At 42.0% G+C, this 266852-nt stretch overlaps 6 protein-coding genes, 2 non-coding genes and 2 pseudogenes across 9 annotated transcripts; 4 read left to right on the forward strand and 6 right to left on the reverse strand.

Moving 5' to 3' along the window:
• Positions 1-28196: 28196 nt before the first annotated feature.
• On the reverse strand, positions 28197-28606 carry LOC105867664 (large ribosomal subunit protein eL31-like). Its single transcript, XM_076003625.1, has one exon. It carries the CDS (start codon positions 28604-28606, stop codon positions 28229-28231), a length of 378 nt encoding a protein of 125 aa, XP_075859740.1. The 3' UTR covers positions 28197-28228.
• A 23262-nt stretch (positions 28607-51868) lies between these two features.
• On the reverse strand, positions 51869-85870 carry LOC105867662 (uncharacterized). The gene is made up of 8 exons (XM_076004618.1): positions 85790-85870; positions 85286-85538; positions 84362-84410; positions 74741-74762; positions 73663-74001; positions 72212-72337; positions 56991-57281; positions 51869-55058 (listed from the first exon to the last, which is right to left on the reverse strand). The coding sequence occupies exons 1-8, from the start codon at positions 85868-85870 to the stop codon at positions 55032-55034; spliced, it is 1188 nt and encodes a 395-aa protein (XP_075860733.1). The 3' UTR covers positions 51869-55031.
• On the forward strand, positions 80649-82193 carry LOC105867625 (alpha/beta hydrolase domain-containing protein 17B pseudogene; annotated as a pseudogene).
• A 1064-nt stretch (positions 85871-86934) lies between the features above and the next one.
• Positions 86935-93703, forward strand: LOC105867627 (U3 small nucleolar RNA-associated protein NOL7 pseudogene; annotated as a pseudogene).
• Positions 93704-107545: 13842 nt separating this feature from the next.
• Positions 107546-123863, reverse strand: LOC105867663 (uncharacterized). The gene is made up of 6 exons (XM_076004619.1): positions 123565-123863; positions 117448-117469; positions 116477-116815; positions 114993-115118; positions 110355-110645; positions 107546-108288 (listed from the first exon to the last, which is right to left on the reverse strand). Exons 1-6 carry the CDS (start codon positions 123861-123863, stop codon positions 108238-108240), a joined length of 1128 nt encoding a protein of 375 aa, XP_075860734.1. The 3' UTR covers positions 107546-108237.
• On the forward strand, positions 123625-174358 carry DLGAP5 (DLG associated protein 5). 2 transcript variants are annotated; one of them, XM_076004018.1, is made up of 19 exons: positions 123625-123702; positions 134330-134568; positions 139514-139707; positions 142215-142277; positions 144280-144364; positions 144460-144582; positions 145468-145538; positions 147124-147398; positions 148138-148265; positions 148660-148786; positions 150643-150728; positions 151426-151586; positions 159731-159823; positions 162659-162878; positions 165563-165755; positions 168142-168202; positions 168843-169089; positions 170570-170619; positions 173981-174354. In XM_076004018.1, the coding sequence occupies exons 2-19, from the start codon at positions 134331-134333 to the stop codon at positions 174119-174121; spliced, it is 2556 nt and encodes an 851-aa protein (XP_075860133.1). In that variant the 5' UTR covers positions 123625-123702; position 134330; the 3' UTR covers positions 174122-174354. The 2 variants fall into 2 exon arrangements, with proteins under 2 accessions (XP_075860133.1, XP_075860132.1); XM_076004017.1 differs by lacking the exon at positions 123625-123702 and adding an exon at positions 131641-131779 and having other exon boundaries at positions 173981-174358.
• On the reverse strand, positions 135336-135439 carry LOC142871801 (small nucleolar RNA U13). Its single transcript, XR_012919986.1, has one exon. It is a non-coding gene; the product is annotated as a small nucleolar RNA U13 (small nucleolar RNA).
• Positions 174359-179307: 4949 nt separating the features above from the next.
• LOC105867708 (galectin-3) lies at positions 179308-196988 on the reverse strand. Its single transcript, XM_012758028.3, has 6 exons — positions 196860-196988; positions 188609-188630; positions 187613-187969; positions 185295-185383; positions 182220-182385; positions 179308-179611 (listed from the first exon to the last, which is right to left on the reverse strand). The coding sequence occupies exons 2-6, from the start codon at positions 188624-188626 to the stop codon at positions 179456-179458; spliced, it is 786 nt and encodes a 261-aa protein (XP_012613482.1). The 5' UTR covers positions 188627-188630; positions 196860-196988; the 3' UTR covers positions 179308-179455.
• LOC142871644 (U6 spliceosomal RNA) lies at positions 181806-181913 on the forward strand. The gene has a single exon (XR_012919876.1). It is a non-coding gene; the product is annotated as a U6 spliceosomal RNA (small nuclear RNA).
• A 51504-nt stretch (positions 196989-248492) lies between the features above and the next one.
• MAPK1IP1L (mitogen-activated protein kinase 1 interacting protein 1 like) lies at positions 248493-264006 on the reverse strand. The gene is made up of 4 exons (XM_012758031.2): positions 263192-264006; positions 255369-255390; positions 253752-254459; positions 248493-252817 (listed from the first exon to the last, which is right to left on the reverse strand). Exons 1-4 carry the CDS (start codon positions 263578-263580, stop codon positions 252806-252808), a joined length of 1131 nt encoding a protein of 376 aa, XP_012613485.2. The 5' UTR covers positions 263581-264006; the 3' UTR covers positions 248493-252805.
• Between the last annotated feature and the right edge of the window lie 2846 nt (positions 264007-266852).

The raw sequence follows: 266852 nt of genomic DNA on the forward strand, positions 1-266852 counted from the left end.
AGTGAGAGAGAGTGGTTGAGTGAGTGAATGAGTGGTTGAGTGGGTGGGTGGGTGGCTGAGTAAAAAGAAATAAAATAAAAAAGTAAAATAAAATGAAAAAAAGTAAAAATATAAAATTAATAATCAAATCAGAGGGCCGGTGAGGAAGCTTTTTATCTCCAACCTGTGAAATTATCATTGTTTTCATTGTAAAAGTACTTTTAACCACATTGAAAAACATAACGATGATAAAGAAAAATCCTTCATCATAACACAGCCACTCTTAGCATTTGGTGTATTTTCTCTAAGAACTTTTCCCCCCACTCATATTTATTTTATAATGTTGTGATCATATAGCATGAACGTAGTTTTGGATCCTGTCATTTCTCTTTTATAAGCATTTCTCATATTTCTATATAAGCTTCATAACCAACTTAACATGCCAAAAATTACATTAAGTGGACATATGAAATATACTGCATTAATTCCCTATTCCTGATTATATTCATTAATTCCCTATTGGACATAACTTATTTCCTTCTCTTTTTTACCATCATAAAGAAATTGTAGAACATCTTCATGAACGTTTATTTTTTAAGATAGATACCCAGAAATTGAATTACTAGGTAAAAGAGTATCAACATTTTTTTAAACAACTCCTGACATATAAAACACTTTTATAGTTATTAATACAAATGATTTTTAAAAGGTTGCGTTTACATAGTAGATAAGGCTGAGACCAGATGCAGGGGCTTACAGAGTGGGTGCAGGTATTGAAATAAACAATCCTCAGTTAGCTAACTAGGCTACTAGGCTAGGAGCTGGATGCAAGGACATCAGTGTGGGTACAGGTGGTAAAGTCTAACTAAGGGGCAGGGGATTAATAACCACAGACAAGGACTGGCTTCAACTGACTTGTCAGCTATCTGGGTTACCTATATGAACTGTGGCTAATTACGATGTCATTTGCATTGTGGTTTTAAAATTTCTTCACCCTTGAAATCGCCATGACAGTTCCAAAACAACTATATAAAACATGAAAATGGGAGGGAACCCAATTCTAGGAATTACTACCCAAATTCTTAATAAAAGCCAACTCCTTAGCCTGAATATTCCTCCCTTCAATTAGCAAGACTTCATAAGACCAAAAACCAGTGCAGTTGCACTTTTCCAGCCTGCCTGTTCCCTCTCTCTTGAGAGACTGTACTTTCACTTTTGCCCTCAATAAAAGATGCTTGCTTTGGCCTAAGTGCTGTGTCCTGAATTCTTGTCTTCTGATAATCACCAACCTGAAAGAACCGCCACTCAGAGGACAGTAACAGTTGTACTAAGTTACACTTAAATCAGCAACTTTGATTTTAGCTAGTCCTTTAAAAAAGTAATTTTTACTTTTCCACTTCAATGCTATAGGAAAATAAATAAATAAAGTAGTTTTGTCCAATTATAAAACTCATAAAATATATGTGTAAAATCTTAAACATCAAAAAGTAAAAAGAACATGAAAAGATAATTTTAAAAAATAACCCAGGCCAGGGGCTATGGCTCATGTGTGTAATCCTAGCGCTCTGGGAGGCCAAGGTGGGAGCATCACTTGATATGTTTACTGCAGTTTGTTAATATCCAACATTTATTGCATTTACAATATATAATCCAGACATTATGCTAAGTACTTCACATATATTGTTTAATTTGATCAGTAAAACACCTCTATGAGGTGTTGTTATTTCAGATAAGGAAACTGAGGCTTGACGAGTTAAGCCAGTTGATCAAGGTTGCACAGCGAGTATAGAGCCAAACTTAGCAAAAATTCCAGAGTCCTAGCCGGGCACGGTGGCTCACGCCTGTAATCCTAGCACTTTGGGAGGCTGAGGCGGGCGGATTGCTCAAGGTCAGGAGTTCGAAACCAGCCTGAGCAAGAGCAAGACCCTGTCTCTACTATAAATAGAAAGAAATTAATTGGCCAACTAATATATATATATATATATAAATTAGCCGGGCATGGTGGCGCATGCCTGTAGTCCCAGCTACTCGGGAGGCTGAGACAGGAGGATCGCTTGAGCCCAGGAGTTTGAGGTTGCTGTGAGCTAGGCTGACACCACGGCACTCACTCTAGCCTGGGCAACAAGCGAGACTCTGTCTCAAAAAAAAAAAAAAAAATTCCAGAGTCCTTATCATGCCACTATATTGTTATTGGGAGTTTCAGATGAGTCAGACATTTAAACTGCAAAGCACTACACAGACATCATCGAACTGAAATGACAATGGTTTTCATGTGGATAGCATGTCTTCATTGTCCTTCATGGATTCTGATAGCTTACTCCTAGCAGAATCCATGTGGTCGAGTGCAGTGCTTCTCAAACTGTGTAGTTTTTTGTTGCTGTTGTTGTTCTGTTTTCAAATAGTTAATACATAGTGAGGCCAGGCATGATGGTTCACACCTGTAATCCCAGCACATTGGGAGGTTGAGATGGGAGGATTGCTTGAGGCCGGGAGTTCAAGACCAGCCTAGGCAACATAGCAAGACTCTGTCTCTACATAAAATTAAAAAATTATCCATGCTTGGTGGCACATGCCTGTAGTCCCAGCTACTTTGGAGGCTGAGGCAGAGGCAGGGAGGAATACTTGAGCCCAGGAGTTTGAGGCTACAGAGAGCTATAATCAGGCCACTACACTCCGACTTGGGTGACAGAGTGAGACTCTGTCTCTTAAAAAAAAATAAAATAAGGCCGGGCGTGGTGGCTCACGCCTGTAATCCTAGCTCTCTGGGAGGCCGAGGCGGGCGGATTGCTCGAGGTCGGGAGTTCGAAACCAGCCTGAGCAAGAGCGAGACCCCGTCTCTACTATAAATAGAAAGAAACTAATTGGCCAACTAATATATATAGAAAAAATTAGCCGGGCATTGTGGCACATGCCTGTAGTCCCAGCTACTTGGGAGGCTGAGACAGAAGGATCGCTTGAGCCCAGGAGTTTGAGGTTGCTGTGAGCTAGGCTGACGCCATGGCACTCACTCTAGCCTAGGCAACAAAGCAAGACTCTGTCTCAAAAAAAATAAAAATAAAAAATAAAAAATAAAAAAATAAATAAAATAAAATAAAATAATATATTGTATACTAATTATTTTGTAAAACATAATAAAACTGAATAAAACCACTATAAAATAAAATTAATTTTGAAAAACAAAATAAAAGCTCAAATTATTTATTATTAAAGTCAACAGACATAAAATTACTTTGTGAAATTGCTAGTAAAGTTTCTAAACTCTTACACTTGATTTCTGTTCCTGTCTCAGAATGGCCAGTGGATCACACTTTGAACAGCATTGTTCTAGGAGAAAGAAGAGCTAGGAGGCCCTGAAACCATGTTAGGCGAGTCCTTTCCTAGATTCTGGCTCTCCATTTGCGTAATGGGAATGATCCCCTGGAAACAAAGCCAGTAGAAGAGCCAGTGCAGTACATGAGGCCACAGGCTCCGTGACAGGTCCTCAGGAGGGAGCTTCCCAGGTGGGCATGGGATGGCACAGTGAGACCATGGGACTGATAGAAGGTGAAGAGGAACAAGACCGAGGTGGCATAGCAGCAGAAAAGGTCTAACTGTATATATATATATATATATATATATATATATATATATATATATCATATAACTTTGGTTATTTCATCAATGAGCAAAATAATGGTGTCTCAAGCCAGCAAACTTCACTGTATTAAATTAAAACCCAGTGCAATGGGCTTCTCTTGTATAAACTTGGTTTCATGACTGCTCTCTGCTTAAGAAAAAATCCAGAATCTATCACTTATTCCTTAATAAGCCTACTCCTACCCCTAAAGGAAAAAACACCCACTGCTGTGGTTTGAATGTGTCCCCCAGAGTTCATATGTTGGAAACTCCAACCCCAATGCACCAGTGTTAAGAAGTGGAACCTAGGCTGGACAGCAGTGGCTGTAATCCTAGCACTCTGGGAGGCCGAGGTGGGAGGATTGCTTGAGGTCAGGAGTTGGAGACCAACCTGAACAAGAGGGAGACCCCGTATCTACAAAAAATAAAAATTAGCTGGGCGTGGTAGCACACAACTATAGTCCCAACTACTCAGGAAGCTGAGATGGGAGGATGTCTGGAGCCCAGAAGTTTGAGGTTGTAGTGTGCTATGATCACACCACTGCACTCTAACCTGGGTGACAGATCCTGTCTAAAAAAATATATATATATTTAAAAAAATAAAGCAAGTTTGTCATCTATTGCTTTTGCTCTATCACGTGTTTTCTGGCCCTCCACCTTCCACCATGGGGTGACACAGTAAGAAGGCCCTCACCAGTTCTGGGCCCCTCAACCTTGGACTTCCCTGCCTCCAGCACTGTGAGAAATAAATCTCTGTTCTTTATGAACTACCCAGTCTCAGGTATTCTGTTATGGCAGCACAGAACAGACTAGGACAGCCATTTCTCCCCCATACCCCCCATGCCTCTAAGACCTTCATTCTCACCAAACTTACTTCCCCCACTGCTAAAGAAAGGAAACCAAGGAGAAGACTCCATTAGACTTTGCATCTAGACCCATCTTCACTGTAGAACCTAGGCCACTGAGTGTGAAAATGCTTTTCCCTACCTATTTGACTGTGTTATTTCAAAGATCAAATAATAGAAGCAAAAGTGCTTTCAAATTTTAAATTTTACAAAGGTAAGGCATGCACTTCAATATGCCTGGAATATAGTCATTGGAGCACGCCTGAAACACTGCTTACACCCAGGCTTATGTGTGTGGGAAGCACCGTGGTGGCAGCGGGGGCCCTGGGCAGAGGCTGCTCAGCCATGAAAGTGTATATATTTAGTATCATCCCCAGTAAGCAGAACAACTAAAGAGAAGCAGGAGGACCAGGGCAGCAGACTGTCAACAGATATGGGTATATATATATATCTCATAATTGAGAAGCAGATCGTGAGGGACATAAATCTGAATAAATATTGAAACCAGAAAAATACCAGAAAATCATAGTTCTAATCTTTCTTTTTGGATCATGTGCCCCTATAAAAATCTGATTGAAGCTAAAAACCAAGAGTCTCTCTCCTCAGATGTCAAAAAACATATCCTGATAGATACACAGACAATTTTGAAAATAATTTTAACCTATTTAAAAAATCCCTTAGATCAACTTGTCTTAAAATGACCTGCACCCACATAAAATGGAGTGAAGAACATACATGTAGAGCATGACCGACAGTCTTCTCCAGTGAAAGGGATGGAAAACCCAATTGATGCTCCAGTTCTCCTATGGCTATGATATTGCCTCAGAAGATTCCATTGGTGTCAGCACCCTTTGACCTTTCAGCAACATTCAGAAGATGGTCTCCACACTGCCAAAATTAACACTTGGGCAGATTAGATAACAGGTCACAGTGGACTCCAAGTCACTCTTTAATGTTTGACTTTTTACTAGAATTCTAGGCATGGGCAATAATCTGCGTTCCTACTATTCTTAGAATTAAAATCTCTATGTAGTCTTTGGAACTCATGTGCTGTGCGGCAAAAATCAATGAAAGCATTTTGTTAGCTCCTCTATTAGGTCAGACCATCCCTGTTCCATCTCAAGATCCCTCAGCCTGGAAGGTTCCTCTTTCCTCTCTGCACCTGGCTGGCCCCCAACACTACCTTAGGTGTGGGCTTAACGATCCCTCAGAGAACTGAAGGTATCAGAATTTATATTTAGTGGGACTCTGGAGGGAGAGGAAGCAAAACTGGGGAATTTGACAAAGTACATTTGCCTAGCAGATACAGTTTTACCTAGATTTTATTTTTATTTGGGGTGGCATAAGGAGGCAGCTAAAGCCTCTTCAAGCCAAGATTTCCCTAGCCATCCTATCTGGTGTCCCCAAAATTATCCTCTTCCACAAAGCTGTTTAGTTCCTTTGTGATACTAACTATGCTAGGTTTTATTTATTATAACTCCTACTGAGTGGCAGCTTCAAAAGGATGGGGACTGAGTTTTATTCATCGCCGTATCTCAATGCCAACCTCGGTTCCTGATACCCAGAAGGTACCTAATAAGTAATGGTTGAATGATTTTATTTTTAAATGCCAGAAAGATTTTTCTGAAAGGACAATGGTGATCTATATTAAGAATCATTTAACCCCTGCAGTTATGAGAGATGGAAGAAGTTTTTGAAAGGGAGACAGAAAAAGATGAGTGATTTTCTTGCTGCTAGGAGGGGTTTTCCCCAGGAGATATTCTCTCCACATCTAGTGGAGTAAGACCAAAAGAGATGGTCCCAGATACACCATAAACCCTGGAACCTGGAGCCACAAAAGTGGGAACAAGAGGTCTAAACCCAAAGGTTGGGGCTTTTTTTTTTTTTTTAGACAGAGTCTTGCTCTGTTGCCCAGGCTAGAGTGCCATGGCATCAGCCTAGCTCACAGTAACCTCAAACTGCTGGACTCAAGCGATCCTCCTGCCTCAGCCTCCCAAGTAGCTGGGACTACAGGCATGTACCACCATGCCCGGCTAATTTTTTTTCTATATATTTTTAGTTGGCCAATTAATTTCTTTGTATTTTTAGTAGAGACGGGGGTCTCACTCTTGCTCAGGCTGGTTTTGAACTCCTGACCTTGAGTGATCTGCCCACCTCAGCCTCCCAGAGAGCTAGGATTACAGGAGTGAGCCACCGCGCCTGGCCCGGTTGGGGTTATTAAAGGACAAGATCACTTAAGAGTTGTGCATAGGATACTAGAAGCCAAAATAGCAATGCTACCATAAGAAATAGAAAAAAATCACAAAAGGAGAATGCAGGTTTGCATATCCCAGTAATAGCACAGAAGGAATTAAACCCAGCTGCATTCCAAGTACAAAAATATATAACAGGCAGACGAAAGCAGCTCATGGCGCTAGTGCACTCATACATACACACATCATCATCATCATCATTGTCCCCAAGGACTTTGATCCTTCTCCCTCCTCTTAGAATAAAATCAGAACTTGTTACTGTGGCCCATCATAATCAGACATGTCCCCTTGCTTAGCCTCTCTCCATGTCTCTCTCTTGTCTCAGTTGAAATGTCACTGCCTCACAGAGCCTTTCCTAGCTATCCAAAGTAGTATTTCAGCCTGGTCACTTGCCTTCATAGTACCCAGGCCTGACACATAATAGGTACCCAATAAATATCTGTTGAATGAATAGAAATATTTATACCTTTTCTCAAGAAAATATTTAATCTAGGACACACGTGTTAATCCCCAGTGGATGAATAATTAAAGTAACATGAGCAGACAGTCTTGTATATTAAAAATAAGACCTCAATAAAAGGCAGCATCTAAAATATTGCTGCAAGAATGTGACCAAAAGTAGGAAATCTGAACCCCACAGAACCCAGCCAACTAGCCAGTCATGATTTTTATGCTTCAACACAAATTTTCCTTGATTTAATTTTCTGTCACTAATTGATTACAAGGATATGTATATTAGCAACATGGCATTTAGATAAGGACTAACATTTACTGGATAATGCCAGGTAACTCATTCTTACATCTTTCATATAAATTTTTCATAGATGTCCCTGTTCTGCTTATTCAAAAATGGCAGGAAAAGAAATGATCATAGTGTGGGGTCAGGAGTCACTGCCCACGGGCTGTCCACTGAACAGCAGTTTCCCCTTTTCATCCTTGTTAACAGAATTTTGATCTTGGCTACCCTTTTGCTACCCTTTCTGTGCCTCAGGGGAGGTGGACCCAGAACCGTGGGGCGAATAATGATTGACCTGAGCCAAATGTTCTCAATGGGGTGATTGATTTTGCCTCCCCTGGGACATTCAGTAATGTCTGGAGACATTTCCAGTTGTCACTTCTTGGGAAGAAGCACGACTGGCACATCCACGGGAGAGGCCAGGGACGCTGCTCAATACCCTGCAATGCACAGCTGGGTCCTTCACAACAAAGAATTATCCCACCAAAAATGTCAATAGCGCCACCGCTGAGAAACCCTGTTCTAAGGTGATTAATGTGCTCCCACTATCCTTGTCAGTGACTGACTCAGGTATGAGAGTGTCATGCAACTCCAGCCAATCAAATGTCATGGGAAGTCTGCAGCGATGCTTCTGGAAAAAGCCTTTCTTACCCTTAAAAAGAGATATTCAGTTTCTGTTGAAAAGCATTACTTCCGCAAATAAAATTGTATTTACCAACAATGAGAAAAAGAAACAAACAAGAAGGAACGGTCCCTTATCTACTGCTAGATGTCATTGTGTCTGGAATGTGGTGTCTGGAACTGTGGCTGCCGTCTGGGGCCCATGAGAGGAGTCCGCTGAGGAAGCACAGAAGGATGGCAAAGCAGAAGGATGGAAGTTACCTGAGGCTGATGACATCACCGAACCTCGGATTTAACCAGTCCTTCAGACTTCTTGTCATAGAGACAATAAATTCCATTACTATTTAAGTCATTTATAAAGCTTCTTAAAAATTTCATAGCTGAGAGCTGGGCATGGTGGCTCACGCCTATAAGCCCAGCACTTTGGGAGGCTGAGGTGGGAGGATCACTTGTGGCTAAGAGTAAAACCTTGGCAACATAGCAAGACCCTGTCTCTACAAAAAAAAATTTTTAAATTAGCTGTGTGTGGTAGCACTTACCTCTAGTCTCACCTACTCAGGAGGCTGAGGTAGGAGGACTGCCTGAGCACAGGAGGTCAAGGCTGCAGTGAGCTACTACACTCCAGCATGGGTGATAAAGTAAGACGATGTTTCTAAAAAGAAAAAAAAATTATAGTTGAAAACATCCTGATGTACATTTTATATTTTTATTTGGTTTTGATATGTTGCATAGAAAATGAAATGTAGAGGGAAAAGACACTAACCTACTCCTTTGGAGGCAAGCTATACAATCGTCTAGTAATAAAATAATTTTGCTTTGCCGTGCTTCCAGAATAATTCTAAATGAATGATACCAGAAGTTGATAAAATCAGTGCAGGAAAAAAAATCTGTGTCTATTAATGCATCACATTGTGTTCTCTAAATAAATGAGTAGGAACTCATGTGACATTTTGAAATCTTTAAGAAAATGACATTTTCCAATCATTGACATTTAATTTGGGCAGGCCTGCAGTATGAGCACGAGACTCACCAGCTGCCCTTGCTCTTCTTGAGCCCTGGCACACCTAATGCACAGGCACCTGCTATAGTAGAGGAGAAGCTGCCTGGTCCATCAGCTTGCTAAAATGGTCCAAGGGATGGATTTTACTCAGAACTGAGTTCTATAAAAAAGCCAGCAACTTATTATGCAGTTTCAGGGTTTTCTGACATTTTCTTAACAAGCATAACTATGCTTTTAATGCCAAGTCTTGCTTTGAAATATCAAAGACACTTTTCAAAAAGTACAGAACTCAGATATCAGCATTTCATTACAAAAAAAAAATCATTTGTTTTGTCAGTTATTATTATTATTATTTTTGAGACAGAGTCTCACTTTGTTGCCCGAGCTAGAGTACCGTGGCATCAGCCTACCTCACAGCAACCTCAAACTCCGGGGCTCAAGCAATTTTACTGCCTCAGCCTCCCGAGTAGCTGAGACTACAGGTAGGCGCCACCATGCCCAGCTAATTTTTTCTATATATTTTTAATTGGCCAATTAATTTTTTTGTATTTTTAGTAGAGATGGGGCCTCACTCTTGCTCAGGCTGGTCTCGAACTCCTGACCTCGAGCAATCCTCCTGCATTGGCCTCCCAGAGTGCTAGAATTACAGCGTGAGCCACCACACCTGGCTGTCAGTTAGTATTGAGCGAAAACTAGGGTTGCCTTCAGATATTTTCCTTGGAAAATTTCATGGTAATTTTATGCTCCTTGTGAACACACCATATAGGTTGTATCACGCCATCGTATCACAGCTCACTGTCACTCTACAGAGAATCGCACTGACCTTTCACCGAACCTCACTCTTTGCCCCTTCCTGGGATTGTTGAGCCCTATGTATCTTCGGATGCCTTCAGCAAGACACAATCTGAACAGTAACGCACATGTGTATTATTAAATTGAGCCTTTGTTGTCCCTTCTGTGGATGTCTGTCCCCTCCACAAAACCAAAGTGTGCCACCAAAGTAGCATAATGATGACCTTATAAAATCACTGAGGGTGTGAGCATCTCACGGCTCCCCCTTGTTCAGATCTACTCTGGTTTTCTCATCTTGGATTCAACATTTCCACACTCAGGTCATCTGCTCCTTAACGCCCATTGCTCCTGAGGCTTCTGCTGTTGCTTTTTACTGTTGCTGCACTTCTCTACCTTTTTGTAAATTTTTTCCTCTCTTCTGCCATATCTCCCCTATGTTTTGACTTTCATACAAAAGGCTTGACTTTTACAGTCATCACTGGCTAAGAAGAAGATGTGATATCACTCCAGTCTTTGCACATCGAGTGTAGGTTTCGATCTTCTTTCTCAGCTCTTTCCTCCAGCCCCTGCTACTCAAGGGCCACTTTCATGTGGCTGCATGCAATTTCTGTTTTACATTTCCAATACCGGCAAAACTCTAGAGCTCCATCCTGTGAATAAAACGAATGTGTGATGACTAGTCCCATTCTTAAGTTCATTAACTACTTCTCAAAAACATCCTAAATATGTTTTCACATCTGTGTTATTCTGTGGGTTGGTACATCTGATTCTTAACTCCCTGATTTGAGGAGGATGCTCTGTTCTGATGATAAAAGCCCTATTGGAACATTACGGAGAAAAAAATGTTTTTCAAGCTCCAAAATTATTGGCTAAGCCATCCTTCCAAGGGGCTATCCAAAGTATGGAATGAGTTAAATTGGTATGCATCATCTCTTCCATTTCCACCACTGCTCTTCACTTGAGTGGTTACCAAGTGGTCCAGGGCCGAGGCAAGCACTGCAATTCGGATTCCCACCAACATATTTCCGTCCACTGCTGCAGTATCGCTGCCCATCACTTCTTCCCTGACTCCCTCAGCCAATTTGTCATTGCCAAGATCTATGATCTCATGATATACTTTCTTTCCACTTTTGCTATTTCCTATAAAATATTTTAATGTAATTTATCTACATATGGAGCTACCAGTCTCCCTATATGAGCTCTGTAAGGGCATACACTACTGATTTATTGAATCTGTGAGTGGATAAATAATCAATGAAAACAAAATTTCATTCACCACATTCGTCTGTTTGGAGATAAAAATACTTTCTCGGTTGGTCCGAGTGCAGTGGTGTTTACAACTAATTGATCACAACCAGTTACAGATTCCTTTGTTCCTTCTCCACTCCCACTGCTCCACTTGACCAGCCTTTTAAAAAAAAAAAAAAAATACTTTCTCATTAAGTGTGATGATATTTAAATTGCCACATTTGTCAATTTTACATAAAGGGAACAAATTTAAAGAGTATGACCCTCCCCAGAGGCAGTGGCTTTGTGATCCTTTCCTGAATAGTTAACTAGTTTTCATTACCAGAATGTTGCTGGAGTGAATCTTGTTGGCCTTTCCAAAGGCGCACGTTTTTCTTGGTGCCTTTTCAAAGGTAAGATGACTTAAATCTTCTCTCCAGAGAGTTTAATGCCAGATGTTAACAGATTGGACTGTATTACCATGGATAGGAGCATAATTTGCATATTGTTGTCAAAGATAAATTATGTGAATCTTTTAAAACTTATTAAATTACTTTTTTTCCCCTTTTTTTTGGTTACTGATTCAAAGCTCATTAAATTACATTTTAATGAGTTTGTGGCAAGGGTTGTTTTCTTATTTGTTTTTGTTTGTTTTGCCTGGCCTCTTATTTGTTTTAAAAGCACAATTTAATTTAATTTAATTTTTTTTTTTTGAGACAGAGTCTCACTTTGTTGTCCAGGCTAGTGTGAGTGCCGTGGCATCAGCCTAGCTCACAGCAACCTCAAACTCCTGGGCTCAAGCGATCCTGCTTCCTCAGCCTCCCGAGTAGCTGGGACTACAGGCATGCGCCACCATGCCCGGCTAATTTTTTATATATATATCAGTTGGCCAATTAATTTCTTTCTATTTATAGTAGAGACGGGGTCTCGCTCTTGCTCAGGCTGGTTTTGAACTCCTGACCTTGAGCAATCCGCCCGCCTCGGCCTCCCAAGAGCTAGGATTACAGGCGTGAGCCACAGCACCCGGCCTAGAGACAGAGTCTTGCTCTGTCACCCCAGGGAAGAGCACAGCTGTCATTGTCATTATACCTCACTGCAACCTCAAACTCCTGGGCTCAAGAGATCCTCCTGCCTCAGCCTCCCAAGACTACAGGCCCACGCCACCATGCCCAGCTAATTTTTCTATTTTTAGTAGAGACAAGGTCTCACTCTTGCTCAGGCTGGTCTCCTAAACTCAAACGATCCTCCCGCCTTGGCCTCCCAGAGTGCTAGGATTACAGGTGTGAGCCACCGTGCCCAGCCTCCTAAAAGCACAATTTAACATTCATTCAGATAGAAACTGAACCTCACAATTTTACATTCTATCCCAATCTGAGCTCCTGCTCTTTTTTTTTCTTTTATCTCTCCCCCCCCCCCCCCCCCCGCCATCTCTTTCATTCCCTGTCATTCTCATGGGACTGTCAGTCAAATTTAATCCAGGGCAGGAATGACAAGGACCTAATCATTTTTTAAAAGCCATTTTCAAATACTTAAGAAAAAGAAAACTATTTTTTCTCTGTATATTACTTGCCCCATTTATTGGGAGAAAAATAGAAAAAGGGGGATCTGGACAAATAGAAGATAGATGACTACATGGGGTGTGTTCATACAATGGAATAAGACATAGCAGTTAAAATGAATGATCTAGACCTCTGTGTACCAGTATGAATAATTCTCAGGAAACATTTTATTCAAGTGACAAAAGCAAATTGCAAAACAATACACACTATATGTTACCACTGTATACATCTTAAAAACACACAAAATACATACATACAGCAATGCTAGGTATTGCTATGAAGAGCTACAATCGCTATAAAAGTGTAAATACATGGGTGAGAAAGGTCCAAAACAACTTCAGAATAACAATTACCTCCAGGTAGAAAAAAGGAGAAAGAATAGAACTGGACTGGGGCACAAAGGAGAAATCTAATTGTATTTGTAACATCATGCATCTTTCCTTTTCTTTTCTAGTGATGGGGTCTCACACTGTTACCCAGGCTAGTCTCAATCTCCTGGCCTCAAGTGATCCTCCCACTGTGGCCTCCCAAAGAGCTGGGATTACAGTCATAAGCCACTGCACCCTGCCCATATTTCTTTAGGAAAGAAAATATCTGAATGAAATATGGCTATTAATATTTTTTAAAACCTAACTAGTGAATGCATGGATATTTGTAAAATAACTCTGAAATTTTTTGCATCTCAGATATATTTCATAAATGTAACAATGCAAATCTGTCACTTAAAAAATTGAGGAGCAGTTGTGATGAGAATACCCTTGGAAGAAAACCAATTATTTATTACCTTATTAATATTGAGGTGAGGCAAAAAAAAAAACTTAGGTTCATTCTTATTTTCACCTCTTATTCTGAAGCTTTTATGAAACATAGACACTATTAGCTAAACATGTAAAATCTTACCATATAAAACTGATAATTCTTTGTTATGTGGAGAAAATGAAGCTATGATTTCTGTTTCTACTTACCCTGGGATTACTGCTCTATTTTTCCACTGAGAAGAAAATAATAAATTCCAGGCATGTATAGGCCACCTGGAGTTTGAACTCTAGGGGCAAATGCTTCCGTATTGCTTTGAAGAGCACACACAGAACCGGCAACGAGACAGAATATCAAAGTTCTCTTCTCACCCCTAAATCATCCTCCTGTCAGCTTCCTTTCTAGCTGGTTCCATATCCTCCAGTGTTGTACACAAATAAAGCACAGAAACACATGGCTGACCTATTACAAAGCAATACAACTCAGTGACCAAGCACGATGGAGGACCCAGGGAGCCAAGAAATACGTAGGGAGAAACCCACACAATTCCACCCTGTGACTTTATGAAGATCTGGCAAAGACATTGTCTGTGGCCACCTTAAAGGTGCCCAAATTCTTGACCCTGTTTCATGCAAAATAACTTTCAAACATATTATTAGGGTTAATGAAGCCTCAGCAAGCTCTAAACAAAAAGCTGAATAATCATTACAACCTTTTACTGGTCTGCTGCTGTGGCTCCGGCCCATAATCCTAGTACTTTGTGAGGCCAAGGCAAGAGGATTGCTTGAAGCCAGGAATTGGAGGTTGCAGTGAGCTATGATGAAGCCACTGCACTCTACCCCAGGCGACAGAGCGAGACCTTGTCTCAAAAAAAACCCAAAAATCTTCTTACTTTTGCCTGAAAAATTTAAGTCTTATGGAAAAAAGAAAAGGTACCACCAATTTAAAATGAGTTAGTGCCAAAGACTATGTCAAAAGCAGCATCTGACAAAGAAGTCATTCTGTGATAATAATATATCTGATGGAAAGGAAAGCTAGTAACACCAAAGTCCAGCCTAAGCAAAAGCGAAACCTCGTCTCTACAAAAAAATACAAAAATTAGCCAAGTGTTTGGGGGGAGGGGGGGAAATGGGCATTTATTGAAACCTTAAAATCTGTACCCCCATAATATGCCAAAATAAAAAAAAAAAAAAAATTAGCCAAGTGTAGTGGCGCATGCCTGTAATCCCAGCTACTTGGAGGCTGAGGCAGGAGGATCACTTGAGCCCAGGAGTTTGAGGTTGCAATGAACTATGATGATGCCACAGCACTCTAGCCCGGGCCATAGAGTGAACTCCTGTCTCAAAAACACCAAAACAAAACAAAAAAACACCAAACTATACTCAGAAGTGATTTCTAGCTGAGAAAATCCTGGGTTCTGTGCAAGCCATTCTACATTCTTCTAAAATGCTAGTCTTTACTTGCCTCAGGAGAGAGAGAGTTCCCAGTAGGTAAGAACTCACAACTCAAGGCAGATTTGTTTTTCCTTAAAGAAATGTTAAGGTAATTTAGAAAGGGCTCTTCCACAGTACACGGATCAAAGGCTGGTTGAAAGTATTTACAGGCAGTGATTCTCAACCTTGGTTGCTCATTAGAATCACCTTGGGAGCTTTTGAAAGATAGGATAGATGGGTGCGGTGGCTCATGCCTGTAATCCTAGCACTCTGGGAGGCTGATGCAGGAGGATTGCTTGAGCCCAGGAGTTGGAGGTTGCAGTGAGACACCACTGCACTCTACCCAGGTTAGCAGAGCGAGACCCTATCCCCCACACACACACAAAAAAAGAAAGGTAGGATTAGTCAGTGTAGTCACTGCCCCAGACCAATGGAATCAGAATCTCTGGGAGGAGGAGCCCAGGCTTCTGTGATTCTGATGAACATGAACAATGAATTACTGCCATAGGGACAGGGTGTGCTGGTAAAATGGGTCTTGTGAGTGAGAGTGGGCTATGGGGAGGAAACTCTAATTTATAGAGCATTTGCCTATTTTGTGGCATAAACACTCCCATCATGGTCAGTTTCAAGCTATTCATGTGACAGCACTAAATGTAAAGGTGGGAAGAGGTATGCATAACCATCTCTTCCTAGCTCCTGAGTGCTAGCTGCAGCACACTGCAGGAAGGAACTTTTGCTGATGAAGTTACAGCAAGGGGTTAGAAAGCAACGTATTGTGTCCTTAGGCTTTTCTGTCCCCTCTGTAACATCTGACCCCTGACAGGAGGATGATAGAAGAACCATTTGGACCAGAGACTCCCAAGTCAGGTGGGAAATTGAACCACAAGAAGACCCTGAGTGTCTGTTAGTGTGAAGAACACCAAGATGAGTCGCTGTTGCTCCTGTGGAAGGTCCATCTCAAGATGCAGTTGGTCTGATGGAAGGATTCTTCTTCTGGGATCCTGACCCTATGGGGGCACATACGATCCACACAGGACACTGGACCCTGGATCTCCATGACATTACATTCCTTCTCCCTCAGGGATCTTGTTCATTCAGAGAATTCCATAGTGATCCTCTTGGGCCTCTGTCAAATATTCCATTTGGAATGTCAAGAACATAAAGATCCTTTTCCAAATATTTAAACACATGCATTTTATTCTTCTTAAATTATCAAGGTTTCTCTCAGACAACAGAGCTCTCAACTCATCATCGTAAGCCTTTCTTTTATTGGGAATAAACTAGTTTTGATAATAGCCAGCAGTTCTTTTGAATTTTTCTCAAAGAATTTTGGTTTCTATTTTATAAGTGTTCAGCTCTTCACATACATGACTGATCTTTACATCTGCTTTGGAAAAATTCTCCTCTTATTTACAGGGTAAATTATCTCTAAATTTTTTTTTGGTGAAAATTCATTTCTTTTCCTTGATGCAATTCTGAAAGAACTTGAAGTTTCTGCCAGAGCTTGGGCCTCTCCCTTCCTGGGCTTTTTTGTTTGTTTTTTTCTAACTGTAATGGCATTTACTCATTTGGAGACTTTTAATATGATCTTTAAGTATGTCAATTAATTTACTTTATTTAGTTAATTTGGTGTATGATTGGGTTTCTTTTTTCTTCAAGAGGTTTTAAATAAGTAGCTCAGCTGTACCAATCCATTTCTTCAAATTCCTTTTGGTTTATCTTCAGTATATACAATTTCAAGTTCCCACCATTCTAAGTCTTCTTCTCCAGAAATGACAGCCCAATCTCTCATTTTTAGCACATGTTCATCCAGAGGTTTGCTCTAACGTTCTTTGTCATTTAGAAATTGTCACTTGTTCCATGTGCACTTCAGTGTTTCTAACTTTTTTCTGTTGGGTAAGTTCACTTGATCTTCCTTTCCATTCTTCAGCCTCTTGTGAATACAGCTTTATGCTTTCTTGAAGGTCAAAATTTTAATCCAAAGCATCTTTTCATGATTCTGAAGTTGTTTTCATTCTTTCCAGGTATTTTGAAAGCTGTTTTGGTGGCAGCTACTTGAAATTTTGTGTTTCGATGCATCTTCGAAAGATTGAATCTTTCTTATAATGCCAACTTGTTTTAAATGTTCAGATTTCTATCAGTTCTTTTCTCAAACTCTTTAAGCCCATGAAGAGTGCTGGAAATTTCCAGGTCTTCATTAATGTCCTCCAGTTTCATATTTTTGATCCTTTGTTCTCAAATGTGACTTCCATTAGAATTGATGCAAGGCCTCTATATTCTTTTTCTCTTCATATCATGGATTCTTCATTTTGCTGTAAAGTATATTACTGGACCAATGATGAAACTTAAGAAGGTCTCAGAATTAGACAGTATTTTTTTTTATTTTTTATTTTTCCCAGCATATTATAGGAGTACAAATGTTAAGGTTATGTATATTTCCCTTGCCCCCCCCTTCGAGTCAGAGCTTCAAGCGTGTCCATTCCCCAGTTGGTGCGCATCACTGTCATTATGTATGTATATACCCGTCCCCTGCCCCCCACCTGCCCAAGCACCACATTTTCTCACCAGCAAATTGATATTAACTGATCAACACATAAGTGGACATATAGAATTAGTTGTTAATTACCAATGGTAACATCCTGATTTTTATGATTATGTTGTGATTAATTGGAGAATGTTCTGTGTACACCCCCTAAAATATATGGGGATAATGGGGCATCATGTTGGCAAATTACTCCCAAATGGTTTTAGATTAAACAAGAAAAGGTTTCTGTACTGTACTTGCAACTTTTCTGTAAGTTTCAGATTTTTTTTTTTTTTTGAGACAGAGTCTCGCTTTGTTGCCCAGGCGTCAGCCTAGCTCACAGCAACCTCAAACTCCTGGGCTCAAGCAATCCTCCTGCCTCAGCCTCCCAAGTAGCTGGGACTACAGGCATGCGCCACCATGCCTGGCTAATTTTTTCTATATATATTAGTTGGCCAATTAATTTGTTTCCATTTTTAGTGGAGACTGGGTCTTGCTCTTGCTCAGGCTAGTTTTGAACTCCTGACCTCGAGCAATCCGCCCGCCTCAGCCTCCCAGAGTGCTAGGATTACAGGCGTGAGCCACCGCTCCCGGCCTTCAGATTTTTTTTAAATCAATAAACTTTATTTTTTAGAGCAGTTCACAGCAAAATTAAGTAGAAAGTACAGGGCATTCCCATATACCCCCTGTTCCCACACATGCACAGCCTCCTCCACTATCACCATTCCACACCACAGTGGTACATTTGTTACAACTGATGAACCTACATTGACACGTCATTATCACCCAGAGTCCACAGTTTACATTAGGGTTCACCCTTGGTGTTGTACACTCCTTGTGTTTTGGGAAATGTATAATGGTATGCTTTATGTATCCACCATTGTAGAATTATATAGAATAATTTCACTGGGCTAAAAATCCTCTGTGTTCTGCCTACTCACCCCTACTTTCTCCCAATCCCTGGTAACTACTAATCATTTTTACTGGCTCCATAGTTTGGCCTTTTCCAGAAAGTCATATCGTTGGAATCATATAGTATGCAGCCTTTTCCAAACTCTTTTTGAATGAGGCTAAGCTTGTCAAAAATTTGATGTCTTCCTCCATGAGGGCAAAAATTCCAATAGTCAGTTCTTTGTCTCTACTTGCATAAAGTAGGCTTTGAACAATTAAAAATAAGGCCAGACGAGGTGGCTCATTCCTGTAATCCTAGCATTCTGGGAGGCTGAGGCAGGAGGATCGCTTGAGGTTAGGAGTTCGAGACCAGCGTGAGCAAGAGCAAGACCCCATCTCTATTAAAAATAGAAAAATTAGCCAGGCGTTGTGGTGTGTACCTGTAGTCCCAGCTACTTGGGAGGCTGAGGCAGGAGAATTGTTTGGGTCCAAGAATTTGAGGTTGCAGTGAGCTATGATGACGCCATGGCACTCTACTCAGGGCAATGGAGTGAGACCCTGTCTCAAAAAAAAAAAAAGAAAGAAAGAAAGGCCGGGCACAGTGGCTCACACCTGTAATCCTAGCACTCTGGGAGGCTGAGGCAGGAGGATGGCTCAAGATTAGGAGTTCAAAACCAGCCTGAGCAAGAGCAAGACCCTGTCTCTACTAAAAATAGAAATAAATTAATTGGCCAACTAGAAATACATAGAAAAAATTATCTGGGCATGTGGCGCATGCCTGTAGTCCCAGTTACTTGGGAGGCTGAGGCAGAAGGATCACTTGAGCCCAGGAGTTTGAGGTTGCTGTGGGCTAGGCTGATGCCCCAGCACTGTAGCCTGGGCAACAGAGTGAGGAAGAAGAAGAAGGAGAAGGAGAAGAAGAAGAAGAAGAGCCAGAAGAAGAAGAAGAAGAAGAGCCAGAAGAAGAAGGGAAGGGGAGCCAGAAGAAGAAGCGAAGGGGAGCCTGTAAAACACTGGCTCTCCCACTCTCAATTTTTTTTGTTGTTGGGTTTTGTTTGGTTTGGTTTGGTTTGAGATAGAGTCTTGCTCTGTCCCAAGGGTTAGAGTGCAGTGGTATCATCATAGCTCACGGCAATCTCAAGCTCCTAGGGCTCAAGCGACCCTCCTGCCTCAGCCTCCTGAGCAGGGGAGACTACAGGCATGTGCCACCACACCTGGCTAATTTTTGCCTTTTGTGTAGAGACAGGGTCTCACTCTTGCTCACGCTGGTCTCGAACTCCTGAGCTAAAGTGATCAGTCTCAGTCTCCCACAGTGCTAGGATTACAGCCACGAGTCACTGCGCCCCAGCTTCTCCCGCTCCTGATGGGAGATAAATGTTTTTTTCTGAGCCCCTGAAGGCTTTATCCAGACCACAAAGGTCATAGAAAACCCCCTGTTTTCTGCTCCCTCCTTAGTTTCTCTCTGGCCTCTGAAGGTGAGTGGGGTGGGGTACCGGAGAGTCATAGAGAGCCCTACAAAGGGCTTCAACATACTTCACTAGTTTTACCCTTAAAAAACAAAGACACCCTAACATTTGTATCCCCATAATATGCTGAAATTACAAAAATAAAACAAAGACAAAGCAAGTGGTGTTTTCAGTCTTCACATTTCTAGAATGTGGAGTCCAACAGTGAGCAAGGAAAGCATTATTTTCAAATGATTCCTGCATGTGGTGCTGACATGTTTGACGACACAGAAGCCCCTCAGGCTGCTGCATAGATAACAACCTTAGGTGGCATTGGGTGCTGGATGGCACTGTCCTCGCAAAGGCAACAGTGGTGGGCCACCTAAGCATCTCCTCAATATGAAACCTGGTCCTTGAGCCATAGAGACCCAGGCCATATTCAGTTCAATGAGTAGCTCACCCTTGTTGACAATGAAACTGTGGATCAGCTGGGGATTAGCTGATTTTAGCTGGGTAGAGAAGAGTAGGACTGCTGAGTTTGGCCGGCCTTGTTCAGGTGTCTCAGCGTTACCTGGGGGCTGGCTGATCTGGGCTGGCCAGGATGGCTCTACTAATCTTAGCTGGACTTGCTCATGTGTTTTGAGGTCAGCCAGGGGTCAGCTGATGTAGGCTTGGCTGAGCAAGCTCACTGTCTCTCTGGGTCAGCTGGGAGTCAGTTGATGTAGGCTGGCCCTAGCTATGCACTGGACTCTGCCCTACCGTCTCTCATCCTCTTAGAACAACAGAAAAGCCTAGTTATGTCTTCCCTTGGCAATGGTTGAGGCACACAAGAACCTTTGCAGGTTAATTATCCATATTGCATTTTGAAAAACTGTCTCTGGCTGCAAGATGTCAGCAACTATTTTGATGGCCTTTTTTTGTCTCTGAAGACCTCATCCTCAGGGAAAGGTTGTCTGGTTATGGGATCTAGAGTAAGAGTAGATGTGGATGTCCGTTTCCTCTTTTGGTTCCATGGCTCACTTCACCAGCTTCAGAACCACAGCATCTTTGCCAGGACCTGCACCTACAAAATTCATGCTTTGTGCTCTCCCTCTTGCCCTATGTAACTCCATTTTGAAACGAGGGCTTGAATCTAATTAGCAGAATCTATATCACATGTCTGCACATGAGCTACTAACGGGAGCCATATCTGATTCATTTGTGCATAATCCAAAAGCATCTAGTACTTACAGAAAGCACTCAGGAGACAGTTGCCGACAGTGGAAGTGAGGCTGTGAGCTGTAAGTGCGATGGGATTTGGAGTAGGGAACAATCACTGTGGCTCCAGTGCGCTACACACGCTGGGTTTATCCTCTCACCACAGAGCCATCATCTGCTCTTTCTCTGCCCTCCTCTGTGCCTTAGAAAGATGATCTCCAAGGCTTGCATGCCCTGTGCTCCCTTAGTCTGTGGTTTCCCACTGGGAATGGCCAAAGAGAAGCATTGCTCCTGGTAATGGGAAGAGGGAAAGAGATGGGAACTTGTTCCCCACCGCCCTGCGTGGTTCTGGCAGTCTCTCCTCCATGGCTCCAGCTAGCTGCCCGGGTCTCTGGTGACACTGCTCCCTTGTCTCTTTAGGCCTACAGTGGCAATAGCTTTTAGCTGCTGTTAATCCCTGGATGCTTGACTAGCCTTTGTTGGGTCCCTCAACTCTGCCCACACCTCTGAAAATAGTCCCTTTATTAAACTCTTCAGTGAAACCCTTTGTGTGTCATCTATTTCCAGCCAGGACCCTGACTGATACATTATATTTATATTCTAGAAATGAGGGGATAGTTTTGTACTTGACCCCAAGTAGTCTTACTGCTTGGCCTTACCAAGAAGGGCAAGTTCACACGGTCTGAAAGAATGTACAAAACAGCCTTTTACTTCTAGCATTGGAGATACAGGAGTAATGACTGTTTCTTCTATCGGTCTCTCCTCCCCCAAATTCTCACTGGGGCCAGTTCTCAGCCGCTCCTTCCCTATCCCCTTAGCAGGGAAGCGTCCTCCCCTATAGCGAGAGTGTCTCTCCCTCTGTCTCTTTTTAATCTCCCTTTCTCATGATTCCAGGGATCCATTGCTGCTTGGGCCAATTGTCAGTCTTTTGACCTAGTCTGGTTCCTTTAAATGGGGTCAGAGTTCCCAACTCTGAAGACTCAAGGTGGGAAGAGAAAAAAGAAGCCTTCTCAGTGGCCTGCCCTCAGGTTGTGGTGTATGTTAAATAATCAGATTGCTTTAACAGGTAAGGTTAAACATCCTGCAGGTGTTTCCTGCGCTTGCTAGAAGGTTCACTGAAAGGCCGGCTGTCTTCTGTTAGGTTGGCCTGACATGTATCTGACTCAGGGAAGGGAACGGGGAAAGGTAGAGAGGGGACCCCCATCCTAGCACCTTAGAAACTACTTCTTTGAAGAATTATGACCTGAATTTTTTTTTTAGTTAGGGTCTCACTCTGTTGCCTGAGCTAGAGTGCAGTGGTGTCATCATAAGCTCCTGTCACCTCAGGTTCCTGGCCCAAGTGATCCTTCTGCCTCAACCTCCCAAGTAGCTGGGACTATAGGCAAGTGCCACCATGCCTGACTAACTTTTTAATTTTTTGTGGAGACAAAAAATTGTCTCCCAGTCTGGTCTTGAACTCCTGGCCTCAAGTGATCCTCCCACCTCAGCCTCTCAAAATGCTGGGATTTACAGGTGTGGACCACCTTGCAGGAACTTGAGCTTAGTTTTGAAAAAGAGATAAGATTAAACAGTGTGTAAGAAGAAAGATAGTATTTCAGAAAGGGAGGAAGGATGTGAGCAGAGAGATCGGAATGTGACATTTGGGGAGCATTTGTGGGCATTCACGTACATCACTTTGTCTGGTTAGTGTAAGCAAGTAGAGGAAGATGGGTTTGGCGAGCTGAGTAAAGAACCACGTCGGGAGGCCTTAAATACTAGTGTAAGGGTTTTTAAGAAGTCTTATTTCAGAATTCACATATAAAATGGGTTGGAAGCTCAGAGAGAACAACAAGTTAAATAATAAATGCATTTATCCAGATGTGAAGTTGTGAAGGGCTGTGCAATGGGAGTGGTCCTTGAGAATGTTATGGAAGAAGAAACCACACTTTGGTGATGGGCTGAATGTGGTAGAAAAGGGAAAATAAAAGATAAGATGACTTCAAAGTTTTGAAACTGAGAGACTGAGAGCATGATATGCTTAGACAAGAATAGAAAAACTTCTCTTTCTTTTTTTTTCTAAGTCTGAAATGAATAGATAAAAAATTGGGGGATTTAAAAGGAAAGATTAGTTCGGTTTTAGGTTACTGCATTTAGGTGGCTACAGTGCCTCCTAGTGGAGTTGCAAATGGAGGCCTGAGACACAAAGAGACAACTGGAAAGGTGAGTATTTGAAGTTATAAGAGTGAACAGCACCTCTGAGAACGACTTCACATTAAATCAGGGGGTCAAGAACTAAGCGATGTCATTTGTGACAGCATGGATTTACCTGCGGGACATTACATTAAGTGAAATAAGCCAGGCACAAAAAGAAATACCGCATGATCTCACTCATGTGTGGAATCTATAAATGGAACTCAGACAAGCAGAGAAGGGTGGCTGCCAGAGCTGTGGAATGAGGGAAGTGGGAAATGTTGGTCAGGGGGTACACACTTTCAATAGTAAGATGAAAAAGCTCTGGGACTCTAATATAAAGCCTGGTGACTATAGTTACTAATACTATATTCTTGAAGATTGGGGACAGAGCAGATTTTCAGTGTTCTCAGCACAAAAACATAAGTGTGTGGGGTAATGCATATGTTACCTAGCTCAATTTAGCCGTTCCACAATGTATACATAGTTCTAAACATCATGTTGTACACCACAAATATATATAATTTTTATTTGTCAATTAAAGAAATACATTTTTTAAAGATGAACAAAAACAGAAAACTAAACCTTAGGACATGCCCACCTTTTGGGAGCTGGAGAAGACCCATGATGATGTGAGTACAGAAACAATTTGAGAAATGGGCAAAAAAAAAAAAAGGTAGAGAAATGAGACAAAATAAGAAAACCAAGAAGGAGTGAGTTTCCAGAAAGGGTAAGCTCCGCATTGGAATTTTAACACCTCCATCTCAGCCTTCTAGATTATTTCGAAAATAAAGTTAGAGAAAAAGGCAATGGGGTAAACAGTGGGGGAAAGTTGTGTTACACTGGGACAGTGTGAACATCAAAATAAATAATGATAGCAAGAGGTTATCATTCATTGAATAAAATAGGAATCCATCAGAGTTGTGTTCAAACTTGTCAAAAAAAAAAAAAAACATGGAAATGTGAATCTATATTATGGGACATTGGTATAATCCTGAAGCTGTTGGAAGGTGTATCGGTTGGCTTAGGATGCAATTAACAGAAAAGACAATTCAAATCAACTTAAGCAATATAACTAGATGTTTGTTGCCTCACTCTCCTGAAAACACCACAAGTCGGGCAGGTTTTAGGTTTGATGCAATCTGACAGAAAACACCCACAATTCTCTTGGTTCTATCTTCCTTCCCTAGTCAGCCACCAACTTCAGCCTGGTTTCTCTAAAGCCACATGCTTCCATGTTTACATCTGGGACTAAATCCTTCCCTGGGGAGAGGGTGCCTCTCCCAAACCTCACACTATTTGTGTTCTACGGGAATCAACCAACTGGGGCTAGTGAAGGCCATAAGCTGATTGGCTCAAGTGCTCATCACTGAACTAGTCACGCCCCCTGCTATATTGAAATTACTCTTGGAAGGGCCCTAAATCTATCAGAGCCAGCCTCTAGATGTGGAGTCTGTGTCAATCTCTCACAATCGCCAGGCTAGTTCATAATGGGAGAGGGCTTAAATGGATGTTGGGAAAATAGGTAGAATCCACAGATGGATATTGAATGAATACACTGGGATGTGATTGGCCAAGTCAAAATATCAGTGGTGTTAGCAGGACGTGTTGGCATGCACCTGCAATCCCAGCTACTGGGGAAGCTGAGGCAGGAGGATTGCTTGAGCCCACTGCAGTGTTCTGGTCACAGCTGTGAATAGCCACTGTACTCCACTGCACTCCAGCCTGGGAAACATAGTGATACCATGTCTCTTTAAAAAAAAAAAAAAATCAGTGGTTTAAACAAAGTAGTTTTCTCTCCTGAAAGTCTAAAAATTTATAGTCCAGGATTGGTATAGTAGTTCTGTTCCAAAAAGTCATTAGGACCAGGAGTCTCCTTCTAGCTCAGCACCCTGATGACATTCTCAGGGTATAGCCGTAATCCTTATTGTCCAAGACAGGACCTCTGCTCTGGGAAACTGGTGAAGGACGTGGCAAAAAGGAAGGAGGGCACATTTGAGGGAAGGTTCCTAGAAGCTGTCGGCATTACTATCTTTATCACATGGCCACACATACCTGACATGTAGGATAGGAAATGAACTTTATTCTGGGGTGGCCATTTTCCATGCTAAACAATCCATTACTATGGAATGAGGGGGGAAATAAATATTGAGGAACAATAGGCATTTTCTGCTACTCTGAAGAAATGAAATCTATTAGAGTTGATTGAATGATCTAAGGCTAGGTGACATGATTAGTAAATTACTTGAGAATGTAGTTATCCATTTATAATCTGGCAAACAGGACAGGTGAAATGAAAGAAATATGAAAAGGGAACAATAAATTATGAGTTAAAAGAACTGTATTGACCTATCATTTCTGCCACCTAATAGTTTCACCATCTTTAACAAGTTGTATAACCTCAATAAGGCTGTAATCTGCCTGTAAAATAGAGATAATATCCATCTACTCCACAGTCCTAGGAAAAGATTAATTGAGATATTTGTTAGGTGCTTTTTAAACAATAATGCTTGTACAGATCAAAGTTATTATCAATAATAACAATGATTAAAATAACATGGTAAATATTTTAGAACACATGTATTAAGTTAAAAATGAGATCTGGGGCTTTCATTACCTTTTTATTATTATTATTATTATGTCCTGGTTCCATAGAATTTCATTACTTTTTTAAAATCACTTTTTTTGAGCCGGGCGCGGTGGCTCACGCCTGTAATCCTAGCACTCTGGGAGGCCAAGGCAGGTGGATCGTTTGAACTCAGGAGTTTGAGACCAGCCTGAGCAAGAGTGAGACCCTGTCTCTACTAAAAATAGAAAGAAATTATTTGGACAGCTAAAAATATATAGAAAAAAAATAAGCTGGGCATGGTAGTGCCTGCCTGTAGTCCCAGCTACTTGGGAGGCTGAGGTAAAAGGATCGCTTGAGCCCAGGAGTTTGAGGTTGCTGTGAGCTAGGCTGATGCCACGGTACTCTAGCCTGGGCAACAAAGTGAGACACTATCTCAAAAAAAAAAAAAATCACTTTTTAAAAAACACAATTGATACCTGTGGTTAATTTAATTTTTAAAATTCTCACTGATTTTTTCCCTTCTGGTCAGGTTTCATTTGTTAAATTGGGTATCCAGAAAGCAGTTAAGCAAATTTTCTCACTATGTCATAACAAAGCTAGAAATTTCAGATTAAAAAGAAATTCTAGTTATAATACTTATAGCATTAATTTCTATAGTAAAATGCATTTCTTTAAATTATAATAAATTATATAAATGGAATCCCAAATTTTATATATATACTTTTGCATAAAGAATAGGAATTAGTATTAAAAAAAGGATCTCTACTGCTTTGTATAATGCATTTTTCAAGTTATAGTGGGAAGAGAAAGGGGGTTGGTTGCTTTAGAAGAGGCCTCATTTCCACTAGATAATGGCCTTGATGGAGGTTGATACCTTGGTCCACAAGGCAGTCGTAAGGGTGGGAGATTGGTTACATAGAGGGAGATTAAGTGAGTGTATTGACATAATGGGAGCCAGCTTTCTCACTGACAGAGGAGGGAATTAACAATACCCAAAGGGAGAAAACTAAACTGGAAGCAGTGATCTCCTAGCAGTAATGATCACACCTAGCATGCAGATGCTTATGGTGGCTTCTGAATACCATTCTCCATTAACAGGATCCAGAGATCCTTAAAGAAATGGTTGATTTTAGAGCTGGAACAAGGAAATTACAAAATGTTCCTGGAACATCTTGTTGAACATGAAAATAAGAAGGTACTCAAAGAATGATGAGGACATGTTAGAAGGACAAGAACCAGTTCAAAGAGCTTCCATTAGCTAAATCTGGAACAATCTGAACATCAAAATAAATAATGAAAGCAACAGATTATCACCCATTGAATAAAATAGGAATCCATGAATCCATCCTCATTTAAATATGTGTGAATGAATAAATAAATGAGGGAGAAGGGAAAGCTTTACCTTATAACAGAATGCCAACTAATAAATGTAGAAAGAATAATGGAACTAGAATAGCACCACTTGTCAACCATTATAGTAACAATTGTTTTGGGCAAGAATCAACAATTGATGCTAAAATTAGTGGGAGAAAATGTGATGAGGAACAGGATATTTACATAATACCAAAGGAGCTCTCCACAAAATACTTATTAATAACTTTTAAGTTAATAAGTACAAAATGCTTATTAGTTTTACAGTGAAGAAATTTTACAGATACCATCTCAATGAAATAATAAGAGGCAACAGGCTGGGCGCGGTGGCTCACGCCTGTAATCCTAGCTCTTTGGGAGGCCAAGGCGGGCGGATTGCTTGAGGTCAGGAGTTCGAAACCAGCCTGAGCAAGAGTGAGACCCTGTCTCTACTATAAATAGAAAGAAATTAATTGGCCAACTAATATATATAGAAAAAAATTAGCTGGGCATGGTGGTGCATGCCTGTAGTCCCAGCTACTTGGGAGGCTGAGGCAGAAGGATTGCTTGAGCCAGGAGTTTGAGGTTGCTGTGAGCTAGGCTGACGCCATGGCACTCACTCTAGCCTAGGCAACAAAGTGAGACTCTGTCTCAAAAAAAAATAAAAAATAAAAAAAAAAAAAGAGGCAACACTCATAGAAACAGGACAAATTAACATTGCCATCTCCTGGTGATGCACTGAGAAGAACATAACATCGCTCCTATGGTACACAGAAAAATAAATATAACCTGAATCTCATCATGAGAAACATCAGGCAAACTCAGAGTGACATTCTACAAATTAATTGCCTGTTCACGTTTAAACTGTTAGCATCATGAAAGACATGGAAGCTTTTATCCCATGTATGATAATAAATTTTTACAACTCAGTATTTTCTAAAGATGGCTTCTTGGAACACTCATTCCACAGGAGGTTAAGAAGTACTATTCCAGAAAAAAAAAAAAAAAAGAAGTACTATTCCAAAAAAGAAAAAGAAAGTTGAAATGGTCAAATAAATTAGGGAAGCAGAGTTAAACAGATTTCTTTATTGTCTAATATCTAGGGGCTTTAATAAGCAAATATGTATTTTGAAGCATTAAAAAGGGACTATAGCTGCATTATTTCCCAAACTTATTTGACCAAAGTTTTTTTTTAATTTTCTAAGGAGACAAGTGTAATAACTTTATTTATTTTTTTAACTTTATTTGATATATTTGACAATCATTGGTTAGTTCTCATCCACGTTGACTGTCTGTAGATTTTTGAAAGTGGTAACAGGTACATAGGTGACCAAAGCATAGAGCTTGTTTGGTGAATCTTCATCCTCATTACGTTTCCTGGACAACCGCACACGAATCCTGTAGGGGACACTCCTTATTCCTTTGGCCCAGACAGCTTTGTTGAGCCTGATACCGATGCACACATCTGGAGTTCCCATCTCCTTCATGGCAAATTTCCGGATCTCTTTGAGTGCCCGAGGGGCACGCTTCTTGAAGCCCACTCCATGGATGCGCTTGTGAATGCTGATGGTGTATTCTCGGGTCACCATTTCGTTGGTAGCACAACGGCCCTTCTTCTTCTCGTCACCCTTCTTTGCGGAAGCCATTCTGCCAGGCCCAAGTCAGAAAAGCTGTAATAACTTTATTAAAGAGGAGTTATGCCCATCTCTAAAAGCAACAAATAAGGGGTTCTATTGGACTTATTATTTTATGATAACCTCTGTTCAGTGGGTCCGAAACTTTGTTCTATATATTAATATCACTCTATTCTGAATGCCTAAAACAGTGCCTGATTCACAAGAGGTGCTTAAATACTACTTTGTGAATGAATGAATTTTTTAATTCTCAACATGGAAAGCAGATAAGATGAAAGACTTCTTGTAGAAAATCAAATCAGCCGGACGCGGTGGCGCGCGCCTGTAGTCCCAGCTTCTTGGGAGGCTGAGGCAGGAGGATCGCTTGAGTCCAGGAGTTCTGGGCTGTAGTGCGATATGCCGATCGGGTGTCCGCACTAAGTTCGGCATCAATATGGTGACCTCCCGGGAGCGGGGAGCCACCAGGTTGCCTAAGGAGGGGTGAACCGGCCCAGGTCGGAAAATCAAATCAAATTCTTTTGTAGATTTTGCAGAAAGCAGAGTAATGGCTTCACTCACAGATAGCAAAGCCTGTAAAATAATTCTCCGTGCTGACCTGATTGTAGCCTAATGTGTATCTTTTACATCACTGCATTTCAAGAAATAAAACTGCAGGGACAGTTATTTAAAGAAACTCATAAGATACAAGTACTAAATTCTGTTACTTTAATGAATAATGTATAAGTTAACTGCTTCTAGAAATTTGCCTAAAGTTTCATATTACAGTCTAAAAATTTACCTTTGCACCTTACAGATCTGGGCAGGCTGTCAACATCGGAGTTAATTAAGATCGCAGGCTTTGGAGTTAGGCAATGACACCCCATCCTCCTTGTTTCCTTCTATTCTTTTGGAGGAAATTTTAATACACAACATACTGTGACATCATGCTAGAAAAGGAACCAGAGAACGTTGGCTGAATTAATATATGAACCAGAGACTCTGCCACAGCAACTGTACCTCCATGGTGTCCCACTCTTCTATTTATTTCAGTTTGGCATTTTGACAGAAAAAATAATCTCACGAGTACAGCCTTGGGCTAAAATTAGAGTACTGTGTTTCATTTCCAGTACTACCTCTGATAAGCCCCATTACCATGGGAAAATTCTTTAACCTAAAGTGCATTTATTTCTTTGTCTATAGCAATGACAAAAGTTTGATCCTCAGGGAAGCAGATAAAGTGAGAAAAAAAATAGCATAATGCGCTATTTTTTTTTTTATCTCAGCATATTATAGAAGCAGCAGAGTGTGGTAGAAAGTGCAGTGGGCTGAAAGAAAATTTGGATTCTAGTTCTGATATGTCACTAGCTGGGGAACTTTGGACACATTACTTAACCTCTGTGGCTTAGGATCCAGCTGCCAGATCATCTCGAGGATCCCTTCCAATTCTGAGTCCGAAATTCTAATCATTCTCCGGGCATTACTATTGTGCATGTCCAACACTCTTCTGTAAATTCTCCTTCTGTTGGCTCATGCTGAGTTCTTTGAAGGAGCCAATACCTACCGGTCCTTATCAAATTCTCAATCAATTGATAACAGATAAGATAAAGTGTAAGACATTAGGAACTGGGAGGAGAAAACATGTCATCTTTATTATTAATAAAGATTCGAACAGATCATATGATATTTACCCGCAGGCAGATGGACTCCAGCTCCAGCCACCTACACCTTGAACTCCAGAGTAAGTGAGTTGCACAATAAATGGGTACAAATTATTGTCATATACCAATTCGTGAAGTCTACAGTAATCATACAAACCTGTGAAAATAAGCGATGCCTTGTGAAAGCCCTCATCAAGCCACATATCTGTTATGGTTTGCTTTTGAACTTCATGGTGGCAGGAGGTGCTCCTGGCCATTTTCACTTTGATTTGACCCACTGCCGCTATGACTGCTGTCATTCACTGATGCACCAAAAATTGAGTAAGTAATCATCTCACTTGTTTTTATTAACCTTTCTTAAATATATATATAGCTCATAATTATTTTAATGTTTAATTAACACTAAAATAGAAGTGTTTTGAGTCTTTATTTAGAAGTTTGGTGATGTTTTAGTGACCAGAAATATGTCAGAGGAACTTAACTCTTATTTATGTCAATTAGCTCGTAAAATTGGTCGTTTCGCTTAATGTCAGTCACAGTTTCCAAGAACCTATCGACAACGTTAAGTGAGGACATACTTACTGTATAAGTAAAATTTATGGGATGGAAGAGCAAAAGAAAGTGTGGCTCCCTGAAGAAAGCTCAATTTCCGGACAAGGAGGATGTGGTTAGACAACACATGCCCATTTTCTTCTCCAAACTCACAGATCAATTAAGTTGTTTGAGAGGAATGAGTTAAGGCATAGATAGAATCAAGGCTGTTAAAATAATGGATGATTCTCTGCAGCAAGGAAAACATCAGGTTAAGCAATAAATGTCCCCCTGGACACCCAATATTCCCCAGCTTTTTCTTTTCTTTACCCATTGAGCTCAAAAATTAAGCCCATGGCCGAGAAGAGAGCTAGCTCTTCCCCTTGGAGGAGGAAAGAATCAGCAGGACGTGCTCCTGAAGGGCTATTCTTCCAATCCCAACCACCCAGAGCCTAGTCTACAGTCATTCTAAAAGTGGGTGGGGATTGGATCTCTGGCAGAATCCGGGGTCCCTTAATCCTCAACCAGATACCTACCCCAGGTTCTTGAGATAAATATTTAGATAAACCATTTTGGCCATTGGTTTCTATAACAGATTTCAACCAGAGAAGCAGAACAAGTTTGTTTGTTTGGTTTGGTTGTTACAATGAATTGGCTTAACACAACTGTGGGGCTGGCTAAGCAAGGCCGAAGTACACAGAACAGGCAGCCAGGAAGGGAAGATCACAAGCAGGCTGGAGCTTTGCTTGTGGCTGTGGGGCTCCAGCAGTCAGTAAGGAAGATCCAGGGGGAAGGGAGAGCAATTGCAAACCCAGCCCCTGTTTGCAGTCTCTAAGCTCAGGCAACGTATCCCCTACCCCATTTTTAAAACAGCATCTTTTAGGCCGGGCGTGGTGGCTCATGTCTGTAATAGTAGCACTCAGGGAGGCCGAGGTGGGTGGGTCACTCAAGGTCAGGAGTTCAAAACCAGCCTAAGCAAGAGTGAGACCCCATCTCTACTAAAAATAGAAAGAAATTAATTGGCCAACTAAAAATACATAGAAAAAATTAGCCGGGCATGGTGGCACATGCCTGTAGTCTCAGCTACTTGGGAGGCTGAGGCAGCAGGATTGCTTGAGCTCAGGAGTTTGAGGTTGCTGTGAGGTGCTGACACCACACAACTCACTCTAGCCAGGAAAACAGAGTGAGACTTTGTCTCAAAAAACAAAAAACAGGCCGGGCATGGTGGCTCATGCCTGTAATCCTAGCACTCTGGGAGGCCGAGGTGGACGGATTGCTCGAGGTCAGGAGTTCGAAACCAGCCTGAGCAAGAGCGAGACCCCCATCTCTACTATAAATAGAAAGAAATTAATTGGCCAACTAATATATATATATATATACAAAAAAAAAAAAAATTAGCCGGGCATGGTGGCACATGCCTGTAGTCCCAGCTACTTGGGAGGCTGAGGCAGCAGGATTGCTTGAGCCCAGGAGATTGAGGTTGCTGTGAGCTAGGCTGACGCCATGGCACTCACTCTAGCCAGGGCAACAAAGCGAGACTCTGTCTCCAAAAAAAAAAACAAAAACAAAAACAAAAAACAGGCCGGGCGCGGTGGCTCATGCCTATAATCCTAGCACTTTGGGAGGCCAAGGCGGGCGGATTGCCCAAGGTCAGGAGTTCGAAACCAGCCTGAGCGAGACCCCGTCTCTACCAAAAATAGAAAGAAATTAATTGACCAACTAAAAAATACATACAAAAAATTAGCCGGGCATGGTGGCGCATGCCTGTAGTCCCAGCTCCTCGGGAGGCTGAGGCAGAAGGATTGGTTGAGCCCAGGAGTTTGAGGTTGCTGTGAGCCAGGCTGACGCCATGGCACTCACTCTAGCCTGGGCAACAAAGTGAGATTCTGTCTCAAAAAAAAAAAAAAAAAAAAAAAAACCAGCTTTATTACAATTCACCTATTTAAAGGATTCAGTTCTATTGATTATAGTATATTACAAAAGTTGTACAACCATCATCACAATCAATTTTAGGATATTTTCATTACCCCAGAAAGAAAGCTTGTACCTCATTAGCATACACTCCCCATTTCCTACCAACATCCTCTAAAACCCCTAGCCCCAGCCCTAGGCAACCACTTTTTGCTTCTATAGATTTGCCTGTTCTGGACAACTCATATAAATGGAATCATAGAATATGCAGCCTTTTGTGTCTGACTTCTTTCACTTAGCATGATGTTTTCAAGGTTCATCCATATTGTAGCATGTATCAGTACTTCATTCTTTTTTTGTCAAATAATATTCGTTTGTGTAAATACACCACATGTAAAAATTTATCCATTCATCATTTGATAGATATTTGGGTCATTTACATTACACATAATGCTGCTATGACCTTTTGTGCAAAAATTTTTGTGTGAACATATATTCTCTTGGGTATATACTGAGAAGTAGAATCGCTGGGTCATATGGTAGTTCTACGTCTAATATTTTGAGGAACTGCCAAACTGTTTTCCAAAGCAGCAACGCTATTTTAGATTCCCATCAGTAACTAATGAGGATTTCAATTTCTTTACATTTTCATTAACACTCGCTATTGTCTATTTTTAAGAAATTCTAGGGCCGGGCGTGGTGTCTCATGCCTATAATCCTAGCACTCTGGGAGGCTGAGGTGGGAGGATTGCTTGAGGTCAGGAGTTCGAGATCAGCCTGAGCAAGAGCGAGACCCCGTCTTTACTATAAATAGAAAGAAATTAATTGGCCAACTAAAAATATATATAGAAAAAATTAGCTGGGCATGGTGGCACATGCCTTATTCCCAGCTACTTGGGAGGCTGAGGCAGGAGGATCACTTGAGCCCAGGAGTTTGAGGTTGCTGTGAGCTAGGCTGACACCACAGCACTCTAGCCCAGGCAAAAGAGTGAGACACTGTCTCAAAAAATAAATAAATAAATGAATAAATAAAATTTAAAAATATATATATATATAATTAGCCTGGCATCCCAGCTACTCAGGAGGCTGAGGCAGTAGGATCATTGGAGCTCAGGAGTTTGAGGTTGCTGTGAGCTAGGCTGATGGCATGGCACTCTAGCCCCGGTGACAGAATGAGACTCTGTCTCAAAAAAAAAAAAAAAAAAAAACAACGAAATTCTTAGCTACCCTAATGGATGTGAAATAGTATATAATTATGGTTTGATTTGCATTTCCCTAATGACTAATGATGTTGAGCATCTTTTCATGTGCTTATTGACCATTAATACATCTTCTTTGAAAAATGTCTATTCAAATCCTTTGTCCATTTTGTAAATGGGGTTGTCTTTTTATTGTTGAATTGTAAGCATTCTTTATATGTTCTGAATACAGTCCTTTATCAACTATATAATGTACAAATATTTTCTCCTAATTAGTAGGCTGTCTTTTCGCTGTCCTTTCACTGTCTTCATGTTATCCTTTGAAGCACAAAAGTTTTTAATTTTGAAGAAGTCCAATTTATATAGATAAATGTTTTGTCACTTGTGCCATTAGTGTCATAATAAGAAACCATTCTCTAACCCTAGATCAAGAACATTTACTCCTATGTTTTATTCTAAGTGTTTTACAGTTTTAGCTCTTACATTTAGACCTGTGATCCCTTTTGAAATAATTTTTGTGTGTAGTGTGAGGTACAAGGTTCAACTTCATTCTTTTACATGTGAATATCCAGTTGTCTCAACCCATGTGCTGGAAAAACTCTTCTTTCCTTCACTAATTATCTTGGTGCCCTTATAAAAAATCGATTGACTGTGAATGTAAGAGAGCTTATTTCTGGATTCGCAGTTCTTTTCCATTAATATATATGTCTATCCTTGTGCCATTACCACACTAATCTTGATGATTATAGCTTTGTAATAAGTTTGGAAATCAGGAAGTGTAAATTCTCCACAGGAAGTGTAAATTCTGTGTTCTTTTTCAAGATTGCTTTGATTATTCTGGGTCCCTTGCATTTCCACATACATTTTGGGACCAGCCTGTCAATTTCTACAAAGAGTGTAGCTGAATTTTTTTTAAGAGATGGAGTCTCCGTGTATTGCGTAGGCTGGCCTCAAACTCCTGGGCTCAAGCCATCCTCCAGACTCAGCCTCCTGAGTAGCTGGGACTACAGGTGTGTCTTACCAAGCCAGGCTGTACCTGGAATTTTGATGGGGATTCAATTGAATGCATAGGTTGATTTGGGGAGTGTTGCCATTTTAACAGTATTAAGTCTTCTGATACATGAACATAGGGTGTCTTTCCATTTATTTAGGTCTTTTAAAATTTCTTTCAACAATGTTTTGTAGGTTTATAAGTTTTATACTTTTGTTTATTCCTAAGTCTTTTATTCATTTTCATGCTATTGTAAATGGAATTGCTTTCTTAATTTCATTTTCAGATTGTTTGCTGCAAATGTATAGAAATACAATTGAATCTGTATACTGACCTTATATCCCGTAAGCTCATTAACCTCCTTTATTAGTTCAAATAACATTATAGTGGATTCCCTTAGGGCTTTCTATATACAAGATCATGTCATCTCCAAATAAAAGTAGTTTTACTTCTTTCTATCCCATCTGGATACCTTTTATTTAATTTTCTTGCCCAATTTCTCCAGATAGAACCTGCAGTAATATGTTGATTAGAGGGGATATTCTTATCTTTTTGCAAACCTTAGGGGGAAAGCATTCAATATTTTACCATTAAGTATGATGCTAGTGGTTGGTTTTTCATAGATGCCCTGTATTGGGTTGAGGAAGTTTCCTTCTATTTCTGATTCATTCATCGCTTTTATCCTAAACATTATTTAATTTTGTCAAATACTTTTTCTGAATCTACTGAAATGATAATGTGGTTTTTGTCCCTTCTTGCATTCCTGGAATAAATCCTACTTGGTTGGAATATAATCCTTTTTTATATGCTACTGAATTCAGTTCACTCATGTTTTCTTGAGAATTTTTGCATCTATATTCAAAAAGATATTAGTCTTTTGTGTGTGTGTGTGATGTCTTTGATTTTGGCACCAGATATCATAGAATGAGTTGGAAAGTGTTTCCTCCTCTTCTATATTTTGGAAGAATTTGTGAAGAATTGGTATTAGTTCTTCTTTAAATGTATGACAGAATTCACTAGTAAGGCCTGCTGGGCCTGGGCAAAGCCTTCTTTTAAAGGCTCTCCCAGCCCAGGCACGGTGGCTCACACCTATAATCCTAGCACTTTGGGAGGCCAAGGCAGGAAAATCCCTTGATGCCAGTAGTTTGAGTCCAGCTTAGATAACATAGCAGGACCTTAAAATTAGCTGGGTGTGGTGGCATGCACCTGTAGTCTCAGCTACTTAGGAGGCTGAGGCAGGAGAATTGCTTGAGTCTGGGAGTTTGAGGTTCCGGTGAGCTATGATGGAGTCACTGCACTCTAGCCTAGCTGACAGAAAGAGACCCTATCTACCAAAAATAAAATACATAAAATAAGATAAAATAAAAGCCTTCCAACTGATAAAGGCAGAGCCACCCTGGATAATCTCCCTTTTGATTACTCTAAAATGAACTAATTAGGGACTTCAACTACAATTGCAAAATCCCTGCACAATAGTATCTAGATTATGGGTTTGTTTTGTTTTGGGGGGTTTTTTGTTTGTTTTTTTTGAGACAGAGTCTCACTTTGTTGCCCAATCTAGAGTGAGTGCCGTGGTGTCAGCCTACCTCACAGCAACCTCAAACTCCTGGGCTCAAGCGATCCTTCTGCCTCAGCCTCCCGAGTAGCTGGGACTACAGGCATGCGCCACCATGCCTGGCTAATTTTTTCTATATATATTAGTTGGCCAATTTATTTCTATTTATAGTAGAGACGGGGCCTCGCTCTTGCTCAGGTTGGTCTCGACCTCCTGACCTCAAACAATCCGCCCGCCTCAGCCTCCCAGAGAGCTAGGATTACAGGCGTGAGCCACCGCACCTGGCCTAGATTATGTTTGATCGAATAACTGGGAAAAAGTATGTGTATGCTACAAAATATCTGCTGCATCCTTTTCATCTTCTGACTCTTGCAAGAGATCTGTTGCCATTCAACATAACAAGAAATACTCTAGAAAGGGAATTCTGGGAACTTTAGATCAGCCTAGCCAAATTGACACATCACAAAGCCATCAATTTCCAAACCTACAAATGCATCACAAATTGTCTAAGAATTTGTTACAAATACAGATTTTTGGGGGCCACAAACCTACTGAGTTAGAATCTCCAGAAAACTTTAGTTCTGTACCCAGAGGATATTGATGGACTGGGATTTGAGACTTGCTGCCTAATAACAACGATAATCATGTAAATAATAATATATATGCTAAATTCATGTGCCAAGCTAAGCATTTTGTAATAATTATTTCATTTAGTTTTCACAACAACCTTATAAGTACTGTTTTCATTTCCACTTTAAATATGAGAGAACTGATATTCCAAGTTATATGCTCAAGATCACATGGTGGAACTTGAGCTCACAAAAAGAGTAAGCCTTTTAGTCTCTAGTTCTAACCACCAGTTTATAGAAAATGCACGGGACAGAGGAACATGTTTAAAGACACCATAGCAATTCGGTCAGTAAAGTCCAGAATGTGGAGAATTCTATAAGACAAATGATTTGGTTTTTTCCAACAATTAAATTGGACAGAATAAAATAGAGAGGGAAGGAGAGACTTGTAGATTAGCACCATCCTGAATTTCTGCAATGATAGGGACAGTCTATGTCTGTACTACTCATGTGGCATTTGGCATTAGAAATGTGGCTATTGCTACTAAGGAAAATGAATATTTTATTTTACTTTAATTGATTTAAATTTGCATTTAAATAGCACATGTGGCTAGTGGCTACAATATTTGACAAATTCAAGATACTTTTATAAGTGGTGATACCAGCCATTTAGTCCATTCCTAAAGACCGGAGGGTCCTGGGAATTTAACCATGTCAATGCAGTCTTTTTTACATTATAAATGGGTGCTCTTTACCGACTTTTTAAGATTGGAGGGGGGTCAAAATGAGCCACATCAGGACTGCAAGGTGGATGCCTACTGATTTCCTAATGAAACTCTTATAAAACTGTGCCTGTTTGATGAGAGGAATGAGCAGGAGCATTGTCACAGTGGAGGACTCTCTGGTGAAGATTTCCTGGGCATTTTTCTGCTAAAGATTTGGCTTTCTCAAAACACTCTCCTAATAAGCAGATGTTATCATTATTTGGCCCTCCATAAAGTCAACCAGCAAAATGCCTTGAGCATCCAAAAACACTATTGCCATGACCCTTGCTCTTGACCAGTCTGCTTTTGCTTTGACTGGACCATGTCCACCTCTTGGTAGCCAGTGCTTTGATTGTGACTTATTTTCAGAATTGTACTGGTAAAGCCACATTTCATCTCCTATTACAATTCTTTAGAGAAATGCCTCAGGATCTTGATCCAGATTGTTTAAAATTTCCATTGAAAAGCTCTTCTCTGTCTTCAGCTGATCTGGATGCAATGATTTTGGCACCCATCAAGTGTACAGTGTGCTCAACTTTAATTTTTCAGTTAGAATTGTATAAGCTGAACCAATTGAGATGTCTATGGTGTTAGCTATTGTTTCCGATGTTCGTTATCAGGTTCTCTTTAATTTTTTCCTCACAAATTGATGTAGATGGTCTGCCACTACAGGTTTCATCTTCAACATTGTCTTGTCTCTTCTTAAACTGAGCTACCGTATGTAAACTGCTGATGTTTTGGGGGCATTGTCCCCATAAACTTTTCATGAATTATCAGTGATTTCCCTATTTTCCACTCAAGCTTCACCATAAATTTAATGATTATTCTGGCTTCAATTTTAGCAGAATTTCCTGTTGCTTTGATCGGGGGCTATTTTCAAATTGATGTCTGTGTGTGTGTGTGTGTGTGTGTGACAGGGTCAGAGTCTTGCTCTGTTGCCCAGGCTAGAGTGCAATTGTGTCATCATAGTTCACTGAAACCTCAAACTCCTGGGCTCAGGTGATCCTCCTTTCTCAGCCTCCCAAGGAGCTGTGACTACCAGGTGCGAGCCACTGTGTATCGCCCAAACTGATGTCTTATCCTTCTTAGTGGCTCAAACTACATCCTGTTCAGACAAGTACAAGTTTATTTTGGTGCAAAAAATTTTGAAATCCATGCACAGTTTTTTTCATGCATTTCCATGAACTTTTTAAAGACCCCTTTTATACTGCTTACAGTGCTTGCCAAAATCGGAAGTGACTCATTTGTTTAGGTTAGGCCTAATTTGGGTTCCTTTAAAAATAAGCAATTAGGAAGAAGTTTCAGACTATCAAAACACTAGAGACCATTCAAAATGTTTTTTAAAACTTTCTTTCTTCAAAAATGTTCAGACATGGCCGCATCGGTTTTATCACTCTGCTTATGAAGTTTCTTCATTGTTCACAGGTCCAAGTAGCCCTTAACATCCCCAGCCCCCTCGACCATCACCTTGTGCAGAAGCAGAATGGAAGACTTTGATGACAACCAATGTCTGCTTCGAAGTGGATAGAAAGAGTTGTTATTGTCTTTTTTTTTTTTAAATCTCTCCTGAGGTTGAAATACATTATAATGATGCCATCTGATCATAACTCAATGACCTTACATGAGCCAAGTTTGATGGGCAGGTCTTTCTCTCATTTTCATTAGCAACATTAATCAGGAAGCTAGCACAATTTGTGAATAGCTTTTCAGAGGACCTTTGCAACCCTTACTATTGCAATAATGTGAAATTAATCTGTCTTAAAAAGATGCTTGAAGATCCTGTTGTGACTTAATAACTGTTAACAATCGATTTGTTATTTTTTGTCTTTTTGTTATTTTCCTTTTTTCCTGGAAGACAAAGGAAAATATTTAAACATTTGGTGTATGCGAGAGAGATTTCAGGCCTATAAGGGATCTCCAAAAACACATGCACATCTTGTTCAACATGGTAGTTACCCCTGGGGAGAGACAGAAAGAAATGGAATTAGGGAGGGTATAAAGGAGCTTCAATTGTATCTGTAACATTTTTTTTTTTAATTTTAAAAAACGGCTGAAGTGGCTGATCCAAGTGCAGTGGTGTTTACAACTAATAGATCACAACCAGTTAGAATTTAATACAATTCTATTTGCATTAAAAGGCATATATTGGCCAGGCACGGTGGCTCATGCCTGTAATCCTAGCACTCTGGGAGGCTGAGGTGGGAGGATCACTCCAGGTCAGTCGTTTAAGAGCAGCCTGAGCAAGAGCGAGACCCTGTCTCTACCAAACATAGAAATTAGCCAGACAACTAAAAAATATATAGAAAAAATTAGCCGGGCATGGTGGCGCATGCCTGTACTCCAGCTACTTGGGAGTCTGAGGCAGAAGGATGGCTTGAGCCCAGGAGTTTGAGGCTGAGAGTTGACGTCATGGCACTCTAGCCCAGGCAACAGAGACTCTGTCTCAAAAAAATGATTATACCCATTATTTATTCACCCATTGCACTGTTGTGCTGTTGATAGTGCAGTTTTGACTTAAATTGACAATTTTAAATAGTTTTAAATATATTGCAATAAGCTAAAATAACTATTATAAAATAGTTTTATACTGTCTAGGAAGATTGCTTATACCTAGTATTCCCTCTGAAATTTTTTGTTACTGTGTTCAACAATAGAGGAAATTTTAAGATGGCTTATGTAAAATGATTCTCATTTGTAGTCACATAAATTTTTTATTGACATACAACATATATAGTAAAAAATGCACAAATCTTAAGTATAAAGCTTCATGAATTTTTTTTTTTTTTTTTTTTTTTTTTGGAGACAGAGTCTCGCTTTGTTGCCCTGGCTAGAGTGAGTGCCATGGCATCAGCCTAGCTCACAGCAACCTCAATCTCCTGGGCTCAAGCAATCCTGCTGCCTCAGCCTCCCAAGTAGCTGGGACTACAGGCATGCGCCACCATGCCCGGCTAATTTTTTTTTTTTTTTGTATATATATATATATTAGTTGGCCAATTAATTTCTTTCTATTTATAGTAGAGATGGGGTCTCGCTCTTGCTCAGGCTGGTTTCGAACTCCTGACCTCGAGCAATCCGCCCACCTCGGCCTCCCAGAGTGCTAGGATTACAGGCGTGAGCCACCACGCCCAGCCTAGCTTCATGAATTTTTACATATATATTCACCTATGTAACTACCACCCAGATTAAGATACAGAACATTTACAGGATCCTTTTAATATGACTGCCTTAGACAATGCTGTTTATTTCCTGTTGCTCTCCACAAGAGAGCTATCTGCCTAAAGAAACACAAGCCTAATACACGTCTGTATGATATTGGTTTCTTGGCTTTTGGGTGCCACCACGTGGTGAGTCTGTTGTACTGCGACAGATTTCCAAAACTGAAAAGTCATAATATAGACAGATTCTCATGTGGTTAACAATTAAAACAGATAATTTAATATTTTTTGCTATTATTATTATTCATTTATTTACTTTTTGAGACAGAGTCTCACTCTGTTGCCTGAGCTAGAGTGCCATGGCATCAGCCTAGCTCACAGCAACCTCAAACTCCTGGGCTCAAGCAATCCTGCTGCCTCAGCCTCCCGAGTAGCTGGGACTACAGGCATGCACCACCATGCCCGGCTAATTTTTTATATACTTTAGTTGTCCAGCTAATTTCTTTCTATTTTTCGGTAGAGACAGGGTCTCGCTCTTGCTGAGGCTGGTCTCAAACTCCTGAGCTCCAACCATCTGTCAGCCTCAGCCTCCCAGAGTGCTAGGATTACAGGCGTGAGTCACCACACCCAGTTGATTTTGTATTTCTACTACAAAAGAAACAGATTTATCTTCCAAAAGAAGAATTTAATATCAGGTAGATAATGACATCACATATGATTATAGTTAAATTGAGTATATAACTTTCTACTTGTATATTTAGCATATAAAGAAAAAAATGATTTCAGGCTGGAATTGACATGAGACTATGACTTTTATTTAAACTAAACACTAGTTTTTTGGTTTTTTGAGACAGAGTCTCACTCTGTTGCCCAGGCTAGAGTGCCATGCCATCAGCCTAGCTCACAGCAACCTCAAACTCCCGGGCTCAAGCGATCCTCTTGTCTCAGCCTTCCGAGTAGCTGGGACTATAAGCATGTGCAACCGTGCCCAGCTAATTTTTTCTATTTTTAGTTGTTTTGGCTAATTTCTTTCCATTTATAGTACAGACGGGGCCTCACTCTTGCTCAGGCTCGTCTGGAAATCCTGAGCTCAAGCAATCCTCCTGCCTCAGCCTCCCAAAGTGCTAGGATTACAGGCATGAGCCACTGGACCTGGCCCACTGAAATGTTAAATGCTTTCTAGGGATACATCATTCAAATAGGTCTTTCTAGTATTTTAAGTTTTAGGATAGGGAAAAAAGAGAACCCAAGCATGGAGAATCTAATGAATATTAAGGAAAAGTGTACAGATGATAAATTAAATGATTTTGTGTGCACTGGCAATGCATGTTGAAGACTAAGAGAAGAAAAAAATGAATGAGCAACAAACAAAGTTTTATTCCTATAAATGTGGAGTTTATTATTAAGAACCTCTTATTGGAAAGGTTCTAGGCCAAGGTATAGGCTGTACACACACAATTAATTCCACACTTCTCACTGAAATTTCAAGACAGATTTTTTTAAAAGCACCACAAAAACATAACAGTGGAAACAATGTGTTTTTTTAATAACTGGAAAATGTAACATGTAATTAGCTCATCAGGGACATATACTTAGATTCAGATATTTGCAGTAATTTTTAAGCTATTATTTATTGAACAAAATCCACAAGAGCCTTATTATTACAACACTGGCAGAAATTAAAATAGGAGAAAGGTTCACAGTCTTGCCATTATCACATGGTTAGTTCCAGGCTTTGTCAATGTGTGCACATTAACTTTTAAATAATTGTAATCTGTCAACTTTGTATTTATGCATTTTTAGAGATGTTTTAGGTGGTGTATGCTTAAATTTTAGAGTTTTTTTTTTTTTTTTTTTTTTTTTTGAGACAGGGTCTCACTCTGTTGCCTGGCTAGAGTGTAATGGCGAGACCACAGCTCACAGCAACCTCAAACTCCTGAGCTCAAGCAATCCTCCTGTCTCAGCCTCCCGTGTAGCTGGGACCATAGCTACTACACCCACTACTGAATTGAGCATGTGCAGGCTTCTCCTTTCATAAATACTCATGACTCCTCCCATAGCTTGTTAAATATGTATATTTGGCCACCCTGCTCAGCATAAATTCCTGTTCCTGTTGTTCCTCTCTCCAAGCACATGCTCTTGGCTTCTGCCCAAGCCTATTGCTTCCCAGGCTGGCAGAATGGCCACCCTGTGAGCCACAACCCATTATGAGAAATAAAGGTCTCCTTTCTAAATTTATGAACCTCATCATTTCCTTCAGTTGATAGCACACAACACTCTATTCAATCCTATTTTATAGAGTAATCTTATTGACTATAAAACTTGAATAATTTATTCTTAAATAATTTTATTATAAAACAAATTAAGTTCATTATAGAAAAACTAGGAAAATATGTAACCATATAAATAAGACAATAAAAATTACCTATTATTACACTCTGGATCTAAGAATTAATCAAGTATTTTTTCTTTATACACTATGTTGATCTTGACTAGGTTACTTGAAGGCAAGTTACTTAACCCCTCTGTATCTGAGTTTCCTAATCCTAACTACCTCATAGGTTTCTTATAAGGATTAAATAAGTAAAGCACTTACAGAACAGTGCCTGGCATATATGTAGAGCTTACTATTAACCAATTATTATAATTAGATATAAATTTTTATTTTTTAAAACTGGATTAAAACTATTTTACAGCTTTGTGTCCTGCTTTTTGAAAAATCACTACCTTGACAGCGCTTTCCCATCTCATTTTTTTTCTTATATGAATTATTTTTAAAAGTCTCATGGATACCACCATTGCTCCAGACTGCTCAGAATCCTCTTATTTGAAGAACTGTTTGGAGATTTTTATGGAGGACACAATTCACTGGCATCCTAGCAAGACTGTACTAATCCCCATTATACTACAGCTTGGCTAATTGTGAGTTTGGGGATCTGCCTTCCCCCAACACCCACCACTCTTTACCATTTGATTAATACACTTTTAGAGAATCAAAAATGGCTATTGCAGTTAGACTAGAGGAACAATTTGCCCAACTTGCAGACTATGTAAATACACTGAGATTTTATAATCTCCAAGGTTCCAAATATACACTGACAACGTCTAAAATTTACCAGGCCAGTATGTAACAGAGAGAATGGCCTGAAAAGGGGTAAAAATGTTTTCTATCTCTTCAAAACCCCCTCACCCTTTTTAAGAACTAAAACCTATGTCCCTGCTTCAGGCCAGTGGTTGAGAGGGGCAGGAGAGTGTCCTTTGTTTTTTGTGCCACAGGAGATGGATGGCTTGGGGGAATTGCCTGGGGTGGGGTCATGAGATTGTTTTAGCCAAACATGGGACTATGGGAGTAATCAGAACCTTCCAAAGCTCTGTACTTGGCCAGGCAGGGTGGCTCACGCCTGTAATCCTCTGGGAGGCGGAGGCAGGTGGATCGCTTGAGGTCAGGAGTTCGAAACCAGCCTGAGCAAGAGCAAGACCCCGTCTCTACTATAAATAGAAAGAAATTAATTGGCCAACTAATATATATAGAAAAAATTAGCTGGGCACGGTGGCACATGCCTGTAGTCCCAGCTACTCGGGAGATTGCTTGAGCCCAGGAGTTTGAGGTTGCTGTGAGCTAGGCTGATGCCACGGCACTCACTCTAGCCTGAGCAACAAAGCGAGACTCTGTCTCAAAACAAACAAACAAAAGCTCTGTACTTCAGCTCAGAGGCAGGATGTTGGTACTTTGAGTTGAGAGTGTCCCCACCTCCTCATTTGCCGGCAAATTAATTAACTCTTTTTTTCTTCTCCTCAAACCACTTATACATGTTCTTCTGATGCAGCCTCAGGGACAAGTGCTGATCTTTCAGTAACAATTATGATCATTCTTAAAATTGCTGTTGTGATAATAATTTAACATATTTCTATATCAGCACCTTACTATTACACATTTTGAAGGAAAGAGAACAAAGCCATCTCTCCAACTTAACATGCTATTATAATTTTGGTATATTCTTGTTCACATTTTAAAACAGTGAACAAACATTGTACTTTTCATTAAACATGACAGTATATGCATTTTATTTATTTTTTTTTTGAGACAGAGTCTCACTATGTTACCTGGGCTAGAGTGCTGTGGCGTCAGCCTAGCTCACAGCAACCTCAAACTCCTGGGCTCAAGAAATTCTGCCTCAGCCTCCCAAGTAGCTGGGATGACAGGCTTGCGCCCACCTGCCCTGCTAATTTTTTCTATATGTTTTTAGTTGTTCGACTAATTTATTTCTATTTTTAGTAGAGATGGGGTCTTTTTCTTGCTGAGGCTGGTCTTGAACTCCTGACCTCGAGCAATCCTCCCACCTAGGCCTCCCAGAGTGCTAGGATTACAGATGTGAGCCATCACACCTGGCTGGTATATGCATTTTTGAAGGTTGTTATTTGGCTTTCATAGTTACTATATTTAGTGATTACACAATATGCCGTCAAATAGATTATACTCTCTACTAAACCATTCCTTCATTGTTGACATTTAGATTACTTCTACTTCATTGTCAGGAAACTGGTGAACATCTTTGGGTGTATGACTTTATGATAAATCATCAGATATGGCATTTGGGGGCTAAAATGACTCTTAAGTTCTTACAGCTCTTGGCACACACTGTCAAATTGCATCCCAAAAGGATTTACAGTGTCACCAGCTATGTAAAAATAACTCAACACACACACACACCTGAATTAATGTTATGTGATCTAGACATAATTTCCCTGCCACATAAAAAATCACTATTTACAGCATTGTTTCTTTTATATATGCATGTTCATTTTCCCTAAAATACATAATGGAATTTTACATATTTTTTCAGAGGCACTATGATCTCTTTTCCACAGCCTTTTTCCTGACAGTTTTTTATCTTAGGGTTTCCACAATTACAATAGCTGCTGAGGCATTAATTTTCAATACTGAGATAACATCCTGATTTTAGGTTTCACTTTAGGTGAGAAAGTATTACATTGGTTGCACAGAGTTTTTATAAAACGGATAATAATTTTGCATATCTGTACTTACTAACTTAAAAATGTTTCATTAATTGGAAAGAATTTGTCTTTTTTTTTTTTTTGAGACAGAGTCTCACTTTGTTGCCCAGGCTAGAGTGAGTGCCATGGTGTCCTAGCTCACAGCAACCTCAATCTCCTGGGCTCAAGCGATCCTACTGCCTCAGGCTTCCAAGTAGCTGGTACTACAGGCATGTGCCACCATGCCTGGCTAATTTTTTCTCCGTATATTTTTAGTTGGTCAATTAATATCTTTCTATTTTTAGTAGAGACAGGGTCTTGCTCTTGCTCTTGCTCAGGCTGGTTTCAAACTCCTGCCCTAAAGCGATCCACCCGCCTTGGCCTCCCAGAGTGCTAGGATTACAGGCGTGAGCCACCGTCCCCGGCCAGAATTTGTCTTTCTGATGGTAAAAATCTCAACTAAATTAACTGTGCTATTTTTTCCCAATTACTTAAACTTAGAAGAACTTAAAGATAAACAGAGATAAATAAAATTCCATAGAAATCCACTAACTCCTTTTGTTCCAGAGGTCCAACCATTCTATTTCCTTCTACCCCTATCTTGTTTGTTGAAATTACTAGCATGATTTATGAATTTGTTACAAGAAACAATTACCCCCAGACAATCACTATTAGGAAATACAGTTTCCAAAGACTCTATATTAAAAGCCTATTTAGTAATTTTAGAAAAATAGCATAAGTAGATATTACTTAAATACATAATTTCCCTTGTTCCCACTTAAAAATATTTTAGATATCTAATAAATGTGGTATGACCAAGACTGAAATGCAGGGTCAACTCTTAGCCTGGAATTTTTTCATTTTACTATAATGAAAAAGATACTACACATCTGAACCTCTCTGCCTGAGTATATATATATGCATTTTTCTCCACTGAATATTGAGACTTTTAAATTGTACTGAAATATTATCCTGTTTTACTTAATAAGGCCACTACTATTTACCTGTCTTTCTCTGAATGAAGAGATCATCCTACACACCTTACAAGAAGTAAATTTCAATCAGGAAATTGGAACTGAGCAGGCCTGCTCTAGGTAAGTAGATAGGTCTTGTCTAGACTTATAGGAGCAGATTCTGAGTGGTGGTTTTTGTTTGAGACAGGGTTTTGCTATGTCAGTTCCCCAGGCTGATCTGAACTCCTGAACTCAAGGGATCCTCCTGCCTCAGGCTCCCCAGTAGCTGAGACTATAGGCATTCACCACTACACCACCCGGCTATTTTTTTCTTTTCTATTTTTAGTCATCTGGCTAATTTTTTTCTATTTTTAGTAGAGACAAGATCTGGCTCTTGCTCGAGCTGGTCTCAACTCCTGACCTCAAATGATGCACCTCCCTCAGCCTCCCAGAGTGCTAGAATTACAGGCATGAGCCACCACACCCGGCTCTTTAAGCACTTTTTTCCCCCATGCAATTCCTCATAGAATTTGCAAGACTAAGCAACGATTTTTTCTGCTTACTACCCTTAACCATATCAGCCAGAATTAGTTTTGATTTGTCACAGTCTCAGTCTACATCTCTAGCATTATTGGAATTAAATTTTCTAGTGCAATGACCCTAATAAGGCCAGGGATACTGGTGTGGTTCTCTGTGTTAGGGGTTGTGGAGGAGGAGAGCAGATGTTAATGAATACTGACAAATCACGAGTGCTGTGTGCAAAGGATAAGGTGTGCTAAGTTCTACATTTTGTTGGGAGGAAGCATGCATATAGACAGAGGCAGAGGATATATATATTTCGTAATTTCCTGTGAGATGAGCTTTATTATGCAGGAGAGTACTGTGCTTAGAGAAGTTGGCTAGGCTATGTGGAAAGAAGGGTTGGCTCAGGGTGGTAAGCACCATGCAAAACCAGAGGAGGCTGGCTGGAGGTGCAGTGGATGGGCTATTCGTGTAAAATTGTCAGATCAGAAGCTGAGTCCATCTGCTGGTGATAGGATGTGGCTCCTGTTAATTCACCAGGAGCAAGGTGACAGACACAGAGGCTGTTTATGGATTCTTGAATAAAGCTGTACATGGCTTGAATTTGTATGTTTTATGTACTGTCTATAAGACCCAGAGACATAGACCATGAATGGCTGCAGGAGCTTTAATGGTTCCACTAACCTCGGGGACAGGCACACCAGATAGATTCAGGACATTCAGCCTCTTTGTATTATATGTAAGGACTGCATATCCAGTGGTGACAACCAGGGCAGGGTGTCCCAGGATAGCCATAAATAAATCCTCACCCCATCCTAGCCCACCTCAGCCAAATCAGTCAAAGTGGCAAAGGCTGATTTATTTCAACTTTATTTATTGAACTTTTTTTTTTTTTTAGACAGAGTCTCACTCTGTTCCCCGTGCTGGAGTGCCGTGGCCTCAGCCTAGCTCACAGAAACCTCAAACTCCTGGGCTCAAGCAATCCTCCTGCCTCAGCCTCCCGAGTTTGATGAACTTTTTAATGTGTAGAATTTCCTCAAACTCTTTCAGCAAATAGTATCTACTAAGAAATCTGGGTTCTCAGGCCTGCCAATTACCATCTGTAGAACCTGAACCCCAGTTTTGCTGATAAAAAGGGGATAGGAATTTTGCTTGCCCTACCTTCAACCATGAAATTTAACTTACAGAATACATATCAAAATATAGAATAGAATGTGTTACCATTTACTTGACCCTGGCACTTAGATTATGTGGGAACATATATCGATTTATGAGATAACCCCATATGAGAATATAGACAAGATTCTAAATATGTAATTTTAAAAATTTTACTGAAATTCAAGATAGGCTATTCTTTCTTCAAAACCCAATCAACAAATATGTTAGGCTTGTTAATTTTGCTCTCTTTACCTGTTTGCATTGGCTTCACTGTGCCCAGAATTGTTATCAGCATGCGAGGCATGACTCCTCCAGGCAAATGGAGGTCATAAGGCACAGTCTGGGAATAAACAGTATGTATTCAGACTATTCAGGGGAGATTTCAGTCATGGTGAGTTCCACTTCAGATTATCCTATCCAGGCTGGAGACCGTACAGCAAAACTTCTGCTATTACTTTATATACAAATTGGAAAATCTAGGGTTCCAATGTTCAAAGTCAAGGAAGGTTTAGAAATACTAAAACTAAAGTATATAGGCAAACTTTTATTAATGCCAGAGACCTCAACTAGAGATCAAACTAAATGGCAAATCTTTCATTGGACTTTATCTTAAGCAATTATTAAACCAAACTGAGCCAATACATAGTTGGCCTGGTGGTATTGTTGTTCTAATTTTTGTTTAGAGGAACATGCAAATAAAATGTCATCCATCTAATGTATAATATAACTGTGGGGAAAACACTTTTGTAGTATTTCCAAAGGCTGACTGACAAAATGTTGGCACAGGGTGGAGCTATTAAGGGTGCCCTCAGGCAAGACTTTCCATTGGTATCATTTAGTTGCTTGCTGATTGTTTAAAACAGGACCTGTAAAGGCAAATTTTTCTGGATCAGATATTTGCAAAAGGATTCTAAAAAGGCAGTATTTTACAACGGTGATATAGCACATCTTATATTTTCCTGGTTAGAGCTGGAACCCATACTACTAAGTGAAGTATCCCAAGAATGGAAAAACAAGCACCAGATATATTCTCCAGCAAACTGGTATTAACTGAGTAGCACCTAAGTGGACACATAGATACTACAGTAATAGGGTATTGGGCAGGTGGGAGGGGGGAGGGGTGCGGGTATATATATACATAAGGAGTGAGATGTGCACCATCTGGGGGATAGTCATGCTGGAAACTCAGACTTGTGGGGGGGAGGGCATTTATTGAAACCTTAAAATCTGTATCCCCATAATATGCCGAAATAAAAAAAAATCAAAAAAATAAATAAATAATAATAAAAAAAAGCAGTCTTTTAAATCCACTATTACAATATACCAATCTTTAGGAATCATAGCCTGAGAAAGAAGTCCTGGCTGAAGAGTCCCCATTGGTTGTATAATTGAATGGATCTTGCTTAAATCAGTTAACATTCGCCATTTACTAGATTTCTTTCTTTTTTTTTTTTTTTGAAACAGAGTCTCACTTTGTTGCCCAGGCTAGAGTGAGTGCCATGGAGTCAACCTAGCTCACAGCAACCTCAAACTCCTGGGCTCAAGCAACCCTGTTGCCTCAGCTTCCTGAGTAGCTGGGACTACAGGCATGCACCACCATGCCCGGCTAATTTTTTCTATATATATTAGTTGGTCAATTAATTTCTTTCTATTTTTAGTAGAGATGGGATCTCACTCTTGCTCAGCCTGGTTTCTAACTCCTGACCTCGAGCAATCCGCCCATCTAGACCTCCCAGAGTGCTAGGATTACAGGTGTGAGCCACAACGCCCCGCCCCAGATTTCTTTTTAATAACAAATACAGGGGAGTTCCATGGACTGGTGGATTCCTCTATACATCCTGCTTGTTACTGTTCTACTAAGATTTGAAGAGCACCCAATTTTTCCTGGTCCAGTGGCCACTGCTCTGTCCATATAGGCTCTTGTGATATCCATTTTAGAGCCAGTGCATAGTGATGCCCTTCAACAGCAGTGGCCGCTATCCGAAATTTGGATAGCCTAAATGAAGTCGAGAAGAGTGTTCTTTGGGTGCCACGAAAGTCTTAGCCCCTTGGCCTTCCTTACTCAAACCAAAACAAGGATTATCATTAATATTAAGCATCATTCATTTAATAAGAGCAGATAGACTAGGTATACTGACCTAAGCTCCCCATTATTGTAACAAATCTCTTCCCCATAGAATAGCTATGCCAGCCACATGAGGTTTTCGGCTGGCTGTTTATCAGGGCCACAACAATTTAATACTTGTTGACTTTGAAATATATTAGTCATAGTTCCAATTCCAGTAAGTACTGTGAGGACTTGTTGGAAAGGCAAAGCGGTTGGCCAAAAGCCTTCAGAAATAATTGTGACATCAGCTCCAGTATCCACAAGTCCAATAAAAGATTTGCCATTTAGTTTGATCGCAAGTTGAAGTCTCTGGCCATACTTCTAAATCCTCTTTGTCCTTGAACATTAGATTTCCCAATTTGCATATAAGGTAAAAACAGAAGTTTTGCTATAACGGTCTCCAGCCTGGATGGGATAATCCAAAGTGGAACTCATGAGAGAAATCTTCCCTGAATAGTATGAATCAATTACACCCAAATGCACTAAAATTCCTTTCACAGTAAGAGAACTCCAGCCAATGATTAGTCCTACTGTGGCTGAAGGAATTGGACCAAATACACCTGTAGATAGGTACTTTACATATGCCAGCAGATGGCATCAGAAGACCATTATCACAGTACGGCAGATCTAAAGCCACATTCCTGTTCGTGGTAGGCAAGTCAGTAACCTTTACTTTTGGGGAAGCCAAGTTAGAAATTGTTGTGCGGGCTGCTGGCCGGGACTATTGCCACTTTGTTTTCCTGAGTCTGTGGCTGCCAAGTCAGAAACTGTTGGACAAGACTGTTTCCCATATTGTTTTTCTTGGGGCCCTGGGCAGGCCTCCCCCCACCCCTTTCCCTGGTACGTAAGGGGATAAGGGGGTAGCCATCAGCATGAAATTTATAATGGCATTCATCACAGCAAAGGCAAAGTCCTGGAGCAGCAAAGTCCTGGAGCAGGACCCGTGGCTGGCTATTATTAGTTGTTGGGGGGGGGGGGTTGTTTACAATATTTTTTCAAATGACCTTTCCAGTCACACTTAAAACATTTAAAGGCTGGGTTTTTTGTTCTCCGGGGTCTTTTCCCCCAGATACCCTCAGGCAATAGTTGCATTTTATAATTTCTGATCCAACATCCCAACAGACTTTTATATATTCCTCTAAAGGAGCGCTGGTGGATTTTAAAGGGCGCAAAAGCCACTGAAACTCAGAATTAGCGTTATCAAAAGCCAACATATGTAACAACATATTTCCTAAATCAAGAGGACTGACCATTTATTGCACATCTTGCAATATAGTAATAAAATCGACATAAGGTTCATTAACAGTTTAACATTTACACAAGGCACAGTTTGTCCAGGCGGGGTTATCTTCTCCTTATACTCTAAGACAGCATTGTCAGACTTGAGCAATAGCCTGATCATCCCATTTCAACTAAGCATCTATGCCAAACCATTTTCCTTGTCCAGTAATCTGTGCCACCAGGATCTTGGAACTGATTAAGCCACACTTGCTAACCAGCTTAACTACCCCAAGTGGTAAACTGAAGAAACTCGGAGGGAAATAAGGCTAATGATAATGGGCAAACATTTCAATCCCAAGGAATTAATCTTTCTGCTTAAACCAATTCCTCAAGCAAACCCTTGGTGTAAGGAGAGTTGGTACCTATGAAACACAGGCTTGCTTTAATTCTTTCAGAGTTTTTTGTTTTTTTTTTTTTTTGAGACAGAGTCTTGCTTTGTTGCCCAGGCTAGAGTGAGTGCCATGGCGTCAGCCTAGCTCACAGCAACCTCAAACTCCTGGGCTCCAGCGATCCTTCTGCCTCAGCCTCCCGAGTAGCCTGGACTACAGGCATGTGCCACCATGCCCGGCTAATTTTTTTATATATATATCAGTTGGCCAATTAATTTCTTTCTATTTATAGTAGAGACGGGGTCTCGCTCTTGCTCAGGCTGGTTTTTTTTTTTTTTTTTTTTTTTGAGACAGAGTCTCGCTTTGTTGTCCAGGCTAGAGTGAGTGCCGTGGCATCAGCCTAGCTCACAGCAACCTCAAACTCCTGGGCTCAAGTGATCCTTCTGCCTCAGCCTCCCGAGTAGCTGGGACTACAGGCATGCACCACCATGCCCGGCTAATTTTTTATATATATATCAGTTGGCCAATTAATTTCTTTCTATTTATAGTAGAGACGGGGTCTCGCTCTTGCTCAGGCTGGTTTTGAACTCCTGACCTTGAGCAATCCGCCCGCCTCGGCCTCCCAAGAGCTAGGATTACAGGCGTGAGCCACAGCGCCCGGCCTCTCAGGCTGGTTTTGAACTCCTGACCTTGAGCAGGCTAGAGTGAGTGCCGTGGCGTCAGCCTGGCTCACAGCAACCTCAATCTCCGGGGCTCAGCGATCCTACTGCCTCAGCCTCCCGAGTAGCTGGGACTACAGGCATGCGCCACCATGCCCGGCTAATTTTTTGTATATATATTTTTAGTTGGTCAATTAATTTATTTCTATTTTTGGTAGAGACGGGGTCTCGCTCAGGCTGGTTTCGAACTCCTGACCTTGAGCAATCCGCCCGCCTCGGCCTCCCAAAGTGCTAGGATTACAGGCGTGAGCCACCGCGCCCGGCCACCCTCTTTCAGAGTTTTAAATGGGATGGGCTCATGAACATGGTGTGGGCTCCGGGTGCTTGCGCAGCCCTGCCTTGATCATTAGAATCTGAATTTGGCTGTACTATAGCAACCGGGAAGAGATGATCTTCCAGGTCTCCTTTTAACAGTGCTTCTCTTACAACCTCCCCGAAAGCCACCTTAAACTCTCCTTTGTTTTTTGAGATCCTTCTTGAAGACCTTTTTACAGGGATTAACATGTTTGGGAGGGGGGGAATCAGCATAACAAAGCAGTGGTGCTGAGGGTGGTGCTCAGAGCAGCCAAGAGAGAGGGAGTGGAAGCCAGGTAAATCTCTAGCTGATGTTTTGTCCCTTTTTTCAGTCTCATAAGGAGCAAAGTGAGGAGGCAGAAACACATCTTCGGAATTTTTCTGTTATTTGTTCTATAGACCCATATTGAGGGCCAATAACCGAATTTAATGGCTTTTTCTCATCCTTGCCTGATTCATACAGAAGACCGTAGATAGCACCTCCTCTTCCCTATGATAGCCAGGCTCAATTTGTCGCTGCCTTTATTTTAGGATGGGAGTGAGCCAGTCTGAGTTTGATTGAAACGGTTGCAGAGCCTGAGTTATTAAGGAGAGAGTTGCCACAAGAAAGAGGGACCTCTTCTCCTCTGCCTTGTGAATGTCGCAGCGCTCTGCTTGCCAGCCTCCATTGCCACAGTCTGAGCGTACCCAGATAGGAAACCAATGAGTGTATGGAAATTAAATGAAATAGTTCCTCAAAAGTTTTCTGCTTGGCAACCACCCCAGAACTCTGTAACAGAGTCTGCAACAATTCAATGTAGTCAATGAATTTAGACTGATGTTAGCCTGACTGAAAAATCCCCAGAGCTGAACTCACCCTTCTTGGGCACAGCAGCTCCTAGCTTTCTCCTGGTCTCTGCAGCACTGTCCGGGAATCTCCTTCACCTGATAAAGCCTTCTGCCTTTAAGAACTCTGCTCACTGCGCCAGCTGCTGGGAGACCACAACGTTCCCAGTAAGACAGGTTCCAGGCAGGATCATCGCAAGAGATTTGGAAATAACAGAGACACAAGGTGCAGTTGAAAGTGACCAGGAAGTCAGGTGTCCTCCAGCATTCCTATGACCCAGGAGGCACTGAGTGAGGTCCTACATCAGTATTTATTGTTACAGCAAACACTTGTCCTTGGTCATAGAATCATGTGTACAGATCATCTGTGTAGGTTTCAATGCTCCCCAAGGGTTTCAAGGGACCCTTACCTAATTCTGTCTACAACAGTAAACGGTTACAAAATTTTTCTAAGATAAACATTGTAAGTCCAAAGTTAAGAATAGACCTAGCTTAGCATACAAGTTAAAGATAAAAATGGATAAAGCAGGAACACTGAGCCTGCATACTAATCTATTCTATTTCTCTACAGCGAGACATGTGGTCAGGAGTGAAGCAGGAACAGCCTTGAAGTTTACAATAGTTACGGCTGAAAGTTAGCTGCTGGGCTGGTATTTTTCAATCAGTTTCTTATCCTTGGGCCCTATGCCAAGCTCTGCCTTGCACGAGCTCCAGGCGCTGGCATGCAGTCGTCCCTGATGATTGGAATGTCTCTCTTGTTGCTAAGCAGCTTCTGGTCTGAGAAGTAATACACCCCAAAATTCCTTCAAGACATTAAGTACTGCAAAACTCCTTAAACTTTCCATGTCTCTTAGCCCTATTTCCCAACATCTCCCCCTTTCTCTATAGAAGCAAGTTGATGAAGTTCAATAGCCATCACTACGAGACATTGGTCTCCGGAGTCTAGTCTTCTTCGGAGTTTCTTCTAGACTGTAAGCACAAGCAAATGATTAAAATAATTCCAAAAGTTATTACGCGGAACTCCTATAGATCTTAAGAGGAGAAAATGGGTTAGCAAACTCCATTACAGATGAAATACTGTTAATAATGTCAGACTCAGAGATTAGATCAAGTCTGTGACTAAAGGTACTTAATACTGCCTGTTGTAGGCCGGGTGTGGTGGCTCACGCCTGTGATCCTAGCACTCTGGGAGGCCAAGGTGGGCAGATTGCTCGAGGTCAGGAGTCAAAACCTCCTTGGAGCAAGAGCGAGACCCCATCTCTACTAAAAATAGAAAGAAATTAATTGGCCAACTAACATTAGCCGGGCATGGTGGTGCTCGCCTGTAGTCCCAGTTACTCGGGAGACTGAGGCAGAAGGATCGCTTAAGCCCAGGAGTTTGAGGTTGCTGTGAGCTAGGCTGATGCCACGGCACTCACTCTAGCCTGGGCAACGTAGCTAGACTCTGTCTCAAAAAAAAAAAAAAAATTATATATATATATATATATATTGCCTGTTGTAAATTTCCAATTTCTTCAGTCAGATTTCCTTAAGTAGATGTTTTTTACTGTTTTCCCAAGGAAACCAAGTCTGATTACATATGGGAGGTATAATACAAAATTGAGTGATATTCCAATCACAACAGAGTCTAATTTGTTTTTGTAGGCTTATAACCTGGTCTCCCAGTAAGATGACTGCTTGTTGTAAGTGGGCCACCTGAGTAGCCAACTTGTTATCACTTTAATTTTGGGTAGACCATAATTGATTTGATTCATGATGCCAATTCTGAACAAACTCAGTAGTTTGCACGGTTTGATGTAAAGCCACCCCTGCTGTGGCTGCAGAGACGATCACAGCAATTATTCCCAAATAGCTGCTGTTAGGAGACCAAGAAATCCTTTAGCATGTTTAAGAATGTGGTTAAGCAGATTGTCTAAAAGGAACATTGCTGGGGTTTCTTGCCAGACTCTATTCATTTTAACAGGTAACCACAGCCCCGTTCTGGTTTTGACAATATAAAGTGTTTCTGTGTAAGGATTAAACTTTATGGAATTGTCAATACAGGTATAATAAGAAGAGTTGTTACAGGTCACAAGGAAGTTCATTATACTTGGCAGGCCCAATCAAGAATATATAAGGCAGTTTAACACAAGCCTGGATAGAATTAGTAGAGTTCAAATAGAAAGTGGACTCTCGGCTATAGTTTGTATCCAATCTGTCTGTGCTAACCCAGGCCTTCATAGGGTGCAAAGTGGCTGACAGTTTCCACAATTGATCATGAATAAGGCCATTTAATATGTGAGGGGCTGGAAGGCTCATATTGTCATTCAGCCATCTAATATGACTTTGAAAGCCAGTGTCTTTACAGCCATCGAGGTGGCAGTTTTATTCCAATGAAATTTTTTAAGATTCGAGAGGAAGCAGGATGCCCATAGGGGCTCCAATCAAGTATGTAACCATAAAATGGTGATGTATAAGAATGTGTCTACATGGGCTCTACAATTTTCCCATTGTACCGAGGTTTTAGAGTCAGTAATTACTACCTCTTTACAAGTGGGTACATGTCTGGATGCAATTTTAGAATTCCAAAAGAAGAAAAAAAGAGGCAGTCAGGAAGAATAACCAGGCCTTACTCTTATTGCTAGTTGATTTGGTGGTGACCAGCCAGGTTTGGATAGCAGGTTTTAAACAATGAATACCTTTGCCAATACATATGGGAGGACCCTCTGTTCCAATTTCATATCTATTAATGGTAGTGCCTACCTCGTTGGGATTCACTGGACCATGATGGGTCCCGGTACCAACTGGAATCATTAACAAACACTAAAAAAACGAGTGGTCAGCCCACTTGACAATATTATTTAAAGGTGGGTTAGGAATATAGGCCCAACAGTCATAGGTCTGATTGCCAGATCTACCTACCGCCAGGCTAACTGCACTGATCATAGCAAGAAAAAGGTTTGCAGACGTTTTAGGTACAGATGTCTGATCCAGTATCTTGTCTGCTTCCTGATAGGTCCTCTTCAGCTTGCCCCATGTTATGGGTTGTGCCTGTCGTGTGTTCATGGATCGAAACCTCTTCTTTGATTGCTTCCTTTGAGAAACCTTAGTCAAAGCTTCAGCCGTAGATGGTGGCACTGTCTGCTTTTTCCCCTCGGGTGGACACTCTGGGCTTGATTCTTCTGCTGGGGATTCAGATCGTTTGTCCGTCATCTGTCAAAACACAAGCATAATCTTGACCCCACACCTTTGACCAAACTTCTATTTATTTTCTATGTCACCTTTCCCCCAGATGAGCTGGTGAGGAAGAGAGTCTGGTTGTTGACTCCCATTCCAATGTTTCTCTACTGCTTTTTAAATTGTCTTCTTTACAAATATTCAGAAAATTTACAGTAAATAAGGCTTGATTTATTCTATCTCTGGGGGACTGCATTCCTCCCCCTTTTCGTTTTAATAACAAATTTTTTGACCATGCCTGTAATCCTAGCACTCTGGGAGGCCGAAGCAGGTGGATCACTCAAGGTCAGGAGTTCGAAATCAGCCTGAGCAAGAGCAAGACCCTGTCTCTATTTTTAAAAAAATAAAATAGTAACATATTTTTAAAAGTTTGATGAGTACAATCTATAATGCCTTGTCCTTGAGGATTATAAGGAATGCAGGAATGTGTTTGTATTCCATTTAGTGCAAAAGGTTGCAAAAGAATGACTAGTATAGGCCAGGCACAGTGGCTCACGCCTGTAATCCTAGCACTCTGGGAGGCTGAGACGGGCGGATTGCTCAAGGTCAGGAGTTCGAAACCTGCCTGAGCAAGAGCGAGACCCCTGTCTCTACTATAAATAGAAAGAAATTAATTGGCCAACTAATATATATATAGAAAAAATTAGCCAGGCATGGTGGCGCATGCCTGTAGTCCCAGCTACTCGGGAGGCTGAGGGAGGAGGATTGCTTGAGCCCAGGAGTTTGAGGTTGCTGTGAGCTAGGCTGACGCCACGGCACTCACTCTAGCCTGGGCAACAAAGCAAGACTCTGTCTCAAAAAAAAAAAAGACTAACTAGTATAAGCAGGGTGATTCTCCGTTTGGATGGTGCCTGAGATTCCAATATTTGTAAAACAGAAGTATAAGTGTCAAAATACATGTTGAACAGTTTCTCCAGGGCATGGAGTAGCCATAATGAGATCAGAATAAGTATCTATTGTAACACGTACATTGACTAATTGCCAAATTCAGGAATGTGTATAACATTCATTTGCCATAATTCATTTGGTGAGAGGCCTAGGGGATTAACCCGCTCAGGAATACTAGGCAAGAGGGACAGTGAGAAACAATATGCATGGCTTGATTATTTGTTATGTGAAACTTTTTAATTAAAACTTTAGTATTAATATGAGTTAACTGATGGAATTTTAGTTGCTTCTTGAACAGAACCAACAAATAACTGATCTGTTTTCTCATTGCCAGCCGCCAATGGGCCCAGGTGGTTAGTATATCTGAGTAATAAAAAGTGGAAAGTAGTGACTCCATATAATCAACTGAAGTTGCTGAAACAGCTTGGAAATTTCATCAGTTTCTGTAATAGTGACTGTTTCCAAGGCTAGAACTGCACGTACAATGTATTGTGAGTCACAAACAAGATTTAAAGGTTAAGTAACATCTTGTAAAAGCTGAGTAACAGCTCTCAGTTCCACTTTTTGTGCTGAATTATAAGGTGTTATCCACACTTTAGTTAAAGGACCAGAAGAACTGGCTTCGACCATTGCTACTGCCATGAGTAAAAAAGGTGGGAGAATGAAGTATAGACATAGGTTTCAAGATTTTAGGTAATATCCATAGAGTTAATTTCAGAAATTGAAATCATTTGTTTTTTGGATAGTAATTGACAATTGTTCCTACAAAATGAAATATACCTGATTGCCAATCTAGATTTTGTTGATAAACCACGTGAATTTGTGAGTCAGTAGGAGGAATAACAATGTTCTCAGGACCTTGGCCACTAGTTGTTTTACTCTTTGGCAGCCTTTAAACATAATCTGACCAATTTTGTCCAAATACGTGGTAAGATGTTTCTGTTGTTTAGGCGGGAGAAAAATCCACTCATTTATACCCACTTCTTGAATTAAGGTAGCAGAGGGAGAATGTTACGATGGGTAAACAATTAAATCCACTCTTTTCTCAAGATTCACTCTAGACAGTAGAGCTTTGTGAATACGAGATTGAATCCACACCAATTCCTCTTTAGCCGCCTCAGTTAACTGACGAGGACTGCTAAGATCAGAGTCGCCCTTTAGTATATCAAAGAAGTTGCTTAAAGCGTAAGTAGGAATACCTAACATACGTCTAAGCCAGTTCATGTCTCCTAGTAATTTCTGAAAATCATTCAGAGTTTGCAATTTGTGTATACGTATTTGAACTTTTTTAAGAACTATTTTATATCTTTTCTTTTCAGCAATTATTAAACCAAACTGAGGCAATACTTGTTTCACTAGTCGGTATAGTTGTTCCAATTTTTCTTTAGATGAACATGCAAATAAAATGTCATCCATATCATGAATAATATAACCACAGGGAAAACACTTTTGTAATATTTCCAAAGGCTGATTGACAAAATGTTGGCACAGGGTTGGGCTATTAAGCATGCCCTCAGGCAAGACTTTCTTGCTATTGTTTAAAACAGTAACCATTCGATCAGATATTTGCAAAAGGATTCTAATAAAACAGTCTTTTAGATCCACTATTATAATACGCCAATCTTTAGGGATCATAATCAGAGATGGGATTCTTGGCTGAAGAGCCCCCATTAGTTGTATAATTCAATGGCTCTTTCCTAAATCAGTTCACATTCGTGATTTACCAGATTTCTTTTTTTTCTTTTTGAGACAGAGTCTCACTCTGTTGCCCCGGCTAGAGTGCGATAGCCTCAGTCTGGCTCACGGCAACCTCAAACTCCTGGGCACAAGTGATCCTCCTGCCTCAGCCTCCCAAGGAGCTGGGACTACAGGCATGCACCACCATGCCTGGCTAATTATATATATATATGTGTGTGTGTATATGTGTGTGTACATATATATACACATACACACACACATATATTTTAGTTGTCCAGCTAATTTCTATTTTTTTGGTAGAGATGGGGTGTCGCTCTTGCTCCAGCTGGTCTCAAATTCTGGAGCTCAAACGATCTGCCTGCCTCCCAGAGTGCTAGGATTACAGGCGTGAGCCAGCAGGAGAAGCCCCCAGATTTCTTTGTAATAACAAATACAGGGGAATTCCACGGACTGGTGGACTTCTCTGTATGTCCTGCTTGTAATTGTCCTTCTAATGTTTGAAGAGAATCCAATTTTTCCTGGTCTATAGGCCACTGCTCTATCCATAGGCTCTTGTGATATCCACTTTAAAAGCTAGTACGCTGTGCCCTTCAACAGCAGTGACTGCTACCCAAAATTTGGATACCCTAAACGAAGGTGAGAAGAGTGCTCTTTTGGGGCCCCAAAAGTCTTACTTAGTCCCTTGGCCTTCCTTATCCAAAGCAAAATAAGGATTATAATTCATACTAAGCATCATTTGTTTAGCAGGAGCAGACAGACTAGGTATACTGACCTAAGCTTCCCATTGCTGTAACAAAGCTCTCCCCCATAGACTGATAGCTATCTCGGCCACATAACGTTTTAGGGTGGCTGTTTATCAGGGCCACAACAATTTAATATTTGTTGACTCTGAAATAAATTAATCATAGTTCCAATTCCAGTAAGTACCGTGGGGACCTGTTGTAAAGGCAAAGCGGTTGGCCAAAAGCCTTCAAAAATAATTGTGACATCAGCTCCAGTATCTACAAGTCTGATATTTGTAGTTGACATCTCTGATCATTAATAAAACTTTGCCAATATACTTTTGTTCCGGTGCTCCCAAACCCTCCTTGTCTTTGAACATGAGATTTTCCAATTTGCATATAAGGTAAAAACAAAAGTTGTGCAATATGTCTCTCCAGCCTAGATAGGATAATCCAAAGTGGAACTCATGAGAGAAATCTTCCCTGAATAGTATGAATCAATTACACCCAAATGCACTAAAATTCCTTTCACAGTAAGAGAACTCCAGTCAATGATTAGTGTTAGAGGCAAGGACCCTCAAAGACCCTCAACTCCCCTATGACTTGTCCTACGCACGGACTTCGCCCTGGAAAATTCCAGCTATAGCTCCGAGAAGAACGCAGTCCATGACGTGCTGACCACGGAATGCTCCAGGATGTGTTGACTGCAAATGTTCCGGTTGGAGATGAGTAATCAGTCAAAAACAGGATACTGATTAGGGCTAATCAACCCAGACCCAAGCCTCATCGTCACCACTCTATTTTTTGTTTTGACTTCCTTGTTTTTGTATGCTTATAAAACCTACTAAAAATCTAAGTAAAGCAGACCTTGACAACCATTTGCTTGGTCTTGTTTCTTTCTCTCGCTCATCTCTTTCAGGCACGGTCCCCCTCGCCCCCGAGAGTAACAGAAGGTCCCGCGGGCCGGGACAAGTGGCGCCCAACGTGGGGCACGAGGTACGGACCTTTGTCGGGTGACGCCACGGAGCGCTCTTCGGCCGAAGGAAACCCTACAGAGACCCTCGTTCTGCCGCTCACAGAGTCGACGGTCTGGTGAGTAAATTTTTACATTGTCACCCCATTGAGATGGGCCATTCATTGTCTAAGGAGGCCGTTTTTATTAAGGATCTCAAGGCCTCACTCAGAGAGAGAGGAATTAGAGTTAAGAAAAAGGACTTAGTAAAGTTTTTTGTATTCATTGATCGTGCTTGTCCTTGGTTTATTATTGGTGGACCTGAGATTCACCCACACAAATGGCAAAAAGTAGGTAGAGATTTAAACGATTTACTTCTAAATCAAGGCCCAGATGCCGTCCCTGGATCTGTTTTTTCGTACTGGGGACCAATCAGAGATATTGTTGAAGGGGCAGATTCAGACCCCAATAAAAAGCAGCTGCTCTCAGTAGCAGAATTCTGCCTCCGACCCGTGTCACGGTCCGCTTCAAAAACGTCTTTAGAAGCGGCCGAAGGGTCGGCCCCCCCTGATAATCCTAAAAGATCAACATGCCCTTCCCCTTGCCCCTCAGTTTGTATTAATATGCCCCCTCCAGACCCATCGGTTGAGCTCCAGACATTTAAAGACGAGCCCTCGGTTAGTAGACCAGACGCCAAGGCCCTCTACCCTACCTTACCCGAGGTTACAGCTCCTCATGCATTTAATTACCCGGTATTCAAAAAACAATCCCCCTGAGAGTCCCTCGACCCCGCCGAAGAGGCTACCCTCGGAGAGGAAGCGGTCCAATATTACGATCCCAAATGGCCGCCTCCTTACACGCCCCAGATTTACGCACCTTCGTTAATACCTCCCCTTACAATGCCCTTACTTTTGCGTACCAAAGAAGACTTAAGTCAAAGGGTTACGCAATTAAAGGATGTTTTACAACTTCAAAAAGAGTTTGCCCAGCTTTCCAAAGACTTGTCCTCCCTCCAAGATATGCTTAAAGATTCGGTTTTCATTAGCTACCCACGTCATGAGACCGCCCAGTCTTACGTCACCTTACATAAGAAATCCTTAAAATCCTCCCATAAAGCCCTAGCATTCCCGGTAGTTACCAGGTCTAATAGGCAAGGAGACCTTGCCGCTCCTTCTTCGAGCCAGTCCCCGCCCCAAGATTCAGATAATGAGGATACGGAAGGGAGAGAAAGGGAAAGTGATAGTAATGACCCCCCAGAGGAGGCAGTCCCGGGGCCCACTGCAGACCTACTGAGTTCCGCAGACTAAAACTTAAGACTTTAAAAGAATTAAATTCTGCTGTTAGGACGTATGGGCCCAATGCACCCTTAAAAGAATTAAATTCTGCTGTTAGGACGTATGGGCCCAATGCACCCTTAAAAGAATTAAATTCTGCTGTTAGGACGTATGGGCCCAATGCACCCTTTACCTACTCCCTCCTAGAGGCAGCCTCGGGAGGCGGCTACCTGCTCCCCGGAGAATGGACCAAGCTGGTTCAGGCAGTCCTTTCACGCGGACAGTTCCTCTGGTGGAAAGCCGATTTTCTCGACCGCTGTCAAACTATGGCTACTAATAATTTAAAAAACCCCAATTCTGCCTCTTGGACCCTTGAAAAACTTAGCGGACAAGGGAAATTTGCCACTGAACAGAGCCAAAGGGGACTCCCAATCGGGCTTTTGTCCCAGACCGCCGCAGCCGCTTTCGGCGCCTGGCGAACACTTCCCTCTACGGGATCTGTTCTCACTCCCCTGACAAAAATTACCCAGGGAGCTCAGGAGGGCTTTAGTGAATTTGTGGGCAGGCTTTTAGAGTCTGCTGAACGAACCCTCGGGCACGAGGATGAGAATAATAGGCTTATTAAACAATTGGCCTATAAAAATGCTAACAGTGCTTGCAGGGCCATCCTCAGGGGCAAACTTAAAAATAAAGACCTAATGACATGATTAGAATGTGTAATGATGCTGACCCCTTCGCCCATAAGGTGTCACAGGCTGTGCAGCTTGTGGTCGGGGCTGCCATTCAAGGCACTGCGGCACAGAAAGGCTGTTTTAAGTGTGGTCAGCCAGGACACTTTGTGAAGCAATGCCCCTTAGCCACCTCCTCTGCTGCCCCTAACCTCAGTGGACCACCAGGCAGGCCAACTCGGCCCCCCTCCCTCTGTCCTCGCTGCAAGAGGGGATACCATTGGGCTAGTGAGTGCCGTTCTAAGACCGATGCCCTTGGAAATCCCTTGCCACCCCTTTCGGGAAACGGCCTGAGGGGCCAGCCCCGGGCCCCTTGTCCTATTCAATTTCAGTCGGCCTCGGGGAACAGCCGACAAGAGAATCCCCAGCCCCTAGACTCCTCCGAGCGACCACAGGGAGCGCAGGAGTGGACTTGTGTGCCTCCTCCGACACAATATTAAGACCTAAAGATGGTGTCCAAATTTTGCCTACTGGCTCATTTGGACCCCCACCGGCTAACATGTTTTTTATTCTGGGCCGAGCCTCCTCCACCCTTGCAGGGCTCATAGTCCACCCCTCCATAGTAGATAGCGACTTTACCGGGGAGATTAACATCTTAGCCAGTGCGCTCAACGGCCCTGTGTGTGTCTCTAAGGGACAGCACTTAGCTCAGGCATTGCCCTTGCCCCTTAATACATCCTTCCCAGCCATCGCCTCTAACCGAGGTGCTTCCTGCCCTGGCTCTTCTGATCTTTATTGGGTCCAAGCTATCACCAAAAAACGACCCACCCTGCGGTTAAAGTTAGATGGTAAACTTTTTGAAGGCCTTCTTGATTCTGGTGCCGATTCCACAGTTATTGCCCAGAACGCCTGGCCCCAATCATGGCCACTGCAGCCTTCCCTTACGTACTTACAAGGTATAGGACGGTCTAATAATACTCTCCAGAGCTCAAAAATTTTAACATGGGAAGACCCTGAGGGAAACAAAGGCACCACTCAACCCTTTGTAGTCCCAAACCTGCCTGTTAACTTATGGGGGCGTGATATTCTTGCACAAATGAATGTCATTATGTGCAGCCCCAATGAAGTTGTAGCCAGCCAAATGCTTAAACAGGGATTCCTCCCAGGACAGGGTTTAGGCAAAGAGGGTCAGGGACTAAGAGCACCCTTAACCACCCTCCCTAAGTCAGACAGATCAGGACTAGGGTTCAAAAAACATTTTTTATAAGGGCCATTGATCCCCCTGCACTTCAGGCAGATAAAATCACTTGGAAAAGTGACTCACCTGTCTGGATCGATCAGTGGACCCTCCCATCTAACAAGCTAGCTGCAGCTACAGAGTTGGTGCAGGAACAATTAGCTGCCGGACACATAGAGCCCTCTACTTCACCATGGAACACCCCCATTTTTGTCATTCAAAAAAGGACTGGCAAGTGGCGGCTACTACAAGACTTGCGGGCTGTTAATCAAACAATGGTTCCCATGGGGGCACTCCAGCCTGGTTTGCCTTCGCCCGTAGCTATCCCCAGACGCTACTATAAGATAGTCATTGACCTGAAAGACTGCTTTTTCTCCATACCATTGCACCCAGATGTAAGCACTTCGCCTTCAGTCTTCCGGTAGTAAATTGTATAGGACCCTCCCCACGTTTCCATTGGCGAGTATTGCCTCAAGGCATGGCCAACAGCCCTACCCTTTGCCAAAAATATGTAGCTCAGACAATTGATTCTTTTAGAATTCAACATCCTCAACTATATATAATTCATTATATGGATGACATTCTTTTAGCCAGAGCCGACGAGGCAACCTTACATCAAGTTACTATGCAGGTTGTCTCGGCCTTACGAGCTCGAGGCCTCCGCCTGTCCCCCGAAAAGATTCAGGTCTGCCCCCCTCACCTGTTCCTAGGTTTTGAATTATTCCCCAACAAGGTCCTCTCCCAAAAAGTACAGATCAAAAAAGATTCTCTTCAATGCCTTAATGATTTTCAGCGTCTTCTAGGCGACATTAATTGGCTTCGCCCATATTTAAAACTCACCACAGGACAGTTAAAACCCCTATTTGACATCCTGCAGGGAAATACTGACCCAACCTCTCCCCGCTCCCTAACTAAAGAAGGGCAGCAAGCACTCGATTTAGTCGAGCAGGCCATAAATGCCCAGGCCATTGGCTACTTCTCCCCCGATTCCCCCTTGTACTTCATTGTCCTCCCCACCCCCTTTTCGCCCACGGGACTCTTTTGGCAGGGCAAGCCTCTTTTTTGGGTTCACCTATCGGCTTCCTCCCCTAAAGTCCTTCCCACCTACCCTTACTTAGTAGCTAAGATTATTCGATTGGGGCGAGAAAACTCCCTTAAACTCTTTGAAAAAGATCCAGATATCATAATACTCCCTTACAATGCTTCCCAAATTCGGTGGCTAATACAGAATGATGATGACTGGGCAGTTAACTGTACGTCTTTCCAGGGCAAACTAGATAATCATTACCCCCCTGATAAACTAATTCAGTTCCTCTATCGGACACCTGTAATATTTCCCAAAAAAACAAGAGTCTCCCCCATTCCAGGAGCCGTCTTAGTCTTTACCGACGGCTCCTCCTCAGGCACCGCGGCCTATAGCATTAATGGCCAGGTCCGCAGTTTTCCCACCAGATTCTCCTCTGCTCAACTGGTTGAGTTAGCAGCCTTAGTCGCAGTCTTCAAATACGTAGATCAGTCACCATTTAACTTGTATACTGATAGTTCTTATGTTGCTCATGCTGTCGCCACTTTAAAAACTGTGCCTCATATTCCGCCCTTCAACAATACCACCCAAATGTTCCAGCAACTACAAGGACTCATTCACTCCCGTTCTGCGCCCTTTTTTATAGGCCATATTCGTGCCCACACTGGCCTTCCTGGGCCTCTAGTAGCTGGAAATAATCTTGTTGCTCAGGCGACTCGCGTTGCAGGCGCTGTTCACAATATCACTGTTGATCCTGTCTGCGCTGCACGCCAGGCACATAATTTACACCATCTCAACGCCCATACCCTCAGGCTTAAATTCTCTATTACTAGAGAACAGGCCAGAGAAATCGTCCGCCAATACAGGGCTTGTTTTACCCTTCTCCCTGAGCCACACCTAGGAGTCAACCCTCGCGGCCTGATCCCTGGGGAGCTCTGGCAGATGGATGTCACTCATTACCCCCCTTTCGGAAAGCTTAAATATATACATGTCTCTATAGATACTTGCAGTGGATTTATCTTTGCTTCCCTACAAACAGGCGAGGCCACCCGCCACGTTATCAGCCATGTTATAGCCTGTCTCACCTCCCTCCCTCAGCCTAAAGTTATTAAGACTGACAATGGCCAGGGGTATATCAGTTCCAATTTCAAAAGTTTTTGTGCTCAGTTAGGCATTAAGCATGTTACAGGCATTCCATACAACCCTCAGGGCCAAGGTATTGTAGAGAGAGCTCATCAGACGTTAAAAAATATGCTCTCCAAACTACAATCGGGAGGAGGAATTTTGTACCCTTTAACAGGTAATTCCAAAACCCTACTTAATCATGCCCTGTTCATTTTAAACTTTCTCAGCTTTGACACTGCCGGTAAAACGGCTGCCGACCGCCTTTGGCACCCATCCACCACAGATACTTATGCACAGGCCTTATGGAAAGAGCCGCTTACAGGCAAATGGCTGGGGCCTGACCCTGTCCTCATATGGGGAAAAGGACATGCCTGCATCTATGATACCCAGGCAGGAAACGCCAGATGGCTACCAGAGAGAGCGCTTAAGTTATATAACCCACCCAGGGAATCCCCTGAGAAGAATTCTTAATTCTGTTCTCTTCCAGAACTACAATGACTCCCCAAAAAAAGGTGCTGCCTCTCCTATGCCTGATTCTAGTCGTGATCAAGAGCACCATCGCAACCAACATCCATCAGATCTACAACTATACATGGCAGGTAATTAATGAGGCAGGAGACGTTGTTAATTCCTCCTCACGTCTCTCCGCCGTTATACCATGGGATCCATTAGAAATTGACCTATGCGTATTAGCTCTTGGGGCTAAAGACCCTGCGTGGGGCCTTCCCGCACTTTTCGCCCCTCAGCCAGCTCCTCCAACAGCTGACTCCTCCCCAGGCCTTTGTTCCTCGGGAGCCGGACGCTCCGCAACAAGGTATATAGACTTTTATGTTTGCCCAGGGGCCCATCGGCCTCGCACCAACAACTACCAGTGTGGCTACGCCCCTGACTTCTTCTGTGCCTCCTGGGGCTGTGAGACCACTGGTGATGCCTACTGGAATCCCTCCTCTTCCTGGGATTATATCACCATCAAAAAGCAGTTTCCCCGTCGAGCTCCTTCATCCCCTTACGCCCCACAACCCCCCACTGACCCTCAGTGTAAAAACCAGTGGTGCAACCCCCTGTTGATTTCGTTCACCAAAGCTGGAAAAAAAGTTTCCTGGGATCAGTCCAGGGGATTTGAGTGGGGACTTAGACTTTACACATCTAGAAAAAACATTGGTCTCACATTTAAAATCAAATTAATTAAAAGCCTCCCCAGAGGTCCTATGGTCGCAATAGGTCCTAACCACGACCTACACCCACCTCGACCTCACGGTCCCTCCAGGGGCCTACCCTCCTCCCCAACTGTGTCCCCTCCTCTGCTCAGCACCTCCCTATACCAACCTACCCTGCCCGAGGGGCCCCCTTCCTCGGCAGAACTAATTCTCTCCTTAGTCAACGCCTCTATCAGGACCATCCGAGAGGCCAATAATTCAGAATATCAGGAGTGTTGGGTATGCTACTCCCCCCGGCCTCCCTTTTATGAAGGCGTCGCTACATTTGGTCAGCCATTATTTACTAACGACACCAGCAGACTCAGATGGGGCCTAGAGACCCATAATGGCCTAACACTCAGCCAAGTCACAGGCCTAGGCCTTTGCCTTCTTAGCCCAAGAATGCTTCCTCCCGCACCCTTAGAAAAAATATGTAATCAGTCAATTACTGTCAACTCCACTTTTCAGTATATTCAGGCATCTAACACCTCTTATTTTGCTTGTTCCTCCGGCCTCACCCCATATGTAGTCTCTGCAACGTTTCTTGAACATAGAGAGTATTGTGTATTAGTCATGCTCTTTCCCAGACTCACTGTACATCCTGCTAATGAGTTACTTCAGTTTTGGGAGCGCGGCACCACAATGCCCCGGGTAAAGAGAGAACCCATCACGGCCATAACACTCGCAGTTGTTCTAGGCCTTGGTGCCACAGGGGCTGAAACAGGAATAGCCTCTCTAGTCACTTCCAATCAACAATTCCTACAGCTCTCTGTAGCCATCGATAATGACCTCCGAGAGCTACAGCAAGGTCTAAAATATCTTAAGGAGTCCCTCGCTTCACTCTCTGAGATAGTGTTACAAAATAGAAGAGGCTTAGATTTAGTGTTCCTCCAAGAGGGAGGTCTGTGCGCAGCACTCAAAGAAGAATGCTGCTTCTACGCAGACAAAACAGGCCTGGTAGAAGATAGCATTAAAAAAGTTAGACAAAGCCTTGAAAATAAAAAAAAACAGAGGGAACAAAGTGAGGCATGGTATCAAAATTGGTTTTCCACATCCCCCTGGCTATCCACATTGCTTCCCAGTTTCTTGGGGCCGTTTATAGGTTTTTTGTTGCTTCTCACTTTTGGGCCTTGGGCATTCAAAAAACTAACCAACCTTGTCAAGTCACAGGTAGACGCAGCCACACAAAAATCGGTCTCCGTGTTTCACCAACGGCTAAAACAAAGAGGCTCCAAAAAAGACCTCCATACAGAGTCTCCCCATTCAGCCACAGAGGGTTTAAATTTCTCAGACCTTGCCTCAGACATGGAACGCAGTTGGTTCCAAAGGCTGTGGAGACGCCCATGACGGGATTATCGCGATGCCGTGTACCAGGTGCACACCCCGCCAGCTGTAAGGTAACTCCATGACGGGAATATTGTAGGTCCATGCCCGGGGGCACACTTCATAATCAGAAGTGCCGGAGCTGGATGCCACCTACATAGCCTAAGACAGAGGCCTCACCTTCACATTAATCGCCAGATCTTATGTTTGGGGTGCTGGTCGCGGAAGCACATCGCGTAGCCTAAGACAGGCTCTCCACCAACTTATATAAACCTCCCTCATATTAATAAAAAGAGGGGGAGATGTTAGAGGCAAGGACCCTCAAAGACCCTCAACTCCCCTATGACTTGTCCTACGCACGGACTTCGCCCTGGAAAATTCCAGCTATAGCTCCGAGAAGAACGCAGTCCATGACGTGCTGACCACGGAATGCTCCAGGATGTGTTGACTGCAAATGTTCCGGTTGGAGATGAGTAATCAGTCAAAAACAGGATACTGATAAGACACTGATTAGGGCTAATCAACCCAGACCCAAGCCTCATCGTCACCACTCTATTTTTTGTTTTGACTTCCTTGTTTTTGTATGCTTATAAAACCTACTAAAAATCTAAGTAAAGCAGACCTTGACAACCATTTGCTTGGTCTCGTTTCTTTCTCTCGCTCATCTCTTTCAGGCACGGTCCCCCTCGCCCCCGAGAGTAACAGAAGGTCCCTCGGGCCGGGACAGATTAGTCCCACTGTGGCTGAAGGAATTAGACCAAATACACCTGTAGGTAGGTACTTTACATATGCCAGCAGATGGCATCAGAAGACCATTATCACAGTACAGCAGATCTAATGCCACACTCCTGTTCCTGGCAGGTGACAAGTGAGTGAGCTTTAATTTGGGGAAGTCCAGGTTTGAAACTGTTCCACAGCCTGCTAGCCAGGGCTGTCCAACACCGCATTGTTTTCTTGAGTCTGCAGCTGCCAAGTCAGGAACTGATGGACAAGACTGTTTTCCCGTATTATTTTTCTTGGGGACCTGAGCAGGGCCCCGTCCCGTCCCGTCCCGTCCTGTCCCGTCCCGTTTCCCAGGTCCATAATGGGGTGGCCGTCAGCATGAAATTTAGAACAGCATTCACTAAGCTAATGATATCCTTATCATAGTGAAGGCAAAGCCCTGGAGCAGGACCAGCTGATGATTATCAGTTGCTCTCAGGAGTTATTTACAATATTTTTTCAAAGGACCTTTCTGGCCACAATTAAAAGATTTGGAGGTTATTTTTTTGTCCTCCTGGGCCTTTTCCCCAGATAGCCTCAGACAATAGTTGCATTTTATAGGTGTCTGTGACCTGATGTCCCAATAGGCTTTTATATATTCCTCTAAAAAAGCGTTACTAGACTTTAAAGGGCGCAAGAACTGCTGACACTCAGAATTATCGTTATCAAAACCAGCATATATATAACAACATATTTCCTAAATCAGGAGGCCTGATTGATTTTTGCACAACATCCTGCAATCTAGTAATAAAATACACATAAGGTCCATTAGAAGTTTGTTTAACATTTACACAAGAAGGCAGGTTGTCCAGGCAGGGTTATCTTCTCCCATGTTCTAAGACAGCATTATCAGACTTGAGCAATAGCCTGAGCATCATATTTTAATTGAGTGCTCATGCCAAATCATTTTCCTTGTTCCGTAATCTGTGCTGCTGAAATACTCCTTGGCAGATGGCAGATTTTCGTATTGGTTAAGCCACACTTGCTGATGAGTTTCATTAGCCCACCAAGGTGGTGAACTAAAGAAATTCAGATGGAGACAAAACTGATGAGTGAGCATTCCCCAATCCAAAGGAACTGATGGTTCCCCTGAGCCCATCCCTCAAGCAAACCCTTGATATAAAGAGAATTGATACCATATGAGTCACAGGCTTGCTTCAGTTATTTGAGAGTTTTAAATGGGATATGATCATGAACATAGCCTGGGATTCGAGATACCCACGCTGCCCACGTTAATCTTCAGAATCTGAATCTGGCTGTATTACAGCAACCAGGAAAAGATGAGCTTCCAGATCTCCCTTTAACTGTGCTTCTCTTATACCTCCCTAAATGCTGCTTTGAGCTCTTGTTTTTTAGGAGCCTTCTTTAAAGCCTTTTTAGGGGAGGATTATGTTTCTAGGAAAAGTCAGCATAAAAAAGCAGCAGTGGTGAGGGTGAGAGCTTGGGCAAGAGGAGTCTTTATCTGATGTTCCATCCTTTTTTTAGTCTCACAAGGAGCAAAGGGAGGGGGAGACGGAAATTCATCTTCAGAATTTTTCCTCTCCTTTATTCTATGGATCTATATTTAGGACCAGTAGCCAAATTTAGCAGCTTTTTCTCATTCTTGCCTGATTCCTATGAAAGATCGTAAATAATCTCTTCCGTACGAAAGCCAGGCTCTGGATCTGGTACTGTCTTTATGACAGGAGTGAGGCGTCTCACTATCAGAGTCCAAGTCTGATAGAGATAGTTGCACAGCCTCAGTAATTAAGGAGAAAAGTTGTCACACAGAAAGAGGGACCCTCTCGCCTCTCTGGTGCGCGTGCCGCAGAGTTCAGATGGCCTGCTGACACTGCTGCAGCTTAAGTGTACTGGGAGGGGGAAATCCATAGCAGTGTTTGGAAACTAAACGAAATAATTCCACAAAAGTTTTCTGCTTGGCAACCACCCCAGAAGTCTGTAACGGACCCTACAATGATTCAGTGTACTTAGTAAACTTGGACTGATTCTGCCCCATTTGTTTCCCAGACTGAGGGAAATCCCCGGAGATGAACTCACTCTTCCTTGAGACTGTGGCTCGTAGTCCTCTCCAGGTCTCTGTGGCGCTGTACGGGAATCTCCTTCACTCTGGTCAAAGCTTCCGCCTATAGGAGCCTGCTCCCTGCGCCAGTTGCCAGAAGTTACCTACTCTCCCAACAAAACAGGTCCCAGCAAGATCGTCATAAGAGAGTTGCAAATAATAGAGACAGAGACAAAGTGTAGTTTAAAGTGATGGGGAAGTCAGGGGTCATCCAGCATTCCTGTGAGCTAGGAGGCACTGAGTGAATTCATACAACAGTATGTACTAGTACAGCAATTAGTTGTTAATGGTTACATATATATGTAAACAGATTATTTGTTTAGGTTTCAAGGCTCCCCAAAGGTTACAAGAGATGCCTTAATTAATGCTATCTACGTGAGCAAACGGTTACAAAACTTTTCCAAGATAAACTCATTAAGCCGTAAGCTAGGAATAGACCTGGCTGAGTATGTAAGTTAATGATAAAAATGTTAATTAGCAGTAAAGAGTAAAACAGGCGTAAAACAGGATCACGCCTGTAATCCTAGCACTCTGGGAGGCTGAGGCGGGAGGATTGCTCGAGGTCAGGAGTTCGAAACCTCCCTGAGCAAGAGTGAGACCTCGTCTCTACTATAAGTAGAAAGAAATTAACTGGCCAACTAATATATATCGAAAAATTAGCCAGGCATGGTGGCGCATGCCTGTAGTCCCAGCTACTAGGTAGGCTGGGATTGCTTGAGCCCAGGAGATTGAGGTTGCTGTGAGCTAGGCCAACACCACGGCACTCACTCTAGCCTGGGCAACAAAATGAGACTCTCTCTCAAAAAAAAAAAAAAAAAAATCTGAAAGGGAAGGATCTGGGACTGAGATGTGTCTGGATCCTCCACAGAGTTTTGTTTTACATTTAGAATTCGCTTACTCAAATGGGTTTTAATTTGCATGAAAATTCACTCCTTAGGCCAGAAATTATCTTTAGAAGGTTTCTGAAAACCAGATTACTTTGGTTCCTCCAAATGTTCACTCAATGACCCTAAGCAAGTCATCTAACTTCTCCATTGCCCCATTTCCTCGGGTGGAAAAGGAGAACAGTAACACTATCTTATGGAGCGGTAGTGGGGTTAAATGAGATAATCCAGGTAGAGGCATACTGCCGGCACATGTTATGTACCCAGAAAAGTGTTTGTTAAGAATAACCAAAACTTTCCCCCATTACTACAATCTTAACTTCATTTATATTAAGGCAGCTTTATCAATGCCTTCAAAAGATACATTACTTTCTCTCTATACTAACAACACACACAATAAACTCAATATGAACACTTATTTTTTTTCTATTGGGCCAACATACACTCATGGCTGGTCCTTGAAGTGGCTCTAAGTGGCTTCTTTAAAGCTATGGGTCTCCCTGAAGCCCTCTGTGCACCAAGAACATGAAAGGATTCCATCTTACCGGTGGTCCAGCAGGGCTGCCATAGGGGCCGGCAGCAGGGTAGGCTCCTGGAGCACTGGGCTGTGCAGGAGGTGGGTAGGCCCCAGGCCCGCCTGGTTGCCCTGGGTAGCCTCCAGGTGCAGGTGGTACAGGATAAGCTCCAGGTGCTGTAGGGCCAGGGTAGGCACTAGGAGGCCCCTGCCCAGGATAAGCCCCTGGGGGTGCCTGCCCATGGAAGGTCCCAGGATACGAGGCACCTGGGTAGCCCCCTACCCCAGGAGGTGGGATCCCCCACAAGCCAGGCCATCCTTGAGGATTTGGCTTTGCAGACCCAGATAACAACGCATCATTAAGCTGAAACTAAAGACATAGCAATTACAAGACAGAAAGCATTCACAAAAACAGAATTTTTAGAAAAATGGAAATATATGTTCTAAGAAGGAGAGGAATATGATAAAGGCATGAAATTCATATCAGTAAGCTTTATTCCACCTACTAATAGTTTTGAGTTTCAAAGGTTAAAGTTAGACTTTGGGATTACATATGCTTTTTCACTTTATTCTTGCCTCCCATTATCTCAGATTGGGGGGATGCAATTTTCTAACTTGCTCAAGTCAGGAGCTACCTCTCCTCTACCTTCAGCACATACTTTCTACTCAACATGGGAAAAACAATCACAAACATTGGGACGCTCACATTGCATGTCCCTTCCTGCTGCTCACAGGATTTCTTAGCTCCTGCCAGCAGAGTCCACTCTCTTCTGTTCTGGGCCTTTTGCTGAAAGGGTTACTGTCAGGAAGTCCTAGGCCTCTCTCTCTCTCTCTCTCTCTCTTTTTTTTTTAATGTTCATTACTTTTTTTTTTTTTCTTTATCTTTTGCAGTCAGTAGATACAGCTGAAGTCCTAGGCCTCTCTCAGCCTGGCTTCCCAAATCTGCTGCTGGAAACACAAGGCTCCAGCTAACAAGTTCTCATTCGACAAGTGAAGCCAAAGGAAGCTATGCAGTGGGAAAGGGAAAGCTGTGGTAAAAACAAGACCCCCAACCCCTCAACCTATGTGTGATTTATCTGAGGGGAAGAAAACAGACATAAAACACTTACCGAAAAATTCTCTGCCATTTTCCTGAGGGGAAAAAAAGAGAAAGAGATTATCATTTGGTCCTGAAAGATTTCACTTAAATTGAGCATCACCACTATTTCATTGACTAGTTCTAGTCAATCTACAGGCATTAATGCCTAAGTCAATAGTGTGGAACCATAAAACAACTCACCCAGTGGTGGGAATACTTTCCAACTTGGTGACCGAACTCTATTTAACTCATGAATTTCAACTTCGATCACATCAGCCTGTGTTCTCAATCCAAGAGCAAGAGTTCATACAATGCAGGAGGAAGGAGGAGGAGGAAAATGTTCTGCCCCCTTCCTAGGTAAGAAATATAAACAATCATGAGCCAGGCATGGTGGCTCACGCCTCTAATCCTACCACTTTGGGAGGCCCAGGCAGGAGGATTGCTTGAGCTCAGGAGTTTGAGACCAGCCTGAGCTTGAGCAAGACCCTGTCTCTACTATATAGAAAGAAATTAGCCAAACAACTAAAAATAGAAAAAAAATCAGCCAGGTATGGTGGCACATGCCTGTAGTCCCAGCTACTTGGGAGGCTGAGGCAGGAGGATCGCTTGAGCCCAGGAGTTTGAGGTTGCTGTGAGCTAGGCTGATGCCATAGCACTCTAGCCCAGTCAACAGAGTGAGACTCTGTGTCCAGAGGAAAAAAAAATGTGTGTGTGTGTGTGTGTGTGTGTGTATATATATATAATTAACCTGGCATGGTGGCGCATGCCTGTAGTCCCAGCTACTCAGGAGGCTGAGGTAGAATGATTGGTTGAGCCCAGGAGTTTGAGGTTCCTGTGAGCTAGGCAGATGCCACGGCACTTTAGCCTGGGCAACGGAGTGAGACTCCGTCTCAAAAAAAAATTAAATAAAATATAAACAATCATGGTTTATCTTTGGCTCTCCCTCACCTGCCTTCCTGCACTCTTTCCACCACCCTTAGCAAAAGCTCGGTGTGTTAGTATTGCCCACCTCCCCTCTGTTCCCACTAACAGCCCCACTCTGGGTTTTTGAAGGAAAGCGGTGTTGACTGACTCCTGCTGAGATAGGAAAGGCAAGGACCGCCAGACATAGCTGCTGCTCCATTATTTATTCCTACATTTACACACAGTTATGCCTTCTCTGGGCTGGGTGGTTTGTCAGCTCCTGTTTAGGTATAAAGATAAACAGATCTGTATGGTCAAAAGGCCCACAGTCCAGCAGGGCAGATGACAGGCATTCATGGAAATAACAAGTCATCGATGCTGTGAGTCAGACTGTGTCATGGAATTTAAACCCAGAAAGCTAACACGTGCTGCAAAAATCCATGCAATTAAAGCTTTAAATCTCCAACAGATCACACCAGGTGGTGGCACTTTCCCCATCCCCAAAAATCCCTCCACACAAAGACAGGCATAGGTAAAGCTCCAGCTAGGTTTCCATGGTTGCCAACCTCTTCATCACAATTAGTTTTTTTTTTTCAAGTTTTAATACTACTTTTTTATTGATGTGTGTTTTAGGAAAAAGCATTCTACACAAAAGTACGCGCTGCACTTGCTGCATCTCCATGCTGTCTGTTTACACCTCTTCATGGCATATTCCCACCCTTTCTCAGCTTGTGTTCTCTCATAGCACACAGTGCATCTTCATCTGGCAGCACCCATATTCCCGAGGGAACAAGTCACAGATGGCATCAGGAGGGACAGCACTGCAGGAGGTGTTTCATCTGTCTGGAACAGTCTGAGGCAAACTTATTCTTTTAACTTTGTGATCGAGATCTTCTTTTTGTTCACAGCTCTGTAGGGCACAAGCGAGTTCACCAAAGCTGATCCTGTGATTAGCTCTATGGCTAATTTTCTGAACCACGTTATGCCATGTCTCAAAGAACATGAATACACCCTCAGTTTATCTGAGAGGTCAATGAACGACTTCGAATTATTATAATCCACAATCATATGAGGTTTTTCTACACCTTTTCTCGTTTCAGCTGCTTTATTGTCTTTGCCATGCATAGTACTTAGCATGAAGACATCTCTCTTGTCCTTCCATTTGAGGATGACGACTCCAGTATCACTTTCTCGAGCTATTACTTCGTTCTTGTTCAGTTTTGCCTGCACTACATCTGTCGGGGTTAGCTTCCTGTTACTTCTCAGTGTGCCCACCAGATATGTAGAGTGCTCAAGGAGTCGATGAGCTAGGCAGACACTGGTGTAATCACTGTCTGTGTACAAAACACGCCCACTATCTAGTAAACCTTCTAATAGCTTCATGACAACTGAGGATGAAACAGGAATGCTAGATTTTGCTTCCTTCCCACAGTAAACTTTCACATTCCAGGTGTAACCATCTTTTAGGCAGAGTTTCAAAAGTTTTACTCCAAATTTATGGCACTTGTTTATGTACTGCATGAAACTCAAACATCCACGAAATGGCACTATTGTTTCATCAATACGTATTTCCTTACCTGGAACTACAGCAGCTTGAAACCTTTCAAGAAGACGATCAAGAAGTGGCTGGATCTTGAAGAGATGGTCACCAGGAGGACATTCTTCATTGTTAGAGAAATGCTACATTCTCAGAAGCGTTTCGAAGCGGTTATGTGATATAAACTTTTCCACTGAATTGTCATACAAAATGTTTTTTGACCAACAGTCCGAAAGTCTTGGCTTCTTGTTAAGGCCCATCCAAAATAATACTCACCAAAATCACTCCATTTCTTGAGAAGTAACATCATACCACCTTTTTAGTCGGCAGTGGGGTTTGATATTACACTTTTGTAAAGTCTGACTGGCAAAGATATTAGTTTCCTTCACCATGTAGTCAATCACATCATCTGTTATGAAGAATGTGAAAAAATCATAAGGTGTTTTTTCACGGAGATTTACTGCAATTTCAGTGGGAACACCAGGGTTACTTACAATGAAGTAAAAAATCTTCATGCTACTTCCTGACACTGGATCCCAGGTCAGAGAACTTACACTAGTCACTATAGGTTCTTCAGAAATGTCTGACGAATCACTCTCCCTGAAATTGGCTACAACTGCTTCAACTGTTTCAGTAATCAATTTTGAACCACCTTTCCCACTGGAAAGATCTGCACGTAATATTCTTCTAGCTTTTCTCGGTGGGCTGCAACTGCTATCAGAACTGTCCCCACAATCTCCACTAGGATGGCACTCCTCTGAATCATCACTAAATAGACCAACATCTTCATCACTTGGGTCAAAACTTTGTTCAGCATTTCTTCCAATAATTCTTTTTTTTTTTTTTTTTTTTGAGACAGAGTCTCACTTTGTTGCCCAGGCTAGAGTGAGTGTCGTGGCGTCAGCCTAGCTCACAGCAACCTCAAACTCCTGGGCTCAAGCAATCCTGCTGCCTCAGCCTCCCGAGTAGCTGGGACTACAGGCACGCACCACCATGCCCGGCTAATTTCTTCTATATATATTAGTTGGCCAGTTAATTTATTTCTGTTTATAGTAGAGACGGGGTCTCGCTCTTGCTCAGGCTGGTTTTGAACTCCTGACCTTGAGCAATCTGCCCGCCTCGGCCTCCCAGAGAGCTAGGATTACAGGCGTGAGCCACCGTGCCCAGCCTCCAATAATTCTTTACGCTCATTTTTCCTAGACATTTTCTTGAGAACAAAAAAACGCAAAATAAACTTATGCAACGATCAGAGCTCTGGTCACAGAAGTTATACCTGTTTCATCGGGCCTGCCCAAGTGCGACACACATGCTGCACTGTATTCTCTGATTGTGCATTTCCCCCGAATGTTTGCCTGGCAGCCCTTTGAACAAAATCAGTGGAATACCATGTGGCAATGTGACACTGTTGCACATACTTAGGGGGTATGATTCAGAGGCTGTCATCCAGGACCACCCAAGGTCTACTCCAGACACAACTAAATACCAAGAGGGATGGCTGGGCTGGGCGTCCGATGCCTGGAGGAGCCACCATGATGGGGGTGGTGGAAGGTGGCCCCTCAGCTTGAAGATATACCCTCTTGAAAGTCACAATTATAGTTTTAAAGTTTGCTATAATAAAGTCCTGCTCTCTTGCAATGAAATAAAATGGAGGTTTATTAGCACCTACACATCTTAGACTCTCAGAAGGGCCCATGTTAAGATCCCTGGGTCCACTGAATCAGAATTCTGAGATTGGGCCCAGAATCTGTTGTTAACTTTAGATTGGAGTTTGAAGGGACTTTAGAGGTCATGTGTTAGATCCAATCAATGTAAGAGTGTCAGTGGGGCTCTGGATTTGGGCTGGGGTACTATTAATAGGCTAGGAACAGGGGTAAGGCAATAATGCTCGATCAAAAACCAGGCAGACAGTCCATACTGAAGTCCTTATTCTAAGGGAAAAAAACAGACCCATTTTGTAACTTATTATTCTTTCCTTAAAGCACAATAAAGTAATGGCCTTTTCACTACTAATTCCTTCTTCATTCCCAATTCCTCAGTTTCTTTGACACAGCTTTCCCAGCTCTCTTCTCTTCTTCCCCAGCCCGTAAAGATCAGTGTTCTTCCAGGATCTTTTTCTAGACCACTGCTCCACTTAAACTATATGTCTAAGTGATCTCTTGTAGTTTTAACTCTCCCACCGTTCCACAGGCATGCTCTCCCAAACTTCATATCCATTGCCTAGTGGACATACTCACATGGATGTCTAAAGGAATCTCAAAATCAACAATACTAGTTGATAGCCTCAAGCACCTAGTCCATCAAGCCAGAAACTGAGTCACTTAGATTCCTCCTCCCTGACGCACACATCCAATCACCAAGACACTAACTTATGCCCTCCTGTGCATCCCTAGCACAACTGTCCTAGTCATCTCTGCTACACTGTTGTTAGCTCCAGGAAAGCCTACCTTCTGTCAGTGCAACGCAAGGTGCTGGAGCCCACTCCAGCCAACCTATCAGCTTTACCCTAGCATACTTCACATTGGAAGACTTATTCACAGAACCATGATCACAAGACCAGGTAGGAAGTCCAATCATACCACTAAGATTTTTTAAGGCAGCCAGAACTGCAAAACTAACATAACAGCCTCACATTTTTTTCCTACCAACCTCTATCCTAAAAATGTGAATTTCCTTCTACCCATTTGTTATCCTAAGTTTACTAACCACTCTGGGCTGGATACTACTGATGCAACTATGAATAAAACATAGTTCCTGCCCTTAAGGAGACAGAAAAGTAAACAGGCAATTATAGCAGAATGAAATGCCTGTCCTAAGCATAGTACAGGGTGCTGTGAGAGTCCATGGGAGCATGGGAGAAGACAGAGTGAAGAAGTGTGGATGAAGTGGGGAGAGAGGGCCACCAGCACCACACTCAGACTTGGGGTGTAGGAACCGGTCACAGACGCCTTGATTTTGTAAGTTAAGCATTGAAGTCCTCAGAGGTTCAAAAGTAGATGATGCTTTGGGGAAACTCGGGTAAATAAAGAGAGTCTGGAGTCAGTGACCAACTCCTGGCATAGTGGGAAGTCGGCTCGCCCCCTCGGTTTCCCTCCGGTCTCCCTCCCGCTACGGGAGTGAATCCCGCGTCCGGCCGGCCGTGGAGAGGAGCAAAGAAAGGAGGAGGGTTAAAGAGAAGAAAGACTCGGCTGGGGCTGGGTGGTGTCTGCAGTGCCAGAAAGGGAGGTGGCGGTGGCGTCTGCTGCGACCACAGCCGCGCGGGACGTGAGGCCCGAGAGCACCTGACGGCGGCGGCAGCCGCTCCAGCGCCTTGTGCCGGGCCGTTAGTCAGCAGAACGCGAGCTCGTGTGGAGCAGGGCCGGCGCGAGGCAGACTCGAGGGTGCGAGCCGGGCCCCCGGGGCGCCGCCGTCCTTCTTCGCCCTGGCGCTGGGGACCGCAGCGCTCGTCCCCCTTCCCAGGCTGGGCCGGTCCGCAGGCGAGGAGAATCCGGCGGCTGGAGCGCGGGTCGCGCCTCGCGTAGGACAGCGCGCCGGCGGAGGCTTTCTCCAGACCCTTTCTGCTGGGCGCCTCGGGCTGGGCCACTCAGGTGCAGAAGATGAATAATCTTTCGGTTAGTGAGCTATGTTGCCTCTTCTGCTGTCCACCTTGCCCAGGGAAAATTGCTTCAAAATTAGCATTTTTGCCACCTGATCCAAAATACACACTGATGTGTGATGAAAGTGGAAGCCGCTGGACTTTACATCTGTCAGAACGAGCAGACTGGCAGTACTCTTCTAGAGAAAAAGATGCTATTGAGTGTTTCATGGCTAGAACCAGTAAAGGCAATAGAATTGCCTGTATGTTTGTGCGTTGCTCACCCAATGCCAAATACACTTTACTCTTCTCACATGGAAATGCTGTTGATCTTGGACAGATGAGCAGCTTTTACATAGGACTAGGATCACGGATTAATTGTAATATATTCTCATATGATTATTCTGGATATGGTGCAAGTTCTGGGAAACCAACAGAGAAGAATCTCTATGCAGACATTGAAGCTGCTTGGCTTGCTCTAAGGACAAGATATGGCATTCGCCCTGAAAATGTGATTATATATGGCCAAAGTATAGGGACAGTACCATCTGTGGACCTTGCTGCTCGGTATGAGAGTGCTGCTGTTATTCTTCATTCTCCTTTGACCTCGGGAATGCGAGTCGCCTTTCCTGATACCAAGAAGACCTACTGTTTTGATGCATTCCCAAACATTGACAAAATCTCTAAGATAACCTCCCCAGTGTTAATAATTCATGGGACTGAAGATGAAGTCATTGACTTTTCACATGGCCTTGCATTGTTCGAGCGTTGCCAAAGACCTGTGGAGCCTCTATGGGTTGAAGGAGCAGGTCACAATGATGTGGAACTTTATGGACAGTACCTTGAAAGGTTGAAACAGTTTGTGTCACAGGAACTGGTAAATTTGTAAAATATTCTGTAAATTTGCATACTGGGTTTTCTTTTCTTGCTGAACTGCACTCTTTGGTAAATAACATAAAATCTGAAGGTTTTGTTTGCAAATCATGTCAGTTGCCTTCATAAATGTACAGGTAATGATTTGTTAACAGACTTAATGAAGGTTTTAATTACCAGAACTAGAACTGGAAATAACAGTATCATGCAGTCAGGCTGTGTAATTTATATTTTTTCTGTGAAGTTTTTTTTAAACATCAAAATGAGTACTGTATGAAATTTTAATTCTATAAAATCAAGTGCTGTAAAAGTATTGCCAAATGCTTTTGCATATTAGAAACAAATTTATAAATATTTTTAAAATATCTCAATGAAATAAATCTTATCCTGGTATACAAATGTAATATTCTTTTGAAAAAAAGCTGTATATCTAAAGCAATTCAAGTACTCAGAATAAACTTAAAAAAAAAAAAGTAAACACATGCAAGTTCACTAGAGTTAACCTAAACCCTGTTGTACAGGGATAAAGGTTAAAATGGTTATTTTATTGTAATATACATTGGATTTTCTGTATTCACTGGTTATTATACATTTATCCCTCCCAAAACTGATGTTAAGTCTTAATTTTTATGCCCATCTCTTAATTTACCAATTAGTTACATTGTAAATGAGAAGTCTGTTAGCACTGACTTTTAACTAGTTTTGATTTATAAGTTTGGTACTGTGAGGCAACTACTTAAAATTTTCATTTTGGTTATTTAAAAGGTATTTAGGCCGGGCGCGGTGGCTCACGCCTGTAATCCTAGCTCTTGGGAGGCCGAGGCGGGCGGATTGCTCAAGGTCAGGAGTTCAAAACCAGCCTGAGCAAGAGCGAGACCCCGTCTCTACTATAAATAGAAAGAAATAAATTGGCCAACTGATATATATATTAAAAAAAAATTAGCCGGGCATGGTGGCTCATGCCTGTAGTCCCAGCTACTCGGGAGGCTGAGGCAGAAGGATCGCTCGAGCCTAGGAGTTTGAGGTTGCTGTGAGCTAGGCTGACGCCACGGCACTCACTCTAGCCTGGACAAAAAAGTGAGACTCTGTCTCAAAAAAAAAAAAAAAAAAAAAGGTATTTAGAGCTTCAAGAATGATTTTTATACGCAATTTTCTTTTAAATTCTGACTAACCTCATGGAATTGCAGTAGTCTTCATTATATTAAAACCTGGAAGTCCATTAGTTGCTCTTTAAGATCACGAATAGACTGGCTATTTGGTCCCTTTTCACTTTGTCTATTTTTAAGAATAGGAACTACTGAGGCAGAAGGATCGCTTGAGCCCAGGAGTTCGAGGTTGCTGTGAGCTAGGCTGATACCACGGAACTCTAGCCCGGGCAACAGAGTGAGACTCTGTCTCAAAGAAAAAAAAGAAAAAAAAATAATAGGAACTATTGTTTTGGATTACTATCTGAGAATTACATGGATTCACTCCTGGATATAGGAGATAAGAAAACATTTAATTATAACTTTTATATTAACCAATATAGTAAAAAACAAAGCTCACACAACACACACAAACTAAGTTGCCTTTCCTTGAATGAACCCTGCCTGAATAAAACAATGAAAGAAAAATAAAAATAAAATTAACAGTATGTAGTCTAATTTGTAAATGAATGAATATTGAAATAATACACACTGTGGATATATTTTAAGGCCTTATGTAGTTTTAATTGTTCTGCTTGTTCTGTGGTTCTGTCTAAGACTATAGTATATGATTCTCTTCAAAGTATATCAAGTATTGTGAATCAAGTAAAACAACAAATATACCAAAAAATAAATAAATAAATAAAGAGAGTCTGAACTAAGGCACTAGGAGTGGAGCGATGCTAAGTAAATGGAGTAATAAGAAAAACAAACAAGATTCTAACCACTGACTAAAAATATGGGGGATGAGAGGAGTCAAGGATGGGTCCTTATCTTATGGCTTTAGCACCGCGTGAAGAGTGGTACCTCCCAGTGAGGTATCACAAAGGTAGCGGCTGAGCATATTTAGAGTAGGAGAGGCAGAGCTGTTCAGTTTAAGAGATGCTGGGCTTGAGTGCCTGCAAGACAGAAATAGCCACAGGTCAACTGATTCAGATCTGATAGAGAGAAACAGGAGGAAAGGAAGACACCAGTTGTCACAGAAACAATTCAATAGGAAAAAAGTTTTCGGGATAGAGATTACAAGTCTTTTTTCAAGATTTCCCACAATGAACATGTAGTACTTTTAAAATCCAAAAAAAATATGCATAAAAGAAAGGAGCAGTCACTTTGGACTCTGCAGCCAGGTAAAATAAAGAATCATGTCCCACAGGTGCTAGTGACCCTTAGTGACACTGCTGTGATGTACTGCAATGGACCCAAAGGCATAGTGCCTGGGGGAGGGTGACTGAAGGGTGAGATAGTGAGCACTCACTACAGCAACTCTCTCACTAGGCCTGGCTGTGAAGGAGTCTCCATACATACTGCCACCTAAATCCTTTCCAGGAATATGGGGAGATGTAACAAGTCAATATAACTTGACAAACTTTATTCCAGTGAAGGCCAAAATCCCACTTTCAATAATTTCAGTATTCCTTTTGGACACCTGTGTCCAATTTCGGCTGAAAGCTGGGAAAACTCTCACCTAAAAGAGAGCGTACAATCTCAAAATGAAGCCATGGAAGATAACTGAACTGTATTAGGAGAAAAAAAAAAACGTGCATGGATAAATCCCAAAGCCTAAAGAGTCACACTAACTCTTACCTGTAGAGAGGCAGACGGGACTGGTGAGCAATCAAACGGCAACATGTGGCTAGAACAGGGGAAAGGACCAGTTTTCTCTTAGTGCTAATAGGAAGCCATGACATCAAAGGTAGATGCCTGTTTTCTTCCTTCTTAGTCTTCAGCCTTGCCTATCAAAACAGGTTAGAAGATAAGGCATTTCCCGTTTCTTCCTGCTTCAGTTAAGGGCAGGAATACCAATTCCAAAAACGGGTCATTTACTAGCTTAAAAGCCATCCTTTGTTTATAAAAATCAGAAGAATAAAAACAGAATAGTACATGAAGGAACCTCTTATACCTTCAGAGGAAAACAGCATACAGTAGTAAATGCACCATTTGCTTCTTAAAAACTGTAAAAGCTTCCAGAGACCAGCCAGCCAGGCCAGGGAAGCATCCGAGCCTCCGTCCTGCCCCGTCCCCGAGGAAGGTTAAGGACAAGCGCCAGCTCACCTGCGCCGGGGCAGGCACGGACGGAGAGGCCGGGCGCGACACGGGCGAGGCGACCCCCACCCGGGCCCGACTTCCTCGCCCGCGCGGTGCCGCGGGTAGGAGCGGCGGTCCGGTGCCTGCTCTCGGCCTAACCGAATCTCCTCCGCTTCAGCCCCGACCCGGGACCCCGCTCCCGCCCGCCGGCCCGCGGGACCCCCGTGGCCCGGGAGACGCTCAGCGCCCGACGCGTGCGTGGGCGGAGGGCAGCAGGAGGCGCGGGCCGCCGGGTCCCCGCTCGCACGCGCCGGGCGGCCGCGAGCCCCGGACCTGCCGGCAGCGCCCGCGCCCCGCCCCCACCCTCGCGGCGCCCGGGAGCGCAGGCGGCCGGCGGGAGGGGGCGGGGAGCGGCCACGGTGGCCGCCGCGGGACCCCAGCCGCGCCGCCCTCCCGCCACGCCCCACTCCGGCCCCGACCCACCTGCGCTCCTGCCCCGGCTGGGGCCTAGCCCGGGGCTGCACCAGCCCGAGGCGGTGGCGGCGGCGGCGGGAGGCCTGGCTCGCTCCCCACGGCTGAGGCGGACCGAGCACCCAGCGCTGCGCGGCGGAGCCCAACGCTCGCCCCGAAACCCATTTGTTTGGCTAAAACGGCGTGACGTCACGCGCCGGCCCAATCGACGGTTGGCCGGGGGGCGGGGCCGGCAACCAGGGGTGGCAGCGCCCCCTGCGGGACGCTGGCGGCGAAAATGAAAAGGGAGATCGGGAGGGAGCGTCTCAGGTCGCGGTGAGACAGAGAGATAGAGCTTGAGCGTGACTGCAGGGAAGGGACTCAAACCCACAGGCCAGTCAGGATGGGAGTGACGCCAGGGTGCAGTCAACAGACCCGACAAGTGTATTAATTCTCAGGCTTGACCCGAAGCTATAAATGCTATTAGATGCTGTTCGACAGCCTAGCGGACTCGGGTCCCAGTCTTGGTTCTCCTACTCTCGTGGAGGGCTGAGGGCTGAGCGTCAGCGTTCCAGTCTGTAAACTGAAGAGGCTGGAAGAGTCCCTTCTGACTCTCATGCCTTCCCATGCAATCGTGTCAGGAATGCCTACCAGAAAGTAGATAAACGTTGAGGTTGACAATCTCGAACTGTTAAAGTCTGTAGAAGCTTGCAGGTTTGTTAATGATGAATATAAAATAGGTTTTTAATACTTTATATTCAAATCAGAGGGCCAGTGAGGAAACTTTTTATCTCCAATCCTTTGAAATTCTCATTCTTTTCATTATAAAAGTAATTTTAAGGCCGGGCGTGGTGGCTCACGCCTGTAATCCTGGCTCTCTGGGAGGCCGAGGCGGGCAGATTGCTCAAGGTCAGGAGTTCAAAACCAGCCTGAGCAAGAGTCAGACCCCGTCTCTACTATAAATAGAAAGAAATTAATTGGCCAACTGATATATATATAAAAAAAATTAGCCGGGCATGGTGGCGCATGCCTGTAGTCCCAGCTACTCGGGAGGCTGAGGCAGAAGAATCGCTCGACCCCAGGATTGAGGTTGCTGTGAGCTAGGCTGACACCACGGCACTCACTCTAGCCTGGACAACAAAGCGAGACTCTGTCTCAAAAAAAAAAAAAAAAAGTAATTTTAACCACATCAAAAAACTTATGGACCATAAAGAAAAATCCTTCTTCCTAATACAGCCACTGTTAGCATTTGGTGTATTTTCTTCTAGAACTTTTTCCCCACTCATATTTATTTTACAATGTTGTTCATACCATGCACATAATTTTGGAACTTGTCATTTCACTTTTATAATCATTTCTCGTATTTCTATGTAAGCTTCATAACCAATTTATCAGATGCCTAAAATTACATTAAGTGGACATATGAAATATACTGCATTAATTCCCTATTGAACATAACTTACTTCTTTTTTTGCCATCCTAAAGAAATTGTAGAACACCTTCATGAATGTACATTTTTAAGATAGATACCCAGAAATGGAATTACTACTTGAAAGAGTATCAACACTTTTTTAAACAACTCATGACATGTTATACATTTTATGGTTGTTAATGCAAATGATTTTTTAAAGGTTGTGTTAAAGTAGGACTCAGGGTTGAGACCAGATGCAGGGGCTTGCAGAATGGGTGCAGGTATTGAAATAAACAATCCTCAGGCAGAAGGAAAATAGGCTACTAGGCTAGGAGCTGGATGCAAGGACATCAGTGTGGGTACAGGTGGTAAAGTCTACTAAGGGGCAGGGGATTGATAACCACAGACAAGGACTGGCTTCAACTGACTTGTCAGCTATCTGGGTTACCTTACAAGAACTTTGGCTAATTACAATGCCCTTGCATTGTGGTTTGAAAATTGTTCACCCTTGAAATTGCTATGACAGTTCAAAACAACTATATAAAGCATGAAAATGGGTAGGAACCCAATTCTAGGAATTAATACCCAAATTCTTAGTAAAAGCCAACCCCTTTATCCTTGAATATTCCTCCCCTCAATTAGCAAGACTTCATAAGACCAAAAACCTCTTCTTCCCAGTACAGCTGCACTTTTCCAGCCTGCCTGCTCCCTCTCTCTTGAGAGACTGTACTTTCACTTTTACCCTCAATAAAACCCACTTACTTTGGCATAAGTGATATGTCCTGAAATTCTTTTCTTCCGATAATCACCAAGAACCTGAAAGAACCTCCACTCAGAGGACAGTAACAGTTGTACCAAGTTACACTTAAATCAGCAACTTTGATTTTTAGCTATTTCTTAAAAGAAGTAGTTTTGTCCACTTATAAAACTCATAAAATATATGTGTAAAATATTAAATATCAAAAAGTAAAAAGAGCCGGGCGCGGTGGCTCATGCCTGTAATCCTAGCTCTCTGGGAGGCCGCGCCGGGCGGATCGTTTGAGTTCAGGAGTTCGAAACCAACCTGAGCAAGAGCGAGACCCCGTCTCTACTATAAATAGAAAAATTAATTGGCCAACTAATATATATAGAAAAAATTAGCCAGGCATGGTGGCGCATGCCTGTAGTCCCAGCTACTCGGGAGGCTGAGGCAGGAGGATTGCTTGAGCCCAGGAGTTTGAGGTTGCTGTGAGCTAGGCTGATGCCATGGCACTCACTCTAGCCTGGGCAACAAAGCGAGACTCTGTCTCAAAAAAAAAAAAAAAAAGTAAAAAGAAACTAAAAAACTAATTTTTAAAGATAACCTGGGCTGGGGCCTGTGGCTCACGCCTATATTCCTAGCACTCTGGAGGCCAGGGCAGGAGCATCGCTTGAGGTCAGGAGTTTGAGACCAGCCTGACCAAAGTCGAGCCCCCCACCTCCATCCTCACCCCTGTCTCTGCTAAAAATAGAGAAAGAAATTAGCCAGGCAACCAAAAGTTGAAAAAATTAGCTGGGCAATGTGATATGCACCTATAGTCCCAGCTACTAGGCAGGCTGAGGGAGGAGGATCACTTGAGCTGGACTTTGAGGTGGCTATGAGCTAGGCTGACATCATGGCACTGTAGCCCCAGCAACAGAGCAACACTCTGTCTCAAAAAAAAAACAACATAAAAACATTTAAAAAAGTAAAAATAAAACGTTGGCTGGATGCAGAGACACACACCTGTAATCCTAGCACTTTGGGAGAAGGAAGCAAGAGGATCACCTGAAGCCAGGAGTTGAAGACCAGCCTGAGCAACATAGCGAGACTCTGTCTATACAAAAAATAGAAAAATTAGCTGGATGTAATGGTGCACTCTTGTAGTCCCAGGTACTTGGGGGAGGAAGGACAATTACTTGAACCCAGAAGCTAGAGCTTGCAGTGAGCTATGATGACACCACTGTACCCTAGCCCTGACATCAGAGCAAGACCTTATCTCAAAAAATATATATTAATTAATAAACAATTCCCATAACCTCACCACCAAGAAATAACCACATAATATATCCATCTAGACCTTTATATGCACATTTTTACTATAATAACAATTGAAGATAGGGGTCATAATGTACATCTTAGCATCAAACCGCATGTCTTATTTAATATATTATCAATATTAGTTCAATATATCATCATTTTAAACTCCATGTCATATTTGACTCAGTTGCAAAACTTTAATTCATCCTTTCAGATTCATCTCAAAAACTGTCCTCCTTAAAACTTAAGGTTTGATTCCTCTTAGTTATAGGAATAAAAAAATTGATTCCTGTAATTTTTTCCTCTTCCTTTATCACCCTTATTTTACTCCACACACATCTTCCATGTTGAAGGAAGCTGAAGCGAGCCATCCCAGGGTCAGAATGGCTGAGACCCCAAGTCGGCAGAACGGGAGCCCATTGCTTGTTCCCACAATTAGCAGGACATGGCTTGTTGATCAGCTGAAGAAACTGTTTCTCCAGGCAAAGGGCCAAGAACCTATGGACTTGCATGCAAGCCAAGATTGCTTTGTAACCAGCACGCGGTACTAGGTACTTGCAAGATGGTCTAGGATTCAAGGTCTTGCACTCAAGCCGAGATTGTTATCCAAAAGTGGTGCAAAACATCAAAGAGATCTCTTGTAGAAGGCCATGCTTTTTGCATTGACTGGAAAAGCAGGTGTTGTTGGCCATGAGAAGTCACGTACCAAAAAGTAGCTGGGAAAGTAGCTGGCATGAGAAAATAACTGTGGGACGCTTGCCCAATTAAACTGTATATAATAAACTGACAGGCACTTTTCCAGTGCTGAGGTCTGAAACCGTCTCTTGTCTCTGTGTCCTGTTTTCTTCCAGGACTGCAGCCAATTCTGTCTGTCTGCGTCTTATGTATATGTTCTGTGTATGTCATCCCCGGTTCTATAATCGGGCCACGACACGTCTTATTTAAAACCACCTGCTAGGCCGGGCGAGGTGGCTCATGCCTGTAATCCTAGCACTCTGGGAGGCCGAGGCCAGCAGATTGCTCGAGGTCAGGAGTTTGAAGCCAGCCTGAGCAAGAGCAAGACCCCATCTCTACTATATATGGAAAGAAATTAATTAGCCAACTAATATATATAGAAAAAATTAGCCGGGCATGGTGGCGCATGCCTGTAGTCCCAGCTACTTGGGAAGCTGAGGCAGAATGATTGCTTGAGCCCAGGAGTTTGAGGTTGCTGTCAGCTAGGCTGACACCACAGTACTCACTCTAGCCTGGGCAACAAAGTGAGACTCTGTCTCAAAAAAAAAATACAGCCGGGCGTGGTGGCTCACGCCTGTAATCCTAGCACTTTGGGAGGCCGAGGCGGGCGGATTGCTCAAGGTCAGGAGTTCAAAACCAGCCTGAGCGAGGCCCCATCTCTACCAAAAATAGAAATAAATTAATTGACCAACTAAAAATATATATACAAAAAATTAGCCGGGTATGGTGGCGCATGCCTGTAGTCCCAGCTACTCGGGAGGCTGAGGCAGGAGGATCGCTGAGCCCCGGAGATTGAGGTTGCTGTGAGCCAGGCTAATGCCACGGCACTCACTCTAGCCTGGGCAACAAAGTGAGACTCTGTCTCAAAAAAAAATAAATAAATAAATACAAAATAAATAAATAAATAAATAAAACCACCTGCTAGATTCTAAACTGCTTGAGGACAAGGATTATATCGTAGTATCCACAAAAGAGTATTGCACTTGATACTGCTTCAATGTTTAATGAAAGATTATAACCATGTTAGTACAGATCACTATGTGTAGTATATATATAACCATGTTAGTGATCTGTACTAACATAGTTATAATCATCTGATAGTAGATAAGTATGATCCCCATTTTATAATGGTGTTTACTGCAGTTTGTTAATATCCAACATTTATGATCCAGACATTATGCTAAGTACTTCACCATATTGTTTAATTTGATCAGAAAAACACCTCTATGAAGTATTGTTATTTCAGATAAGGAAACTGAGGCTTGAAGAGTTAAGCCATTTGACCAAGGTTGCACAGATAGTATAGAGCCAAACTTAGCAAAGATTCTAGAGCTTATCATGCCACTATATTGTTACTGGGAGTTTCAGATGAGTCAGATAAACTACAAAGCACTACACAGATATCATTGACAGTGGTTTCCATGTGGATAGCTTATCTTCATTGTCCTTCATGGATTCTGATAGCTTACTCCTAGCAGAATCCATGTAGTCTAGAGCAGTGCTTCTCAAACTATCTGTGGTTAAAGCCTAGTTTTTTGTTGCTGTTGTTGTTCTGTTTTCAAATAGTTAATACATTGTGAGGCCAGGCATGATGGTTCACACCTGTAATCCCAGCACATTGCGGGGCTGAGATGGGAGGATTGCTTGAGGCCAGGAGTTCAAGACCAGCCTAGCAACATAGCAAGACTCTGTCGCTACATAAATTTAAAAATTATCCTTGTTTGGTGGCACATGCCTGTAGTCCCAGTGACTTGGGAGGCTGAGGCTGAGGCAGGGAGGATCACTTGATCCAAGGAGTTTCAGGCTGCAGAGAGCTATAATCAGGCCAATACACTCCACCTTGGGTGACCAGAGTGAGTCTCCAGAGCGAGACTCTGACTCTTAAAAAAAATAAGTTAATAATTAATACACTGTATATCAATTTTATGTATATCAGCTACATATGATTTAAACAAGGACTAACATTCACCAGATAATGCCAGGTAACTCATTCTTACACCTTTCCTATATATTTTTCATATATGTCCCTGTTCTGTTTGTTCAAAAATGGCAGGAAAGGAAATGGTCATAGTAGGGGGTCAGGAGTCACTGCCCACGGGCTGTCTACTGAACAGCAGTTTCCCCTTTTCATCCTTGTTAACAAAATTTTGATCTTGGCTCCCCTCTGTGCCTCAGGGGAGGTGGACCCAAAACTGTGGGGCAAATAATGATTGACCTGAGCCAAATGTTCTCAATGGGGTGATTGATTTTGCCTCCCCTGAGACATTCAGTAATGTCTGGAGACATTTCCAGTTGTCACTTCTTGGGAAGAAGCACGACTGGCACATCCACGGGAGAGGCCAGGGACGCTGCTCAATACCCTGCAATGCACAGCTGGGTCCTTCACAACAAAGAATTATCCCACCAAAAATGTCAATAGCGCCACCGCTGAGAAACCCTGTTCTAAGGTGATCAGTGTGCTCCCACTATCCTTGTCAGTCACAGATTCAGGTATGAGAGTGTCATGCAACTCCAGCCAATCAAATGTCATGGGAAGTCTGCAGTGATGCTTCTGGAAAAAGCCTTTCTTACCCTTAAAAAGAGATATTCATTTTCTGTTGAAAAGCATTCCTTCAACAAATAAAATAGTATTTACCAACAATGAGAAAAAGAAACAAACAAGAAGGAACGGTCCCCTATCTACTGCTAGATGTCATTGTGTCTGGAATGTGGTGTCTGGAACTGTGGCTGCCGTCTGGGGCCCATGAGAGGAGTCTGCTGAGGAAGCACAGAAGGATGGCAAAGCAGAAGGATGGAAGTTACCTGAGGCTGATGACATCACCGAACCTCGGATTTAACCAGTCCTTCAGACTTCTTGTCATAAGAGACAATAAATTCTATTACTATCTAAGTCATTTATAAAGCTTTTTAAAAATTTTGTAGTTGAGACCGGGCGAGGTGGCTCACACCTGTAATCCTAGCTCTCTGGGAGGCCGAGGCGGGCGGATTGCTCGAGGTCAGGAGTTCGAAACCAGTCTGAGCAAGATCGAGACCCTGTCTCTACTATAAATAGAAAGAAATTAATTGGCCAACTAATATATATAGAAAAAATTAGCCCGGCATGGTGGCTCATGCCTATAATCCCAGCACTTTGGGAGACTGAGGTGGGAGGATCACTTGTGGCCAAGAGTATGAGACAAACCTGGGCAACATAGCAAGACTCTGTCTCTACAAAAAAAATTTTAAAAATTAGCTGGGTGTGGTAGCACTTACCTCTAGTCTCAGCTACTCAGGAGGCTGCAGTAGGAAGACTGCCTGAGCCCAGGAGCTACTACACTCCAGCATGGGTGACAGAATAGACCTTGTCTCAAAAAAAAAAAAATTGTAGTTCAAAACATCCTGATATGCATATGCATTCTATATTTTTGTTTTGTTATGATATGTTGCATAGAAAATAAAATGTGGAGGGAAAAGACACTAACCCACTCCTTTGGAGGCAAGCTATACAATTGTCTAGTAATAAAATAATTTGGGGTCAGAAGTCCAGCACTGCGTGTGCCATGCCGCAGCTCCGGAGGCGGTGGCGGACGAGGGTCAGCTGGCCTCGGAGGAGGCGGAGCACGGCTTGTCGCCCTGGCCGCCGAGCAGCCGCGGGGCCGCCGCGCCGCTGGAGGAAGATGAGCAAGGGGAGGATGAGTCTGACGACGAGGCCCGAGGAGCTGACTTTCGGGCGGAGGCGAGAGAAGAGGAGCGGCGAGTGCGGGGCACCGTGCGCGGCGATAAAACGCTCCTGGAGTCGAGAGGAGGAGCTGTTTATCCAACAAAAGAAAAGAAAACTCCTCCCAGATACTATTCCAGAGAAGTTAACTACAGCCTCACAGACTGACATAAAGAAATCACCAGGAAAGTTGAAAGAAGTTAAATTTGCAAAAGAAAAATGAAGAGTGTGTAAAAGGAAGTGGTCCCGAGAAAGTTGAAGTGTAAAAAGTACAGTCTATCAGCCAGAATAAAAGCTACGTGGCTCTAAGGCTAAAAGACCAAGATCTTAGAGATTCAAGGCAACAAGCTAGCCCAAGCCTTCATACACAATTCTTTATATGGTCCAGGAACCAACCGAACTACTGTTAGTAAGTTTCTGTCTCTTGCAAACAAGAGGATACCAGTGAAAAACGCTGCAGCCCAGTTTTTGAATAATGCTTGGGGAACTCAGAAAAAACAAAATGCCAAGGAGTTTAAACGACGGTGGATGATCAGAAGGATGAAAACTCCTAAGAGGTAAATTGAAGCTAAAGGAAAAAAATCTGTATTTTGTATATATAGAACTTAAAGTTAATTCAGTTCAGAGGACTAATTTCTCTGAAAAAAAAATCTGTATTTTATATGTATAGAACTTACTCAGTTTAGAGGACTAATTTCTCTGAAAAAATGTAATAAATCATTCATAAATCAATCAATCAATAAAATAATTTTGCTTTGCTGTGTTTCCAGAATAATCCTAAATAAATGATACCAGAAATTGATAAAATCAGTGCAGGAAAAAAAATCTGTGTCTATTAATGCATAACATTCTGTTCTCTAAATAAATGAGTAGGAACTCATGTGACATTTTGAAACCTTTAAGAAAATGACATTTTCCAATCATTGACATTTAATTTGGGCAGGTCTGCAGCATGAGCACAAGACTCACCAGCTGCCCTTGCTCTTCTTGAGCCCTGGCACACCTAATGCACAGGCACCTGCTATAGTAGAGGAGAAGCTGCCTGGTCCATCAGCTTGCTAAAATGGTCCAGGGGATGGATTTTACTCAGGATTGAGTTCTATTTAAAAAAGCCAGCAAGTTATTATGCAGTTTAAGGGTTTGCTGACATTTTCTTAACAGGCATAGCTATGCTTTTAATGCCAAGTCTTGTTTGAAATATCAAAGACACTTTTCAAAAAGTACAGAGCTCAGATATCAGCATTTAATTACAAAAAAAAATCATTTGTTTTGTCAGTATTGAGCCAAAACTAGGGTTGCCTTCAGATATTTTCCTTGGAAAATTTCATGGTAATTTTATGCTCCTTGTGAACACACCATATAGGTTGTATCACGCCATCGTATCACAGCTCACTGTCACTCTATAGAGAATCGCACTGACCTTTCACCGAACCTCACTCTTTGCCCCTTCCTGGGATTGCTGAGCCCTATGTATCTTCGGATGCCTTCAGCAAGACACAATCTGAACAGTAACGCACATGTGTATTATTAAATTGAGCCTTTTTTGTCCCTTCTGTGGATGTCTCTCCCCTCCACAAAAACAAAGTATGCCACCAAAGTAGCATAATGATGACCTTATAAAATTACTGAGAGTGTGAGCATCTCATGGCTCCCCCTTGTTGAGAGCTACTCTGGTTTTCTCACATTGGATTCAATATTTCCACACTCAGGTCATCTGCTCCTTAACGCCCATTGCTCCTAAGGCTTCTGCTGTTGCTTTTTACTGTTGCTGCACTTCTCTACCTTTTTGTAAATGTTTTCCTCTCTTCTGCCATATCTCCCCTATGTTTTTTTTTGTTGTTGTTTGTTTTTTGTTTTTAGACAGAGTCTCACTTTGTTGCCCAGGCTAGAGTGCCAGTGGTGTCAGCCTAGCTCACAGCAACCTCAATATCCTAGGCTCAAGTGATCCTACTGCTTTAGCCTCCTGAGTAGCTGGGACTACAGGCATGTGCCACCATGCCCGGCTAATTTTTTCTATATATATTTTTAGTTGGTCAATTAATTTCTTTCTATTTTTAGTAGAGACAGGGTCTCGCTCAGGGTGGTTTCGAACTCCTGACCTCGAGCAATCCGCCCACCTTGGCCTCCCAGAGTGCTAGGATTACAGGCGTGAGCCACCACGCCCGGCACTCCACTATGTTTTGACTTTCATACAAAAGGCTTGACTTTTACAGTCATCACTGGCTAAGAAGAAGATGTGATATCACTCCAGTCTTTGCACATCGAGTGTAGGTTTCAATCTTCTTTCTCAGGTCTTTCCTCCAGCCCCTGCTACTCAAGGGCCACTTTTATGTGGCTGCATGCAATTTCTTTTTTACATTTCCAATACCGGCAAAACTCTAGAGCTCCATCCTGTGAATAAAACTAATGTGTGATGACTAGTCCCATTTTTAAGTTCATTAACTACTTCTCAAAAACATCCTAAATATGTTTTCACATCTGTGTTATTCTGTGGGTTGGTACATCTGATTCTTAACTCTCTGATTTGAGGAGGATGCTCTGTTCTGATGATAAAAGCCCTATTGGAACATTACGGGAAAAAATGTTTTTCATGCTAAAAATTATTGGCTAAGCCATCCTCCAAGATGCTATCCAAAGTATAAAATGAGTTAAATTGGTATGCATCATCTCTTCCATTTCCACCATTGCTCTTCACTTGAGTGGTTATTAAGTGGTCCAGGGCCGAGGCAAGCACTGCAATTCGGATTCCCACCAACATATTTCCGTCCACTGCTGCAGTATCGCTGCCCATCACTTCTTCCCTGACTCCCTCAGCCAATTTGTCATTGCCAAGATCTATGATCTCATGGTATACTTTCTTTCCACTTTTGCTATTTCCTATAAAATATTTTAATGTAATTTATCTCCATATGGAGCTACCAGTCTCCCTATATGAGCTCTGTAAGGGCATACACTACTGATTTGTTAAATCAGTGAGTGGATAAATAATCCATGAAAACAATTTCATTTACTACATTCATCTACTTGGAGGTAAAAATGCTTATTCATTGGCCAGACGTGGTGGCTCACACCTGTAATCCTAGCACTCTGGGAGGCTGAGGGGAACAGATTGCTCAAGATCAGGAGTTTGAAACCAATCTGAGCAAGAGTGAGAACAGTGTCTCTACTAAAAATAGAAAGAATTAATTGGCCAACTAAAAATATATAGAAAAAATTAGCCGGGCATGGTGCTGCAGGCCTGTAGTCCCAGCTACTCAGGAGGCTGAGGCAGCAGGATTGCTTGAGCCCAGGAGTTTGAGGTTGCTGTGAGCTAGGCTGACACCTTGGCACTCACTCTAGCCCTGGCAACCGAGTGAGACTGTGTCTCATAAAGAAAAAAAAAATACTTTTTCATTAAGTGCTATCATATTTCAATTGCCACATTTGTCAATTTTACATAAAGGAAACAAAATTAAAGAGTATGACCCTCCCCCAAGGCAGTAGCTGTGTGATCCTTCCCTGAATAGTTAACTGGTTTCATTACAAGAATGTTGCTGGAGTGAATCTTGTTGGCCTTTCCAAAGGTGCCCGTTTTTCTTGATGCCTTTTCAAAGTAAGATGACTTTGGCCAGGCGTGGTGGCTCATGCCTGTAATCCTAGCACTCTGGGAGGCCGAGGCGGGTGGATTGCTCGGGGTCAGGAGTTTGAAACCAACCTGAGTAAGAGCTAGACCCTGTCTCTACTATAGAAAGAAATTAATTGGCCAACTAATATATATAGAAAAAATTAGCCGGGCATGGTGGCACATGCCTGTAGTCCCAGCTACTTGGGAGGCTGAGACAGTAGGATTGCTTGAGCCCAGGAGTTTGAGGTTGCTGTGAGCTAGGCTAACGCCACGGCACTCACTCTAGCCTGGGCAACAAAGCGAGACTCCTCACAGCAACCTCAAACTCCTGGGCTCAAGCAATCCTCCTGCCTCAGCCTCCCGAATAGCTGGGACTACAGACATGGGCCACCATGCTCGGCTAATTTTTTCTATATATATTTTTAGTTGGCCAATTAATTTCTTTCTATTTTTATAGTAGAGATGGGGTCTCGCTCTTGCTCAGGCTGGTTCTGAACTCCTGACCTTGAGAAATCCACCAGCCTCGGCCTCCCAGAGTGCTAGAATTACAGGCGTGAGCCACCGCGCCCAGCCCATTGTTATACTTCACTGCAACCTCATACTCCTAGGCTCAAGTGTTCCTGCTGCCTCAGCCTCCAGAGACTACAGGAACACACCACCATGCCCAGCTAATTTTTCTATTTTTAGTAGAGATGGGATCTCGCTCTTGCTCAGGCTGGTCTCCTAAATTCAAGCGATCCTCCCGCCTTAGCTTGCCAGAGTGCTAGGATTACAGGCGTTAGCCACCACGTCTGTCCCGTACCTGGCATTCTGACAGCACAATTTAACATTCATTCAGGCAGCAATTGAATCTCACAATTTTACATTTTATCCCAATCTGAGCTCCAGCTTGCTTTTTTTTCCGTTTCTCTTTTTCTTTATATCTTTCTTTTTATCTTTTTTCCCCCTATCTCTTTTCATTCCGTCATTCTCATGGGACCGTCAGTCAAGTTTAAATCCAGGGCAGGACTGACAAGGACCTAATCATTTTTTAAAAGCCATTTTCAAATACTTAAGAAAAGGAAAACTATTTTTTCTCTGTATATTATTTGCCCCATTTTGGGGAGAAAAACAGGATAAGGGGGATCTGGACAAATAGAAGATAGATGACTACATGGGGTGTGTTCATACAATGGAATAAGACATAGCAGTTAAAATGAATGATCTAGACCTCTGTGTACCAATATGAATAATTCTCAGAAAACATTTTATTCAAGTGACAAAAGCAAATTACAGAACAATACACACTATATTTTACCACTGTATACATCTTAAAAACACACAAAACATACATACAGCAATGCTAGGTATTGCTATGAACAGCTATAATTCCAATAAAAATATAAAGACATGGGTGAGAAAGGTCCAAAACAACTTCAGAATAACAGTTACCTCCAGGGGAAAAAAAGCAGAAAGAATAGAACTGGACTGCGGCACAAAGGAGAATTCCAATTGTATTTGTAACATCTTACTTCTTTCCTTTTCTTTTTTAGTGACGGGGTCTCACACTGTTGCCCAAGCTGGTCTCAATCTCATGGCCTCAAGTGATCTTCCCACTGTAGCCTCCCAAAGAGCTGGGATTACCCTGCCTATATTTATTTATTTATTTGGACATTGACTTGGAACCTGCCCATATTTCTTTAAGAAGAAATATCTGAATGAAATATGGCTGTTAATATTTTGAAAAACCTAAATAGTGAATGCATGGATATTTGTAAAAATTACTTCAAAATGTTTTGCATCTCAGATATATTTCATAAATGAAGCAATGCAAATTTGTCACTTAAAAAATTTAGGAGTAGTTGTGATGAGAATACCCTTGAGAAGAAACCCAATTAACTTATTACTGTATTAATATTGAGGTGAACAAAAAAAAAACTTACTTTTTTTTTTTTGAGACAGAGTCTCACTTTGTTGCCCAGACTAGAGTAAGTGCCGTGGCATCAGCCTAGCTCACAGCAACCTCAAACTCCTGGGCTCAAGCAATCCTTCTGCCTCAGCCTCCAGAGTAGCTGGGACTACAGGCATGCACCACCATGCCCAGCTAATTTTTTTCTGTATATATTAGTTGGCCAATTAATTTCTCCCTATTTGTAGTAGAGACGGGGTCTCGCTCTAGATTCATTCTTATTTTCACCTCTTATTCCGAAGCTTTTATGAAACATAGACACCGCCGGGTGAGGTGGCTCATGCCTGTAATCCTAGCACTCTGGGAGGCCATAAAAGATTTTACAGTAGGGGCACAACTCAGCCAAGGCTTTTAGCAAATATTTTCACTCCTTGACAATTATAATACAGTGAAGTATCTTTCTTAAGCTAACAAATTACATAATTCTAGTAAGAAATAGACACAAAATATATGAATATACTAATTATTACTCTTTGTATTTAGATCTTTGGTCTTAGGGCTCACTCCTTATAAGTAGTATCCTGTCATAGTAGTCAAAGTCACCAATTCAATAAATAATGACATGTAGCTTCATATCTTCTGAAAAGATTTACCAACTTTTGACTACTTCTGTATCAGAATATAAAAAAGACAAAAATAATGGTCTAATAATAATGGGATTTAAACAGTAAGAGAGAAGGATTGTGAAGTCAATCAAATTAAAGTAAGTGCCCTGTACACTCTCATTTCTAGGCTGAGATAGTAATGGCCTTGAAGAACCTTCACCTTCTTGCCCAGCACAAATGCCTGCTTCCCAAGCAGCTGATCTAAATCCAACGTCTCCATCATCCAAAGCAGCAGTCATTTCCCACATCACATCTGAGTTTACCTATTTCACCTGGAGCTGAAGATGGAGGCTGGTAGCAGTCATGGATCAGGGAGTCAGGTGGAGAGTAAATGGCTCACAAAGCTTTATGGAACAATGAGTTCCAATAATTAAATAACCAAAAGGTAATACAGGAACGAGAGATGTTGCAACGTAAATCGTAACCAAAGTGCCTTGGAGTTTGCTTGGAGGGAATAGGATTACGAATACTTTACCATTAAAGTCTGAGAAGGCTTCATAAACTAGGGATATCTTTCCATGTCCTGAGTGAAGACTTGTTTGTTTTCTTAAAACACTTATTCAGCCTAGCTCACAGCAACCTCAAACTCCTGGGCTCAAGCGATCCTTCTGCCTCAGCCTCCCGAGTAGCTGGGACTACAGGCATGTGCCACCATGCCCGGCTAATTTTTACATATATATATCAGTTGGCCAATTAATTTCTTTCTATTTATAGTAGAGACGGGGTCTCACTCAAGCTCAGGCTAGTTTTGAACTCCTGACCTTGAGCAATCTGCCCGCCTTGGCCTTCCAGAGAGCTATGATTACAGGCGTGAGCCACCGCGCCCAGCCAAAACACTTATTTAAAAACAACACGTCTGGGTTGCTGTGAGCTAGGTTAATGCATGGCATTCTAGCCCGGGCAACAGAGTGGGACTCTGTCTCAAAAAACAAACAAACAAACAAAAAACTCAGTTTTTACTGAGGTATCCCTTCTTATTCTAGTGGTTTGGGAAAAGAAAAAGGCAGTTTGCACTTTCAAGACAGCTTTTCTAAGGCTGGAATGTTATCTCCTTGCTTTGCTTTGGACCAATTTACAATGAGTAATTGTTCTAGCATTCCAATGGCCTTGTGCACAGCAAGGGACTGTAATCAAAAATAAAAATGTATTTCTGTAAAAGAAGTCTTCAATAGCTCTTTAGTGTCTTACATGGGGTTGGTAAGGTTCCAGTGTTTGCAGTTTACTAAATGTAGCTCCAAAGTCTTAAATGGCTTGTTTGTTCTTAAACCTATTAATTGATGAAACTATATATGTTTATATTGTATTAACTTATTTTTTGCTTATTTTTTTTTTTTTTTTTTTTTTTTTTTTTTTTGAGACAGAGTCTCGCTTTGTTGCCCAGGCTAGAGTGAGTGCCGTGGCGTCAGCCTAGCTCACAGCAACCTCAAACTCCTGGGCTCGAGTGATCCTTCTGCCTCAGCCTCCCGGGTAGCTGGGACTACAGGCATGCGCCACCATGCCCGGCTAATTTTTTATATATATATCAGTTGGCCAATTAATTTCTTTCTATTTATAGTAGAGACGGGGTCTCGCTCTTGCTCAGGCTGGTTTCGAACTCCTGACTTTGAGCAATCCTCCCGCCTCGGCCTCCCAAGAGCTAGGATTACAGGCGTGAGCCACAGCGCCCGGCCTATTTTTTGCTTATTATATATAGTGTTTTATTGGAAATCATTTGGACTTGTGGTGGGTTGGGGGGGCAGTTTGGGGATGATTTGCGTGCATTACATTTATTGTGCAGTTAAACCTCTCTGCTAAAGATAATCTATATTTACAGCCACGAGCCAGGGCTAGCACACTGCCTCAGACCGTCAGGCATCAGATTATTGTAAAGAATGCACAACCAAGGCCAAGCTCAGTGGCTCACGCCTGTAATCCTAGCACTCTGGTAGGCCAAGGCAGGAGGATTGTTTGAGGTCAGGAGTTCGAAACCAGCCTGAGCAAGAGTGAGACCCCCGTCTCTACTATAAATAGAAAGAAATTAATTGGCCAAGTAATATATATAGAAAAAATTAGCCAGGCATGGTGGCGCATGCCTGCAGTCCCAGCTACTCAGGAGGCAGAGGCAAGAGGATTGCTTGAGCCCAGGAGTTTGAGGTTGCTGACGCCATGGCACTCACTCTGGCCTGGGCAACAAAGCGAGACTCTGTCTCAAAAAAAAAAAAAAAAAAAAAGAATGCACAACCTAGATCCTTCTCACCCACAGTTTATTTACTGTAGGGCTGGCGCTCCTAAGAGAATCTAATGCAGCTGGCTGATCTTACAGGAGGCAGAGCTTATGCGGTGAAGCCAGTGATGAAGCATCCCTGGCTCACCCCACCGCTCACCTCCGGCTGTGGGGCTGGTTCTAATGAGCCATAGACCACTACCGGTCTGAGACCCTAGGTTGGGGACTGCAGCTCTAAAATGACTGAAAATTTTCACTTACATTTTTTAATAGCTGTGAGTTCATATTTTAATGACATAATTTACAGAAAATTTTATAATTTTGGATCCCTAAAAGTTGAATGAATTCTCAGATGTTATTCATTCTATAAATACTTTTCTATTACCAGACCTGTTCTAAGCAATGAAAATCCAAAAGAGAGAGTCTCTGCTTGTTTTCAAATGATGAGTGTGAGCTGGGCACGGTGGCTCACATCTATAATCCCAGCACTTTGGGAGGCTGCAGCAGGCTGGTTGCTTGAGGCTAGGAGGTCAGGACAAGCCTGGGCAACAGAGCAAGACCCTCTTTCTAAAAAAATAAATCAGGGCCGGGCGCGGTGGCTCACGCCTGTAATCCTAGCTCTCTGGGAGGCCGAGGCGGGCGGATTGCTCGAGGTCGGGAGTTCAAAACCAGCCCGAGCAAGAGCGAGACCCCGTCTCTACTATAAATAGAAAGAAACTAATTGGCCAACTAATATATATAGAAAAAATTAGCCGGGCATGGTGGCGCATGCCTGTAGTCCCAGCTACTTGGGAGGCTGAGACAGAAGGATCGCTTGAGCCCAGGAGTCTGAGGTTGCTGTGAGCTAGGCTGACGCCACGGCACTCACTCTAGCCTAGGCAACAAAGTGAGACTCTGTCTCAAAAAAATAAATAAATAAATAAATAAATAAAATTTAAAAATGAATATAACTTTTCTATTCAATAAGTAAAAAATAATGAAGAATATATAAAAGTATGCTAAAAACATAGCTCCTGTTGAGTTTTGACTTTTAAGGCAAATATTTGTCTACTTTCAGAAATATTTAGAGCTTGGTTTCATTGAGTGTCAGATTACATAAGATTCTCTGCTGGTTCCATATTCAAAATTTATATTGAAATTTAGTTTAAAGAAATATTATTAATACCTATGATTTAAAGGATGTTGAATTGGAGGATAAATGACTGAATAAATATTAAATACTTTAACAATATTTAATAATAAATATTATATAAGTTGCTATAGGAATTTATGAGAAATTTCTTAATACACATATGTGATAGCAATACATATTTAAATATTTTACTTAACTGCAGTAAGACTGTTTACATATTTTGTAAAATATTTGTTTTGTCATTTTCAAGTTGCAATTATATATTAATTATGTATTTTAAAATTTTGAATTTTTTATTTTTTTGAAACAGGGTCTCACTCTATTGCCTAGGTTAGAGTGCCATGGCGTCAGCCTAGCTCACAGCAACCTCAAACTCCTAGGCTCAAGCAATCCTTCTGCCTCAGCCTCCTGAGTGGCTAGGGCTACAGGCATGCGCCACCAAGCCCGGCTAATTTTTTTCTCTATATATATATTTTTAGTTGGTCAATTAATTTCTATTTTTAGTAGAGACGGGGTCTTGCTTAGGGTGGTTTCGAACTCCTGACCTCAAGCAATCCACCCGCCTCAGCTTCCCAGAGTGCTAGGATTACAGGCATGAGCCACCAAGCCTGGCCAAGGGCTGCTTTCTTAATACACTAAGAGAAAGATAAATAACAGAATAGAAAAATCAGCAAAAGTTATGAATAAGGAATTTTTGGTAAAATAGTTAATAACTTTATAAAATAACCTAAATAGGCCGGGCGCGGTGGCTGTGAGCTAGGCTGACGCCACGGCACTCACTCTAGCCTGGGCAACAAAGCGAGACTCTGTCTCAAAAAAAAAAAAAAAAAAAAAAAATAACCTAAATAGTTAATGACTATGTGTGTATACATATATTCATTAAACAAATGCTAATAATCAAGAAAACAATACTGCTTTTCATTATCATGGCAAAATGTTTTGTTTTGTTTTTTTTTTTTAGAGACAGGGTTTCATTCTTTCATCCAGGGTAGAGTGCGGTGGCATCATCATAGCTCACAGCAACCTCAAACTCCAGGGCTGGAGCAATCCTCTTGCTTCAGCCTCCTAAGTAGCTGGGACTCCAGGTGAACACTACTACAACTAATTAATTTATCGATTTTTATCAGAGATGGGGTCTTACTCTTCCCTCAGGCTGCTCTTGAATTCCTGACCTCAAGAAATCCTCCTGTCTTGGCCTCCCAGAGTGCTAGGATTACAGGCATGAGCCACCACATCCAGCCTTCTAAGCATTTTTTTTTTCCATGCAATTCCTCATAGAATTTACAGGGCAAAGAATAATTTTTTCAGCTTACTACCCTTCATCATATCAGCCAGAATTAGTTTTGGTTTGTCACAGTCTCAGTCTCCATCTCTAGCATTACTGGAATTAAACTTTCCATACACTGTGACTAGGCTGATTAAAAATTTAAAAAAAAAAAAAAAATAAATAAATAAAATAAACTTTCCAGTGCAATTACCTTAATAAGGCCAGGATACTGGTGTGGTTCTGTATGTCATGGGTTGTGGGTGGAGGAGAGCAGATGTTAATGAATACTGACAAATCACGAGTGCTGTGTGCACAGGATAAGGTATGCTAAGTTCTACATTCTGTTGGGAAGAAGCATGCATATATATGGACAGAGGCAGAGGATATATATATTTCGTAATTTCCTGTGAGATGAGCTTTATTATGCAGGGGAGTACTGTGCTTATAGATGTTGGCTAGGCTGTGTGGTTACCATTAGTGGTGAGTGACCCTGGCACTTAAGATTATATGGGAACACATATCAATTGATGAGATAATCCCATGAGGATATAGACAAGATTCTAAATATGTAGTTTAAAAAATCCTATTGAAATTTAAAATAGGCTATTCTTTCTTCAAAAACCAATCACAAATATGTTAGGCTTATTAATTTTGCTCTCTTTACCTGTTTGCATTTGGCTTCACTGTGCCCAGAATTGTTATCAGCATATGAGGCATGACTACTTCAGGCAAATGCAGATCATAAGGCACAGTCTGGGAATAAACAAGTATGTATTCAGACTATTCAGGGGAGATTTCAGTCATGATGAGTTCCAGTTCGGATAATCCACTTAGGATTATCTCCAGGCTAGAGACCATATTGCATAACTTCTGTTGTTACCTTACCTGCAAATTGGAAAATCTAATCTTCAAAGTCAAGGAAGGTTTGGAAGTATTGGAACTAAAGTATATAGGTAAACTTTTATTAATGCCAGAGACCTCAACTAGAGATCACACTAAATGGCAAATCTTTTGTTGGACTTTATCTTCAGCAATTATTAAAGGAAATTGAGGCATTACATAGTTGGCCTGGTGGTATCGTTGTTCTAATTTTTTAGACGAACATGTAAATAACGTGTAACTGTGGGAAAACACTTTTGTAGTATTTCCAAAGGGTGACTGACAAAATGTTGGCACAGCAATGAGCTAGTAAGCATGCCCTCAGGCAAGACTTTCCATTGGTATCATTAATTGCTTGCTGATTGTTTAAAACTGGAAAGGTAAAGGCAAATTTTTCTCAATCAGATATTTGTAAAAGGATTGTAAAAAAGCAGTCTTTTAAATCCACTATTACAATATACCAATCTTTAGAGATCTTAGCCTGAGAAGTCGTGGCTGAAGAGTCCCCATTGGTTGTATAATTGAATGAATCTTTCTTAAATCAGTTAACATTTGCCATTTACCAGATTTCTTTTTAATAACAAATACAGGGGAGTTCCTCAGACTGGTGGATTCCTCTATACGTCCTGCTTGTTACTGTCCTTCTACTAACGTTTGAAGAGCACCCAATTTTTTCTGGTCCAGTGGCCACTGCTCTGTCCATATAGGCTCTTGTGATATCCATTTTAGAGCCAGTGCATAGTGGTGCCCTTCAACAGCAGTGGCCGCTATCCAAAATTTGGATAGCCTAAATGAAGTCGAGAAGAGTGCTCTTTGGGTGCCACAAAAGTCTTAGCCCCTTGGCCTTCCTTACTCAAAACAAAACAAGGATTATAATTCAGATTAAGCATCATTTGTTTAGCAGGAGTAGATAGAGTGGGTATACTGATCTAAGCTTCCCATTGTTGTAACAAATCTCTTCCCCATAGATTAACAGCTATGTCAGCCACGAGAGGTTTTAGAGTGGCTGTTAATCAGGGCCACACAATTTAATATTTGTTGACTTTCAAATATATCAATCATAGTTCTAATTACATTAACTAATAGGGGGATCTGTTGTAAAGGCAAAGTGGTCGGCCAAACGCCTTCAGCTCCAGTATCTACAATAAAAGATTTGCCATTTAGTTTGATCTCTAGTTGAGGTCTCTGGCCATTAATGAAAGTTTGCCAGTATACTTTAATTCTAGTACTTCCAAACTCTCCTTGTCTTTGAACATTAGATTTTCCAATTTGCAGATAAGGTAATAACACAAGTTGTGCAATACGGTCTCCAGCCAGCATATGATAATGGGAAGTGGAACTCATCATGACAGAAATCTCCCCTGAATAGTCTGAATCAATCACACCCAAATGCTCTGAAATTCCTTTCCTAGTAAGAGAACTCCAGCTAATGATTAACCCTCCTGTGGCTAGAGGAAATGGACCAAATATACCTTCCTGTAGGTACTTTAAATATGCCAGCAGAGGGCGGTAGAAGACCATTATCACGGGACAGCAGATCTAATGCTGTGCTCCTGTTAGTGGCAGGCAACAAGTCAGTAACTGTTAATTTTGGGGAATCCAAGTTTGAAATGTTGTGGGGGCTGCTGGCCAGGGCTATCCATCACCACATTGTTTTCCTGAGTCTGCAGCTGCCAAGTCAGGAGCTGTTGGACAAGACTGTTTCCCATATTGTTTTTCTTGGGGCCTCGGGCAAGGCCCCAACAAATTTGAGCCCAGGAATTTGAGGTTGCTGTGAGCTAGGCTAATGCCACGGCACTCTGGCCCAGGCAACAGAGCAAGACTGTCTCAAAAAGAAAAAAGCTCTCCTTCCTTTCTTAGGGGACTTCTTTAAGGCCTTTTTAAAGGGAGGATCAAGTTGGGGGGGAAATCAGCATAACAAAGCAGTGGTGCTGAGGGTGGTGCTCAGAGCAGCCAAGAGGGAGGGAGTGGAAGCCAGGTAAATCTCTAGCTGATGTTTTGTCCCTTTTTTCAGTCTCATAAGGAGCAAAGTGAGGAGGCAGAAACACATCTTGAGAATTTTTCTGTTCTTTTATTTGTTCTATAGACCCGTATTGAAGGCCAATAATCGAATTTAATGGCTTTTTCTCATCCTTGCCTGATTCATACAGAAGACCATAGAATAGCACCTCCTCTTCCCTATGATAGCCAGGCTCAATTTGTTGCTGCCTTTATTTTAGGATGGGAGTGAGCCAGTCTGAGTTTGACTGAAACGGTTGCAGAGCCTGAGTAATTAAGGAGAGAGTTGCCACAAGAAAGAGGGACTTCTTCTCCTCTGCCTTGTGAATGTCACAGCGCTCTGCTGGCCAGCCTCCATTGCCACAGTCTGAGCGTACTGGAGGGGGAAACCAATGACAGCGTTTGGAAATTAAATGAAACAGTTCCTTGAAAGTTTTCTGCTTGGCAACCACTCCAGAACTCTGTAATAGAGTCTGCAACAATTCAATGTACTGAGTCAATTTAGACTGATTCTGCCCCATGTGTTAGCCTGACTGAAAAATCCCCAGAGCTGAACTCACCCTTCCTGGACACAGCAGCTCCAAGCCTTCTCCAGGTCTCTGCAATGCTGTTCGGGAATCTCCTTCACTCCAGAGAAGCCTTCTGCCTTTAGGACCCTGCTTGATTCACCAGTTGCCTAGATGCCACCAGGAGTTACCTATTACCCAACCAAGACAGGTCCCAGGCAGGATTGTCACCAGAGATTTGAAAATAGTAAGAGACAGACACAAAGTGTAGTTTACAGTGACTGGGTTGCTAGCGGAACTCCCATAGAGTCAGGGGTCCTCCAGCATTCCCATGAGCCAACAGTGAAGTCCCACGTCAGTATTTATTGGTATATCAAGATATTGTCCTCAATCATAGAATCATGTGTACAGATCATCTGTGTAGGTTTCGAGGCTCCCCAAGGGTTTCCAGGGACCCTTACCTAATTCTGTCTACAACAGTAAATAGTCACAAAATTTTTCTGAGATAAACATTTTAAGCCCAAAGTTAAGAATAGACCTAGCTTAGCATACAAGTTAAAGATAAAAACGCATAAGGCAGGAACACTGAGCCTACAAACTAATCTGTTTCTCTACAGTGAGACATGTGGTCAGGAGTGAAGCAGGAACAGCCTTGAAGTTTATGATAGTTCCGGCTGAAAGTTGTCTGCTGGGCTGGCATTTTTCAATCAGTTTCTTATCCTTGGGCCCTATGCCAAGCTCTGCTTGCACAAGCTCCAGCTGCTGCCTTGCAGTCGTCCCTGATGAGGGGAATGTCTCCCTTGTTGCTAAGCAGCTTCTGGTCTGAGAAGTAATACGCCCAGAAATTCCTTCAAGACAAAAGTACTGCAAAACTCCTTAAACTTTCCATGTCTCTTAGCCCTATTTCCCAACATCTCCCCCTTTCTCTATAGAAGCAAGTTGATGAAGTTCAATAGCCATCACTACGAGACATTGGTCTCAGGAGGCTCCTCTTCTTTGGGGTTTCCTCTAGACTGTAAGTAAGCACAAGCAAATGATTAAAATAATTCCAAAAGTTACTATAGCGGAACTCCCATAGATTTTAAGAAGAGAAAATGAGTTAGCTGACTCCATTACAGATGAAATACTATTAATAATGTCAGACTCAGAGAGTAGATCAAGTCTGTGACTGAAGGTACTTAATATTGCCTGTTGTAAATTTCCAATTTCTTCAGTCAAATTTCCTTAAGTAGATGTTTTTTACTGTTTTCCCAAGGAAACCGAGTCTGATTACATATGGGAGGTGTAACACAAAATTGAGTGATATTCCAATCGCAACAGAGTCTAATTTGTTTTTGTAGGCTTATAACCTGGTCTCCCAGTAAGGTGACCACTTGTTGTAAGTTGGCCACCTGAGTAGCCAATTTGTTATCACTCTGATTTTGTGTGGAGCATAATTAATTTGATTCATGATGCCAATTATGAACAAACTCAGTAGTTTGCATGGTTTGATGAAAAGCCACCCCTGCTGTGGCTGCAGAGGCGATCATAGCAATTATTCCCAAAATAGCTGCTGTTAGGGGACCAAGAAATCCTTTAGCATGTTTAAGAATGTGGTTAAGTTGGGGGGAGGGGGGGAAATGGGCATTTATTGAAACCTTAAAATCTGTACCCTCATAATATGCCGAAATAAAAAAAACAAAAAATTAAAAAAAAAAAAAAGAATGTGGTTAAGTAGCTTGTCTAAAAGGAACATTGCTGGGGTTTCTTGCCAGACTCTATTCACTTTAATAGGTAACCACAGCCCCATTCTGACTTTGAGAATATAAAGTATTTCTATGTAAGGATTAAATTTTATGAAATTGTCAATATAGGTATATTAAGAACAGTAGTTATAGGTCACAAGGAAGGAAGATTCATTATACTCAGCAGGCCCAATCATGAATAAGTAAGACAGTTTAACACAAGCTTAGATATATAATGAGTAGAGTTCAAAGAAAAGGCCACTCTCAGCTACAGTTTGTATCTAATCTCTGTGTGCTAAACCAGGCCCATAGAGGGTGCAGAGCAGCCAACAGTTTCCACAATTGATCATCAATAAGGCCATTTAAAATGTGAGGGGCCGGGGGGCTCCTATCATCATTCAGCCATCTAATGTGACTTTGAAAGCCAGTGTCTTTTACAAACATCGAGGTGGCAGTTTTATTCTAATGAAATTTTTTAAGATTGCAAGAGAGGAAGCAGTATACCCATAGGGACTCCAATCAAGCATGTAACTGTAAAATGGTGATGTAATAAGAATGCATTCCATGTGGGCTCTACAATTTTCCCATTGTACCCAGGTTTTAGAATAATTACTACTGCTTTACCAATAGGTACATTTGTGGATACAATTTTAGAATTTCCAAATGAAGAAAAAGAGGCGGTTAGGAGTTATAACCAGGCCTTACTCTTACTGCCAGATGATTTGCTGGTGACCATCCAGGTTTGGGTAGCAGGCTTTTTTTCTTTTTTTTTTTTTTTTTTGAGACAGAGTCTCACTTTGTTGCCCAGGCTAGAGTGAATGCCGTGGCATCAGCCTAGCTCACAGCAACCTCAAACTCCTGGGTTCAAGCAATCCTCCTGCCTCAGCCTCCCGAGTAGCTGGGACTACAGGCATGCGCCACCATGCCTGTCTAATTTTTTCTATATGTGTTAGTTGGCCAATTAATTTCTTTATATTTATAGTAGAGATGGGGTCTCACTCTTGCTCAGGCTGGTTTCAAACTCCTGACCTCGAGCAATCCGCCCGCCTCGGCCTCCCAGAGTGCTAGGATTACAGGCGTGAGCCACCGCGCCCGGCCAAGGTAACAGGTTTTCAATAACGAATATCTTTACCAATACATATGGGAGGGCCCTCTGTTCTAACTTCATATGTATTAATGTTGGTGCCTACCTCGTTGGGATTCATTGGACCACGATAGTCATAGAGTCCTGGTAGCCAATTAGAATCATTAACAAATACTAAAAAAGGAGTGTCAGCCCAGTTGACAATATTATTTAAAGGTAGATTAGGAATATAGGTATAACAGTGATAGGTTTGATTGCCAGATCCACCTACCGCCATGCTCACCACGCTGATCACAGCAAGAAAAAGGTTTGCAGCCGTTTTAGGTACAGATGTCTGACACAGTATCTTTTCTGCTTCCTCATAGGTCTTCTTCAGCTCGCCCCATGTCATGGGTTGTGACTTTATTTTTTTGAATTGGCCCTTCTTGGGCTTTGGTTTCTTCTTCTGAGAATCCTTTGTCAGGGCTTGGTCCGTAGAGGGTGGCATCCTCTGCTTTTTCCCCTCGGGTGGACTCTCTGAGCTTGATTCTTCTGCTGGGGATGCAGACCGTTTGTCTGTCATCTGTCAAAACACAAGCATAACCTTGACCTATACCTTTGCCCATCCTTCTATTTATTTTCTATATCATCTTTCCCCTAGATGGGCTGGTGAGGAAAAGAGTCTGGTTGTTGACTCCCATTCCAATGTTTCTCTACTGCTATTAAATTGTCTTCTTTACAAATATTCAGAAAATTTAGAGTAAATAAGTCTAGATTTATTCTATCTCTGGGGGACTGTGTTCCGCCTGCTTTTCGTTTTAATAATTTATTTTTTAAGGTTTGATGAGTACGTTCTATAATGCCTTGTCCTTGAGGATTTTAAGGAATGCAGGAATGTGTTTGATATTCCATTTAGTGCAAAAGAGTAACTAGTATAAGCAGGGGATTCTCCGTTTGGATGGTGCCTAAAACTCCAATATTTGTAAAACAGGAGTATAAGTGTGCAAATACATGTTGAACAGTTTATCCAGGGGATGGAGTAGCCATAATGAGACCAGAATGAGTATCTATTGTAACACGTACATCGACTAATTGCCGAATTCAAAAATATGTGTAACATCCATTTGCCATAATTCATTTGGGGAGAGGCCTAGGAGATTAACCCGCCCATGAAGACTAGGCTGATTGTTTGGCAAGTGGGACACTGAGAAATGATATGCTTGCCTTCATTATTTGTTATGTAAAATTTTTTAATTAAACCTTTAGCATTGGCCAGGCACGGTAGCTCACGCCTGTAATCCTAGCATTCTGGGAGGCCAAGGTGGGTGGATCGCTCAAGTTCAGGAGTTCCAAACCAGCCTGTAGAGACCCTGTCTCTACTAAAAATAGAAATAATTAATTGGCCAACTAGAAATATATAGAAAAAATTAGCCGGGCATTGTGGTGCATACCTGTAGTCCCAGCTACTCAGGAGGCTGAGGCAGAAGGATTGCTTGAGCCCAGGAGTTTGAGGCTGCTGTGAGCTAGGCTGATGCCATGGCACTCTAGCCAGGGCAACAGAGTGAGACTTTGTCTCAAAAAACCAAAACAAACAAACATAAAACCTTTAGTATTAATATGAGTTAATTGATGAAACTGAGTTGCTTCTTCAACAGAGCCAACAAGTAACTGATCTACTTTCTCACTGAGAGCAGCCAATGGGCCCGGGAAGGTTAGTGTGATATCTAATATGAGTAATAAAAAGTGGAAACTGGCTATTCCAATAATCAACTGAAGTTGCTGAAACAGCTTGGAAACCTCATCAGTTTCTGTAATAGTGACTGTTTCCAAGGCTAGAACTGCATGTACAATGTATTGTGAGTCACAAACAAGATTTAAGGGTGAAGTAACATCTTGTAAAAGCTGAGTGTTGCTCGCAGTTCTACTTTTTGTGCTGAATTATAAGGTGTCATCCACACTTTAGTTAAAGGACCTCAATAACCGGCTCGACCATTGCTACTGCCATTAGTAAAAAAGGTGGGGGAATGAGGTATGGGCATGGATTTCACTATTTTAGGTAATATCCATAGAGTTAATTTCAGAAATTGAAATCATTTGTTTTTTGTATAGTGATTGACAATTGTTCCTACAAAATCAAATATACCTGATTGCCAATCTAGATTTTGTTGATAAGCCATGTGAATTTGTGAGTCAGTAGGAAGAACGACAATGTTCTCAGGACCTTGGCCACTAGTTGTTTTACTCTTTGGCAGCCTTTAAACATAATCTGACCCATATTGTCCAAATATGTTGTAAGATGTTTCTGTTGTTTAGGCGGGAGAAAAATCCACTCATTTATACCCACTTCTTGAATTAAGGTAGCAGAGGGAGAATGTTACGATGGGTAAACACTTAAATCCACTCTTTTCTCAAGATTCACTTTAGACAGTCGAGCTTTGTGAATATGAGATTGAATCCACGCCAAATCCTCTTTAGCCGCCTCAGTTAACTGACGAGGACTGCTAAGATCAGAGTCGCCCTTTAGTATATCAAAGAAGTTGCTTAAAGCGTAAGTAGGAATACCTAACATACGTCTAAGCCAGTTCATGTCTCCTAGTAATTTTGGAAAATCACTCAGAGTTTGCAATTTGTGTATACATATTTGAACTTTTTGAAGAACTATTTTATATCAATGAGAGACCTCAGATAAGTAAATGTATAATCCTATTGGACATTCTTTTCAGTAATTATTAAACCAAATGAGGCAATACTTGTTTGGCCTGTCAGTATAATTGTTCAAATTTTTCTTTAGATGAACATGCAAATAAAATGTCACCCATATAATGTATACTATAACTATGGGGAAAACAGTTTTGTAATATTTCCAAAGGCTGATTGACAAAATGTTGGCACAAGGTCAAGCTATTAAGCATGACCCCAGGCAAGACTTTCCATTTGTATCATTTAGTTGCTTGCTGATTGTTTAAAACAAGAACCATAAAGGCAAATTTTTCTCGATCAGATATTTGCAAAAGGCTTCTAAAATAACAGTCTTTTAAATCCACTATTACAATATGCTAATCTTTAGGGATCATAGTCAGACATCGTAGTTTCCCAGCTGAACAGTCCACATTGGTTGTATAACTGAACTCCTGTTTCTTATATCAGTTAACGTTTGCGATTTACTGGATTCGTGTTTAAAAACAAATACAGGGGAGTTCCACTGACAAGTGGACTCCTCGGTATGTCCTGTTCTTCTACTAATGTTGGAAGAGCACCCAATTGTTCTCCTACTAATGTTTGAAGACCACCCAATTTTTCCTGGTTTAGTGGCCACTGCTCAGTCTATACAGGCTCTTGTGATATCCATTTTGAAAGCCAGCATATAGTGGTGCCCTTAAGAGCAATGGCCACTATCCAAAATTTGGATACCCTAAACGAAGTCAAGAAGAGTCCTCTTTTGGCTCCAGGAAAGTCTTAGCCCCTTGGGGGTGCCTGCCCAGGGAAGGCCCCAGGATACGAGGTACCTGGGTAGCCCCCTACCCTAGGAGGCGGGTTCCCCCACAAGCCAGGCCATCCTTGAGGATTTGGCTTTGCAGACCCAGATAACAACGCATCATTAAGCTGGAACTAAAGACATAGCAATTACAAGACAGAAAGCATTCACAAAAATAGAATTTTTAGGAAAATGGACATATATGTTCTAAGAAGGAGAGGAATATGATAAAGGTATAAAATTCATATCAGTAAGCTTTATTTCACCTACTAATAGTTTTGAGTATCAAAGATGAAGTTGAGAAGAGTGCTCTTTTGGGGTCCCAAAAGTCTTAGTCCCTTGGCCTTCCTTACCCAAACCAAAACAAGGATTATAATTCAGATTAAGTATCATTTGTTTAGCGGGAGCAGATAAACTAGGTATACGACATAATCTCCTGATTGTTGTAACAAATCTCTCCCCCAAAGACTGACTGCTATTTCAGCCCAATAAGGTTTTAGGGTGGCGGTTTATCAGGGCCACAACAATTCAATAACAGGACTAAAGTTAGACTTTGGGATTACATATGCTTTTTCACTTTATTCTTGCCTTCCATTATCTTGCCATTATTCTTGCCTTCCATTATCCTGTGGATGCATTTTTGTAACTTGCTCAATATTTGTTGACTTTTAAATACATTAGTCATAGTTCCAATTAGATTAACTACTATGGGGACATGTTGTAAAGGCAAAGCAAGTCAGCCAAAAGCCTTTAGAAATAATTGTAACATCAGCCTCAGTATCTACAAGTCCAACAAAAGATCTACCATTTAGTTTGATCTCTAGTTGAGGTCGCTGATCATTAAAAAAGGTTGCCAATATACTTTAGTTCCATTACTCCCAAACCATCCCTTTTTTCAGACTCATAAGGAGCAAAGGGAGGGGGAAACGGAAATTCATCTTCAGAATTTTTCTCTCCTTCATTCTCTCTATGGATCCATATTGTGGACCAGTAGCTAAAATTAGCGGCTGTTTCTTATCCTTGCCTGATTCCTACGGAAGATAGTATATAATCGCCTCTTCTGTATGAAAGCCAGGTTCTGGATCTGGCACTGTCTTTATTTTATGACAGGAGAGAAGTGTCTCAATATCAAGTCTGATAGAGATAAATGCAAAGCCTCAGTAATTAAGGAGCAAAGTTGTCACACAGAAAGAGGGACCCTATCACCTCTCTGGCGCACGTGCCGCAGAGCTCAGATGGCCTGCTGCCACTGCCGCAGCTTAAGTGTACCGGGAGGGGGAAACCCATAGCAGTGTTTAGAAACTAAATGAAATAATTCCACAAAAGTTTTCTGCTTGGCAACCACCCCAGAAGTCTGTAAGGGAGCCTGCAATGATTCAATGTACTTAGTAAACTTGGACTGATTCTGCCCCATTTGTTTCCCAGACTGAGGGAAATCCCCGGAGATGAACTCACTCTTCCTTGAGACTGTGGCTCGTAGTCCTCTCCAGGTCTCTGTGGCGCTGTACGGGAATCTCCTTCACTCTGGTCAAGGCTTCCGCCTACAGGAGCCTGCTCACTACGCCAGTTGCCAGAAGTTACCTACTCTCCCAACAAAACAGGTCCCGGCAAGATCGTCATAAGAGAGTTGCAAATAATAGAGACAGAGACAAAGTGTAGTTTAAAGTGATGGGGAAGTCAGGGGTCATCCAGCATTCCTGTGAGCTAGGAGGCACTGAGTGAATTCGGACAACAGTATGTACTAGTACAGCAATTAGTTGTTAATGGTTACATATATATGTGAACAGATTATTTGTTTAGGTTTCAAGGCTCCCCAAAGGTTTCAAGAGATCCCTTAATTAATGCTATCTACATGAGCAAATGGTTACAAAACTTTTCCAAGATAATCTTCTTAAGCCCTAAGTTAGGAACAGACCTGGCTGAGTATGTAAGTTAATGATAAAAATGTTAAAATTACGTATTTCTTTATCTAGTCCCTCATTCACTGAGACATGGGATCAGCAGTGAAACAGGAACAGCCTTGAGGCTAAAGATGGCTGCAGCTGCAGGTGTCTGCTAGGCTGACATCCTTTGACTGGTCTCTTAACCATTGGCCCCATGCTGAGCTCTGCCTTGCATAAGCTGCAGGCACTGGCTTGAAGGCCTTGAGATCCCTGCAGCTTTGTAGTCTCTCCTGATGGGTGCAATGTCTACCTTGTTGCTAAACTGCCTCTGCTCTGTGAACTAATAGGCCCACAGATTCCCTCAAGACAAAAGCCCTGTAAAACTCCTAAAACTTTCCATGTCTCTTAACCTTATTCCCAACACCCCACTACTCTATAAATCTGAAAGGGAAGGATCTGGGACTGAGATGTGTCTGGATCCCCCACAGAGTTTTGTTTTACATTTAGAATTCACTTACTCAAATGGGTTTTAATTTGCATGAAAATTCACTCCTTAGGCCAGAAATTATCTTTAGAAGGTTTCTGAAAACCAGATTACTTTGGTTCCTCCACAAATTCACTCAATGACTCTGAGCAAGTCATCTATTTCTCTATTGCCCCATTTCCTCGGGTGGAAAAGGAGAATAGTAACACTATCTTAGGGAGGGGTAGTGGGGTTAAATGAGATAATCAAGGTAGAGGCATACTGCCGGCACGTTATGTACTCAGAAAAGTGTTTGCTAAAAATAACCAAAACTTTCCCCAATTACTACAATCTTAACTTCATTTATATTAAGGCAGCTTTATCAATGCCTTCAAAAGATACATTACCTTCTCTCTATACTATCAGCACACACAATAATCTTAATATGAACACTTATTTTTTTTCTATTGGGCCACCATACACCCATGGCTTGTCCTTAGAGCCATACACCCTGGCTCTAAGTGGCTTCTTTAAAGCTATGGGTCTCCCTGAAGTCCTCTGTGCACCAAGTACATGAAAGGATTCCATCTTACCGGTAGTCCAGCAGGGCTGCCATAGGGGCCGGCAGCAGGGTAGGCTCCCGGAGCACTGGGCTGTCCAGGAGGTGGGTAGGCCCCAGGCCTGCCTGGTTGCCCCAGGTAGCCTCCAGGTGCAGGTGGTACAGGATAAGCTCCAGGTGCTGTAGGGCCAGGGTAGGCACTAGGAGGCCCCTGCCCAGGATAAGCCCCTGGGGGTGCCTGCCCAGGGTAGGCCCCAGGATATGAGGCACCTGGGTAGCCCCCTACCCCAGGAGGCAGGTTCCCCCACAAGCCAGGCCATCCTTGAGGGTTTGGCTTTGCAGACCCAGATAACAACGCATCATTAAGCTGGAACTAAAGACATAGCAATTACAAGACAGAAAGCATTCACAAAAACAGAATTTTCAGGAAAACAGAAATATATGTTCTAAGAAGGAGAGGAATATGATAAAGGTATAAAATTCATATTAGTAAGCTTTATTTCACCTACTAATAGTTTTGAGTATCAAAGACTAAAGTTAGACTTTGGGATTACATATGCTTTTTCACTTTATTCTTGCCTCCCATTATCTCAGATCCTGTGGATGCATTTTTGTGACTTGCTCAAGTCAGGAGCTACCTCTCCTCTACCTTCAGCACATACTTTCTACTCAACAAGCGAGAAACAATCACAAACATCGGGACGCTCACATTGCATGTCCCTTCCTGCTGCTCAGAGGATTTCTTAGCTCCTGCCAGCAGAGTCCACTCTTCTATTCTGGGCCTTTTGCTGAAAGGGTTACTGTCAGGAAGTCCTAGGCCTCTCTCTCCCTGGCTTCTTTCTCAAATCTGCTGCTGGAAACACAAGGCTCCAGCTAACAAGCCCTCATTTGACAAGTGAAGCCAAAGGAAGTTGGAAAGGGAAAGCTGTGGTAAAAACAAGACCCCCACCCCTCAACCTATGTGTGATGTATCTCAGGGGAAGAAAACAGACATAAAATACTTACCGAAAAATTCTCTGCCATTTTCCTGAGGGAAAAAAAAGAGAGAGAGATTATCATGTGGTCCTGAAAGATTTCACTTAAATTGAGCATCACCACTATTTCATTGGACAGTTCTAGTCAATCTACAGGCATTAATGCCTAAGTCAATAATGTGGAACCATAAAAACAACTCACCAAGGGCTAGGGATACTTTCCAGCTAGGTTCCCGAACTCTATTTAACTCATGAATTTCAACTTTGATCACACCAGCCTGTGTTCTGAATCTCAAGAGTAAGAGGCCATACAATGCATGAGGGAGGAGGAGGAGGAGGAAAATGTTCTGCCCCCTTCCTAGGTAAGAAATATAAACAATCATGGTTTATCTTTGGCTCTCCCTCACCTGCCTTCCTGCACTCTTTCCGGCACCCTTACCAAGGGCTCCGTGTGTTAGTATAGTATTGCCCACCTCCCCTCTGTTCCCACTAACAGCCCCACTCAGGTTTGTGAAGGAAAGCAGTGTTGACTGACTCCTGCTGAGATAGGAAAGGCAAGGACCTCCAGACATAGCTGCTGCTCCATTATTTATTCCTACATTTACGCACAGTTATGCCTTCTCTGGGCCAGGTGGTTTGTCGACTCCTGTTTGGGTATAAAGATAAACAGATCTGTATGGTCAAAAGGCCCACAGTCCAGTAGGGCAGATGACAGGCATTCATGGAAATAAGAAGTCATCAATGCTGTGAGTCAGACTGTGTGCCATGGAATTTAAACCCAGAATGCTTACTGCTAAGAGGGGAAGGGAAGGTGGAGTTAGAGCTAAGCTTTCCAGGACAGGTGAGATCTGGAAGATTTTTTTTTTTTTTAAAGACACTCAATATGCCAAATAAAATCTTTGGAAACTAAGGTTGAAAAAAAAAGGGCAGCCAACACTGAAAAAGCCATTTTGGGGTTTGCCTTGCCCAGTGCCACAGGGGTGGTCTTTAGACATCATTCCCCCTTTCTCTCACTCCTTCAGCAGTGCCAAGTCTTCAAAAGCACAAGAGGCTCTACAGCTGCTGCAGGTACTCCCGTGGTGAGGGGAGGAGGGCAGCTTCTGGCTTTTGCAGCCAGGGTGAGTCTTCCTAAGCTCAGGATCACCTGTGCTATGGCCAAAATTACCTGCACCTTGAAACAATCAGAATTTCTTACTCCTTGATTTGTCCACTTGTGACATTTACTCAATAATTTTAAACAATGGCATTGCTCTCAAGGGGTCCAATAAATATCAACTACTTGATAGGTTCTAAAATTGCAAAATATTAAATTTCATAAAAACTCAAAACAGACAGAGCTACTCCTAGGACTTACTCTGTGCAGCATTTACACACACTGGATATTTTATATGGATTTAGTATTACTTATTTGAAATGCTTGGGATCAGAAGTGTTTCAGATTTATTTTTATTTTGGAATATTGGCATATACCTAGTTAACATTCCTAAATCTTAAACACCAAAATGCTCCAAAGAGCATTCCCCCCTCACCCCACCTCGTTTTTTTAAGACAGAGTGTTGCTCTGTTGCCCAGGCTAGAGTGTCATGGCATTAGCCTAGCTCATAGCAACCTCCAACTCCTGGGCAAGAGCAATCCTCCAGCCTCAGAGTCCTACATAACTGAGACTGCCAGTGCACGCCACCACACCTGGCTAATTTGTTTATTTTTAGTAGAGACAGGGTCTTACTATTGCTCAGGATGGTCTTGAATTCCTTACCCTCAAGGAACTCTCCTGCCTCATCCTCCCAGAGTGCTAGGAATACAGGCGTGAGGCACCATGCCGGGCCTAAAAATCTTGAGTTTTGGTTGAAATCAGTGGTACACTAAGGACATGATGCAGGGAACCGGAGATATTTACTGCAAAAATCCATACAATAAAAACTTTAAATCTCCAACAGATCACACCAGGTGGTAGCACTTTCCCCATACCCAAAAATCCCTCCACACAAAGACAGGCATGGGTAAAGCTCCAGCTAGGTTTCCATATTTGCCAACCTCTTCATCACAATCATAGTTTTAAAGTTTGCTATAATAAAGTCCTGTTCTCTTGAAATGGAATAAAATGGAGGTTTATTAGCACCTACACATCTTAAACTCTCAGAAGGGCCCATGTTAAGATCCCTGGGTCCACTGAATAAGAATTCTGGGATTGGGCCCAGAATCTGTTGTTAACTTTAGATTGGAGTTTGAAGGGACTTTAGAGGTCATGTGTTAGATCCAATCAATGTAAGAGTGTCAGTGGGGCTCTGGATTTGGGCTGGGGTACTATTAATAGGCTAGGAACAGGGGTAAGGCAATAATGCTTGATCAAAAACCAGGCAGACATAGGCCGGGCGCCATGGCTCACGCCTGTAATCCTAGCACTTGGGGAGGCCGAGGTGGCCGGATCGCTCGAGGTCAAGAGTTCGAAACCACCCTGAGCAAGAGTGAGACCCTGTCTCTACTATAAATAGAAAGAAATTAATTGGCCAACTAATATATATAGAAAAAATTAACCAGGCAAGGTGGCGCATGCCTGTAGTCCCAGCTACTCGGGAGGCTGAGGCAGGAGGATTGCTTGAGCCCAGGAGTTTGAGATTGCTGTGAGCGAGGCTGATGCCAGGGCACTCACTCTAGCCCAGGTAACAAAGCAAGACTCTGTATCAAAAAAATAAAAAAATAAAAAACCAGGCAGACAGTCCATACTGAAGTCCTTATTCTAAGGGGAAAAAACAGACCCATTTTGTTACTTATTATTCTCTCCTTAAAGCACCAGAAAGTAATGGCCTTTTCACTACTAATTCCCTCTTCAACTTCACCTCCTCAGCTTCTTTGACACAGCTTTCCCAGCTCTCTTCTCTTCTTCCCCGGCCCTTAAAGATCAGTGTTCTTCCAGGTTCTTTTTCTAGACCACTGCTCCACTTAAACTATATGTCTAAGTGATCTCTTGTAGTTTTACTCTCCCACCGTTCCACAGGCATGCTCTCCCAAACTTCATATCTATTGCCTGGTGGACATGGATGGACTCACCTGGATGTCAAAAGGAATTTCAAAATCAATAATACTAATTGATAGCCTCAAGCACCTAGTCTATCAAGCCAGAAACTTTAGTCATTTAGATACCTCCTCCCTGACCCACACATCCAATCACCAAGACACTAACTTATGCCCTCCTCTGCATCCCTAGCACAACTGTCCTATCATCTCTGCTACACTGTTGTTAGCTACAGGAAAGCCTACCTTCTGTCAGTGCAACGCAAGGTGCTGGAGCCCACTCCAGCCAACCTATCAGCTTTACCCTAGCATACTTCACATTGGAAGACTTATTCACAGAACCATGACCACTAGACCAGGTAGGGAAGTCCAACCATATCACTAAGATTTTTTTTAGGCAGCCAGGACTGCAAAACTAACATAACAGCCTCACATTTTTTTCCTACCAACCTCTATCCTAAAAATGTGAATTTCCTTCTACCCATTTATTATCATAAGTTTACTAACCACTCGGGATAGTAAACTGGATACTAACCAGTTACTTACTATCCGGTTACTTACTAACGCTGGTTAGTAAGCTGGATACTACTGATGCAACTATGAATGAAACATTACTGCTGCTCTTAGGGAGACAGAAAAGTAAACAGGCAATTATAGCAGAATGATATACCTGTCCTAAGCATAGTACACGGTGTTGTGAGTCCATATGAGCATGGGAGAAGACAGAGGGAAGAAGTGTGGATGAAGTGGGGAGAGAGGGCCACCAGCACCACACTGAGACTTGGGGAGGTAGGAACAGGTCACAGATGCCCTGATTTTGCAAGTTAAGCCTTAAAGTCCTCAGAGGTTCAAAAGTAAATGATGCTTGGTGGAAACTCGGGTAGAGAAATAAAGAGAGTGTCAATTAAGGCGTTAGGAGTGGAGAGATGGCAAGTAAATGGAGCAATAAGAAAAACAAACAAGATTCTAACCACTGACTAAAAATATGGATGAGAGAGAGGAGTCAAGGATGGGTCCTCATCTATGGCTTCACCAACTATATGAAGAGTCCTACCTCCCAGTGAGGTATCACAAAGGTGGTGGCTGAGCGTATTTAGAGTAGGAGAGGCAGAGCTGTTATGCTGGGCTTGAGTGTCTGCAAGACAGAAATAGCCACAGGTCAACTGATTCAGATCTGATAGAGAGAAACAAGAGTAAAGGAAGACACCAGTTGTCACAGAAACAATTCAATGAGCAAAAAGTTTTCAGGATAGAGATTACAAGTCTTTTTTCAGGATTTCCCACAATGAACATATATTATTTTTAAAATCAGAAAAAAATATACAGCCGGGCGCAGTGTCTCACGCCTGTAATCCTAGCTCTCTGGGAGTCAAAAGCGGTGGATTGTTGAAGGTCAGGAGTTCAAAACCAGCCTGAGCTAGAGTGAGACCCCCTCTTTACTAAAAATAGAAACAAATTAACTGGCCAACTAAAAATATATAGAAAAATTAGCAAGGCATGCTAAAGCATGCCTGTAGTCCCAGCTACTCAGAAGACTGAGGCAGGATTGCTTGATCCCAGGAGTTTGAGGTTGCTGTGAGCTAGGCTGACACCATGGTACTCTAGCCTGGGCAACAGAGCGAGACTCTGTCTAAAAAAAAAAAAAAATATATATATATATATATACACATAAAAGGAAGGAGCAGTCACTTTAGACTCTGCAGCCAGGTAAAATAAACAAGCATGTTCCTTTGGTGCTAGTGACTGCTTGGTGACCCTGTCATGAGGAACTGCAGTGGACCCAAAGGCATAGTGCCTGGGGGAGGGTGACTGAAGGGTGAGATAGTGAGCACTCACTACAACTCTCTCACTAGGCCTGGCTGTGAAGGAGTCTCCATACATACTGCCACCTAAATCCTTTCCAGGAATATGGTGAGATGTAACAAGTCAATATAACTTGACTAACTTTATTCCAGTGAAGGCCAAAATCCCACTTTCAATAATTCCAGTATTCCTTTTGGACTCTTGTGCCTAATTGCAGCTGAAAGCTGGAAAAACTCTCACCTAAAGAGAGCGTACAATCTCAAAATGAAGCCATGGAAGATAACTGAACTGTATTAGGAGAAAAAAAAAAAAAAAAAAAAACGTGCATGGATAAATCCCAAAGCCTAAAGAGTCACACTAACTCTTGTCTGTAGAGAGGCAGACGGGACTGGTGAGCAATCAAACGGCAACGTGTGGCTAGAACAGGGGAAAGGACCAGTTTTCTCTTAGTGCTAATAGGAAGCCATGACATCAGAGGTAGATGCCTGTTTTCTTCCTTCTTAGTCTTCAGCCTTGCCTATCAAAACAGGTTAGAATTGAAATCCAATGAAAAAAAAAAAAAAAAAACAGGTTAGAGGATCAGGCATTTCCCGTTTCTTCCTGCTTCAGTTAAGGGCAGGAATACCAATTCCAAAAACGGGTCATTTACTAGCGTAAAAGCCATCCTTTGTTTATAAAAATCAGAAGAATAAAAACAGAATAGTACATGAAGGAACCTCTTATACCTTCAGAGGAAAACAGCATACAGTAGTAAATGCACCATTTGCTTCTTAAAAACTGTAAAAGCTTCCAGAGACCAGCCAGCCAGGCCAGGGAAGCATCCGAGCCTCCGTCCTGCCCCGTCCCCGAGGAAGGTTAAGGACAAGCGCCAGCTCACCTGCGCCGGGGCAGGCACGAACGGAGAGGCCGGGCGCGACACGGGCGAGGCGACCCCCACCAGGGCCCGACTTCCTCGCCCGCGCGGTGCCGCGGGTAGGAGCGGCGGTCCGGTGCCTGCTCTCGGCCTAACCGAATCTCCTCCACTTCAGCCCCGACCCGGGACCCCGCTCCCGCCCGCCGGCCCGCGGGACCCCCGTGGCCCGGGAGACGCGCAGCGCCCGACGCGTGCGTGGGCGGAGGGCAGCAGGAGGCGCGGGCCGCCGGGTCCCCGCTCGCACGCGCCGGGCGGCCGCGAGCCCCGGACCTGCCGGCAGCGCCCGCGCCCCGCCCCCACCCTCGCGGCGCCCGGGAGCGCAGGCGGCCGGCGGGAGGGGGCGGGGAGCGGCCACGGTGGCCGCCGCGGGACCCCAGCCGCGCCGCCCTCCCGCCACGCCCCACTCCTGCCCCGACCCACCTGCGCTCCTGCCCCGGCTGGGGCCTGGCCCAGGGCTGCACCAACCTGAGGCGGCGGCGCCGGTGGCCGAAGCTGTAGGCCTGGCTCGCTACCCACTGCGCGGCGGAGCCCATCGCTCGCCCATTTGATTGGCTAAAAGTACGTGACGTAACGCGCCGGCCCAATCGACGGTTGGCCGGGGGGCTGGGCCTGGAACCAGGGGTGGCAGCGCCCCGGGGGCGAGGAGCGGGAAAGTCAAAACGAAGATCAGAGCGAACCCACTGGGGTCTCCCAGAGACAGAGAGATAGAGCTTGAGCATGACTGCAGGGAAGGGACTCAAACCCACAGGCCAGTCAGGATGGGAGTGACGCCAGGGTGCAGTCAACAGACCTGACAAGAGTATTAATTCTCAGGCTTGACCCGAAGCTATAAATGCTATTAGATACTGTTCGACAGCCTAGCGGACTCGGGTCCCAGTCTTGGTTCTCCTACGTGGAGGGCTGAGGGCTGAGCGTCAGAGTTCCAGTCTGTAAACTGAAGAGGCTGGAAGAGTCCCTTCTGACTCTCATGCCTTCCCATGCAATCGTGTCAGGAATGCCTACCAGAAAGTAGATAAACGTTGAGGTTGACAATCTCGAACTGTTAAAGTCTGTAGAAGCTTGCAGAATTATTAATGATGAATACGTTTTTAATACTTTACATTCAAATCAGAGGGCCAGTGAGGAAGCTTTTTTTTTTTTTTTTTGAGACAGAGTCAAGCCTTGTTGCCCAGGCTAGAGTGAGTGCCCTGGCGTCAGGCCTAGCTCACAGCAACCTCAAACTCCTGGGCTCAAGTGATCCTTCTGCCTCATCTTCCCAAGTAGCTGGGACTACAGGCATGTGCCTCCATGCCCGCCTAATTTTTTCTATATATATTAGTTGGCAATTAATTTCTTTCTGTTTATAGTAGAGACAGGATCTTGCTCTCCCTCAGGCTGGTTTTGAACTCCTGACCTCGAGCAATCTGCCTGCCTCGGCCTCCCAGAGTGCTAGGATTACAGGTGTAAGCCACCACGCTGGCCTGTTGACTCTTTTCTTTAAGGTCTAGTGTGTGATCATTTGAACTGCTGGTATGTAGGAGAAAAATATGTATTCTCTTATTTGGTCAAGTTTGTTAATTGTATTGTTCAGATTTTCCATATGTTCTTGCTAACTTTTTGTCTGTTTAGCCTATCAATAATAAGAAAGATTTGTTGAATGTCTCATAATGGTGAACTTATCTTTTTATTTGTAGTTCTATAAATTTAGCTATTTTATCAGATGCATACATGTCTCAACTTGGTGACTTGAACATCTTATCATTGTACTGTGACCTGTATCATCCCTAACAATGTGCTGGTTTTCTTTTGATTAGTATTTGCCTGATATACTATATATCATCTTTTTTCTTTAGCTCTTTATATCCTTATGGTTTGAGCAAATCTCTTATAAACAGCATATATCTAGATTTACAAAATCCAATTTGGTGGGTTTACTCACATTTATACTTACTATAATTATTGATATATTTGTAACTTTTTCTATTAATCTGTAATTTTAGTTTTTCCCACTTTTCTGTTTCCTACTTTTAAAAAAAGTCCCTAATTAGACAGAAATTTTAGTGTGTCCTCTTGGCCTTTGTTTTCCCCTCACTCCAACCTTCGGTACATTGATATTAGCTACAGACTTAAATTTTAGGGCTTTATAAATATGTTTTTTTCCTTTGGCCTTAGCATTTTTTTTTTTTTGAGAGAGTCTCACTTTGTTGCCTAGGCTAGACTGAGTGCCTTGGCATCAGCCTAGCTCACAGCAACCTCAAACTCCTGGGCTCAACCAATCCTCCTGTCTAAGCCTCCAGAGGAGCTGGGACTACAGGCATGCGCCACCATGCCCGGCTAATTTTTTCTATATATATTAGTTGGCCAATTAATTTCTTTCTATTTATAGTAGAGACAGGGTCTCGCTCTTGCTCAGGCTGGTTTCGAACTCCTGACCTCGAGCAATCCGCTCGCCTTGGCCTCCCAGAGAGCCAGGATTACAGGCGGGAGCCACGGCGCCCGGCCTGGCCTTAGCATTTTTTAAACAGTAATTTTTTATTTCCTCACCTTCAAATATCTATTTTCACTTTTCTCTATCCACTAGAGATCTTAGTTGTTGCTATATAGGAGCAGTCATAGATTGTACCAAAAAATTAAGAAAGGCAGGGGGAATCAAAAGCCAAACTAATAATTTCTTTCCTAATTTATTCTCCTATTGCCTCCTGCCTCAGGCTATATTCATCGTTCCATAAACATCAATTTAGAACAGATATATTGCCCAAGAATTTTCTGGTTTTTTGATATCTTGGTGTTTACCCCATATCTTGGCATTTTTTTCCTTCTCTAGTTCCTCTGAAATTGATCTAAAGATAAAATTAAAAAATTGGTAAATTGGATTTTATCGAACAACAGTCAACTCACCAATGATGCTATTAAGGAAATGAAGATGCAATCAACAGGGTCAGGTTTCCCACTATTGGAGTGAGATGTTACAGATAAGCAAGGGGAGTTTAGAACAATTCACATGGTAATGGATTCAAGTTGGAGACATCAATATAAACTCATAATTATCTTAATATAGATAGATGTTTATGTATAGAAATATTTATAGATATGTATGCACACACAGATTAGTATAGACAGGTATATTTCCTCATTCTGTCAGCTAAGAAATTTCCCCAGTAGCAAGGAACACATTTAGTGCCCAGATCTTGGTTTTTGTTTTTTTTGGAGACAGAGTCTTGCTTTGTTGCCCAGGCTAGAGTGAGTGCCGTGGCATCAGCCTAGCTCACAGCAACCTTACACTCCTGGGCTCAAGTGATCCTTCTGCCTCAGCCTCCCAAGTAGCTGGGACTACAGGCATGTGCCACCATGCCCGGCTAATTTTTTCTCTATATATTAGTTGGCCAATTAATTTCTTTCTATTTCCAGTAGAGACGGGGGTCTCGCTCTTGCTCAGGCTGGTTTCAAACTCCTGACCTCGAGAAATGCGCCCGGCTTGGCCTCCCAGAGAGCTAGGATTACAGGCGTGAGCCACCACCGCACCCGGAACCAGATCTTGGTTTTTAAAAGGAACCAGATGACCAGGCACGGTGGCTCACACCTTTAATCCTAGCACTCCGGGAGGCCGAAGCGGGGCGGATTGCTCCAGGTCAGGAGTTCGAAACCAGCCTGAGCAAGAGCGAGACCGCATCTCTACTATAAATAGAAACAAATTAATTGGCCAACTAATATATATAGAGAAAAAATTAGCCGGGCATGGTGGCACATGCCTGTAGTCCCAACTACTTGGGAGGCTGAAGCAGAAGGATTGGTTGAGCCCAGGAGTTTGAGGTTGCTGTGAGTTAGGCTGATGCCAAGGCACTCCCTCTAGCCTAGGCAACAAAGCAAGACTCTGTCTCTAAATAAATAAATGAATGAATGAATGAATGAATGAACCAGAGCCAGGCGTGTTAGCTCACGGGTGCCTGTAATCCTAGCAGTCTGGTAGGCGGAGATGGGCGCATTGATCAAGGTCAGGAGTTCAAAACCAGCCTGAGCAAGAGGGAGACCCTGTCTCTACTATAAATAGAAAGAAATTAATTGGCCAACTAAAAATATACATAGAAAATATTAGCCAGGCATGGTGACACATTCCTGTAGTCCCAGCTACTTGGGAGGCTGAGGCATTAGCATTGCTTGAGCCCAGGAGTTTGAGGTTGCTGTGAGCTAGGCTGATGCCACAGCACTCTAGCCCAGGAAACAGAGTGAGACTCTGTCTCAAAAAAATAAAATAGCACTCTGCGAGGCTGAGGCGGGCGGATTGCTCGAGGTCAGGAGTTCGAAACCAGCCTGAGCAAGAGCAAGACCCCGTCTCTACTATAAATAGAAAGAAATTAATTAGCCAACTAATATATATATAAAATTAGCCGGGCATGGTGGCGCATGCCTGTAGTCCCAGCTACTCAGGAGGCTGAGGCAGAAGGATTGCTTGAGCCCAGGAGTTTGAGGTTCCTGTGAGCTAGGCTGACGCCACGGCACTCACTCTAGCCTGGTCAACAAGCGAGACTCTGTCTCAAAAAAATAAATAAAATAAATAAAATAAAATAAAATAAAATAAAAATAAATAAAAGGAACCAGAGTTCCTTGGAGAAATGGCTAATTCTAGTACTATGACAGGAAAAATACAAGATGAGGTTGGAGTATCTTATACTGCGAAAAAGTAAGAAAGTGCTACTTTCTTACTTTAGTAGAAACAAATAGAAACAAACAAAAACACACAATGATGAAGCTATGTCAAAGTGACAGAAGAACAAACTTGAAAGAGCTGCCAATGACTAATTTGTGTAACAAAATAAAGTAGTATGGGAGTATAACCTAAAGTATAAAATAAATATTCAAGACTCCAAGGCCGGGCGCTGTGGCTCACGCCTGTAATCCTAGCTCTTGGGAGGCCGAGGCGGGCGGATTGCTCAAGGTCAGGAGTTCAAAACCAGCCTGAGCAAGAGCGAGACCCCGTCTCTACTATAAATAGAAAGAAATCAATTGGCCAACTGATATATATATAAAAAATTAGCCGGGCATGGTGGCACATGCCTGTAGTCCCAGCTACCAGGGAGGCTGAGGCAGAAGGATCGCTCGAGCCCAGGAGTTTGAGGTTGCTGTGAGCTAGGCTGACGCCACGGCACTCACTCTAGCCTGGGCAACAAAGCGAGACTCTGTCTCAAAAAAAAAAAAAAAAAAAAGACTCCATACTGATATAAACAAATGATTGAATAAATAAATAATGGAGAAGAAACAAATCTCTACTGTACAGAATAATTCTAAATAGTTTATATAGACACTATATCCTCAAGGAGAATGTAGCATAACTTCCCAGTCCTTGAGTGGGCTTTGCATAGTGACTTCCTTCCAAAGAGTACAGTATGGAAAGGGGGAAAAATAGGAACTTTACAGTGGGGAAATCTGACAAACACTACCTTAGCCAGGTGATCAAGATCAATGTTAAGGGCTGGGCCTGGTGGCTCACGTCTTTAATCCTAGCACTCTGGGAGGCCCAGGCGGGGCGAATCGCTCAAGGTCAGGAGTTTGAAACCAGCCTGAGCAAGAGAGACTTGGTCTCTACTATAAATAGAAATTAATTGGCCAACAAATATATATAGGAAAAATTAGCTGAGCATGGTGGCACATGCCGGTAGTCCCAGCTACTCAGGAGGCTGAGGCAGCAGGATTGCCTGAGCTCAGGAGTTTGAGGCTGCTGTGAGGTAGGCTGACGCCATGGCACACACTCTAGCCTGGGCAACAAAGTGAGACTCTGTCTCAAAAAAAAAAAAAAAAAGAAGAAGAAGATTAATGTTAACAGTGATAAATAGTGTTGATGGTATGTACTCGATGTGATATAATGAAAATGGCACTTTACCTCTGTCGTCTTTCTCCCCCAAACCTATAATCCCAGTCTATAATTAGAAAAACATCAGACAAATTCCAATTGAGGAACTTTTTACAAAAGCCCCCTAGTTCACTTTAGCGACCAGGTGTGGTGGCTCATGCCTGTAATCCTAGCACTTAAGGTGAGGCCCAGACCAGGCCTGCGCCAGGAGGATTGCTTGAGGCCAAGAGTTCAAAATACTTGATAATACTCCTTAAAACTTAAAGGTCACTAAAAAGAAGGAAAGTCTGAGAAACAGTCACAATCCAAGGAGCATGACAACGAAATTTAATATCCTGGTTGGGATCCTGGAACAGAAAAGGATCAATGGGTAAAAAGTAAGGAAATTTGAATAAAGTATTGACTTTAGTTAATAATAGTATATCAGGCCGGGCGTGGTGGCTCACGCCTGTAATCCTAGCTCTCTGGGAGGCCGAGACGGCGGATTGCTCAAGGTCAGGAGTTCGAAACCAGCCTGAGCAAGAGTGAGACCTCGTCTCTACTATAAATAGAAAGAAATTAATTGGCCAACTAATATATATAGAAAAAAAAAATTAGCCGGGCATGGTGGCACATGCCTGTAGTCCCAGCTACTCGGGAGGCTGAGGCAGGAGGATCGCTTGAGCCCAGGAGTTTGAGGTTGCTGTGAGCTAGGCTGACGCCACGGCACTCACTCTAGCCTGGGCAACAAGTGAGACTCTGTCTCAAAAAAAAAAAAAAATAATAATAATAATAATAGTATATCAGTACCATTTCATTAATTGTAACAAATGTACCATACTAATGTAAACAGGAAGAAACGTGGGGCATATGGGAATTCTCAACTCTGTAATTTTTTTGTGAATCTAAAACAATCTAAAATTAGAAGTTTATTTTTAAAAAGATCACTTACACAGTAGGAGGATATATTGAAATATACGTATCTCACAAAGATCTTGTACCCAGAATAGATAGAATTCCTACAAATGAATGATACAAACAACTAAATTTATTTATTTGTTTTTGAGACAGAGTCTCAGTCTGTTGCCCAGACTAGAGTGCCATGGCGTCAGCCTAGCTCACAGCAACCTCTAACTCCTGGGCTCAAGCAATCCTTCTGCCTCAGCCTCCTGAGTAGCTGGGACTACAGGCATGCGCCACCATGCTCAGCTATTTTTTTTCTATATATTTTTAGTTGTTTTGGCTAATTTCTATTTATAGTAGAGACAGGGTCTCACTCTTGCTCAGGCTAGTTTCAAACTCCTGAGTTTGAGTGATCCTCCCGCCTTGGCCTCCCAGAGTGCTAGGATTACAGGCGTGAGTCACCGTGCCTGGCCAGGACAACCAAATTTAAAATAATTCCCAAGTTTAAAAACATAGGCAAATGACTATGACTATGACTATGTCTATAATGACTATAGGCAAATGAATAGACATTTCGCAAAACGAGATATAAAAAGTCAATAAGCACATAAAAAGATGATCATCATTAGTCATTGGAAAACTACAAAACTAAAATGATGTCATTTCACACCCTCGAGCAGGGTTAAAATTAGAGACTGACAATCCCATATGTTGGAAAGCATGTGAAACCAGAACCTTTATACATCGCAAGTGGGAGTGTAAAATAGTACAACCACTTTGGAAAACTGCCAGGCAATTTCTTATAAAGTTAAATATACACAGAAATTCCACACCTATATTTCCCCAAGAGAAATAAAATATGCTCACGAAAAGACTTGTACAAGAATGTTTACAGCAACTTTGTTTATAATAGCCAAAATTGAAAATAATGCAAATGTCCATCAACAGTTGAATGCATAAAGCATTCCCTTGAAAGGAATACTTCTCAATAATAAAAACTACTAACTGCTGATTCAAGCTGATCCCAGAGTATCCACCACTCTCAGAAGGGGCTGCCTAAGTGGTGGGATATTGACCAGAATAGGGCCAGCGGGAGGGAAGGAACGAACTCTCTTTTGGTTGATGGAAACGTTCTACATCCTGATTGGGTGGTGGTTACACAGGTGTTTACATTTATCAAAACTCATCAACTTGTCCACTAAAAAAAAACTATGAAAATTTTACCTCAACAAAAAAAGGACTAGAAAAGAAGAAAGAAAAAAGGCTGGTGACGTTGAAGGAGACATTTGGTGTAGCATGCCCTTTCTTTAAAACATTTAGGAAAGATAACATTCCAATAAGGTCTGCAGGATTTCTGTGACTCAAAAGGGACATTAAGAAACCCTCCAAACTCTGAATCCTGTCCACGCTTCAAGGCCGGTGAGCCTGTGGCTCCCACACCTGGGTCCCTTTGCTTTTCCTCTGGAACCCGAGAGGCCCAGGGAGCTCAGGACGGAACTCCCAGAGCCCGGCAGCCAAGTGCCCAGCGCAGCGTCTCCTCGACGCCTAGGACTCCACGGGCCAACGTCCGCCGCTTGCCAGGTCTCGCCGAGCCACAATGCCCCGCAGCCTCGCTCCTATCATCCTCAGTTTCAGTGCGGCCAGTTTTTCCTCTCACACCCATCCTTTGAACCGTCCCTTCACCTTTCAATCAATTCAAATATCGCGCGGAGCGAACCAATCGTAATCCTCGGCGAAGGGAAGGGGCGGGCGCTTCCTCCGGAAGTGTTCGTTAAAACCCCTCCAATCAGACGCTCGGTGTGGCGAGTTTGAATTTTGTGAAGGCTCGGGTTGGAAGCGTTTCTGCCTCAGAGGCGGCGGTGGTCGTCCAGGCCTAGAATTCTTTTATTTTTTTGTTTCTTTGCGGTTTCACGCTAGAAGGTGCCTCAGGTAGGTGGGTGTTGGGGAGCTGGAGGGAGGACGCTGGCTCGCTTCCGTTGAAGGTCTAGAAGGGTCTGAGGACCCGCGGCTGCTGGCCGGACGCCAGTCGCGGGAAGGCTCCTCCAGGACCGTGTTATCTGCGCTTTCCGGAGCTGATAACACTGCCCTCCAGAACAGTAAATATTTGTTGCCAGGATCTATGTACCAGTCGGCGTTTCTCCACCGGGGCGTAATTGGTCTTTGGGGTGAAACAATCCTTCACGATGAGGGACGTTTAGCATCCCTAGCCCCGACATTAAATTCCAGTGGCTCCTCCCAGATCCTGTGACAACTGAAATTGTCCGGTTGAGAACCTCTAGGCAAGCTAGACTAACGCATTCTACACTTTCAAGGTGGAAGAAACTCCAGTCAACCAAAGAAAACTCAGATGTGTGTGAAGAGTCAGGCCGCCTGGCTCGGGATCCCAAATCCTCTACCTTTTAGCTGTGTTAATTTAGGCAGTTAATTCACCTCATCTGCAGAAGGGCGATAATAGTAACTACCTTTTAGGGTTATTCTGATAGTTAAATTTGTCTTTAATGCCCATTCTCTTGCTCTCTGGATAGTGCTATTCTGTATTTTAAAATAACTAGTACGTAAGTCTTAGTTTTTCTTTAATATTTAGCAAACTAATACTTGCAGGAGGTGACAAATCAAATAGTAGAGGAGAATTCTTGATGAAAAGCACATTGTCACTTCCAATGGGCTCTTAAAGGAGAATGTTATTAGCATGCAGGTCAGACAGATTCTGATTTTTTTATACTTTATTGAATGCTTAAAATCATGTAACATTTTACTTCTATTTCTTGTGCCAATTTTTCTTTTACCTGGAGTTTTCTGGTGAGCTTTCTTACTCTTGTTGAAGAGTATACTATAATGCTATACTATATGATTTTTTTTAACCTAATCACAGCCCTCTTTCTCCAGTTTGGCCTGGAGGCTGGTTCTCTATACCAGCTGCATAGGTGACCCCCTCAAACTTTCCACTGTCTTTTATTCTAGTTGAGTCCACCATTTGTTAGAGGACCTCATGACATCATCTTTACTGTTTTCACTTGTTTTGCTTGAATACATTCTCAAAGAAAAGGGTGTGTGCCAAGTAAACTATGATTTCTTTTTTCTTTTTTTTTGTGGCTCTGAACGATTTTATCTTTAGAAAAAGGAAAGGAAAGGAAAAAACACCCCCACAAGGGAGTGATTTCTTGCATGGATGAAAATAATGGGGCAAATTGATATGGTTATTGTGATATTGTGAAATATATGTTTGGTCTTCTTCCAGTTTCCTGGCATACAATTCCTAACATCCTTGGAGTTTCCCAAGTGCTGTCTTTTTTTTTTTTTTTTTTGAGACAGTCTCACTCTGTTGCCGGGCTAGAGTGCCAAGGTGTCAGCCTAGCTCACAGCAACCTCAAACTCCTGTGCTCAAGTGATACTCCTCCCTTAGTCTCCTGAGTAGCTGGGACTACAGGCATACACTACCATGCTATTTTTTTATATATATATATATTTTAGTTGTCCAATTAATTTTCTATTTTTTTAGTAGAGACGGGTCTTGTTCAGGCTGGTCTCGAACTCCTGAGCTCAAAGGATTACTCCTGTTTCAGCCTCCCTGAGTGCTAGGATTACAGGTGTGAGCTACCACACCTGGCCCCAAGTGATGTCTTTTTGTATGCTAATGTGACTGATGGCTGGACACCCCTTTGTGGCTTCAGAATGGGAGGCAGTCACCAGACCCACCTTGACAGTGATTAGAAAGTTGGGACATTCACCACCCCCCAACCTCTGGGGAGGGGAGAGGGACTGAAGGTTGAGCTGATCTTGCTGATCACCAATGGCTATTGATTTATTAATCATGCTTATGTAATGAATCTTTCATAAAAACCCACAAAGACTAGGTTCAGAGAGCTTCTGGATAGCTGAACACATGGAGGGAGGTTCCTGGATGATGTGTGTGCTCCCAGAGAGCATGGAAGTTTGTCACTCTTCCCACATACATTGCCCTATCCATCTCTATACAACTCTATCTCCATCCAAATGCATATTTATTATCCCTCCATGCCTAATAGCATCTCATGTAGGGGTTTTCTTGGTTTGTTTTTGTCTTTTGGCTTGAAAAGAAATCCTAGACTACCTGCATTCATCATCAGGGGAAGGTTAAGGAAACTATTAATACAGTCCTTCGCTTATTTTCCCTATTTTCACCTTACTTCTCAGTTTGTTTTGCAATGTTCTCTACATAAGCCCGGAGCCTCTTATCTGAATTCTGAACTGTAACTTCCTGGGCTTCTCCATCTGTCAATCAAATTTCCTATTTAGAACCCCAAAATAGGTTGTAGTGTCTTGTCCTCTGATAATCTTGTTCCCACTCTTCAGTGTCACATATTTATTCCATTTTGCATTTTAATACTTTTATTTCAGAAGGCTCTGAGGTGGGACAGGTGAGGTGATGAACTGTACTCTTAATTTTTTAAACAATGAAAATCCATGTAAGTTATTTTCTATCTCTCTTTTCCTTGACAGGATGTCTTCATCACATTTTATCAGTCGACACAGAAAGGATTTAAGTACTGAAATGATTAGAACTAAAATTGCTCATAGGAAATCACTGTCTCAGAAAGAAAACAGACACAAGGAATATGAACGAAATAGACATTTTGGTTTGAGAGATGTCAACATTCCAACCCTGGAAGGTAGAATTCTTGCTGAATTAGATGAGACATCTCAAGAGCTTGTTCCAGAAAAGGCCAATGTCAAGCCAAGTAAGTAAAGGTCTGTTGTAATTTCAAGTACTTTGAAGAGTGAATAAAAGTTGGGATTTTTTGCTTGCTTGTTTTTTGTTTTTTAAGAGACAGTCTTGCTCTGATGCCCAGCTATAGTGCAGTGGCGTCATCATAGCTCACTGGAACCCCAAGCTCCTGGGATCAAGCAATCTTCCCACTTCTGCCTCCCAGAGTGCTAGGATTACAGGTGTGAGCCACCGCACCCAGCCTAAAAGTTGGTTTAATGCTTGTGAGTTAAAAAAGCCCTGGTCAGAAGAGTAAAATTTTGAAATGCCATTTTAAATAACTTGTTTTCTAGAACTAAATACTGTCTCTTTAAGGCAAAGTCTTATGAAGGTTTCTAACTAGGCTAAAGCCATTCACCTGTGTAGTATTATAGCACTTTCTTATCTATATTGCCTTATAGGAATCCTAAAGTTGTTACTTCTGGAGCTTGGGTAAGACAAATGTGAACAAAAATTGAAAAGAAACATAAAAATAGAATGATTAACGAATCCATGAAATAAGAATACATTATCAATGAAAACATTACATAGCGAAGAGTGAAGAATTCATCCTTGAGTTTGGGCAAAAAGATTTGGGGCTGTTAGGAAAGAACCAACTAAAGAAAGGAATAATTTCAGAAAAAGATAAAAAGTCTTAGATAGAGTGTCTTAGAAGGAAAGGATGCTACAGAGGAGGAGAAAGAACTGAAAATGACTTTTGCTTTTATTTTTTTTTTTATTTTTTCTTTTTTTTCTTTTTCACGTCAGACGGGTAATGTGCCGATGTCGTAACAAGGTTTGAGGGAGGCACATCTCACGCATGCGCGTGAAAACCCAATCATCACGCTTATGAACTACAAAAGGTGACTTTTGCTTTTAATCAGCAGTCACTGGACTCCTATTTAGTTGTGTTTATATAGCAGGCATTAGGAGCTAAATGGCAATGAAATAAAGCAAGGATAAATGATGAATGGCAGAAAGAACCAAACATTTTTTTTCCTTTACTTTTTACAGTAATTATTACTTTGCTAGAACCAAACATTTTTTTATCTGAGAAGGGGTGATGTTATTGCCTTCTAAGTCATTTCCTTGCCTCTACTCTTGTTCTCTCAAATGTTCCATTCCTTGACCAAAATCTCTCAAATGAAAGTTGAACCATGTTAATATGCTATTAAAATATCTTTGTTTATTTCCCATTTGCAAAGGCTTTAGAGGTCTGAGTGGGCCTGGTATGTTCAAGAGAAAGCAAGGAGGTGACCATGGCTAGAGAAGAATGAACAAGGGGGCTAGATCCTGTAGAGCCATGAGGACCATGGTTATAAGGACATTGGCTTTTACTCTGAGTGAAATTAGATACCATTCATGGATTAACAGGTGTTTATGTAATCTGATTTATGTTTTTTTTTTGTTGTTTTTTTTTTTGAGACAGAGTCTCTCTTTGTTGCCTAGGCTAGAGTGAGTGCCGTGGTGTTAGCCTAGCTCACAGCAACCTCAAACTCCTGGGCTCAAGCAATCCTTCTGCCTCAGCCTCCCAAGTAGCTGGGACTACAGGCATGCGCCACCATGCCCGGCTCATTTTTTCCTATATATATTAGTTGGCCAATTAATTTCTTTCTATTTATAGTAGAGACGGGGTCTCGCTCTTGCTCAGGCTGGTTTCGAACTCCTGACCTCGAGCAATCCGCCCGCCTCAGCCTCCCAGAGAGCTAGGATTACAGGCGTGATCCACCATGCCTGGCCTGATTTATGTTTTAAAAGGATCACTTTGGAGTCAACACAGCATGCCTATAATCCCAGCTACATGTTATGCCCGAGGCAGGAAGATTTTGAGCCCAGGAGTTTGAGGCTGTTGTACGCTATGATCATGCCTGTGAATGGCTATTGCACTCCAGCCTGGGCAAGATAGTAAGAGATATCCACCACCCCACACCCCAGATCCACCCAAAATTTACATTAGGTACTGTGTTGAGAATAGATTGTAGAGTGGCAAGCATGTCCTCAGGGAGAACAGGAAAGAAACTATTGCAATAATTTAGTTGATAGTTGATGGTTGATAAGGGTGGTAGCAGCAAAGATAAGTGGTTACATTCTGGATATATTTCAGAGGTTGAACCACAGGATTGCCTGATAGATTGGCTGTGGGATTGAGAAAAAAGGGGACTAAAGATGATACTAAGGTTTTTATTCTGGTTTTTTTTTTTTTTTTTTTTGAGACAGTCTCACTCTGTTGCCAGCTAGAGTGCCGTGGCGTCAGCCTAGCTCGCAGCAACCTCAGACTCCTGGGCTCAAGCGATGCTTCTGCCTCAGCCTCCCACGTAGCTGGGGCTAGAGGCATGCACCACCATGCCCGGCTGATTTTTTTTATTTTTGGTAGAGATGGGCTCTTGCTCAGGCTGGTCTCAAACTCCTGAGCTCAAATGATCCACCTGCCTTGGCCTCCCCGAGTGCTAGGATTACAGGCATGAGCCACCGTGCCTGACCCTAAGGTTTTTTATTCTGAACAACTAAAATTATGGAGTGGCCATTTACTAAATTATGAAGGAGTAAGGGAGGAAAAGTTTTGGGTTGTGGTATTATTAAGTGTTCAGTTTTGGACATATTAAATTTGCGATGCCTATTATAGCCATGTAAGGGGAGATGATGAAAAGGGAGTTGGATATGCAAGATGAGTATGGGGAGTCTGAGCTGGAGATATAAATTCAGTAGTTGTCAACTTTATGTGGTGTTTGAAGCTATAAAACTAGATGTGATTATCCAGAGTCTTTTTGCTTATTTTTCTTTGTTTTTTTGTTTTAAGACAGAGTCTCAACTCTGTTGCCTAGGCTAGAGTGCCATGGTATCAGCCTAGCTCACAGCAACCTCAAACTCCTGATGTCAAGTCATCCTCTCCTACCCTTGGCCTCCCAGAGTACTAGGATTACAGGTGTGAGCCACTTGGCCCGGCCTGATTATCCAGAGTTCTGGTGTGGAAAAGGAAAGAAGAATGTGCCTGTAGTTCCAGCTACTTGGGAGGCTGAAACAGGAGGATTGCTTGAGCCAAGGAGTTTGAGGTTCTGTGAGCTAGGCTGACACCACGGCACTCTAGCCCAGGCAACAGAGACTGTCTCAAAAAAAAAAAAAAAACCCTAATGTAGCAAAATGTGTATAATTGTTGAATCTGGGTGAGAGGAATTTGGGGTTCATTATATTAAGCTTGTGTGTATATCTATAATTTTTCATAATTAAAAAATTAAGTGGGAATGTAAAGAGTGTTGGAAATAGATATATAGATAACTCTCTTGAAGAATTTTACGTTAAGACTAGAGAAATGAGACAAGTAGCTAGATAAGGATGTGGGTTGGGAGAAATTACTGCATGTTTGTAACTTCGTGATGGTAGCAATCCAGTAGAGAGGAAAAAATAGATGAATGAGAGGGTAAATTGTTGGAAGAATGTCCTTAAGTAGGTGAGAAGGAATGGAGTACATCTTATTATACTATATATTATTATTTTTTTTTGAGACAGAGTCTCACTTTGTTGCCCAGGCTAGAGTGAGTTCCATGGCATCAGCCTAGTTCACAGCAACCTCAAACTCCTGGCCTCAAACAATCCTCCTGCCTCAGCCTCCCAAGTAGCTGGGACTACAGGCATGCGGCACCATGCCCGGCTAATTTTTTCTATGTATATATTAGTTGGCCAATTAATTTCTTTCTATTTATAGTAGAGACGGGGTCTGACTCTTGCTCAGGCTGGTTTCGAACTCCTGACCTGGAGCAATCTACCCGCCTCGGCCTCCCAGAGTGCTAGGATTACAGGCGTGAGCCACCCCACGCAGGCCATATATTATATATTATTAAAAATATAACTTATTTTATTATAAATAGCACCTATAATCATATTAGTTACCCCAAAACTTAGCCAACTTAAACAATAAAGATTATTTTACACAATTTCTGAAAGTAGAAGTCAAGATGTCTTCCAGAGATACATCTGAAGGCTTGATTGAGGATGGAGGATCTGCCTCCAAGATGACTGACTCATAGCAAATTGAAGCTGGCTTAAGTACAGTACAACAATCTACATTTATTCAAATATAGTTAAGTCGTCATCTTCTGGAACGTCATCATCATTCTCCAAACCCCAAATTCCATCCTGAATTTCTTGTGACTCCATTTCCTTTAGAACCATTGGCCCCAATCTCTCACGTCAAGCAATAGAGCTCTCATGGGGCAGATGAGAAGTGCAGCTGGTCTTCTTTACTGCTCCGGGACGAAATGCATGGGTTGTGCAGATAGGCTGCGTAGCTACGCCCATCACTAGGTCTTATTTTTCAGGTAGGGCTTATATTGTGCAAATACTTAGAAATCCTGCTAGGGCTTATTTTATAGGTAGGTCTTATTTTGGGGGAAACACGGTAGTCTTAGAAATCATACTCTATCCTTTCATAAAACGCTCTTGGTTACAGAGGTCAGCCTTATTCCGTGTGAGAGATGATGCAAGGGCAAGACTACCAGGGGATGAGAATCTGTGGATGTCAGGTTGGAGGCTGGCTATTATATAAGTTGATTAACTTAAAAGGAAAACAATACATGCCTAGTATATTGCAAGTAGCTAATAAATATTTGAACATGTGAAGGCAAAATAATACAAATTTTAAAAGACTAGGTGTTGAAATAACTTGTTAGAGTACTAAGGAATTATAAGAAGTATTAAAAACATTTCTTTTTTGGAGGGTGGGCTGTTTCTCACTATGTTGCCCAGGCTGTACTCCAACTCCAGATCTCAAGTGATCCTCCTGCCTCAACTTCCCAAGCAGCTGGGACCACAGGCTCATCACTGTGCCTGGCTCATTAAAAGCAGCAGTTGAATTTACACAAAAATGATTTTTTAGATGCTTACATAACTTTTTATCTAAAATGTTTTATATACTGTGTTATTTGGGTTTTTTTTTTTCTGCCTAGGGTCAATGAAAACTGTTCTAGGTGACCAACGAAAACAGATGCTCCAAAAATACAAAGAAGAAAAGCAACTACAAAAATTGAAAGAGCAGAGAGAGAAAGCTAAACGAGGAGTATTTAAAGTGGGTCTTTATAAACCTGATATGCCTTATTTTCTTTCATCAAGCCAGAATGCTATGAAAGCTGAGCCAAAAAAGGTAAATTTAGTATCTTAACTTGATATAAAGGAATAGTTCCTTTTATCTGAAATTTTCTTTAAGAGAATAAATGACTAAAACAACCCCTTCCCTTTAGTCCCTTTATTCACTTAACTAGTTGGTAGGGGGTGGGAATGATATAATAGTAGCTCCAAAGAATAAAAATGAGGTCTCTTAAGATAGCTATAGATAAGCTGAGATATGATAAAACTACGAAAGTGGGTAGAACCAGGCTGAAAAAATGCTCTACCAAAGGATTTGGCACTTATCCCATAGGTTATGAAGAGTCAGGGGAATTTTATAAATGAGGATAGTACCATTATCAAATTAATAATTCAGGAAACTTCTCATGGCCCTAAAGATTATTGTCTGGAAAGGGAAGTACTTATAGATTGGGAGACCAATTGTGAGACTACTATAATAGAATAGATAAGCTGGGATAAGTGGATTGGGGCAGTGGGTTCAATAAGGAAGAAATAGATATACGACATCTTAAGAGATGCATTTGACAGGACTGGTGACCAAGTAGATAGTGAGGGGTAAAAGAAACGGAAAAGTCAGAGTTAAGATGATTCTGAAGCTATTAGTTTGGTCAACCACACAAATTATGCTGGTGCTAAAAGACATGAACAAGGCAAGAAAAAGAATAGGTTTAAGTGGTTGCATGAACCGTTTTTTTTTTGTTTTTGTTTTTGGGACATCTAGATATCAGGCAATTTGGAATAAAAATTTGGATGGAGATTGATGTTAAGATGTGGATTTAGGATATAATATTGGGAGTATAGTTGGGCTTTTAAGCTATAGGATTAAATGAGACCACTCCAATAAGGATATATAAAATTATGAAAAAGAGTGGGGTCTAGAGAACGTCTTTAGATGGGCAGAAGTCAGGTACCAGGCTTAGAAGTACTGGTCAGAGTGGCAGGAGAACTAAAACAGAAGATAGAAGTTAATAGTAAAGTAATCTAAAGAAGAAGAGCATGGTGTAGTGAGTTAGAAAGGATGAAGTTTGAACATAGGCAACTAAATTATAAATTAGGTAATTACTGGTGATTTGCTATATTAAAGATAATATATAAAAGATCTCATTTTGAAGAATATGTTTAAAAGATCTCATTGACTGCATATGTATTCCTGATTTAAGTAAGAATTGAATAATACAAAGACTCAAGATATTGCATATTTTTCTGAGCCTTGTGAATCTCATTGATTCATTTGATAGCTCTTTAGTTATTTACTCTATGTATGACCTTAGGATAATATGGAAGAGAACAAAACTAGTAGGATATGATTCAAGGTGAGAAGATATAGATAAATATATTCTGTATATATTAGAGGAGAGAGAGATTGTTTCTGTTTGGAGGAACTACAAAGAGGAACTCTTGGAAAGGTTTAGATATAAGCTGGCTTGTCAAGAACATGTAGGATGATAATCATTGGTCTAAACTGTAAACAACTATTTAAAATATGTATGTTGGGGAAGAAAAGGTGTGTCAATGTGTTAAATAACAAGATGCACCATCATTTTTTTTTTTTTTTTTTTTAAGATAGAGTCTTACTCTGTTGCCCTGACTAGAGTGCCATGGCATCAGCCTAGCTTACAGCAGCCTCAAACTACTGGGCTCAAGGAATCCTCCTGCATCAGCCTCCCAAATAGCAGGACTATAGGCATATGCCATGATGCCTGGCTAATTTTTCTATTTTTAGTAGAGACAGGGTCTTGCTCTTGCTCAGGCTGATCTCAAGCTCCTCACCTCAAGTTATCTTCTGGCCTCAGCTTCCCAGAGTGCTAGGATTACAGGTGTGAGCCACCATCCCTGGTCCATAATTGTTGGGTTTTTTTCTATTTAGACAATAATCATTGCTGAATTTTGCTTTTTTTACACACTTTAGGGTGTAAAAAAACTAGAAAGCCTAGTTTCTTTAGTGCTAGTTTCACTGAGGTTTGGAGGAGAAAATGGTTTAATTTAGAGAAGTCTGTGATGATGCTTCTTAAGGAATTTTACGAAGTTAGTAAATCTTATCACTTTTTAATCTTTCTCTCATTAGATTTTTTCCACATTTTGTGATCAAGTCTCCATTTTCTTATTGAAGGTCGACAAATGCATAATAGTGAAATTTGAAAGCAAATTATTAAAACTAGGAAAATAAGCTGTAAGATATCTTTTTATAAACAGAAAACAAAAGATCCTAATACTTGAGTTTGCTCATCTACTCCATTCCCAAATATGTCTAGATAACCATATGAATGAGATTCCACTACCTGGAAAATATAATTTGAAATTTCTTCTTTCCTCACTGAGAAATGAGTAAATTTTGAAGTGCTTAAACTTAATTTAAATCAAGTCAGAACCAGAAGAAATAGGAATTTAAGTTAGCCAAGTATCTTTTTGCCATAATTGATTAAGGATAAAATTTAACTTTAAATTGGAAACTTTATTTCATAATAAAATGTGGAAGTAAACTTTTGCCAATTCATTTTTTTAACTTCTTTTGACTGTTTTAAGGCTATTTCATCTTCTGTACGGATTACAAGGTCAAAGGCCAAAGACCAGATGGAACAGACTAAGGTATAGTTGATAGTAGGTAATTATTAATATTACTAAAATGACAAATTGTACTTTTTTCCCCAGAGGAAGTAAATTCTTTTTTTTTTTTTGAGACAGAGTCTCAAAAGCCCAGGCGAGAGTGCCGTGGTGTCAGCCTAGCTCACAGCAACCTCAAACTCCTTGGTTCAAGCAATCCTTCTGCCTCAGCCTCCCGTCCCCTGTAGCTGGGACTACAGGCATGCACCATCATTTCCGGCTAATTTTTTCTATTTTTGGTAGAAACACAGGGTCTTCCTCAGGCTGGTGTCAAACTTCTGAGCTCAAAAGATCCACTTGCCTCGTCCTCCCAGAGTGCTGGGATTACAGGCCTGAGGCACTGCACCCAGCTGTAAATTCATTTTTAATCTAATATCAGATTCAAACATAATGATTAAATTAGTTAACATTTACCAAAATGATTGTCATTGGTTTGGCGACATAGATGCTATGGAAATTTTCACTTAAAATATTCTTTGCCCAAACATCCTCTTTGAGATTCACAGAAAACTTTATCTTTGTGTCACACTCTTTGTTGTTTACTGTGCTCTTGTCACTTGTCAGCCTTTTGGCTAAGATCAGGGACTCCTATTATGCATTCCAAGTAACCTGCATAAAATGCAGATGGGGTGGAAAGCACAAAGGGTGGATGTTACAAACTTATGGGTCTTCAAAATACCATAATAGGTATTAGGAGGGTTTTCAAAATAAAGTGAAGTAGACAAGGAGGACATAGTATGCCTTTTTATCAGATGAGGAAGCTAAGTTTCATGATGCATATAGATTTTGCATCACCATTTTCCTGGGACTTGGATACAGTAGTGAATAAAACAAAATTCACTGTCTTCATGAAACTTACATGTAAGACAAGCAGTAAAAATATATATAGTATGTCAGATGGTCGTAAGTATGGGGGAAATAACAAAAGAAAGAAGATGGGGAGTATTATTTAATAGGTGGGGGATAGAATTTTGATTAGAGGCAGTCAAGGAGGGCCTCACTGCAACAGTGGCATTTTGAGTGAAGTCTTTAAGGAAGAAGATAAGTGAACCATGGGAAAGAGCTTTCTATCCAGGAAAGGCATTTTCTAGGCAAAAATCCAAAGGTTTTTAAGTGAAAGCTTGCCTGGTATGTTTAAGGACCCTCAGAAGGTTATAGTCAGTTTTGTTTTGTTGTGTGTTTTTTTTTTTGTTTTTTTTTTTGAGACAGAGTCTCACTTTGTTGTCCAGGCTAGAGTGAGTGCCGTGGCGTCAGCCTAGCTCACAGCAACCTCAAACTCCTGGGCTCGAGTGATCCTTCTGCCTCAGCCTCCCGAGTAGCTGGGACTACAGGCATGCGCCACCATGCCCAGCTAATTTTTTATATACATATCAGTTGGCCAATTAATTTCTTTCTATTTATAGTAGAGACAGGATCTCCCTCTTGCTCAGGCTGGTTTTGAACTCCTGACCTTGAGCAATCCACCCGCCTCAGCCTCCCAGAGAGCTAGGATTACAGGCGTGAGCCACCGCGCCCGGCTGTTTTTTTTTTTAAGAGCCAAGGTCTTGCTCCATCATCCAGGCTGGAGTGCAGTGGCATGATCATAACTCACTGCAGCCTCGAACTCCTGGGCTTTAAGCCATCCTCCTGTAGTAGCTGGGACTACAGGTGCACTATCACCATGTCTGGTTAATTATTTTTTGTAGAGACAGGATCTCGCTCATGTTCTGTCTGGTCTCAAACTGCTAACCTCAAGTAATCCTCAGCCTCCCAAAGTGTGGTCAGGTATAAATAGCTTAAAATATGAACATTTCCAAATTCTAAGATTCTAAAGGATTTAAGGAAATTTATATAATGGAAAGCTTTTTCTTCATCTCATTTTACTTGGAGAAGTAGATTTTGTGTTGAGTCACTTACAATTGTCAGATTTCAAATGAGGAGTCACTTTACAGATTAAAAATGGGATTGTTTGATTACACAATTATATAGCACCTAATCTCTTAAATAGATCAATAATGGAAGTGATGTTCGAGCAATACGACCTGGGCAAAGGCAAACTACTGAAAAGAAAGTATTGGACAAAGAGAAAAAAGGTAGGAATATTAGCAATTATTATAAACTTTGATGCTACCACAGCAAGAATTTAAAAATTACAGAGAACATTTGATTTGATTATTTTTTTCCACAGTTGTACAGCCTGTAGTGCCCACGTCGGTGAGAGTGACTCGATCAGCTACTCAAGCAGCAAAGCAGATTGCTGGAACAGTCTCATCTACTACAGCAAGAAAGCCAGTCTCAAGAACTACTAATGGTAAGAACTATTTCTTTCTTTTTTTTTTTTTTTGAGGCAGAGTCTCACTTTGTTGCTCAGGCTAGAGTGAGTGCTGTGGTATCAGCCTAGCTCACAGCAACCTCAAACTCCTGGGCTCAAGCAATCCTCCTGCCTCAGCCTCCCAAGTAGCTGGGACTACAGGCATGCGCCACCATGCCCGGCTAATTTTTTTTTTTCTAGATATGTTAGTTAGCCAATTAATTTCTTTCTATTTATAGTAGAGACGGGGTCTCGCTCTTGCTCAGGCTGGTTTAGAACTCCTGACCTCGAGCAATCTGCCTGCCTCAGCCTCCCAGAGTGCTAGGATTACAGTCGTGAGCCACTGCGCCTGGCCAAGACTTACATTCTTTTTGCCTTCTTTTCCTTTCCGAAGTAACCTAGTACTTTATTTTTTGAGACAGGGTCTCATTCTTTTGTCCTGGCTGGAGTGCAGTGGCACAATCATAGCTCACTGCAGCCTCAGCCTCAGATCCCTGGACTCAAGCGATCCTCTTGCCTCAGCCTCCCCAGCAGCTGGGACTACAGTCATGTGCCACCACACCCGGCTAAGTTTTCTATTTTTTGTAGAGACAGTCTCGCTATGTTGCTCAGGCAGGTCTTGAACTCCTGGGCTCAAGCGATCCTCCCACTGTAGCCTCTCAAACTGCTAGGATTACAGGCACTATGTAGGATTTTCTATTTTTTGTAGAGACAGTCTCGCTGTGTTGCTCAGGCAGGTCTTGAACTCCTGGGCTCAAGCAATCCTCCCACTGTAGCCTCCCAAACTGCTAGGATTGAGCCACTATGCCCAGCCTTTTAAAATTAGGACTCTTAATACAGTGTTCTATTTAGTCAAAATGGATATCTTATTTCATTTTTATTTAGATAATGAACCAGAAAGAAAGGCACCAAATAAAGGAAGATCTGCCAAGACAATAGAGACAAAACCTGAGAAGGTAGAGTATAAACATTTGTTTATTTCTAGATGCCTTGAAAATCTCATTGCTCCTTTCATAAAGTTGAAATTTAGCATGCAGAACTGATTCACGAAGTTAACCTACATGTGTATTTAAACCTTTTGAGCCATAAGAAAGCATCAAGAGGATTTACTGTGGTGTTATTACTGTTTTCAGGTATCCTAGCCTTATAGGTAGAGAATGCATAATTTGGTTAACCGAAGATAGAGAAAAATAAAAACACAGCTGAGATAAACCCTTATATGGGAATTAGCTAAGAGATAGGATTGAGTAGGGTTAAATGCATTGACTTTGGGTTCAATTAAACCTGGGTTTGAATATTGTTTCTGCTTCCAATTAGCTGCATAATCTTGGGCAAATTATATAATTTATAAGTTTGTTTTTCTATTGCTAACATAGAATACCTCCATACAGCAGTTTTAAGATCTAAATAAGCTAACATTTCTGCCAGCATCTAGCATAGATGTTTTGTTTTTGTTTTTAGTAGAGATGGGGTCTTGCTTTTGATCAGGCTGGTCTCCAACCCCTGAGCTTAAGCAATCCTCCTGCCTCGGCCTCCTAGAGTGCTAGGCTTAGAGGCAGGAGCTACTGCCTCCGGCTTAACATAGTTTTTAATAAGGTCTTCAAAAAAGAGGCACCATTTGAGGGCTCAACCACCTGGTTTATAATCTGTGGTATAATTCCTTAACCTTAAAAAAAAGTATGCCAAAGATTAAGTAACCTGGCTAGATTCTTAATAAAAATCAAACACAGATCCTCCAATGAAGACAATATAAGGTGAATCTTTACAGTCAAAGCAGCTGGACCTCATAGCTCCTCCCTTGAGATTTATTTCCACCTTAAGGATTATCACTAGTTTTTACTTTCACTGTGATGCTGGCCTCAGGGATGGTGTTACCATGCAAACTCTTGTACAGGTTGAAATACCCCTGGTTCAAGCTCATATCTCATTAAAAATCAGACCCTTAGAAACTCTAAAAATTATTAATATGTTTAAATACCAAGTGACAAATCAACTTGAAGAAATGTGCTTTGTATTTTATGTGATCTTTCTATGTCACACTGAAAAATATTGCTCTTGTGATAGGATTATTTATAATCTAAGTTTATTTAACAAAAGGATTTGGTTCTTAACAATAGTAGTCATTCAATAAACATTAGATTCCTAATTGTCAAACCATTATAAGTATTAGCATAATTTAAGTAAAAAGATACGTATTTGTTGAATACATTTTCCATGTTAATTTTCTTTTTATTTTTTTATTTTTTTTCCCAATAAAGCGCTGTCAGAATCCATGTTAATTTTCTTATATTTTAATTTGTTGTAATACCTAAGAGGTGTTAGTCTTTTAATAAGAATTCTCTGTTCCCAGATCACAGCAGTGGTTTAATGTAGCTGTTCTTCTGATTCCATTTTATACATTTAATTTATATGTTTTTGTCTCTCAAATTTTGTACAGGGGACATATATTTCAATTGTCACATTATCAGGCCTGTACAAATTGGTTGCATGTATCCATAGAAGAGATAAATTCTTACTCTACTGTGTTTACTTACATCCTAGGGTATTTCTTGCAAAATTGATAGTGAAGAAAATACTTTGGATTCACAAACTAGTATGATAAATGGAATAGATCCAGATGGAGTCTCATCAAAAATGGAAAACTTACCTAAGGCCAATACTGCAAAAATGAAAGGGAAGAATTCCTTTGCACCTAAAGATTTTATGTTTCAGCCACTGGATGGTCTGAAGACCTATCAAGTAACACCCATGACTCCCAGAAGTGCCAATGCTTTCTTGACACCCAGTTACAACTGGACCCCCTTGAAAACAGAAGAGTAAGAATATAGTCTTAATTAGTAAAAAGTCCCTTACTAAAATGGGTAATGAATGCCTTTCTTAGATTTGGCCTGTGCTTTTTTAAAGTTATTTTTATTTTTTTTTTTTCAGACAGAGTCTCACTTTGTTGCCCAGGCTAGAGTTAAGTGCCATGGCGTCAGCCTAGCTCATAGCAACCTCAAACTCCTGGGCTCAAGCAATCCTCCTGCCTCAGCCTTCCAAGTAGCTGGGACTACAGGCATGCACCATGCCCAGCTAGTTTTTTCTTTTTCTTTTTTTCTTTTTCTTTTTCTTTTCTTTTCTTTTTTTTTTTTTTTTTTTTTTTTTTGAGACAGAGTCTCTCTTTGTTCCCCAGGCTAGAGTGAGTGCCATGAAGTCAGCCTAGCTCACAGCAACCTCAAACTACTGGGCTCAAGCAATCCTCCTGCCTCAGCCTCCCCAATAGCTGGGACTACAGGCATGCGCCACCATGCTCGGCTGATTTTTTTCTATATATATTAGTTGGCCAATTAATTTCTTTCTATTTATAGTAGAGACGGGGTCTCGCTCTTGCTCAGGCTGGTTTCAAACTCCTGACCTCAAGCAATTTAAAATTCTCCCCCTACCAAATACATTTTTAAAAGTTAGAGATGTTTCTATATTGTCACTAGTTAATAAAAAGCAATACAATATTGAAACCCTTCAATTAGATATATGGAGTTCATGTTTCATGAAGTATATTTTTGCTATTGTTTTTAGTGATAAGACTCAAGAAGCAACAAAAGAAATTTTGGCACTAAAATGTAAAATTTACGCTACCAAGATAGTACAGCAAGATTCAAATAAATTACAAAGTCCTTTGAGTTCTCTGACAGTTTGGAATGAAGGTAGAGTATTTCAATTAAATTTTTACTTACCTTTCTGGATTATTACTTCTCAGATTTCTTTAGATCTCTTTTTCACCATATAGTTAGGGGTGTAACCTCAGAGTTAGAAAAGATGGGAAAGCATGGATAAAGATAGAGTTGAAATGAAGAATACAGACTAAGAAGAAAAGTACAATAAATGTAAATTGGAAGAAATTAAAAATATTGAGAGCCACTTTAGAAATACAAGTGAAATAATTGAGGCAGAAATAAAATTTTAAAATTCAACATTGAAAAAATTGGATTTAAAAGGATTTAAATCCTTTAAAAAAAGGATTTTAAAAATGTGTTTTTGTGGGAGATGTCATTTTAGGAACTGCTGCTTTGAAATTCATATGTAATATTTTCTTTACAGAACATGTCTTAAATCATAGTGAAGCTACAACTAAAAATTCAAATGTCATTCCAATAAAAGAGGTCTCATCACTTGAAATAAATGAAGGACAGATATCTCAGCCACAACATGATGTGCCATATTTCAGGTTTGTCTGTTTGTTTTTAGTGTAAGAATTTTTTATTGACGTCTAGACATTTAAAACCAAAATTGAAAATTAGGGGCTTGCTCTATCGCCCAGGCTGGAATGTGGTGGCATGAACATAGCCCATTGCAACCTGGAACTCATGCACTCAAGTGATCCTCCCAGCTCAGCCTCCCAAGTAGCTAGGACTACAGGCACATGCCACCATGCCCTGCTAATTTTTTAAATATTTTATAGAGACAGGAATTGGCTCTGTTGCACAGCCTGATCTTGAACTCCTGGGCTCAAATGATCCTCTCATCTCACCTTCCCAAGATGCTGGGATTATAGACAGGTGTGAGCTGCCACACCTAGGCTAAATCAAAATATTTTTACCCTTAATATAGCAGGTGAGTTAGGGAGAAACTGACTTTAGATGATTGTCACTTTTTTTTTCCAGAGACAGGGTCTTGCTCTGTGTCCTTGGCTAGAGTACAGTTGAGATCATCATAGCTCATTGCAACCTCCAACTCCTGGGCTTGAGTAATCCTCCTTCTAAGTAGCTTGGACTATAGACGTGCACCACCATGCCTGGCGAATTTTTCTATTTTTAGCGGAGACAGGGTCTTGCTCTTGCTTAGGCTCGTCTCAAACTCCTGGCCTCAAGCTCATTTCATCTTGTTAAAGAAACTCTATACCCACTAAACCATAACTTCCCATTCCTTCTCCAGCCCCTGGCAAACACATTCTTCTTTCTGCCTCTATGATTTTGAATACGCTATCTCATATAAGTAGAATCATATAGTATTTGTCTTTTTATGACTGGCTTATTTCACTCAGCATTATATCCTCAAGTTACTACTGTGTTGTTGAACATGTCAGAATTTCCTTCCTTTTTAAGGCTAACTATACATACATACACACACACACACACACACACATTTTGCTTATCCATTTGTCAACAGACTCTTGGCTTGTTTCCATGTTTTAGATATTGTTAATAGCTATGAGCATAGGTGTGCAAATATCTTTTTTTGATCCTGCTCTCAGTTCTCTTGGATATATACCCAGAAGTTGAATTTCTGGATTATATGGTACTTCTGTTTTAAATTATTTGAGGAGCTGCCATAATGTTTTCTATAGCAACTGTAACATTTTACATTCTTACCAACGGTGTACAAGGATTCCAGTTTCTCCACATGCTAGGATGCTTTTTTATATAGAAACTTTTCTTAGGCCTGGATTTCCCAACTTTGGCCACATTGACATTCAAGATTGTATACTTCTTGTTGTGGGGGTCCATCCTGTACGTTGTAGGATGTTTTGTAGCATCCCTAGCCAACAGCTCTCCTCCAGTCACGACAAACAAAAATATCTCCGGACATCACTAGATGTCCCCTGGGGGGCAAAATTGATCCTAGTTGAGCACCACTGTCTTTAGACAAGCAAACCCTAATAATTAGAATGTGTGAGGCTCTATCACTGTAATCAGATTTAACAGTCTTTAGCTTCAACTTACTCTTGACAGTTGGGTTGGCCTTAGTTTCATGGACAATAATAGAGAATCTAATGCACACTAAGGAATGGTTGACTCTTGACAGCCTCCGAAAAATGAAAGCAGAACACACTAGAAATATGGGTTCTTAGTATCATCTGTCCATGTAAGTTTTAGATGTCAAAGGATGGATGTACACATGGTATCAATTTGTATTTATGGATTTTAATAAATCACAGTTCATAAAATAATTAAACATCAACTCTGGAAAATTAATATTGTGCCTACATTTTATAACTTCCAAATATCATAGTGTCATGATGCTAATACTTAGACCCTAGTGTGAGAAATGCTTGTAAAACTGAAATGTATGTCATAATTTTAGAAATATCCTCCAGTCAGAAACTGCAAAATTAACTTCACATTGCCTTGAGTGGGACAAGAAGCTTGAATTGGACATTCCAGATGATGGTGAGGAAATATGTTTTTTGATGTTTAGCTTTGTTACTTTTAATATGGCTATCTTTATCTAAAACATAAAAATCTAGTGTTGTCCAATTTTATAGTTTCATTATTCAAAATAGCAAGAATTTTTCATATCTTCACATATGTTCCCTAATATCTCTGTGCTAAAATTGTATATGACTTAAAAATATAAGTAATTCGAATATTGACTGTTAGTCTTTTAACTTAGACATCTATTATTAATTTTTTATATGACTTTATGATATTGATATCTGGTATTGCTTATACAAAAATATTTTTTGAATGAAAAGTACCTAAATTTATATGTAAAAGATTTTATGAAAAGTTCCTTAATCTTATCTGGGGAAGCTGTTTAGAAAAAATTGTTTTTGTGCTGTCAGTGTGAAGTCCTTCTTAGATACTTACATGCAATGAGTTGTTTGAGGTTGAATACAAGGAGAAGTAGAATGCTGTTCGTGTGCAATATGTATGAGAGTGAATGTTGCAAATTTAGATCAGGAATTGAAGCAAACAGTTAATACTCAGTATTTATATGACAAAATTTTGTGGTAGATATTTTTTGTTTTGCTTGAAGAATTTGACTCCATAAAAATATTTGGGGTGAAGTCTTACCAGTTGCCTGGCTTGCAATAAAAGGTCCTGTTTTGTCCTTTGACTTTAAAAAACCTCTTATTTCCTTTAGCTAAAGATCTTATTCGCACAGCAGTTGGTCAAACAAGACTCCTTATGAAGGAAAGGTTCAAACAATTTGAAGGACTAGTGAATGATTGTGAATATAAACGAGGTGAAAAGGAAACTACCTGTACAGATCTGGATGGATTTTGGGATATGATTAGTTTTCAGGTATGTGGTTAAGTATTTCAAAAAAATTTTCTTTTTCTTTCTGGAAATAGTGTAACAGTAGTAAAATGGGGTAATGGTAGCTGCTTAGGTACCTAGAATATTAAATGGGATATTAGGAAGCCTTCTATTTATTTATTTATTTATTTTTTGAGACAGAGTCTCGCTTTGTTGCCCAGGCTAGAGTGAGTGCCATGGCATCAGCCTAGGTCACAGCAACCTCAAACTCCTGGGCTCAAGCAATCCTGTTGCCTCAGCCTCCTGAGTAGCTGGGACTACAGGCATGTGGCACCATGCCCGGCTAATTTTTTCTATATATATTAGTTGGCCAATTTCTTTCTATTTATAGTAGAGATGGGGTCTCGCTCTTGCTCAGGCTGGCTTCGAACTCCTGACCTCGAGCAATCCACCCACCTCGGCCTCCCAGAGTGCTAGGATTACAGGCGTGAGCCACCGTGCCCAGCCCCTTCAGCATTTCTTGTAGGGCTTGTCTAGCAGTGATGAATTCTCTCAGCTTTTACTTGTCGGGGAAAAAATTTATTTCTCCTTCATTGATGAAGGCCATCTTTGCTGGATATAATATCCTTGGCTGATAATTATTTTCTTTTAGCATTTTGACTATATCATTCCTTTTTTTCCTTGTCTGTAAGGTTTCTGCTGAGAAATCTGCTTTTAATCTGAAGGGGGTTCATTTATAGTGGATTAGGTGCTTTTTTTCTTGCTGTCTTTAGAATTCTGTCCTTTGCCTTTTGACAGTTTGATTATAATGTGCCAGGGAGATTGCCTTTTTGATTACATCATTTTGAGAATCTCCAAGCTTCCTGTACATAGATGTCTAAATCTCTTGCTAGACTGAGGAAGTTTTCAGCTATTATTTTGGTAAATAGGTTTTCTTGGGTTTTTTTGAGACAGTCTCACTTTGTTGCCCAGACTAGAGTAAGTGCCATGGCGTCCTAGCTCACAGCAACCTCAATCTCCTGGGCTCAAGCAATCCTCCTGCCTCAGCCTCCCGAGTAGCTGGGACTACAGGCATGTGCCACCATGCCCGGCTAATTTTTTGCATATATAGTTTTAATTGATCAATTAATTTATTTCTATTTATAGTAGAGACGGGTCTCGCTCTTGCTCAGGCTGGTTTCGAACTCCTGACCTCGAGCAATCCACCTGCCTCAGCTTCCCAGAGTGCTAGGATTACAGGCGTTAGCCACTGCGCCCAGCCCTATTTTGGTAAATAGGTTTTCTATCTCTTTTGTTTTCTCTCTGTCTTCTGGGACCCTGATGATTTGAATATTTGATCACTTTGTTGTTTCCCATAGGCTTTGTTTATTCTTTTTTTCTTTAGTTTTGTCTGAGTGGGTTATTTTTAGAGACCTGTCTTCTGTTCCCACCAGCTGCAGTTTCCCTTTGTATTCCCCAGGCATTTGGGGCCCATCTGCTGAGCTTGGATCTGCCCCTGGCTCATAGGGTCTGTTCTGGGGCATCAGCCCCCTGCTGGCCTTCAGCCAGAGCTCCCAGGATGTTGGGAGAGACCCCAAGTGGGCAAGTTTGCTGCAGGACCCTGGGGCCTGGGCAGGGGACACCAGGCTTCAGAGGAGGGAGACAGATGTAGATTTCAAAATAAGCTGCCAGATGTGCGAGGTGGCTGCAGGGAGGGCCCAGGGTGCTAGGCCCAGCCATGGATGTTCTTTTCTGGATCAGAGCGACCTTGGGCCAGGCGTGGTGGGTCACACCTGTAATTCTAGCACTCTGGGAGGCCATGGCGGGAGGATCATTTGAGCTCAGGAATTCAAGACCAGCTTGAGCAAAAGCGAGACCCCGTCTCTACAAAAAAAAAATAGAAAGAAAGAAATTAGCTGGACACCTAAAAATATATATATATATATATATATATTATATATATGTATAAATAAAATTAGCCAGGCATGGTAGCACATGCCTGTAGTCCCAGCTACTCAGGAGACTAAGGCAGGAGGATTGCTTGAGCCCAGGAGTTTGAGGTTGCTGTGAGTTAGGCTGATGCCATGGCACTCTAGCCCCGGGCAACAGAGTAAGACTATCTCAAAAAGAAGACATGCCCTTGAAGTGGCCAGGACGCTCCTGCCAGGGGCAGCCATTCGGTAGGATGAAGACTCCTTCCCCTTTGTTGGGTTTTGTGGGGTTTTTTGAAAAAGAATCCATAAAAAGAAAATACAGTGTCCACACTCCCGTGATATCAAATTAATTTTGACAACTCTGTGGGCAAATTGCAAATTTGCCTCCAGTATTTTTTTTTAATTGAGGTAAAATTTACATGTGCCAAAATGTGTGATCTTTTTTTTTGTTTGTTTGTTTGTTTTTTTGAGACAGAGTCTCGCTTTGTTGCCCAGGCTAGAGTGAGTGCCGTGGCGTCAGCCTAGCTCACAGCAACCTCAAACTCCTGGGCTCGAGTGATCCTTCTGCCTCAGCCTCCCGGGTAGCTGGGACTACAGGCATGCGCCACCATGCCCGGCTAATTTTTATATATATATATCAGTTGGCCAATTAATTTCTTTCTATTTGTAGTAGAGACGGGGTCTCGCTCTTGCTCAGGCTGGTTTTGAACTCCTGACCTTGAGCAATCCGCCCGCCTCGGCCTCCCAAGAGCTAGGATTACAGGCGTGAGCCACCGCGCCCGGCCTAAAATGTGTGATCTTAAGCCTTATTGAGTTTTAATAAATGGGGATGCAAGACCCCATTCAAGGTGTGGCACAGTTTCCATAGGAAGCCCCCACCTTCTCCCATCTGCACCCCTCCTCAGGGAGGGGAGTGTGTTGGAGCTGTACTGGGTAGGCCTTTCCTCAGGAACCCCCAGTGATGCATGTCAGCATGTGGCAGTGGTGGTTCTGGTTTAATAAATAGAGATTGGCATCACTATTCTCGACCTCTGCATACATGGAATCATGCCATTGGAGTCTGATGTCTGACTTTTTCACTAAACATAATGTTGTGATTCGTCTGTGGTATTGTGCATATCAGTAGTATGTTGCTGTCTGTTTGCTTCTTTTAAACTGCGGCACAGTGTTCTGTCTGAATAAACTAAAACACACTTTGTTTACAATAAATAACAAAATAAAGACCTGTCTTTAGGTTCTGAAATTTTTTCTTCTGCTTGATTTATTGTTGAAGCTTTGGATGTATTTTATATTTCAGTCAATGAATCTTCAGTTCCAAAATTTATTTGGTTCTTTTTATGGTATCTAATCCCTTTGTTAAATTTCTTGTTCATGTCCTGAATTTCTGATTTCTTTGTATTATTTTTCTGAGTTCTCTGGTATCTCACTGAACTTATTTAATATTATTTTGAATTTTGGGGGGAGGGTTTTACAAATTCCTTTTTCATTATAATCTATTGCTAGAGAATTATTGTGTTCCTTTGGACATGTGACATTTTCTTGCATTTTCAAGTCTCGTATGTCCTTATGTTAATATCTGTGCATCTGGTTTGACAGTTACTTCTTCCCATTTCTTTTTTTTTTTTTTTTTTTTTTTTTTTGAGACAGAGTCTCGCTTTGTTGCCCAGGCTAGAGTGAGTGCCGTGGCGTCAGCCTGGCTCACAGCAACCTCAAACTCCTGGGCTGGAGCGATCCTTCTGCCTCAGCCTCCCGAGTAGCTGGGACTACAGGCATGCGCCACCATGCCCGGCTAATTTTTTTTTTTTTATATATATATATATCAGTTGGCCAATTAATTTCTTTCTATTTATAGTAGAGACGGGGTCTCGCTGTTGCTCAGGCTGGTTTTGAACTCCTGACCTTGAGCAATCCACCCGCCTCGGCCTCCCAAGAGCTAGGATTACAAGCGTGAGCCATCGCGCCCGGCCTTCTTCCCATTTCTTGAATTTGCCTTCATATGGGATGACTTTTTCCTGAAGGCATATCTATGTTAGAGGTTTAGTAGAGCACTTTGGCTTTTAGTCTTCTCATGATTTCTTTGGCTATAAACAGATAAATATATATGTGTATTTGGCTATAAACAGCATCAGTGGTGTGTGATTTTTCTCAGTGGCTTAGGGTGTGGTTGTTCATGGAAGGTGTGGTGAAGTTTTGCTGCAGACTGAGATGTCAGGTGGGTCAGTTTTCGGTCCCCACAGGTTTCAGTGGTATCAGGGCCAAGCATTCCTGTCCTTTGGTTTCTGAGTGGTGTACACTGTAACTGTTGTTTGTGGATCTAGGCAGGCCAATTCTTGGGCCTCCAGGCACTTACTTGGGTGCCGGCAGAGGCAGTGGTGGGCCAGGTATGTGAGCGGGTCCTCTGGGCAGCGGACATGGTATGGGTGATAACTATAGTAGTGGTGGGACAATTCTTTGGTTCCCAAGCAGCCTGTGCTGGTGTTGGCAGTGGCTGTGACAAATTGGGCAGGCGAGTCAGTCCTCAGGCCCATGAGTAGCACGTGCAGGTGGGTGCGCACAGTGGTGGTAGCAGCAGGTTGAGTGGGCTCATCCTCAGGACCTTAGGAGGCGTGCTCAAGTGCCAACAGTGGTGGATGGGGCAGGCAATAGCCAAACCACCAGACAGCATGCTCTGGCATTGGGGGAGGGAGTGTGTTGGAGCTGGACTGGGTAGGCTTTTCCACAGGAATGCCCAGTGATGCATGCCAGCACCCGGCTATGGTAAGCAGGGGCAGATCCCCAGGTCTCTGGCAGAATACTATGATGGGATAGCAGCAGCTGCACTGTGCCCCTGCTACTAGGGAGGGTGGGGTTGCTTTTAATGGCACCAGCCTTAAACAGGCAGCTGGGGAGTGTGTGCTTCAGCCCCAGATGGCACTTCTAAGCAAGGGTAGCTGTTCCTCAGAGTATTTTTAAATATGGCAGCTCTGTTACTGGGAGCAGTGAGGTTGCTGCCATTGGCTTGTGCTTTTGCCCTGGTGGGAGCAGCAGCCAGCTGCAGGTATGCTATATCAGTGGGGCTCCAGGGATGTGGAGATGCAGGGGCTGTTGGGCTTCAGGGCAGGATGCAGTCTGGTGGGAGTGAGCTCTCAACATGGGGCCTTGCTGTAGCTGCTTAGGACTTAAGGGAGGGGGTGTGGGATCCAGTGTGAGCTTCCTAACTGGAGCAATGCTGTTGTACATTCTCTGCGTTAGTCTCGAGGCCCACATAGGTTGGGGGACTTTCTCATGGCTCAAGTTGCAGGAGTCTGTGGTAGGAATATGGACTGCTGGGGGTTGCTCACTCCTTCCCCCAACCCTGCCGCTTTGAGGATCCTCTCTAGGCTCCTAGCTGATCCCTGGCAAGCAAGCTGCCTCATTTTCCTCTCCTTCCTTACCTTAGGTGTTTCCTGTCACTTCTTTATTGAATTCCAGCATTCTCTCTTAGGTGATCTTTTCAGAGTGTGATTATCTACTTTCCATTTTGATTCTTCCTTATGGAGAGGGAGGAGTACCAGATGCCTCTTAGCCATCTTAAAGCTCACCTGGAATTCATCTACTTGAATTTTTGAAAATGAGAACACAAGCACAGACTGGGAGAAAATATCTGCAAAAGGCATTTCTGACAAAAGCCTGTTATCAAAAATACACAAAGAATATTTGTTTTTTTGCCACTTCTGAGTATCTACACAAAGAACTTTTTTTTTTTTTTTTTTTTGAGACAGAGTCTCGCTTTGTTGTCCAGGCCAGAGTGAGTGCCGTGGCGTCAGCCTAGCTCACAGCAACCTCAAACTCCTGGGCTCAAGCGATCCTCCTGCCTCAGCCTCCCGAGTAGCTGGGACTACAGGCATGCGCCACCATGCCCGGCTAATTTTTTATATATATATCAGTTGGCCAATTAATTTCTTTCTATTTATAGTAGAGACGGGGTCTCGCTCTTGCTCAGGCTGGTTTTGAACTCCTGACCTTGAGCAATCCGCCCGCCTCGGCCTCCCAAGAGCTAGGATTTCAGGCGTGAGCCACAGCGCCCGGCCAACACAAAGAACTTTTAAAAGTCAGTAATATGACCGGCACAGTAGCTCACGCCTGTAATCCTAGCACTCTGGGAGGCTTGAGTGGGCGGATTGCTCGAGGTCAGGAGTCCAAAACCAGCCTGAGCAAGAGCAAGACCCCATCCCTACTATAAATAGAAAGAAATTAATTGGCCGACTAATATATATAGAAAAAAATTAGCCAGGCATGGTAGGCCGGGCACATGCCTATAGTCCCAGCTACTCAGAAGGCTGAGGCAACAGGATTGCTTGAGCCCAGGAGTTTGAGGTTGCTGTGAGCTAAGCTGACGCTATGGCACTCTAGCCTGGGCAACAAAGTAATATTCTGTCTCAAAAAAAAAAAAAAAAAAAAGTCAGTAATATGATCAAGACCAGCCTGAGCAAGCAAGACTGAGACCCTGTCTCTATAAAAAATAGAAAAATTACCCAGGCATGGTGGTGCATGCCTGTAGTCCCACCTATTTGTGAGGCTGAGGCAAGAGAATCACTTGAGTCCAGGAGTCTGAAGTTGCAGTAATTATGGTAAGCCACTGTACTCTAGCCCAGGTGACAGAGTGAGACTCTGTATCAAAAAAAAAAAAAAAAAAAGCCACACAAGAAAGAAACTAGCCAATTAAAAAACAGAACAAAAGGCCAGGCATAGTGGTTATACATCTGTAGTCCTAGCTACTGGGGTAGCTGAAGTGGGAGGATAGCTGGAGCCCAAGAGGTTGAGATCAGCCTGGATAACACAGTGAGATCCTGTCTCAAAAAAAATAAAGACCATGCACAGTGGCTCACACCTATAATCCCAGCACTTTAGGAGGCCTAGACAGGAGGATCACTTGAGCCCTGGAGTTCAGGGCTAGGTAACATAGCAAGACCCTGTCTCTACAAAAAAATTTAAAAATTAGCTTGATGTGGTGACATGTGCCTGTAGTCCCAGTTATTTGGGAGCCTGAGGCAGGAGGATCGCTTGAGCCCAGGAGTTTGAGGTTGCACTGAGCTATGATGACACCACTGCGCTCCAGTCTAGGCAACAAAGTGAGACCCTGTCTCAAGAAAAGGGATGGTGGTGGTCAATAGACCTAAACAGAAGCATCACCAAAGAAAATATTCAGATGGTGAATAAACATATGAAAAGATGCTTAGTGTGGTTGTCATTAGGGAGTTACAAAATAAAACAACAGACCCGGCATGGTGGCTAACGCCTGTAATCCTAGAACTCTGGGAGGCCGAGGTGGGTGGATTGCTCGAGGTCAGGTGTTTGAAACCAGCTGAGCAAGAGCTAGACCCCATCTCTACTATAAATAGAAAGAAATTAATTGGCCAACTAACATATAGAGAAAAAATTAGCCAGGCATGGTGGCGCATGTCTGTAGTCCCAGCCACTCGGGAGGCTGAGGCAGTAGGATTGCTTGAGCCCAGGAGTTTGAGGTTGCTGTGAGCCAGGCTGATGCCATGGCACTCACTCTAGGCTGGGCAACAAAGCAAGACTCTGTCTCAAGAAAAATAAAATAAAACGACAATGAGATACTACTTATGCCTGTCAGAATGATGAAAATCCAAAATACTGGCAACACCAAATGTTCGGTGAGGATATAAAGCAACATAACCTCTCATTCCTTGCTGGTGGGAATACAAAATGTTATATCGATTTTGGAAGACTAAACATACTCCAACCATGTGATCCAGCAACGTCACTCCTTGCCATTTATCCAAATAAGTTGACAACTTATGTCCCCTTCACATGGATGTTTATAGCAGCTTTATTCATAACTGCCAAAACTTAGAAGTAACCAAGATGTCCTTTAGCAGGGGAATGAATAAATTATTTTTTTAAAAAGTGTTCACATTGTATAATTTAAGAAACTAAAACATTTAGGATATCTTTCCTACCATTTTAGCAATCAAAATAATTGAGAATTATTCATATATGACATCCTTTATGTAGATTTTTGGAGGTTTTTAATACCAAAAGTAACAACAATTTTACCATAAAAATTCTCGATTTGAACATTAAATTGAAAATGACTCGATCTAATTTTAGTAACTCACCAGTTCAGAGTCACTGTTCTCAATTTTTTTAGAAGCTTCAGTTCATTAGTTTGGGTTTTTTTTTCCTTTTTTTTTTTTTTTTTTTTTGCCAGAACAGATAGGTGGCGAGAATGTTTGTAACTTTAATATGGTTAACATTAATGAGATAAACTTGTGCTTTTTGTATTAACAGATAGAAAATGTAAACCAGAAATTCGACAATCTGACCAAACTTGAGGAATCTGGGTGGCAAAACAATAATTATACAAGCAAAAAAGTCTTCCGGGTAAGTTTGTGGGTTTTATATCCAAACTTATAATACAGATTCTTCTACTCGATTTTTGTTTTTAAGTTTTAAAAATATTTAGCTTCAGATTTCTTATTTTATAAAGTAAGTTCCATATATTACAATATCCTGATTGCCTTTGAAGAAAGAGTAAAGAAATCAATATGAATCGAAGGTGCTTATTTCTGGAGAGAAGAAAGTAGAGGCTGTGATTGAAATAGGTACCCAGAGGTCTTCTCAGTTACCAGATAGTGGGTACTGTACTTAGATTTTGTTGGTAATAATAGTAGTAGATAATTTATATAATGCTTGATATGTACTGAATAGTAAGTAGTCCATGTACTTTACATGTATTATTAACAACTCATTTACTCCCTACAACATTCCTATGAGATATGTGATGTTATCCCCATTTTGTGGTTGAGGAATCTGAGGCCCAGAAGGATTAAATCACTTGTCCAAGGTGGAGCTGGGTTTCAGGCTGGACTTCTCTTCCAGAATCCATGTTCTTAACCAGTAAGCTCTGTGCTCTCTCTGCTTTATATGTTTTTGATGTGATAGATTTCAGAATGAGAGAGTTTTTTAAATAGAAGAGGAATGGCTCTTTAGAATACCTTTTTCTCTATACAGCACTTTATTTTGTAAAATTTCTTATTTTCTCTATAAAATTTGCTTTGCTAACATGATAGACTGCATTCTTATCTATTTCTGATCATTTTTTTTCTCTTGACAGTAATATTTTTAACTCAAAGTTTTTGGGTTAGGTGGACACTTCTCAAAGCAAGCATTGTTTGGTTTCTTGATGATTTTAGAAAATGCCTGTGGCTATAAACTCAGGTTGTCTAGATTGATACTTTTTCATGCTATGTAATCCAAATAAATAGTGTCTTGAATCTGATTTTAGGAATTTAAGGCATTAAAATGTTAGAAAGAACCTTATTATAAAATTATTTCACTAATGAAGTCTCATGACAAGGACCCTGAGGACAGTAACTAAGTTGATTGTATGAATTTCAAATCTACTAAATAATGAAGGATGCTACTCTATTATTAAAGTCTAGTTTTTTGAGTACTTAGTCTTGAAAATATTAATATCACTGATACAGATAATTGCTATATTATAGAGACTTGTAATTTTGCCTGTCGTCACCAGGTGTCTCTCTCCCACTACTGTATTTTATAGGTTGCTGTTAAGATTATTGAACAAATAAAATAAAGCTTATCTTTTACCTGTGCTTTGAAACCACTCCCTCCTACCTCTTACTCACTAATCTCTCATTCCATCGGTTAATCTGTTTTGTCTTTTTCCCCCTCTTCTCCATCAGTTTTTAGACATGTTTAAGTGCTTTATCTTTGTTTACATTAAAACAAACCAACTTGTGGTGTTTATATGTCCCTATAATTATTTGTACCCCTCTGTTCTCATCATAGACAAGCTTTCTGAAAAAGTTATCTAAACTCTGTCTTTACTATTTTGGTTCCCATTTATCTCTCCAACTCATTGCCATTCAGTTTTACCCTTCTCTATGCCTCTAGAACAGTTACAATCAAGGTTATTAATCCACTAATTGCTGAAATTATTAGATGTTTAATTATAAAAATCTAACCCTTCTGCTGTATTAAATATAGTCTACCCCTTCTTCCTTGAAATTATGTTCTGCTAATTTTCCCCTTCTCTCTTTACACATTCTTCAGTCATGTTTGCAAGTATGTTTTCCCATTTATCTCTTGATATTTAGAACTCTTAAACTCACTTTCTCTCCTTCCATATTCTTCTTGTACAGTTTTCCCCACCCTTTGATGATTCCCAAATCTGTACTTCAAACCATACTTACTACTAAGCTCTAATTCTATATATCGTGACTCAGTATATCTTACAAATCAATATATCCCAAACTGAAATTATCTCCACACACACCAATTTTTCCCTGTCTCAAAGAGTGGTATTACTATCCCACCAGTTGTTCAAAATAGAAACACGAGCGTCTCTTTAGGTCCTTTTCGTTCTGTTTCACCATCGCCACCTCCCACACACAGCCAGTAGATCAGTTAAGTCCTCTCAGTTCTACGTCTTTAATATCTTTTGAACCTGTTCACTTTATCCCAACTCTTCCTCCTTAGTCTACCCTCGTTTTTCCCAGTATTGTTGCAGTAGTCTTCTTCCTGATTGGCCTGTAACCCTTCCAGTCCATTTTCTAGGCTGTTGCCAGAGTGATCTTTCTAAAACACAAATTTGATAATGTTAATCTCTTGCTTAAAACTCACCAATAGCTTTCTATTCCTTTGTCCTCTGTATAAATGTAGCTCATTAAAGCTATTACATACAAGAGATTTTATAATCTAGCTGTTGCTTATCTCCTGCCAACTCCTCTGTGCTTTCTTTTGTTTCTGGCTTTGTAAACATGCAATTCTCTCTAGCCCTTTCCTCACCCCATCTTAGTCTCACTAACTGTGATTTTAGGTTATATGCTACTTCCTATAACCCTTTCCTGATTTCTCTGAAGATTGGTTTAAGTGTCATCCTTGTGATGTCCTATAGCCTTTTGAACATATCTCTAACATGACATTTATCCTTCTTACACCCCTTGTCTGCTTCTTCCACTGAGCTGCAAACTTCTTGAGGGCAGGAACTTTGTCCTTTTCCTTCTTAAGCTTAGAATTTTGAGCATATACTAGGAACCTAATAAATACATGACGAATATGTGAAATATATATATTTTATATATTTTTCTTTTTAAAAATAAATTTTTAATTGACAAATAAAAATTGTATATATTGTGTTTTCCCATAAGATGGTAATGAGCAGCTTTAATAATTGTAAATTTCTCTTTACAGAAAAAAATTGTCTCAGGTATAGCAAGTAAACCAAAACAGGATGATAGTGGAAGAATTGCTGCTAGAAATCGCCTAGCTGCCATAAAAAATGCAATGAGAGAGAAAATTAAACAGGAAGAACATGCTGAGGCAGCAGCCTCTGTAATACCAAAGGAAGTTGATAAAATAGTATTTGATGCTGGATTTTTCAGAGTTGAAAGTCCCATTAAATCATTCTCAGGTTAGTTTTTTTATTAGTTTTGGCTACTTAAGATACAGATGTGGGATGGATGAGAGTTTTATATAAGAGGTGAAAAGTAGTTTTCCCATGAAGAGATATAAGTTCTCTGTGATTTCTAGAAAATAGACTATGTGTTCACTTACATATCCAAATCACATTTTGATGGGTATGATTATACTAGTTTAAGTATATGTTTTCTAAAATTGCTTTTATATTTTCTAAGTAATTTCACATTTGTAATTACCACATAACCCTACAATCTATGAGGAAGGTCACAGGCTTCCAAGAGGTAAGAGAAATGATAAGCATGAGAAATAGTGATATTTTTTTTTTCTGGTCAGTTAGAAGTTGGCTTAGAATTTAAGATGCAAGGAAATTTGGGCATCAAACCATCATATAACTTATCTAGCTATACTTTAAAATAAAGCTTATGGAAGTAAGTTTTGCTTTATTTTCATTTGTATTCAAACTTTTGCTCAAGTCTTTTAAAAAGGTAGCAAATGTACTAATTTCCCAATTTAAAAATATTCCAGTTAAAGCAGTTTTTAATACTTCAAAAAGCCATTCTTATGATTTTCTAACTCTGCATTTTTAATAGCTATTTTTCACAGACTGCTTTTATTAAATTGAATTTATTTATCTCAATTGAAATTATTTATTATAGGCCATATCCTGGAATTGCCCCCCTCAACTACTAACATGGCCCCTTGGTACTTCTCAAGGACCCTAGAAGTTTCACAGCTATGAGCTGATCACTCTCTGTTCTTTCATGTACCCAACTCAGTCCTTGTGGATAGGGAGATTAAGATTTATGGCACAAACTGATCTTTTAAAATTGAGCCTTAATTATAATATAAAGCACATAGTTTATGTGAGGTTTGTTAAAAAGCATTAGTCCAAGAAACCCCTTCTATTCCACTTGCCAGTCCCTAGAGGCAACCACTTTTAATTCTTATTGGAGTCTTTTGTTTACCATCTCTCTCTAAACAAAGTTTGATTGTTTTTTTCCAGAAAAACATAATTTTTTCCTGATTTTATCTTTCTTTGCTGGACTTACTGTTTTCTTCTACTTCCTGGGAGACTTCCTCAATTTTCATGCTGGTTATCATTTCCCCAAGAGCTCTGTCTTATTCTCTGAATGTTCCATATTATAGCATTTTGCACTTACTTCATAAGTACAGTCTCTTTCTAAGGATATTAATTTTAGCTTTTATACCCCCACCCCAATAGTCAGTGTTTGTTTCAAGATACATTCATCTGTTTGTTTCTGGTTTTATCTCTTGTATTAGAGAGCTGGCTAGAAGCTCTGTGCACATGGGTAGGGCCTTTACTCCGGGATCAAGTTAGCTGTGCCATTATGCTGGGAACCTATACATCACTGCATTTAAGTCTTCTCATAGGCTACTCAGATTCCCAAGAGTAGATAACTTCTTATGTGCTGCCTAAAAGTTATAATTCTGGCTACCAGTGTTTCAGGAGCCATGCTAGGGAAGAAAGCTGAGTATCTCAACAGTTTATTTGTAAATATTAACATACTCCTCTTATTTTCCATACAGTACCCTAATCTCTCAATTCTAACTGATATTGCCTAAACCAGAGATCCTCTGTTATACCTTCTTCAGGAAATCTCTAGTTTTCTGTTTTGGGTGGTATGGAGGAGATGTTGACAGTTGCTCTGCTGTGCAGAATAAGGAAAGGAATCTGAGCTCTAATTGTTGTTTAAACTGACTTTGAACCAGTCCTCCTATTTATAGCTTCATTTTATATATGTGTGTGTATATATATTTTTTTTTTTTTTGAGACAGAGTCTGGTTCTGTTGCCCCAGCTAGAGTGCTGTGGCATCAACCTAGCTCACAGCAACCTCAAACTCCTGGGCTCAAGCAATCCTTCTGCCTCAGCCTCCCGAGTAGCTGGGACTACAGGCATGTGCCACCATGTCCTGCTAAAATATATATATATATATATATATATATATATATATATATATATATATATATATATATATATATATAGTGTTTTTTTTAGTTGTCCAGATAATTTCTTTCTATTTTTAGTAGAGATGGAGTCTTGCCCTTGCATGGGCTGGTCTCAAACTCCTGACCTTGAGCGATCCTTCCACCTTAGCCTCCCAGAGTGCTAGGATTACAGGTGGCCTATAAACCACACCTGGCCTATAGCTTCATTATCATCTCCACCTCCTGAGATGGAGCTACCAACACTTGGAGCTACCAATTGGAGCTATCAATTCTTGGAGCTACCAATTCTTTTGAGGGGTTCTGTGTAGAAATTGGGTTGATTCTTATCTTTCCTGATTGGTGGTTTAGGAATCATTTTCTTAAGTCTGCTAAGTAATATCCTACTCACCACTCTACAATACAGCTTCCAAAATATTCTTCTTATTTTCTCTTCTTTAGTGTCTTTTGTCCTTGAATAGTCCTGCCTTTTAAGATTATCTGTTAATGTTATAGGAGTGGGACATCAAAAGGGAGCAGGGGCTAATGTATGTGTTCAATACTATCTTTAACTAGAAGTCCCAGCCATTTGTCTTTAACAAACATTATTTGATAGGAAAAAGAGGGTAGTTGGTATGGGGTATTGGTATGATTTACATTGTCTTCCTATTTATAATTAAAAGTGAATGAAAGAACTTTTTGGTATTAAGGTGATTTCTTTCATCTTCTAGGACTTTCTATCTCTTCTCAACGTCCTTCTCAAAGACTTAAAACACCTAAGTCTATCAGCAAAGCTGTGTCTCAAAACAATGATGCCATGGGCCTCATAAGACAAATTACATCATCAGAGAATCCTGATCCTCAAAATATCAAAAATGAATGTGATGATAAGAAGGCTTTGTTTTCAAATATTCCTGAAAGGAGGTATTTCTTTAACATGTTATTAAGAGTTTTAACAGATGCTAACATAAATGCCATTTCAGATTAAGCCAGTAAAATATTCCAGACAGATATTTTTAATTAAATTTCACAATATTGGCCCGGCATGGTGGCTCATGCCTGTAATCCTAGCACTCTGGGAGGCCGAGGCGGGTGGATTACTCGAGGTTAGGAGTTTGAAACCAGCCTGAGCAAGAGCAAGACTCCGTCTCTACTAAAAATAGAAAGAAATTAATTGGCCAACTAAAAATATATATAGAAAAAATTAGCCGGGCATGGTGGTGCATGCCTGTAGTCCCAGCTACTCGGGAGGCTGAGGCAGAAGGATTGCTTGAGCCCAGGAGTTTGAGGTTGCTGTGAGCTAGGCTGATGCCACAGCACTCTATCCTGGGCAACACAGTGAGACTCTGTCTCAAAAAAAAAAAAGTTTCACAATATCCGTATAACATAGGCAATCCTTTTTATAAATGAGGAAACTGAGGCTTAAGATTTCAGCTTGGGGCCAGGCGTGGTGGCTCGCTCCTGTAATCCTAGCACTCTGGGAGGTGAGGCGGGCAGATTGCTCAAGGTCAGGAGTTCCAAACCAGCCTGAGCAAGAGTGAGACCCCGTCTCTACTATAAATAGAAATAAATTAATTGGCCAACTAATATATATAGAAAAAATTAGCTGGTGCATGCCTGTAGTTCCAGCTACTGGGGAGGCTGAGGCAGTAGGATCGCTTGAGCCCAGGAGTTTGAGGTTGCTGTGAGCTAGGCTGATGCCATGGCACTTACTCTAGTCTGGGCAACAAAGCAAGACACTGTCTAAAAAAAAAAGGATTTCAGCTTGGTAGCCAGTTGCAGTGGTTCACACCTATAACCCCAGGTACTTGGGAGGCTAAGGCAGGAAGATCATTTGAGGCCAGGAGTTCAAGATTAGCCTGGGCAACATTAGTAAGACCCCATCTCATTAAAAAAACAGGTAGAAGGCCGGGCGCCGGTGGCTCACGCCTGTAATCCTAGCACTTTGGGAGGCCGAGGCGGGCGGATTGCTCAAGGTCAGGAGTTCGAAACCAGCCTGAGCGAGACCCCGTCTCTACCAAAAATAGAAAGAAATTAATTGACCAACTAAAAATATATATATATACAAAAAATTAGCCGGGCATGGTGGCGCATGCCTGTAGTCCCAGCTACTTGGGAGGCTGAGGCAGTAGGATTGCTGAGCCCAGGAGTGTGAGGTTGCTGTGAGCCAGGCTGACGCCACGGCACTCACTCTAGCCTGGGCAACAAAGTGAGACTCTGTCTCAAAAAAAAAAAAAAAAACAGGTAGAGATTTCAGGTTGGTAAATGGTCATGTTTAGATGAGCAAAGTGAATTCTGCAGCACTAAGAAGAAACAATATAGTGTCCTTCTATGCTTGACAGATCTGAGCTCAAAACAGCTCTATAACTTACTACCTATGCAACTTTGTGGCATATTAACTCTCTTAGCTTTACTTTCATCATCTACAAAACAGCAATGCTAATGCCTCCCCCCAGGATTAGTGAAAGGTAGACATTTTGTACCACCAGCCTTTATAGAAAGTTCCTGGAGATTGTCATCTTAACAGATGGCAGAGTTAATGTGTACTGAATAACTATTATGTACTGAACAATTATTAACAACCCAGACGTGGTTCTGGGTTTTTAATACTGTCGTCTCATTTAATCTTCCCAACAACCCTATGAGGTACTAGATCCTTATATTTTCAAGTGTAAGAACGTGAAAAATTAGTAATTTACCCAAAGTCAGCTTATAATTGGTGAAACTGGATGCTGCTTGCTTTCTTTCTTTCTTTTTTTTTTTTTTTGAGACAGAGTCTCACTTTGTTGCCCAGGCTAGAGTGAGTGCCGTGGTGTCCTAGCTCACAGCAACCTCAAACTCCTGGGCTCGAGTGATCCTTCTGCCTCAGCCTCCCGGGTAGCTGGGACTACAGGCATGCGCCACCATGCCCGGCTAATTTTTTATATATATATCAGTTGGCCAATTAATTTCTTTCTATTTATAGTAGAGACGGGGTCTCGCTCTTGCTCAGGCTGGTTTTGAACTCCTGACCTTGAGCAATCCGCCCGCCTCGGCCTCCCAAGAGCTAGGATTACAGGCGTGAGCCACAGCGCCCGGCCAAATCTATCTTTCTTAAGGCATCATATCTAGAGGCAAAGAAAAAAAAGGGGAAAAAAAGAAAAAGAAACAAAACCAGTCTACCCAGATTAGGCCTGATCTTGGTCCAGGCTTCATCTTTGACCCATTCCTAAAGTAATTCCTTCCATTAAAATATCGTCTCAAAGCATAAGTCAAAAGATAACAATATATTTAATGATTGGAGTATAATGCTTTTTTTTTTCTTTTTCAGGAACAGCATAGTAGAAGATGCTCAGTGTCCTGGATTACAAGATTTAATTGAAGTGAACCATGTAAGTCCTATTCTAGTGTGGTAGATAGCCCAGTATGTCGTATGTTTGTATCATTATATATACTCTATAAATAACCTCCAGAATCTCCACTGGAAATCTAAATCAGTCATATAGATGATAGTTCTTGTTTCAATGGCCTTTGGGTTGTTTGAAATCATAGTGCCATTTTGTATTCTTCAACTCACATCAGGATAATATGGGACTAGTGAAATAGAGCAGAGATAATCCAAGTTTGGCCCCTATTTTTATAAATCTAGTTTTATTGTAACATAGCCGTGTTCATTTGTATATGTATCTCATCTGGCTGTGCTTACAACACAAAAATAAGGTTGAGTAGTTATGACAGTTATGTTTACACTCATAAACATAAGTACTTACTACCTAGTCCTTCACAGAAAATGTTTGCCAATCCCTGAGCTGGAGTATAGACACTTGCTGAGGAACTTGCCTTTAATCATACTATTTCTATATAATCTGAGCTAATTGTTCAAGAAGCAAGTCAGTAGGATTTATAATGTTCTTTAGCCTGTGTTCAGAATGTCATTTTTCTGTTTTTCTTATATTAGTAGCAATAAGAACTTTTTTATTTATTCTAAATAATTAAATTGATAATTAAATATAATGCTACTTTTACCACCAGGATGAAAATAAGATAAACTTTGAGATGGTTTATTTATCCAGTGAAAGACTGAGTTTGCCTCTTCTTGCTGGTGGAGTATCAGATGATATTAATACTAACAAAAAAGAAGAAATTTCAGATGTTGTGGAGGGAATGGAACTAAATTCTTCAATTACATCACATGATGTTTTAATGAGTAGCCCTGAAAAAAATATATTGTCACAAAATAATGTCTCACAAGAAGAAGAAACTAAGATTTCTCAGTCAGGTAAGATCTTTTAAATATATTTAAATGAGTCTTTATTAAAGAATGAACTTGGATTAAGTAAGGTATAGATTATCATAAATACATCTGAGTACCAGTTTCAAAAGATGGAGGTTGAAAAATTGGACACTCACAGTAAATGTAAAAATTTTTGTGTTGTAGTACCCCATTCTTCACCCTAAACCTTAAGGGAGACCAAAATGAAAATCAACAGCAAATACTAATCTACACGATATAAGGAGCTTTTACATTAGAACCAACTATGGGATCCATCATTGTTAATAAAGACTATGAATTAGAAAAATTTCCCTCATATTATTTTTAGTTCTCCTTTTTTACAACACATAATGCCAAATCTTTCTTCAAAATATCCTATTTTTCTTCCCTAATTCCTAGTCCTACCTACTTTATTGTGATTGTTCTGTAATAGGAAATGGCTCTTATATTTTTGTTGTAATGTGTGCCGGTTTTATCTGCTATTTTCATCAGCTATTCTGTAGTACTGGTCTAGCTGGGGTGTAAGGTAAAGAAAACATTATAACCTTGGCCAGATATGTAATGTCCTCCAGCTGTTCTTCATCAACATCTTTTGGGTACCTGAAATTAAGGATAAGACTCTTACCAAGAAATTTAACTATATTTTTTAAAATGTTATAGGATAAAAAGGTCTATATTTTTGTCTTAGCATTTGATATGTGGAGCTTTACATATTTTTCAAGGCTTTGTCTTTTTTTTTTTTGAGGCAGAGTCTCACTCTGTTGCCCACGCTAGAGTGCTGGGGCATCAGTCTAGCTCATGGCAACCTCAAACTCCTGGGCTCAAGCAGTCCTTTTGCCTTAGCCTTCCAAGTAGCTGGGACTACACGCATGCGCCACCATGCCCGGCTAATTCTTTTATATATATATATTTTTGGTTGTCCAATTAATATCTTTTTATGTTTTAGTAGAGACGGGGGTCTCCCTCTTGCTCAGGCTTAGGCTGGTTTTGAACTCCTGACCTTGAGCATCCACTGCCTCAGCCTCCCAGAGTCCTAGGATTACAGGCGTGAGCCACCGCATCCAGCCACTTTGTCTATTTTTAACAACCTTTGAATATAAGAATATTCTTTGGCCGGGAGCGGTGGCTCATGCCTGTAATCCTAGCACTCTGGGAGGCCGAGGCGGGCGGATTGCTTGAGGTCAGGAGTTCGAAACCAGCCTGAGCAAAAGTGAGACTCCATCTCTACTATAAATAGAAAGAAATTAATTGGCCAACTAATATTTATAGAAAAAATTAGCCGGGCATGTGGTGCATGCCTGTAGTCCCAGCTACTCAGGAGGCTGAGGCAGGAGGATTGCTTGAGCCCAGGAGTTTGAAGTTGCTATGAGCTAGGCTGACACCACGGCACTCACTCTAGTCTGGGCAATAAAGTGAGACTGTGTCTCAAATAAATAAATAAATAAATTCTTTAAAGTTAAACATTATTGTTTTTCTTATTTTTCAGTACTATTTAATAATGAGAGTCTTACTACTGATTGCCACCTTCTTGATTCAGTAAGTTTTTCAACTTAATTTGACAAGTTCCTTTATATTCTAGATTTGTTTTATAAAATGAATATTACTTTTTTATTCGCATAAGGTTTAAAATTTATATCATTATCGTTTTGCTTACTCTGAAATATATTCATCATTCATTTTTAAAAAAATGGAGAAAAAATTTCCATGTTTATATACTTTAAAATATAGTAGGTTTTAGTATTAAACCCTGAAGACCTATTTCCCTATATTGTTTATGTATCAAATTTGTTATGATAAATTAGTTGGATACCTGAACATCGAATATGTAGCTAGGATTATGCTAGGTATTTCTAAATGATGCCAGAAAAATTATAAGGCAAGATTTCTGCCCTCTTGAAGCATACAGTTGGAGAGAAAATGTTGATTCCAACTTCAGTCATTATTGGTTATTTTCATTCTAAATTATTTTAGATGATTTCTGTTCTGCTAGTTTGGGGGGAGGGATTATTTTTTTTTTTAATTTCAAAGTGTTATAGGGGTACAAATATTTTTGGTTACAAGGATCACTTTTTTTTTTTTTTTTTTTTTTTGAGATAGAGTCTCACTCTGTTGCCTAGGCCAGAGTCCTGTGGCATCTGACTAGCTCACAGCAACCTCAAACTCCTGGGCTCAAGCAATCCTTCTGCCTAAGCCTCCCGAGTAGCTGGGACTACATGCCCAGCTAATTTTTTCTATATATTTTTAGTTTTCCAGCTAATTTCTTTCTATTGTTTTAGTAGAGACTGGGCTCTTGCTCAGGCTGGTCTCGAACTCCTGAGCTTAAACAATCTGCCCCCCAGGGACTCCCAGAGTGCCGGGATTATAGGTGTGAGCCACAGGGCCCAGCCCAAGGATCACTTTTATAATGCTTGAGTCAGGGTTATAAGTGTACCCATCACCCAGATAGTGTTCATCGTACCCATTCTGCTATTTTGTTTGGAAACTCCCCAGAGTTTATTTTTGGTAACTTCTTGCCTCTAAATCTAGTTTAAACATTAGCCTTTCTGTGATGCCTTCTTTTTTTATTTCATATTATGGGGGCACAGATTTTTTTGTTTGTTTGTTTGTTTTTTATTTCATATTATGGGGGCACAGATTTTTTTGTTTGTTTGTTTTTTATTTCATATTATGGGAGTACAGATTTTTTTTTTTTTATGTGATGCCTTCTTTTTTTTTTTTTTTTTTTTTTGAGACAGAGTCTCGCTTTGTTGTCCAGGCTAGAGTGAGTGCCGTGGCGTCAGCCTAGCTCACAGCAACCTCAAACTCCTGGGCTCGAGTGATCCTTCTGCCTCAGCCTCCCGAGTAGCTGGGACTACAGGCATGCGCCACCATGCCCGGCTAATTTTTTATATATATATCAGTTGGCCAATTAATTTCTTTCTATTTATAGTAGAGACGGGGTCTCGCTCTTGCTCAGGCTGGTTTTGAACTCCTGACCTTGAGCAATCCGCCCGCCTCGGCCTCCCAAGAGCTAGGATTACAGGCGTGAGCCACAGCGCCCGGCCTGTGATGCCTTCTTGTGGAAGCTCTCATCTTCTCTCATGTTAATCTCAGTGGGAGAGATGCATACATTTAACCTCTTATTAGGAGTATAACATGAATATAATATATTCCTAAAATATAATTTCAGGAATCTACTTCCCTTATTTTTCTGTTGTTGTTTTGTTTTTTGAGGCAGTCTTACTCTTTTTGCCTGGGCTAGAGTGCCATGACGTCAGCCTAGCTCACAGCAACCTCAAACTCCTGGGCTTAAGCAATCCCCCTGCTTCAGCCTCCCAAGTAGCTGGAACTACAGGCATGTGTCACCATGCCCAGATAATTTTTCTATATATTTTTAGTTTTCCAGCTAATTTCTTTCTATTTTTAGTGGAAACGAGGTTTCGCTCTTGCTCAGGCTGGTCTCTGAACTCCTCAGCCAACACTCCTGGTTTATAGCCTTACCTTGAATTTTTCTAGGAGTAACTACTAAAATAGGTCAGGAAATGGCTTTGGTTTATTAATCTTTGATCTTCAAATATAAGAAATTCATTAAAGCAAGTATAGGATCAAACAGCAACAATTTTTGTTAACTTGATTAAGCCTGGCAAATATTTGGCTTCCTTAAGCCACTAATTCCTTAAGGACCCTTGTATATCTTGGGTCCATTGTGCTTCAAAGATGCCTTCTTCATGGTCAGGCTCTGGGCTACTGTGTGTCTCAGGAGCAGAATGAAGTGTGTTGCTGTGACCTATATACCATGCTGTGACCTATATACCATTCTTGCTTGGTCTTAGCCTTCCTTAATTGTAAACTAAGATCTAGAGTATCAGGACTTTCAGCATAAGGCCAATTTATGTAAACCTGATTTAATTCTGTTCTCAGATCTATACTCTGAATGATTGGTTCTGAGAATATATGATATTATAGGTAAATCTAGAAAGTAATGAATCATAATATTCTGTTTTTGATATATTAGTAAAATGAATAAAAGTGTGTAACAGTTAATCTCATTGATAAATCTTAATACCTTGTAGTTTTAGTCTTCTTGTGATTTTTTTTTCCACTTCCATAAATATTAGAATTCAGATATTTTTGATACTTTTTACAGGTCTGCCTGTATATTTAAGGCCCAAATTATTGCTTGCCCAGTAGCATAATTTGAACTTGAAGTAAGGCTTGAGGGAGGAAAAAGAAAAGGATCCCAGTGCGATCACGCTCTAGTAAAAGGCCTACTAAGTGCTATTTTATGGTATGGGATTTGTGGAATCTGTGTAAGTGGCCTTGATTTTATTTATCCTGCATATGCTACTGAGGTCCACTTACAGATTAATCATACTTTTAGCCTTGTATTCTTAATATATCTTTTCAATTAAAATTATATATTTGAAATTAGATCTGCTGGAAAGTAGCACAATCATTGTTAATAATTTTATTCTATGTAGGGAAAATGTTATTTATGTTATTATTTAATCCACTATTGTCCGGGAGTGGTGGCTCACGTCTGTAATCCTAGCACTCTGGGAGGCCGAGGCGGGCGGATTGCTCAAGGTCAGGAGTTTGAAACTAGCCTGAGCAGTAGCGAGACCCCGTCTCTACTAAACATAGAAAGAAATTAATTGGCCAACTAAAAATATATAGAGAAAAAATCAGCCGGGCATGGTGGTGCATGCCTATAGTTCCAGCTACTTGGGAGGCTGAGACAGTAGGATCGCTTGAGCCCAGGAGTTTGAGGTTGCTGTGAGCTAGGCTGATGCCACGGCACTCTAGCCAGGGCAAGAGAGTGAGACTCTGTGTAAAAAAAAAAACACTATTAAATAGCTATGTCGAAGATTTAATTGGTGAAACTCTTGATGGTGATGTCTATGAATTTGTTCTCTAGCCAGGCCTAAACTGCAGTAATCCATTCACCCAGCTGGAGGGCAGATATCAAGAACATTCCAGACACATTTCCTTTGGTTGTAACCTGATTACCTTTTCACCTCTAAGCCCTCCCTGTGGAAAACAACCAGAAGAATTTTGAATTTAAAAATAAATCCAAACATCTTTCTTCATATTATTGATGCTGTGATATATTCTTAGACTATTGAAAATTTGGAGAATATGTGTTCGTGTTCACTTCAATTCAATTCACTTATATAGTATATAATGTTTTTAATATTCAGTGTTCATCAAAGTATCTTTTAGATTATGATACTCTTTCTCAAGGGAAGTGGGGATATTTTGTACATTAACCATGAAGAATAAAAAATGTATCGTGTGTGCTTTGGTCTCTTTTTTAAAATGTATAAGCCTTTAAAGCTGCTAAGTACACTTACTTAGAGCTTATAAATGTTCTTTAGTGTAATTGAAATATAGTAAACTTTGACAGAATTATTTGCTTCCTTTTACACTTTATTTGTAGTTTGAACTCCTAAATTTGTTGATATTGAAAAGCTTTGGGTACTGCATTTTAGAGGGTATACTAAGTTTCTATAGATGAGCTTTCTGGATTCTAAAATCTGTTTATATGCTGCAGTATCAAATGCTTAAATTATTAGAGGTGCCCATTAAATCCTTTTCTTTTTATTTTCATCTTGGTACAGCCAACAGCAATCAAAAGAAATGACTTTTTCTCTTGTTTTTTTTTTTTTTTTTTTCCAGTAGAAAGACCAGGTCTTTACTGCAAAATCATTCAAAAATCACGCAACATGGCAGCAATTCCTTCAATACAAAGCACTTCTCAGGGCCGGGGCCCCACTGACTAGGAACAGTTTATTACATAAAATAACATTATAAAATAGTGTGGGCACTACTGAGGTTCACATCAGCATTCCACTGTTGGGTAAGAGTCAACTCCTCTGAAAGCACTAGCAGCTTCTCAGTCATGATTACGGGGAGGGGGCAGCTCTAATGCTAATCCCACAGGTGGGGGAGGCCCCTCCAACCAGGGCCTCACCCCTACTGTCTCTTAGGGCACCTTCAGGGGCGGGGGGATATCCCCACAGGCCCAACGGGCCCAAGCCCACCCCGGGCCAGGCTCCTGCCCACTCTGGGATGGGGCAGTGCTGGCTCTGACCAGGTAGCGTTCGTGGTGAGCGTCAATGCGGGCTGTGGGGCTGGGGTGGGGATAAGGACGCGCCTGTGGGTTTAGGAGGCTGTGGGGCTGGGCACAGGTGCCACCATCCTCAGTGACAGGGAGGAGGAGCCGTGTGGTGCCTCCACCTGCCTGCCTGGCGCCTCCTCTCTTCTAGTGCACATTCTTCCAGCTCTTAGGGCTGGGTGGGTGACTCAGCAGCAGATCACCCCCAGGGAGGGGTGGGCAGGCTTATTTCTTGACAGTGACAGGCAGACTCCACCTGAGGCCTCCCACTCTTAAGCTGAGGACCCCAGGGCTGAGATGAGAGAGCTTGCTGGGTCCAGTGGTGGGTGGGCAGGTATGAGGCAACACAGGGAGCACAGGGACCACACCCCTCCCCCGAAAACCTCAAGGGTCTTAACTGTGCAAGCAATTCCAGGCTCCCGGCTTCAAGACCCCCCTCAAAAGGCAATCCTAGGCCATGGAAATTTCCCAGTGTCCGGCAGCACCCTGCTGGGCAAGTCCAGCGCAGCTTTGGGAATTGATGGCTTTGTAATACCGAGGCTGGGGCTGCTTCCTCAGGGTAGCTTCTTTGTCCGTCCCTGCACATCTCAGCAGTGGAAGAACCCGGTTACCTCTCCACAGTGCAGGGCTTGGCAGTCATGGCACCTGAGGCCAGCCCCTGCCTGGGCTTGCTGCCCTCTCTGGGGTCAGGAGGGCAGGGGCTGTGACCCTAGAGCCCACAGCAGGTGGGGCTGCAGCGTTGGTAGCACCGCCTGCCCGTCTGCGGAGGAGTGAGGAGAGCAAGGGGCTGAGGGGTGGGCAAGGTGATGACCTTCCCTGAAAGAAGGTGCAAAGTGCTAACAGTGCTGGTTGAGTCATTTCTCCTCCTCCTGCTGGGACCAAGAGCCCAGGCTAGAGAAAAGCCAAAAAAGGGGATGGACCCTTCAGGTGAGGAGTGTGGGAGCAGGGAGGAAAGATGACACAGGGGGAGGAAGCAGGGGTCACCAGGCCTGGCCCCACCCTGCCAACGGGCAGTTTGGCACGTGGCAGTAGGGGTGAAAGAAAGGCACCCGGTCCAGCCGCTAGGCCCTGTCCAGCAGTGGCTCACCTGCCCAGCTACCTGCCGCCACCCAGCCAGGCCTGAGTGGCTCCTGCACATTTGCTCAGGGTGAGAATGCCTGGATTTCATGGGTGACTCGTGTAGGGTCAAGAATAAAAAAATATTTTCTGTTGCAATATGAAGGGGAAAAACCCACCTTAAAAAACTAGACCTTTTAATCAGGAACATGGAATTGAAAATGCTCCCAAGTCTCATTTCCACAGTGAACAGCCCTGATAGAGGTGCCATGATGGTGGTAACCAGGGCCTGGTTAGGAACAGGCCCTCGTCCACCCCCAGATGGACAGCATGTGGCAACCACCCCCCAGTAGATGGTAGCAGGGTGGCCCTGGGGCATCATCTGGGCATCCTGGGCTTTCTCTGGGAGGACTATGCTCTGGTCGCATCTGAGGGTCTTCCCACCAAGGGGACACAGCTGTGAGACTGCGCAACCCAGGCTGTTGACATGCACCCCCTGACCTCGGGTGGGGTCTGAAGGTGGGGATTAGGTGAGAACATTCTCTTCCTGCTACTTGCGCCAGTGGGCACAGCAGGGGCAGCCCTTCTTCACCATGGCCCGGCAGCTCTGGTGGAGGACGGTCTTGCACTCGGCACACCTGGCTGTGGTGTCAAATTCAAAGGGGAAGATAATGTGGTGGTGGCAGATCTGGCAAATGAAGCCACTCTGGGTCGACAGGTGGCAGTGGTAGACGTGCTGGGAGGCAAATTCGATCAGGGCCTTGAGGAATCCTTCATACACCCTTTCTGCGATCTGCTGGAGGTCAACAACACTGAACCTGTGGAGAGACTCCAAGAGATAATTCCTGTGGTTAAGCCAAACGGAGCAGGAGCGGGCGGGGGACACTCCTGGCCGCAGTAGCCCCTCAACCTCCGAGCCAACGTCCTCACGGCCACTGACTGCCTTTTTCTCTTGAAAAGAATCATATCAGGCCTCGAATGGTAACTCATGCCTGTAATCTTAGCACTCTGAGAGGCTGAGGAGGGAGGATCGCTTGAGGGCAGGAGTTGGAGAGTAGCCTGAGCAAGAGTGAGACCCTGTCTCTACTAAAAATAGAAAAAATTAGCCGGCCAACCAAAAATAGAAACAAAAAATTATCTGGGCATAGTGGCGAGTACCTGTCGTCCCAGCTACTTGGGAGGCTGAGGCAGGAGGATTGTTTGAGCCCAGGAGTTTGAGGTTACTGTGAGCTAGGCTAACGCCAAGGCACTCTAGCCTGGTAACAGAGCGAGAATCTGTCTCAAAAAATAATAATTTTTTAAAAATATAGTATTGTCACATAGTATGTTCAAAATATTTTCTTTTATAAAAATCTCAATTATAGGATTGCAGCAGACAGAGCCATCAGAATAACAGAGCACCAAGAAGACTCAGAGTAGCTAAAGCTTTTAACCATATCTGGGTCTAGTTATTTGTCTGAAAGTGAATTTGAGGGTTGGAGGCTTTCACTAAACAAGCAAGAAGTTTATGGATATCCCTTTAAGATTAGGAGCTTTCAAATAAGTAAATAAAACACATCTTCTTTTGTTGTCAGAGGAAGATATGTTAGGCTTGTGGAAAAGATGGTATTTATTATGAAATCCATGTGAGCTGTTAGAAGGCTATGTGACATAGTGGCATAGAAGAATGTTCTCAAAATGCCTAGTTTTACCAAAAGATAAACATAGCTTTAATAGCCCATTAATGAGTAATTCAAATAAGCCATGTAGGAAAAAAAAGAAATATACATAAAAGGGTACCTAGGGCCATGAAACCTGTAACATTGGTATAAAGTAAACCAAGACTCACAGTCTATACAAAGCAATATGCAACACAATAAAAAACAATTGCCCCTCAAAAAATAAAGCAGATTAAAAATAAGACAATGTTAGTAAATGTGATTTTTGTGGGTAGGTTTAATAAAATGTACCACTGAATCATTTATACAAATTTCAGCTATTAAGATATTCATGGGCCCTGAGCCCATAAGCCCTAACATGTGTATTTTTTTTCCTGTATGGCTTGTTTGAATTATTCATCTAAGTAATGTACTCAAACTGGCTTAACAATAAGGAAATTTATTTCATGAGTTACCAGGGTGATTCCAGGCTCTTTACAATCAACAGCTCAATGATGCCATCAAAGTCCAACATTCTATCCAAAGTTCATTCTGTTATTGGTGTTGGCTTCTCCAGAAAGGCTGGGTCCTGTTAGGGTCATAAGATGGCTACTAGTGGCAATCAGAGCTACGTCTTTCCCTTTGGACTGGTTAAGCCAACTAATACCATTTACCATCTGCAGGTCAATGAAGCAGCAGGGGATTGGCTTAAATTAATCAGGATTCCCTATTGAATGTAGGATCATACCTGAAAAAAAAACACCAATGTCTCCTATAACTAGATAATGTTCATGAGCTGTTAGACTCTAGAATTATGAGGTATTAGGAAAATCTAAAGAGACAAATTGAAACAAAACTGCTTGGTAGAAAAAGAGTCTTTCCAAAGTAGAAAAAAAGGAATTTCCATTTATTGAGGACCTACATTTATTGAGGACAGCCCTTTACAAATAATATTTTACTTAATGTTACAATAACCCTGCAAGAGATGTACGAGTTCTATAGAAAGGGGACTAAGGCTCAAAGGATTTAAGCAGGAGTGTAAATTTTGTGTAAACCAAGTTCTCTCTTCTCCAAAGCTATGTTCTTCCATTTAATCATATAAGTAGGTAACAGACAAGACCAGAATGTTAGGGTGAGGAATTTACATAGTTTTTGAAATGTGATGTGCTGCCCAAATCCCTCTTTAGGGCCAAAAAAATTTAATCCTTCAGCTGCTGAAAGTACTCCTGGCAGACAGCCCTCAGCTGTCATTCCATGAGTATTGTGCTGCCTCAGCCGAAGAGAGCCACTTTACCCAAGGTCACACCATTTCCCAGGTATCCTGTATTCAGTATATCCTGTATTGCAGTATTAATATTGCTACATATTTCTTTTTCCATTGTGCATTATCTAGAATAAACTGCTCTAATTAAATAACATAAAGACAGGTAACTCTTAGCTTAAGAATATTTATTAAATGGATGACTTACAAGGATATTGATGAATAAATGTAAAATTTTTCTCTCAGTGAACATGAAGCTTTTACGTGTATAAGGTTTAGGTTCAATTTTATTTTTTAAAAAACGTTGCTGCCCATTTCAGATTATATCATAGCGTGTGAGGCACTGGTGAGGTTTATGTCACCAGAGATGCCCAGTTGTTTGATCTCCTGGAGATGTTTCATCCGATGATTGTACTGCAACAAGTGAGCATCATTGACTGCAACCTTGAAGTGGTCAGGTTCAACCAGTATTTGTATCTGAAAGAGCACATATACAAACTGTTATGTGAGGTACTGCACAGGTTAACTCAATTTAGCCATTCTACTACATCTACGTATTTTAAAAAATGTTGTATACGATAGAAACATACAATGTTTATTTGTCAATTTAAATAGGAAAAAAAAGAAATGCCCATTAATTTCAAACCAGTCTGGCCTGAGCTCAGGATGCAAACATTCCATCTTATTTTTTTGTTTTGTTTTCATTTTTGTTTTTTTGAGACAGAGTCTCACTATGTTGCCCAGGCTAGAGTGAGTGCCGTGGCATCAGTCTAGCTCACAGCAACCTCAAACTCCTGGGCTCAAGTGATCCTCCTGCCTCAGCCTCCCAAGTAGCTGGGACTACAGGCATGGGCCACCATGCCCAGCTAATTTTTTCTATATATATTAGTTGGCCAATTAATTTCTTTCTATAGTCAAAACGGGGTCTCGCTCTTGCTCAGGTTCATTTCGAACTCCTGACCTTGAGCAATCCGCCCGCCTGGACTTCCCAGAGTGCTAGGATTACAGGCGTGAGCCACCGCACCCCGCCAACATTCCATCTTTATCAGCGTTTGTGGAACTGAGTAATATCCAGAGAAAGTAACTTAACAAAAATAAACTCTAGATTATTCAAATATTTAAACAAAAAAAGATGAAGCAACAAAATTATTAGAATACATGTAAATGAAGCCATTAAGGAAAAGGTTAATAATTTGCCTACATAATAATTTGTATGGCCTAAAATATCTTAAGGTAAAAATTAAAATAAACACTAAAGGAGGATTCCCTGAGTGGCAAATGTTACAGAGACTGATAATAATCAGGTTTGGGGCCAGGCATGGTGGTCTATGCCTGTAATCCCTGCATTTTGGGAGGCTAAGGTGGGAGAATCACTAGAGCCCAGGAGTTGGAGACCAACCTGGACAACACTGCAAGAACCTATCTCTTAAAAAAAATATTAGTGTGGGCCGGGCGCAGTGGCTCACACCTGTAATCCTAGCACTCTGGGAGGCCGAGGCGGGCGGATTGCTCAAGGTCAGGAGTTCAAAACCAGCCTGAGCAAGAGAGAGACACCGTCTCTATTATAAATAGAAATTAATTGGCCAACTAATACATACAGAAAAAATTAGCCGGGCATAGTGGTGCATGCTTATAGTCCGAGCTACTCGGGAGGCTGGGGCAGTAGAATTGCTTGAGCCCAGGAGTTTGAGGTTGCTGTGAGCTAGGCTGATGCCACGGCACTCGCTCTAGCCTGGGCAACAAAGCTAGACTCTGTCTCAAAAAAATATATATTAGTGTGGCATGGTGGCTTGCACCTGTCATTCCAATTATTCAGGAGGCCTAGGTGGGAGGATTACTTGAGGGCAGGAGTTTGATGCTGCAGTTAGCTATGATTATGCCACTGCATTCCAGCCTGGATGACAGAGTGAGACCCTATCTGAAAGAAAGAAAATTTTCTAAAAAATCAGGTTTGGCAAGGGTAGGGGAGATAGACTCTTCCAATAGTTGGAAGATGACTACTGGAAACAGCAATTTGGCAATATTTTATCTAAATTTTAAACATGTATATTCTTTGAGGCAAAGATTCCTAGAAGATTTGTTCTAGGAAGCAAAGATTTATAAGGATGGTTATTATAATATTTTAATAAAATAAATCCAGGTTATTTGTTTAGAGTATTTCTATATCCAAATTTTTATCAGTAGGGTACTTATTAAATTATCACATATCTAAAAATGAAATGCTATTAATAATATTCTGATATGGAAAAATGTCCACCAAATGTAGAATATGGTCCTTATTTGTCCCTGCCCTTGAGGAGGTTACAGTCAGTTGTTTTTATTGACTACTCTATAGTCAATCCTAACTGAATGCTGCGCACCTAATAATGTTTGTTGAAGTAGTGCTTAAAAATAAAAGTGTGTTGTGTGTCAGAAAATACCAGGAAGATACTCATCGAATTGTAACTTTTGTTAAAATGGGGAAAGGGATAAAGGATGGGAGGCTTTTGCGATAATTAAAAAATCTATTAAGTCTTTCTTTTCATAAAACAAACAATTTTATAATTTAAAAAATTTAGTTTATACAACTGTATTAACTCCCCTTAAAAAAAAAAATTTAGTTTTGATTGCCATGCCAACTATGTTGTTTTAAGGAACAAAGTCTCTTTATATCATAAAGATTTTCTGCCTAGTGCTCGCTTCGGCAGCACCTTATACTAAAATTGGAACAATACAGAGAAGATTAGCATGGCCCCTGTGCAAAGATGACATGCAAATTTCATATTTTAATAAAAAATATCATATACCATTTAAAAAGACTTTCTGCCTATTTTATTAAAGATGATTTTTTTTCATTTCTAGGAAAGCTTAAACTCAGAGGGGTGGCAACAGGGATGATGGTGAGGTGGGTGCCTGAAAGGAATTGGGGAGTGTGCCACTCCTGGCCGTGTTCTCAGCCTGCTGTGCCTGGTTTCCTGGGGTGGGGAGGAGATATACTGGTTAGGTGCCCCAGGATGATAAAAATTCATTTCAAGTGCATTGTGGTTTTAGAGTGATTGCCCACAAAAAATACACATTGTCAATATATAATAGTAGCAATACTTACTTTAAATGGTTTACCACTTTCAAATGGGAAAACCATCTGCCTTTCTTCCTTTCCCCAGGTATTATCCACCTTTGTATTGCAAACAATGACTCTCCTGTTGTCCTCATTGAAGCGTGGGTTGAAGTGGAAGGCAACATCATTTCCTCTCTTGAAATCTAAGGCAATTCTGTTTTAAGCCAAAGACCAGAGTTAATAAAATAATTAAAGTTGTATTCTTACATCAAGTGAAGAACATAATATTCTAAAAAGCAAATAAGGCCGGGCGCTGTGGCTCACGCCTGTAATCCTAGCTCTTGGGAGGCCGAGGCGGGCGGATTGCTCAAGGTCAGGAGTTCAAAACCAGCCTGAGCAAGAGCGAGACCCCGTCTCTACTACAAATAGAAAGAAATTAATTGGCCAACTGATATATATATAAAAAATTAGCCGGGCATGGTGGCGCATGCCTGTAGTCCCAGCTACCCGGGAGGCTGAGGCAGAAGGATCACTCGAGCCCAGGAGTTTGAGGTTGCTGTGAGCTAGGCTGACGCCATGGCACTCACTCTAGCCTGGGCAACAAAGCGAGACTCTGTCTCAAAAAAAAAAAAAATAATAAAAATAAAAAAAAAATAAAAAGCAAATAATTTCATAATACAGCATATAGAAAAATTTTCTGAACAGAAAGTAAACCAGAGAATGGGTTCAAACTGGAAAGTATACTAGGCCCAATATTGTGTCCTACCATAGAATCTGAAGGTGAGCAAGACACTATGTGTTGAATTTTTTTGCCTCGTTGTCTTTGATCACATCATTCCACTCAGCTGGGCAAATGCCCTCATTACAGACTCTACTTATGAAAACCCTTCAAGGTTTTTTTTACAGAGGTTTTTTTATTGAGCCTACTTTAAGGATACTTTATGTCTTACTATAGATAACGGTTATCTCTTTCCTGCCCTGCCAGGTTGCTTTTAAGACCTCTTAAAAGCTAGCCAGCTATATAACTAAGAGCTATCAAATACCTGGCTTCCTCATGCTTAACCAGAAACCTAGTTCCTCTAAAACATCAAGAATGAGATAATGCAGTTAATGTTCAGCATCCTGTTGCTAAGTTGTAGAGACATGACAATAAATGCGTTAAACATTCCATGATGTGAGATGGAACTAATGAAAGTACCATTTTAACTTTTTAACCTTGTTCCTTCTCAGATGTTAATACAAACACAAGTCCTCTTTGACTAACCCCATCCCTGAGTTTCTCAAAGTATGCTCCATAGAGCACTAACACCAGAATCAGCTGGCGTATTGTTTTAAAGCAAGGTCTACACTCCAGACTAACAATGATTGTATATTTTGATTCACCCAGCAATAGTCACGTTCAACTACAAGTGTAGTTTCCAATGATTAAATTCACAGGGAAAAATGGCAGTAGAATCTGTCTTTGACTACATATCTTTTGGCTATATTTCTCTTCATTGAAAAAGTAGATATTATCATCTCTGTCACCTGAAGCAATTTTTGTTTTTGAGTCAGAGTCTCACTTTGTTGTCTGGGCTAGAGTGCCATGGCTTCAGCCTAGCTCACAGCAACCTCAAACTCCTGGGCTCAAGCAATCCTCCTGCCTCAGCTTCCTGAGTAGCTGGGACTATAGGCATGTACCACTACACTTGGTTATTTTTTTTTTTTTTTCTTTTCTATTTTTAGTAGAGACAGGATCTCACTCTTGCTCGGGCTGGTCTCAAACTCCTGATCTCAAGCGATCCTCCTGCCTCAGCCTCCCAGAGTGCTAGAATTACAAGCATAAGCCACCACACCCAGCCCTTTAAGCACTTTTTCTTTTTTCATGCAATTCCTTATAGAATTTGCAGGACTAAGCAACAATGTTTTCAGCTTACTACTCTTAACCATATCAGGTTTTTATTTGTCACAGTCTCAGTCTCCATCTCTAGCATTATTTGAATTAAACTTTCCAGTGCAATGACCCTAATTAAGGCCAGGATACTGGTGTGGTTCTCTGTGTTAGGGGTTGTGGAGGAGAAGAGCAGATGTTAATGAATACTGACAAATCACGAGTGCTGTATGTACAGGGTAAGGTGTACAAAGTTCTACATTTTGTTGGGAGAAAGCATGCATATAGACAGAGGCAGAGGATATATATATTTCGTAATTTCCTGTGAGATGAGCTTTATTATGCAGGAGAGTACTGTGCTTAGAGAAGTTGGCTAGGCTATGTGGAAAGAAGGGTTGGCTCAGGGTGGTAAGCACCATGCAAAACCAGAGGAGGCTGGCTGGAGGTGCAGTGGATGGGCTATTCGTGTAAAATTGTCAGATCAGAAGCTGGTGACAGGATGTGGCTCCTGTTAATTCATCAGGAGCAAGGTGACAGACACAGAGGCGGTTTATGGATTCTTGAATAAACCTGTACATGGCTTGAATTTGTATGTTTTATGTACTGTCTATAAGACCCAGAGACATAGACCATGAATGGCTGCAGGAGCTTTAGTGGTTCCACTAACCTCAGGGACAGGCACACCAGATAGATTCAGGACATTCAGCCTCTTTGTATTATATGTAAGGACTGCATATCCAGTGGTGACAACCAGGGCAGGGTGTCCCAGGATAGCCATAAATAAATCCTCACCCCATCCTAGCCCACCTTGGCCAAATCAGTCAAAATGGCAAAGGCTGATTTATTTTGATGAACTTTTTTAGCTTGTAGAATTTCCTCAAATTCTTTAAGCAAATAGAGTCTACTCAGAAATCTGGGGTTCTCAGGCCTGCCACTTATCATATGTAGAACCTGAACCCCAGTTTTGCTGACAAATAGGAGATAGCAATTTTGCTCACCCAGCCTTCAACCATGAAATTTAACTTATAGAATACATACCAAAATATAGAATAGAATGTGTTACCATTTACTGTGACCCTAGCACTTAGATTATGTGGGAACATGTATCGATTTATGAGATAACCCCATATGAGAATATAGACAAGATTCTAAATATGAAATTTAAAAAATTGTATTGAAATTCAAAATAGGCTATTCTTTCTTCAAAACCCAATCAACAAAAATGTTAGGCTTGTTAATTTTGCTCTCTTTACCTGTTTGCATTGGGCTTCACTGTGCCCAGAATTGTTATCAGCATGCGAGGCATGACTCCTCCAGGCAAATGTAGGTCATAAGGCACAGTCTGGGAATAAACAAGTATGCATATATCAATAAGGAGTCGTGCTTTCTTGGGGAAAGAAAGAAAATGATGTTGCTGAAGTTCAATCACTATGAATACACGTCAAAAACACATAACGCTTGTTTAAGCCATCAGTCCAGACTCTCAGGCCATCTTGCTCAGGGCCTGGAGAGACTAGGCTACATACATGCACAAATAATAATAGAAAATAATGCTATCTGTTAATTGGTCCCCAAAACAGAAAATGATCTTTTGGAACACTGTAACTCTCATCCCTAGGGCCATCCCTATCTACGACTCATTTATGTAGACTTTTCTTTGAAAGGCTTAAGCTAGACCTTGCAGTCAACATTGACATTTTTGTGCCACTGCTAAGACCTTTGTCACACAACACACTTCACTGTGGTTACTCTGCTCCCTGAGGGTAGGCATTGTGTCACATCTGAGGCTTCTGGATTCTCATACGCTCTGGATGCTGTACTCACACAGCAACAGCAGAGTACTTTGTATGTGGCAGATAGTCAATATTTAGAGAATGAACACTTTTTAGTTAAAACTGTATAGTTCATTCCACAAATATTTATTGGCCATCTATGTTCAAGGTGCAGTGAATATCCCCAAAGCTCTACCTGTGGCCTCTTCACTTTCTTTTTATGTTTCCCCCTGTGTTCAAGTGTAACCCAAGTCTTTGATCTCCAGCCCTGATCTGCACTAGTCCTGTACTTCCTCCTATCTGAGTTTGCTACTAGTTCCTCAAATGCAACAGGTGTGAACTGGAATTGTCTCCCCTGCCCCTCCCCAATCAGTTCCCTTTCCTGAATTCCCAGTTTGGGCTAAAATTTTGCTGGTGCTCTAGTTGCCCCACCTAGAAAAGCCAGAGTCATTTCTGATTCGTAAGGGGTAATCACTAGCTCCTGGGGTTTTTTCTCTGCAATCTCTCTCACATCTGCCTGTTCCTTTCCATAGCCTTCAAGTCTCCCTCTGTCTGCAACTACCATATCTGGTCTAGGCCCAGCTCAATGCCACCCTCTTCCCCCAAGGCTTTCTCTGAGGTCTCCTCTCAACTGACCTAAAAGGAGATGACACTGCTTTGTGCCACCTTCTGTGTAGTCATGAAATGGTCTAATGCCACACTGTTTTTTTAAGCTCTTTCCTCGTATTTATATGTTGTCTCCAAACTAGTCTGAAAGGGAAGGATCTGGGACTGAGATGTGTCTGGATCCCCCACAGAGTTATGTTTTACATTTAGAATTCGCTTACTAAAATGGGTTTTAATTTGCATGAAAATTCACTCCTTAGGTCACAAATTATCTTTAGAAGGTTTTTTATTATTTTATTTTATCATATTATAAGGGTACAAATATTGTTAGGGTTACATATATTGCCCCTGCCATTCCTTCCCCTGCCCCCCGTTTAGAAGGTTTTTGAAAGCCAGATTACTTTGGTTCCTCCACAAGTTCACTCAATGACTCTGAGCAAGTCATCTAACTTCTCTATTGCCCCATTTCCTCATGTGGAAAAGGAGAATAGTAACACTATCTTATGGAGCGGTAGTGGGGTTAAATGAGATAATCCAGGTAGAGGCATACTGCTAGCACATGTTATGTACTCAGAAAAGTGTTTGTTAAGAATAACCAAAACTTGGCTGGGCGAGGTAGCTCACGTGGCTGTAATCCTAGCACTCTGGGAGGCCGAGGCAGGCGGATTGCTCGAAGTCAGAAGTTTGAAACCAGCCTGAGCAAGAGCGAGACCCCGTCTCTACTATAAATAGAAAGAAATTAACTGGGCAACTAATATATGTAGAAAAAATTAGCTGGGCATGGTGGCGCATGCCTGTAGTCCCGGCTGAGGCAGGAGGATTGCTTGAGCCCAGGAGTTTGAGGTTTCTGTGAGCTAGGCTGACGCCACGACACTCACTTCTAGCCTGGGCAACAAAAAGTGAGACTCTGTCTTCAAAAAAAAAAAAAAAAGAATAATCAAAACTTTCCCCCATTACTACAATCTTAACTTCATTTCTATTACGGCAGCTTTATCAATGCCTTCACAAGATACATTACCTTCTCTCTTTTAATTTGCACACACAATAAACTCAATATGAACACTTATTTTTTTTCTATTGGGCCAACATACACCCATGGCTGGTCCTTGAAGTGGCTCTAAGTGGCTTCTTTAAAGCTATGGGTCTCCCTGAAGCCCTCTGTGCACCAAGTACATGAAAAGATTCCATCTTACCAGTGGTCCAGCAGGGCTGCCATAGGGGCCAGCAGCAGGGTAGGCTCCTGGAGCACTGGGCTGTGCAGGAGGTGGGTAGGCCCCAGGCCCTCCTGGTTGCCCCGGGTAGCCTCCAGGTGCAGGTGGTCCAGGATAAGCTCCAGGTGCTGTAGGGCCAGGGTAGGCACCAGGAGGCCCCTGCCCAGGATAAGCCCCTGGGGGTGCCTGCCCAGGATAAGCCCCTGGGGGTGCCTGCCCAGGGTAGGCCCCAGGATAGGAGGCACCTGGGTAGCCCCCTGCCCCAGGAGGTGGGTTCCCCCATGAGCCAGGCCATCCTTGAGGGTTTGGCTTTCCAGACCCAGATAAGGCATCATTAAGCTGGAAAGAAAGACATAAGCAATTACAAGATAGAAAACATTCACAAAAACAGAATTTTCAGGAAAACAGAAATATATGTTCTAAGAAACAGAGGAATATGATGAAGGTATGAAATTCATATCAGTAAGCATTAATCCACCAAATAATAGTTTTGACTAAAGTTAGACTTTGGGATTACATATGCTTTTTCATGTTATTCTTGCCGCCCATCATCTCAGATCCTGGGGATGCATTTTTGTAACTTGCTCAAGTCAGGAGCTACCTCTCCTCTACCTTCAGCACACACTTTCTACTCAACATGGGAAAAACAATCACAAACATCGGGACGCTCACATTGCATGTCTCTTCCTGCTGCTCAGAGGATATCTTAGCTCCTGCCAGCAGAGTTCACTCTTTTCTGTTCTGGGCCTTTTGCTGAAAGGGTTACTGTCAGGAAGCCCTAGGCCTCTCTCTGCCTGGCTTCCTTCTCAAATCTGCTGCTTGAAACAAGGCTCCAGCTAACAAGCCCTCAATTCAACAAGTGAAACCAAAGGAAGCTATGCAGTGGGAAAGGGAAAGCTGTGATAAAAACAAGACCCCCAACCCCTCAACATATGTGTGATGTATCTGAGGGGAAGAAAACAAACAGAAAACACTTACCGAAAAACTGTCTGCCATTTTCCTGAGGGGAAAAAAAGAGAGAGAGATTATCATTTGGTCCTGAAAGATTTCACTTAAATTGAGCATCACCACTATTTCATTGGACAGTTCTAGTCAATCTACAGGCATTAATGCCTAAGTCAATCCTGTGGAACCATAAAAACAACTCACCAAGGGGTGGTGATGCTTTCTAGCTAGGTTACCAAACTCTATTTAACTCATGAATTTCAACTTTGATCACACCAGCCTGTGTTCTGAATCTCGAGAGTAAGAGGCCATACAATGCATCAGGGAGGAGGAGGAGGAGGAAAATGTTCTGCCCCCTTCCTAGGTAAGAAATATAAACAATCATGGTTTATCTTTGGCTCTCCCTCACCTGCCTTCCTGCACTCTTTCCACAACCTTTACCAAGGGCTTGGTGTGTTAGTATTGCCCACCTCCCCTCTGTTTGTGAAGAGCCGCACTCAGGTTTGTGAAGGAAAGCGGTGTTGACTGACTCCTGCTGAGATAGGAAAGGCAAGGACCTCCAGACATAGCTGCTGCTCCATTATTTATTCCTACATTTACACACAGTTATGCCTTCTCTGGGCCAGGTGGTTTGTCAGCTCCTGTTCGGGTGTAAAGATAAACAGATCTGTATGGTCAAAGGGCCCACAGTCCAGCAGGGCAGCTGCTGCAGGGGCTCCTGTGGCGAAGGAAGGAGGGCAGCTTCTGGCTTCTGCTTCCTAAGCTCAGGATCACCTATGCTATGGCCAAAATTACCTTCACCTTGAAATGATCAGAATCTCTTTCTCCTTGATTTGTCCATTTGTGACATTTACTCAGTAATTTTAAACAATGGCATTGCCCCCAAGGGGTCCAATAAGTATCAACTACTTGATAGGTTCTAAAAATGCAAAATATTAAATTTCATAAAAACTCAAACAGGCAGAGTTACTGCTAGGACTTACTCTGTGCATCATTTACACACAGCAGATATACGGATTTAGTATCACTTATTTGAAATGCTTAGGAACAGAAGTGCTTTGGATCTCAATATTTTTTTTTAATTTTGGTATATTGGCATATACCTAGTTAAGCATTCCTAAATCTGAAAATCCAAAATGCTCCAAAGAGCATTTCTTCTCTTTTTTTTTTTTTTTTTTTTCTTTTTTTGCACGTTTTTACAGGAGAGATTTTTTTTTTTTTTTTTTTTTTTTTTTTGAGACAGAGTCTTGCTCTGTTGCCCAGGCTAGAGTGCCATGGTGTCAGCCTAGCTCATAGCAACCTCAAACTCCTGGGCTCAAGAGATCCTCCTGCCTCAGCCTCCCGAGTAGCTGGGACTACAGGCATGCGCCACCATGCCCAGCTAATATTTTTCTATTTTTTAGTTATTTTTTTCTATTTTTAGTAGAGCCAGCATCTTGCTCTCGTTGACGCTAGTCTTGAACTCCTAAGCTCAAGTGATCTTCCCACCTTGGCCTCCCAGAATGCTAGGATTACAGGCGTAAGCCACTGCACCAGAATATTGCTCTGTCGTCCCAGCTAGAGTGCAGTGGTATCATCACAGCTCACAGCAACCTCAAACTCCTGGGCTCAAGTGATCCCCCTGCCTCAGCTCCCCAAGTAATTGAGACTATAGGTGTGTGCCACCAAGCCTGGCTAATGTTTTCTATTTTTAATTTTTTTTTTTTTTTGAGACACAGTCTCACTCTGTTGCCCAGGCTAGATTGCCATGGCAACACCTAGCTCACAGCAACCTCAAACTCCTGGGCTCAAGCAATCTTCCTGCCTCAGTCTCCCGAATAGCTGGGACTACAGGCATGTGCCATCAGGCCCAGCTAATTTTTATTTGGCCAATTAATTTCTTTCTATTTTTAGTAGAGACAGGGTCTCGCTCTGGCTCAGGCTGGTTTCGAACTCCTGACCTTGAGTGGTCCTCTGGCCTCGGCCTCTCAAAGTGCTAGGATTACAGGCATGAGCCACTGCGCCCAGCCATTGTTTTTCTATTTTTAGTAGAGATGGGGTCTCACTGTTGCTCAGGCTGGTCTTGAACTCCTGGCCTTAAACAATCCGCCTAAACTCAGCCTTCCGGAGTGCTAGCATTACAGGTGTGAGCCACCACACCTGGCCTAAAGACCATTTCTTTAGAGCATAACTTTTGAGCATCATGTAGGCATGCAAAAAGTTTTAAATTTTTGAGCATTTCAGATTTTGAATTTTCGGATTAGGAATGCCCGACCTGTACTCTAATTCTGTATTATATCACAAACATTACCTTTGACTAAAATTTTTTTTTTTTTTGCACATCTCTTTTTTGACCTAGGCAATCTCAGACCTATTTGGAAGCAGTTAGGTTATGACCATGCCCATCTTCCAAGGTGGGGAACTGCTGGCAGTTTCACAGGGAAGTCACAGTGACTCCTGTGACTCCCAGAGCTTATGACACCTTCCATTCACTGTATTTCCTATAGTACTTGACTTTTTAAAGCAAAAGTAGGGGGTTCCCCAGTAGGAAACCATGCTGCTAATGCAGGCAAAACTCAAGAGAAAAGTTGTCATAGAAAAGGTAAAGAAAGGAAATTTCTTAAGAAAATCAAGCCTCTCTCATTTTGGATGTCAAGTAGGAAACAATCTTGAACTTCAGGGTGGGCAGAGAATTTAGGTCTGTGGATTACATATACCTCTTCCACCCCTGGGCAACATACCAAAGACCCAGCAATAACATTATAAACATTTTGACTTCTTTATAAATAAATATGCCCGTTGCATAGGAGCTTATTGTCAACCTCAGTACCATTGACACTTCAGGTCGCATATTATATCATGCATCGCTGTCCTGTGCATTGTAGGATGTTTAGCAGCATTTCTAGCTTCAATAAATAAGATGCCAGTAGTACACCACCCTCCAACTTATGACAACCAGAAATTTCTTCAGCTATTGCCAAATATCCCCTGGGAGCAAAATCATGCCTGGTTTAGGACTACCAGTCAAGCTAGTTAGCACACGTATCCCTACATAAATGTACAGACACAGGTCAATAAAAACAAAAAGTAGTTTCAATTCTTTAAACTAGCTAAATTTTTTTTATTTCAGCATATTATGGGGGTACAAATGTTAAGGTTACGTGTATTGCCCATGACCCCCCTCCCCCCTAAACTAGCTAAATTTGTACTCTTTGCCTTATAAAGTGTCTTAATATAACGCCAATCAAATTAAGATGTGTTTAAAGGCTGATTACAACCAAAAACTCACAGAGGGCATTTCTACAATTTAACATTTGTTCTTTTCAAAGCTCAAGCATGTTTATTTTCCAATGCAACCAAGTAAAATTTGAGAAACAAAGCAGATTTCACTGTATTTCCACTGTTTCACACAATGCTTTGTAGGACAATTTGGATTGTGTCTGGACACATTAGACAAGCCCACTAGAACACTACCACCTGGTATTTACGTGGTGCTTTTCAGTTTACAAAGCATTCTCACATGCCTTATCTATTCTAATTCTAATGACAATCTTATGAGAGTAACAAGACAAAATTAATAGTTCCCCATTATCGCCATTATTCGCAGTTCCCCATTATCTACAGTTTCAGTTACTCAAGGTCAATTGGGTTCTGAAAATATTAGATGGAAAATTCCAGAAATAAACAATTCATAATTTTTAAATTATGTGCCATTCTAAGAAGCATAATGAGGTCTTAGACTGTCCAGTCCAATCTGCCTAGGAGGTGAATCATCATCCCCTTTGTCCAGCATATACCTGCTGTAGATGTTCCCCCACCCATTACTCACTTAGTAGCAGGCTTGATTATCAGATACAAAAAATAGTACATATAGAGTTCAGTGCCATCTGGAGTTTCAGGCATCCACTGGGGCGTCTCAGTACACATCCCCTGAGGATAAAGGGGGTGGGGAGGCTACTGTATTCCCACCATAAAGCAGAGGAAACTGAGGCTCAAAAAACTAATGTGGTGGCTGACAGTCTTCCTGTCATTAGGAGATCAAGGATTAGAGCCCAAGTCTCCTGACTCCTAATTCAGGCTTATTCTACCCTAATATAAAACCTCACATTTTGAAATTTTAAAGTATAGTCCTTTGAAAGTGTTAATTACTACATTGAAAAAATTAATTCTCTGGCCTATTCATCCAGAACTACATAACATACTGAAATCGTAAACAAAAAACAAGATCAGGCCTGGCGCGGTGGCTCACGCCTGTAATCCTAGCACTCTGGGAAGCCGAGGCAGGAGGATTGCTCCAGGTCAGAAGTTTGAAACCAGCCTGAGCAAGAGCGAGACCCCGTCTCTACTATAAATAGAAAGAAACTAATTGGCCAACTAATACGTATATAGAAAAAATTAGCCAGGCATGGTGGCACATGCCTATAGTCCCAGCTACTTGGGAGGCTGAGGCAGCAGGATTGCTTGAGCCCATGAGTTTGAGGTTGCTGTGAGCTAGGCTGATGCCATGGCACTCACTCTAGCCTGGGCGACAAAGCAAGACTCTGTCTCAAAAAAAAAAAAAACAAGATCATGTTTTTGTCAGAAAACTAACTGGGTGACTCATTCAGTGCACGGTGATGTTGAATAAAGGATGCCATTTTGCACAGTCACTTTGCTAATTATAACCACATTTTAACCAATAATGTGTACTTTTCCAAATATTGGGTCTGCGCTGTTTTGATTATGTCAACTCCCAACCATCAAATTTCTTTTTTGAAAAGGGTTATAGACGATGCTCTTTTGAAAGCAACCTCAAAACTTTAGGGAAAACAAAAAAGACATCTACTCAGATAAATATCTTCCTTACTTGCCCGAAAAAAATTTTCCCCCTTTTCTGATGAGTAGTTTATAGAGAGACTCATACAAAATCAAATGTAAAAAATCTTCCAACTCTACAGATACTAGATATGTGAATTCCATCTTGGTATTCCCAGAATCGGAGGATTTTGAAGAGCCAGAATGAAATAGAAAAATGAAAACATTTCATCAAAGATAATCTAGAAAAATAATACCTGGGTCTCCACATTTGGAAACACCTACAGGAAATAGGTCTGTATAGCTTTAGAAAAAGGAATTTAAACATGAGTTAAAATGTAGACCATTTTAATTGACTATTAATTGGTAGCTTTTTTCTTTAATACAGAATAGCTATCCATTGCACTATACTATTCTACACCCACCAAGCAATCAATCCAGTTGTCTTGGTTCCCAGGAATACTTCTGAAATTTCTGCTCATACAGAGCCTGACCTTCACACAAGCTGTGATGGAAATTTCCTGAACTCCTGGGCACTACCCTACACTAGTCTCCAAAGAACACAAGACAGGCAGTCAACTTCCTGCCCTTACTGAAACATAGAGCAGGGCTTGAGGAAAGTCCTCTTTCCAAAGAAAAATTCAGTGATGCTCAGTTGGGATAAATAAGAGCAGTCCTTTTCTAAGATTTCTTTCTCATAGTTCCTTGGCATCAAGAAAGATAAAGTTACTTTGTGCCTCTCAGTTACTGATTTTTTCCCCTATGGAAAAGCTGAACAGCAGTCAAGAGAGAACACATGATACTTAGTCAGCAGCAAACTGGAAGTATACAGCAAACATTGCGTTAGCTGGCTCTTCAGTTACCCACTCAGAATTTAATGAGAAGAACCAGTTCAGGCACTAGACACAAAGAGCTACCCAGCTGTCTCCAATGGGAGCCTGCCTGTGTCCCAAACAATCACAGGAAAGAAAGATTATGTTTTAGTTTGGTTACCATGAATCTCAGATACGTAAGTTTATAAGCCAATTGCTATTTAAGGTCATCCTGAGATTCTCAAATTATACTATATGAATATAGGTCTCTGTTGCAATGAAGATTTAGAGTCTGGATAATAAGGGTTCTAGGCTAATAGGTACCTAAATTATAGATGAGATCAACATTGGCCTCTTGACGTCACTAGCAATAAGCAAAAAAACTTTCTAAAGCACCTATGCATATTTAGAGCACAGTTAACTATCATTGATTAAGGACCCCTCAAAAGAGCAAGACTCGCCTGCTCTACCGGAACACAACTAGCTTTGAGTAGCTTTGGGGATCAGTCCATAGAGCAGTACTCCTCTTCTGCATCTTTTTTTCTTCTTCCCGAGACAAAGTCTCACTATGTCACCTAGGCAAGAGAGCTGTGGCTCATCATTGCCCACTGCAGCCTCAAACTCCTGGCCTCAAGTGATCTTCCTGCTTCAGCCTTCTAGCACACGCCATAGTGCCTCGCTAATTTTTCTATTTTCAGTAGAGACGGGTTTCACTCTTTCTCAGGCTGGTCTCGAACTCCTGAGCTCAAGGGATCCTCCCGCTTCAGCATCCCAGAGTGCTAGGACTGATTACAGGTGTGAGCCACTGCACCTGGCCTCTCTTCTGTTTCTTATGTAACTTAGAGGCCTAACACTTCTAAGCTCTAAACAGGACCAACATCAAAGGACCAACATGATGTTGAAGGACCAACATCAAACTTCACCCCGGAATATGGAATACGTGCTGATTTAAATATAACCCCCAAATGTTATGAATTTAGGAAGCAGCTCCAGTCCCCTGAAGATCAAGGATAAAGCATGACCATTCTTGGAATGACAGACCCTACTCTAAGGATTCAAAGTCAATGTCTAAAAAGGAGACTGTTGCTATAGAGAAGTAAATTTTCATTATTAAAGTTTAACTTTTGTGGCTCACGTCTGTAATCCTAGCACTTTGGGAGGCCGAGGCGGGTGGATTGCTCAAGGTCAGGAGTTCGAAACCAGCCTGAGCGAGACCCCGTCTCTACCAAAAATAGAAAGAAATTAATTGACCAACTAAAAATATATATATACAAAAAATTAGCCGGGCATGGTGGCACATGCCTGTAGTCCCAGCTACTCGGGAGGCTGAGGCAGGAGGATCGCTTGAGCCCAGGAGATTGAGGTTGCTGTGAGCGAGGCTGACGCCATGGCACTCACTCTAGCCTGGGGCAACAAAGTGAGACTCTGTCTCAAAAAAAAAAAAAATGTTTAACTTTTATGAAAACACACAATTTCCTTCCATGAAAAGTTTATAAACCTGAGGCAAACAAATCAGAATTTTCAAAATTGATGAAATGCTCTGTGCCCAAGTGGTTAATTTGATCACCATCATTTTCTTCAGAATTGATTGAGCCTGTCTGCCATTCCTTCCCCAGAATCCTAGAAACAATGTACACTGAGGTCCAGGCGTCCTCATTGTCTGGCAACCCAACTCCCAGGAGTCGCTTTGCAAATATTCCACAGTATCTGGAATAGGAGTCGCCAACTTTAAGGGTTAGGCTGAAGCCTAAGTCACAGCCTCCACCCATGTGTCTCTAGCCCCCTGGCACTGAGCTCCTACTCTTCAGAGTGCAGTCGTTTTAGTGTTTCTTTCATCTGAGCAACGGATAACTCAGAACAAACCCTCAAATATGCTTTAAAAGCCCCAACCACACACCCAGGGCTCTGCACACTGGGACCAACATTCTGCCACACCTGACACTTCCTCAGCATAGACCTGAGATCATTATTGCCCCAGTTAGCCTGTCTGGGCAGAGATGAGCGCTTGATTTGCAAAAGCTTAGCGTTTGCAGTCTTTGCTAAGCCGGGCACATGCCACTCAGGCCTTGGGGCAGCCCCGTTTTCTGTGGGGTCAGCATTCAGAGGGCAGCTGCAGCCCCTGCCGCCGCTGGACCTGGTGAAAGAACTGGTTCGCGCTCCACAGCAAGGTCTCCAAACGAAGCCTCAACAGACGCCCCAAAGTGGCTGGGCCAGCCAAGTCATGGGTCCCAGAGGCACCCTACAGAGACCTCAGGAAGTACCCCTCAATTTCCCTCACCGCCCCCAGCCCCGCCGCATGTTCTGGGGAAGGGTGACCGCGTTCCTAATACCAAACTAGACTGGTGCTTGGTTTGGTTCGCGAGCCCATCCACCGTCCCCTCGCACCGGGACCTAGCCCGCCCGGAGGTGGCTCTTCGTGGGTTCGCGCCTACTCCGCGTCCCTGAAGCGCCGCTGGCAAGGGCGAGACGGCGGCTGCGCGGTGCCTGGCCCGGCTCCCGCAGGCAGACCCGACGTCCCGGGACGCGTCTGTCAGTCCTGTGAGGCGTCGCTAACTTTCCCGATCTCAGAACCCTCGAGAATCTCAGCCAGAGCTGCCTGCGGCCCGCACGCGCCCTCCGCCCGCGGGGGCCCGGACGCGGTCAGCCAAGCCTCTCCCGGGGCGCGCCGGCCCCCTCCCCCGTTCCCGGCTCCCGCTCACCACAGTCGGCGCGCGTCAACGGACGGCTGCTGGCGGGGTGTGCAGGCGCCGGCGGGTGCGGCTCTGCCCTCAAGTACGCCCGGCCCCGCCCGGCCCGCCTCCCCGGGGCGGGGCCGCGCCCCTGCCCGCCCGGCCGCTCCCGACCCGGCGGGCACAGCCCGCGCCGCCGCGGCAGGGGCGCCAGGGACGCTCCTGACTGGGGCCCGCGAGGGCGGCGCGCCCCTGCCGCCCCCTGCCGCCCCGGACGTGAGCTGTGGCCGCCTGCCCGCCGCCCTCTCCCCAGAGTCTCGGGATGACTTATGAGAGGAAGAGCCCCAGAGCCCGCGAGGCTGCTCCTACTGTGTGCCGCTTTGGGGCGCTGGGCGGGGCGTTACTTCCTTGCTTGTTTTAACCGCGTTTGCTTATTTTCTGCCTGAGTCGCAGCAGTCTCATCCCTTCTCCACTTACTTTACCCAAAGCCTTTCCCAGAAGTGCACAGTGACATGAGAGGTCCTTGTCAAGTGTTCTGAGGTGCTGGATGAGATGCTCCCATGGTCTTGTCCTCATATCCATCCCTTTCTGACTGTGCGGTGGGACACTTCTCTCAGACTGAAAGCCCTAAGTTGTTTTGCTGTTTTCTCCCCAAGGCACCCTCAGCATCTACCCAGCATTTGGTGCCTGGTAAGTTCTCAATATATATATAACATATATTTAACATATATGTTAAATGAATGAATGAATGAAAGAATTAAAAAAAAATGAATGAATGAATGAATCACTTCCTAGGAAGTCTGTTTTCTCAAAGGCTGGGGAGAGTCCTTCTAAGGAGGAAATAGTTAAATCTCAGCACCTTTGGTAAAGGCAGGAATAAGACAAATATGACTGCATGAAAGGTTGTTCCAACAAATAGCAGTGCTTGCAGGAGAGGTGCTATTCGTTTGGTAGCATTTAGCTGGGTAATGACTGAGTGAAATGGTTAAGGATGTCCAAGATGGATTTATTGAAAGTTCAGGTAATAATAATAACAGCTAATGTTCAAGAACTTATTAAGTGCCTGTACTATGCTTAATACTTTATATACATATATGGGGTAGGTATTTTTATTCCAATTTTAGAGATGAGAAAACATAGGCACAGAGAATTAGATATGACCAAGATCATAACATAGATCAAAGTTGAAAGTATATCAGTGTCCAAGAAATATGCCTTTGGAAATGGGATATTCAACTGACAGAGGAAAAAAAAAAAAAACGAAGGAAGGAAGGAAGAAAGGAAGGGAGAAAGGGAAGGCAGGCAGGCAGGCAAGGACATCAACAATAGGCCACTAAGAGTTGTTAGATTCAGCAAAAGGTGGTAGGGGTCATTCAGAAATGGGAAGAATAACTGCCCACAAGGTGCAATTATCTGTGGAAGAACTGAGGAGCTGAGTTGTTCTTTGAACTCTAACGTTGCAATGCTGAGGAACAGTTTCTTTTCCCAAACTCGGGTTCTGTGTCTGGCTGCTAGCATATGTGAGAGAAGCCTGTGTCTGCTAGAACTGATATGTCTGGGAGTTGGTGGGTTTTTGGCTGGAGGAGGAAGGGATTTGGTGCCAGAGAATGGAGTAAGAACAAAGGACCAGGGAAGGGATGTCATAACCAATCTTGGTCTAGCCTCTTTTCCTGCATTGGAGCCCCGGGGAGAGCAGAATGGAGCTATCTTTGTGAACAGCTTTGAGAGAAGCTGCATTTAGGCCTCAGTGGCAAAATAAGCCCTTAGGTGTGAGGCAGCCCTTCTTCTCCCTTCTGCACACAGGCCATGGTTGTGCTGGCTCTTGGCAGACTTCCAGATGTTAGCACTCTTACCAGGGAGGACAGCTGGCAGTGCCACTAGGAGGTTCCCTCAAATAGGTAACGAACATTTCCCAAGGGGTGTGGAAGCAGAGGAGCAGGGACATGGCAGACATTGCAGCTGACACACTTGTTTGTTAGCACAGAGAGGCTCCGCTTAGGCCACTGGGGCAGGGTGCACACTGAGCAGGAGAGGGGCTGGGGAGGGACCCTGCTCATGCGGGAACAGTAGACTGTGGGAAGCCTATAAATAACCTCAGTGGGCCAAAGGAGGCCTCGCTGGAATCGGCCAATGGGGGGTTGTGATGCAACTTTGTGATGTAGTTACACACATTCTGTGTTTTGGGCAATGGGTGAACTCAGAAAACCAAAATGGAAAATGAAAATGTGGTATAATCTCATTGATACAATGTGATTGAAGGCTGGTAATTAATGGAAAGTCTGAATTATATTTTACCAAATATGAAATAAGGCACATGGTTTTAAAACATGTAATTTTTTTAAAAAGGTATGAGAGTTTCCGATACAGGGAACAGCCAGTGTGAGATGCTAAGTCAGGAGTGAGGCTTGCATGTGGAGAGGAACAGTTGGGGGCCCTTTGGTGGGGGGGCATTGAGCTGGATGTGGTGGTGCACACCTGTAATCCCAGCTGCTCAGCAGGCTGAAGCAGGAGGATCACTAGAGACAAGCCTCGGCAACATAGTGAGACCCCCCAGCTCAAAAAAAAAAGGATGATTCACAATGGGCTGCAATGTTCCTGTGAATTTAGAAATTATATTAAGTGACCCACGTATCCTGATAATCTTGGCTACTTAGGATCAATCCTATGATGTCAGAGAACAAAAATATGTAATATATAAAGCTGTATTGCTACTAAGAAAAAATTAAAGAAGGAAGCAAACATTTTAATTTAGAGTTTAACTCTGACCTTCCTTCCTATCACCCTCCTCCTTGCTGATATACCCCCACCGTAGGGCCCCCCAACTGTTCCTCTCCACACCGAGCCTCACTCCTGACTTAGCATCCCACACTGGCTGTTCCCTGTATCTGAAACTCTCTTCTCCCATTATCTCCTAACCCTCCTACCTCCTTCAAGTCTTTCCTTGATTGACACCTTCTCTATGAGTCAGCTCTTTCCACCTTATTCCAACTCATCCTCTTTCCACAGCATTTATCAATTTCCTGTATCCTATAGAATTTACTTATTTGCTACATCTGCTGTTTATCATTGGTGCATCCCTGCCTTTTTCCCACTCCCCTCCCAGAAGGCAGAGTTCTTTGCTGTATTATTCACTGATGGATCCATGTGACGCATAGTAGGCACTCAATAAATATTTGCTAAATTAATCAATTCATGGTATGATCATGGGAGAAAAATCCTGTGGGCTAATTGATTTTGTCCTTTTCAATGCTTTTCCGTCTAGTTAACTATGTAATGTCCATTAAAGAGGATAAGAAATTTCATGAGCAAAGAATTCAATTAATAGGTTGTTACCTTTGTAAAATGCAAAAGCAAAACCAAACCAAACCCTTTTTAATGTCTATTCCCTAGGGAACTGACTAAAAATTGATGCTTATTTTTGATCAATAGACATAGATAAGTATTATTGTCTCATTTTTACTCTCAGAGCACTACAGTCTGAATGTTTGTGTCCCCTCCCCCCCAAATTCACATGTTGAAAGTAAAGGCCCCACATTAGGAAGTAGGGCCTTTAGGAGGTGATTAGGTCATGGGGGCAGAGCCCTCATGAATGAGATTAGTCCCCTTACACAACAGGTCCAAGAGAGATCCCTTGCCCCTTCTACCACATGAGGACACAGTGAGAAGTTCCCCTCTGTGAACCAGAAAGCAGACCCTCAGCAGACACCAAATCTGCTGCTCTTGATCTTAAATTTCCCAGCCTCCAGCACCAGGAGAAATACATTTCTGTTGTTTACAAGCTACCCAGTTTATGGTAATTTGTTATAGCAGCTTGAACAGACTAAGACACAGGGAAATTAAGTTGCTTATCCAACTTAATTTGTGTCTAGCAATAGAATTCAAAAGTCTTGATTCTTACAACTAGACTAGTGTCTAGACTAGTGTCTAGAAAAACACTGAGCAGAAGAATCCTTACAGGACAGGCTTATGTAAACTATGGAGGAAACCAGATGTCATCTGGTTCCTAAATAATTCCTGTACTCCCTACAATAACCAATTAATTAATATTGTAAAGATGAATTATTTCCACCATTAGTTTTCCACCACAGGAGGAAAATGTCCATGCAAAAGACTCATTGGATGGAATTGAGAAGCTGTCTTGGCATTCTCTAGGATAACTTTGAAAATGCCTTAGTAGCTAGTACTGTTCTTGCATCGTTGTCCCCTCTAAGCTGGCTCACAGAAGTCACAGTGTGGCTGGGGATTAATTATGAAAATAGAAGCTCTTCTCTGAAGAGGGATCCTGGCAATCAATTTACTTAAATGGATCATCACAGTAAATGACTAACCTGGGGTTATTAAAAAGGAGTTACCGACAGGAATGCCCTTTGCGTCTTAGGAAAATACTATAAATCTTTAGCCTTTGAGTCATGAGGCCACATGGCCAGGCGTGGTACCCTTAGAGAGTTAGCCACTGGTAATAAGAAAAACGGATAGACCAATGGGTTGCTATGGAGTCAAGGGATGAGTCACTCTCTTGCCTTTACTCCTAGTAATCTTTGGTCACTTCACGGATAGATAAACCTCGTGCCCTTGCTATTTAGTGCGTTTACTCAGACCTAATCATCTGATCGGACATCCTTTTCGCTTACTTCCTCACTTGCACATCCCCATGAGCCATTTGATGTTAACTTCATGCCCCATAAAGCTAACGAAAAGCTCTTGCTATGATCAAGGTGTGCTTGGGACTTTATAATTTGTACACATGCAGTAAATGGTTCATTACTACCCAACCCAAAGCCCTATAGCTCTTCTAATATAAGTGTAAAATATAATGTAATAAAATCATTGAATAACTTCTATGTACAGATCATTGTTCTATTTGAAATAAAAGAGAAGCCCCGTACTAGCTCTCAAGCAATAGGTTGGCTTGTTTCAACCAATTCAGAAAGCCCCTGGATAAAAGGAACTTCAGCTAGAGAGAGCCAGGAGAGAGTAGATGAAGATAAGAGCAATAAGAAAAAGTTTTCAAAGGTGAGCAAGAAAGAAAGAAAGAAAGAAAGAAAGAAAGAAAGAAAGAAAGAAAGAAAGAAAGAAAGAAAGAAAGAAAGGAAAGAGAAAGAAAGAAAGAAAGAAAGAAAGAAAGAAAGAAAGAAAGAAAGAAAGAAAGAAAGAAAGAAAGAAAGAAAAAAAAGAAAGAAGAAGGAAGGAAGGAAGGAAGGAAGGAAGGAAGGAAGAGGAAAAGAAGAAAGAAGGACAGAAGTTGGAGGAGAAAGTAGAGCCACTTTTTTAGAGTCACTTTTTAAATAATAAAATGGAATTAGAAAGGAAGGATAGAGAGAATAGGAGAATTATGGAAATATAGAAAGTGTGGGCAAACCTGGAACAAACCAGAAAAGAGAAATTTCTGAGCAACTAGCACTATGGTGGGCCAGATAAGGAAAGAATGTCTCACAAAAGCTGAAGCTCTTATGTAGAAACAAAACTACATTGATATGAAGTCTTGTAGACAGCAGAATACAGGAACAGCCAGAAGAGATAAAACAGACACAGCTTTCAAGGTTCACATTTGGAACCTGGGGAACCCACGGTCAGTTTGGTGATTCTGTCTGTGTCTATGTGGTGTCCACACATCTGGGTGACAAGTGAGAAGCTGGGTCTGGCATCAGGACATCTGGCGCATCTGATGCCAACAACTGGATTCTGAGAAATGTGCACTGTGTGGCTGGCAGACTTAGGGACTGAAGGGGAGGCTGGGTGTCCTGAGGACACAATTTATGCCTTAAAGACAGAGAAATTGGCCAGGCATGGTGGCTCACGCCTGTAATCCTAGCACTCTGGGAGGCTGAGCCAGGTGGATCGCTTAAGGTCAGGAGTTCAAAACCAGCCTGAGCAAGAGTGAGACCCCGTCTCTACTAAAAATAGAAAGAAATTAATTGGCCAACTAAAAATATACAGAAAAACTTAGCTGAGCATGGTGGTGCATCCCTGTAGTCCCAGCTACTTGGGAGGCTGAGGCAGGAGGATCGCTTGAGCCCAGGAGTTTGAGGTTGCTGTGAGCCAGGCTGATGCCACGGCACTCACTCTAGCCCGGGCAACAGAGTGAGACTATGTCTCAAAAAAAAAAAAAAAAAAAAAAAAAAGACAGAGAAATTCCCAGTTCCAGAACAAAATGATTGTGGCTGTTTTCTATTTCTATTCCCAGTTGTCTGCACATACTCTGTCATTTCTGAGACGCGGGGGCCTAATATATACCTCAACCATTTTGCAAAATCCACCCCTTTCAGCTCAATAAATGAATGGACTCATTAGAATCTAGTCAACAGATGACATGGGATTGGCGGTAGTGATGTGCCAAATGTTGGCTTACAAGGCACTCCCACCCGGGCTGCACCTAGAGCCCCTCAGAGGGTGCAGTGAGAGCCATAACTTGCCTAGAGGGAGACTCTTCTCCTGGATGGGGAAGCCAATGGCATTAGGGAGCAAGAGGTGTCCCAGGTGCCACAGCAGGTGGAAAGCCCCTTCTCCAGCCCAGCTTTGGCCCTGGCCACCTCAGCTCGTCCTTGCCTGTCTTTCAAGCCTAACCCAGGCCTGTCTGCAGCACTAGCTACCACCAAAACCCACGTTCCCCCCACAGCCATTCATCTCATTGTCTACAGGGCAAGTGTCATACCCACCAGGCCCTATCGTGGCTATGGCCACTCCTGCTGCCCTTGACACAGCTGTACCCAGGGCTGTGCGCACTTGACCACTCTGCAGCACTACCCTGCTTCCTTTTTCTGAGACAAGGTCTTCTTGCTCTGTCACCCAGGCTGGAGTGCAGTGGCCGTAGCTCACTGTAACCTCAAACTCCTGGGCTCAAGTATTCCTCCTGCCTCAGCCTTCCCAGTAGCTGGGGCTACAGGCCCACACCACCATGACTAGCTAATTTTTTAATTTTTGTAGAGACAGGGGTCTCACTATGTTGCTCAGGCTGGTCTCGAACTCCTGGCCTCAAGTCATCCTCTTGTCTTGGCCTCCGAAAGTGCTAGGATTACAGGTGTGAGCCACCACACCCCGGCCTAATCTGCCCCTTCGAGGAAACATAAAACTAGAAAAAGGGATAGAGAATGTGCTAGCCTGCTAGGGTTGCTGTAACAAAGTACCATGGACTGAGCAGCTTAAATAACAGAAATTTACTTCCTCATAATTCTGGAGGCCGGAAGTCCAAGGTCAAGGTGTCAACAGGGTTGGTTTCTTCTGAGGCCTCTCTCTTTGGCCTGTACATGTTCATCTTTTCCCTGTGTCTTCACGTGGTCATCCCTCTGCCATGTCTGTGTCCCAATCTCCTCTTCTTATAAGGGCATCAGTCATTGGATTAGGGCCCATGTATATGGCCTCATTTTACCTTAATTACCTCTTTAAAGGCTTTATCTTCAAATACAGTTATATTCTGAGGCACTGAGGCCTTCAACATATGAATCTGGTGGGGATACAATGCAGCCCGTGACACAGAAGGACTGGGAAAGGGTGGGGAGGAACTGATTGTTAGTTCAGCTATGTGGTCAGCAAAGATTTCTCCAAGGTGATATTTGAGCTGAGACCCAACTAATGAGAAAGGCTGCCCTGTAAACATTTGAGAAAGAGGGGACGGCAAGAGCAATGCTGCAAGTGGCCACAGGGACATGTGACACAGTACACACCCACTGATGTCTTCTGCCCACTTCTCTGAGAATCCCCTCCCTGCCATCACGGGGTGGCCCTGGCAGCCGTGTTGGCACCTCATGACTCTTCCCCCAGCTGGAGTTGGGAGAAGCAGGAGCGAACTCCTGACACAGGCCGAACATTTGGGTTTCCTCGCCTGGGAGCTTGAGTGTGTGCGGCTACGTCTGCACCCAGGAAACCGGGAACAAGACACACCTGCCATGACAAAGGAAGGGCAGGGAACGCTGGTCTGCAGCAATGGATCAAAAGCTGCACAGAAGGAAGGGCCGGGCTCAGAGAGAGACCTGAAGTAGTTAAATTCCCGAGACTTTGTTTCACTTCTGCCTTTGGATTGTGTGTGTCACTCTTTCCTCTACCCCCGTTTTTTTAACATCCTATTTCTGCTTAGGCTTGCTGACACTGGTTTCTGTCACCCAACACCCAGGAGCCTCAATTCAGAATGTAGAACTCAGGAGCCCTCGCTGGAGGCCATCTGACTTGTGGAGCCTGGGTCCTGCGTGTGTGCTGGTGGCCACGTGAGCCGGAGAGACCTGGCTTTCAGTGCTGTCGCCATGGTTACACTATTTGACTCATGTTCCAGGATTTCCACACTGAATCTCCATAGGGCTCACCCAGGCTCAGTGGGAAGTCTTTTCTGGCAACGTGCTGCTGGGCTGCACCTCCCCAGCTAGGCAGCCTGGCCCAGCCCGTTGTCAGCTCAGGCTGCCCAGACCCACGCTGTTCTGGTCTTCATTTCAGCCAGTTCTCCTGAGTTCTGGCCTCCACCCATGGCATCCTCCAGGACTGTCAATCTGCTTTCCACCTGTCCCTCAGCAGATTCTGTCCTCCTCTTTCCTCTACCTCAAAGTCATGCTCTTTCTTCCTCTCCCAAGAACACATAGGCTTGCTCGATATGGATTTGCCCCAAACTTTTACTAAAGCTGGAATAGTCAGAACCTTCCCAGCCTGTTACATTAGAGAAAGCAGAGGGGGCGGTCAAAGCCGCTATTGAGAAGCATCCCCTCCCAGGGAGTAGGAATGCTCACAGTACAAACAGACCCATGGGGCTTGTCAGCGCTGTGGCAGGGTGGGGTAGAACAGGACTGACAGGTTTCTGCTCAGAGATCCTTCCAGACCTGCAGGTTGGCAATGTGCCATGCATGTTTTCAATGTGTCTGCTATCTGGCAACCATAAATATCTCTGTGGAATAAGCTGGGGAGATCTGGTTTGGTTCAGAAAAGCAGACTACAGGAGGATTTTCCCCTCTCTGCACTTTTGCCATGTGCTCTGAACCAATAAGGGCAGACAAAGGTTGTTGCAAACCTTATAGAAAAGCTAGAAGCATGTAGTTAAGCTTGGCTGTTTACTATAAACTGTGAAGTCTGTTACTACAAAGCACATTCTAAATCATGCCAAGAGTGTGAGGTAGTAACCACTGTGGTAGGTGTTTTTCACAGGAGGGCTAATTCCTTCTAATCCAAGTTGTTAAGTCAGAGCTCTTCAAATACCTTGTTGCCATTAGCAGCAATGACATTCATGATCATGAAAACCTCAGCACCACTAGCCCAGGTCTCATTGCGAGTAAAGGCCAAAGGTCTTACAAGCAAATGAGGAGCTTCCATTTGTTTGTTCTACACCTAGCATAGAATTGGAGGTGGGAAAGGAATGAGGCCAGAGAAAGTGCAATTTATGTTATAGAGATGAGAATAAGCTCTGTTACATCTAAGTTAATAAAAGCCCTTCACGGGAGCAAAGAAAAAGTCAGTACTGAGTGACTGATTCCTGGAGATGTACTGGTCTAAGATCAAGAAAAAACTTACCTGCTATGGGTATACCATTCCAGGAAGTCAAATGTTGTTTATCATCTCCCTTGGAGAGAAACAATAGTTTCAACTATAATCATTACTACCCAGTGTTCATATAAGTATCCAGTATTCATTGGCCTTTGCGGCCAATTCATCCATCCATCCATTCATTCATCATGTCATCATTCAGACACAATTGTATCTACTGTTCTCCAGACATTCTGATAGAAGTAGAGGACACAGGTATGTTCCCAGCCCTCAAAGAGCCTCAACTATTGGATCAGACACATATATCAACTAACTGCAGCACAATGTGAAAACTGCTAAAGTAGAGGAATATGACCTAACTATGAAGGACACAGCAGGGAACAATTTATTCTTCCTGGGGGTGTGGGAAGGTGGGCAGGGCCAATGGAAATAGCCTGAGCAAAGCCAGTGGAGGAGGAGTGCCAGGTGTGGCAGCAATGATAAGAGTGGACATTGACTTATCACATGCCAAAAGCTATTCTAGGCATTTCTATACTTTAATCCTCACAATAATTTATGAGATAGGTATGATTATTCTCCTCATTTTGCTGATAAGGAAACTGAGGCACAGAGAGTCAAATAACTTGATCAGAGTCACACAACTGATAAGTGTCAGGTTTGGGGTTTGAACCCAGGCAGGGAGGCTTTGAGTCCATGCTGTGAACCACAGTGCTCTCCTGCCTGATCTGGGAGCACACAGGGCATATGAGGTGGGGAGGGCTGCTGTGGTCAGATTCTGAATGGCCTTTAACGCCATGTGCTTTATCCTAGTATGAGGGCTTTGCTTCAGAGGGACAATGCAAGGGCTGGATGAGTGAAAGGGAACAGAGAGTGAGAAAGGAGAAGAGCAATAGAGTAAAAGGGAGTATTCAGGGCTGTGGGAATAGGAAGGGTTTGCTCACTGGTAAAGGCTTGGAGCCAGATGGAAAATATCGAGCATGCATTCCACCACCAAAGGCAGAACTGGTAACTGAGCATAGTACTTTTTTTTGCTGAGGTCAGATGCTGCCTCAGAATCCTTTTCAACACAGTGCTCCAGGCAGCCACTACCAATCAGTCAGAGTTGGTACCCTGGGTGAAACCTATTTGTCATCCCTCATGGGACAGACGTTTCAGGGTGAACCCTAACAGCACTGGATGGCAGATAGAATGCCTAAATAAGGGGGAAAGGTGTGGTCACAAATATCTTGGAGGTTTCTGATATGGGTGCCTGGATGGAAAGTGATGCTGTTGATTGTGCTAGAGAACAGAGCTTTCTCTGTTGAGAAATGGGTTGAGAGGGGAAAACATGAGTTCTGTTTTGCATATCCTCGGATCTGAACTCCAAGAAGTCATCCAAGAGTAAAGGCTGAAATGCAAATATGGGTCCGAACTCAGGAGAAACTCAAATTGGAGCTGTAAGGGAGAGTGTCATTGATGCCATTTCCAGGAATGGGTGGAAGACAGACAAGGGCTATGAATGGGAGCCTGGGGGATGCCAGTGCCTAAGCAGTGTAAGGAGAGGCCAGGCTCGGTGGCTCACGCCTGTAATCCTAGCTCTCTGGGAGGCCGAGGCGGATGGATCGCTCAGGGTCAGGAGTTCAAAACCAGCTTGAGCAAGAGTGAGACCCTGTCTCTATTAAAAATAGAAAGAAATTAATTGGCCAACTAAAAATATATAGAAAAAATTAGCCGGGCATGGTGGTGTATGCCTATAGTCCCAACTACTCAGGAGGCTGAGGCAAAAGGATCACTTGAGTCCAGGAGTCTGAGGTTGCTGTGAGCTAGGCTGATATCACAGCATTCTAGCCCAGGTAACAGAGTGAGACTCTGTCTCAAAAAAAAAAAAAAAAGCAGTGTAAGAAGAAAAGACAGAGCACTGTCTGAAAGGGAAGAACATTTCCAGGTGGAGGTTGTCAGGGGTGCTAGACTCTGGAGAGGTCAAGAGCAACATTGAAGGCTGCAACAGGGCTCAGTACTGGGGACACCATTGTCGCTACTCTTGAGAGAGCATTTTCAGTAGGATGGTGGTGGTGAACACCAACTTACACAGTTTGCTGGCTGAAAAGAAGGTGAAGAATGTAAAACTATTCTTTCCAGACATTTACAGGCAGGTTAAGAGGGGAAACCAGAGCATGTTGCTGATGGGGAGGAAGAACCAGGTGAACAAGGTAAGATTGAAGTTGGAGAGGGAACAAGGAGACAGGAAAAGATGAATTAAGAATAAGGATGATCTCCTCTTGGAATAATGGATAGGCACTTGTCATAGAGTGTAATTTTATATTTATTAATGTGATTTTTACCACGAATCTAGGGCTCTTTTTTGGTCACTATTTTACTCCAAGTACCTAGAAAAATACCAGGTCCGGAATGAACACATGTTAATGGAGGAATAACATCTGTTATCCTTAGACATGAAGATAGGAGCCACTGGGGCCAGAGTTCTTGAGGGTAGGAGATGGAGAAAATAAATCATTTTTAGCTGGTGATAGAGGGTAGAGAGTGTAGGCATGGGAGCAAAGGAACCAGTAGTCTAGTTATAATCAGATTCACTACAATTCATACAAGAGCCATAGTAGAATTTTCATTCTTAAAGGCAAAGAAGGCTGGGCACCATAGTTCGCACCTATAATCCTAGCACTTTGGGAGGGCAAGGTAGGAGGATCGCTTGAGCCTAGAAGTTTGAGAATAGCCTGAGCAACATAGCAAGACCCCATCTCTATATAAAGTTTAAAAATTAGCCGGGCGTGGTGGCGCAGGTCTGTAATTCCAGCTACTTGGGAGGCTGAGACAGGAGGATCGCTTGAGCTTGGGAGTTCAAGGCTATGATCATGCCACCACACTTCAGCCAGGGTGACAGAACAAAACAAAACAAAAGGCAAAGAAAGGAATGGAAGGCAATGATCATTATTTCCTTCAGAAATACACAGTAGAAATCATGTGAGTGAGGACTTTTTTTTTTTTTTTTTTTTTGAGACAGAGTCTCACTTTGTTGCCCAGGTTAGAGTGAGTGCCATGGCATCAGCCTAGCTCACAGCAACCTCAAACTCCCGGGCTCAAGCATTCCTCCTGCCTCAGCCTCCCAAGTAGCTGGGACTACAGGCATGTGCCACCATGCCCAGCTAATTTTTTCTATATACGTATTAGTTGGCCAATTTATTTCTTTCTATTTATAGTAGAGATGGGGTCTTGCTCTTGCTCAGGCTGGTTTCGAACTCCTGACCTCGAGCAATCCTCCCGCCTCGGCCTCCCAGAGTGCTAGGATTACAGGCTTGAGCCACCGCGCCCAGCTGAGTGAGGACTTTTGAAGCTCGGTAATTAATGATAGGTGTGGTACTTCCACTATTATTTTCTCTTCTTTCAAGAACTAACACGCAAGATAAATGAAGCAACCAGCTCTGTTTTTTTTTTTTTTTTTCTGGAACAGAGTCTTGCTTTGTTGCCCAGGCTAGAGTGCCATGGCCTCAGCCTAGCTCACAGCAACCTCAAACACCTGGGCTCAGGCGATCCTCCTGCCTCGGCCTCCCAAGTAGCTGGGACTACAGGCACGGGCCACCATGCCCGGCTAATTTTTTTTTATATATTTTTAGTTGGCCAATTAATTTGTTTCTATTTATGGTAGAGATAGGGTCTGGCTCTTGGCTCAGGCTGGTTTTGAATTCCTGACCTTGAACAATCCTCTCGCCTGGGCCTCCCAGAGTGCTATGATTACCAGCGTGAGCCACCACCCCCGGCCAACTAGCTCTATTTTCTAGCATTTCTGTGGTGGGGACAAGCTTTCTAAGATAAACATGTTTAGAGGTATGCTACTTTTTCAAATATAAGTATGATCAGATCTGAGAAAAAAGCGTTCCTTCCGCTTGTGTCTCTTTTTCCCCTTGGGATTTTAAATTTTTTTTTAAATGTTTTTTCCTTTGCTGCAAGCTGGCGAGGAAACAAAATTACATAGCTGTTTGCCAAAAAACACAGTAGTGGCAGCTACATCAGCATATTTGTGCACCTTTGTAATTAAGATGACACTGATAGGAAAAAGTATTTTTATTACTTTAGTGATATTATAGAGTCTATGTTATTCCTTCCGCTCATTCTCATCTGCTTATCTGCTTTTTTGAAGGGTAGGCATTTTCACGTATTAATAATTTCTAGGTTACTGAATGCTTTAGAGAGCTCCCTCTAACTGCGTCATTCCCATTCCTCACCATCCCTTTACATTTTCAGCTGTCAGTGACCTCCGGGGCAGGAATCAGTCCAACATCCAAGGACAGAACAAGCCATAGGGCTCAGCTCAGATTTCCCACTTCTAGAAGAGATGGAACCCTTGTTCTGCATGGGCTTGTGAGGGTTAAGTGCTAACTCCTTAACTTTCTTGAAACAGATTTGAAATTCTTAGGGGAAAGATCTGAGTAAGGAAATCCCAGCAAGGGTTTACCCCAGAGGTCAGTGGGCTTCACAGGAGGCCCGTGTTTGAGTCCCCCCAAAGCTGTTGAAGAAGCACATTCCAAAGAAATGGGTCCCTCTGACCACTGTTTAAGCCAAAATCTTGTAGAGCAGATGTGTTAGCGTTTGGGGTTGGGTCTCTTTGGCTATTTTTTTTTTAAAGAGTGCTGGCAGTTTGTCATATTATCACAATGGAAATCCAATCATGTGCCTCTGTCTTTGGACATCAGGGCACATCCTATTTCTAACTCTGTGGCTTTAGAGAGGTTTATCAAGTGCCCAAGCAAAAGAGTCTCCCTGGGGAATCCCTTCTTTTCCTGTTGCTACAGGTGAGCATGTCCAAGCATTTAGAAACAGGGTGTTCTCACAATTTCAGTGCATGTGGGGAAACCATAGACAGAACTCAAGCCAAATAGTATGGTTTATTGCCTGAGTTGGCAGTAGAGGCTTTCCCAACCCAGGAGAGTTGCGTTCAGACCTGCGTCTGGGTGTGAGCCTCTCAGGGCAGATCAAAGCTACAGGCTGAATTTGAAGCAACAGGGTGCCTCTGTGGTTGCATGGAAGCAGTACGTAGTCTGGCATTAGCTAAAGCCATACGTAATGAGCTGTAGTCCCTGCATCTTGGCCTGGTAGAGAACGGTGGTGGACGGGACAAGGGAACAGCCCTGGGTGGGATCCAGGGGGTGTGGCAAGAGATCCAGCCCACATAATCATAAAGGGCCTCAAACTTGGACTTTCGCACTTCCTGCAAATGAGGTTGTGAATTCAGACACAGAGTTATACTTAAAGGAGGGAAAGAAGACAATATTCATCATATAATCTTAATTTTGAAAACAAATATTAGAATATACTATAATATTTAATCCTGTTAATTTATACAATTAAAAATAAATAAATAAATAAATAAATAAATAAATAAAGGCTGGGCGTGGTGGCTCACACGTGTAATCCTAGCACTCTGGGAGGCCGAGGCAGGTGGATCATTTGAGCTCAGGAGTTCGAGACCAGCCTGAGCAAGAGTAAGACCCCATCTCTACCAAAAATAGAAAAAATTAGCTGGGCATGGTGGTGCATGCCTGTAGTCCCAGCTACTTGGGAGGCTGAGGCGGAAGGATTGCTTGAGGCCAGGAATTTGTGGTTGCTGTGAGCTAGGCTGATGCCATGGCACTCTAGCTCCAACAACAGAGTGAGACTGTCCCCCCCCCCCAAAAAAAATACTGTGAGCCTTAAAAGTGGAACTGGCCAGGCTTCTCTCTGTTTCCCTGTTGGCAGACAGGCTTTTAGTAAATGTTAACTGAATAACTAGGACTCATGGATTCTGAATAATCCATGCTCATGGAGAGTTTAGCAAGGGAAACAGTTCCACACACTTTTCCTGGCAAACGTCCCCTGTTCACACCCAAGAGCGTGCTGCTCCAAAGAGACCGCTGCCAGCTTCTCCCACCCTCACCAGGGCCGCTGGAACTCCAGTGGGACCCACACAGAAGCCAGCAGCTCCAGCCCAGGGCTTAGCTTTCTTCCTACACCATTGGCTCCTTGAGTGAATCCACCCAACTACAGAGCACGTTGGTGGGGTGGGAGGGACCAAGACGTTTATGGTATATCTGCAAGAGAGTATGCAAAAGAGAAATAATAATAGTGCTGGTTTCTCCTTCTGCAGGAAGGGGAAACAAATCTATGATGATTCATAGATAATGTTTTACCACAGCGCTGAGTTCTCTCTGTTCCTCAAGGCCCTTCGGACAAACAACAGTAGGGCTTGCTCTGCGGCTCACAGTCATCAGTTGTTGAAGCTGCACCTAGACCTTTCATCTAGAAATGCATTTAGGGTAATGCAATCAGAATATCAATATAATCAGCCACAGAGCTTTGGTATATAGAAAATAATTCAGGTTCTTTCGGTTAAATAGCATAAGGCCCAGGACACAAAAAATTACCCATGAAGATAGACAAACAAGCAGTGTCATCTGTTGGTGATAACAATACTGATCTCTTTTCAATTCAACCGAACAAATCCTTATCAAGGCTTGCCCTGTGCAGGCACTGTGCTTGGTCCCAGGAGGGGAAAGAATCTGCTTGCTGCCCTAGGAGACCCTGGTGGTTTGGGGCGTCCTTCAGACTTCAGGCTTTGGGGTCAGATGCATGCAACAGCGCTTGGAAGAGAACCTGTCACAGCAGGACCTGAGTAAAGGGTAGTGCTTTTTCTTTGTTGCCAGAAGCTCTGCCTCCTCAGCCCTCCCGGGTACTGGTGTCCTGTTCCCAGGTCCCCGTCCCCAGTTGTGTCCCTGCACTGTGTTGCCAGAGCTGGCAGGTGCCAGGCACATTATTGGCTGTCTGCTCAGTTCTGCCCCTTTACCCCGACCCTGTGTTCCTCCCGCTCTCCAGGGTGCCCATTGGTGGCCAAAGCAGAACCTCCCAGATGCTGCCTGCCTGGACTTCTAGGGTCCATCCTGGTCTGGCCTGTCCTGATACCCGTTACATCCAGGGTATGTCAATTTTATTATTATTTTTTTGAGACAGAGTCTCACTTTGTTGCCCAGGCTAGAGTGAGTGCTGTGGCATCAGCCTAGCTCACAGCAACCTCAAACTCCTGGGCTCAAACAATCCTCCTGCCTCAGCCTCCCGAGTAGCTGGACTACAGGCATGCGCCACCATGCCCGGCTAACTTTTTTTATATATATTAGTTGGCCAATTAATTTATTTCTATTTATAGTAGAGACGGGGTCTCACTCTTGCTCAGGCTGGTTTTGAACTGCTGACCTCGAGCAATCTGCCTGCCTCAGCCTCCCAGAATGCTAGGATTACAGGCTCAATTTTACTATTTAAGTAACTTCTGGTGTCCCAGCTATAAATCAGTCTTCTTAAACCTCACCTTTGAGTGTGTCACACCTGCTCACAAACTATCGCTGACTCCCCACGGCCTCTAATTGAACGGGAAGTCTAAGCCTGAGCATCTCGGTTTGGCATGATCTAGCCCAGCCCACCTCTTCAGTTTCATCTCTTTCCTTCTCACCTTGCCAGCCTTGGTGGCCCCAGACTTAGTGCACCAATTGCATTCCTTGAGTAAGTTTTGATTCTGACCTTTCCTTTTGGTGTCTTCTTGATCTTTCAGTGACTTCTTGATCACTCTCTGTCACTACAATGTATTGCTACTTAATGAGAAATAGAGGACAAAGGTAGCAAATGACAGGGCAGTGAACCACAGCAAAACTTACAGTGAATCATTGGTGATATCACACTTTGATGACAGGAACCAGGCCTTTCGTGGCCCCACTTCTCTAATTCCTTCTTAGAAGCTCTAGTGGGACTTCTATCTGGACACTCGTCCTCCCACTATCCTACTGCCTGCAGGGTTGGATGCCAGTCATCATCTGTCATTGCAGCCTGGGTGGAACTGGGTTGCTCTAGCTGTCATGGCACCCTGCAGCCTCTGTGGCTGGGGCCTAGGAGTAGCCCTTATACTCTGCAGGTGTGCTTTAAGCGAATCCTGGTTGGAGCCCAGGCCCCTGCCCTGACTGGAGAGTTGCCACTCTGCTCCCTTGCTCCCTCCCACGTCCCTCCCCCCACCCCAGTAGTCCATGCTCCATCCAGTTCACGTCCCGTTCAGTGTGCATTGTGTATTACCTAAACAGTATTAAGGTTGCTTCTATCCCAAGTCCAACCTCACACAGTCCAAGCAACTCTGAGCCTCGTTTTTCTAGCAGCTTAGTGGCCCTAGACCCCAGAGCCTATCCACCCTCACCTGGACCTCCCCAGCCCAGGCTGACAGCATTTCATACACCAGCCCCGGGATGCCCCTAGGCTCAGGGCCCCAGCCTCACGGAGGATTAAGCAAGGCCTCCCCTGCTCACGCCCCAGTCCATGTGCTGCTCTCTGATGACTCACTGCCCTCATGCCCAGGCCTTCCTCCCCCGCTTTATTTCAGGAAATCGCTTTCGAGAATGGTCTCAATTATTTTTTTCAACAATAGAAAAAGACTTTTCACCTACAGGGAACAAGAACAACAATTCCTGATGCTGTTAACCCCCACCCCACAACATACACACTCCAAAAGGGGCTTTTTAAAATCAGGCTTACAAGGAAGAGCTTGTACACACAGAGCTCTCCCGGGAAAGGTGGTGCAGAGTTGACTGCTTTGCTTCCACTGCTCCTACAAGTGCAGTGCTTCAAACAGGATAGGAAAAGAACAAAGGTGGCCAAGAAGAATGTAAATCTTAGACAAATCACATGTTAAGAAGAGCTAACCTACCTCCTTTCAGGGCCATATAGTCTCTGTGCCCAAATTATGTCCTTTGGTATGGGTTGCAAATTTTTTTTTTTTTTTATTTTTTTTATAATAGAGGACATGATTTTTGATAAATTTTTTAATATAATTTCTTCAGATAAATCTTATATGAACTCTAATTTAAAAATACAAAAGAAATAATTTATCAGTATACAGTTTAAGTTAAAACTTATTTAGCATTCATGAGTTCTTATAAAGTTGATCTGTGACAAAAATTACTGCTTTGAGGAACGCCAAAATTTGAAATAATATAGGTATAATCATTGCAGTCACATTAACCTCAGCATTTCATTTATTCTTATGTAGTGTTTTAGTTGCAAAGGGTAAACAAATATTTTAAAACAGCTTGCCTTGTCATCTGTCTGTTCTTTAAACTGATCCAGGTTTGAAAAAGGAATACCAGAACACTTTTTAATTTCCAAATTGAATCATTAAAACTATTGAATTTCTTGTCTTAAATACAAAAGTCAGATATGAAATACCCAAAACTTTTCACAAGCAATAGAGCCTCGTGGCAGGCTACACATCCTCTTGCGAATGCACAACTGAGGCACGAGAATATGATGAACCAGGAGCTGCCTCTGAGCTTTGCGTAGTAGTTGTCTAAGCACTGCATTTTAGGGAACATTGTTACAGAAACAGGTAGAAAAGGCCAGTGCAAACCCATAACCTTCCTAATCAATGGCACATGACTAATTTTTGGTGCTAGAAGTCAGAATAATGAGGAAAGGGAATGCTTGTGACTTAAAAGAGGCACGAGGGAACTTTCTGGAGTGCTGGGCATTGTGTATATCTCAATATGGGTAGTGGTTATATGGAGCCTATATATGTGAAAATTCATGAGCTGAACCCTTAAGAAGTGTCCATTTTACTGCAACCTAATTACACTTCAGTGTCCTATTAGCTGAAAGATAGTGAAAGAGAGAAAGTCAGAGAGCTAGGCAGGAAGGGAAGGCAGGATGGCCCAGGAAGCTTTAGCCCAAGATTTATTCCAAAAACTGTCAGCAAAAATTTGTGCCAGAGGTGTCCATTGTTATAATTTGGCAGCTAACACAGCTACATGTTTGTCTTTTTAATTATAGTTTAAAATATAAAATCCAAGTATATTTATTTATTTATTATTTTGAGACAGAGTCTTGCTCTGTCACCAGGCTGGAATGCAATGGTGCAATCACAGCTCACTGTGGCTTTGAACTCCTGGCCTCAAGCAATCCTCCCTCCCCGACCTCCCCAAAGACTGGGATTACAGGTGTGAGCCACCTTACTGGGCCCCAAGTATAATATATTTAAAATATAAAGTTCAAATCAACTCAATTAAAAAGATGAAATTCAAATCACCAGTGACCTCACAATCACTCCTGGCAATCTTCAAAAAATTATGGAAAGCTAAGAAGTGCTATGTGACCCGAGATGAACAAATGACCTGAATGTCAAAGTAGTGGGAAAGGCAAGCACAGCATGCACGGTCCTGTGGAAAGCACATAGGCTTGAGTACGTACCAACCTGGCTTCAAATCCTAACTTTGTGTTTACCTGAGGTCCTGCAGCTAGTGAGTTACCATATACACAGCCCCAGTAAAACGAGTGCAATGACACCTGCCTCAGAGTTGGTGGAGGATTGTTCAGCACAGTTTGCTGGCCCCAACCAATTTAGTTCTCTTCTCTGCTGTACTCCATAATGCCATAAAATATACTAGACTTGGGGGGGGGGTTGGCCCACTTTCGGGAAGGCATGTCTTTTGATAGTTTTGCCAGAGGCAAAGATGATTTTTCATCACACCAACCACAACCACACCTGGCCCCTCTTGCTGTCAATGACACATTTGCAAGACCGTACCCAGGCCCCAGATAGAACATTCCACATAAGTGGAGGTGCTGGACCTCCTTGCAGTGCAGAGAAAATGACCAGAATGTGAGTGAAGCAGGCCAGTCATCTCATGGCCTCTTTCCATGACTACAGGAGAGAACATAAACTTGTCAAAGGGCACGAGGAACTTCTCTCATCTGCCTGGGTTTCCCCTTCCTCCTCTGTCTCTCCCAGCTCAGGAAGCAGAAGACAAATAACCAAAGGCAAGAAGGCAGAAAGCACCTCTTTCCCCACACTTTGATCATGGAAGTGGAAACAAGTGTCTCATCGCTAATTAAATGCCAGGTTTGCAGTGTCCTGGCGGGAGGTGTGCGGGCTCTGGAGACGGGTGTGGCTGTCACACCGGGGCGTCAGTCTCCCGGTTCTTCTTTTGGGCTTCCCCATCTGGTCTCTCAGAAGCATTTACTCACAGAGAACAGCATTTCAGTTGGTCTCAGGGCCAAGTGTTGCCTCAGATCACTGCCTGAAAGAAATAGTTTTGAGCTGGGAGGAAAACAAGCGAGGCCTTCAGGTCCCAGCGAGCCTGCCTCTCAGTGCTACCGAGCTCTAACAGCCTGGATTTCTGTCTTCCAGTTTCCGAGAGCTGGACCAATTATGCCCTAAAAACAGATCTCAATTCCAAAGAAATCCCCTCTGCCTGGGTGCTCAGGGGTATGCCTCCACACCTCTGGAGACATTCAGTCCGCCTAGGAGTTCCGAAGAGACCAGAGGCTTGGAGGAGACTTGCTGAAATAGTTCACTTTCTAATCACTTGTCCTTAACCATTAGCCTTTTTCATAAATAAAGTTTCATGTCCTCCCTCTGCTGGAGGCTGCAGACCCCAGAAAGGTCAGCCCAGGGCCAGGCTGACCCTGTGTAATGCTGGCTTTGGCGCCGTGGCTTCGCTCACCTTTTCTTTCTCACGTACAGAGCTAGTGAATGCCTTTGTGAACTGGCCTTGAGAAACTTTTACAAAGTTTTACAAAGTCCACAGTCTAGATTTTCTCTGCCTGTACTCTATTTGCTTTTTATGTTGCAAGAATGTGACCCAACAGCCCCCACACCCAGATGACTCAGCTGGCCTTTAATGAGTCTTGTTTTTCAGGCCTTCCTGGGGCAGGGCTTCCACGGTTATGAATGTTGGCCGGGTGCTCCTTGAGCCGGGAGCTGGCGTGGCAGTTTAGGAAACGCTCCCTACAGGCGGCCGAGGGAAAGGGAAGGCGAGTCTTTGTTCCTTGCCCTAGCAGGTCAGTCACTCTGGGCCTTCTCAGGCACAGCCTAGGAGGTTAAGTCAGAGGTCAGGAAGGACCTGCATGGTGGGGTTGGCTTCAGACAGAGTTGGCCAACTGGCTTCCTCTAACGTTGAGAAAGTGACAGTTGATATCTGCCTAGGGGTTGTGTGAAGAAGCTTGTCTAACTTTTAGCCAGTTGGTTTTCGATATGTGGGACATTCAAGTTAAAGAAAGAAAGGAAAGAAAGAAAGAAAGGAAAGAAAGGAAGGAAGGAAGGAAGGAAGGAAGGAAGGAAGGAAGGAAGGAAGGAAGGAAGGAAGGAAGGAAGGAAGAAAACCACCACACAAATTAATAAACCAAACAAGCAAAGATTAACTATTAAGCTTCCAAGGGCAAAATGGAGAGCATATATAACATATATGTATATTTATATATGATACATAATTAGAAATTCAAAGGTTCTCAGAAAGCTGGCTAAAAAAGAGATGAAAGAGAAAAAGAGATCACTGTGTTCTACAGCCATGGCAAAAGGCCAAACATTAGATAAATGGCCACAGAACAGACATTAATGAATTATCTTTAATGTATGCTTCTCTTTGGAAAGGAATCGTTTAGGGACAATGTATGCCTTAATCACTACTGTTACTAAATTTGTAAACTTTAACTGATTCATGCTCTTTGGTAAAGATTACCAGACATTACAAATTCAGGCCTCCTTTCAAAAATGCAAACACGTTCTATTTATTAATGGGCTGTAACAAAAGCAGACTTAACTTAAACAATAATTACTTTTATGAAAAGAGATTAAGCCGGGCGCGGTGGTTCACACCTGTAATCCTAGCTCTCTGGGAGGCTGAGGCAGGTGGATCGTTTGAGTTCAGGAGTTCAAAACCAACCTGAGCATGAGTGAGACCCTGTCTCTACTATAAATAGAAAGAAATTAATTGGCCAACTAATATACATAGAAAAAATTAGCCAGGCATGGTGGCGCATGCCTGTAGGCCCAGCTACTCAGGAGGCTGAGGCAGGAGGATTGCTTGAGCCCAGGAGTGTGAGGTTGCTGTGAGCTAGGCTAATGCCACGGCACTCACTCTAGCCTGGGCAACAAAGCGAGACTCTGTCTCAAAAAAAAAAAAAAAAAACCAAAGAAAAGAGATTAAATCCAAGGATAATTCAAAATTCATGCATTCACCAGTGATTTTTCTGTTTGCTGCATGTTGTCTATGAATCATCTGACACAAAACAGCTGTAAAGGCCTCTCTAAGGACATGATGGGCGCTGCCGGGAACTGCACCCTAGTTTGTGGTCTAGTGGTTGACAGAATTTGCATGATACATGTTCCTGCCAGGTGAGCCTATCCTGCAGGGTGGCCATCCAGCCCTGACATGGCCATGGTTTGGGCAGGCTCTGGCCCCAGCAGGAAGTATAAGCCTCCTGGTTGCTGGTGCCAGAGTGTTGCGTGACTACTGGCCACACTCACAGGATGGTTTGTTTTGTTTTGCTCAGGGGAGGACCTTTTAATATGACATAATTTCAATCTTACAGAAAAATTGCAAGAACAGTACAAGGAACTTCTACAATCTTTTATCCAGAGTCCCTGATTGTTTGCCTTTTTTGCCTTATCATTTTCTCTCTCTCTCTCTCTCTCTCTCTCTGTCTATATATATGCCTATATATATAGACAGAGAGAGAGAAAGATGGATGGATGGATCAATAGATATAATTTCTTTAGCTGGGCATGGTGGCTCACTCCTATAACCCCAGTATCTCAGGAGACTGAGGCAGGAGGATCACTTGAGGCCAGGAGTTTGAGATCAGCCTAGGTAACATAGTGAGATCCCATCTTGACAAAAAATGTAAAAATTAGCTGGGCATAGTAGTGTGTGCCTGTAGTCCCAGCTAAGGGAAGCTAAGGAAGGAGGATCCCTTGAGCTCAGGAGTTCAAGGCTGCAATGAACTATGATGGTGCCATTACACTCCAGCCTGTGCAACAGAGTGAGACCCTGTCTCTAAAAATAAATAAATAAATAAATAAAAATAAATCCTAAAAATTTCTTTAACAGTTCATACTAAATCATTTAAGAATAAGCTGGAGGCCGAGTGCGGTGGCTCACACCTCTAATCCTAGCACTCTGGGAGGCCGAGGGGGGCGGATTGCTCAGGGTCAGGAGTTAGAAACCAGCATGAGCAAGAGCAAGACCCCGTCTCGACTAAAAATAGAAAAAAATTAATTGGCCAACTAATAATATACAGAAAAAATTAGCCAGGCATAGTGGCACATGCCTGTAGTCCCAACTACTCGGGAGGCAGAAGGATCACTTGAGCCCAGGAGTTTGAGGTTGCTGTGAGCTAGGCTGATGCCAAGGCACTCTGAGGTATGATTGCACCACTGCACTCCATCCAGCCTGGGGAACAGAGTGAGACTCTGTCTCCAAAAAAAAAGAGTAAGTTGGAGATAGGGTGCCTCTTTACTTCTAAAAACTTCAATGTGCATTTTCCAAGAACAAAGACATTCTCTTACCTACCCACAATATAGTTAACACAATCAGGAAATTGAGCATCAATATAATACTACTATCTATTTCATCAATTGCCCTAACAAGATTCTTTTTTTCTTCTATTCCCAAGATCAAATCCAAGATCACACAGCATTTTTTATTTTTATTCATTTATTTTTCTGAGACAGGGTTCCACTCTGTTGCCCTAGGCTGGATGGAGTGCAGTGATACAATCATACCTCACTGCAGCCTTGAACTCCTGGCCTCAAGTGATCCTCCTGTCTTGGCTTCCCAAAGTGCTGGGATTACAGGTATGAGCCATTGTGCCCAGCCACACATAGCATTTAGTTTCTGGGTCTATTTATTTTCCTTCTCCAAGCGTCTTAATAGGACGCACATGATATTGGATATTGGTTTCTACCAATACAGTGATGTTAGGTTTGATGACTTGATCAAAGTGGTGAGTGCCACTGTGAAGTTATTATTTTTTTCTTTGTAATTAATACGTGATTTGTGGGAGGCTGGGTGTCACCACACCCAGGCTCACACCTGGAATGTGCTTCCAGAATAACACAATTTACCAAAGACAGTTTCATAAAAAGGCACAACTCCTCAGGATTTGGCAAGTAATGCCCTGCTTGATGCCTGGATTCTGGGCCATGCCTGCCCTTCTGTTCCTAAATCTTGCTTCTTTATTCCAGCTTGGGGATGGTTATAGTCCTCCCTTCCAGGGACAGCCTGAGCCAGGGGCTGGTGAGGTTTTCTCACAAGGGGACCTTGTGAGCGTGACTGTGATAGACAGGAACCATGTGTCTTGTGGGTGTTTAGCAAATGTGAAACCACTCGGCCCACCACCAAGCTGTAGCAAGTGACCAGAGCTGGAGGACAAGCAGAGAAGGTGGGTGGCCCCTATGCACCCTGTACATGCTTATGAATAACTCCCTTTCAGGAGCACTAAGGTTAGCAAGAACTATATGGTGTAGGTTAGAAACCAAGGCAAGGCCTTAGAACCAGGAAGTTACGCCCATGTTAATATTTAGAAAGCAGTGGGTTGTCATGGCTGACTTTCCGGGCTCCTTGGTGAGAAGGTTGGGGCGGCTCAATCACAAGCACTTCTGAAAAGGCTCTTTGACCTGGAGGCACTTAGCTCCACTCTCCATGTTGGCCCTTGACTGTATTAGCCGTTTAATAAGCAGCTGCTTGTTCTGTCTTTTTTTTTTTGAGACAGAGTCTCACTTTGTTGCCCAGGCTAGAGTGAGTGCCGTGGCATCAGCCTAGCTCACAGCAACCTCACACTCCTGGGCTCAAGCAATCCTTCTGCCTCAGCCTCCCGAGTAGCTGGGACTACAGGCATGTGCCACCATGCCCGGCTAATTTTCTATTATATTAGTTGGCCAATTAATTTCTTTCTATTTATAGTAAAGACGGGGTCTTGCTCTTGTTCAGGCTGGTTTCGAACTCCTGACCTCGAGAAATCCGCCCGCCTCAGCCTCCCAGAGTGCTAGGATTACAGGCATGAGCCACCGCGCCCGGCTTGTTCTGTGTCTTTTGTGCACTTGGATTCCCCCCCAACAAGGCTAAAAGCTCCTTGACAGAGATGATGGTGTTGTGCATCTTTCTGTTTCCCTCCTGTCTCAGCACCAGCTCCCTGTCAGGTGACCAGGAAGTATCCAGTAGATACTTCTGAAATGAATTGAGTTAGGAGGTCTTGTTTCCATTGTATCTGAGTTCCTGGTGCAGTACCAGGAACTGAGTAGGTGTAGTCCCAGCTACTCGGGAGGCTGAGGCAGAAGGATTGTTTGAGCCCAAGAGTTTGAGGTTGCTGTGCACTAGGCTGACGCCACAGCATTGTAGAGAGTAGAGAGTAGGCACTCAAATTGGTTGAACAAATCATAAACTAATTTTATCCAGAGTCCCCGATTGTTTGCCTTTTTTGCCTTATCATTTTCTCTCTCTCTCTCTCTCTCTCTCTCTCTGTCTATATATACATATATATATAGAGAGAGAGACAGATGGATGGATGGATAGATATATATAATTTCTTTAGCTGGGCATGGTGGCTCACTCCTATAACCCCACTAACTTGTTGCTGAATCAATGTGTTATCCCTTTCAGGAGTCTGCACTTTAGAAGAAGACAATGAATGGGCAATGCTTAATATAAGCCAAGTAGAACTGACCTAATAGAGGAATTATGGGCAACGGGAAGCTTGGACATTTATGAGATGGACATTTATGAGCAGGGGCTCTTTGTTGCCCCACCAGTCGTGCTACATCACCTGTGACTCTTCCCTGGAGTCCTCAGAGTGTGGGCTATTAAGGGGTCATTATATTCTTCTGATGGACGCTTTTGCTCTCACCCTTTCCTGACTTTTCTTTCTCCTATTCAATTTTCATTTGTTTCCTTTGGCCCAACAGCAAATTGGCTGTAGTGCTTTCTTCTCCAGAGCACTGTAGACACCAGCATCTCTTGCTAGGATTTCCTAGTAGCAAACCATCTTAAGTTTTTCTGCTTTTACCCCTCTAGCAAAGACTGTGGAGGCAAGACTGTGAAGTCTCCAGCAGGCAGGTAACCAGGGCTCCGTAGGACTGGATCTCCTGGACAGGCAAGATCCATGCCAGGATTTGGTTCCAACTCTGTAGCTCCTTCATTCACTCAGGTGCCCAGCTGTGTAGGTTCTGCCCCTGCCTGCCTCCTGCTGCTGTTGGGACCCAGGTGTAGCCCTTGGTGACACTTACCTAGATTATTTTAACCATCTACTTCCTAATGAGTCTACCTGCTGCTGGTTTTGGTACGATGTAAAACTATGTAGCCATGATCCCAAATTTACGATTAACCTCCTCTGGGGCCACCACTGGACCCACCAGTCCCTGAGAGATATATGCAGGGGACAAGGCCAGGGAAACAGACCATTTAGTATTCTACATGGAACTCCATTCCCAACAAGCTGGACTGGGCCACAGCTGAACGGGTGTGCTCCTTTGGATCTAAGGCTAATAGTTCTTGCTCAACCTTGCCTTCAATTAGAATCATCTGGGGAACTTTAAAAACTACCAATATCCAGTCTCCACTCTCTGAGTTTTTGACTTAATTAGACTGGGATGAGGCCTAAGCATGTTTCTTCTCCCGTCTGAAATGAAATTTCTTTCTTTCTTTCTTTTTTTTTTTTTTTTTTACAATTTTTTTTTTTTTGAGACAGAGTCTCACTTTGTTGCCCAGGCTAGAGTGAGTGCCGTGGAGTCAGCCTAGCTCACAGCAACCTCAATCTCCGGGGCTCAGTGATCCTACTGCCTCAGCCTCCCAAGTAGCTGGGACTACAGGCATGAGCCACCATGCCCGGCTAATTTTTTGTATATATATTTTTAGTTGGTCAATTAATTTATTTCTATTTTTTGGTAGAGACGGGGTCTCGCTCAGGCTGGTTTCGAACTCCTGACCTTGAGCAATCCGCCCGCCTCGGCCTCCCAAAGTGCTAGGATTACAGGCATGAGCCACCACGCCGGCCTCTTTTTTTTTTTTTTTTTGAGACAGAGTCTCGCTTTGTTGCTCAGGCTAGAGTGAGTGCCATGGCGTCAGGCTAGCTCACAGAAACCTCAAACTCCTGGGCTCAAGCAATCCTGCTGCCTCAGCCTCCCAAGTAGCTGGGACTACAGGCAAGCGCCACCATGCCCAATTAATTTTTTCTATATATATTAGTGGGCCAATTAATTTGTTTCTATTTATAGTAGAGACGGGGTCTCGCTCTTGCTCAGGCTGGTTTGGAACTCCTGACCTTGAGCAATCTGCCGGCCTCGGCCTCCCAGAGTGCTAGGATTATAGGCGTGAGCCACTGTGCCCAGCCTTCTATTACAATTTTTTTTTTTTTTTGAGACAGAGTCTCACTTTGTTGCTCAGGCTAGAGTGAGTGCCGTGGCATCAGCTTAGCTTACAGCAACCTCAAACTCCTGGGCTCAAGCAATCCTGCTGCCTCAGCCTCCCGAGTAGCTGGGACTACAGGCATGTGCCACCATGCCCGGCTAATTTTTTCTCTATATATTAGTTGGCCAATTAATTTATTTCTATTTATAGTAGAGACGGGTCTGCTCTTGCTCAGGCTGGTTTCAAACTCCTGACCTTGAGCAATCCGAGCAATCCGAGCAATCTGCCAGCCTTGCCCTCCCAGAGTGCTAGGGTTACAGGCATAAGCGCGCCCAGCCCATATTTAACCATTAACCTGCCAACTGTTGATCATTTAATTTTTTTCTGATTGTTAGCTATTATAAAAGAACCATAATGAGAGCAATTGTCACATAAATTTTCCTTTCTTGATTTTTTTTTTTTGTATTTCAATAGGAGAAATTCCCAGAAGTTTTATTGCTGAACAAAACAGTATTTTAGACTCTTAGTATTGTCAAATTGCTTTTCAAAAGGTTCTTAAAACAATTTATACTCATTCCAGAATGGATGAAATTTTCTATTTCTCCAGTATTGGATATTTGCTAACATAACAAAACATTTATTCTATACTTCAGTGTTTATGTTTATACAGTCATGAGCTGTCCAAATGACATTTTTTTTGTTTTGTTTTTGAGACAGAGTCTCACTTTCTTGCCTGGGCTAGAGTGCTGTGGCATCAGCTCACAGCAACCTCAAATTCGTGGGCTGAAGCAATCCTCCTGTCTCAGCCTCCTGGGTAGCTGGGACTACAGGCATGCACCACCATGCCCGGCTAATTTTTCTCTATATATTTTTAGTTGGCCAATTAATTTCTTTCTATTTTTTAGTAGAGACAGGGATCTCACTCTTGCTCAGAGGTTTCAAACTCCTGACCTTGAGCGATCCTCCTGCCTCCGCTTCCCAGAGAGCTAGGATTACAGGTGTGAGCCACTGTGCCCGACCACAAATAACATTTTGATCAACAGTGGACCACATAAACAAAGATGGTCCTATAAGATTAGAGTGGAGCTGAAAATTTCCCATTGTCTAGTGAAGTCTTAGCTGTTGTAATGTTGTTACAGCAAACAGGACCGGGAAACAAACCGAGAGCCACACAACAGTACTGCAAAACAGGCTTTTATTACGCCAGCGGGCTCAGAGGGGTCTTGCCTCCAAATTCTGAGCAAAAGCCAAATCAAAATATGATAGTTTTTATGTTTGTTATGAAGAAGTTGGTGGTTACAGAAGAAAAAAATGGTTACAAGGCTTGCAGATAAGAGTTACAAAAGTTGCTTAACCATGCTATTTTGCAGTTCTGCTATTATAAGATAGAAGTTACAAAGTTTTCATAAGGCTGAGGTTTAGACAAATGTTGTTTAACCATACTATTATTAGGAGGGGAGTGCAAAAATTTTGCCTTACAATGTCATAGCTTAATGCATTACCTTTTCTACCTTTAGATGTACAAATACTTACCATTGTGTTACAATTGCCTAGAGTATTCAGAACAGTAACATGCTGTATAGGTTTGCAGTCCAGAAGCAATAGGCTGTACCCTATAGACTAGGCGTGTAATAGGCTAAACCATCTAGGATTGTGCAAGTACACTCTATGATATTCACACAACAAAATCACTTAACCATGCATTTCTGAGAACACGTCTCCATCATTAGTGACATGTGACTATGTTTGAGGCTTATATATTTTTAAAAAGCTCTGCAGGCAATTCTAAGGAGTCTGGGTGGAGAACAGCATAAGCTGCACTGAAAAGCGGCCCAGTACTGTGGCCTCTTTTCCTCAGCTCGTGGAGATCTTTGGTCCGATAGCATAAGGCCCAGCAAAAGAGCCCCAAGGAAATGGGCACCAAGGGAAAGAGGAGGTTTCTTCCTAAGGCCCAGGGCCAAGCTGGTCCAAGCCAGCTCCTCTCTGGACTTTCCTAGGGAAGGGCTCTTCTCTAGCTGCCTGGGACTGGAAGTCACCCAAAGGGAACAAGAGCACATGACCCCCATGAGGGAAAACAAAATTAAAAAAAAGACCCGTCCTGCATAATCAGAAGCTTGGCGACTCTCCCCCCACTCTCAGAGAGTCTGCTTCTCAGTCCTTGGGCCTGACTCACAGAAGCCTCTGGCTGCGCTGACAACCCCCATCAAGTGAGTCTCATCCATACCCCACCCCCACAGCCTTTGTGGGGAAGAACAGTTGGGGCATCATAAATAATGTAGAAACGAATAGGGCACAATTGCCTAGAGTCCCCATACCTCCCATTTCCACTCTCTTGCCCAGAGATAACCTGGTAACAGTTTAATGTGTGTGCTTCTAGACCTCTTCTATCAGAGTTTATCAGCTCTGGAGTGTGAGTGTGTGTGTGTGTGCATATTATAGACTCTTTTATTTTTATTTTGTTTTGAGACAGAGTCTCACTCTGTTGCCCAGGCTAGAGTGAGTGCCGTGGCGTCAGCCTAGCTCACAACAACCTCAAACTCCTGGACTCAAGCAATCAATCCTACTGCCTCAGCCTCAGTAGCTGGGACTACAGGCATGCGCCACCATGCCCGGCTAATTTTTTCTATATATATTAGTTGGCCAATTAATTTCTTTCTATTTATAGTAGAGACAGGGTCTTGCTCTTGCTCAGGCCGGTTTCGAACTCCTGACCTGGAGCAATCCGCCCGCCTCAGCCTCCCAGAGTGCTAGGATTACAGGCATGAGCCACCGCGCCCGGCCTTATAGACTGTTTTAAGCTGTAAGTGGGATCATGTTATATATTGTTTCCTCCAACTCGTCTTTATCACTTAACAATATAACACAGCCTTCTTTCCATGGTAGTTAACATAGAGCTGCCTCATTTTTTTCATTGCTGTGTGATAACCCATGGTATATGATGGCAACATGTAATTTACCACTTCCTGTTGCTGGATGTTTCACTTGTTTCCCATTTTGCTCACTGTCTCTCTCTCTCTCTTTTTTTTGAGACAGAGTGAGACTCTGTTGCCCCAGCTAAAGTGTGGTGATATCATCATGGCTTGATGAAACCTCAAACTGCTGGGCTTGAGCAATCCTTCTGCTTCAGCCTCCTGAATAGCTGGGACTACAGGCATGCACCACCATGCCCGGCTAATTTTTTTATTTTTGTAGAGACAGGGGTCTTGCTTTTGCTCAAGCTGGTCTTGAACTCCTGATCTCAAGTGATCTCACCTCAGCCTTCCAGAGTGCTATGATTACAGGTGTGAGCCACCATGCTCAAATTCCCTTTTCTCTCTCTTTTTTTAAAAAAAAAATATATATTTTTTTTAGTTTTTAGAGACAGGGTCTTGTTCTGTTGTCGTGGCTGGAGTGCAGTGGATGGTAGTTTACTGTAGCTTGGAACTCCTGGGCTCTAGTGATCCTCCTGCCTCAGCCTCCCAGAGTAGCTAGGACTACAGGTGTATGCCACCACACCTGGCTGATTTCTTTACTTTTTTATAGAGATGGGGTCTCACTGTGTTGCCCAGGCTGGTCTCAAATGATCCCACCTCAGCCTCCCAAAGTGCTGGGATTATGGGCATGAGCCACCACACCTGACCCCATTTATCTCTTTAACAATGATGTTAAAATTAACACCTTTGTGAATTTGATTTTGAGCCATCTACCTGGCTTTGAGTATTGCCACTGCCAGAAAAGTCCTGGCGTTGGGCACCAATATGTAAGCAAACCCCAAGGGATCTCAGCTGCCCCCAGGACTCCTTTAGACACTGGAAGAATGGCAACCTGCTTCAGTCCTGGCTCTGTTCCCACTCTATGGCCCTGCTGTTGGGTTGCAGCACACCTTATGGCCCAGCCTGCCAGAGCTCTGACAAACACACCATATCACGGAAAGGTGCATAAAGTACAGTCATGTACTCCCATGTCCCTCTGACCTCTTGCAAGGAAGGAAAGGGGGCCAATGCCTCTAAATGCAGTCTAGCTGGAGAAAGTGATCAAATCATGTTCAAGATTGTCACTCTTTTTGCCTGTGGGATGGGTTGTGGGACTGAGGAAGCAGAGAATCGCTGACAGAAGACACAAGGAGCTCAAAAGTGGTGGTAGAAACATCCTGAAGCAGCAGAGGGAGCAAGGGAGTGGGCGGGGGACAGTGTCCTGGCCAAACATCAGCCAAACCCTGATCTAATAAGCTGTTGTACTTTTGTGCTGTAAGATTTTCAAGCACCCTGGTCCTGCACGAAGCAATAAGTGCTAATGAGGAGCAGGTGTACTCTGGGAAACAGGAAATCTGGCTCTATTTATGACTTCACGAGGGCCTGCCATGGAATTTTGAGCAGCTTCGGTGTGCTGCTCCGTGCCTCACGCCTCTCTTGTCTGGAGGCACCATCTGCACCTCTGGGACGGAGAAGTTGGGTTTCCTGAAAATAGTGCCATTGGCTGTTAAAAATGGCACAGGCAGCGGAGCTCTGCCATTTGTGTGAGATGTTTGCTGCATCTGGTCTATCCTGCTTGGATGTTTCCTTCTTCCTTACTTTCTGGACACACAGAAAGAACATATGTTCATAGGATTGGAGGCAGGGAAGAGCTTCCTGTGTGGCAGCTCTCCTAAGATGCATTCTTGCACTCACACATGCAAAGGCAGATGTTGACCTGCTCTCTCCACCCTTCTGCAAGTCTTTGGGGAATGGCGGTGAGGTCTCTGTCAGAGCAGAACAGTAAACAAGTCTGCTGCTCCTTTAATCAGGGATGAGCTAAGTTTAGGCAGTCCTAAAGTCTGTTGATGTAAAAGTAATTTATTTAGACAAATCAGGATTTTAAAAACTTTTCATTGAAGTGTGACATATATACAGAAAAGCGCACATGCCATAAGTGCACAGCTTGGTGAATTTTTACAAAGTGAACCCACTACCTCAGTCAAGAAGTACATTAGCCGGGCGCGGTGGCTCACCCCTGTAATACTAGCACTCTGGGAGGCTGAGGCGGGCGGATTGCTCAAGGTCAGGAGTTCGAAACCAGCCTGAGCGAGACCCTGTTTCTACCAAAAATAGAAAGAAATTAATTGACCAACTAAAAAAATATATATACAAAAAAAAAAATTAGCCAGGCATGGTGGTGCATGCCTGTAGTCCCAGCTACTCGGGAGGCTGAGGCAGTAGGATTGTTGAGCCCAGGAGTTTGAGGTTGCTGTGAGCTAGGCTGACGCCACGGCACTCACTCTAGCCTGGGCAACAAAGCGAGACTCTGTCTCAAAAAAAAAAAAAAAAAAAAAAAAGAAGTACATTAACAGCACCACAGAAAACCTCCTCATTCCCCCCTGCCCAGTTAACAATCCAGTGAGGTATAACCACTAACCCGACTTCTAACAACTTATATTAACCTTGCTCATTTTTGACATATATATATATATAATGTACTTTTGAAATGCATTGTCCACAGATCTTGTTCATTTATTCTTATTATATATAGTATTCCATTAGATAAGTATACCACAATTTATCCATTCTATTGGTAAAATTTTGAGTTTTGGCTATTACAAATTGTGCTGCTATGACCAATCTTGCACACATCTTTTGGTGCTCTCGTGCATCTCTGTTGGACGTATTCTTAAAAGTAGAATTTCTGGGTCACCGTGTATGCACACATTCAGCTTTGGTGGACATTGGTAATAGCAGTGTACAAGAGTTAGGATGTATTTTTGATAGAGGAAAGAGTATCTGGCCCCAGGCTTCGGATCTCCTCCCAGGTATGGCTTACAGGGAGCCAAAGCAAACCACTTACCCTCTGTGTTTCTCCCCTGTAAATTGGAAATAATTAGTGCCTTCTCTGTTTCTTACTGTGAGACAGGAAAGCCCTCTGCAAAGATGCACACTGCACAAAAGTAAGCTGTCATTAAAACAGAAGCAGAAGAGGGAGTTTTTAATTATAAATGAGAACTAAAGAATAGCTATACTTATGTGAGTTTCCATTTCCAATTAAGAATCCACAGATTAGACTAACTGCTCTGCTAGGCAGCGTTGTATTGCCAGAGGGGTCTGCAGTATTATTCCCTCAAACCCAGATGCTTCAATGAGCAACCTCCCAAATCTGTCCTCTGTTTTTCTCTAAAAGATTCCTCAACTGCCTGGAGGTCCAGGGTTGCTTCCAGTTTCTTCTCTCAGTTGCCAAATGCCCCAGCTTTCCTTCCCCCAGCACCAGCCAGGGTTTCCCTGATCTGGAAACACTGGTTGGATCAGCTATGACACACCAGGGAAGCCAAAGCACAAAAGCAGGCCATGTCTTCCTGCGTTTTGGAACGTGAAGTTTAAGTACTGTCAAGGAAGTGCTTTGGTTTCTCAGTGAAACTAAAAGTTCACAAGCATTTCTGCTACCAAAGGTTGTCCTAAACTCAATCAGGGGCTGTAAAAAATAATAATTAATTGAAAATAGTGTTAAAATCTCTTTCATCCTATTGGTTCCTATGCAGACAATTACACAAGCAAGAGACAGCGCCCTCTTCTGGTCAATGGTACACGTGCATGGCTGTGGCTAAAAGGAATTGCCAGATCACGGGACTGGTTTTTCACCTGGGGCAGGCTCATCTTGGGGTTATTATCAGTCCTGGGTAAATCACTTTTGGGGAATCCATTCTCCCTTTTCTCTTCAAAAAAGAAAAATCAAACCCATGATGGTTAATTTTAGGCTATGGTGCCCAGGCGTTTGGTTCAATCTAAATGTTACTTTGAAGATTTTTTAAAAGGTATGATGAATATTTAAATCAGTAGATTTTGAGTAAAGCAGATTTCCCTACATAATGTGGGTTGGCTTTCTCATCTAATCAGTGGAAAGCCTTAAGAACAAAGACTGAGATTTCCTGAAAAAGAAGCAATTTTGCCTAAAGACTGCAATATAGAATCCCTACCTGAGTTTCCAAGCTGCAGATTTTGGACTTAAGAAGACAACACTAACTGTTCCCTGACTTTTTAGCATGCTGGCCTGCTCTGCAGATTCCAGATTTACCAGCCTCCACAATTGGGTGAGCCAACCTTTAAAATAAATCTCTGTATGTGTGTGTATCCTATTAATTCTGTTTCTCTGGAGAATCCTGACTAATATGATACCCAACTCCAAAACCTATTTTATATCAGTGACATCTTATTTATTTATTTTTTGAGACAGAGTTTCACTCTGTTGCCCAGGCTAGAGTGCTGTGGTATCAGCTTAGCTCACAGCAACCTCAAACTCCAGGGCTCAAGTGATCCTCCTGCCTCAGCCTCCCAAGTAGCTGGGACTACAGGTGTGTGCCACCACAGCTGGCTAATTTTTTCTATTTTTCAGTAGAGATGGGATCTTGCTCTTGCTGAGGCTGGTTTCGAACTCCTGACTTTTAAGGGATCCCCCTAGCCTTGGCCTCCCAGAGTGCTAGGATTACAGGCGTGAGCCACTGTGCCCAGCCGTTGACATCTTATTTAAATACACATTAAGGGACATGAAATATAGCAGTTGACCATCTGAGTTCCAGTTTACATCCTGATTACTAGTTTCATGAACTTAATCATGCTTGGCCTTGATGTCTTCATTTGTGTAAAGGAGAAAACAGTATTTACTGATTAGGCTGTTGTGAAGATTAAATAAGAGAAAATACGTGCTTAGAATAGTGTCTGGCTCACAGTAAGTACTCAGTAAATGTTAATTGTTATAATACTACAGTTATTGAGGGAAGCTGCCACAGGAGGGTAATTTACAGAGTGAGGGAGGGTAGCTAGTTTAGTTCACTTTCCTCCCCAAACTCTCAAGCAGAGACATTCTCTGTGTCTCACCACAGCCTGCTCCTGGGGGGTATCATAAAGCCATTTCTTGTAAAGCATCCTGTCTCTTCCCTTACAAACCAATCAAGAGTAAAATTTGGGTTCCAGATTGAGAACTAAGTTATAGACGAAACTATTACTACATCATAAAAGCAAAGTTCAGCAAAAATTTAAAACAGAAAAATTACTTAAGTCTTAATTTGGGACTTCCATATGATTTAATCCTCACTCTACACAACTTTTTATAAGCAATTTAATGAGGAATTTTGTTTGCTTTCTAACAATTTATTAATAGAAGGACTTTTACAAGATGATTTGGTTAGTCAAAACCTGCTTTTACATCTAGCCAAATGGTTATCTCTAGATGGAGCCATTTTGGTTTTTATATTTTCTTTTTTGATATTATGTTGCCTTCAGTGATCCACCAGAAGGACTCAGAAGACTCAGTAGCAAGTTATATACCCACTGCTAAGATTTATTATAGCAAAGTGTACCCAACAAAAACAGCAGGAAAAAGATATGCACCAATTGGGTCTAGAAGGGTTGAATACAGGCTTCCAATGTTCTTCCTTGTTTGAGGCCACACAGGTGTACTCTAGCCGTCAACTACAGGGACAGGTGTGGAATGTCTCTGTCCGTGGAAGCCTGTCTGAGTCTCAGAGTGCCAGGCTTTTATGGGAAGCTGGTCACGTAAGTAAATCCTGCTATGCAACCATCCATGGCAACCAAAACTCATTACCCTAACAATGAAACCAGGTGCACATCATCAATCTTGATGTTTATGGAAGTAACCTGACAAACCAGTGTGGCACGGTCCCCTGCTCCAGGTGTCTATAACAAAATAATCAATCACTAACATGAAGAAAACACTCTAAGTGCGTGCTACATTGGCCGTGTTTGGCCAAGGTGTAAGCAACCCGACCTGCTGTGTTAACTGTTTCCTCACAGTCTATATATTTGTCTGTTTGTTTTGTTTTTGAAACAGTCTGGCTCTCTCGCTAGGGCTAGAGTGTAGGGGTGTCATCACAGCTCACGGCAATCTCAAACTCCTGGGCTCAAGTGATTCTTCTGCCTCAGCCTCCCAAGTAGTTGGGACTACAGGTGTGTACTGCTATGCCTAAGTTTTTTCTATTTTTAGTAGAGATGGAGGTCTCAATCTTGCTCAGGATGGTCTCAAACTCCTGGTCTCAAGCAATACACCCCACCTTGTGTTAAGATAGTGTTAAGATTATGGGTGTGAGCCACTGTGCCTGGTCTATATTTTCTAAAATGTCTATGATTAACCTGCATTGTTTTATAGCCAGCAAAGTAACTAATTTTTTTGATTAGCATTTTTAAGTTCAGATGGCATCTTGCTCCTGTCAGGGTGATCTCAAACTCCTACAGTCAAGCAATCCTCTTGCCTCGGCCTCTAAGGCTAGCATTTACAGGTGTGAGCCACCCTGCACACCCCAGAAAAGTAACTATTCATATAAAGGCATCCAAAGGTAATCCTTTTCTTTTTTAGTTATTTAATGATGCTGCTTTGTAATCTCAGTATATTTCCCTGTAGGCAGCACAGCTGCTGAGAGAAGTATAGTCATACTACTAGACATTTCACATATGCCCATCAGGGCCTTTATACACCCTTTGGGAAAACCGTAAAAACAAGCAAAACAGGCCGGGTGCGGTGGCTCACGCCTGTAATCCTAGCACTCTGGGAGGCCGAGGTGGGCGGATTGCTCCAGGTCAGGAGTTCGAAACCAGCCTAAGCAAGAGCGAGACCCCCGTCTCTACTATAAATAGAAAGAAATTAATTGGCCAACTAATACATATAGAAAAAATTAGCCGGGCATGGTGGCGCATGCCTGTAGTCCCAGCTACTCGGGAGGCTGAGGCAGGAGGATCGCTCGAGCCCAGGAGTTTGAGGTTGCTGTGAGCTAGGCTGACGCCACGGCACTCACCCTAGCCTGGGCAACAAAGAGAGACTCTGTCTCAAAAAAAACAAAAACAAAAACAAAAATACAAGCATAATTGTGAAATCTAGGAGGAATCACAGCAATACCTAGTCATCTTCCGTATTTTAGAGAAGAGAAAATGGGAGCGCTGAGCAGTGAAAGGACTCTACCCTAGGCTCCAAACCTCAGGTTTTTCAATTAAAAACTTCTCTTGGAATTGCTGAAATGTCTGCTCTGTTGCTTCTGAATGTCTTTGCTATGGGCAGAAAAAGGAGATGCCCTGCATGATGAGGTTACCTGGGCCAAGTGTGCACAGTCTGACCTCCTTTAGTGTGGATAGGGACTTCCTTTCTCCCCGTGCCCCAGGGGCCCGACAGAAGCACTAGGACTCTCTGATGCCATTGGGTCAATGTTCCAGCTTGCAACTTAGCAAGAGGTTAGGTTCATCTTCACTACATTTTCCCTTTCACTTGCCTTCATTTACTCTCTTCTAAGTTGGGGGGAGGTATTTGTCTCTCTGCTGGATTGCAAATTCCTTTAAAGCCTCCTGGAAGCAGGTTATACAGTGTTATGATTTTGAGTACCAAACTGAAGTGGTCCAGGGTTTGAATTCTGGTTTTGCATCTATATGTGTGATTTGGGTGAGTTAGATGGGTAAGTTACTTAATGGAAATAGTAGTAGTACCTTCCTCTTAGGGTTGTTGGGAGGATGAAAGGAAGTAGTAACTCTTAACCAGCATAGGGTTGGCATATAGTAAATGTTCAATAAACATGAGCTATTATTTTTAAAATAAATGGTCCATTTATTTTGGAAAATCCTATCCTCCAAGTTTTTAAACTTTTATTGAAGTGAATGACATTCAATATAAACTAAACATAAAGTATACAATATCATGTATTTTGACATGAATACACCTATGAAACCAGCACTATAATCAAGTTAATGAATGTATCCATAACCTACAAAAGTTTTATTGTATCCATTTGTAATCACTTTTTTTGTCCTCAGGCAACAGTATCTACTATCTGTCTCCACAGATTAGCTTGCATTTTCTAGAATTTTATATAGATGGAATCATATGGTATATACTCTTTTTTGGCATATTTTATTCAGCACTATTGTGAAATTTATCCATGTTGTTGCGTGTATTGATTACCAAGTAGTGTTTCATTATTTAGATATACCACAATTTATTTGTCCATCTACCTATTGATGGACATTTGGGCTGTTTCCAGTTTGAGGATATTAGAAATAAAACTATAAACATCTGTGTGCAAGTCTTCGTGTAGATATCTACAGATAGTCTCTGATCTATGATTTACAATTTTTCGACTTTACAATGGTGTGAAAGCAATACACATTCAGTAGAAATCACACATCACATACCTGTACAACCATTTTTGTTTTCAATTTCAGTACAGTATTCAATAAATGACATGAGATAATCAACACTTTATTATGAAATAGTCTTCGTGTTAGATGATTTTCCCCAACTGTGGGCTAATGTAAGTGTTCTGAGCATGTTTAAGGTAGGCTAGGCTCAGCTATGATACACCCAGTAGGCTGGGTGTATTAAATGCATTTTTCACTTACAGTATTTTCAGCTTAACGATGGGTTTGTTGGGTTGTAACTCCACAGTAAGTCAAAGAGCATCCATACTTTACATTTCTCCTGGGAGTAGAAAGAATGGGTCATAAGAAGGTAAATATATATTTAACTTTTTAAGAAATTGCCAAATTCTTTTCTTCTTTTCTCTTTTTCTTTTCTTTCTTTTCTTCTTTCTTTCTTGCTTGCTTTCTCCTTGTGATTTTAATTTGAATCTCCCTCAGCACTAATGATGTTGAGTATTTTTAATGTACTTATTTACCATCTGTATCTTTTTGATGAAAAGCCTGCTCAAATCATTTGCCCATTTTAAAATTGGGGTGTTTTTTCTTCTTGTTGAGTTTTGAGACTTCTTTATATATTATATACAAGTCCTTTATTGGATGCGGGATTTGCAAACACTTTCTTCCAGTCTGTAACTTTGTCATTCTCTTAACAGTGTCTTTCGAAGAACAGAAATTCTTAATTGCAATTTATCAATTTTTTTTCTCTTATGGATTTTTTTTGGTGCTCTAAGGTCATAAAGATTTTCTCCTATGTTTTCTTCTAGAGTTTTATAGTTTAGGTTTTAAATTTAGGTCTATAATCCATTTTTATTTAATTTTTGTATATGTTATGAAGTATGGATGAAAGTTAATTTTTTTTTTTTGCCTGTGAATAGTCAGTCAGCATTGTTAAAAAGATTATCCTTTCTCTAAGAAATCACGTTTACACCATGTCAATTTACCATATATGTGGGATCTATTTCCATACTCTTTTTTTCTCAATGATTTATTTTTCTATCTTCATACCAATACCATAATGTCTTGATAACTATAACTTTATAATAAGTTTTGAAGTCAGGAAGTATATCTTTAAACATTTTCTTCTTTTCCAAAGTTGTTTAGCTATTCTAGCTCTTTTGCATTTCCAAATGAATTTTAGAATCAGTATGTCAATTTTTACACAAAATACCTGCTAAGGTTTTGATTACAATAGCATTGAATTCATATGTAATTTGGGGAGAAGTAACATTTTATTTTATTTTTATTTATTTATTTTTTTTGAGACAGAGTCTCACTCTCTTGCCTGGGCTAGAATGCCAAGGTATCAGCCTAGCTCATAGCAACCTCAAACTCCTGGGCTCAAGCGATCCTCCTGCCTCAGCCTCCCAGGAAGCTGGGACTACAGGCATGCGCCACTGTGCCCGGCTAATTTTTTCTATTTTTAGTTGTTTGGCTAATTTCTTTCTATTTATAGTAGAGACGGGGTCTCACTCTTGCTCAGGCTGGTTTTGCACTCCTGACATTGAGCGATCCACCCACCTGAGCCTCCCAGAGTGCTGGGATTACAGGCATGAGTCACTGTGCCTGGCCAAGAAATAACATTTTAACAATGTTGAGTCTTATGATCTATGAATATAGAATATCTCTTTATTTATTGAGAGCTTTCTAAATTCACTGTACAGAACTTGCATATCATTTGTTAATTTTATTGCTATGCATTTGACATTTTTAGTATTAATGTACATGGCATTGTTTTAAATTTCAATTTCTAATTGTTTACTAGTCTATAGAAATAAAATGATTTTTGCATATTGAACTTGTGTCCAGCAACCTTGCTAAACTCACTTTCTAGTTCTAGTAGTTATTTTTGTAGATACTGTGGAATTTTCTGCATAATCATGTTATCGATGAATAGATAATTTTATTACTTCCTTTCCATCTGGCTGTCTTTTATTTCTTTTTCTTGCCTTATTGCACTGGCTCAAACCAGTACACTATTGAGTAGATGTGGTGAAAGCAGACATCCTTCCCTTGTTCCTGATTTTAGGGAGAAAGCATTCAGTCTTTCACTATTAAGTATAATGTTAGCTCTAGATGCCCCATAATAGGTTGAAGAAGTACCCTTCTATTCTATTCCTAGTTTGCTAAGAGGTTTTGTTGTTGTTGTTTGTTTATTTCTTGGTTTTTATAAATCAGGAATTGATGTTGGATTATTTTCAAATGTTTTTCTGTATCTATTGAGTTATGTTTTTCTTTTTTAGTCTGTAATATGATGAATTATATAGATTAATTTAATAACAAATTTATTGAGGTATAACTCAAATAGCATAAAGTTTATCCTATTATTAAATTTTTTAAAATTTATGTTTTCTAGCCCTGTGTCATAATTTAAAAGTTCACCCTTTTATTTAATTTATTTATTTATTTTTGAGACAGAGTCTCACTCTGTTGCCCAGGCTAGAGTGCCGTGGCATCAGCCTAGTTCACAGCAACTTAAAAACTCCTGAGCTCAAGTCATCCTCCTGCCTCAGTCTTCCAAGTAGCTGGGACTACAGGTGCTTGCCACCTCACCCAGCTAATTTTTGTTTTTTTTTTTTAGGCAGAGTCTCGCTTTGTTGCCCAGGCTAGGGTGAGTGCCATGGCGTCAGCCTAGCTCACAGCAACCTCAAACTCCTGGGCTTAAGCAATCCTGCTGCCTCAGCCTCCCAAGTAGCTGGGACTACAGGCATGCGCCACCATGCCCGGCTAATTTTTTCTTATATATATATTAGTTGGCCAATTAATTTCTATTTATAGTAGAGCCGAGGTCACGCTCTTGCTCAGGCTGGTTTCAAACTCCTGACCTCGAGCAATCCGCCTGCCTTGGCCTCCCAGAGTGCTAGGATTACAGGCGTGAGCCACCGCGCCCGGCCCTAATTTTTGTTTTTATTTTTAGTTGTATGCCTAATTTTTTCTATTTTTAGTAGAGACAGGGTCCCACTCTTGCTCAGGCTGGTCTTGAAATCCTGACCTCAAGTGATCCTCCCGCCTTGGCCTTCCAGAGTGCTAGGATTACAGGTGTGAGCCACCTTGCCTGGCCAAAAGTTCGCCCTTTTAAAGTGTACAATTCGGTGGTTTTTATGTTAGTGACAGGGTTATACATCCATTACTGCTACCAAGTTCCATAATAGACTAGGAATGTGTATTATAGCATATATCTGAATTTCATATCCATTCATGGCTGAATAATATTTCATTGTATGGATATACTATATTTTATTTTATTTATTTATTTTTTTGGGACAGAGTCTCGCTTTGTTGCCCAGGCTAGAGTGAGTGCCGTGGTGTCAGCCTAGCTCACAGCAACCTCAAACTCCTGGGCTCAAGCAATCCTTCTGCTTCAGCCTCCCGAGTAGCTGGGACTACAGGCATGCACCATCATGCCCGGCTAATTTTATATATATATATATTAGTTGGCCAATTAATTTCTTTCTATTTATAGTAGAGACTGGGTCTCACTCTTGCTCAGGCTGGTTTCGAACTCCTGACCTCGAGCAATCCGCCCGCCTCGGCCTCCCAGAGTGCTAGTATTACAGGCATGAGCCACCGTGCCCAGCCAATATATACTATATTTTATTTATCCATTCTTCAGTTGAGAGACATTTGGATTGTTTCCACTTTTTGGCTGTTTTGAATAATGCTGCTATGAACATTGTATACAAATGTTTATATGGGCATTTATTTTCATTTCTCTTCAGTATATACCTAGGAGTGGAATTCCTGGTCATATAGTATTTCTATCTTTCACCTTTTCAGGGACTGACAGGCCAAAGGTGAGGTTCAAGCAAGAGTGGTCCTGGATCAATAACACATATTTGCTCTACTGTGCTCGGTTAGCCACAGTTGTAGCTTGTCAGTTTGTTGAATGGCCATGAATTTTTGTTACTTGGGCAGAGGACACATGGAACCAGATTAGGTGTCACCAATGGGCGGCCAAATTAAAGACTCATGAATATTGGTATTTAATGTACCATTGGCCATTTAGTGCCCAGATGCCCCTAACATGTTTGTTACTACATGGACTCTTGGTTCTTCCAGCTCTTAGCATCTTTGTTTAACATGCTAATTACTGATCTATACTTGATGTGTTTCATGAGTTCATCTATCCTGTTTGATTTCTTCTCTTCTATAGAAGAATTGAATATTTTGAAAGTATATATCAAATGCATATGAAACTCTCCCCGTTATTCATTTCTCTATCATACGAACTTTGCACATAGTACTGAATAAGTGCTAAATAAAAAAGAAGCAAAACTCTGAGGTAGTCTTGCCATAGAAATATACAGTATTCAAACAAAGGCTTCCTATGGTTAAACACTTGGAAAATACTGAGTTTCTTTACTAGAGGACTTGCTAGCACCTTCATGCACTAATGTGGTGGTACTTTTCCATGAGTGATCTCACATGCAGTGTCCTCAAACTTACTGACCCAATGGAACCATTTACTTGAGGTACATCTCTAGGAATTAGTGTTCTACAGAACACACCTTGGGAAATGCTACCTCAGGGATTCTCTGTGCAAGGCCTTGAAGGGGGCTGGGAAATGTAGATGTTTACTATGGAAGCCATAGACTGTGCAGCTGAGCTGAAATTCCCTTGGGTATCTTTTATATGGTATAAATGTTCTGCTTTTCTGGCTTAGAAAAAAAAAAAAAAACTATAACAAGAAGCAAGATAGGGAAATTGAAGTTACTTGGGGTATGAACTGACCAAAGTTATTCAATCAGTTTCTCCTTTGGGGCAAATCCAGGAATAATGCCCCATCCCCTAAACAGGACAGTGCTGAGTCTAATTCTTCCACAAATGGCTTAAAGACGACTGCATCGTCAGGCTCTTTGAAAGATGTTAAGATTATAAAAAGGAGACTTCCTCTTCTACCAGGCTGGAAACACATGCCTAATAGAACCCTAGGGAACCCAGATCTCTGTGCAAAGAATCTCCCTCATATGGTTACCCCGAAGGGTCATGGGATTCTAAAGGCTTGACACCGAGTTTATCAGAGCCATCTGTATTTGTGGGTGGGAGAACATCTAACTTAATCCAGCAGATGGAATATAGGAACTGAAATAGAGCTAATCATAGTCCTGCTTCAGATTGCAGCTCGAATGTCATTTCCTCTGGTGAGTTTCCTTGACTCCCACACACTAGGTTACACTTTATTCCCCACCACTTATCACAAGTGTACTCCATATTATTTATTAATTGTCTCTTCCACCAGCTTGTGAGCTACATACATGACAGCGGAAACTGTTTAGTTCACTATTGAATTCCCTGCATGTGGCACCAAGCACTCAAACAATACCAGTTGAATGATTGAAAGCTAGGTGCTGAAATATTTTTGCTCATTTACTTTAGGGCTGTTCTGTCTTCCTTTGTCCTAGGTCAAAGTCTTCTCAACTCCCTTTGTCCAAAGCTCAGATCCTCCCATTCTTGTTCTAAGAAGTGCCTGTCTTATCTACTCCCTGATCATAGTAGTGGTTGACATCACTGTACACAGGCTAAATCTGGAGCAAACGAGCCTGGGAAAGTGCTGCTCTCCTTTTAAACACGAGGTGTTCAGAGCTGTTAGCGGGCCTGAGACTCTACAGTGAATAGCTCCTGTGTACTCCCAAAGCCCAGCAAGAAGGGACGGTGCAGCCGTGGGCAGCAGAGAAGCACGCTGTGTTCGCAGGCAGCAGCTGACGTCAGTGGGGATGACGCCTGGCGAGATGTCCCAGGGGGGAGCCGTTCTCTGGAAAGCTGGGAACAGGGCTGCTCAGAGGCAGGATTGTTACACTGGATTTGCTCCTTTCCCAGACAGAGCCCTGGCCTGCCCCTCATCTCTTGCCGAAACTCCCTCACATGCCCAGGTGTGGGGCTTGCTATTTCCCTAACCCATTGTCAGCATTAACTGCTTTTAAACTGTATCAATTTGATTCAGAAAATACGGCCAGGCACAAAGTAGCTGGAGGTAGGGACAGACTCTCTCTCGGACTCTCCTTCTCTGAGTCAGGTCTTGGCCTGAAGTGCGGTGGAGCGCTAAAGGTGCCCTGCATCTTAAAGGGCAAAGGGCGGGGCTCTGCATTCCACAGACTTCAACTCTCACCCCTTGTTGGATGTTGTGAGGACTCCATGACGATGTGATTAAAGCCCCCGAGGAAGGGGCGGGTCTGAGAGGGCATTGCTAAGAATGTGCAAAGACAAAAACCATCACTAATGTTCAACAAATGGTAGCTGTTTAACTATTAGGTGCTCCTTGGGTATCCTCAGAGTCACCTGTGCCTCCTGCATCAGTCACATCACGTGAAGTGGATGAAAATGGCCCGTTTGCTTTCTGTTTCCTCTGCTAGACTGTAACACCTGCTAGGCCTAAAAAAATGCCTTCCAGTTCCCATTATGAGCTCATATGATGTTTCCATCATATGAGCTCATGATGTCAAGCACCAAGAACTTCACGTGGATTACTTCATTTCATTCTCATAACCTGTGGAGTTAGGCAGTATTGTGATCCTCATTTTATAGCTGCGTAACTGAAGGCACCACAAGGTTAAGTAACTTCTCCGTGTGATGTACCTGGTAGGTAGGTGCAGCTGGGACTTAAACATGCTGGCTAGGTTCCAGAAGCTGTGCTCTATACCTCTCTGCCAAACTGCCTCAACCCTCCCTCTAGTTACTAATATCTTTTTCTTATCTTTCTCCACTTACTCTAATATCGCAATGAAAACTACCATCCCTATTCTGTCCTGTGTGGGGGGATTACATTTATTCTGTCATTCTCTTTGTACCAGACCAATACAATGCCTCACACGATTGAGAGCCTTGCAGTCACCTCCCTATTTGTCCAGTGCTGGGTTTGGCAAGCTGGGTTTATGACCCAATTATGCTCTTTCACAAAAACAGTGGCATCTCTTGGTGCCACTGTCAGACTGGATACTGGACCAAGTGGACCACAGGGAAGACCCTTTATGCTCTTGTGTTTTTACAACCATCTGTTTCCTAAAGCAATTGAGATTTTCAGCTATTAGCATAAAGGGAAATGATGGACGCTAGGCTCGGCCTCATGCAACTGTTATAATACATGCCTCAGTACGTGCCACCATGCCTGGCTAATTTTTTCTCTATATGTATTAGTTGGCCAATTAATTTGTTTCTATTTATAGTAGAAATGGGGCCTCCCTCTTGGTCAGGCTGGTTTCAAACTCCTGACCTCGAGCAATCCACCCACCTCGGCCTCCCAGAGTGCTAGGATTACAGGCGTGAGCCACCGCGCCTGGCCTCCCATATGCTTTTAAAAAACATGCAAACTGTACATACAATAGAGTAGTACATATCTTTGGGGCTAAATAAGTAGAATGAATATTCATGTATAGCTACCACCCCACTTGATAGAATATTACCAGAATCTGTCCAATCCTCTGTATACATTTCCCCAGTGCAGCCCTCTCACTCCTCCCCCTGAAAACCTAATACGCTTTTCATTATATTAATACACAGAATATGATTTGAGAGAGATAATTTTCTGATAAATACTGTACATCAGATGTGATTCCTAAGTACTTGTTATGAAAGTTGCTGACAGCAAATGGATATTCAAACTTGCATATTGAGGTTTCACTTTTTATGGAAACTAATCTCAATAAGCCAATTGTTTTGAGAGAAGGCCTTGCTCTGTCACCCAGGCTGGAGTACAGTTACCTGATCATAGTGCACTGCAGCCTCCGACTCCTGAGAGCTCAAGTGATCCTCCTGCCTCAGTCTTCTGAATAGCTAGGACTTCAAGTATGCACTGCCATGTCTGGCCACTTTAAAATTTTTTTTGTAAAGTCTGTTGCCCAGGTTGGTCTCGAACTTATGGCTTCAAGCAATCCTCCCATCTCAGCCTGCCAAAGTGCCAGGATTACAGGCATGAGCCACTGGGCCTGCCAGTGAGCTGCTTTTGAGTATAGCTTTACAACCACGGTGCTGCTGCCTAATAGTGTGCTGAGAACAGATGTGTCACTAAATTGTGGTCAATGTGCAAAATTAATTTTTGCCACAAATTGGGGACACATACTTTTATGGCAATGACTGCCAGAATGTTAAGATGAACAGGTGCTGCAGACGAGGAAGAGCAGATGCAAACGGCAAGCGTGAGAGGCAAGTATACCATGAAGCCAGAACCAAGGACGAATTCTTTCCTGTAACATGCAAGCACTTTGCTATGTAAATATGAGAGAATTTGGATGTGCTACTCAAAACAGCCTGATGGATACTAGTGTGATAACTAACCCCTGAGGCATTTAATCCTCACAGGACAGCCACATGTTGTAGCCTTCAAAAATCTGCCTCAAACACCAAGAAGTTGACAAATATTACTCCAGCCAATACATATTTCTGAAATGGTTTAACAGTTTTTTGCTATTTATTCCCTGCCATTAAAATACCATATGGAATAATTTCACTGCCCACTGCCCCTCTACCATTATTGTGAATTAGAAACATATAGGCTGGGCACAGTGGCTCACACCTGTAATCTCAGCCCTCTGGGAGGCTTAGGTGGGAGGATTGCTTGAGTTCAGGAGTTCGAGACCAGCCTGAGCAAGAGCAAGACCCCATCTCTACTATAAATAGAAAGAAATTAGCCAAACAACTAAAAACAGAAAAAATTAGCCGGACATGGTGGCGCGTGCCTGTAGTCCCAGCTACCTGGGAGGCTGAGGCAGGAGGATTGCTTGTGCCCAGGAGTTTGAGGTTGCTGTGAGCTAGGCTGATGCCATAGCACTCTAGCCTGGGCAACAGAGTGAGACTCTGTCTCAAAAAAAATAAAAAAATAAGGAAGAAACAGGTAATGTGAGTGTTGGCCCAGGGCTGGAGGAAATGAGGTACAATTCTGCCACAGATTTGGTAATGTTTGTATGCAGTAGCCAATGAGATCCCCCCCAAATTGGACATAGTTTTTGGTGCTACTCGGTTTGTGAGGGTATTAAGTTGGGAAAAAGCTTGGAGCTTTAAGGGAAATTGCATTCTGACTTGGGGAAAAAAAGGACACAAACTGAAGCCATGAGACAAAAATTCCTGGAAATATGCCCCCAAACATAGGAAAACTTATTCCCATCCCTCCTCCTCTATCCTAAAAGGCATGACTTCCTGTTCCAGGGCTGGAATGTGCTCTCTGGTTGCCATTGGGATTTACTGAAGATAATGTGCCTGCAATAGGAAGTGACTTGGATATTTTTCTTCACATTTATCAGATGCAGTATGAGTAGCACCCAAAATAATATAGGTGTCTCTCCATATCCACAGGGGATGATTCCAGGGCCCCTGTAGATATCAAAATCTAAGGATGCTCAAGTCCCTGATATAAACTGTTGTAGTATTTGCATATAACTTATGCACATCCTCCTGTATACTTGTCTCTAGATTACTTGTTATACCTAATACAATGTCAATGCTATACAAATAGTTGTTATATTCTATTTTCTATTATTTTTTTCAGAATTATTTTCCATCCGAGGTTGGTTGAATCTGCAGATACAGAACCTGTGGTTATGGAGGGCCAACTGAATATGTGAATGAAAGGTTAACATCTATGCTAGAAGATGTTTTTTTGGACAAGTTTCTTCTCTCAGGAAATAAACAGAAAATCTTCACTGGCATTCTTTGTTGTTGAATTTAGGATAACCATATAATTTATCCTTAAAACCAGGACACATCTGAGAATGCAAAATTATGCCTGGAAAATATAAACCAGAATTGTTTCAGACAAACTAGTACGTATGACCACTTACTTATAATGCAACCTTGGTGTTCGATAACTATTATCACATTGTATAACTTTGAACCCTCCTGATGTTTTTATTTATTTATTTTTTCTTTTTGGGCAGACTCTGAGGTTGGACCTCCTGATATTTTTAAAAAGGAACATTCATATAGACATACTATGTTAGATGTGCATTCTTTCAGTTATGCTAACTTACTAAACACATCTCTTTAGCTAGAGGGAAGGAAGAATGTTGTTTTTACCCTCATGGTACTTTGAGGATTAAGTTTTACAGATGAGGTAAGTGATGCCCATCGTGTCTCCAGTAATTGGCAACTGCACAAAGGCTGGACCTGAAACTGGTTTGATTATCCAGTACTTTTTTCTTTTTGAGACAGGGGCCAGCTCTGTCACCTGGGCTAGAGTGTAGTGGCATCATCAGAGCTCACTGCAGACTCAAATTCCTGGGCTCCAGTGATCCTCCTGCCTCCAGGATTACAGGAGCACACCACCACACCAGGTTAATTTTTCTACTTTTTGTAGAGATAGGGTCTTGCTCTTACTCAGTCTGGTCTTGAACTCCTGGCCTCAAGCGATCCTCCTTGGCCTTACCTTGGCCACCCGATTTGGCCTCCCAAAGTGCTAGGATTAAAATCATGAGCCATGCACCTGGCCTATTCAGTACTTTTTATAACAATTCTCATATCAACATCTTAAACCTATCTTAACTCGTACATCTTTGAATATTGTTTGCTATTTGCCTGTTCTGCAGCACTCAGGCAACATGATAGGAACACGTAATACAGGGAACTTGGTTTTAGGAAAACATTTGTTAGGGTAAAAACTTTGATATAAGCCACACCCAGGATTCTAATCCCAGTTTCACTATGTATAAACTATGTGATTTCTATAACCTCTTCACCTTAGTTTCAACATTTATAAAATGGGGTAAAAAGTGTAGTTTGTCTTAGAGGTTTGTTGTGAGGTTTAAATGGGATAGTGCAATGTAAACTGTTTAATAGTGTCAGTCAACAAGACATGATATTTCTGTCTCCTCCTAGATTATATGTCTATCAAAGGCAGTAGGGGTATTGAGTTGAATAAGCAATAGTACAAAAAGTATACATAAAAGCTACCATTATTAGCTCTCAGGAAATATAGCTAGTTAAGTAGGACAATATATGAAGCAGCTCAATTTACTTTGTCCTTTTCACTTAGAAAGTTAATCAGTTGAGCATTATCTTAAAAATTATTTTCCCCATAGCTTAGGAATCTACTCAATGGCGTCTTAAATGGACAAGAACAAGTCAGGGTGTCTTGTGGAAGAGAAAACACAAAGGAACCACATAAAAGGGCACTGGATGCCTGAGCAAAACATGGTAAGTAACCTGGTGGGTGAAAGACAGAAGAGCTGGTTCCATATGACTTTGGGAATTTACTCAACCTCTTTTAATTTTGGCTTCCTTCTCTACTAAAAGAGGCCTTTTAATCTGTCTTTTAAAAATGCTAGTCTAAATGACCATTAAATGATATCTGACATACAACATAATCACAGAAATAACCTAACAAAATGTTCAATTTCTTCTTTTGTTATGTGATTCTAACACCAAGCATGGCTTAGAATCCCAGATGGCCCACCCAAGAGTCTATTCTACTTGGGAACTTAAGACTATGATCTAAGCAAACCTCAACTAGGAGACATGGTCATCTACAATAGCAGTTTTTAAAATCTAAAAGCAGCAAACCTTCCCCAAACAACTTATCAGTAAGTAAAATAGATAAGGTGGCAGAGTGGAATTGCTGTAGTGAAAGCAGTGGGGAGCGGGAGACTAAGCTCTACAAGCTCTAACCACTCGATCTCAGCTCTGGAACCCCAGAACACAACAAAGTGTGAAAACAAATTACTTAAATGCCATAGGAATAAACACTATGGGGATGGCTCAAATCTTCTGGCATTAGAATTCTACTGCACATCTTGTTTGAAATAAGTAAGCTAATAGGATTTTTCTTTGCTTTAGAGATGTGTTGCATAAGGATTGGTGCTAAGAGTGTGGACATGGTGGTAAAAAAGGACTTGCTTAAGTCAGGTAACTCAGGATAGCATATGTTTTTATCAGAGCATTTTCACTGCACAATAGGAAAAAAAGAAACTGGCCCTGCTCCAAAAGGGTCTTATATTTCACTATTTCATAGCTCCATTTGTGGTGGGTACTTTCAGGGGATATGGAATAAAATAACAAAAATAATTTAATAATTTACAGTTGTAGGGTAGGCATGGTGGTTCACGCCTGTAATCCTAGCACTCTGGGAGGACGAGGAGGGTGGATTGCTAGAGGTCAGGACTTTGAAACCAGCCTGAGCAAGACCCCGTCTCTGCTAAAAATAGAAATTAATTGACCAACTAAAAAAATATATATACAAAAAATTAGCTGGGCATGGTGGTGCATGCCTGTAGTCCCAGGTACTCAGGAGGCTGAGGCAGTAGGTTTGCTTGAGCCCAGGAGTTTGAGGTTGCTGTGAGCTAGGCTGATGCCACGGCACTCACTGTAGTCTGGGCAACAAAATGAGACTCTGTCTAAAAAAAAAAAAAAAAAAAAAAAAAAAAAAAAAAAAATTACAGTTGCATTTTTTCAATTATAAAGCAGAAAGCAGAAATCCCCAAAGTAGAATGTACTGCAAATCATTCATTCATTCACAGCCTCACTCACACTGGAGTTTCAAGAAAAGCTAGCAAACCTCCTGGGGAAAGAAAATAGTAAACTACACCAAGTTTAATAATGTGACTCTCTCTAAATGCACAGCAGCTATGGCAAAAGTGGAACTATATTTTCATAACAGAACGCGGGGATAGTGGCAGCAAGGCCAGATAGGGAAGGTTCCCTGACTTTGCATACACAGATAACCTAGTTACAAAGAGTAGTCTGGCCTTGAAGAAAGAAGAGGAAATAACCATAATGGATATCATGTTGCTGAAAGAGGGTTTGTGGAGGAAGGGTTGTTTCCAGGCAGCCTATTTAAATTCCTTAGTGAATGCAGGTCATGTGCAAAGAGGTATCTCAGGCCCTTTTCTCTTTCTTTGTAACAAGGAAATTATAATTAATTAGGCTCTGGACTGCTAAGAGAAGCCCAGAACTGGGCCTAAAGAATAAAATACATGAAAAACCTGTGAAACCATGAAAATACATTTTTTAAAAAAAGTTTTCAGGTATAATACACAAAAGCAAACAAGTTTATCTTAAAAAATATCAAGTATCACATCCATAGCCTATTCCTAATTATAATTACTTCTTAAAGCAACATTTGTCTTTGTTTACAAATACAGCAGCAGGTGATAAAACCTAACATCTCAAACAGATTGCTTACAGTTCATAATACAAATGTATATGTCCCAAATCACATTTTAGGCAGTTTAACTTAAAATGCATAGACAATTACATACATTAAATTTGTCATTATTGTCAATGAAAAATCACAATTTCAAGAAAAAAATTACAAAATATCTTTACAGAACACGCATAAGAACTCAAGTTTACTTAATGGCAACAAATCAGTATCTGCTAACCAGTGACAGGCAGTGAAAGTGCCTTTATCCAGGGGTAAAGTGAAGAGGAAAAACATCCCATTACTTTGTACACTTGAATAGTTGCACTGATCAACACCACAATTTTGGAAAACATCAATTTCTTAGTTAACAAAAAAGGTAAACCACACTTTGCCCTTTAACATGCCCAAAGGCTGGTTCTACAATTTCCACCAGCAGCAATCCTAACATGTGTAGGTAAACCAGTAATGAACAGGTAGACTAATGAATTCAGTTATGTCACACCTAGACTATAAGCCTCTCAAGGACAGGGACTCTCTGGCATCTGGCAAAGCACCTGATCAGATGTGTGTACTGAATGAATGCTTCAGATGTATTCTATAGCCAGAAGCTTGCATGGCATTTTAAAAATACTGATTATTTTATTGGCAAATTTTTGTTTTACTTGGCAGAATTCTGAAAATAAAAAGTGTCTGTCTTCAATACTAAATATTGCTTTATTAAGATTAGTCTTCCCTGAAAGCCATCCATCACTTTCTATGCATAGTACAACAATATATCAGTGTGATTCATCTGAATTTAGGCTTAGGATTTTCAAATATGTTAACACTTAAAGGTCTGTGCTTAAGTCTAATTTCTCCGGTTTATAACCCTGGCATTTGATAAAGCTAGCTCTATATCATTCAGAGTGAGGAAAGAGACACTGGCACTTATTGTTTAGAAGTGTAGGCAACTGCCTGATAAATCAGGCTGATAAATTTCTTTTAATGAAAACTCTGAGTAGAGCAATTTTCATCTACACAAAATTTCAAATACTATACATTTGAGCACAACAGGTAGCACTAATTACTTGTGAGGTAATAGAGCATGGGCACCGACCTCTTTTCTGGAAAATATTCCAATATTACATTGTAGTGGTATGACTTGACTGAAGCCTAAAATTTACCCTTTTTCTTCTTTGCGCCATTACTACTACCTGTACTGAAAACAACCAGCAAATGGATGCAGAATAAAGGAAGTTCTTGGGTAATTAAAAATGTATTGTCTATTCCTGAATAATCAATATTACTTTATACAAAATAGGGCTGTGGAGTCAGAGCTGTTAATAGTGTCTTCAAAAGCATGAGAAGGTGGCAGTCCAGGACAGACAAGCCAAGGTATTCGTAGCACTCCATGTGATTCTTGAGAACTGTGTGGGAATGAGGACCTAAGGTCTAGGCTTTGATTTTTCATTGTCATTTTTGTGTTTAACATTTCAAAACCCATGATTCCCACTCCAGAAACACTAGTCCTGAACACATCTCAAATATCTATTAAATGTATTTAAAAATTCTTGCTCTGAAGCCCAAATGTTAGTATATTCCATAATTTGTATTCCCTTAAGACCAAATATACTTGCTAACAAGCAGTCTTTTCCATAAATCAATTTCAGCCTGGCATGACTTGTTTTGAAAGCAACATTATTCCCTTGTAAAGAGGAAAAAAACCTTCCTAGATGTTCCTTCCATTCCTCTTCCGAAACTTTTGCCTTTCTTAACTCCATCCAGACTGAATTTAAAAATATTTTTGACTCAGAATGCTCACAAGAATCAAGATCCACCCCCCACAACTGGAGAAATGGTGCTTTACAAAAATAATATAAAAGCAAATTCTATTAATCACTTTGATTTTCATGCTTACATTAAAAAAAAAAATCTTCCCAAATACCAGTTGTAAAGCCCTTGAAAGCAAAGGGTTAAAATGGCAGTATCATCCAGGGCACATGGGACAGTAGGGGTCAACAGCCATTATACTTACTGGGAGTAGTAATCCCAAACAAGATTTGGGATTACTTGCTAAATCCTTTACCAATAGATTTTCTCCTACAATCAATGGACTCCACAATTACAGATTCCCAATCTTGCTACCTCTTCTTTTAGTCAAAAACTATATCCTCTCTAGTGTTACATTAAATATTTCATCTAAAGCCAGAGTTGTAAACTTATCCCAATGTAGGACAGCCAAAAATAACTCCCAAGAGAGACAACTTTGCTGCTATCTCACTTTTCATATCATCTTATCCTTCCACAACTGACAATTTAAGCCATAACACCTAAGGGTACCTGCCTTGTAGACTGGAGGCTACTTTGACAACAGATTCTAAGAGAACTATAGATAGCTATAACGTCTTGACGTTAAAGAAGAAAAGACTACTTTTGCCACTTGTAAATGCTAACAACATTCTCCAGTCTGAAACTATCCAAACAAATTAGATTCTACTTTTGTCAATCCTTAAAGTTTGAATCTATCATCTATTTAACATAAGGAATAACTGAATGTTCCTCTCAAAGATGACCATCTGTCTTTCTTAAAAGGAGGTAGCTATCAAACCATTAAATTGGCAGCATTTGGCATTCTTGACATTTTAATTATAGCAGAAATAAACTATTAAATATTTTATTACTAAGCAGAAACAAAGCTCCAGCATAAATCTCTCCTATACTGCTCTGAGAAATTCACAATACATTTTAGAAACTCAATGAATACATTCAAAATCTCAAAGTGTTACTTGATAAGTAACAAAGTTAGGTCTACCCCAAACCTAAGAATCTGATTTAAAGATTAAGGCGCCAAAAGGCTACTAGGGCTGTTTTGGTGGTTATAAACAATACTTTATATTTAAGCAACACAGTCACACTGCTTTAAACTCAACTGCAGAGATCTACAATTTATTATTATTTTCAGTGTTAGAGCTAGAGGGTAATTTTTTCAAAGATGGCACTCAATGCCTCACGTTTACCTGTCAGCAAATATAGAACTGAACTGTTAGCCATAAGCACTTTACATAGGTCCAGGAAACTATGCAGGAGACAATGACATAGCTTAACCAGACTATGAAAGACAGATATATATTTTGATTCACACTTGCACAAAGAGAACAGTCACATCTGTATGACTTAAGGTTCTCTAAACAGAACTGCTGTATCTTTTTGACAGACCCATATAGAGTGTGCCAGTTTTCCGTATCAGGGAGGAATCAAGGGCTATGCTCCTTCTAAAGAACTGGGAAGTGGGGATGGGTGGCTAAAGGGAATGGTCTGGGCAGAAGAGCTGCCTCAGGTTTTCTGAGAAAGTAATTCCTAGGGTTTATCTAGTTTGAGATTCAGAACAAAGGAGAGAATTATTTCCTTCCTTGAGGTCTTCCCAAAACAATAAGCACATCTTACAATCCATTCTAAAGCAATACAATGAAATCACCAATTCTCTACGAATATAATTTTACATGCATGTTGGCCTGGATTAAAAAAAAAGTCAGTTTCCATAAATGGCAGATTTTAGTGCTGTATGACCCATGTGGCTAAAAATAAAACCAGGAAGTTTTTGCCAAAAGCTCAAGGATATAAATGAACACTGGCTGGCTACTGAACTCAAAATCCGACAATCACTGACAGTCTTAAAATTTATATCCAAAATAAAACCTCAAGGGAACCAAGTTTATTTGTCCTACAGATAGAGCAGCTCAAAATGTTGAGGCATCATTTGTTTAGATTATAATGTGATTATTTTCAAAGTTAATTTGGGGGGTGGGGGAAGTGACTATAGAAAAATACTTGAAATAATTTGCCAATGAAGTTGCAGATCCTAACACATAATCTTAGACTTTTAAGTAGTTTCATAACTTAAATTGTTAATCAAAGATCTATTCAGTATACTTAATCACTTTAACTTTCCATGAAAAACAAAAATCATATCTGAATGATTTACTTCATCTGATTGTATCCATCTGATGTACTACACATCCAAGTACAAGAGGCAGTTATCTTCTCTGAGAGGTGCAAGAGTTGTTCTTTCATGAATGCCCTCTAAGAATAGTGAAACCAGCAATTCTTATATATGCATTCATGTGCATATATATGTACTTCAATAAGCAAAGTGTCATCTCTTCGTCCATTGTTAACTTAATGGTAAGACTGCAATAGAAAAAAGAAAAAGTCAACTTCCAGATTTTGTAAGTGGAGTTTATTAACTCCTTGCTGTGGCTTAAAATAAATTTATTGCTTAATAAATCCAAACAGCAAGTCATCTCATTTAGTTACTTTGGCATATACATTAAAAAAAAATTTTTAAAAGAGAATATATATAGCAAGAAGTTACACTAATATAAGGAGGAAGTTCTGGGGGTACTTTGTATGTTTGATTAATCAGAGATCTGATTAGTTATTTTGTGTGTTAAGAGTTAACAGATTTTTCTTTCCTAAGGAAAATCTTAACTCTGCATTTGGATGCTCACTTGGCTTACCTTATGGGAGAAGTGGAGTACTTTTCAATTCAGTCATATGACCAAAACCTCAATTAAGACGTTAACCCTACTCCAGTTTGGCTGACAGCAACGCATAAAGCATTATATGTAACTGACACTAAAGAATAGTGGCATAATCCTGAGCTCAAGAATTGCCTGAAAAATGAGTGTTATATACTCACTGCCTTGGATTCTCTAAAAGTCTGTGTATCAGGCCGGATAGGCAGAGATCTTTATTAATGAATTGTGCTTGGTGTGATTATAAGACAATATTGAGAAATATTAAAAAAACTGAGCTGAATAAAATGCAGCTCAGTGTTTACCCTCAAGGATGCTGCTGAGGACACTATTTACTACATTACAAAATCTTTGGTGATCTCTGGGAAATGTTTCTTTTTGTTTCTAGTATAAGGAATACTTGAGCTTTCCTTCATCCTTTTAAACCTGAAGTTTTACAATTTACTCATTTTATGTATTATACATGCATTCTCTTTAAAAAGGTTTTAAAAACTTTCTAATCTTTCATCCAAAACTAGGGAGAAATAATCCTTCAGTTGTGCTTATGTGATTATTAGTGCATGTTAAATAACAAATTCAACACTCACGTGGGGGCCACCAGGCATCGGTGGAGCACCAGAAGGTCCTGAAGGCACTTGGAAAGGATTACTGGGAGTAGGATAGAGTCCTGGTGTGGGATATGATCCTGCAGGGGCAGGATATGGTGCTGGTGGTCCCCAGGCTCCTGGTGGAACAGTGCCCCACGGAACAGGTGGTGCTGCTCCTGGTGCTTGGGGAGGAGGTGGAGCGGGATATGGCCCTGGAGATGGATATGGCATATTAGGGGTAGGATACTGCCCTCCCATTCCTGGTGCCCAAGGTCCAGAAGACATGGATCCCCATGGACCTAAAGGACCAGCTGTAGTTGGATCTGTGGGTGCACCATATGGTCTAGGTAGCTCTGGGAAGGGCATATTTGGTGTAGGATATGGCCCTGTGGGGCCAGGACCTGGCACAGTTGGGGCTGGATAAGGACCACCAGGTGGGGGGCATGATGGTCCAGAAGGAGGAAAAGGTGCTGGGGGTCCTGGAGGTGGTCCGGTGGGAGGCACAGAGGGATACATTCCTGTTGGTGCTGGTCCAAAAGGCACAGTGGAGGGTGTTGCACTTGGTGGGAGTCCAGATGGCACAGAAGGTGGAGCACTTGGGTTATTCCAAGGATTGGAACTTGGCCAGCCTTGAGGAGGTTGGCCAGGTTTTGTATTGCTCACAGCAGAAGTTTTGGCAGGGGAGTGTTCAGGTAGCGCATCTGCCAACTGGAATACAAAACAGACGTGTCTTTATCTAGGGACAAGTCACACCAAATACTATTATAAACCCATAGAGAACAGTTAGCCATAAGGTCAGGGATTATAAACCTCAACAACATCTTCAAAAGCTAAGCTATTCATTTAACATAAAACTTGAGGTGTTCCTTGAACATCAACTCTACGGTACAAATTTCTCAGAGAAGCTCAATTTTTCTAAATACAGCTAATCACATACTGTGCTTCATTTCTGTGCTGTATTAACATAACAGAAGATAGTAATTAGAAGGATAGAATTGAGTCAGGATCTGGATTTGAATCCCAGCTTTACCTCAAACAAGTCATTTATTTTCACTCAGCTTCAGTTTCCTCATTTTCAAAAACAATTTGAGGCTTAACTTCAGGCTTAAATAACATAGTTCAGGCAATGCACTTCAGAGTGCCTGGTATATAACAATTTTCAATAAATACTGGCTATTATTAATACTATCAGGATAAAAGAGAACAATAGGAAGAACAGCTTAAATTTTTTCATTTAAGGATTCACAAATAAATACTACAGGAAACATTTTTTTTTATTTCGGCATATTATGGGGGTACAGATTTTAAGGTTTCAAGAAATGCCCATTTCCCCCCTCCCCCCAAAAGTCTGAGTCTCCATCATGACCATCCCCCTAGATGGTGCACATCTCACTCATTATGTATGTATATACGCGCCCCCCTCCCCCCTGCCCAATACCCTATTACTGTACAGGAAACATTTTGAAACATGTAAACTAAGTAAACTAAGGCAAATCACATGCCAAAACCCTCCCTCAAAAATCACAAAAAGCATCCCTTTTAAGTTAAAGGACAGTTAGGACTATGTTGTTCTTCTTAAGAGCCAAACACTTATCAAAGGTAAACGTATCAACTTACCGAAAATTCATCCGACATTTTCCTAAAAAAAAAAAAAAAAAAAAGGAAAGAAAAAAAAGTTCAAAATCAATGTTCATTATTTCTTATATGTTCTTTTAAGAACTTTCTATGCATAGATTATTTCTACTTAAATGGAATCTTAATCAATTATGGAATGTGGTTTCTTTTATACAGGAAAATTTTCTATAGTAGTTCATATAGTTCTATCAACTTTATCCCTTTTAATGGCTGCACATCATACAAAAATGATCCATAATTTAGTTTACAGTCTCATTTATATGGCAGTTGAGGTAGTTTTAAATAACGATACAGTGAACATATTTGAATTTGCCTTTGTTCATGTTTGAGAGTCTATCACGAGGAAAAAGCACCAGAAGTGGAATTTACAGAGTCAACAAGTAATTTTATCTAACATCCATCTGAAAAGTCCATGTCAATTTGCATTGTCACTCTTTTCACTAACTCCTCTTTTACTACTGGATATTGTTTTTCATTGTGATAGATTAAAAACTGGCATCTTGTTTAATTTTTTTTTCTTAATAAAGGCTGGTCAAGCAAAGCAGTAGGAGTGGAGAAGGAACAAAGGAATCTGTAACTGGTTGTGATAAACCAGCTGTAAACACCACTGCATGCAGATCAACCAACCTGGCATCTTGTTTTCACAGTGGAAGGAGAAAATCTTTTTTTTTTTTTTTTTTTTTTGAGACAGAGTCTCACTTTGTTGCCCGGGCTAGAGTGAGTGCCGTGGCGTCAGCCTAGCTCACAGCAACCTCAAACTCCTGGGCTCGAGTGATCCTTCTGCCTCAGCCTCCCGGGTAGCTGGGACTACAGGCATGCGCCACCATGCCCGGCTAATTTTTTATATATATATCAGTTGGCCAATTAATTTCTTTCTATTTATAGTAGAGACGGGGTCTCGCTCAGGCTGGTTTTGAACTCCTGACCTTGAGCAATCCGCCCGCCTCGGCCTCCCAAGAGCTAGGATTACAGGCGTGAGCCACAGCGCCCGGCCGAGAAAATCTTTTTAATACCCCATTTATACTTTGTTTTTGTGAATTCACTGATGTCCCTGGACCATTTTTACCAGATTTTTAACTGAAGTATAATTAATACTCAATAAAACACACAGATCTTAAGTGTTCAAGTTAACACATTCTGACAATTGTACATGCTCAAGTAACTAGCCCCAACAAGTTTTAAACATTTCCATCACTCTTGAAAGTTAACTCATGTTCCTTTCCTATCAGCTGCCACACCCCAAGTAATCACTTGAAATTTTGCTTGTTCTTTACTTGAGTTTCTTTTATCTGTCGATTTCTTAAATATTATTTTATGGTACTATAAAGTTTTTAAATTTCATGTAGTTAAACTCATCAATCTTTCCCTATATGTGGCTTCTGGATTTTGTGACATGTTTACAAAGGCTTCTCTACTCCGAGATTAAAGAAAATTTTGCCTTAATGTTCTTATTGTATTTTCATGGTTTAACTTCTTGTTTAAAATCTTTGAATTATTCAAAACAATAATTATGGGTCTTGCTATGTTGCCCAGGCCTCCCAAAGTGCTGGGATTACAGGTGTGAGCCACTGCACCCAGTCTGAATTGAATTATGCCATTTGTAAAAAATAACTTTACCTTCTCTAATATTATGCCTCTTTTTCTTTTGTATCAGCTAGGACTCAAACAATGAAATGTTAGTGATAATGGGTATGGTGATCTTGTTTTCAACTCTCCTGAGAATGCTTCTAATGTTTAAGTATGATTTTCATTTTTTAGTTTGAGATTTTTACAAATTATATTAAATATGTTTTTATTTATGCCTATGTTACTAGACTTATTTATTCCTATTTTGCTAGTTAAAAAATATTAGAGAAGACACTGAATTTCTTCAGATCTTTCAGTGTCTAATGAGTTGATCTCAATTTTTCTTCCTTGATCTAACAACAGTTAATTATACATTAAGATAGGCTAATTGGTTTTTTCTGGAGTCTCGCTCTGTTGCCCAGACTAGAGTGCGATGGCGTCAACCTAGCTCACAGCAACCTTAAATTCCTGGGCTTAAGCAATCCTGCCCCAGCATCCCCAGTAGCTGGGACTACAGGCATGTGCCATGATGCCCGGCTAATTTTTCCCATATATTTTTAGTTGGCCAATTAATTTCTATTTTTAGTAGAGATGGGGTTTCACTCTTGCTCAGGCTGGTTTCAAAGTCCTGACCTTAAGCAATCCTCCCACCTGGGCCTCGCAGAGTGCTAGGATTACGGGCTTGAACCACCACGCCTGTCAAGATAGGCTAATTAATATAAAGCCATCATTGTATTCTTAGTAGTTTTATTTTTAACATGACTTGGTTAACATAAGGAATGATAAAGAGAACATGAAGCCTACTAAGTCCAAACTGCTATATCCTTTTTATTCAGAGTATCAAACACACCTTGACTGTACAGCAAACACAATCTATTCACTGTCATGTTAAGGTTTTAGACTAAAACATCACATCACCCACTAGTATTCTTAGGAGTAATGCTAGAAGAAAGTTTATTAATGAATGGTCAGTTAAAAGTCTACAGAAGTAAGACTGACATGCTCTTCAAACAGGGTGAGCCTTTCTGAAACAGAAATTGGCTCTGTATCAAAGTTCATGTTAATTCTGGAGCAGGGAATCTATCGAACTTCATATGGTCTTGTTGTTTATGTTTTCAGAATTACTCTGTTCATCTTAGTTTTTGAAAAACATATACACTCAGTATACACTTAACTAGTCATAGAATTACATAAACTATAAATCATCCTACAAGTTAATAGTATTAAACTGATTCACAACTCTGGCTTTAAAATTTTTTAGTTCAGGCCAGGCTTGGTGGCTCATGCCTGTAATCCTAGCACGCTGGGAGGCCAAGGCAGGAGGATTGTTTAAATCCAGGAGTATCGTTTGAGTGCGGGAGTTCCAGACCAGCCTGAGCAAGAGTGAGACCCCGTCTCTATTAAAAATAGAAATAGGCCGGGCGCGGTGGCTCACGCCTGTAATCCTAGCTCTCTGGGAGGCCGAGTCAGGCGGATTGCTCAAGGTCAGGAGTTCAAAACCAGCCTGAGCAAGAGTGAGACCCCATCTCTACTATAAATAGAAAGAAATTAATTGGCCAACTGATATATATATATATATATATAATTAGCCGGGCATGGTGGTGCATGCCTGTAGTCCCAGTTATTTGGGAGGCTGAGGCAGGAAGATTGCTTGAGTCCAGGAGTTTGAGGTTGCTGTGAGGTAGGCTGACGCCATGGCACTCTACCCTGGATAAAGAGTGAGACTGTCTCAAAAAAAAAGGACAACAACAACAACAAATCATTTTTTTTAGTTCAAAACCAAAGTTTGGAAGATAGAAGAGGTGCTAGAATCTTATGATTAAATAACAAAGCCCTGACCAAAGGAATCAGAAACAGAGGCTGGGCGTGATAGTTAACACCTGTAATCCTAGCACTTTGGGAGGCTGAAGCAGCAGGCTCTTTTGTAGTCAAGGAATTTGAGATCAGCCTGAGCAATGTAGCAAGACCCCATGTATACAAAAAAATGGAAAAACTAGCCAGGTGTGGCACATACCTACAGTCCCAGCACTCTACTTGGGAGGCTGAGGCAGGAGTAAGACCTATGGCACTACCTTAGTAAACTGACCTGTTCTCACTGCCTAGAATAAACAGTGTTCATGTTACAATAGCCCCTCTTATAGTCAATTTCAGTTACCTGTGGTCCAAAAATATTAGATGGAAAATTTCAGGAAGAAACAATTCATGGCAAGACACAGTGGCTCATGCTGGTAATCCTAGCATTCTGGGAGGCCGAGGTGGGTAGATTGTTTGAGCTCAGGAGTCCAAGACCAGCATGAGCGAGAAAGACCTATCTCTACTAAAAACAGAATAATTAGCAGGGCCTCGTGGCATGTGTCTGTGGTCCTAGCTATTTGGGAGGCTGAGGCAGGAGGATTGCTTAAGCCCAGTAGTTGGAGGTTGCAGTGAGCTATGATGATGCCACTGCACTCTACCCAGGCGACAGAGCAACACTCTGTCTCACAAAAAAACAAAAAACAAGAGAAAAAAAAATTAGTAAGTTTCAAATGGTGTGAGCAATATTCTGGGTGGCATAATGAAATCTTGTGCCTTCATGAACCATCCCTTTGTCCAGTGTACCCATGCTGTATACACTATCTGCCTGTTAAGTACTTAGCAGCCATCTTGGTTATCAGATGGAAAAAATGTAGTGTGTATATAGATACATTATAAGGTTCAGTACTAGCCTCAGTTTCAGGCATCCATTAGTGGTATTGTAATATATCCCTCCTAGGATGGGGGGGAACTACAGTAATTGGAAGCATTTCACTTTGCTTTCTGTGAGATTATTTCAAAAAGCTAAAAAAATAGAGCTGGACATCAGTGTTTCAATATGAGAAGATCTTCATTACAGAAAGTAAGAAAATGTAGATTTTCCAAAAAGCTATTCCATAACATCTGAATTACTGCAAATTATTAAGACAAGGCCAATGTAACCATGAACTGGTCAAAAGAGTTTATAATCAAGACAGGTTTTCTTTTCTTTTTCCTTCCTTTGTGGAATAACGTAAACCTATTACTTCTAAAACTTTCCATTATTATTTTATGGCACGATCTACCCAGCACTTGAAAAATAATTAGTTATTTTCTGAGCAAAAAGTAGTAATTTTAAAACAGTAAAAGATTTCTTTTGATATATACTAGAAAGGTAAAACATTTTGGTAATTCCTATGGCGTTTAGAGTAAATCCTCTCAATCACTGTGAGGTTTAAGAAAGTTGAACTCCTTAAATTACTAGTGACTTCTGACAAGGAGTATTTCAGAGTCATCAAATTGTGAAGTGATAAATACGGGACTACACAGTTATTTATGAAAGCTAGACCTCAATCCTTTTCACCAAGTTTTTTTTTTTTTTGAGACAGAGTCTCACTCTGTTGCCGGGGCTAGAGTGCTGCAGCGTCAGCCTAGCTCGTAGCAACCTCTAACTTCTAGGCTCAAGCGATCCTTCCGCCTCAATTTCCTGAGTTGCTGGGACTACAGGCATGCACCACCATGCCTGGCTTATTTTTTCTGTATATTTTTGGTTGGCCAATTAATTTGTTTCTACTTTTAGTAGAGACGGGGGTCTCCCTCTTGCTCAGGCTGGTTTCGAACTCCTGACCTTGAGAGATCTGCCTGCCTCCGCCTCCCAGAGTGGTAGGATTACAGGCGAGAGCTACCGCACCAGGCCTTGATTAAGTCTTTTGACAAAGGCAAACTTCTTAACAAGAGCCCATTTTCCCGTCTGTAAAACAGCTATAATTCCTGGCTGCCTCATAGATAATTAAAAGTAACACATTTTATAATCTATAAGGTGCTATGCAGATGTAAGATATTTATTAAGAGAAACTAAGGGAAATCAGGATTTTGCATTTAGTAAGGGGAGAGTCTAATTAAATTCCATGTTTTACATTTGGGTAACTCAAAAATTGAGATTTGGAACACTTAAAATTTCTAGTACAGGTTGAACATCCCAATCTGAAAACCCGAAATGCTCCAAAATCGGGAAGTTTTTGAGCTTTTTTCCTTTGATATGATGCTTAAAGGATATGCTCATTGGAGCATTTAGGATTTTGGATGCTCAAATGGTATAATGCAAATATTCCAAAATCCAAAAAAAAAATCTGAAATTGAAAACACCTCTGCTCCCAAGGATTTCAGATAAGGGATACTCAACTTGTAAAATTTTTTACATTTATTCACATACTTGTTGGAACATATGTACCAAGCACTATGTTGGGCTTTGGGGAAATTAGGAGTATTACATGGAAATTTCTGAGAAGTGGTGTCTCTGCAGTGTAGAAGAACAATAAAGAAAAAGTTGGTGGGATGGATGGGCCCTAAGGAAACTAAGGAAAAGAGAGCAGTTAGGGTAAAAGCTCAGAGAATCCATGGGGAAGTGTAAGTTCTGATTGGATGGTATACAAGAAGAAAGGGAAGCAGTGTGAAAGTCTTAGTACAGAGACCTGAGACTAGGGTTTGAATCATTTAACTTAATAGTCAGTTTACTTGAATGAACCTCAATTTCTTCAGCTATAAAGAATGGGCCAGTAATGTTGGCAGGGACTAAATGGAACTCTGTTCAATCAAGTGCCTAAAACACTGCTTGAGTGGGAAACATTTCAAATTCTAGTCTTCCAAGGTATATGAGCATATAGCATATAGTTAAAAGAGTTAATGTTCTGCAGCTCTTCACTGTTCAACTCTGGACAAGTCTAACTCTCCAAACTTCAGAGGAAAAGGAAGATGGGAATAATATCTACCTCACAGATTTGCTGTAAGACTTACTAAATAAACAAATCTTGTTGTCAACGCCTGGCATATAGCAAAAACCCAACAAACATTAGCGTCTAGAATCGCTATTAAAGGTCCATAAACCTTTATCTGCCATTCTCAATCTAGAAACATGAAAATGAAAGACACTTTTCCAGGTTTGGCACAACTTATTTAGTGGCAAAATCTGACCTGAAGCTATTTATAATTTCTATTAATCCCCACGTAGAAAGAATATTCGCATCTATTGCTGTAAAAATATTAATGTTGATTTACAGGGTGCCTTGACTTTGCTGGGGGGGGGGTTATGTTGTTATCGCCCATCTATGTAATACATTGCTTTCTTAAAATATAAAGATCCAAATATTTATAAATTCAGGACACAATGGCCACACAGTTTCTGTTAAGCTGGGGACGAGTATTACCCATTCCTCCTGGAGAGAGGAAAAGAACATTCCAATATATGCAACTCAACCCAAAAGTTTCTGAAACAAACTAGCTTTGCACAGTGGTCTCTGAGACACCAGCAGCAAAAATATTTCTATTCTTGCCCAAAGAACACTACTGAACAAAGAACTTGTGAAGTATTTCTGAAGGCTACCTTTGCCTGTAATAAGGGTTCATTTTTAAAACAGGCCTTTACAACCACCAGGTGGTTGTAATGCTAAAATAATTTTTAGCAGTAATGGTCAAAAACATTTTTTTTCGGTAGAGTCTGGTTTGATGCTTAAATATTAGAATCTTTATTAAATCTTGGTTTTCAAGGTAAAGAGGAAAATGGTTCAGCTATTTATAAGCTATCTTGCATGTGCTCCTAAATCCTAAAATAATAGACTATTACAGAACTCAGCACTTTTCATAGTTTGTCCTGAGTATTCGCTTAATGTATTTGTGAGCAATTCCTCTGCCAAATAACAACCAGAACGTACGTCACACTGCGGATTACTTTAAACAAGCGTCAGAGATTCTCGTAGAATATATTCGGGCCTTTCCCTTTTCATTGGAAATTAATGAATAGGTGTAATCCGGGGATCGGGGTCAAGGGGCCCAAGGGCGACACCCCCTACATAAGCAAACGAACAAAGGGAGTCGGGATCAACCGGAGCGAACCGGCCTCTGAGCGGGTCGCGCCCGCCCGGGGACGGGTGGGGGAGGGGCCGGTCCGTTCCCGCCCCGCCCCCCGGCCAGGCCTGACGTCAAGGGCAGAGAAACCCGCCGGGCGCGACGTCAGCGGCCCCCGACGCCTTCTCCCTGGGGGGCGATCGGGAGGCGCTCGGCAGCGCGGAGGAAGATGACCCAGACAACCGCACAGCTCCAGCCCCCAGGGAGGCGACCACGGCCCAAGCAGTGAGGTGACTGGAGACACCTCTGTTACCGCGCCCGCTTCTCGCTTGGCCGCGCCCGCCAGCCCCGCAAGCCCAGCTCCCTGTGCCCTTCCACGACTTCCACTGGCACCGAAGCAGCCTCACCCAGTTAGATCCAAGCCCGCAGCAGGGTCTAGAAGTGGCGATCGGTCCCAGGGACGAGGCGCCGAAGAATCGGGCGCAGGCTGACTGACGGCAGCGGCGGCGGCAGCAGCAGCACCAGCAGCGCGCGGCTCTCCTGGCGCCGGAACAGGAAGCGCCGAGCGCACCGCCTCCGCCCACGCTCCCCTCCCCTCGGCGCGGGCCGCGCGCGCCCCCCGCAGGCCGCCGGCGGTACTGCCCTTGCCGGCCCTGGCCGTTTTCTCTTGGTGGGCGGGCGGAAGGACTCTGAGAAAACGCCGGTGGCCTGGGATGTTCTGGGCAGCTGGGCGGAAATTCCTAACTTGTTGCCTTGGGCGATGTGAGGGCAGATTGTGGATTCCCATGTTAAGCATTTTTTACATCTAAGCCTCGAAGCAGGTAGGGTTGGATGCAGATTTCAGCCAGTCCCGGGAACCAGACCCCTGGGCCAAAAGTGGGGAGAGGTTCAAGATCAGTGCAGGAAAGGGAGGACTTTTGCAAATGGCTTGACAAATTGGTATTTGCTAAAGGAAATTAATATTTGCTGTCTGTGCAGATATTTCCTGATCAAGACCTCTTTTCCCCACTTTTTTTTGAGAAGCTGGCACTGACCTTTTAGGTTCAGGGGATCCTCCTGCCTTAGCTTCCCGAGTAGCTAGGACTCAAGGCCGACTGCTGTGCCTGGCTTCCTTCCTTTTTGAGTATCAAGTACCTCCTGTGTCAGGCCCAGATGATTGACCCATGGCCCCAGCAAGCAATGAACCGAACCTTCACTATAATGACGATGTCATGATAATTATATGATGTACAAAATATATACATGTTTTCTATATATAAAAATATATTAAAAGTATGCAGTTAAATTTTGCTTCTTTGTGTAAGCCCTGAGTGAGTCAGTGGGTAGATATTTAACTAGGAACTTCTTTTTTTCTTTCTTTTATTTTTTTTTGAGACAGAGTCTCACTTTGTTGCCCAGGCTAGAGTGAGTGCCCTAGCGTCAGCCTAACTCACAGAAAGTCAAGCTCCTGGGCTCAAGCAATCCTCCTGCCTCAGCCTTGGGAGTAGCTGGGACTACAGGCATGTGCCACCATGCCCGCTAATTTTTTCGATATATAATAGTTGGCCAGTTAATTTCTTTCTATTTGTAGTAGAGACGGGGTCTTGCTCTTGCTCAGGCTGGTTTTGAACTCCTGACCTTGAGCAATCTGCCCAGCTTGGCCTCCCAGAGTACTAGCATTACAGGCGTAAGCCACCACGCCCAGCCTTTTTTTTTTTTTTTTTTTTCTTAAATGAGACAGTCTCCCTCTTGCTCAGGCTGTTCTTGTACTTCTGAGCTCAAGCAATCATCCTGCCTCGGCCTCCTAGATTGCTAGGATTACAGGAGTGAACCACTGCACCCAGCCTAACTATGAACTTCGTGAAGACATCCCTGGATATGCTCCACAGCACATATAATTCTCATACTGACAAAGGTGCAATAGAAGTACTTCAAATACCTAAACTAGTATTTAAAGGACGTACTTTTGGATACAGAAAATTACACAAGTACTGCCTTGCCCTCATCGAAGGCAATGAATTATCAGCGCTTTGTGCAGCCATATTGAAGCCTGAGGCAACAGGGAGTTAGGTCTTGATTTATAATTTTGATATCTTGTTCATCATAGTATTTTGCATCAATTCCTATTTGAGAATATTGCACAAAAACATTATCTTCCTTATTGAGTCTTTCAATATTTTCCCCCCAGGTAGAGTGCCTTGCTCACTTTACCCTGGTCCTGGCATTGTGTACCAGTAAGGGATAGCCTTGTCAACGGAAAAAAAGACAAACTCTAAAATAATTTTAAAGAGATTCACTCTGAGCCAAATTAGAGGACCATGACCCAGAACCACACCTAAGAAGCTTTCAGCAAGTGGATTCCCTGTGGCTGGGTTATAGATTGGTTTCATACATTTCAGGGAGACAGGGGTTACAGGTAAAGTTATCAATAAGTGGGAGGCATACATTGGTTTGGCGTGAAAAGGTGCTGAAGGTGGGCAGGGGCTTACAGGCTATAGGTGGGTTTAAAGATTCTTTGGCTTGTAATTGGTTAAAGACACGAAGCTTTGTCTAAAGGCTTGGAATGTTTCAAGGTAAGGAGCTGTTTATCAGATAAGCCACCGGACATAGATTTGTTGTGTAAATTGAGGACCTGCAGGTTTGTCTTAAATACCCTTAGGCCTGCTACAGGGTTACAAAGGATATCCCCAAGAAGGGAAGGGTGCATGATAAGGCCAGTCTGACCTCCCTCCTCCAGGCAGGCAATTTAGCTTTAGGATATTCCTTTGGCCACAAGGGGGTCCATTTAGTCAGCGGGGGTGGGGGGAGTGGTGAGCCTTAAAATTTTATTTTAGTTCATAGCCTCAAGCTTTTCCCTGTCTGCAACCAGCCAATAACGGAGCATGGTAGGGGTTCTAGATCAGGCCATCCCTACCCCATGTGGACTTGCCTACAGACAACCTTTGTTTGGGAACTAAAGGCTAATCTAGACATTTCCCAGAACGGCACTGCAGTCTGAAGCCTGCCCTACTCAATCTCTTGTACATCTAATCACATCTTGGCACTTCCTTCTGGAAGACCCAAACTGATAACACTGAAAACCAAAAGGAATGTACCATAAATTAGAACATTAGAAATTCCCGTGAAGGAATATAGATTTTTCAACTCCTCTTTTTCAGATTCTAAGTTCAATGTGTGAGGTAAGGACATGTTTCTAAAACAAAACACAATGCCTTTGAATTTTTTATATATTAAGTTTTAATTAAGAACAAATGAAAATTTATTTAGATCAATTTACTTGAACTCACATCCAAGAAGAAACATTCAGCTTCAGGATTAGAAATAAAAGTGGAAATAGTCTACTTCTTTTGGGGTAAGGGATAGATCATACAAGCCTGAATAAGAGCCTGAATAACTTTGCGAAGTTATGAACTCTGTATATTCAAGTATATATCAGCTTTCTTCTTGGCTTATACAGAATTTATCCAATCCTAGCAAAGTCAGCATAATTTGAGTAAACTTTGAGTTTTACACCATGGCTCTCATGTCTGAAAGCTTAGATTTGATTATAACCATGGCAAACGTGATTATCTTTATTTCCTGCAAATGTAATCAACTTTAAAAATAAGTTAGGCAAACATCAATTTTACATAGACCATCACATGAAGGGTAGGAGGAAATTGAAATTGTTCATCTAATTGCAGAATCTAAGCCATAAATTCAAATTGTACTGTTATCTCTACTGTTAAATCAAGCCAAGAAAGTCTATTACAGACTTAAGGAAGTGAATGTTATTCTGCAGGGTCCACTGAGGAGACATTCTGAAAACCTATCATCACATTAATACTTAACGGCTGTATAGCAATTATTTTCAAGTATACTCTAAGGGTCATCTCTTATTGAAGAATTAACAGTCAGGAAGTCAGGTGACAAGTATTAACACCTACATTTTATAGGACATGAAGGCAAAGGAGGATTTAGAAAATAAATTAAAAATAGACTTTGGCTTTAATTGAAATAGGATTCATGTGTCCTAAGTCCCTTTCTATTGGGTTATATCATTATTATTATTTTTTTATTTGAGACAGACTCTCACTTTGTTGCCCAGGC

Source organism: Microcebus murinus, chromosome 6 (assembly GCF_040939455.1).
Source record: "Microcebus murinus isolate Inina chromosome 6, M.murinus_Inina_mat1.0, whole genome shotgun sequence".
Taxonomy (NCBI): Eukaryota; Metazoa; Chordata; class Mammalia; order Primates; family Cheirogaleidae; genus Microcebus; species Microcebus murinus.

Bases quoted from the DNA above. Each gene is read 5' to 3' on its own strand.
- LOC105867664 (XM_076003625.1), bottom strand. From the start codon at position 28,606: ATGGCTTCCGCAAAGAAGGGTGACGAGAAGAAGAAGGGCCGTTGTGCT.
- LOC105867662 (XM_076004618.1), bottom strand. From the start codon at position 85,870: ATGAGAGTCAGAAGGGACTCTTCCAGCCTCTTCAGTTTACAGACTGGA. The intron at 85,539-85,789 runs GTAGGAGAACCA...TTTCGCCGCCAG, and splicing joins GCCCTCAGCCCTCCACGAGA to CGTCCCGCAGGGGGCGCTGC. The intron at 74,763-84,361 runs GTAAGAGTTAGT...TTTTCCCCTCAG, and splicing joins TCCCGTCTGCCTCTCTACAG to GAAAATGGCAGAGAATTTTT.
- LOC105867663 (XM_076004619.1), bottom strand. From the start codon at position 123,863: ATGCTCAAGCTCTATCTCTCTGTCTCTGGGAGACCCCAGTGGGTTCGC. The intron at 117,470-123,564 runs GTGGGTCGGGGC...TTTTTCCCTCAG, and splicing joins CAGCCGGGGCAGGAGCGCAG to GAAAATGGCAGAGAATTTTT. The intron at 116,816-117,447 runs GTAAGTATTTTA...CTATGTCTTTAG, and splicing joins AAATGGCAGAGAATTTTTCG to TTCCAGCTTAATGATGCGTT.
- DLGAP5 (XM_076004018.1), top strand. From the start codon at position 134,331: ATGTCTTCATCACATTTTATCAGTCGACACAGAAAGGATTTAAGTACT. The intron at 148,266-148,659 runs GTAGAGTATTTC...TTTTCTTTACAG, and splicing joins TCTGACAGTTTGGAATGAAG to AACATGTCTTAAATCATAGT. The intron at 148,787-150,642 runs GTTTGTCTGTTT...TCATAATTTTAG, and splicing joins CATGATGTGCCATATTTCAG to AAATATCCTCCAGTCAGAAA.
- LOC105867708 (XM_012758028.3), bottom strand. The intron at 185,384-187,612 runs GTAAGATGGAAT...GTTTATTCCCAG, and splicing joins GCAGCCCTGCTGGACCACTG to ACTGTGCCTTATGACCTACA. The intron at 182,386-185,294 runs GTAAAGAGAGCA...GGCTTAAAACAG, and splicing joins GTGAAGCCCAATGCAAACAG to AATTGCCTTAGATTTCAAGA.
- MAPK1IP1L (XM_012758031.2), bottom strand. From the start codon at position 263,580: ATGCTTAACATGGGAATCCACAATCTGCCCTCACATCGCCCAAGGCAA. The intron at 255,391-263,191 runs GTGAGGCTGCTT...TTTTTTTTTTAG, and splicing joins GCGGGCTTGGATCTAACTGG to GAAAATGTCGGATGAATTTT. The intron at 254,460-255,368 runs GTAAGTTGATAC...TTTGTATTCCAG, and splicing joins AAATGTCGGATGAATTTTCG to TTGGCAGATGCGCTACCTGA.